Here is a 237,118-nt window from a genome sequence, read left to right as displayed (position 1 = left end):
ATATCCTCTCAACCCTTCCTATTTATATATGCATCCAGATGTTTTTTAAATGTTGTTATTTTACCAGCCTCCACTACTTCCTCTGACAGCTCATTCCATGCACACACTACCCTCTGCATGAAAATGTTTTTCCCTTAGGTCCCTTCTAAATCTTTCCCCTCTCACAGTGGGTGGCACAGTGGCACAATGGTTAGCATGCCAGGTTCAATTCCTGCCTCAGGCAACTGTCTGTGTGGAGTTTGCACATTTTCCCCATGTGTGCGTGGGTTTCCTCCCACAGTCCAAAAATGTGCAGGTTAGGTGAATTGGCCATGCTAAATTGCCCGTAGTGTTTGGTGAAGGGGTAAATGTAGGGGAATGGGTCTGGGTGGGTTGCTCTTCGGAGGGTAGGTGTGGACCTGTTGGGCCGAAGGGTCTGTTTCAACATTCTAAGTAATCTAATCTAATCACCCTAAATCTATGCCCTTTAGTTCTACGTGAAAAAGGTTTCCCACCCTAAACATAAGCCCTTTAGTTCTGGGCTCCCCAATCCAGGGAAAAGACCTTGCCTGTTTACCCTATCTATGCCCCTCATGACCTTATAAACCTCTATAAGGTCACTCTATAGTCTCCTCTAGGGAAAGCAGCCCCAGCCTATTCAGCCTCACCCTATGGCTCAAATCCTTCAACCATGGCAACATCCTTGTAAATCTGTTTTGAACCCTTTCAAGTTTCACAACATCCTATAGCAGGAAGACCAGAATTGCGCACACTATTCCATAAGCGACCTAACCAATGTCCTATTCAGCTGCAACATGACCTCCCGACTCCTTTATTCAATGCTCTGACCAGTAAAGGAAAGCATACCAAACACCATCTTCACTATCCCATCTACCTATAACTCTATTTTCAAGGAACTATGTACCTGCACTCCAAGGTCTCTTTGTTCAGCATCACTCCCAGGATGTTACCAGTAAGTATATAAGTCCTGGCCTGATTTGCCTTTCCAAAATGCAGCACCTCACATTTAAGTTAAACTCCATCCTCCACTCCTTGGCCCATAGCCCATCTGATCAAGATCCTGTCGTACTTGGAGGTAACCGCCTTTGCTGTCCACTACACCGCCAATTTTGGTGTCATCTACAAGCTTACTAACTATATCTCATATGCTCACATCTGCATCATTTATATAAATGACAAAAAGCAATTTCTTTTTCTTTAGGACTCAAAATGCATTGCTTTGAGCAAGCTTTTGCTCACCTGGCCTAATATCTCCTGTGCCTTTTTTTGTTTGCATTCTTTAGTGAAGCATCTTGGACCCTCAAAGATAAATGCAAATACTGTGAGCTGTTATAGCTGCAATATTGCAACTTCCTTGGGAAAAGTTGTTAGAAGTCAGAAAACCTCAAGCTCATGGAAGATATAAAGACAGATGCACAAATTTTAATGAGTAAGAGTATCACAGGTAAGGCAAACGCAATTCAAGTTCAGACTAGTCAAGAATGGCCAGCAGGTTTGAGAGAACATAGACTGAGTAAATCATTCCAGTCCCTCAAGCTTGTTTTTTCATTCAAATAGATCACACCTCTATATTTTAACTTTATCTGCCTATCTCTGAATCATTGAATGATTCAACATAGGGGACATTCCATCCATCCATGGCTTAGCTCCAATGGTCTTTATACACTTATCTAACCAAAATCTATTGATCTCTGGGGTCTTTGAAAAAATGTTTGAGACCGTTTCAACAGCTTGGGAGTCAACATTTCATATTCCCAATTACTGTATGTTGGTAAATATTGATTGGCCTACCTTTTATCCCTTTTTTTCTGATATAATGTTCCTGTACATGTCAAATAATGTATCCTACTTTTCCGAGAGATGTTAAGGATAATAAAATGAGTTCTCCCGTAGCATATGTAATAATGGATGTAGTAAATCATTCACAGGTAAGCAATGCCAACACTGACTGAAATGGCAGTGACTTGTTCTCAAATTGATAATAGAGAATTTCTCCTGGTGTTGGTAGAATCACAAGTGTGTGTGCTGAATGTTAAATTGCAATAAACTTTCAAGAGGCATTGCTTGGCAGACCTAATTCTGAAACAATAAACGACCTGACTTTGGTGAGGATGATCAATGTGGTCACTAAACTATAACACTAAATACTCATTAGTATCATTGAAACTTGTCAGCCCCATGTTGTGTTCTGTTTTCCCTAACACTGGTTAGATGTAAAGAGGACTACTTTTTAAGAGTGTTTTTATTAAAAGGAAACCAAGTTTGCCCTTGGGTCTAGAGAAAACAAAAAGCATGGACCTATTTTTAAAAGCTCAAGGGAGTTCTGGTATTTTGGCCAACTTTTATCCCATTGCCAACATAATGAAAGCAGATTATTTGGTTGTTTATTTTATTGCTATCTGTGGGGCCTGACTCAGCACAAATCCGAAATAAAGAAAATGAGAGGAATAGGCCATTTGGCTCTTTGAGCCTGGTATGCTATTCAATGTGATCATCCCTGATCTTCCAACTCATTACCCCATTCCCACTTTTTTCCCATACCCTTTGACCCCTTTAACTTGAAGAAATACATCTTTCAAAGAGCAATGGGTGGCACAGTGGTTAGCACTGCTGCCTCACAGCGCCAGAGACCCGGGTTCAATTCCCACCTCCACTGTGTGGAGTTTGTCCATTCTCCCTGTGTCTGTATGGCTTTCCTCCCACAATCCAAGAAAATGTGCAGGTTGGGTGAATTAGCCATGCTAAATTGCCAGTAGTGTTAGGTGAAGGGGTAAATGTAGAGGAATGGGTCTGGATAGGTTACGCTTCAGCGGGTCGATGTGGACTTGTTGGGTCGAAGGGCGTGTTTCCACACTGTAAATAATCTAATCTAATCCAACCTAACCCTTCCTCAGAAACCTTTACCATTTTGGCCTTGATTGCTTTCGGTGACAGACATTGTTGCACTAAGTCAGTGACAATATTAGTGTTTTACTTGGCAAAGAATTTCTCAAATATGTTGAGATCATGAACAGTGCTCCGTGAATGCAAACCTTTCTTTCATTACTATAGAGGCTATATTTTCAGTTTTTTGAAAATATGTCTAACTTCTATCACTTGGAAATGGGGCGTTGTGAATTTTTATTGCTAAACTTTATTTAATCTTTCCAGTGTTTATAACCATGTGACCTCAACTTGCTGTAATTTAGAAGTCATAGAGATGTACAGCATGGAAACAAACCCTTCGGTCCAATCCGTCTATGCCGACCAGATATCCCAACCCGATCTAGTACCATCTGCCAGCACCAGGTCCATACCTCTCCAAACCCTTCCTATTCATATACCCATCCAAATGCCTTTTAAATGTTGCAATTGTACCAGCCTCCATCACTTCCTCTGGCAGCTCATTCCATACATGTACTACCCTCTGTGTGAAAAGGTTGCCCCTCAGGTCTCTCTTATATTTTTCCCCTCTCACCTTAAACCTATGCCCTCTAGTTCTGGACTCCCCGACCCCAGGGAAAAGACTTTGTCTATTTATCCTATCCATGCCCCTCATAATTTTGCAAACCTCTATAAGGTCACCCCTCAGCCTCCGACGCTCCAGGGAAAACAGCCCCAGACTGTTCAGCCTCTCCCTATAGCTCAAATCCTCCAACCCTGGCAACATCCTTGTAAATCTTTTCTGAACTCTTTCAGGTTTCACAGCATCTTTCCGATCGGAAGGAGACCAGAATTGCACGCAATATTCAAACAGTGGCCTAACCAATGTTCTGTACAGCTGCAACAGCATGACCTCCCAACTCCTGTATTCAATACTTTGACCAATAAAAGAAAGCATGCCAAATGCCGCCTTCACTATCCTATCTACCTGTGACTCCACTTTCAAGGAGCAATGAACCTGCACTTTGTTCAGCAACACTCCCTCGGACCTTGCCATTAAGTGTATAAGTCCTGCTAAGATTTGCTTTCTCAAATGCAGCACCTCGCATTTATCGGAGTTAAACTCCATCTGCCACTTCTTGGCCCATTGGCCCATCTGATCAAGATCCTGTTGTAATCTGAAGAAACCTTCTTTGCTGTCCACTACACCTCCCGTTTTGGTGTCATCCACAAACATACTAACTGTACCTCTTGTGCGCGCATCCAAATCATTTATGTAAATGACAAAAAGTAGAGGACCCAGCACCGATCCTTGTGGCACTCCACTGGTCACAGGCCTTCAGTCTGAAAAACAACCCTCCACCACCCTCTGTCTTCTACATTTTGAGCCAGTTATGTATCCAAATGGCTAGTTATCCATTTATTCCATGAGACCTAACTTTGCTAACCAGTCTCCCATGGGAAAACTTGTCGAATGCCTTACTGGATCCATATAAGATCACATCTACTGCTCTGTCTTCATCAATCCTCTTTGTTACTTCTTCAAAAAACTCAATCAAGTTTGTGAGACATGATTTCCCACGCACAAAGCCATATTGACTATTCCAAATCAGTCCTTGCCTTTCCAACTACATATACATCCTGTCCCTCAGGATTCTCTCCAACAACTTGTCTACTACTGAGGTCAGGCTCACTGGTCTATAGTTCCTTGGCCTGTCTTTACCACCCTTCTTAAACAGTGGCACCATGTTAGCCAACCTCCAGTCTCTGGCACCTCACCTGTGACTATCGATGATACAAATATCTCAGCAACAGGCCCAGCAATCACTTCTCTAGCTTCCCACAGAGTTCTTGGGTACACCTGATCAGGTCCTGGGGATTTATCCACCTTTATGCATTTCAAGGCATCCAGCACTTCCTCCTCTGTAATATGGACATTTTACAAGGTGTCACCATCTATTTCACTACTTTCTATATCTTTCATATCCTTTTCCACAGTAAATACTGATGCAAAACACTCATTTAGTATCTCCCCCATTTTCTGCAGCTCCACACAAAGGCCGCCTTGCTGATCTTTGAGGGGCCCTATTCTCTCCCTAGTTATCCTTTTGTCCTTAATGTATTTGTAAAAACCCTTTGGATTCTCCTCAATGCTATTTGCCAAAGCTATCTCATGTCCCATTTTTGCCCTCCTGATTTCCCTCTTAAGTATACTCCTACTTCCTTTATACTCTTCTAAGGATTCACTCGATCGATCTTGTCTATATCTTACATATGCTTCTGTCTTTTTCTGAACCAAACCCTCAATTTCTTTAGTCATCCAGCATTCCCTATATCTACCAGCTTTTCCTTTCACCCTAACAGGAATGTACTTTCTCTGAATTCTCGTTATCTCATTTTTGAAGGCTTCCCATTTTCCAGCCATCCCTTTACCTGCGAACACCTACCCCCAATCAGTTTTTGAAAGTTCTTGCCTAATACCTTCAAAATTGGCCTTCCTTCAATCAAGGACTTCAACTTTTAGATCTGGTCTAACCTTTTCCATCACTATTTTAAAACAAATAGAATTATGGTCGCTGGTCCCAAAGTGCTCCCCTACTGACACCTCAGTTAACTGTCCTGCCTTATATCCCAAGAGTAGGTCAAGTTTTGCATCTTCTTTAGTAGGTATATCCACATACTGAATCAGAAAATTTTCTTGTACACACTTGACACATTCCTCTCCATCTAAACGGCACAGTGGCTCAGTGGTTAGCACTGCTGCCTCACTGCACCAGGGTCTCAGGTTCGAGTTCATCCTCTGGCGACTGTCTGTGTGGAGTCTCACATTCTCCCAGTGTCTACGTGGGCTTCCTCCAGGTGCTCTAGTTTCCTCCCCCAGTCCAAAGATGTCCAGGTGAATTGACCATGGTAAATTGCCCATAGTGTTAGGTGCATTAGCCAGAGGGAAATTGGTCTGGGTGGGTTACACTTCAGAGGGTCGGTGTGGACTGGTTGGGGCAAAGGGCCTGTTTCCACTCTGTAGGGAATCCAATCTAATCTAAACCCTTAACACTTTGGCAGTTTCAGTCTATGTTCGGAAAGTTAAAATCCCCTACCATAACCACCCTATTATTCTTATAGATAGCTGAGATCTCCTTACAAGTTTGTTTCTCAGTTTCCCTCTGACTATTAGGGGGTCTGTAGTAAAATCCCAATAAGGTGATCATCCTTTTCTCATTTCCCAGTTCCAACCAAATAACTTCCCTGGATGTATTTCCAGGAATAACCTCCCTCAGCACAGCTGTAATGCTCTCCCTTATCAAAAATGCCACTCCCCTTCCTCTCTTGCCTCTCTTTCTATCCTTCCTGTAGCATTTGTATCCTGGAACATTAAGCTGCCCATCCTTAAGCCATATTTCTGTAATTGCTACGATATCCCTGGGTCTGTCTGTACCTCGGACTAGAGAATCCCCTAACACAATTGTTCTCTTGGAACCTGACGTACCCCTCACTGGATTTGAGCCAGTCTCAGTATCAGAAACTTGGCTGTTTGTGCTAAATTCCCCTGAGAATCCATCAGCCCCTTCATTTTCCAAAACAGCATACCTGCTTGAAATGGATAATGCCACAGAAGGCTCCTGCACTAGCTGCCTACCTCTCTTACCTTTCCTGGAGTTAACCCATCAATGTGACTGTATCTGAGACTTCTCTGCCCCCCCCCCCCCCCCCCAACCAATCCATAACTGCCATCCATCATATACTGTTGCTGTTGCAAATTCTTCATTGCTTCTGTCTCTCCAACCGATCCATTTGATCTGATAAATGCTGTTGGTTGCGAATCTTATTGCAGGTATAATCTGTAGTATCCCTTAAACTCTCTTTAAACTCCCACATCTACTAAAGATCATTTTTGCTCCTTCGCAATCTATTAACCCAGAAAATAACACTGTCTTATTGCTCTTCAAAACACTGCCCCAGGTTAAATTAATAGTGATGGCTTATATTTTAAGTTAAATCAAGAGAGATATCTCAAAAAGCATATAATCAAGAAAGAACCCACTTTACTCACTACTACAGACTTTCTGTAGGTCCCACTTAAAAACAATGCACTTCTCTGCTACTGTGCTGTGAACTTCACCCAAACAGTTCCTCCAAGATCAGTTGTGAATTTCACTGTTTGTTAATTTTCCCAGAAGCACTCCGATATTCAGCGCTACGTGAATTCAAAATCTGACTCAAATGTTAGCCATCGGAAGTTACTGAATTGTGATGGCTTAAATAGCTGCCCAAACATGCTGCACCTCCTATGAGGATCCAAATATTTAATCGAAATGAACAGTTTGCTATGTTTGTAAGATTACAATCAAATATATCATTCTTAGAGCTGACTGTGTTTAGACTCCCAATCCTTTCTCCCCACACCTTCCAAACCTCACTTCAATTAGCAGAGTGCTTTAACAGTGTAGTATTCCAATTAGGTTCCAAATCGTTTTGTAAAAATAGTGCAGAAGGTATGGTACTTTCACGTAACCACAAAAGAGCTAGATGGAAGAGGAGAGAGTTTTATTTTGTGTAGTAAGTTGTGAACTAAGATCTCCCTGTTGAAAGCGGGTGGGGGGGGGGAGAGGTGTGTGGATGCAGTTTCATTTGTATTGTTCAGATATTTGAAAGGGAGAAAACTACAATGGCATGAGCAAAAACGCTGCAAATTGGGACCAACTGGATTGTTCTTTCAAACAGTCAGAACCGACTCTGTGGGCCAGATTATGATCTCCTGTGCTTTGAATACGAAATAATAAAACATAATAGCAAGTGACAGTTAACAGCAACCAGTGAAATTATTCTCCTGTTTCCAACAATGGTCAGTTTTACTGCTGATCCAGAATGGGCGTGGGCAGCATGGTGGCACAGTAGTTAGCACTGCTGCCTCACAGCGCCAGAGACCCGGGTTCAATTCCCGCCTCAGGCGACTGACTGTGTGGAGTTTGCACGTTCTCCCTGTGTCTGCGTGGGTTTCCTCCGGGTGCTCCGGTTTCCTCCCACAGTCCAAAGATGTGCAGGTCAGGTGAATTGGCCATGCTAAATTGCCCGTAGTGTTAGGTAAGGGGTAGATGTAGATGTAGGGGTATGGGTGGGTTACGCTTTGGCGGGGCAGTGTGGACTTGTTGGGCCGAAGGGCCTGTTTCCACACTGTAAGTAATCTAATCTAATCTAATGTTTATGTCAAAGAAACAAATATATACAGCAGTGAAATGCTTTGAATTGGTGGGAAGAACGCAGCATGAAAGAAATTTAACTAGATGTAACAAAGTGGTGGGAGGTGGTCCCAATTTTTTAAAAAATCCAATTACAGCGGCCGAGGGTTCTGGTGTGGAGCGGGGGCAGTGGGCTCGGAGTGATGATCGCTACTGGTTGGGAACTAGTGAAGCCTGTTCAGACCATGTGGAAGCCCTTATAGAAAGACTGTAATGTCTATCTTTTTAACTTTATTTCTTCATTTTCCTAACTTGCACAATGTGCATCTGTAATGCAATGTAACTTTTCTCTTTATTTTCTCTACCTTTTGTACCTAAGATTGTACCGAGGTACTTTGTACCTGAAATGATGTTGTTGGCAACGTTGTACACTTTTTACTGTACTCCTGTTCTTTTGTAACTTGAGTACTTGTGACAATAAACCTAACTCTAAACGAATGGATTCACCACTGCAGTTTTACTGCCACCTATTGGTACGGTTTATTATGTTATTTCATACAGATTGACTGCAGGAAGCCACTTGGCCCATTGCGCTAGTGCCATCTCTTTGAAAGAGCCATTCAGTTTGTTCCACTTTTTCTAACCACTGATCTTCAGTTTTGTCCCTTCAAGTATTTCAGGGTCATTACTGAATTTCCAACACACCTTCAAGCAGTGTTATTCCAGATTAAAATGACACTTCATTAAAAAGAAATCTCAACCTCAAGCTCTTAGCCACAGAAAGAAGCCCTTCGGCCCACCATGTCTGTGCTGACCAACCAACATCAGACTACACTCAGCCCATTTAATAGCACTTGGTTCATAGCCTACAATGCCCTGCCATTGTAAGAGTTCATCCCAGATACTTGCATGTTGACAGTTCCTGCCTCCTCCAGTTTTCATATTTCGGCCACCCTCTCTGTGAAAATATTTATGCTTCAATCCTCTCTCAATCATTTACCCCTCACCTTAAAGTTATGACTTCTGGTTTTAAACATGCTGCAGTGGGGAGAAAGATTCTTATGATCTACCTTGTTTATGCCTCCCATAACTTTGTATACCTCACTCATGTTCTACCAGTCTCCTCTGCTCCAAGGAAACCAAACCCAGCCTACCCAGTCTCTCCTCATAACTCAGACTTTACATCCCGGGCAACATCCTGGTGAATCTCCTCTGCACCCTCTCCAATACAATTGCATCCTTCTGATAGTGGGGCGACCAGAACTTCAGACAGTGTTTTTGCTAATTACCTGAAAGTTCGTCAATTAATATTACACACCATGGAAGTATCAAATTGAGACTTTTTCTCCACATGGGGAGCCAACAGTGTGAGGAGGCTAAAGGTCAGGAAGAGGGAACTAACCTTTCTGAATACAGAAAATCATTTTGAGAATTCTCCACTGCTTGATATTTTCTGTACTAAACATTAAATGTTGGCCACAATTGTGCATGGTTCTCCGATTCAGAAGTAGGTTTCGGATCAGAAAATTTCACAAATTATGTGGTTTTTTTTTTACAAAGGGGTGAGAGAGAAAATCAGAGAACTCCAAACTTAACATACATAATGAGTAAGTTATTGATACTTGTGAACAGAGAAAATATTGATACTGAGAAAATATTTCTGCAAGTAGGATAATGCAGGTGAAGAGTGAATTATTTTACAATGGGAGCTAAGCCCCTTCAGTGGCGATGTCAGAAGTACTTGCCTATGTTCTAGGGCGGTGGAATTCTGGGACTGTATCCCCAAAATAGTTCACAATGCTGGGGGAGGGGGAGGGGAAGGGGAGAGCGATGAACGTTCAAGACTCCAATCAATTAATTAAAATTCAGTTGAGGAAGTCAAGGGTGCAGAGACTGACAACTGGAGTAAAAGCATTTGTTTACAAGTATACAAATGTCTCATCACTTATTGAGTAGGACAGGAGCATTGGCTTACATTCTTTCTCGCAAGCCCAGGCAGCATCCGAGGAGCAGGAGAGTCAACATTTCGTGCATAAGCCTGACTTGTTGTGCTTTCTCCAGCACCACACTCTCGACTCTGATCTCCTCACTTTCTCCCTCTGGTCCAGGAATGGCTTGGCCATGTTTGGTTTTTATGTTAGCCTGTTTGGCCAAGACTGGGGCACTCTGGGTAGTTTCTGTATGTTTTGGCAGGCTTGATTTCCATATTTTACAGGCCAGCTTCTGGGTTTTTATATGGCAATGCTGTGGGTGGGCAGGGTGGCATATATTTTTCCCACAATCCTCTTTTTTTTTAAGGGATGGTTAAAGAATAGGCAATGTATCCAGATTCGAAGGGGTTGTCAGGACCTGGGGGGTTCCGTGTCAAAGAGGTAGTTGTTGATGTCTGAATCTGACAGTGTGGAGGCTGTGTTAGGGGTGGGGATGTCTCTCCAGCGGACTCGTACTAGATGGGTGGTCGGGGGGGGCAGGGGGTAACAATGCTGTATGTAATCGGGAGCAACACATATGGAGGGCCATGACCAGGATTACGATACCCACAAGAATGGCAATAAGGGATATCCGATCCTGCAGCAGGGCTGTGCCCCATGTGCCTAGCCAGGAAGTTGCCCAGCTCCACAAGTCCAGTGGGTTCTCGTCCATGTAGGACAGCAGCAGCCTATCGGATATGGTGCATCAGGTACATTATATTTTCACTTGATTCAGGGATATGGGTTCAGCGGTCCACGCCAATGAGGGCACAAGTGCCCCCTTCTCTGGCCAGCAAGTAGTCCAGGGCCATTTTATTTTTTGGGCGACACTGCGAATGGCAACAGCCTCTGCATTCAGTTGGGAAAACGTTTCAGCGTGGCGTTTGCCATCTCCCTTAGCGCAGTGGCCAGCTGATATGCCTCTATGTCCAAGCGCAGGGTTGCGTAAATGGGCACAAATAGGGAGAGTATTTCGTCCAGGGCAGTGAGGGCACGTTTGCTGTGGGTAATAAGCTTGCGGAAGGGAGAGGACTGCGAGTAGTAAATGAATGATACCACATACCCAATGAAACAGCTCCCAGTCCGTGATAATGGTATGCCTTGTGGCCGCAGACAAAATAAGTGTTGTTGTATGTTTTCAGGTGACGGATTTGGGTTCCTGTCCAGATGGTAGTTAAAGTGGAATTGTGGGCAGACATGGTGGGGGCAAATAAATTGAGGATGCTGCACTCTGCTGGGGCCCGGGGCAATGCGGGGGTCAGGAGAAGTGAGTTGGGTCACCGGCTCCTGACCACCTGATGAAGGAGCAGCACTCCGAAAGCTGGTGCTTCCAAACAAACCTGTTGGACTATAACCTGGTGTTGTGTGATTTTTAACTTTGTACACCCCAGTCCAGCACCAGCACCTCCAAATCATCTTAAGTCACATCAGACTCAACAGATGGTGCCTTGTTATGAAAGTTTAAGCTTGTGAAACATCTGGGCAATAAATGGTTAGAAAGTAGCAGGTTATTCAAAAGCTGAGAGAGTCTAATCTTTGTGTTAAGAGTATTCCTTCATGAAGATTTCACAGGATGGAACTACAGAGAAGTAATTAAGTAAAACCTTAAGATTTGATATAGAAGGATAATTTCTTTGGGTTTGAGCTGCTATGAAATGGTGTTGGAAAATACATGAGACTTTTTGCAGTACCTTTTATGATCTTCCAAACTGCTGTATATTCAGGAGGAAGTGAGGAATGCAGATGCTGGAGATCAGAGTCGAAAAGTGTGGTGCTGGGAAAGCACAACAGGTCAGGCAGCATCCGAGGAGCAGGAGAATCGACGTTTCCGGCATAAGTCCTTCATCAGGAATGTGGACAGGGAAGGGGGCTAAGAGATATATAGGAGTGCTGGGGTGAGGGTGGGGGAAGGCAATAGGTGGGTGCAAGTGGAGGAGCAGGAGAGTTGACATTTCAAGCACAAGCTCTTCATCAGAAAATGAAGAGCTAATGCTTGAAGCATCGACTCTCCTGCTCCTTGGATGTTGCCTGACTGGCTGCGCTTTTCTAGCATCACAGTTTTTGACCCAAATGCGGTATCACAGTTGCCATCTTCCAGATGAAACGTAAGACCGAGACCCTTATCAGTCCTGCTAAGCTGGGTGCAAAGAATCTCACCCATTGATGAGGAATTGGGAAGATTTCCCTGGTGTCCTTGCCTATTTTGATTCCTCAACCAATATTGATATGGTAAATATCACATTGCTGTACGTGGGAGTTAATTGTACACAAATTGGTAACCGTGTTTCCTACATTATAGCTGCATTGACATTTCAAGTCCTCCACTAGCAGTAAAGTTCTTTGTCCTGTGGCCGTGAAAATGCTGTGTAGGTGCAAGTGCTTTTTTCACTTTGGAATTGTTTTTGATTATACAACAAACCCCAGATAATGAAATATATAAAACGGTCAAGTTCAAACTTAATTTACTCCCCTTGCCGGACTAATTTAGTGTTAAAGCAGCTTAAATGGTGGCAATCAATGTGGCAGTTGTTACAGGACCATAGGTAAACATTGATCATCTTCCTCCTTCCTCACTCTAATGCATTTTTTTTTAATAATAAAACTGCATCTTTATTCAGTGCTTTGTAATCACATTAACAACAGAGAAACACATAGTGGGGATATCCCTGTAGTTGACTTCATTGTTTTGAATATCTGATAAATGGTCCAGCAGCAATACCTTTGCTTAAAATATGTCCATTATTTACATGAAGAAATTACAATACTTGTCCAATTGGTAATTGCTGCTTTTAATTTAAAAAAAGCTTCTGGATTTTGCTGCTCTATCCAATGTTCTTTCCTTCCTCGTCCACTTAAACAAAACAATCCAGCCTCCACTTCACTGGGCGGTGACAACGATGATTTGCAGAGGTCCAAGTGCAAGATTAGACAAGGCATTCAGCCTGGCACTATTTCAACTGTGTGACAATTAATGATCTGTGACCCCTCCCCCATCTCTGCCCCTGCCACAGCCCCAGTGGTCCTTTCAAGTGGTCAAGTCCACGTCACAGAGAATTCTCTCGGGCGACTTTCTCCCAGGAAGACGATGCAAAGACCCAGGATCGACCCTTTGTGAGGCCACGAGCACGTCATCCTCAGTGAATGGCGGAGCAGAGAATTCCGAGCCCTTTGTAACCTGTGCCCACTCCTGCCCTCTCTTAGACGTTTGTCTCCAGTCCCAGCAAACGGCCCATACGTTGCATGTTCTTACTGATCGTGGCTTGGCAAGTGATGACCTTGGCACACTCCATTGGAAACCAACCTATTTCACCATCTCGTAGACGCTCACCTTCATACCAGCCTGCAAAAGGTCAAGAGGTTTCTCAGTGCCCAACTTTATCATTTAAAACAAGGCATTATTTATCATCCAGAAATGGTTGTCGCTGGCTAGGCCAGCATTTGTTGCTCATCCCTCATTGTCCAGAGAGCAGTTAAGAATGAACCACGTTGCTGTGGGACTGGAGTCACATATCGGTGACTTCCTTACACAGCATTACTGAGCCAGATGGCTTTTTATGATGATCGACAACTGTTTCATGATCAGTGTTCGACTTGAAACCCAGAGCAATTTACGATTAAAATTCCACCATCTAGATGTGGGTTTGCTTGCTGAGCTGGAAGGTTTATTTTCAGCGTTTCATCACCACACTAGGTAACCTCTTCAGTGAGCCTCCGGACAAAGCCTTCATCTGGAGGTTCACTGAAGATGTTACCTAGTGTGGTGATGAAACGCTGAAAATGAACCTTCCAGTTCAGCGAACAGACCTATATCCAGAACCTCAACCTGCGCTACAAATCTTCTCAAAACTTGTTAATTCCACTATCTGGCATGGCAGGATTTCAACCAGGATCCCTAGAGCATTACCTGAATCTCAGAATTAATTGTGAGTGGGCAATACCATTGAGCCCTTGCTTCCCATTAAGAAGGAAAGGATAACACCTCTAGAGGTTGAAAATTGCACTGTGATAGGCCTTAAGATGCAAAGTCTCTCCTCCAAGGGATGGAGCATAGACTGCACTGTTCTCCTTGGACAGCACAGGGCCAAAAGAAGAATTGGTAGAAATTATCAAAATCCTGAGGCATCTGGGCAAAGCTGGTAGAGAGAAACTGTTCCTGCTCATAAAATCACTGAGAATGAGAGGGCACAGACATAAGGACATTTGAAAAGAAAGCAATTATGCAGTGAGGAAAAGAGTGAGTGGTTAGGGTCTGGAATACACTGTCTGGAACTGTGGAGGGGGCAGATTCAAGTGAGGCATTCAGGAGGACATCAGATGGTTTTGTAAATGGTAACAATGTCTAGGGTTCTGGGGAAAAGGCAGGAGAATGGCAATGAATCATTGCACTCAACAGAGAGCTAGTGCAGAAGCCAATGCTGAATGATCTCCTTTTGCCTCGTAACAATTTTATGATTCTTTGAGATTCATCAAATCTGTGCCAGCTATATGCAAACAGCAGTTGAGCTCGTCACCCCCACCCCTTCCCTGCAGTGCTGCCTTTGTTTATCCCTTAAGGTGTTAGCCAATTCCTTTTTGATAGCCAAGTCTAAATAGGTTTCTTCCTCATGCTCTTGGATAATGCATTCCAGACCATAACCACTTGCTAAACTTTGTTCTATTTGGCAAACACCTCAAAACCTGTGCCTTTCAGTTCTCAATCTTGCTGTTGTTCTACTGTTCTTTTGTTACATCCCCGCACTATTTTCCTTCTCTAGTATATGTCCAATTCTCTAATGGAAGTCCTTGTGTAGTCCGACTTCACTAATTCAAATTGTGAAACCAGTGCTAGCTATGAGTATTCAGACTTCGATCTGTTCGAAAGCTCGGCAACTTGACTTTGTCACCTATAACAGGCATCTAATCTTAAACCAACCCCAAAATTTTACATCAATCTCAGACACCGTGCCAACTGTGCATTTATAATTGGAGAGCAATTATTGAACTATTGTGTATAACTGTAGCCTCTTACTTATTTAATCAGTTAACTCGACGTAATAGTAATGCTGTCATTCAAAATTTATGCTGCTAACCATCATTCTCTCAAGAATAAACATTAGTCAGCTCGCAACTTTGTCATTTGACTTTTCCCTTTGATAACTGGCCATGAAGGTTAATCTGTTGAAATGATTTCGGGAGCGATGGGAGGTCAGTGGGGTAACTGCCCCTCCAATCTGAACTGGTTGACGTAAATACAGAACCATCCCATTTCGGCATTATCATTCCCCCGACACAGACTGATGGAACACCACAGGAGGTTCCTTGACATGGAGTTGCAATTGAAGGTTACATATTCCTTTGATGCCCTTGGTTAACATTCTGGTCAGGGTTATCACTCTGTGTTCCACTGGGGGTAATTTGGGTTAGGTACATCTCCCATGAATATAAAGGAGCAGGAGTAGGTTATTCAGCACCTTGAGTGTGCTCCACCAGTCAATATGATCTTTGCTGATCTGATGTGACATTAACTCCACTTTCCTACTTGCCTTCATAATCCTTGATTCCCTTTTAAATCAAGAATCAGACTGATTCAATCTTGCCTCGTGCTATCTTGGGGACAGAATGCTAAACATCGATGTCCCTTTGAAAGATGAAATGGAGGGGAGGAACAGGTTTATTTTCCCATTTGTTTGCAGAATCTGGCTGAATCCTGTACTTACTTTTCCTTGTTCCAGTTTGCAGGTAGATGTTCATCTTGGGTTGATGGTAGACAAAGACTGTTTTTAGTGGCGATTGATTCACAAGAAAACATCTCCTCACATAACTGCTAGCAGAAACCTGAACCTTTCTGTTGAGGCCGAAGATGGGCCTCTGTGTCTCTCACGATTACATTCTTTAAGCAGCATTACCTAGAGATGTGTGAGTGGATTACTAAAGGGTAAGGGGAAGATGGGCAGCATGTTCTCACCGCTCTGAGATGCATCTGAGCGCCATAACTCAAATGCCCACAGGCGGCACTTCATTTGCTAAAATCCAGGAGCACCACTCATCCAGTGCTGGTTGTCCCTAGCTATCTGAGACTTGACAGGAAGTGGTCCTGCTATTCAGTGAAGCCTCCTAGTTGTAGGCTGTCTGGGAGGAGAAGGGATGCTTTTTTTCCATAGGTGTGGCATTACAAGGCCCTCCTCAACGCTGCCATCTCTGTCCAGGCCAGCTTTGCCAGAGGCCGGTGGCTATGGGGTGCCACAATGGAAACTGGTTCCATTACTGGGAGAAAGTGAGCACTGTCAATGCTGCAGATCAGAGTCGAAGAGTGTGGTGCTGGAAAAGCACAGCCGGTCAGGCAGCATCCGAGGAGTGGGAGAATCGACGTTTCGAGCATAAGCTCTTCATCAGGAATTCCACTACTGCAAGGGATGAGTGATCAGCTGTACTCCATGGCATATGTACCATTGTCTACTCACTATGAAGCCAGACTCATAAGGACATGAAATATTGCAGAGATCTGTCACACACGTTTCTCCTTGTGCACTCTGAGTCTCATGCTCTACCGACAGAGCTAACTGAGCGCTCCTCGCGTGATCTGAACGTGTATTGATTGATTACCAATATCACACTGCTCATTGGTAGTGACTCTGACGTGTGCCAGAATTCACAGTAAATCCTCTACAAGACTGAGCAGGTCATGCACTTGTGATTTAGAATCACTATCGTTCCTGTTCAGTATATGTGTTTCGTCATTATTGCTTATCTTAGTTTTGGTCAAATTTGCAAGGTAATCATTTTTGACATTTTTTTGTATAACCCTGAAATCCCGTAGCTAACCTTCTCCTGCTCGGTGCATTCTCGTCTTTAAAGATTATGGTCAACAAGCCAGACCAGAATGAAGACCTGACTGGCTGAGTATCCTCACAGATTGTCTGCAGTCTCTCATGTCCTTTAAGAAATATTAGTCTCTCAGTGAATCGAGGATTGTGGGGTATGGATGGGAAATTGAAGTGGAGGTCAAAGGTCAGCTCTGCTTGTCGTGAATGGTGGAGCATGCTCTGATGTGCTGGATAATCTACAGCTGCGTCAATCTCATGTTCTTGTGATGCTCCTCAAAGCCTGCTTCATTGACCAAGATTTTGGACATACATTGGGTCAAACATATTCTTCTGTGGATTTGTGCGAACACTAGCCTGATAAACCTGCAAAGCACGTTGGAGTATTTTACTGTTGCTGATGAGTTTTGACAGCGTTTCTCTTATCAGGAGACATAAGAGTTTCAAAGGGATCAACAATTCAGATGCGAAAAAGGTGCAATATAAACTATTGGAACCTTTGCATTTTGCATTTCCCCATGAGTGCAGGATGAAATGTGTTGGTAATAAGTCTCGAGCTTTAGCAATAGTATTGCCAAGGGCAGCTTTGCTTTACTTTGTTAAAGATACCAAATGGCAGAAAGTGAAGAACTCCAAACCTACCACATGCCCCACTCCCCTCCTCCTGACAAGCTTTACCTTTCTCGATCCGTAAGCAGACAGGGCACAATACTCACCATCCTCCACAGTCTGGTACAACAGGACCACGTCAGCGACCTGGAGGGACAGCTCATCGGGCTGTTTGGCTGGGTATGTTCTGGTGATCTCCACCTGGGTCAAGGCTGTCAGGATGAGAAAGAACAGGGTCAGGTACCATGTAGCCAGCCAACTGTTTGACCCTTCGCATTCAATTGCAGTTCGGAAGAAACAGAGTCTGGTCAGAGTTCAAAAGCAGAGAAGCAGTGTTCAGCTTGACACTCACTTACCCCACAAAAATTGGGTATTGTGCAGTATCTGGATTTTGTTCAGCATGGATAGACAGAAAGCAAAATGACCAGGGGAGCTGTGTTAGCAAAGGAAGAAGTCAGTGAGAAATGCTTTTCCCACTGGTGATCGAGACATCGAAGGAGTGTGAGGAGAAATAAGAAATGGCAAAGGAAAATGCAGTGACTGATTCCAAAATAGCACCTCCAAACCAGATCATTCAGCATTAATTGGACACAGGAATAAGCAAGAAGCTGGAGAGTGGAAGAGTACATGACAACAGGCTGTTTTTCATGAAGACAGCCCAGGCTTGAGAATAGGCTATTTTGCAGCAACACCTGGACTTACTTTCTACCCCATGCACAAAGGAATGCTTGGGAAAAGTACTCAGAAGGGGCAATTCAGTAAATAAAATCTAATCAGTACACTATTAATATTGGGGACTATTCACAATTCTTTGGACTTCACCATTGGACTGGGTTCGCGAGCTGTGGAAATTAAGATCGTGCGTTCAGGGTCAGTCTTTGTTGAGGGGTCCCCAACAGGTGAAAGGATGGGAGACTCAGTTGTTTGAAGAGACTGAATAGTTTAAGCTTGTAATTATATAGAGTCATAGAGATACACAGAATGGAAACAGACCCATTGGTCCAACCTGTCCATGCCGACCTGATATTCTGTAACAAAACTTTGACATAGTCTAAGCTGATAATTAATTTCAATCTCAATATATTTAAGCTAATAAACTTGCATTATATTGAAGCACTGCAATTAAAAAAAAAATTACACGGGTATTATGCAAACTGTGAGGGTGGAGTAAGACTGCACAGGCTGGGGGTTATTACTGTAGCAAAGAGAAGGCTGAACATTTACCTCATGGGACTCCAAAATATTCATGAATCGGTTTAAGGGGGATCGATAAAGAGGTGTTGCTGCTTGCCAGGGAGGCCATACCAAGGCCAGAAAAATAATCTCCTTAAGCCCGTCCCTCGTCAGAAATCAGGAGTGTGACAGAATGACTCCCCACTTGTCTCAATGAGTACATTTCCAAACTACACTCCCAGAGCTAGTAGCTTACCTGATTGACATCCCCTTTTTACAATTCACTCCCTTCCACACTGATGCACAGCAGCAGCACTATGTGAGTATCTAAAAGATGCACTGTAGCAATTTACCAAGGTCTCTTTGAAATGAGCTCCCTAGCCCTGGAGCTCCAGCAGGTTGAAGGAAAAGAGCAGCAGAACACAGGGACAGCACCAATGTCAGTCTCCCTCCAAGCCGCGCAGCATCCTGATTGGAACCACATTGCCGTAGCTTCATTCTGAAAATCCTGGAACTGCCCTTCTAAAAGCACTGTGGGTGTACCTACGTCACATAGACTGCCAAAAGCTGCTTGCTACCACCATAGCTGGGGATGGATCACCAACATGGGTTTAGCCAATAAAGCGCAAGGCCAACAAAAGAATAAAATAAACTCGTGAACAAAACCAATTATAAATTCAGTGAAAAAGAAATGCTTTTCCGAAAACAAAACCTGTTGGATGCTGGGTTTTTGGTGGAGAGAGCAATAGTTAACAGGGTGAAGCTTTGGAACACTGATGTTTGGACAAAATAGAGAGCTGAAGTCTGGACATGGCAGCAACAAGACCTGCCTGGTGACGTTTTGGCCACCTGCAACCCCCCCCCCCCAGTCTAATTAAGGACCAGCAGCTCTGAAGCCTCAGGACTGCCATTGGCTGGGTAACATGCAGGGTTCAGTTGGCAGTTAGCAAAGCAAATGAAATGTTGGCATTCAAGAAGACTAGAATACAAGAGCAGGGGTGGATAAGGCTCTGGTCAGACTGCATTTGGAATATTGTGAGCAGTTTGGGGTCCAAGAAGGAGGTGCTGGTATTGGAGGGGGTCCAGAGGAGGTTCACAAGAATGATCCCGGGTATGAAGGGCTTGTCATATGAGTTAGGGTTGAAGACTCTTGAGTCTATACTCCATGGAGTTCAGAAGGATGAGGGGGGACGTCATTGAAACTTACAGAATACTGAGAAGCCTGGACAGAATGGATGTGGAGAAAATGTTTCCATTGGTAGGAGGGACTAAGGTCTGAGGGGATACCCTCAGAGTGAAGGAACTGAGATGAGGAGGCATTTCTTCAGCCAGAGGGTGGTTAACCTGAGGAGCACATTTCTGGGAAGTGAAGGCATGAGTGTATTTAAGACAGAGATAGATGAAAATGAGGTTGAGTGAAATATCAACCATGATCGAATGGTGGAGCAGACTTAATGGGCCGAATGACCTAATTCAGCTCCTATATCTTGTGGTCTCATGGAAGGTAGGAGACTCAGAGGCTGCACAGTTGCAAGCTCAGTATGTAGCGAGGTGTGCCAAGGGCATCAGAAGTGGGTAAATTTAGGGATGCATAGGCTTTGAAAAAGTGTAGGGGTTGTAGGGATGGGAGGCGGGACGTGGATTAGAAACAAAAAGCAAGATTTATGAAAGGGCGCAAGACAGAAATGACATGGAATACTGGGGGTGAGGTGAAAGGGAATAGTGACAGGAACACACAATGTATCTCGAGTCGTAGGTAGATAGGATAGTGAAGAAGACGTTTGGTATACTTTCCTTTATTGGTCAGAGTATTGAGTACAGGAATTGGGAGGTCATGTTGCGGCTATACAGGACATTGGTTAGGCCACTGTTGGAATATTGTGTGCAGTTCTGGTCTCCTTCCTATTGGAAAGATGTGAAACTTGAAAGGGTTCAGAAAAGATTTATAAGGATGTTACCAGGGTTGGAGGATTTGAGCTATAGGGAGAGGCTGAATAGGCTGGGGCTGTTTTCCTTGGACTGTCGGAAGCTGAGGTTTATAAAGGTTTATAGAGGTTTATAAAGAGGGGCATGGATAAGGTAAATAGTCAAGGTCTTTTCCCTGGGGTCGGGGAGTCCAGAACTAAAGGGCATAGGTTTAGGGCGAGAGGGGAAAGACATAAAAGAGACCTCAGGGGCAACTTTTTCACGCAGAGGGTGGTACATGTTTGAAATGAGCTGCCAGAGGAAGTGGTGGAGGCTGGTACAATTACAGCATTTAAAAGGCATCTGGGTGGACATATGAATAGGAAGGGTTTGGAGGGATATGGGCCAGGTGCTGGCAGGTGGGACTAGATTGGGTTGGGATATCTGGTCGGCATGGACGGGTTGGACCAAATGGTCTGTTTCTGTGCTATATATTTCTATGACTCTCTGACTCTAGATGTGGTGTGAATGGCACAATGATGAACAACTGCATCAGCACAGACTTGACTGGCCTGTTTCTGTGCTGTCCCTGAACGAAGAGCTCCAGTATTACATAGCCCTTCTGGTTCACTTGCTGATATGATGCTCCATTGCATGTGCTTGCATTTGTTCCAGGTGAACAAATGCCAACTTTGACCGGTCCCAGCAATATTGCACACACAATGGTGTGTGATGAGCAAAAATGCAGAGGCTGCAGTTCTCATTGGTGTCCAGTTGGTGGCAGTACATGAGCAGGAATTGCTGACTCCTTGGCTGCAGTCGATTCTCCTTTATCCCCCGCAGCTGTCCCCTCCCCTCCCATTCCTCGGCCCACGTTCCTGCCCACACACTTACTTGTCCTGTCTGGGCGTTGTCTTTCAGCGCCCTTTTGCCCCAAGGCCGTGAACCATCGTGCTCGGTCGCTCCTGCACAAGAACCAACAAAAAGAAATGAAATTTCACGCCTTCGTAATTGACCTTTCAGTTGCTTCAGTTTGCAACCTTTATCCAATCTGTACAAACTCTTATGACATTTCCACAGAATACTGAAGTGCAGTGTTACACTTACTCAGTGACAGACCTGACTGAGAGGTTGGCACAGTGGTTAGCACTGCTGCCTTATAGCACCAAGGAGCTGGGTTCAAAGCCAACATCAGGTGACTGACAGTCTGTGGGAGTTTGCATATTCTCCCTGTGTCTGTATAGTTCCTGTCTGGGTGATATGGTCTCCTCCTTTAGTCCAAAGATGAGCAGATTAGGCCAATTGGCCATGATCAATTGCCCTGTAGTGTCTCGGGATATGCAGGTTAGGTGCGTTAGCCATGGGAATTGCAAGGAGAGGGAAGGGGGATAGGTGTGGGTGGGATGCTCTTTGGAAGGTTGTTGGCTCTTTAGAATGGCCTGTTTCCGCACTGTAGGGATCCTACAGAGGCAGCTACTGAACCTGTTAAGTGCATTATTACTGACAGCGTGTGCAATACTTAGTGTAAAGTCAGCCTTTACCCTCAGTTCCTACAATCCTTCCTGAGTTCATTTATGCTTCTTTTCGATGTGGACATTGCCGGCTAGGCCAGGATTCGTTCCCCGTCCCCTGGAACTGAATAAATTACTGAGGTACCTGAGAATCGGTCACACACTGCTGTGGGAACTTGAGTCACATTTAGACCAGATCAGATAAAGATGGTTTTCCAAAGAGGCATTAGTGAACCAGAGTTTTATTTATGACCTTTTTCTCCCAGTCACTATGACTGAAGCTAATTTTCAATTCCTGAATTACTAGTTGAATTCAAATTTCTGTCGAGGGATTTGAAACTACGGCAACAACCTGAGTCTTTGAATTACCAAACAAAACACAAATCAAAGAACTGCTGATGCTGGAAATCAGAAACAGAAATTGCTGGAAAAAACCAGCAGGTCTGGCAGCATCTGTGGAGAGAAAGCAGAGTTAATGTTTCGGGTCCAGTGACCACTCAAAGTGTTTGAGTCAACAAGGTTGTGAGGAAGGGTCACTGGACCTGAAACTAATCTCACAGCGCCAGAGACCCGGGATCAATTCCCGCCTCAGGCGACTGACTGTGTGGAGTTTGCACATTCTCCCCGTGTCTACGTGGGTTTCCTCCAGGTGCTCCGGTTTCCTCCCACATTCCAAAAATGTGCAGGTTAGGTGAATTGGCCATGCTAAATTGCCCGTAGTGTTAGGTAAAGGAGTAAATGTAGGGGAATGGGTGGGTTGCGCTTCGGCGGGTCGGTGTGGACTTGTTGGGCCAAAGGGCCTGTTTCCACGCTGTAAGTAATCTAATCTAATTCTGCTTCCTTTCCACAGATGCTGCCAGACCAGCTGAGTTTTTCCAGCAATTTCTGATGTTCTTATTAGCCTGGAGAACGATGCAATGGTTTGTGTCGAGGTTTGTCCCGAGCAGCTCCGTGATGCAGGACTCTGTGGTCTATGGTCTGTTCCCCAGGAGACACACCGAGACAAACACTGACTGCACCTGGAGGGTCATCAACTCGTGAAAAGTGCTCTTTGGTCTGTCTGAAATATGCTGGTATTCCACAGCAAAGAGATGACCTTGACTGAGTATCGCTGACTGGCACATTCTAAGATCCAGGACCACATGCCGAGGGATGTATTAAAGCTTGGGGCAGCTGCTGCCAAGGCCCAATGGGGAAGACCACCGTGCAGAGTCTTTCTGCTGAAGTATAAGGAGGGTCTGTTCAGTTATCAGCCCCTCCCCTTGCCTCACTGCATGTAAATAGTGTCGTAGTCATAGAGATGTACAGCATGGAAACAGACCCTTCACTCCAAGTCATCCGTGACAACCAGATATCCTAAGCTAATCTAGTCCCATTTTCCAGCACTTGCCCCATATCTCTCTAAACCCTTCCTATTCATATACCCACCCAGAAGCCTCTTAAATGTTGATATTGTATCAACCTCCACCACTTCCTCTGGCAGCTCATTCCATACACACACCATTCACTGCATGAAAAATTGCCCCTTAGGTCCCTTTTAAATCTTTCCCCTCTCACCCTCAACCTATGCCATCTAGTTCTGGACTCCTCCACACCAGGGAAAAGACCTTGTCTATTTATCCTATCCATGCCCCTTGTGATTTTATAAACCTCTATATGGTCACCCCTCAGCCTACGACGCTCCAGGGAAAACAGCCCCAGCTTATTCATCTTCTCCCTATAGCTCAAACCCTACAACCCAGGCAACATCTTTGTAAATCTTTTCTGAACCCTTTCAAGTTTCACAACATGCTTCCAATAGGAGGGAGACCAGAATTGCACACAATATTCCAATAATGACCTAAACAATCTCCTGTATGGTTAAGAAATGCCTTTAGTTTTTGAAACTGCAGGGAAGGTCAAACTCCAAGGTCTTTGTTATGCAAAGACTGTACAGAACTGCTTTCGTATAATTGTGAATGTAGATAAAGATTTTTTTTATGAACAAAGCATATTTTTGCAAAAAAACAAATTCCTAGCCCAGTGACACTCTAATAACATCAGAATCTCCCTAAAACTCCTGTAAGCATTGGACTCATGGTGGGATACAGGTATAACATTGATCACCCTGAGATGCCTGTATGAGCCTCCTAACCCAGAACAATCCATTCAAAACTAGGAACATAATGGCTAAGATGGAGACAAGTTGTAATAGTCTGGAACGTTCTGCCTGACACAGTCACGGCAGCAGATTCACTCATAACTTTCAGAAGTAAACTGGATTACTACTCGAATAAAAGTGCAAATATTTTCGAAAATGGCAAATGGGCAGTGGGACTAAGTGAACAGCTCTTTCAAACAGACAGCACAGTGACGATGGACCAAATATTGTGTCATATTATTCCCCTAATGAAATGTTTCACAAAGGAAGGTCAGAACTCTATAACAATACATTCAGTTTTCAAGGAAACTGTGAGTTCTCATCAGTGATATTCGGATGCAATATTGTTTCCAGGAACTCACGTTTCTTTATCCTTACAAGGAATACGCGTAACTCTGGCAAAGCCCGCACCCATTGTCTATCCCATAACAAATAGGAACAGGAGTAGGCCTTCTGGTTCCTTGAGTCTGCTCTGCCATTCAATAGGATCATGGCTGATCTGACACTCCTCAAAACCACTCTCCTGCATTTTCCCATAACCTTTGACTCCCCTACTGGGAATCTATTTCAGCCTTAAATAGACACAAGGACTCTGCCCCTACAGCTCTCTGTGGTAAGGAGCTCTAAAGACTCTCAACCCTCTTGAGAAAAGAAAGTTCTGCTTTTGTCTGTCTCAAATTGGTGCCCCTTGATTCTGCGACCTTACCCTCTGGTCCTCGTCTCTCCCATGAGGGGAAGCATCTTCTCAGCATTTACCTTGACAAGTTCCTTGAGACTACCCCCTTGAACTGGGCAGTTTGCTGAGCCATTGTAGGGGATATTGCGACAGGCCTGGGTTCACAAATAGGTCAGCAGATTTCCATCATGTTCGTGAACCAGGTGGATGCTTATCACAATCGATGAGAGTTGTCATGATTGCCATTAATAAGACTAGTTTCCAATTCCTGATTTTATTGCCATTGCATTTGAACTTCAGTCCCCTAAGAGATTACAAGTCCAGGAACATTACCTCCCCCTCCCACAAACTGGCTGTATATTTCCCTTCAACAGCAGTGACTGCGTTTCAAGAAGCACTTGGTCATGAAGCACGTTGGGAGACTCTGAGGCTGTGAATTGCATGGTAAAAATGTGTTGGGGGAGTTTTTATGATCTTACTCAGGTTTTATATAGATTTGCCATTACACGTAAAAGTTGGAGAGACATACATATCAGCGAGTTCGAAATTTGACTCTCATTTCTCAAGTTGGTCCCTTTTGTTTTACCGAAGTATCACAGGCACAGGATGAAATGTTGAACTCCTACATAATGCATTCAGTTTTTTATAGGAAGGACCATGTACCTATTACACAAGTGAATGCGGGAACATTAGAGTAGTTACCTCACTGTCCAAGACTTGGGCTATACTCTGCCAACACAAGAAAGCAGGTACAGATGGATATACAGGGAAAATTTGCGACAGCCGTACTAGGCAACAAGAAAAGCTAATTCGGAGTTAGCATGTGCCCTAATCACATGAAGGTTCAGGGCTGAATAACACAAAAGCAGACCGTGAAGCCAAGGGACTGTACCGTCAGATTGCTGAATGAATTATTTGAACTCTCCTGTCATTTCTGGGCTTCGAGCCATTTTTCATTAATTTATTTCCACAGGAGACACCCATTGCTGTCAGACTGAGTGCACATTCTGTCACTGTTTGTATCAAAAGGAAAGGGGGTTTGTCTCTTGGTGCTTACTGGGAAGCTGCAGGTATCTTTAGCATTTTGCACCTTCTCACTCCCAGTCTCTCCATTAATTACTAACAGCGCTGCCACACTGAAGCCTGATGACAATGGACTCTGCTGGCTTTGTCCAGGGCTCTGCATCAAATTTCCCAACCCTCATATCCTCCCATCTCACCTTTATTTATGTGGTGTGTGGTAAATGTATTTTTTAGATTAGATTAGATTACCTACAGTGTGGAAACAGGCCCTTTGGCCCAACAAGTCCACACCGACCCTCCGAGAAACCCACCCCCCTATATTTACCCCTGACTAACCCATCCAACACTACAGGTAAATTAGTATAGCCAATTCACCTAACTGGCACATCTTTGGACTGTGGGAGGAAACTGGAGCACCCAGAGGAAACCCGCGCAGACACAGGGAGAATGTGCAAGCTCCACAGAGACAGTTACCCGAGGCGGGAATTGAACCCGGGTCCCTGGTGTTGTGACGCAGCAGTACTAACCACTGAGCCACCACGCCGCCCCAAATTTATATTCAGGTTTATGACATCTTAGCATCCCAAAGTGTGTCGCCGTTGATGACTCATGCAGCAAATACGGCAGCCCAATTTCAGCACAGCAAGATCCCACCTGATAGTCAGCTGCTTCAGTTGAGGGATAAAAGTTCTCCCCAGGCTCTCTGGGGAGACTGGATGAGCTTTGCCTGCCTGTCTTTGTGACAGTGCCTTGGTATCTTTAAAGTCCATCTGAGTGGGGGTGGCCTGGACTTGAAATGTCACCACTAACAGACCCCTCTGTATAATGCTGGATTTTAAGGCTAACTTGTCGTCAAAAGCCTGGAGAAGGGAACTCAAAACCAAATAGTATAGCAGTGATTGCCCAGCTGTTGCTCTGGGGAATGACTTCAATGACAGTATAAATTGGATTGTTCAATTATTACACTGGTTATGTTGTAGCTGGTACAGAAGCTGGAACGAAAGGCTGGCATGGTGGATCAGTGGTTAGCACTGCTGCCTCAGGCACCCGGGATCGATTCCCACCTTGGGCGACTGTCTGTGTGAAGTTTGAATGTTCTCGCCATGTTGGCTTGGCTTTCCTCCACATGCTCCAGTTTCTTCTCACAGTCCAAAGGTGTGCAGGTTAGGGCGGATTGGCCATGCTAAAATTGCCCATAATGTTAGGTGCTTTAGTCAGGGGTAATATAGGATAAGGGAATGGGTCTGGGTCTTTGGAGGGTCAGTGTGGACTTGGTGGGCTGAAGGGAATCTATTAAGGACTGTTGTATATTTGCCTGAAAAGGAGCTGGCAGTAGATTCAATAGCAACATTATAAAGGGAAGCATTTAGAACATAGAACATAGAAAAGTACAGCACAGAACAGGCCCTTTGGCCCACGATGTTGTGCCGAGGTTTATTCCTAATGTAAAATACAATAACTGAACCTACGCACCCCTCAACTCACTGCTATCCATGTGCATGGCCAACAGTTGCTTAAATGTCCCCAATGACTTCGCTTCCACCACCACAGCTGGCAACGCATTCCATGCATTCACAACTCTCTGCGTAAAGAACCTTCCTCTGAAGTCTCCTCTATACCTTTCTCCTAATATCTTACAACTATGACTCCTCGTATCAGTCAATCCTGCCCTGGGGAAAAGTCTCTGATTATTCACTCTATCAATTCCTCTCATTATTGTGTGTACCTCGATCAGGTCTCTTCTCTTCCTCCTTCTCTCCAGAGAGGAAAGATTAGATTAGATTACATTACAGCGTGGAAACAGGCCCTTCAGCCCAACAAGTCCACACCGACCCGCCGAAGCGCAACCCACCCATGCCCCTACATTTACCCCTTACCTAACACTACAGGCAATTTAGCATGGCCAATTCACTTGACCTGCACATCTTTGGACTGTGGGAGGAAACCCACGCAGACAAGGGGAGAACGTGCAAACTCCACATAGTCAGTCGCCTGAGGTGGGAATTGAACCTGGGTCTCAGGCGCTGTGAGGCAGCAGTGCTAACCACTGTGTCACCATGCTGCCCACAAAAGTCTGAGCTTATTCAACCTTTCTTCATAAGGCAAGCCCTCCAGTACAGGCAGAATCCTGGTAAACCTTCTTTGCGCTGTCTCCAAAGCCTCTGTATCTTTCCTATAGTAGGGCGACCAGAATTGGATACAATATTCCAAGTGTGGTCTCCCCAGGGACTTGTAGTGCTGTAGCAAAACTTTGCGGCTCTTAAACTCGATCCCCCTGTTAATGAAAGCCAAAACACAATATGCTTCTTAACAACTCTATCCACTTGGGCGGCAACTTTGAGGGATCTATGTACTTGCACACCCAGATCCCTCTGATCCTCCACACTACCAAGAATCCTGCATTTAATCCTATATTCAGCATTTGACTTTGACCTTCCAAAATGCATCATCTCACATTTATCCAGGTTGAACTCCATCTGCCATTTCTCAGCCCAGCTCTGCATCCTGACTATGTCGTGCTGCAGCCTGCAGTAGCCCTCTATACTATCGACACCTCCAACCTTTGTGTCATCCGCAAATTTACTAACCCACCCCTCAACCTCCTCATCCAAGTCATTTATAAAAACTACAAAGAGCAGAGGCCCAAGAACAGAGCCCTGCGGGACCCCACTCAACACTGACCTCCAGGCAGAATACTTTCCATCTTCGCTCTCTGCCTTCTGTCAGCCAGCCAATTCTGAATCCAGATAGTTTAATACTCAATGGAAGAAATATGTGAAGGGAGAAGCAAGAGTGTGGGACTAATTGGATCGCTTTTCAAAGAACTGACTTGGCTTAATGGGCCAAATGGCCACCATCTGTGCTACATCATTCTGAAATGTAGGAAGAAGTGGGTTGGTTATTTTTGACATCCAGTACAGAAGGTTTCCAGGAATCACACTCTGAATGTCTGTGCCAAGGCTGACTACACTAAGCTCCTGGCGTGGATGCCGAGTGCAACTATGTGAGAGGCATCCAGCATTCTCTCTGCTGGTGTGAGTCAAGGGCTTGCATAACCTCACAGAAAAACAGCAATCATTCCATGTCAGGTCACATCTGCGCTTGTGCAATTTGGAAACAATTCTGAATAACCAGGGATTCTGTTCACAAGGAGAGCTGGCTCTGAGGGAGCTGGAGCAGTGTGTGTGAAGGACTCTTCACTTTTCTGTATAGGAGAGAGAGGACAGGAATGGAACTCCTGAATGGTCTGGAACCACCCAGTCAGGGTATCGTAATTACTGTTGTTGGTGTCTTCCTGCTGGGGAGAGGTTTATTTTGAATTTTTGTTTTTTTCTTTATTGGTTATTGTGATTGTTTGTTTTCCTTTCTGTTTATTAAAAAAAAAGGAAACAATTCTGTTGCCCTCAGAGACCATTCTATTTAGATGATCGGAAACACAAAAATATAGATTAGATTCCCTACAATGTGGAAACAGGCCCTTCGCCCAACCAGTCTACACTGACCCTCCAAAGAGCAACCCACCCAGACCTATTTCCCCTCTGACTAATTCACCTAACACTATGGGCAACTTAGCATGGCCAATTCACCTGACCTGCACATCTTTGGACTGTGGGAGGAAACCCACGCAGACAAGGGGAGAATGTGCAAACTCCAAACAGACAGTCGCCCGAGGCTGGAATTGAACCTGGGACGTGCAGCAATGCTAACCACTGATCCACCGTGCTGCCCCAATATACATGAGGGTTTAATGAATTACAAAACTATAAGAACATTTGGAGGGAGAGGCCTGAACAGAAAAGATTGAGGGTGACAGGTCTTAAAGAATCATGAAAGCATCTGATCGGCTGAATGTTCCTACTTTGAGATGAGAACAAAACTCGAGTCATTATTTTGAGTCAGTCATCAATACATCTCTTCATCAAGAGAGAGGTTAGAATCTGGGACATGCTGCCACAAGATTTGACGAATTACATAGAATAATTTACGAGGAAGCAAGGTAAGCAGAGGAGGGAGAAGGGAATAGAGGGATATGATGCTTTGGTGAGGTGAAGTAGGATGGAAAGATTCATCAATTATGGCACAATCCAATCAGCTGATTGGCTAGTCTCATGTGGGCTTTGCTAATGAGGCCAGCATCTTGTTATCACACTCTTACCACCTTTGTGAGTGTAGTAAGTTGAACCATGCAGTCCTTGGAGTGTGGAAATGTCCAGGGTGCTGTTGGGGTAGTGTAGACAGAGACAGGGGGGGAGTTGCAGGAACTTTGACCCAGCAGTCAGGGAATTGTGATATAGTTCCAAGTCAGGATGGTGTGTGGCCACCTGTAGGTGGTGATGACAGCATACATCTTCTAGCCTTGTCCTTCTAGTTGCAGGCTTGGAAGGTGCCACCAGGGGATCCTTAGTGAGTTGTTGCACTGCATCTGGTAGATGGTAGAAATGTAGTGAGGGGAATGAATGTGGAAGGTGGTGGATCGGTGTGCCAATTTATTAGATTGCTTTGTTCTGGGTGGTAATGAGTTTATTCAGTATTGCTGGAGCTGTACTCCCGACCTGTGCCTTGCAGATGATGGACATTCTTTGAAGATTCGGGAGGTGACGTATGTGTTGCAGTGTTCCTACCCTCTAACTTGCTGTCATAGCCCATTTTTACATAGCCGTCCAGGTCAGCTTCTGTTTAATGGTAAACCTCAGGATGTTGACAGTGGGGGAATCAAGTCAAGTAGCCATCGTCTTATCAGACCATAGGGCTGCTCTCTCATTCAAGAGAGGTGACTGGTGGTGATTTAACCTGAGAGCCACCATACTTCAGGCTAGGGGAGAGGTTAAGAAGGAGGGTCATGGTAACCAGTGTGGGAATTGAACCCACTGCTATTGGCATCACACTACTTGACCAACCAACTGAGCCTAAGCCAACCCCCAAGAGGGGCAAACAGTGATGGTAATACCACTCAATGTCAAGAAACAATAGTTGGATTGCTGCAGATGGTCAATACTGTCAGCACAAGACTGGATATTATTCTGGCCTTGCTGTGTTTGGACACAGATTTAATAAATAAAAGAATCAGAGCAAGATTGGGGCAGATGGTGGCTCAGTGGTTAGCACTGCTGCCTCACAACACCAGGGACCCAGGTTCAATTCCAGCCGCGGGCAACTGTGGAATTTGCACAGTATCCCCATGTTTGCATGGGTTTCTTCCCATAATCTAAAGCTGTGCAGGTCAGGTGAATTGGCCATGTTAAAATTGCCCATGTGTTAGGTGCATTAGTCAGGAATAAATATAGGGTAGGGGAATGGGTCTAGGTGAGTTACTGTTCCGAGGGTCGGTGTGGACTTGTTGGGCCGAAGGACCTCTTTCCACACTGCAGGGAATCAGTATCTGAGAAGTCACGAATGGTGATGAACTATGTAATTCTGTGAGTTGCTTTGGCCAATAAGGATAGAAACATCTCTTCACTGCGGCAGCATCAGAGCTCGATGAGACTCATTGCTGACAAGTGGAGGCCAGGAGCTTGGCATCTGCCCCATCAAACTCCTATCTGCCAGAATGTGATACCTTCAAAGTGCAGAAAAAAAAATCTTTGCCAAGTAACCTGCCAATGATTCTTTCCTTAGCTGAACTGCCAAAGTCTGGTTTATTAGTTTCCAAGCTCCTGGGTTCCACACTAGCCCAGTTTGCAATGATTTTGGCTTCTGCTTGGTCATTTGCCAGGCAAGGTAAAAACAATGACTGCAGATGCTGGAAACCAGATTCTGGGTTAGTGGTGCTGGAAGAGCACAGCAGTTCAGGCAGCATCCAATCAGTACTCCTGATGAAGGGCTTTTGCTCGAAACGTCGATTTTACTGTTCATTTGCCAGGCAACCCTACAGGATTGGGCAAAATTTCATCCCTCAGTCCTTCAATGGAAACAGCAGCCTGGAATTTTGAGTCGTGATTCAGAAATGAGAGAAGCAGATGTCCACTAGAGCTGGCAGGATTGTGTAGACCGGACGGTATAGCCTTTACCAATTAGCCTGACATGCAGTGATGAGAGATGCAAACCAGGTGTAAGAGCCCACTGTTGGAGCCCAAGATAAACAGGGAGAAACCTGTTCGTGTTACACCAGTTTTTACAGATGGAACTAGTACATTAGGTTATGAATGCTGAACTGTAAGATCCTTGGAGAAAGTGAGGACTCCAGATGCTGGTGATCAGATTTGAGAGTGTGGTGCTGGAGAAACACAGCAGGTCAGGTAGAATCATAAGCCCTTCGTCAAGAATGAGGCTTGTGGGCCAGGGGGCTGAGAGATAAGTTGGAGGGGGGGGCGGGGGTGAGGCTGGTGGTAGGTGGCTGAACATGCAATAGGTAGATGAAGGTGGGGGAGAAGGAGATAGGTCGGAGAGGAGGGTGGAGCGGATAGATGGGAAAGACGATGGACGGGTCAAGAGGGTGGTGCCGAGTTGGAGGCTTGGGCCTGGGGTGAGGTGGGAGGGAGGGGAAATGAGGAAACTGGTGAAATCCACATTAATCCTGCGTGGGTGCGGGTGGCCTAAGGTGTTGTCTGAAACGTGCGGGTGTCCTCGAGATGTTTTCTGAAATGTGCGCATGTCCTAGAGGTGGACTCTAGACGCCCACACCAACCAACTCCACTGCCCCGTGGCTGAACACTTCAATGCCCCCTTCCACTCCAAGGACATGCAGATCCTGGGCCTCCTCCATCACCAAACCCTAACCAACCGATGCCTGTAGGAAGAACGCCTCATCTTCCACCTTGGGACCCTGCCACCACACGGGATTAATGTGGATTTCACCAGTTTCCTCATTTCTCCTTCCCCCAGTCCCAAGCCTCCATCTTGGCACTGTCCTCTTGATCTGTCCATTGTCTTTCCCATCTGACCGCTCCACCCTCTGCTCCGACCTATCACCTTCTCCCCCACCTTCATCTACCTATTACATTCCCAACTACTTTCCCCCAGCCCCATCGCCTCCCATTTATCTCTCAGCACCCTCCCCCACACACAAGCCTCATTCCTGATGAAGGGCTTATGCAGGGAACGTCAATTCTCCTGTTCCTTGGATGCTGCCTGACATGCTGTGCTTTTCCAGCATCACACTCTCGACTGCAAGATGCTGGACCAATTTGGCTCTGGTTTGGCTGGCACCATACTGGACTTTCACTGTTTCTAGGTGTCCCTGGCAGCTGCCTGAAAGCATGGGACAATAAAGGATCCTGCACCAGATTGGGGCCTCCTTTTCAATATTCACCAGAAACCAGGCGGAGATTTTGGGAGCACAGAGGCCTTTCTTAAGAAATATGTTTTGCCTCACACTCAGTGTCACAGTAAATCTTTTAAAACTCACAGTGTGTCAGTATACCCTCAGGTCACATGCTATGACTAAGGCATCATATTGTCAGCATATCCCTTAAAGCCAAACCTATCATGAGACATAACACAACAAGAAGCCAAATTATACACTCAGGCACCGCTACAGACCAAGTTAACAGACCAAGTTCATGTTAACTTATCACTGACGTGGAGCTGTAGGGAAAAAAAAATGCAGGACTTAGCTCTGTAGGGTATGTGGTGACTTCAAAGACAGGGCAATTTAGGAAATCTTGTCACACACTGAGATGTGACGGACCACCACTTGAGGAGAGCGCCTGGGCATACCTCTTTGGGTATGAGCGCGAGAGGCTGAATGGAATACAAGGGAGGGACTTCCCTTTAAACTCCATTGCCTATAAGTCAAAATCGAACTCACACTGACCAGTGTCATTGAGCTGCATTCAATGAAGGATGCTTGTGTATATGCAACCTCAGAAGATGAGCTCCAGACCATTGAAAGCTCCTTTATGGAGGCATGTGAGAACATGGCTCTCTCTCCCTTTAGATGCGGAAGATGAAGAAGGTCCTCCGCGGAGCTCATCCCCAATCGTTTAGGTCCATGGGGAGGCCTTCGAGAAAATTGACATCTAATACCACCAGAATGTTCTGTTGGCCAAAGCAGCTGTTGATAATGAGATCCAGCATTGCCTCCAGTGTGCTAGCACAGACTTCAGCCGCCTGACGAAAAGGGTGTTCGAGGACAACATCAGATCCGGCACCAAGCTCATGGTTTACAGAGCTGTGGTGGTTCCCACCCTCCTAAATGGCTCTGAGATTTGGGCTGTCTACAGCAGACACCTCTGGGGACTGGAGCGGTCCCACCAACACGGCCCGTGTAAGATCCTGCGAATCCGCTGGGAAAACACCTACAATCAACACCTACAATCAACACCAGCTTCCTCGACCAGGCCAACATCCCCAACAGCGAGGCACTGACCCCCCCCCCCCCCCCGCCCCCCACCGTGATCGGCTGTGATGGGCTGGGCATGTTGTCCACATGACCCACATGAGACTTCCCAAGCAGATGATCTACTCCTAGCTCCGAAATGGCAGGCGAGCCCCAGGTGGACAGAGGAACTGCCTCAGGGATACCCTCCAGGCCTCACTGGCGAAGTGTTGCATTCCCACAGACACCTGGGAATCACTGGTCCAACACCCTCCAAAGTGGAGGAGGAGTATCCAGGAAGACATCAAGTATCTCGATACGCAGTGTTGGGAAAAAGCAGAATCCATGAGAAAACAGAAAAGGAGTGTGCTATCACACCAATGCCCCATCCATTCCTTCCCATCACCACCATCTGCCCCAAGTGTAACAGAGTCTGAAGAAGCTGCATCAATCTGTACAGCGCGCCATGGACTCACCCTGAGAGGGGAAGAGAGTCGACCTTGTCTGTGAGAGATTGCCAATGATGGCATCTTTGGGTGTTATTTTTGACCTGACCAGTTAATACTTGGAGCACTGTTACTGGAGAACAAATGCATTAAGTGCTTTCTGACTGATTGTTTCTCGATGAGAAAACTTTCTAAGGAGAGAGCTCATCAATTAGCCACCAATTAGGTTGCAGCGAAAACCAGTTTTGAATGAATTGCAATTGTTGTGCATGACATGAGCAATAATGACTCGGAAAATTGATCTGTGTCCTGTTAGACAAAGCTATTACAGTAAAGGGGAATTTCATTCAAATGTGCTCACAGCTTCATTACAAATATCACAAGGCTAAATTTCACCCTGAAGGGCACAGGCTGAATTCATCCCTTCATTGCTTCATAAATGAACCATTTGAACAAGCGATTAAACGCGAAGGGTTTTTCTCTTATGTGTCAATGAGTGTCCCTGTCCTCCAGGGAAGGAAATTAAATGGGAAGTCTTCATTTCCAATGCCCTGCATTAAACAGTTGGATATTGTTGCTTGGTTTTGAAGGCCAATCTGTCCATTCCAGCAATTGGCTGCCCTTAGGAAATTGGGAACATCCAAAACAAAATCTTCATTTCCTGTGCTGTTGAAATGATAAAGAATTACAGCCCTGTGGTGGCTAGAGACTGTAGTACAGTTCTGCTCCTGTTCCTAAAGCAACAGAGCAGCTTATCCCAACTCCTAAACCCTTCTGCAGACCACTCATGTCTGTTATGCCCAGGGATGTAAGGTAAACCGAGCCAGGGCTGAGAGAGTCCTCCAAATGTGAGGTGCCATCAAATGGAGATCAAGGTGGCACGAGATGTGGTCAAGAATTGTGGAAAACTCAGAGGTTGATCTGCATCACTAGATCCTTTCCATTGTCATATTGTATTGCCATGAACAATAAGTGAGAAAACGTAGACTGTATCATTCATTTTTAGGCAATAAGGTGTTGCTGGCAAAGTCAACATTTGTCGTCCATTCCAAATTGTCCTTGAGAAGGTCACCTTCCATTGTGTCGAATTTTACAGCAAACAGACTTTACAAACCAACCAGCCTCTCCTGCTGCCTATGCTCCCTTCCCATTCCACCTCATCTTATCCCATCAACACACTGAGATGACTGCAGTCTGATGAAAGTATCAGGTGGGGATTGGCAAGATTCCCACCTGAGGAACAACTGACATGTGCCTACATAAAAACTGAAAGAACTGCAGACGCTGGAAATCAGAAACAAAAACAGAAGTTGCTGGAAAAGCTCAGTAGTGCGGTCAGTCTTTGTGGAGAGGAATCAGAGTTTGTGTTTCAGGTCCGGTGACCCTCCCAATTGCAAATATGTTCCCGTTTTGGGATAGAGTGTGCAGCAATGAAGGGCACTCGCAAGCAGCAGTATTTCCAAACACCTGGTGTTCTTCAGTAACTGGTAATGTGGTCCTCTGAGAGAGATACAAAGGGCACCTGATCCTTTGCAACACAGGGGAAAGACTTAGGAAAGACCTGAGGGGCAACTTCTTCATGCAGAGAGTGGTGCGTATATGGAATGGGCTGTCAGAGAAAATGGTTGAGACAGGTACAAAAGCAACATTTAAAAAACACTTATATAGATACATGGATGAGAAGGATTTGGAGGGATAGGGACCAAATGCGGGCAATTAGAACTCTATGACGCTTGGCCTCCTAATCTCCATCACCATCTTCAGACTGATCACCCTCTGATACCTTTGTGCACCCCCAACACTGGCCTCTTAGCTATTCCCCATTTTGATTGCCCTACCATTGGTGGCCATGTCATTAGCTGCCTGGGCCCCCAAGGCTCTGGAGTCCTGTCTGTATACACACTCCACTGATCTCCCTCTCTTGAAGCTACTCCTTCAAACCTATCCCTGTCATCAAGCCTTTAGTCATGTGCCCTAATATCACTTTATGTGGCTGGCAGCTAGATTTAGTTTAAAAACGTTGCCTCCAAAACATCATGGGATGATATCCCACATCAAAGGTGCTACATTGTACATTGGATTTGTTCCTTTTCTGAACAGGTACGCCATGTTGCTGGCAGGTAAACTTAACCCAGAGTGTGGCCCAGTCTGGCTTTTGTTTCCATTATATTCTACTCCTGGTTTTGCTAGTATCTGTAACCTATGTATACACTGTCCTGACATTTGCAGCACAGCTCACACACTATTGAACCCAGTAAAAGCTAATTCAATTACCCTCTGCCCAAGAACTGTCACCGTTCATTCTGTAAGGGGAACCAGATGCCTGATGCTGGATCTTAGACAACAGGCTTGCTCTTTTTTTCTAATGACAGCTTATTGTGTAGCCCCCAAACTATGGAAATAAAATCAGCATGAATGGATTTGACCCTCCAATACAACATTTTTGTTGGACTTTAATTGATTCTCATATTCTGAGAGGAGCTAGTTGGCATTTTAGAAGTACTTAAGAAATTTCATGGTAGATCTCCTCTTTGTTAGATGACCTACAAATTAATGCATTTGTGAAAAAACTGTCTATATTTTTAAAAATAATTTATCGTGAATACGTTTATCCACTTGTGTCCTGATGTAAAACATTTTGTTTGAATCCTCAGCCTCTTAAAATCCTGAGCTTAAAAGTCAATCACATCTGGCACCCAACCACATAAAGTTGTTGTCGATATAACATAGGGAATAGTAGTCCCCCCTGTTTTTATTTAAAGCAGTGGTAAACTCCAGATGAGGGGAAGTGTGAAGTTAAGAACCAATATCTCAAAGTTTATCCCTGAAGTGAACAGAATATCTCCACCTGCCAAGGTGTCAAAATATATTAAATTTGCTGTTTTGTGCAATACTTTTAAACCCAACTCAGCCTTGTCATTTCAAGTGTATGTTCCATTTAAACAATGTGATAATTGACAATTACTTTCTGTCAACCTCTCTGGCTCAGAAAACAGCCAAATGCTGGTGTAATAATTGCTGGGAGATTTTACAAATGCAAACTGTTGATTTTTGTTTTAGAATGTTTCCTTTCAGTTTCTTCTTCCATAAAAGCAAGCCTTTCTGAGGTGGAATTTTTTTTACTCTTGCTGGTGACAAACCTGGAGTCAGATAGGCCATTTAATCAGGTACAGCACAGCCCTGAGCCCTTCCCGCCTCCATTGGAATTAAGTTATAGGAACATAATAACTGTTATAGGACAGTAGCAGGGAATTCAGTCCCTCGAGCCAGCCCTCTCACAGTCCAAAGCACTCAGAACCTGAACAAAGCACTGAGGTTTAGGAAAGGTGGGGACCCCACGCCCCCCCCCACCCCCACCCCCCAGTGAGAGCCCTGCTATTGATACTGACCGACCTGCATTCCCGAACCAGCCATTGCCTACTGTGCGGCTGCTGATCCCAAGGTCTCATAATGTCTCATTGGCCAGCAGCTGTTGCTGACCTGGACTTCTGCGCTTGGGGTCTTGATTTCAGAGGAAGGTCCTGCCACTGCCTGACTGGGATGTGATTAGACAGGTTTTCCCTGGATGTGACTGTTTGCATTTTGCCAATTGGCTGGTACGACTTCTGGTACCACAGCAGGTTTCCGCCATATACCTGTTTTTAAAAAATTTGACTTGACATTGAATTCACTCGGTTTATGTTCACCACTTTCTCAGTCCTTCAATGGTTAATTCCACATCCTTTCAATCAAAATAGTCGACAGTGCTATCAAGCTGCACTTACAAAAGAACAACTTGCTCAGTTTGGGTTCTGCTAGGGCTACTCAGCTCCTGACCTCATTGTAGCCTTAATCTAAACAGAGACAAAAGATGTGAACTTCTGAGGGGAGGTAAGAATGACTTCTCTTGATGTCAAGGCAAAAGTTGGCTGAGTGTGGCTTTGAGAAACCCTCGCAAAATGAATGGAGGGAAAGGAAATCATAGCGACAAGAGCAGGGTCAAAGGCAAAGGCTGGGTGAAGTCACTGCCTAGCAATAAAGGAAGATGTTTGTTATTGTGTTAGAGTTCAACCTCCTCAGCTTCAGGGTATCACTGCAGAGTTTCCACAGGAGTGTCCTAAACCCACAGCCGCTTTATCAATGACCTAGTCTCCATTATAATGTCAGATGTGGAAATGTTCTCTGATGACTGCCCAATAATTAGCACTACTTGTGACTCCTCAGATACTGAAGGAGTCCATGTCAAAACGCAGCAAGGTTGGAAGAATATCCAGACTCGGGCTGACAGGTAGCAAGTGACTTTTTTGCCACACAAATGCCAGGCAATAGCTATCTCCAACAAAGGAGAATGGATGCATTGCCACTTGATGGTCAGCGGTTTTCCATCACTGAATCCCCCACTATCAACATCCTCACAATGGGAGGCACTGACCACCAATTAGAAACTGAATTAGTCACACACATACCATAGCTACAAGAGCAGGGTCAAAGGCTAGGAATTCCGTGATGAGTAACTCACCTCCTGTCTCTTTTGTGCCTGTCCACAATTTACAAGGTTCAAGGCAGATGCATGATGGAACACTGCAACTCTAAAATCGATTAAGGGGCATAGTATACTTGAATTTTCAGAAGGCCTTTGTTAAGGTCTTTCACAGTTGGCTGTTTAACAAAATTAAAGCACATGGAATAGGTGGGAATGTACTTGCATTTATAAGCTGGAACGAATGAGCTAATACAAAGGTCAGTACTTGGGGTCCAGCTGTTAATCATATGTATCAATGGTTTGAACATAGGGACCAAATGTAATGTTTAAAATTTGCAGACAATGTCAAGCTAAAGTGAAATGGGTGTCCTAAGGAAGATGTAAAGTGGTTGAGGAAGATTTGGACAGTCATAGTAAGTGGACAAGAACATGGCAGTTGGAATATAACATGGAAAATTGTGAGGTTATCTGTTTGGGTGGGAGGAACAGATGTGCAAATTATTTCTTGAAGGGTGAAATGTTGGAAAACGAAGAGCCGAGGTGTCCTTGTCAATAAGTCACTGAAGGCTATCATACAGATGCAGCAGGTTATTAGGAAGGCTAATGGAATATTGGCCTTTATTGCAAAAGGATTTGAGTACAGGAGTAGTGAAGTCTTGCTTAATTGTTTATGAGCTTGGGTGGACTGCAACTGAAGTACTTTGTACAGTTTTGGACTCATTACCCCAAGAAAGATGGGAGTGCAATGAAATTTCACCTGAACTATTCCCAGGATGTCAGGACTGTCTTATGATGAGAGATTGGGTAAACAGGGTTTGCTCTCTCTAGAATTTCAAAGAATGAAAGGTAATCTAATTGAAACATACAAAATACTTACAGTGATAAGATAGGATAGGTGCAGATAAAATGTTTTCCCTGTTTGAGGAGCCCAGAATTGGGGGGCACAATTTAAAAATAGGGGGGATGCCTGAGGACTAAGATGAGAATTTTTTAAACTTAGAGGTTGTGAATCTTCAGTCTTCTCTAGTTCAGGGGGTCTTGGAAGCTGAGTTTTTGAGTGAATGTAATGATTGATAGATTTCTGATTACCAATGGCATTGAAGTGTTCAGTCTGTAGTGATTGTAATGAGGTCAGCCAGGTGGACCTCATAGAAAATAAACTCCCTGATTGGGGCTCTTAATTTGGTCTAATCAGGGAGCACTGGCTGACAGATATAAACAGGAGTGTCAGACATGCCACTCTGAGAGCTGTCTCTGAGGGAGATGGATAGGTATCAAGGACTTTCTATACATAAATAGAGGGTGACTTGGTGACAGAATACTCGTCTCTGTGGAGTTATTTCAAATCGTCAATGATTATATTAAGTGGTAGAGCAGGCTTGACAGGCTGAATGGCCTGCTCCTGTTTCTATATTCCAAAAACACTCAAGAGGCTTCACATCATTCCAGACAAAGTAGCCTGATTGCCTGGAGTTTCATAACCACCTTAACTATTTACTTCCTTCAGCATGGACACACAGTGGCAACACTGTACAACCAACAAAATGGACTTCAATTCAACAGGAACTCCCAAACCCCTCAACCTCTACTCCTCAAAGGACAACAGCAGCTAAAGCATGGAAGCAGCAACACTTCCAAGTTCGCCTTAAAGGTACACACCTTCTTGACTGGCAAATACACACCTTCTTGACTGGCAATAGCAATGCCCAAATCCCATGAATGAAGCAATACGAAAAACATGCTGCAGGGGTTTGAAATATCAATGGGATCTGTTCCTGAAGGGATCTCATCTCAATGTGGATTAGAGGATAGAATCATTTTATAACTATTCAGCCCTTTGGGCCTGTTCCTGCTCTTTGAGAGAGCTATCCATGAGTCCCTCTCCCCTTGCTCTTTCTTCATAGCCCTGCAAATGCTTTATTTTCAATTATTTATCGAATAAGCTACTGATATTCAAATTGTTTCCATCACCACTTTCGGGGGTTGCATTCCAGAAAACAGTCACTAACTATAAAAGAAATAGTCCCTTCATCTTTGACTTAGTTTATTTTGCCACTGACCATCTTCTGATCCTTCTGCCATTCTTTCATTTTAAGACAGCATCCAAGGTAATGAGAGGGAAAGGCCAAAAGTAGACTATCTAATTACTTTCCCCTGTCAAGTCAGTGTTCTGGAGGAAAGGGAAAGAAGGGGCTGTTCCAAAATTATGACCTTAAAAGGTCCTTGCAGAAACCCGGTAGACTGCAAGTTCTGAGTCTTAAAGGAATGTGCCAGGGATCCTGGAAACAGGATTTAGATATAGCCAGAGATGTCTCAGCCTTTGGCTGAGAAGAAGCATTGTGGGTCCAATTTTATAGCATGGTTGGCTGATACATTTGTTCCAATGAACCAGCCCCACACTCCTCTGACAGAATTGGTGGCCATCATTAACTGGGAGACATATTTGCACAGGGTGAGTGGGCCCATCACGGTATTGTTCTCTGTGACTCTGTACAGTGCTGATCTGCATTGCAACTTTTATTGTAATAGACAGCTTTATCACGGTAAAACATCCTCAAGAGTGCTCATAGAAACACTGTTGAGGCTGAGCCAATTCAGGAACTGTTTGGTCTTTATTATTAGTGGGAGTGTAGTGTAAATGATACTGGCCTAGTAATCCAGAGGCCCAAGCTAGTTTCTGGGGACTTGCGGACAATTTGACTTTTTTAAAAAAGTTGGAATTTAAGCAGAAATTTAGCCTATTCGCAACTCTGTGCTGATTGTCATAAAAAACCCATCTGTTCATTAGTGTATTTTAGGAAAGTTAATCTGTTGTCCTTACCTAGTCTGGTCTACATGTGACTCCAGACTCACTGCCCTCTGAAATGGTTCCAGTTAACCAGTCAGCAGTAAATGCTGGCCCAGTCAGTGACCCCCACAACCCGTGAATGAATAGTATTTCTTTTAAAAATGACCAAACGCTCAATCAAGTCACTGGGTGGAGGTGGGAGTGGAGATGGTCACAAAGGGACCTGAGAACCAGGAGGAGGAATTTACAAAGTCAAAGCCAGAAGGGATTTACTTACGGTGATTCTGCTCCAAACACCATCACTACCTTCTCTCCAGCGTGGTTACTCAGCATGGTGAGCCGAAAGAGGTGGTTGACAGAACTCTGCCGGGAATACAACATGCCTGAAGCAGTCTTCATTGGAGATAGGTTCAGTTCCTCAGCCTCACAGGGCTCCACCTGGAGTTGGTCTGTCATGGCATAATCAGTCACACTGTAGCTGTCCTCACTAGAACAACATAAAACACAAAAAACATTACAGATACAAAACAGCAATGTAACCTCAAATAAGACTTCTCCTCCCTCCTCCTGCACTCTGCCCAAACTCCCACCCAGGGGTCCCGAATTCCAATGAGGTATACATTTATCTTAACTAGTCATTTCCTGATAGCTCATTTCCAGTTTGATTTACAGCAAACTTTCTATTATCCAGCACCTATGGGACCAGGCATGGGCCAATTAATCAAGAGGTCTACATAATCGATGTAAAAATATAAAAAATAACAGAAACATTGTGCAACAGGTATACACATCACTGTTATACTTTACTTACAGCATGAATCACTTGAATAGTAATTCAACTTTGCCTGAAATAAAACTTGCCAGTGGAGAACACTCTCACCCTTACCATCAAGGACAGCGCAGAGGGCGCAATAATGCAGTAAACTTCCGCTACTTCAATTGTATACTTTGTGCCAATTTATAAGGTGCTAGCTAAAAAATGATTTGCTGTATTTGGGAAGGTTCTCAACCGTGGGCAAGATGCTTAAGGATTCATACCCCATCTCAGGGGTTTTAGACCTGGGCTCCAAGGATGACATAATGAGGGCCAATTTGCCTAGATTAGCTTTGCATGTGAAAGATCAAAAGGTGATTTAACTAAGATGTTTAAAGTGATTAGAGAGATAGAGAGAATCATTTGATGGTGAAGCCCTGAACAAAGCAACAGAATCTTAAACATCTGAATAACAAGGACAGCTATGTAAGGCTCATCAACCATAGCTCCACCTTCAACACCATAATCCCCTCCAGACTAATCTCAAAACTCTGAGACCTAGGTCTTGGCTCTGCCCTCTGTAACTGGATCCTCAGCTTCCTGACCCAGAGACCTCAACCAGTGAAGATAGACAACAACACCTCCTCCGCGAGAATCCTCAACAACAGTGCCCCACAAGGATGTGTACTCAGCCTCCTACTGTACTCCCTATGGACCTACAACTGCGTAGCCTTATTTTGTACAAATGCCATCTTCAAGTTTGCTGATGATGCCACCATTGTAGGCCAGGTTTAAAAACAACAATGAATCTAAATACAGGAAGGAGATAGAATGCTTGGTGTTGTGATGCAATGGTCACAACCTCTCTCTCAATGTCAGCAAAACAAATGATCATTGACTTCAGGAAGAAAGGAGGAGAACATGCACATCAGTGGAGCTGTGGTGTAGAAGGTCAAGAGTGTTAAATTCCGAGGAGTGATGACAACCAACAATCTGTCCTGGATCATCCACTTTAATGCGATGATCAAGAAGGCACAATGATACCTCTTCTTGCTCAGGCAGCTTGGGAAATTCAGCATGCCAGTAAGGAAGCATACTGTCCAGGTGTATAATGGCCTGGTACAGCAACTGCTCTGCCCAGGAGCGTAAAAAAATTACAAGAAGGTCGTGTGCGCAGGCCAGATCATCACAAACCCCTACAATGCTGGTAATACGCTCTTCCAATAACTTCCATCAGGCAGAATATGCAGAAGCATGAACACACGCGACAACAGGTTCAAGAACAGCTTCTTCGCTGCTGATCTGCTGACTGGACTTCTCTAATTTCAAATCTAATGTTGACCTTGCTTTTGAGCATCTCCTATGCCTTGTATGCCTCGTCCTGTCTAAGCACCTTATGACCTGTGCATCCTTGTTTGTTATGATCTGCCTTTACTTCTCACAAAGCAATACTTTTCACTGTACCTAGGAACATTTGACTCCAATAAATCAAATCAAACCGAAACAAAAGCCAAGTTGTTGCTGTGGGGAAGCACTCCTTCACACAATGGGCATTGGTGAGCTGTTTCCAGAAATTTTCAGAACTGAGGTGGTCGTTTCTTTAGCAGATATGGATATTAAGTTGTAACAGGAAAAAGGTGAGTGGATAGAGTGAAGACACAGATTAGTTGCGATCAAATAAGTGGGAGTCAAGCTTGAGAAGTTCATGCTGTTTCTGTGATTAAAGGTTACAACCAGAGACACTTGTTTTCTCTCTCTAGATGCTGCCAGAACTGCTGAGTATTTGTAACATTTCCTGTTTTCTAGTTTGCCCTGCAGTAACATCGCTGGATTGAAACATGGATATGGAATAGTATTGCACTTTTCAAAGGGCCACCATGAATCCTGTGAGGGCTCGATGTGCTGAGTACTTCCATAAAGGTGGCAAAGTTGAAGGAGACCCTCACTGGCTGAAACAAAGTCAATGTGAAGCCAGAAATGCCAGTATGATTCAAATTGTTTGAATGCTCTTGTTTAGTACTGTAGTTTTTTCACGTTGTTTCGTTTTGAGAGTACCGCAGCTATAATCTCAACTCCTTGCCAAATTCTGGGCCCCTTTGACCAATTATGAATGACTTAAAGGTATCAGATCATAAACAGACACCCATTGATGTAAAACAGCTTGCACTGGTCAAGGGGGTTGGGCTGGATGGTCTGTGTAAATTGCACTCTGTGAATGTCTTTGTCTCTGGGAAATCCCTGCAGTTTCCAAAAAGCACAAGAATGACGGGTGCAAAGGAGAAATTGTTATCTCTGTGGAAATGTTTATCTTTTACTGAGCGTTTGACAAGAGCGATAAACGCTGACAACCTGAGGAGTTGCAAAAGGTTTGCATGTCAGAGGCGGGTGCTGCTGAATGAAGGTTGTACTTTTTTTAAGAGAAGTGTTGTCTTGTTTGCAAAATGGACTATGGTGGTTCCGAGGAGGGATGAGTAACATGACTGGGCCAATAACTTCTCCTCTAGAGCCTTGGTCCAAATTTTGACCAGAATTTGTAAGTTTGAGGGAGCACACTTCTGTGACAGTTCTGCTCAAACTGAGTTGGGTGCAGTTTACAGCAGCAGCAAAATCAAATCCAGCGCACAAAGTCAACAGCTCAAAAGCCAATGAAAATCTTTTTTTTTGCAACATCCAGGCAAGGTGAACAGCCAATTGATCAAACATCATCTGAGTCATCCCCAGGCCATTTTGTTTGACTCTGCAGCTGTGGCTTCATTATATGTGACTGGTGGACATTGGAAGGTTTTGCTTTGCATGACTGAGATGTAGAAGGAGATATTACAGTTTACAGCCAGACTGTGAAGTATTTTCAAGTTGAACTCTGAGTTAATTGAAATGAGTCACGTGAAGTGAGTATTGACTCAGTCCACACTGCTAAATTTCTGGTCATGAGCTGAAGCTGAAAATTAAAGATTTCTCCAAAATGCTCCCTAGAAATAAGCTCAATCAGCATCTGTGAAGACAGCAACAGAAACGTACATTTACGTAACACATTCCACTACATTCAGTCTCAATTTTGTTTCAGTTATTGTTGAAATGTAAGAAATAATGATGGACAATGTACACATGTCAAAGGCAATACAAATGTAATATTTTTTGTTCTTAGATTTTCTTGGAGAAAGGATGCAATACTGACTGCCGTTTTGAGTTGCTAATGTGTCTCAGTCTGACCTTTTGGTCTGGATTGACCTTAAACCCATTACCAACCATCTACATTTTAAATCCAGCTGAGACATTGAATCGTACAATCGCATGCCGATCTCTCAATTCCACTAAGTGTTAAAGGTTGAAAAGGAAAGATGTGGCACTTATATCTCCACTTCCATATCCTCAGGCTATTCCAAATTACTTGTCAGCAAATTCAGTCTGAAGGATAGTCACTGTGATATGGGAAGAACTTATGTTAACACAATGAGTTTGGCTATGGGGAAAGAGCAAAAAGGGTGCCATAAGTCAGTTGGTGGAATTTAAATTCAGTTTAATGTAGAATTGAAAGCTAGGCTCAGTGATGATGCATTGAAGTTACTATTGTTCCAAAACTCCATCTAGTGCACTAATGTCCTTTTTTTTATTCATTCACAGATTGTGGGCGTCACTGGCTAGGCCAGTATTTAATGCCCATCCCTAATTATCCAAATGGCAGTTAAGAGTCAAACAAATTGCTGTGAGTCTGGAGTCACATGATTCCATTTCACGTCTGGTTCCATTCCTCATGAAGGACATTATGCCCAAAACGTCGATTCTCCTGCTCTTCAGATGCTGCCTGATCTACTGTGCTTTTCCAACACCACACTCTCAACTCTGATCTCCAGCATCTGCAGTCCTCACTTTCTCCTGGAGTCACATGTCGGCCAGACTAGGTCAGGATGACAGTTTCCTTCCCCAAAGGTTATTCATGAACAAGATGGATTTTTTTCTGACAATCGGCAATGGAATTCAGTAACGCTTAATTCTGAATTTTTTTTTAATTGAATTCAAATTCCACCATCTGCCATGGCCGGATTCACACCCAGGTCTCCAGAATATTACCTGGGTCTCTGGATTAACAGTCCATCGATAACACCACTAGGCCATCGCCTTCCCTTTGGGGAAGAAAATGTGCCACCCTTGACTGGTCTGGTCAATATGTGACTCCAGACCCAAAGCAATATGCTTAACTCTCCATTGCTTACTGAAATAGACCTGCTAGGCAATTAGTTCAAGGGTTATTTACAGATGGTTATTTAGAGAAGGTCAACAAAGGCTGGCCTTGACAGTGACACTTACATCCCTTGAAAGAACTTTGAAATAAAAACTAGCTCTACCTAAAGGAGAAACTGAGACAACACACTGAATGGTTGCCTCCTATATCACCCTTTCATTCTACGAAGTATTTGCATCGGAAATGGGATTAAGAAGACTAAATGCTACGTCGATCTGGATGCAGTGCTGCAAAGATGCAATGTCTTCTGACGAGGTTTGTCCTGAGCAGCTCCATGATTCACGATTCTAGGCTCAATGGGCAGTTCCTTGGTGCTCACTATGCAATCAAATGTCAAACAGTGCCTGGAGCACTACCAGTTTGGTATGCCCAAAACTGCTGGTCTCCACCTGTGAAACGTTGCCCTTGACTGAGTGTTGCAGATCGGCACATTCCCAAGGTCTAGGGGTATGTACTGAGGGACCCACTAGTGCTTGAAGTAGCCACCACAAGGGCACAGTGGGAAAGGTCTCAGTCTAAGGTCTTCCAGCTGTAGTGTACTGAGAGGCTGGGAACTCACAGAACCCCTCAAGCTATTTGCTTGTAATGGAATATATATGGTTAATGTCACATTTAGTTGAATTAAGAAAAGTGATAGTTTTATTGTATTTTCCATAATGCCCAATTTGAAATGTCTTGCAATATATTTATAGATATTTTATGTATATATCTTATGAATAATTTTGTGTATATTTTTGCAAAAAACATGCCATTTGAAGGGAATAAAAGGAACAATCAGACAGATAACCTGCCTTCTCAAACTTGGAGTGCATCAAACTTGCAATGACATTATATTTAAAGCCATTTCCCTTCCTTCAGAAAGTAAAAGTCTCCCTCAAGTTAAATTTATCATTTAAAAACATTCCCTTTAACGGTGAATGAAGTAGACAGTTCACATTTGCCATGCAGTGCTCTGAGACAAAACTAGTGATTTTTTGCTGCATTTTTGTCTGAACACCTCAAGGAAGATGCAAATGTTATTGATGAAATCTCTCCAGGAATTGTACACTTATTCCCCCAGACACCACCCTGCCCTACCCTCACCCCAGTTCGTGGCAATGGTAGTGGACAAGTCTGACTTTTAGAATTGAGATAAAAATATAGAAACAGTGTAAAACTAATTGTTGATTCATGTTGAATCCAAATCTATACCCTGGTCTTTTGGAGCTTACAGCAGGAAGATCCCCAAGCAATTGTTCACATTTCTCAACAGGTTTTAAAATATCCCACTTTAAAATATACTGGTTGGTTTTGTACAGTTGTATTGGTTTTGTACAGTTGTATTGAAAATCAGAACAATTGCTTACACCCATAATCCTAGAAATATTCCATTAAGATGCACATCGAACATACACCTGAATATTTAATTACTTAGAAATAAGCTGCACTAATGTAGCAACTTTCACATCCTGCAGAGGTTCCAAAGTGCTTTCAGTCAATGAAATACTGTTGCATAGTGTAGGAACTACAGAGGTGGTAATGTTACTGGAGTAGTAATCCAGAATCCTATGGATATGGATTCAAACCTTACTGTGAAATCTGAATTTAATAAAAAATGGAATCCATCTTTCTTGCCTAGTCAAGCCTATACGTGACTCCAGACACACAACCACTGTGCAATTAGGGCTGGGCAATGAATGCTAAACTGGTTAGTAATGCCCATATCCATGAACAATTTAAAACAAAAAGTCAATTTGTACATTGCAAGCTCTCACAAATAGCAATGCAGTAATGTCCAGATGACCAAATTGAAGTGACACTGACTGAGGCATAAATCCTAGCCAGGAAACTGGGGAAAACTCCTTTTAGAGTCACAGAACTGTACAGCACAGAAACAGACCCTTCAGTCCAACTCGTCCATACTGACCAGATATCCTAAACTGATTTAAGCCCATGTGCCAGCACTTGACCCATCTCCCTTTAAACTCTTCCTATTCATGTACCTGTCCTGGTGCTTCTTAAATGCTGAAAATGTGTTGCTAGAAAAGCGCAGCAGGTCAGGCAGCATCCAAGGAACAGGAGAATTGACGTTTCGGGCATCAACCCTTCTTCAGGAATGAGGAAAGGGCTGATGCCCGAAACGTTGATTCTCCTGCTCCTTGGATGCTGCCTGACCTGCTGCGCTTTTCCAGCAACACATTTTCAGCTCTGATCTCCGGCATCTGCAGTCCTCACTTTCTCCTCTTAAACGCTGTAATTGTACCAGAGTCCATCACCTCCTCTGGCAGCTCATTCCATACACGTACCACTCTTGGTGCAAAAACATTTCCCCTCAGGTCACTTTTACATCTTTCCCCTCTCACCTTAAACCTGCGGTCTCTAGTTTTGGACTCCCCTACCCTGGGAAAGAGACCTTGTCTATTTACACTATCAGTGCCCCTCATGATTTTATAAATATCTATAAGGTCACCCCTCAGCCTCTGATGATCCAGGGAATAAGCTCCATCCTATTCAGCCTCTTCCTGTTGCACAAACCTTCCAATCCTCAAAATATTCTTGTAAGTCTTTTCTGAATCCTTTCAAGTTTAACAACATCTTTTCTATAGCAGGGAGACCAGAATTGAACACAGTATTCTAAAAGTGGTCTCACCAATGTCCCATCCAGCCACAACATGACCTCCCAACTCCTGTAGTTAATGCACTGCCTTCAGCAAAATTATGCCATGACATTCTCAAGCAACAGATGGCACCCTCCAACATTGCAACACTCCCTGTCAACTGCAGTGGGGTGTCAATATAAGGTTGTGTGGTGAAATTCTGGATTCTTGCCTATAGATGAAATGCTGTGCAATACTAATGCAATGGACATTATCAGTTTCACAGTGAAATTCGATCAACTCCCACCCAACGTTAAATCCATGTGTGTGATATATAAGTCCCTATATCTAGTCCAATAGATCAAGTTTTATGGTATTCTCATTGTTCCAGACACCAGAGCAAAATTTTCCAACATTTTTAGTGGTGCATAAAGTATAGCTGGAAATTATTAAGTGCTACAGTGAAATTGTAATGTCAAATTCAAAACAAAAATCTGTATGAACTTTCATCATTCAGGCTCTCTGAGGTTATCTATTATATGGTGCAGTTTAAGAGTTTAAAATAACATTGACAACAATGAAATTCCAGTTCTTCTTTACTGCCTCATTAATCTCTTTGCTTCATTGCTTACTCACAATTTTTAAGTCTATTTTAAGCATTCCCACCGAGCATGAGGAGGGTGGTCTCCCATTGGAACCCTCCTTTGACACTTTGTCTTTTGCCAGGTTCGATTGACTCAGTTCTCCTGTCCCATTGGATTGTTTTAGCCTAATGTTAAAGGCGAATTCCTTCCCCCCACAATTATCAATATACAGTGTCAGATAATAATCTGATATTTAACAGTCAGCCGTAATTTAAGTGGTAGCTCTCTTCAACCTGCATCCGCACTATCCCAATCTGAATACTTAAGAATACAGTCCAGACTTCAATACAATACTGAGGGAACACTGAAGCATTGTAGGTCTTTCAGATAGAATAGTAAACTATTGTTCTTATCTGCCCTCTTACATGGCCATCAGAAGTCCTTTGGCATTTTTTCGAAGATGAATAAAGGGGTTCTCACTGGTGTCCAGGCCAATATTTATCTTTAAATTAACCGTTCAAAGAGAATTATCTGTTCATGTATTGTATTACTACTTGTGGGTCTTGCTTTGAGTCATATATCACAAATTACAACAATGAGGCAGACTCAAAAATTCAAAAGTTGGTGCTAAAGGCTTTTGTATGTCGAGGTTGTGAAACATGTGACAAAAATGAATCAACTTCCTTTCTTTCCATTGACCACCCCATCATTCTAGGCCTTCACTAGCCCAGCAAGATTTAGCCAGTCATCAGTGTTTAACGCTGGTTTAGATTCAGTTACACCAATGCTCTCGCTTCCTACCTTCCATTCAGAAACGCGTGCACATCCAAAACTTTAATGCCTGAGTGGTAACTTAAACCAAAGTACACTCCCTCATGTACAGGCAGTTCTGTTATAATGGGACAGTTCTGTTCTTGTGCAATCCCATGTTTTAAGAAAATCGCGTAATAGCAGCACCATTTAAACTAATGGGGCTGGAATTGCGTTATAATCAATACATGCTTTAAAAGTTTGCATTCTAGAAACAGTCTCTCCACTTCTTCAATCATGTTATAGCGAATTTGTGTTAATGAAATGTACTGTGTACTCGATAATCCTTGCCCAGTTGAGCCTCACATTTAAATTCTCATCTGCAAATTTTCCAATTCCTCGACTGTGTCAGCCCTCCCTATCTCAAGACCTGGACAACATTCAGGTTCTGATGATCAATGACAAGAGGATTCACACAGCACAAGTACCAGCCAATGACCAAAAAAGATTATAACCATCATCATTAACAATCAATGGCATTACCATCCCTGAATCCCCATTATCAACACCCTCGGGATTACCACTGATTATTAATTAAACTGTACCAGCAATATAAACGCTGTGGCTTTAGGGTGTAGGTTTGCTCCCTGAGCTGTCGGTTTGATATCCAGACGTTTCGTTACCTGGATAGGTAACATCATCAGTGGCGACCTCCAAATGAAGCGAAGCTGTTGTCTCCTGCTTTCTATTTATATGTTAGTCCTGGATGGGGTTCCTGGGGTTTGTGGTGATGTCATTTCCTGTTCGTTTTCTGAGGGGTTGATAGATGGCATCTAGATCTATGTGTTTGTTTATGGCGTTGTGGTTGGAGTGCTAGGCCTCTAGGAATTCTCTGGCATGTCTTTGCTTAGCCTGTCCCAGGATAGATGTGTTGTCCCAGTCGAATTGGTGGTTTCTTTCATCTGTGTGTAGAGCTATGAGGGAGAGAGGGTCGTGTCTTTTTGTGGCTAGCTGGTATTCGTGTATCCTGATGGCTATAACTGCAGGTTAGCAGTTGGAAGTTCTATAGCAAGTAACTCACCTACTATCTCCACAAAGCGTGTCCAGCAATGAAAAGTCAAGACAGTGATTAAATGTTCTACACTTGCCTGGGTGGGTGCAGCTCCAGAAATGCTCTAGAAGCTTGACACCACCAAGACAAAGCAGACACTTGATTAGCAACCCATCAAATCCATCAAAACCCCATACATTCAACTTTTACTCCCTGTGCCACAAGGTAGAGTTACAGCAGTGTCTATCGTTTACAAGAATCACTACAGCAAAGCACCAGGCCTCCTTAGACTGCTCATTCCAAACTCATAACTTCAACCATTTAGAAGAACAATGGCAGTAGATACTTAGGGGCACCATCACCTGCAAGACTCCTTCAAGCCACTCACCAACATGACTTAGAAATGTAAGTGTCACTTGGTCAAAACCATGGAACTCTCTCCCTACGGCATTTTGGGTTTACCTACACTAAATGGACTGCACCGATTCAAGGAGGCAACTCACCTTTACCTTCTTGTGGGAAATTTGTGATGGGCAATTGAGGGGAATTAGGGATAGAGAATATATGCCAGCAAAGCTGGAGTAGACAATTTAGAATCATAGAATCTCTACTGTGCAGAAAAAGACCATTTGGCCCATCAAAGTCTGCATCCCATCAGAAGAGCATCCCACCCAGACCTACTACCCACAATCATTTGATTCTAGATTCAATTGATTGGCAAGCCGAGCTACCCAAGTAGTGCAGGCCTGGTCTCCCAATTCTATTAGATCTCTGCATTTCGAACTAAAGAGAGGAAGATGTTACATTCATACATCCACAAGAGGAGGCTGTGCTGCAGTCGTGATGTCACTAGTGTAATCATCAGAACCCCAGGCTAATGTTCTGGAGAGATGGTTCAAACCCTACCATGGCAGATGGCGACAATTGTATTAATTAAAAGTATGGGGGCAAACCCTGCTTAATGGTAACCATTGTTTTAAAAGCCCAACTGGTTTATTTTTTATCTGGAAGGAAATCTTCCAACCTTACCTGGTCTGGTCCACATGTGTTTGCAGATCCACAGCAATGTGGTTGACTCTTAATTACCCTCTCAAATGGCTTGGCAAACTGCTCAGATGAACAGGCAATGGGAGAAGGGCAATAAATGTTGGTTCAGCCAACATCTGATGACTCAGTTTAAAAAAAAGCAAAAAGCTTTCACATCCTTCGGACATTCCAAATTAATGGATTCCTTTCATAATGTTGTTCTGCAGGGAAACATGGCCATTTTCATACAGAAAGGTCTCAGGATTAGCCAATGGACCAGTTAACTGTTTATTTGAATAGTTTTATTTGAGGCAAGATTATTGAGACTCTTACTGTCTCATATCACACTTGGGTTCTGTATAGTTGAGAATGGCCTCATTCTGGTGTGGGTTTGCAAAGATGGAAAGTCTTTGCATTGACACAATGGCGGAGATACAGTAAACAATGTGTACACAGCAAGATTTCAGATATGACAATCTGAAAAATTACCAGAGAACATGTCTTCAAAACACTGATCGTAGCCATGATGTGGAGAGCTGGTGTTGGACTGGAGTTGACAAAGCTAAAAATCACAAAATACCAGGTTAGTGATCAACAGGTTTATTTGAAAGTACAAGCTTTCGGAGTGCTGCTCCTTCATCAGATAGCTAGTCAGGCAGGATTATAGGACACAGAATTTATAGTAAAAGGTCAAAGTGTCATACAACTTGAAAGAAACTCTGAGATTTACATATTAATCAATCGAAATCTGCATTCCCATTCTAAGTGATTAAAGACTTAACAGGAATCTAGGTTTGTTCAATACATCACATCAGTTGTATGACACATTGATCTTTTACAATTAATTCTATGATCTTGCCCTACTAGCTATGAGATGAAGGAGCAGCGCTCCAAAAGCATGTACTTTCAAATAAGCCTGTTAGACTATAAACTGGTGTTGTGTGATTTTTAACTTGGGAATGTTGGTTGATGGATAAATTCTGACCTTGGATAGCAAGGAGAAATCCATTGTTCCTACACGCAAATAGTGACATCGGATTCTTCTGCATTCACCTGAGAGGATGGACAGGGATTTTCCCAATTTATCATCTGAGAAATCATATCTCCAACAGTGCAGCAACACCTCAATCCCAGATTTTGGAGTCAAGGCTCTGGATGGAGACGCACAATCCTCAGTTCAAAGGCTACCATCTGAGCCATAGCTAACACTATTTTACAGTGCTCTCCCAAACCCATAGGTCGCACTCACAAAACATGGCTGTTGCTTTAAACCTAGATGAGAATATAAAGTCCCGATTGAAAGCTGAGTGCAGTACTGAGGGAGTGCTGCATTGTTTGAAGTGTTCAGCAGAGAGGTGAAACCAAATCGCAGTCACTTCTTGAATCTCAAGGATGGCGATGGCATCCTTTTAAAGAGGAGGAAGGGGCTATCTTTGAGGGCATTTCAAACTCAAAAACCAAACAAAGATGTCTGTTTCTTCAGATAGGGGTCTTTATAAAATCAGGATTACTTCCTCTTTCTCAAGTTTAATAATTTTGTGGAGGATTGGGGCACAGTGCCATAACTGAAAATGCAGTCCAATTTAACTTTTTTTTATGCATGTCCTTAACTCTTAGCATGAAAAATGCTAACCTGGTAAACCAGGTGGCCTTATATATTACCTCAGCCCAATACAATCGGAAACAGATGTGAAATGTTCGCAGTAATTAAAGAGAACAAAGTGAGTAATCACAGGGAAGGAAGTTTTTCACCACTGGCACTGGTTCCTTTGAGAAGCCAGGCAAGAATGCTGAATGGTTCTGTAGCTGCAGAAGTGAAATTCCAAACTTTCTGAGCTTTATTCTGAAACTAAGGTCACAAATGTTAAAAGAACTATCATGTTTCCCAATGAAAAAAATGTTATAAATGTCCATGACCTCCTGCACAGGAAGCATAGACTATGTCCAATATTTAGTGCACAGTGCATTGAAGTCCCATTGCAGTACTGGCAACTTGCACCCATCATTCATTATCGGTTAACACCCAGTATGCAACTCTGGTCAGTCCAGAATTTGGCCCATAAAGAAAGAAGAATTCATTTTCTAAATCCCTTTTCCACTCTATTGATGATCAGTGAATTCTCAGTTTCTGATAGGTGCTCCTGATGAAGCAGCTCCTGAATCTACGCCTTTCCATTCCATCATATGATGGGATCCCACTCCTCATCGTGACATTGATTGATTACCATTTAATTCACAAATAGACCATCAGACTGTGGTGACATCAACCTTTACAGTTTTTCTCCTTCTGTGTTTTCAGTGACCTTTCCAAAGAGAAAATAGTCCATCTCTCATGTAACTTCAAACTGAGGGAGACAGAATCATAAAATCAGAGCCAGGACAACTGGACGCAAAAGCTGGCATTAACACTTTCTTCTCATGAATAGCAGCCGAAATCAGAAATTCTCTGTTTATAAAACATCTGTCTATCAAAGCTGGAGGGTAATTTTAGGACTGAGATTGATATAGTTTTATGAGATTGAGGTATGAAGGGAGATGGAGTTGAAGTTAAGTCATAAAACATGGAGCTGTGCAGCACAGGAATAAGCCCTTCGGCCCACGATATTATGCCAAACATTATGCCAAGATAAACTAATCACTTCTGCCTGTGCATGGCCCAGATTGATAAATTCTTGATGTCACAAGGAATTAAGGGCTATGGGGAGAATGCGGGTAAGTGGAGTTGAAATGCCATCAGCCATGATTGAATGGCGGAGTGGACTCGATGGGCCGAATGGCCTTACTTCCGCTCCTATGTCTTATGGTCTTATATCGCTCCATTCTTTGCTTATTCATGTGCTTATCTAAAAGCCCCTTAAATGCCCTTATTGAATCTGCCTCCACCACTACCATTGGCGGTGTGTTCTGGGCACTTACCACTCTCTATATAAAAAACTTGACCCTCACATCTCCTTTGAACTTTCCCCCTCGACCTTAAGTGCATGCCCTCTAGTACATTTCAACTGTGGGAAAATAATTCTGACTGTCAACTCTATCCATGCATTTCATAAACTTCTATCAGGTCAGTGGAATTACTTTAACAATTCTTTCATGGGGTGTGATTGTTGCTGAATTCATAGCCAATTCAAATTTGGACTGAGGGTCTTGCTTGGCCATTTTAGAGGGCATTCAGACTTAATCACATTATCATAGAATTCCTACAGTGTGGAAGCAGGTCATTCAGCCCATCAAATCTACAATGACCCCTAAAGTGCATCCCACCCCCTGCTCTATTCCTGTAACCCTGCACTCCCATGGCCATTCCACCTAGCTTCTGGGTAACTTTGCATTGCCAAATGACCTAACCTGAACATCTTTGAACTGTGGGAGGAAACTGCAGCACACATAGGAAACCCACACAGACACAGGAAGAATGTGCAACCTCCACACAGACAGGCACCCGAGGGTGGAATTGAACCTGGGACCTGAGCACTGTGAGGCAGCAGTGCTAACCACTGAGCCACCATGCTAGTTTGGAGTCACATGTAGGCCAGAAAGTGTAAGGAAGGCAGACTTCCTTCTCTAAAGGGCATCAGTGAACGAAATGACTTTATTTTATAACAAATTGATCACCAACTCTCCTGAGACTAACCAACCCTTACATTTTCATGGTTACCACCACTGAGGCTATCACAGATACAGGTCAGGCTTGAGGGGCTGAATGACTTTCTCGTGTTACTAACTTACTGGAATTCCCCACCAGACGCCATCGCTGAAGCACAAAATACCCTCAGGAGTTGCAGGGGGTACAAGGAAAAGGCTCTTTACCAGGGCTGCTAGAGATCAGTAATTATGGCAGCGTCATCACTACCACCCACACTGTCAACAACTTCAGAAACTCTCAGCAATGCTGTGGCAGTGAACACCAGCCATTATAAAACACTGTTCATATAAATCCAAGTCTGCAGTTATGTTTGTTATAGTTTGGGCAACACTAGCACACAGCAACGAGTGACAATTGGGACACATACATCTGTCAGCTTTCCAAGTTGCTGCAAAACATCTGCTTCTGATCTAGGCTGGATGTTTACTGCATCCACTTGAAAGCAGGCCAGCACGTTTTGAGAAGTAACAGCCTTCCCTTCAGTACATTCGGCTATTTAAAATCTTATAACCTCCCTCTTCCCAGCAGCAATTTTTTTCCTTCTCTTTGCAAGAAAAACAACTCCCAGAAATTATATCAGAAAATAAACAATTCTTTAAAAGCACACCTTCCTCAAATTATATGACCTATATTTACTGAAGCCACTGGTTCTTATTATTCTGCAAGAAGCTTCAGTTTTTTTAGATTAGATTCCCAACAATATGGAAACAGGCTATTTGGCCCAACAAGTCCACACCAACTCTCTGGAGACTAACCAACCCTTACATTTACTCATGACTCATGCACCTAACCTATACATCACTGAACACTGTGGGCAATTTAGCACAGCCTATTCACCTGACCTGCACATCTTTGGATGGTGAGAGGAAACCCACAAAGACATAGGGAGAATATGCAAACACCCCACAGACAGTTGCCCAAGGTGGAGAATTGAACCAGGGTCCCTAGCACTGTGAGGCAGCAGGGCTAACCACTGAGCCACCAGCTGAGAGGTTTTTCTGGGCGTTCAGAGTTTCAGTAATTTCAGGAGAGGTGAGATAAATGTTCAGGAATTGTCCTGCTTATCCCTTTGTTTGGTGGTGACATGCAGTGGTATGGATGTTTGCTTGGATTAGTTTCAGAATGCCTTGATGGCTCAGGAAGTGAATAGCTCAGCCACACAAGTCAGGTATAGCCCTCTGATTGCCTGGTTTTAATCCGTCCACCACTGAAGGCCATACCTACAGCTGTCTGGGAGGTAAGTCCTAGAATTCACATCCTAAACCTTGCCACGTCTTTATACAGCTCCCTCCACTTTTAAGAAACTTCTAAAAACCCATCTCACTGACCATACATTGTTCACCTGCCCCAAAAGCTCCTTATGAAGCTCAGTGTCACTGTGTTTCTGGTAATGTTCCTGTGATGCCCCTTGAGACGTTGTATTATGATTAAACGAATGATATAAATGCAACTTTGTGTTATGGTAGCTCAGAATCCAATTCCTGATCTGTGGTGGAAGAAATCTCTATGCTTCTGAAATGCTCGCTCAGCTCACTGCTCTGATTTTCGTTTATTTATTCCTGGGATGTGAGCAATATTTTCTGCCTGGTTCTCCTGCAAAGCTAGTAGTGGTGAACCTTTAATTGATTTATTGTTATCAGTTGTTTTGAGATACAGTGAAAAGTATTGTTTTGCATGCTCTACAAGCAGCTTGTACCATACAAAGTGCATCAGGGTAGCAAAACAGAGTGCAGAATACAGTGTTACAGCTGCAGAAAAAAGTGCACAGAGAAAGAGAGAGGTCATAATTAACAATTGACAGGTTTGTTCAAAGGTCTGATAACAGTGTGGAAGAAGCTGTTCTTGAATCTGTTCGATGTGTAATCAAACTTTCATATTTTCTGCCCTATGGAAGAGAGTGGAAGACAATATAACTGGGGTGGGAGGGTATGATTATATTGGTTGATTTCCTGAGGCAGCAGGAAGTATAGCTGGGGTCAACAGATGGAAGGCTGGTTTTCACGATGAACTGGGCTATGTCCATGAACCTCTGGAGTTTCTTGGAGAGTTGGGAAGAGCAGTTGCCAAACCCTGGATGAGGTGATGCATCCAGGCAGGATACTTTCCATGATGCTTTCTATAAAAATTGGGAAGTGTCCTTGTGGCCATGCCGAATTTTCTTAGCCACCTGAGGAAGTAGAGGTGTTGGTGCGCTTTCTTAACCTCGTGAGAACTAGTCTTTTTTAAGACACCACTGTGGGATGTGGGTACTTTTGTGGGTGGCTATTTCCAGAGGGCAGTTAAGAGTCAGCCCCATTGCTGTAGGTATGGAGTCACAAGTCGATCAGATAGGGACAGCAGATTTCCATCCCTAAAAGAGGCAAGTGAACAAGATGGGTTTTTATGATAATGGCGACATTTTTCAGTAGAATGTTTTCAGGGCTGGAGAATAGTAGCTACGAGGAGAGGTTTGTGTTGTTTTCCTTGAAGCAGAGAAGGCTGAGGGGTGACATGATTTAAGTGTACACAATTGTGAGGGGTAGAGATAGAGTAGACAGAATGAACCTGTTTCCCTTGGCAGAGAGTTCAAAAACCAGTCATCGATTCAGGTTAAGTGGCAGAAGGGTTAAAGGGGACATGAGGAAAAAGCTTTGTTACACAGAGGGTGGCGGATGTCTGGAATTCACTATCTGAGCTCGTGGCGGAGGCAGAAATCCTAAACTCTTCTAAAAAATACCTGGATCTGCACCTTAAGTGGTATAAGCTGCAGGGCGCAATGGCTTCTGTATAGACAGATGGGATTAGAAAGGGCATCTGGGTGTCAGTGGCTCAGTATGGACAAGATGACCAATTAGCCCCCTTGGGTTGTGTCATCTCTATGATTCTATAGTTACGTGGTCAAGATTAGGCATCATTCCAGATTTCACTGAACTCAAATTTCATTGCATTTGAACCCACATTGATCAGGGGCTTGACCATCTGGATCACTAGTCCAATGACAATACATTATACTACTGGCTGTTAAATTAACGTCATGACTAGAGATATGCACTCACGTATGTAGGTCACAGAGCAACCCGAAAATGATGATATCCTGTTTTGTTACTATCCAGCAACACTTGTCAGAAGTCCGCACAGCATGTGAGACTTTGTTAACTCTTTGTTTATAAATAACCCAATGATACTCACTACAAAGGGTGCTGATCTCCTATAGAATCAGTTCTCGATGAGTCAAAACACTCAGGAGGAATGATGGAGATGGGAAAGTGAGAGAGGGCGAAGGCAAGAGGGGAGAAGGTGAGTCGGGGCAGGGGGATGGTCAGGAGTAGAGGAGAAGGGAGAGTGGGAAACACTGACTTACCTTTTCTTCTTTGTGACAATAAGGACATCATTGAACAGGAAGAAGTACACTTGCTGCCTTGACATGCGTTTGGAAAAGATTCCTGTGTCCTCAACGAAGCCCATGAGCTCACCTCGCTTGGATAAAAATCGAGAGGAAGAGACCAAGGGAAATGGCTAGGGAGAAAAAATACCAGATTGTCAGATCAGATAGAGAGAGAGTGCCATAAACAAGTATTGATGCCATCTAATGATTCCCTCCTCCAATCAAAAAAAAAGGACATCCAGAAAATTAACATGGTCAGAATGTTCACAATAGGATTTAGCAGGAGCATCTAAATGTCTCCTGTCACTCAACAAATTATCTGTTCAGATCACAGAAGAATTTATGATTTTACTTTTGTAACAGTTGCCTCTGGAAATAGTTGGAAATGCAGTTTCTCAGATAAGCAAGCAACACCTTCAGCATTTTGTCATTTATCAAAGGTTTCTGGTACGACAAATCAAACAGTTCCCCTTGCATAAATCCAATTAAACTCAGCAGGATGATGTTGGGCTTTTCATGAATAATGGACAGAGACAACACAATGCAGAATAGATTTTTCCAACCTGCCTGCTGAGATCTAAGCAGATCCTGCCTGGGCCTGTCACATGATTGATTGGTAAAATGGCTTCTTATAAAAATTTCATTTTTGTGACATGGTGGGTGTCACCAGCAAGTCCAGTTTCTATTGGCCATTTCCAGTCACCCTCGAGAAAATGGTGGTGAGTCATCTATTTGAACCACTATCATCTGCTGGAGATGGCTTAGCTCCCACAGCGAGTCTTTTTGGAATAAATAATATTTATTCATAAAAATATCCAAAAGCACATTCCAAAATATTTCAAATCACACATAATGAAAAATGCAATAAAATGGAACTTTTCTCTGTTGAGTATGTGTGAACAAAATGGCAAGGGATGGAAATCTACACAGTAAGGTCGAGAAGAGAGAGAAGAGACATGGAGAGAAAGAGAGAGAGAGAAACAAGAGCCAAAATAAAACGCAGTATGGAAAAAAAAAGGCAAAGAATTCAAGGGCATGAATCAAACAAGGTCACATGTGAACAGGAATAAAGATGTTTAAAAAACAAGCCTTAAAGCCTTGTGTCTTAATACACAATTTACTTTGCAATTAAATAAATGAATTAGTCATGCAAATGCACAAAAACAGGTATGATATATTTGGGATGACAGAAACATAGTTACAGGACGACCAGGGACGGGAATTGAATATCCACGGTGTTCAGCTTTTTGGAAAGACCAAGAGGAAAATGAGTTGGGGTAGCATTGCTGGTTAAAGAGCACAGTAATGCAAGCATGAGGAAGGATATTAGCTCTGCTGAAATAGAATCTATATGGGTAGTGCTTACAAACACCAAGGAACATCAGTAAACAATAGAGGGGGCAGCATATAGACTCCCAAAATGTGGCACTGACATTAGAGAAGGCATTGAACAGAAAGTGGGGATACTAGCAATAAAGGTACAAATGCAATTGCAAGCAACTTTAATTTATAGAAAGATTTGGCCTCAATGTGGACTTTCACCCACGAGATTACTCCAGAGCAGTCTCCCGGCCTTGACAGCCTTGAAGGGCAGCCTGGGGTGGTCTGGAGTCAAGGTTCAGTGCAGACTGGAGGTGCCAGCGTGCACTGGGTTGAATGGACTGTTATTCTGAACTTATTATTTCTCTACTTTTCTCATTTATTCCTATAATCTGTAATGCTGGACTTTTTTCTACATTTCTATGTTGCACTCTCATGTGCCTCAATCCAATTGCAATACACCTGCCATTTACAACATACCTTCAGTGACAAAGACACAACCCATGGAGATCTTGAATTTTGCAGTCCCTTGGAACACTGTGGCTGTCAGGCAGGAAATTGCAGGTTTTTGTCTCAACAAAAATGAAAGAACTGCAATATATTTCCAACTCAGAATGGACTACCACTGCAGCATAATCAGTGTACAGAAGTTCTCTGATCAGCACAAGTTGCACTTTTACATTATCTTTCAATCTGGATAAGTTGAAGACTTGGCTGACTGATAGTGCTTAAGGTACAAAGGCTCTATATCAGGCATAGGTCAGTCAGAAAAAAAACAGAATCAAGTTTAAGAAATTTCACTTCATTCTTGATCTTCAAACTGTCAGAAGTGGAGCAGGAAATGGAAAAGATGCCATAAATGTTATGAATGGACCTTATGAGACTGCAGAAGTTTGGGAGGGCTATCGATGTTCTCTAGTATCTGACAAAGAGATACTTTCTGCTTATCGTGTCAAAGACACGATGCACAAAGGCAAGGTGGAGTGGTCTTTGCTGTTCTGTGGTTCCCTTGAAGCTGACATAGAGCAAAGGTCATATCTACCAGGAATATGCTTGAAATGAAACCACGCTGTGCATCTGGGTGTGTTTTGTTGGCCAGTGAATAAAACTTTGACAGAATGACTTTGGTAATGGCTTTTTCATTGACATTAAGTAGTGAGAGGCTCCCCAGTAGTTGTTGCAATCCCTTTGTTCTGGTATAATGTGATGTTTGTGTCATGCATATGGTGTGGGACAGAAGCTTCACTCCAGTACAACATAAGGTGGTCAGAAAGCTATAGCAGGAGATAGGAATTTTGATAATTCAGTAGCTGGGCTAGTGTTGAGGACTTTCCCTACTGCAAGTGATTCAATGGCCTTTTCAATCTCAACTGATAGCAGCTGCGTATGAAGCTCAGAGATCGCTGCAGAACATCACCAAGCATATAACCATTTAATCTGAGCATGGCTTGGGTGTAGTGTTCTATCCAATGGACCATTTGCCTGTCAATGAGTATGTCCCCAGATTTCTGGACCTCAAAGGAGCTGCTTTGGTAATGGTAGGAGTGAGTTCTGTGTTGATACCATCATACATAGTACAAAGGTTACCATTATCACTGTTAGCTTGCATCTCATCACATCGATTATTCCAACACTTTTCCATATAAGCATATAAAATCCAACAATGATATAAAAACTTTGTGAATGGTGCCCATGTGAAGCTTTTCACAAAACAAATTCCTTTTAGCCTGATGATGCTCAATGCCAGCAATGACATCTTTGTTCAATAAAGTACACTTCCCATGCCAAACATTAAATAAACTGGTTCCTTGAATAGAAGATTGAATAATAGGAGCAGCGGGAGGTTTAATTCCAACCCACATTAAACAAAATGTGACAGGTTAACAGAAATTAAAGTAATGGCTTCTCTCGCAGGTCTTGGTCTATGCAGCAAATGCATAATTGGTTGGGATTTGTTTGGTAAGTCTGATTGCTTTGACAATTTTATAGCTTCATTTTTTTCAGTGGCAGTTGGAGTGGGAGGAGCAACAGCAATGATCAGAGGCCCAATCGGAAGGTAAATTTTAAAAGATATAAGTTAGGGCAGTTGAATGTTCCTCCTGCAGAATGTGGGAGGTAAGGGTCACCACTAGTGTCCCTGCTGACTGTATCTGTGGGAAGTGCACCCAACTCCAGCTCCTTGAAAACTGCATTAGGGAACTTGAGCTGGAGCTGGGTGAACTTCGGGTCATTTGGGAGATGGAGGGGATTATTGAGAAGAGTTACAGGGAGGTAGTCACACCTTAGGAATAAGGAAAAGGTAGATGGTTACTGTCAGGGGATGGAAAGGGAACCAGCAAGCAGTGCAGGGATCCCCTCTGACTGTTCCCCTCAACAACATATACCATCCTGGATACTGTTGGGGGGGATGACTTATCAGGGGTAAGCCATGGGGCACAGGTCTCTAGCACAGAGTCTGTCCCTGTTGCTCAGAAGGGAAGGGGAAAGAGGAGCAGAGCTTTAGTCATTGGGGATTCCATAGTTAGGGGGACAGATAGGAGGTTCTGTGGGGATGAGAGAGAGACTCACGGTTGGTGTGTTGCCTCCCAAGTGTCAGGGTTTGTGATGTCTCTGATTGCGTTTTTGGGATCCTTGAGGGGGAGGGGGAGTAGCCTCAAGGCATGGCCCACATAGGCACCAACAATATAGGTAGGAAGAGAGATGGGGATTTAAGGATGAAATTCAGGGAGCGAGGGTGGAAGCTTAGAGTTAGGACAAACAGAGTTGCTATCTCTGGTTTGATGCCCCTGCTACATGTTAGTGAGGCAATAAATAGGGAGAGAGAGGAGTTGAACATGTGGCTACAGGGATGGTACAGGAGGGAGGATTTTAGATTCCTGGATAATTGAGGCTCTTTCTGGGGTAGGTGAGACCTCTACAAACTGGATGGTCTTCAAATGAACCAGAGGGGTACCAATATCCTGAGGGGGGGGGGGTGAAATTTGCTAATGCTCTACGGGTGGGTTTAAACTAATTCAGCAGGAGGTGGGAACCAAAATTGTAGTTCAAATATACAGGAGGGTAAGAGTAGTGAAGTCAGAACTTAGATTTCAAGTTCGCAACAAGGCACCGGAGAGCAAGAAGTTGGTTTGAAGTGTGTCTACGTCAACGCCAGGAGGATCCGGAATAAGGTGAGTGAACTTTCAGCATGGGTTAGTACCTGGGATTTTGATGTTGTGGCCATTTCAGAGACATGGGTAGAGCAGGGACAGGAATGGTTAATGCAGATTCTGGGATTTAGATGTTTCATAAGAGCAAAGAAAATGGTAAAAGAGAGGGTGGAGTGGCACTGTTAGTCAAGGACAGTAGCATGGTTGCATAATGGCTGTTTGAGGACTCATCTACCGAGGTAGTATGGCCTGAGATTAGCAACAGGAAAGGAGAGATTACCCTGTTGGGAGTTTTCTACAGGCATGCAAATAGTCCCAGAGATGTAGAGGATAGGAGAGTAAAGATGATCCTCGATAGGAGCGAGAGTGAAATGGTTGTTGTTATGGGGGACTTTAACTTTCCAAATATTGACTGGGAATACTATAGTTCAAGTACTTTAGATGAGTCAGTTTTTGTCCAATGTGTGCAGGAGGGTTTCCTGACAGACCGAGAGGGGTGAGGCCCCATTATATTTGGTACTGGGCAATGAACCCGGCCAGGTGTTAGATTTGGAGTAGGTGAGCACTGTGGTGATAGTGACCATAATTTGGTTATGTTTACTTTAGTGAAGGAAAGGGATAGGTATGTACTGTAGGGCAAAAGTTATAGCTGGGGGAAAGGCAATTATGATGCAAATAGGCAACATTTAGAATGCATAGGATAGGGAAGGAAACTGCAGGGGATGGGCACAGTTGAAATGTGGAGCTTATTCAATGACCAGCTACTGTGGGTCCTTGATAAGTATGTACTGGTCAGGCAGGGAGGAAGTTGTCGAGCGTAGTTTACTAAGGAAGTTGAATCTCTTGTCAAGAGGAAGGAGAAGGCTTATGTGTGGATGAGATGTGAAGGCTCAGCTAGGGCTCTTAAGAGTTACAAGTTAGCCAGGAAAAACCTAAAGAGAGAGCTAAGAAGAGCCAGGAGGGAACATGAGAAGTCATTGGCAGATAGGATCAAGGAAAACCCTAAAGCTTTCTGTAGGTATATCAGGAATAAAAGAATGACTCGTGTAAGATTGGGGCCAATCAAACATAGTAGTGGGAAGTTGTGCGTGGAGTCAGAGGAGATAGGGGAAGTGCTAAATGAATATCTTTTGTCAGCATTCACACTAGAAAAAGACAAAGTGGTCATGGAGAATACTGAGATACAGGCTACTAAACTAGATGGGATTGAGGTGCATAAGGAGGAGGTGTTAGCGATCCTGGAAAGTGTAACAGAGACAAATTCCCTGGGCCAGATGGAATTTATCCCAGAATTCTCTGGGAAGTCAGGGAGGAGATTGTGGAGCCTTTGGTTTTGATTTTTATGTCATCATTGTCTACAGGAATAATGCCAGAAGATTGGAGGATAGCCAATGGTGTTCCCTTGTTCAAGATGGGGAGTAGCGACAACTCTGGAAATTATAGACCTATGAACCTTACTTTGGTTGTCGGTAAAGTGTTGGAAAGTGTTATAAGTGATAAGATTTATAATCATCTAAGAAGGAATAAGTTGATTAGGGATAGTCAACGTGGTTTTGTGAAGGGTAGGTCATACCTCACAAACCTTGTTGAATTCTTTGAGAAGGTGACCAAACAGGTGTCTGAGGGTAAAGCAGTTGATGTGGTGTATATGGATTTCAGTAAGGCCCTTGATAAGGTTCCCCATAGTACGCCTTTGCACAAAATACGGAGACATGGGATTGAGGGTGATTTAGCAGTTTGGATTATAAATTGACTAGCTAAAAGAGCACAGTGGGTAGTGGTTGATGAGAAATATTCATCCTGGAGTTCAGTTACTTGTGGAATACTGCAAGGATCTGTTTTGGGTCCTGCTGTTAGTCATTTTTATAAATGACCTGGATGATGGCATAGGAGAGTGGGTCAGTAAATTTGTAGATGGCACTAAGGTTAGTAGACTTGTGGATAGTGACGAAGAATGTTGTAGGTTACAGAGAGACATAGATAAGTTGCAGAGCTGGGCTGAGAGGCGGCAAATGAGTTTAATGTGGAAAAGTGTGAGGTGATTCACTTTGGAAGGAGTATCAGAAATGTAGGTTACTGGGCTAATGGTAAGATTCTTGGTAGTGTAGATGAGCAGAGAGATCTCAGTGTCCGGGTACATAGATCCCTGAAAGTTGCTGAAAGGGTTGTTAAGAAGGCATATGGTGCATTAGTTTTTATTGGTAGAGGGATTGAGTTTTGGAGCCATGAGATCATATTGCAGCTGTACAAAACTCGAGTGTGGCCACATCTGGAGTATTGCATACAGTTCTAGTTATCACATTATAGGAAGGATGTGGAAGCTTTGGAAAGGGTTCAGAGGTGATTTACTAGGATGTTGCTTGGTATGGAGGGAAAGTCTTATGCTGAAAAGCTGAGGGACTTGAGGCAGTTTTCGTTAGAGAGAAGGTTGAGAGGTGACTTAATTAAGACATATAAGATAATCAGAGGGTTAGATAGAGTGGGCAGTGAGAGTCTTTATCCTTGGATGGTGATCACTAGCATGAGGGAAAATAGCTTTAAATTAAGTGGTGATGGATATAGGACAGATGTCAGAGGTAGTTTCTTTATTCAGAGAATAGCAGGGGTTTGGAATGCACTGACTGCAACAGTAGCAGACACACCAACTTTAAGGGCATTTTAATGGTCATTGGATAAACATATGGATGATAATGGAGTAGTGTAGGTTAGATGGGCTTCAGATTGGTTCCACAGGTGGGTGCAACATCAAGGGCCGAAGGGCCTGGACTGCGCTGTAATGTTCCATGTTCAATAACCACTGTAGTGGAAAAAATTACAGAAAAACAAAGGTAGTGCACAAGACAATATTTCTGTATGCTAACTTAAACAAAGTGACGTTGACAGCAGTTAAAATAGGTCAGGCAAAACGCACGATAGGCTGATAACGAGAAGACTTGAAAAGTGATTTACATGCTACAGAAGGAAACAAAATTTGCATTTAACTTATCTTTACACGATAGCTGCCATACATTTCAGAACTGAAAACAACTCAAACTGTTTCATAGCCAGTGCTGGTTGAGTCATGCGTGCAATAAAAGCAAATACAGGAGGAGGGGGATGGGGGCAGGAGCAGGCAAAAGCCTCATGGCCCCTTACAATCTCCTGGTTGGCCCCTGGGCTTTCCTTCTCTTCCCTTCAGAATCTGGGAATTTGCTACCATCCCCAGCCTTGTGTCTGACATCCCTCTTCCCATCACAAAACAAAATCGTGGGTTACCCTGCGCATGACATCACACTTAAAGTGCACATGTTGACATCAGTGCCTGCAATGTGTGGCTCCCATTGAGCACACACATGATTAGTTTCCAGGGCTCAGTGACAGCAGTCAATCTCTTTTTTTCAGTGTCTGGCCAAGAGGGCAGCTAGGTTTAACACTTCATTTCCAGAAACTGTATTGGATTAGCCACATAAACAAGCAGGCCAGACACGAGGAATCCTGCCGCGAGTAACTCTCCTCCTGACTCCCCAAAGCTTGTCCATCATCTATAAAGGACTGTGGTGGAGTCTGGATGAGTGGAGCTCCAACAAAACGTGGCACCATCCAGGACAAAGCAACCCGCTTGATTGGTACCACATTGACAAGCATTCACTCCCTCCACCACCGATGCTCAGTGGCAGCAGTGAGTACTTCAGCAAGATGCACTACATCAATTCACTGGAGATAGTTAGAGGGCACCTTCCAAACCCATGGCCACTTCCATTCAGAAGGACAAGAGCAGCAGACACATGGGAACACCACCACCGGCTAATTCCTCTCCAAACCAGTCTGTATCTTCTGAATATATCGCCGCCTCTTAGAACATAGAACATAGAACATAGAAAAATACAGCGCAGTACAGACCCTTCGGCCCTCAATGTTGCGCCGACTGAAGCCTACCTAACCTACACTCGCCCAATAACCTCCATATGCTTATCCAATGCCCGCTTGAATGACCATAAAGAGGGAGAGTCCACCACTGATACTGGCAGGGCATTCCATGAACTCACAACCCGCTGAGTAAAGAACTCCCGGAACTCTCTTCCTAACAGTATTGTGAGTTTATCCACACCAAATAGACTGCAGCAGTTAAAATTGTCAGTTCACCATCATCTTCTGAAAGGCAACTAGGGACAGGCAGTAAATACTGGCCCTGCCAGCAATCCTCTCAGTTCATGAATAAATGTTTTTAAAACTGATTGTTTTAAGATATTATCACCATATGTCTTGATATCTTTAATATCTGAGACCCTCTCAGTATCTGTCTTGAATGCACTCAATGATTGAGCATCTGAGGTAGAGAATTTCAAAGTTTCATTGCTCTCTAAATGAAGAAATCCTTCTTCATCTCAGTGTTAAATGACTTGTCTCCTGGTTCTCACCCCACCAGCCAGTACAATTATCCTTTCCACAACTATCCTGTTGAGCCGTGTAAAAATTATATTTGCTATGGTAGTACAACAGCTCTTGTGAAACCAAAGCATTTAATGCCCACTCCCCTCCACCCCGTGCTGCTATGGCAACCCTGAATTACAAAGATAACAACCGTCCTTGTTCCATGTAAGGCTGTCGTGCAAATGCTGTGAGTTATGTATTTCCTGTAATTTGGGCATTACTAAACTATGTCTGACCAAGTATAAAGACTTGTATTTATACAGCGCCTGTCACAATTTGATATGTCCATGTACTTCACAACCACTGTTATAAAATAGGAAACACTGCAGCAATCCATTCTCACACAGCCAAGTGTTAATGAATCCAGTGAGGCTGAATGAGGAACAACTGCTGACGAAGACATTGTAGAGGAACTGTCCTTTTCTTCAAAACACTGTCATGGATCTTTTATGTTCAGGTCAGAGGGTAGATTGATCCTTGATTCGCTTCTAAATTCCAAACATAGCACATCTGACAGTGCACTTCCCCTTTGGGACTGGACAGCAGTGTTAACCTAAAGGATGGAATCTGGCACCTTTTGACTCCAAGAAAAGAGTGCTACTCCATGAGAACTTGCACACAGGAAGATTACATGCAAAATGAAAGGTCAGATCCCTCCAATTTACCTGCTGTATTAGAATCCCTACTGTGTAGAAACAGGCCCTTCGGCCCAACAAGTTCACACCAACCCTCCAAAGAGTAACCCACCCAGACCCATTCCCCTACATTTACTCTTGACTTATCCACCTAACCTATACATCCCTGAACACTATGGGTAATTTAGCGTGGCCAATTCACCCAACCTGCACATCTTTGGATTGTGGGAGGAAACTGGAGCGCCCGGAGGAAAGCCACGCAGACACAGGGAGAGAATGTGCAAACTCCCCACAGTCAATCGACCGAGGCTGGAATCAAACCCAGGTCCCTGGTGCTGTGAGGCAGCAGTGCTAATCACTGAGCCACCATGCCACCCCAATTTCAAGAGAATGGAAATGTTATAGTGAAATATTCAGCACTGATGGAACCAGTGATGGAGATACACTCTTTTCTCCCTACTCATGAACTAGCTTTCCTTACTAGCTTTACTGCACAAATCTTTTATTTCAAAAGAGTCACTAAAACTGCTGGAAGTCGCCAATTCCATTTGTGTCCCTTTCTGCAAAATGTGCCATCAAATTTAAGTCAGGCCAAATACATGAAGAAACAAAGGATTATAGAAAAAGAAACACTTTGAACAAGAGATTCTTTCTCCATTCTTTGAGATGATGACAAGAATGCAACCATTTTGATTTAAGTTGTTTATACCAGCTGAGGGAATTTGAATTTGCTGTCCTTTGCTTTTCTGCCAGATTGTCAGTAAGCAACACTCTGGATACATTGAAAACCTCAGATCTAGTGACATTTTAATGTGGCAAATGAAATACAAAAAGGCTGCATTGTAAGGCTGAGAAGAGCAGAGACAATTTGCATTTAGTTGAGAGGATTCTACAGGTCACTGGCTACTGACAGGAATTTGTGAATGAGCTCCTTCCCACTCCAGTCCATGGAATAAACAGCTAATAAAACATTTCTCCCCAGTTTGGAAGCCGCCTGAAATGTATCTAACAGCAGAGGTGACAGTGAGGGTATCGCTGTGTGAACTAGAAAGGTGTGGAGCAATATGGACAATGGCAGAATGTGTGTGTGTGTGTGTGTGTGTGTGCGTGTGTGTATACATGTGTTAAAAAAGTTTTAGGGAATGGTTGTTTCATCATGTAGGTAAAATATCACACACTGCTCTCTCACCCTGCCTCCACCATGCTTCCAGCCAATGCATCCCAAACGAGGCTGTTCACTGTGTGAAAAGGTTTTCTCTCAGCTCGCATTAACTTCTTTTGCAAAACACTGAAACTGTTCCCTCTAATTCTCAATCCATTTACGAGTGGAAACTGTTTCTCCCCATCCACTCTGTTCAGACTCCCCATGATTCTGAAAACTTTGATCAAATCTGCCCTCAGCCTTCTCTTCTCCAAAGGAATCAGACCCAGCTTCTCCAATCTATCCTCGTAACTGAACTTTCTCCTTTCTGGTACCATTCCCATAAATTTATTTTCTACTCTCTCCAATAGTGTGATGCCCAGAACTATACACAATACTCTAGCTGAGGTCTAACCACTGTCCAATATTGGTTCTGCATTACGTCCCTGATCTAGTATTCTATGCCCTTAATAGTGAAGCCTAGAATATTGTATATTTCAATTGCAGCTCTCTCTTTCTGGCTTGCCACCTTCAATAACTCGCTGCTTCTGCATATCCTTTAGAGCAATATTGATCTGTCCATTCCAGCAACTGATTAATCTTATTTGAAGGTGCACACTACCCTCCTTACAATTTACAATTCTTCAAAGATTTGTATTGGTAGAAACTGTCCTTTGCACATAAAGATCTGGATTTATTAATATACGTTCAGGAAAAGTAGGAGTATTAATACTGACCCGAGGGAATCTCCTCTGCAAACCTTGCTCCAGCCTGAAAAATTCCCATTAATCGTTGCTCTTTGTTGCAATCACTCAGCCAATTTGTATCCACGTTATTGTCCCTTTTATTCCATGACCTACAACTGTGCAATGGTTAATTTGGTCCCAATCCAATTCACTAAGCCAATGTCAGCAGTACATATCAGTGTGTAATTCACCTCCTGACTTCCCACCACTTAGGAGGCACATGTCAAGAATGTGATGAATGCTCCCCACCTGCCTGGATGGATGCAAGTCCAACAACACTCAAGAAACTTGACACCATCCAGGACAAAGTAGCACAGGCTTGACTGCCACCACATTCACAAGTATCTACTCCCTCCAACACCAACGCTCAGAAGCAGTAATGTGTAGTATCTACAAGATGCACTGCAGAAATTCACCAAGATTCCTTCCACAGCACCTTTCAAATCTATGTCCACTTCCATCCAAAAGGACAAGGGCAGCAGATGCATGAAACATGACTTCCTCTTCAAGTCACTCACCAACCTAACTTGGAAATATATCACCATTCCTTCAGTGTCACTGGGTCAAACCCAGTGGAACCTATTCCCCAAGGGTATTCGGGATCTACTTAGGGCAACAGTTCAAGGCAGCAGCACCCCACCACCTTGTCCAGGGAAACTAGGGATGGGCAATAAATGTTTTCCCAACCACATTCCATGAATGCAGTTGAGAAGTTGAATTGGTTGGAATTATATTTGCTGGAATTCAGAAGAATGAGAAGCTACAAATTTCTAACAGAATTAGGCAGGCTAAATGCAGGAATGATGTACCTGGTGACACAAGGTCACAACCAGGAATCACATTCTGAGGATATGGGGTAAATCATTTCGAACTGAAATGAGGGGAAATTTCTTCCTCTAGGGAGTGGTGAGCCTGTGGAATTCACTCCCACGGGAAGCAGTTGAGGCCAAGACATTGTATGATTTCAAGAAAAAATTGGATATAGCACTTGGGATGAAATGGATCAAAGGATATGGCGGAGAAAGCAGGAACAGGTTATTGAGCTTGATGATCAGCCATGATCGGAATGAATAGCAGAGTAGGCTTAAAGGGCCGAATGGCCTACTCCTGCTCCTATTTTTCTGTTTCAATGTTGCTAAATCCTGAGATTTCCTCGCCCCTCTTGCCAGATCAGTGGGTGGTAGCCTTGACTGAGAAATCCCACATCTCATGGCCAATTTGTATGAGACAACATGTCTTTTTGTACTGGTGAAAATGTAAGGGCATTGACCACAATTTGTCATCTGTAAAGAATAAAACTAGGGCGGCACAGTGGCTCAGTGGTTAGCACTGCTGCCTAACAGCACGAACGACCCAGGTTCAACTCCAGCCTCGGGTGACTGTCTGTGTGGAGTTTGCACATTCTCCCAGTGTCTGCGTGGGTTTTCTCCGGGTGCACTGATTTCCTCCCACAGTCCAAAGATGTGCAGGCAAGGTGAATTGGCCATGCTAAATTGCCCATTGTGTTAGGTGCATTAGTCTGAGGGGAAATAGGTCTGGGTGGGTTAGTATTCAGAGGGTCGGTGTGGACTTACTGGGTCAAAGGGCCGTTTCCACACTGTAGGGAATCTAATCTAATGGCTGGCAGCATTCCTGACACACGTAGAAGACTATGGTCTCTCTTCAATGCAAAGGCAGGAAATATTACTTCATGGAGGTTCAGGGCCAGCACTGCCTCACACTCAAAGACTCACTGACCTTCAATAACAATATCAACTTGCAATTCTACAACATGCTTAAACATCGAAAATGTTCAAAGGTACATTGCAACAGAATGAATTTTCTCAGGTTCCAAAAAGAACCACTAGATGGAGCACCAGCTGAACGATGGCAAAGTATAGGTAAAAATAATGACTGCAGATGCTGGAAACCAGATTCTGGATTAGTGGTGCTGGAAGAGCACGGCAGTTCAGGCAGCATCCGAGGAGCAGTAAAATCGACGTTTCAGGCAAAAGTCCTTCATCAGGAATAAAAGCTGACAGCCTGAAGCAAGGAGAGATAAGCTAGAGGAGGGTGGGGGTGGGGAGAAAGTTGCATAGAGTACAATAGGTGAGTGGGGGAGGGGATGAAGGTGATAAGTCGGGGGCAGGGGGAGGGTGGAGCAGATAGGTGGAAAAGAAGATAGGCAGGTAGGACAAGTCATGGGGACAGTGCTGAGCTGGAAGTTTGGAAATGGGGTGAGGTGGGGAAGGGGAAATGAGGAAACTGTTGAAGTCCACATTGATGCCCTGGGGTTGAAGTATTCCGAGGCGGAAGATGAGGCGTTCTTCCTCCAGGCGTCTGGTGGTGAGGGAGCGGCGGTGAAGGAGGCCCACGACCTCCATGTCCTCGGCAGAGTGGGAGGGAGATTTGAAACGTTGGGCCATGGGGCGGTGTGGTTGATTGGTGCGGGTGTCCCGGAGATGTTCCCTAAAGCGCACTACTAGGTGTCCAATCTCCCCAATGTAGAGGAGACCGCATCGGGAGCAACGTATACAATAAATGATATTAGTGGATGTGCAGGTAAAACTTTGATGGATGTGGAAGGTTCCTTTAGGGCCTTGGATAGAGGTGAGGGAGGAGGTGTGGGCACAGGTTTTGCAGTTCCTGCGGTGGCAGGGGAAGGTGCCAGAATGGGAGGGTGGGTTGTAGGGGGGCGTGGACCTGACCAGGTAGTCACGGAGGGAATGGTTTTTGCGGAAGGCAGAAAGGGGTGAGGAGAAAATATATCCCTGGTGGTGGGGTCTTTTTGGAGTTGGCAGAAATGTCGGCGGATGATTTGGTTTATGTGAAGGTTGGTAGGGTGGAAGGTGAGCACCAGGGGCGTTCTGTCCGTGTTATGGTTGGAGGGGTGGGGTCTGAGGGTGGAGGTGTGGGATGTGGACGAGGTGCATTGGAGGGCATCTTTAACCACGTGGGAAGGGAAATTGCGGTCTCTAAAGAAGGAGGCCATCTGGTGTGTTCTGTGGTGAAACTGGTCCTCCTGGGAGCAGACATGGCGGAGGCGGAGGAATTGGGAATACGGGATGGGCAAGAGTGATGATGAAATTCTTTTGTTGAGTTCAATGAACTCTGGTTGCAGAGGGAGTGCTGCACTCTCAGAGATTCTGTCTTTCAAATGAGACACAAAAATCAGAGCCCTGTCTGCCTTCTCAGGTGAACGTAAAGGATCCTGTGGAACTATGGTGAAGCAAAGTGGAATCCGTTCTCTCCAGTGTCCTAGTCAATATTGACCCCCGAACCAATATCGAGAAACTGTTTTTAAAATGACTGGTGCAAGCAAATAAGTGCACAACTTGATGGCTATGTCAGCAATGTACTTATTTTAAAATGGCAAAACACACAAGGAGGCCATTCAGTCCATCATGTTGCTGGGGAGAGATGGAGGTGCAATGATAATGTCACTACTGGTAATACGAGGCCTTTGATAATACTCTTGAGGACAGAGGTTCAAACCTCAATAGCTGCTGCTGGATGCTAGTCTCTGTAATGGTGACCATGAAACTATCACTTTTCTTTCTCTAACATGCCATTCCATTCACTAATGTCATTTAAGGATTCAACGGCAATTATAGATGGGCACTAGCCTTCTCAGTGACCCCATACCCTACATGTAAATATAAATAAAGCTGTAAATACACCTGCATATCCCTGACCTGCAAGAATTAAACCAATTCCAGCTATTACTAAACTTACAATTTGCAGCACACTCTAGATCATCACAGCTCTCACCTTTTTTAAAAAAAAATTCCTCCCTTGCTTTTTGTTAGTTTGTCTTAAACCTCGAGCCATTTGGTTACTGACCCTTTTTAACCACTGGAAACAGTTTCTGTTTCCTGCCTTCATGATTTTGAATGCCTCTGTGAATCACACCTCTATCTTTCTCAGTGACTCCAGCTTTGCTAAATTACCAAGGCTCAGCATCATCATCCTATCTATGTAAATCTCTTCTCTAAAGCATTAATAGTCTTCCTAAAACTGAACTCAAGCTGTGGCCTAGGCAGTTATTAATGACGATTAAGCACAACTTCCCTGCTTTTGTACTTTATTCCCCTACCAATAAACCAAGGATATAGTCTTACAACAGCCTGCTTAATTTCTTCTGCGGCCTCAAGATCTAAGAGAGTACACCCCACAGATGCCAATGACTGACTAATGGATATTTTCAAAGTTCTTTGATTTTTTTTTGCAGAACAAAGATCATCAAAAACACTGAGGGAGAGGCAAATAATTTCCATTGAGGAGACAAAGACACAGAAAAGTCAGACAGTGAAATTCGGGCACTCCAACATAGGACAGCCACAGATATTCAGTCGAATATGACATTAAAAAAACATGCGATTAATTTGACTCTGGCCTGCCTGTCTGAAAATCCAACCCACTCACTTCCCACTAGGGGAGGTTCCCTGGATATGGACTAAATGGTCGGCTGGTGCCAGGAGTGTTTCCTTCCTACACCAGAGAATATTCAGCAAGTTCCAAGAGTTAACTGATTCGATTGCAACTGCTGTTGGTCTACTTTTTTCTATCCATTTCTCTTTTTATCCATTTAATCTTCCTTTTTATCGAAGTGATCTTATTTCAACTAAACATTCACCTTGTCCCATCTATTAGAAAAGTGTGGGACTTAAGGCCAACAATAATAATTTTGAAAGATTTTCCGATGAGTGCTTCAATGAATTTTGGAAATCACAGTCTACAAAATTCATTTCTCCTAATACATTTGCAAACTAAATCACAAATAGATTATTTTCCCCATAATAAACTAAGATCATCAGCACTGGAATCTGTTCTGTCCATTTAGTTCAAAAGAAAGTCTATACAAATGTAACATGCATTTTACCCGAGTAATGCCTGGAGTGAACAGATTATCTTATGAGGAAATGTTGCGCAGGCAAAGCATGCAGACTATGGAATTATGAGGAGTCATAGACATCTTAGAGTCATAGAGATGTACAGCATGGAAACAGACTGTTCGGTTCAAATCTTCCACGCCAACTACATATCCCAACCTAATCTAGTCCCATTTGCCAGTATTTCACCCATATGCCTCAAAACCATTCCCATTCATGTACCCAACCAGATGCCTTTTAAGTGTTTCTCTGGCAGCTCATTCTACACACGCACCACTCTTTGCATGAAAGTGTTGCCCCTTAGGTCCCTTTTATATCTTTCCCTCTCACCCTAAACCCTCTAGTTCTGGACTCCCCCACCCCAGCGAAAAGACTTTGCCTATTTACCCCATCCATGCCCCTCATAATTTTATAAACCTCTATAAGGACACCCCTCAGCCTCCGATGCTCCAGGGAAAACAGCCCCAGCCTATTCAGCCTCTCCCTTTAGCTCAAATCCTCCAAACCTGACAACATCCTTGTAAGTCTTTTCTGAACCCTTTCAAGTTTCACAACATCCTTCCAGTAGGAAGGAGACCAGAATTGCACGCAATATTCCAAAAGTGACCTAACCAACGTCTTGTACAGCCACAACATGACCTCCCAACTCCTGTACTCAATACTCTGACCAATAAGGAAAGCATTCCAAACATATCCAAACATGAGGGATCTTGCTTGACAAGGTAGATGAGGATGGTTCCTCTTATGGGAGAATCTACAACTGGGGGTCACTGTTGAAAAAGAAAGAGTCATTCATTTAAAACACAGATCAAGTGATTTTTAAAAAATCTCTCACAAAGGGTTGTGGATCTTTGGAATTCTCTTCCTGAAAAGGTGGTGGAGCAGAATACTTGCATATTTTTATGATGGAGGTGGATAAATTCTTAATAAGCAGGGGAGCAAGAGGTTACAGAGGTAGACAGAAATGTAGGTCTGTGGCTACAAGCAAGTCCTTAGTTATTTGGTCAATGGGCTGAATGGCCTGATCCTAACTCATATGTTCTTATGTTGCCGCAAACTGCTAATGTGGGAAAATTCAGAAACCCAACAGGAAAGCCAAAACGTGAAGGTCAGGACAGCAACAAAATGGAGAAGAATGAGACAGAAGATGAGGCAAAGGAGGTGAGGACTGCAGATGCTGGATTGGTCAGAGTCCAGAGTGTAGCGCTGGAAAAGCACAGCAGGTCAGGCAGCATCCGAAGATTCCTGATGAAGGGCTTATGCCTGAAATGTCGATTCTCCTCCTCCCCCTCAGGTGCTGCCTGACCTGCTGTGCTTTTCCAGCACCACATTCTCGACAGAAGATGAGGCAAATTGATGATTAAATGAAGCAACTCATTTACCACTGAAATTGCATCAGTTCTTTAACCTCAGAGTCGGAAAGTTATGTACTCAAATCCCATTCCAGAGGATTAGCACAAAGGCCAGGTTGACAATCCGGTGTGACACTGAGAGAGTGCCAGGATGTCAGGGATGCTGTCTTTAGAGGAGACATTGTACTGAGGCTCTTTCAGGTGAGTACAAAATGTTCTATGGCACTGTGTAAAGGAGAATAGAAACTCTCCCTTAGCCAATTTCCTTATTGTTCATGTAACTTCACTCAGACAAGGATATCTAGTTACACTTTTCATTGATGTCTGTGAGGTCTGACTGTGTGTAAGTAGGCTCTTGGATTCCCACACATTACAGCAGTGACTATACATTAGAAGCACTTCATTGAGTTTAAAGCACTTTGAAGAACTTCAAGTTGTCATTTGAATGACAGTATTTCTGTCTCTTTTCTATGATGTACCATTAATATAATGTTTCTAAAGGAGTTTTGATCATAACCTTTCAGGCACAGACACTTAATCTAAATATAAAAATAATCTAAGGGCATTTTATAATTCAGAGCTCCTTCTCCAGGCCTTAATAGTGACAGACGTTTACTTCAGACAGAAGGAAAATTGCGTAGTCCCCAAAGTGGGCACCCTGGTGCCTACATAGGTAGCTCTAGTTGCATGATGTCCTGAGCCAGAAGCTGTACAGATTACCTAATGGTTAATGATTATTGGTCCTTTAGACCTAGGGACTTTGCCCTAAGTATGATATTGGATTTAAACTGGCTATCAGCTTTCAGACTGAATATGCAGGATCACTGAGGAAGAACTTCCTCATCAGACAGTGGGTGCGGGGTGGGGACTCCATGTATGTATGCACTGACTTGTGTGGCCATACATGAATTTGCCTTTTCCTATACCTGACCTGTCCCTCTTAGCTGTTTGCATTCAGTTATCCAGTTTTTTATTTGCCACCACTTTGCAATGGCCTCACAACCTCTCTCCAGAGTTCAGTCAGGACAGTATCTTTGAGGTCTCAACAGCAAACCCCACCTGGGCCTGGGAACTCCTGTGCGCGCGAATATCAGGACCAGAACAGCTTTTGGAGCTCAACGTGCAAACAAGCATTTCTTTTCACAGATACAAAGCATTTTCGAGAAAATAGGCGACGAGTTTGAAGAAAGCAAATGCCACACATCTGCACCAAGGGATGAAGTTGTCTTGTGGTGGAGTGGAATTGTTCGAGCTGTTTTTCCAATGCTGATTGCAGCATGAAACAAATATATGGAAATGAGGCTTGACCCCATCTGTTTGGATCAAACGATGCCTGGATCAGAGACAAATATTGTTGCTGCTGATTCATCTGAGCAATGAGACTGACTGGTCCTTTAAGGGATTACTCTTTCAACATTAGCTTGCCTCCCACTTGGTAATGACCTTTTCTCCAAGGGCTAAAATTATGGGGACAAGTCGAATAGACTAGACTTGTAATCCTATGAGTACAGAAGATTAAGGGGGCACTTAATTAAGTTAGTTTGAGATGATTAAAGAAATTAATAGGCGGACAGAGAGAAATTATTTCCTCTGGTGGGTGAGTTGTGACAGAGGGGGTAGAATCTTCTAATCAGAGGCAGACTGCTTAGCGGTGAAATTCCTCTGGAACATTGTCCTTCATAGTGCTGCTGGGAGCAGGTCATCAGAGCTCAGTGGATATTTTTAAGATAAGGGTAGACAAGTTATCAAACCAAGGTGGGGAGATGGGAGTTGATACACGTCAGGCACAATCTAACTGAATGGACTGGAGAGGTACCGCGAGCTTGGATGGACTGAATAGTCTAATTCGATTCTTCGCAGGCTAAGAACTTAAAGCCCTCCCCAGGACTGTCGTGCTGAATTTGACAATTCAGTTGCAGTGCTGCATCGTAGAACCCATGTCATCTTCCAGATCTGTTCAAGTGGGTGTAAATGTCCACTACTGACCAAAGAATGAGGAGTTCTATGAGCCAATACTCATTTCTCAAATGCCACCAGAAACAGGGAGATTAGCTGGTCATTTACTTCATGGGGTTTTGAAAATGTGTTGTCAGCAGTTGTGTGTGGCATGTACCTAGGAAATGCCAGTGACCATCCTTAAGCGCGAGGTGAAATTGGTAACGGCAAATTGGCGGCTCTTCTGCATGAATGACTTTAGCTCCAACATTACAACAAGCTGCATTTATATTGCTGCCCAATTCACAAGAAATATTTGAAGATGCTTTACAGTGCTAAAATGAAAATTAATTTTGGCTAAGCATGAGAAAGTGCTCTTCAGAAATTGCTTGGTCAAAGAGGCCAGTTCTGAGGTTGGTCTCGAGGGAGAAGCGGAAGATTTAGGGAGGGAATTCGAGAGGGTGGTATATAGGTAGCTGAAGGCGTAACTAATCTATATTGGTCTTTATTTTCCACAAGCAACAGGCTGAATCCATGTACTTGTGCCGTTTCTATATCCTCTCCTTTAATTACGTATCTAACCTATTCTTAAATGTTATTTATAGACTCTCCTTCGATACTGAACTCAGATGCAAGTGAGATCCACAGTCTCACCATCCATTTACAGAAAAGATTTGGTTATTCTCTGCCTACAACCTCTGTTAACACTCCTGTTGCTTAGAATTATTGAATAATGGAATCGTCAACCACACACTCAGTGATAATTACTTCCACTTGGTTGTGCCATCTGAATAGGGAATCAGATACCTGTGAATCAGAGAGCCAGGGAGTGAAATATAAAAACAAAATATAATGGAGAGACGATTTAATTCAGCAGTCTGGAATGTGTAAAATGAAAGCTTTTGCTGTGTTCTCTCTTCAACTGCGCCCAAAGACAACAAAAGACTAACCTTTATTTTAAACTCCAGTTGACTGTTGATAGTGTACATCATCTCTGTGCGCTCCATTCTCCTTGCCCCTTCATTACACTGTCGCACCAGCTAACAAAAGCAAAGGGAAAACGATTACTTCCTTCTGCTGTCATCACTTTACTTTAAAAACGGTAAGGTGGCCTTGTTCATGTCATACATAATGTTAATCAGTCTTTTGAGATGGTAAAATGAGTCTCTGCTTGCCCTCTCAGGTGAATGTAAAAGATCCCATTCCCTATTCCCAAGATGAGCAAGAAAGTTATCCCCAAAATCCTCGCAACTTTTTGTCCATTGAGGAATGACATCTTCATCACTTCCCATAAACCTTTTCGCTCTTCATTTCCTGGGGCATAACTCCACAGAGTGCAACACTGCTCCAAGCACTGCCCCGATTCTCTCTCCTTGCCACCGCTGATGGTTAATATTTCAGTCTTTTTCAGTAAACCGTGTAATTCTTCAAGTTTTTTTTTACTCTTTATCAGTGTTTAGACAAATTCAACACCCACCTTTCAAACAGTAGTCAAGCATAGATTCACATTACTAAATGATCTAAGTTAATTATCTTTTACCCCTTCCTTTCTTCTTTAATCGTTTAGGGGGCGGTATGGTGGCATTTGCATTCTCGCCCCATGTCTTTGTGGGTTTTCTGTGGGTGCTCTGGTTTCCTGCCACAGTCCAAAGATGTGTAGGTTGGGTGAAATGGCCATACAATGGCGTCCAGGGATGTGGGGGCTAGGTGGCTTGGTCATGAGGAAATATGGGGTTAAGTAGATAGGATGGGGATCTGGGTCTGGGTGGGATGCTCTTCAGAAGGTTGATACGGACTCGATAGGCCAAATGGCCTCTTTCCACATTGTCGGGATTCTATGATTCTTTCAGTAGATCATGTTTACGTGCGGGTGAAGTATGATAGACTGGTTTCACCTTCCCCTGGAAGTTGCTGCACCAGTCTTGCCAGATTACAAATTCATTCCTGACAGTGCGTGTAAGACAAGTCCGCAGTTCCTTTCTAAATAAAGAATTTGAGAGTATTTATATCTAAAGAGTAACACTGCCCTGGGCTATGAGAACCATGCACTTGACATGCTATTTTCATTGATCAAGGGCTCTTGACAACTGGTCTGTCACATTCCATTCCATCGTACCTCTCCCAACGTGGGCAGGTTAATTACATCTTGAGTAGTCAATTTCCTGGGCACTATTTGTGGAATCTAACCCAGCTCTCCTCACAGGATTAATAAGTCTGCATGTAGCAAAGATCAGAAAGGTGTTAACAAAGGTGCGATTGATGCTGTTTCCTGTATGTATACCTCAGTTAGAATGGCACAAGACAGAAAAAAATGCCCACAGCCCTTGTGACATAGTGAAAACTCAACACCGGCTGTGATTGTCCATAATTCTTTGGCACACACACCAACAGCAAGGTTTACTTACTAGTTAACCTGATTTCATGATGTTGGCTATTGGATAAATAATGACCAGGTCACCAGAAGGTTCCTGATGAAGAGCTCTTGCCCTAAACGTCGATTCTCCTGCTCCTCGGATGGTGCGTGACCTGCTGTGCTTTTCTAGCACCCAACCTTTGACACTGATCTCTAGCATCTGCAGTCTTCACTTTCTCCTAGGATTTCCCCTCACCTTCAAAGTCATGCTGTGAGATCTTTTACATCCAAAATCAGATGACAGACAGAGTTTCATTTTAACATCTCAGCAAAATGATAAATACCTCTGGCAGCACAACACCTCCTTAGTACTGCATTGGAGAGTCAACCTGGATGTTGCACTCGTAACTCTGAAGTGGGGGCATGAGCCCACCATCTGCTGTCTGATGACATCTGGGTGGACATCTACGTGCATGATTTTGATTCTAAACGTAGCTTCCAAGGAACCATGATTTGCACAGAAACAGCCCACTGAGAAAAAGCATGGAAACTTCCACAACAGAATGAAGACACAGCCATCCCTTTTTGAAGACCAATCCTATTGTTTTCCATTCTGAAGACAGCACAGACAAAATATGTGTGCCCCCTTGTAACGAAAGGTGGATCCTGCATTAGGGGAGCCGGTTAACAGGCTCACCATGGAAGAATAAGGTCCCTTACCTTGCTAACTGCTTGCAAAGCCTTCTTGGCACATTCGTACTCTGGGGACTCTTTCGGCGTTTTCTGGCAAATGGTCTGCAAAGAGAATTTCAGGGTGTGACTCATGAGACAGCAGGTTTTCTTTCCGAACAAGTGCTGTGCTTAAATAGCCATTATCTTATTCGGGAAAATTAAAGATTAGCAGACCATTATTCATTAGCAACATCATTCCGTCCATTGGAAAAGAGAGATGCTGTAGGATATAGTGACAGAGGGGGAGAAGCGTGCAAATATGGGGGTATGGAGTTAGATGATATGCCATGGGCAACATGGTGGCTCAATGGTTAGCACTGCCTCCTCACAGCCCCAGGGACCTGGGTTTGATTCCACCTTCAGACAACTGTCTGTGTGGAGTTTACACTTTCTCCCCGCTTCTGCCGGGTGCTCCAGTTTCCTCCACAGTCCAAAGATGTGCACATTAACCATGGGAAATGCAGGGTTACAAGGATGGGGTGGATCTCGCTGGGATGCTCTTCAGAGGGTTTGATGGGCTGAATGGCCTGCTTCCACACTATGATTCCAATCTATGATATAAAACAGCAGATTAGGCTCAAACAGCTGAATGGCCTATTCCTGCTCCTATATTTTAAACCACCCCACCCAACTATAACATCTGTTTGATATTTTGTATATTTATCTTGGTTTGAGACCTCCACTGTTAGATCATATCCACTGTCGTCTACACATATTTTAGCCAGCATTTATAGTAAGAAGAGTTTAATTGTTTGAGCTTTAAATATCTGATTTGATCTAGCAACTTTTTAAAATCATTTTAACTGTATTTCCAACATTTCTCGTTTTTATTTCAGATATACAGCATCTGCAATACATTGTAAAGATCTATCAATCCCAGTTCTGGTCTTGACAATTGTCCTCCAGCCTCAATCGCTTTAGTCTGGGGCAGAGGGTTAAGAATGCTCCCAATTTCCACAGTCCTTTGTTGTATAAATGGTGCCTGACACCATCCCTGGACAAATCCCTTGCTCAAAGTTTGTTCTTCAAAATAAATTTGAGACTTTGCATTTTGGTAAGGCAAATCAAGACAGGACTTAATTCACTTTATGGTAGGGTCCGGGAGGGTTTTGGCAAACAAAGAGGCCTGGGAAGACAGGTTCATAGTTCCTTGCAGGTGGAGTCATTGGTGGAAGGGATAGTGAAGAAGACGTTCGGTACACTTGCCTTTATTGGTCAGTGCATCAAGTATAGGTGTTGGGAGGTCATGTTGCAGCTGTACAGGACATTGATTAGGCCACTTTTGGAATACTGTATTCAGTTCTAGTCATCCTGTTATAGGAAGGGTGTCGTTAAACTTGAAAGGGTGCAGAAAAGTTTTACAAGGGTGTTGCTGGGATTGGAGGGCTTGAGCTATAGGGAGAGGCTGAATAGGCTGGGACCATTTTCCTTCGAGTGTTGGAGGCTGAAGGGTGTTTTATAAAGATTTATAAGATCATGAGGGGCATGGATAGCTTGACCAGCCAAGGTCTTGTTCCCAGAATAGGGAAAACTAGAGGGCATAGGTTTACAGTAAGAGGGAAAAGATACAAAATTACCTGAGGGGCAACTTTTTTATGCAAATGGTGGTGCGTGTATGGAATGAGCTGCCAGAGGAAGTGATGGAGGCTGGTGCAATTAAAAGGATGGATTCATGAAGTGGAAGGGTTTAGAGGGATTTGGGTCAAATGCTGGAAAATGAGACTTGATATGTTTAGGACAATCAGTCGAGTGGGATTGAAGGGTCTGTTTCATGCTGCACAGCTCTACAATGCTAAGTATTCAAGTGTTCTGAAAGATTTCAAGCAAACAGCATACTGGGAAAAGGAGACAGAGGATCATAGTCTGTTTTTGCCACTTAATCAAGGCAGGAAATATTTCAAATCAGTTCTTACATCCATCAACAGTGGTAGCCTTGTCACCCGCTGCATTGGGAGGATGAGAAATGAAATCATTGGCAGGTTCCTGCACTCAGGATGGGCTTCAATCTTCGTCAGGATTTCTTTGAAGTTTGGATTTGTATTCCTGGAGAAGGGAAAAACAAAACAGAAAAAAATCTGCAATTGCAAAGAGAAAGGGAGCCATGGGCATGGTAACATAATCACCACCCAAAGTTATAACCAGAATATTCATGTGACGGATCTGTTAAAAACCAACAGGGTAGCTCACAAACCCTGTTTAACACATGCGGATAGAGTTTCCTGGGATTGTCTTTTAAGGTCCTGCCCCTTCTGCCCCAAGAGCTTGATGTCAGGGACACAGAGAGTGTGGGGACTGGGGAGAGAAATTGCTGTCCATTTAAAGAACTTTTCCCTTCACTGTGGGGATTTTATCTGCGTACGGAGATGGGGTGTTGGTACTTAAGTGTGTGTGTGTGTGTGTTGTGCGCACATGCACAGAGGGGGTTGTTGACGCACAGAGGGGGTTGTTGAAGAGCTGCCTTTTTGGGCTCTTGACTCCATTGGAGTTCCATCCCCTCCCTCAACATCCCTTTCCTCACAAACCTTGAGTTCCCTTCCCAGAGCTTCCACCACATTCCACACATCACCCCTTCCCAGCCGCAGCCCATCAACCTCAGCGTAGTGGGAACCCAGACTCACCTCCCAGTCCGGGCTGCATCGTTGATCACTTTCTTCAGGGGCTGTTGGAGTTCCAGCAGTGGCCCTCAACTTGATCCCAACAGATGATCTCAAGCTCCCTCTATATCCCCATTCCCAGAATGGAGCTCCCTTTACTTGAGTCTAGTTCAAGGTCAGTCATCCCAGCAGGTTGAGGCTCCTTGAACTTAATCCCAATAAACACATGACTCAATGTGAACTCATGACTTCTGTCCATCCCTTCAAGAAGAAAGGGAGGACTGCAGATGCTGGAGATCAGAGTCAAAAGGTTGGCACTGGTGGACCACAGCAGGTCAGGCAGCATCCAAGGAGCCGGAGAGTTGACATTTTGGGCATAAGCCCTTCATCCTGAATGAAGTCCTGATGAAGGGCTTATACCCAAAACATCAACACTCCTGCTCTTCAGATGCTGCCTGATCTGCTACGCTTTTCCAGTGCCACACTTTTCAACCCATGCCTTCTATCCAGTACACCTAAGCTCCCACAACATGATCCAAACCTTCCTCCACTCTAACCCACTATATGTGTATGCTCTAGCATATTTCATAACAGGCTCCACCTCTGTCCACTTAAACTTGCATTGCCCCCTCAACTAATCGCCAAAAGCACACCAAACACAAAGCAATGAGGAGAAACATTTTTATTTACACAACATTGACATGAATACTTATCGGAGTATTCATCTGACATACTTACAGGAGTTTCTCCAGTGTGCGTTGCTGGTAGATCTCATTGGAGCAGTACGTTACATAGGGTTCAAAGGTACATGTGGCATGTTTCTCAACAATGTCACTGATATCAGGTATCAGAGCATTCTGTTGGTACCTGGCCTCAAGCTCCTTGAAGAACCTGTCAAAGCAATACAACAAAAGATCTCTAATCCAGAGGTTTAATGGTGCTCTCATTTTGTACAAACAATTGCTCCCGTATTAGTTTAAGAACCATTCCTACCACTTCATTTAACATCACTTCCAGCACCACAATCTCCAGCTTCATTCCCTATCCCACTCCCAACTGCAACTGGGAAAGTGCAGAATCTTTCATCCTGTCTTTGATACTAAATGAGGGACATGTTCTGAGGTTCCAGACAACAATGGGCAGAAGTGTCCTGACTGCTCTCGTCATACGAATAAAACTAATAATGTGGAGGTGTCAGTGTTGGACTGGGGTGGACAAAGTTAAAAATCACACAACATCAGGTTATAGTCCAACAGGTTTATCAGGTAAATAATGGGGCTTGGTCATAAGACACAGAATTTTAGTAAAAGATCACAGTGCCATGCAACTGATACAATTTATTGAGCAAACTTAGATTGCTGTTAAGTCTTTCATCTTTTAGAATGGATTGCAGGTTTCGGTTCATTAAAATATTAATCCCAGATCTTCTTTTAAGTCACATTCTCAAAATAACATAGGTTTTATAAAAAATGGTCAGACTATGCATTAAAGATATGAGGTTAGAGTCTGTCTGTATACTAATCTTGAGTCAGACTGGTTCTATTTCCAAAGTGGAATTTACAAATTATTACATGAATTGACTGCCTGCAGACTGTGCATTTTTTTTTAACAAAATAGAATGTATTTGCAAATATAATTCTGCAAATACAAATTTACTCCATAGACTTATATATGTGGTTGCGTGTGCATGAGAAAGAGGCAGAGAGAGAGTGTGTGTGTGTTACATGAGTGTGTGCATGTGAGTGTGAGAGCATATGAGAGTGTGTGTTTGCATGTGTGCAAGTTTGGTGAGGTGTGTTTGTGTGTGTGTAGTGCTATGTGTGTATAGTGAAGTGGGATCATCTGTAGTGTGACATGAACCCAACCTCCCAGTTGAGGCCATCCTCATGGCTACCAAACATGGCTATTAGCTTCTGCTCAGCCACCTTGTGTTGTTGCCTGTCCCAAAGTCCACCTTGGAGGATAGTCACCTGAAGATCCGAGGCCGAATGTCCCTCACCGCTGAAGTGTTCCCCGATTGCGAAGGAACACCCCTGCCTGGTGATCATTGTGCGTTGTCCATTCATCAATTGTCTTAGCATCTGCTTGGTCTCACCAATGTACCATGCCTTGGGGTATCCTTGCCTGCAGCATATGAGGTGGACAACATTGGTTGAGTCACATGAGTACCTGCTGTGTACATGGTGGATGGTGTCCCCATGGGTAATGGTGGTATCCATGTCGATACTCTGACATAACTTGCAGTGGTTGTCATGAAGGGTTGTACAGGATAATCCACCAGTCTACCATGAGCATCAAGCTGATCTATGGTTCAGTGATGAATGCAGGGTGAACATGCCAGAATCAGAAACATGTGTATCTAAACGTAACGATAACCTATTAAAACTACCGCACATGACTGGTTGGATTCTAAACAGCAGGACTAAAATCTGATAAAGAGGGAGATACTATCCCAAGACTAACGTTGACAGGCCGAAGAGGGGAGAGATCATTCTAGACTTGGTGCTCGGAAACGAGCCGGGGCAGGTATCAGATCTTGTGGTGGTCGATGTCCTAAAAACTGGGCAGTTTACTGCAAACAATGATCTGTTTCTGATTTGGCAGTTGTTTAAAGGCGAGAAGTGGAGGCATAGGGAAGGTCTTGGCAAGATGCTCATCCTTATTGTTGATGTAGTGCAGACTGCAAAGAACATGGCTCCACTGACCCCGATGCAATATACATTCTCTCATATACACACACGTACTCTTACGTACACACACACTCATACATAGACTGTTACATACTCACACACTCACGCAACCCCTCTCTCATACATGCGCCCTCAGTCATTTACAGAATTATATTTGCAGATACATTCTATTTTACTCAAAAACTGCAGAAACTGCAGGCAGTCAATCCATGTAATCATTTGTAAATTCCACTTTGGAAATAGAACCAGTCTGACTCAAGATTGGAAGACAGACAGACTCTAACCTCACACCTTTAATGCATTGTCTGAGTTGAGATGTCACCTATTTTTATAAAACCTGAAGTTATCTTGAGCATGTGACATAAAAGAAGCTCTAGGATTTATATATTAATGAACTGAAACCTGCAACCATTCTAAAATATGAAAGACTTAACAGCAATTTAAGTTTGTTCAATATATCGTATCAGCTGCATGGCACTGCAATCTTTTGCTATAAATTCTGTGTCTTATGGTCCTGCTTCACAACTTCCTGATGAAGGAGCAGCGTTCTGAAAGCTAGTGCTTCGAAATAAACCTGTTGGACTACAACCTGGTGTTATGTGATTTTTAACTTAATAAAGATAAGGACAATTTAATATAGTGAGCCAAGATCTCTCTGAAGGATGGTAGTTAGGAAGAACAGAGCAATTGACCAGCCTCTTGCTCTAAATTGTAATATAGGTGGTACAGTGCCTCAGTAATAACACTTACTCTGCCTGAGAAGAAACACTTATGGGATTCAATGGCATCTAATAAAGAATATTTTGACTCATAGCTGATTGATTAAAATCAGTAACTCTACTTTATTGTGTACCCAGTGCGATTTTATGAACTTTGCAATTTTATTAATGAACATTTATAGAACATAGAACATAGAACAGTACAGCACAGAACAGGCCCTTCAGCCCACGATGTTGTGCCGACCATTGATCCTCATGTATGCACCCTCAAATTTCTGTGACCATATGCAGGTCCAGCAGTCTCTTAAATGTCCCCAGTGACCTTGCTTCCAATGTCCCCAATGACCTTATGTTTTCAGAAAAATTCAACTGCCCCCTTTTAGAACAAACAAGAAATAAAATTTCTGGTTTTCGTTTAAGCTGTGTCATCCCGACAACTCATTCAGTGACAACAGTTACCAAGAAGATGGCAAAGACTGGCAAGGAGAAAAGATGGATTCCAATTCAAATTAATTGCCCAAAGGAGCAGAGGGGGAGAAAGGAGTAATATTTATTTTTATGTGACAAGTTCAGAACTGGAATGCGCTGCCTGGAGCAGACTCAACAGACTTTAGAAATGAAACAAGATAAATATTTTACTTGAAGGAAAATGGCTCAGCATTCTAAGAAACAGAACAAGACTGAAAGGGAACTTGTTCAAAGAGCAGGCATGAACTAGCATGATGCATATTATGACCTCATTCTGTGCTGTAGCTGATGTTTAACTTGAAAAATCAATTTCCCATCGCTTTATGAAAGTGTTTGTTAAACTTTGTAAACATTTTGTCATTAAAGTCTGTTTTCTTTCACCTCAAACTCAATGAAAAGAGCCTCATTATTATCTCCTGTTCAACAGGTGACGGTTGTAAAATATTAAATTCCATAACCCCGAAATTCTGTGAATCTCACTCTGTCTTTGGGACATAATTTCTCATTATTGATTTCCACGCTGCAGTTAGTAATATACAAGATGAAAGCAACCGTTATAAATCTGTCTTTGGAGACAACTGAACCAACAGCAGTGAACATGTTCATCTTAGGCCAGAGACAGGTCCTAAAAAGGACTGAAGACTAAAATGACACAAAGCATTCTGACGGAGTCTATGGGCCAGGGTTGCAAACATTTCAGGATTCCTGGAGTCTTAGGGCAGTGGGAAGTGAGGTGGTCATCTGATCATGCCTTTAGTGAACACTTCTAGTCACATGGCTGGATATAGTGGGAGTTCCTTTATCAAAATGGGTGTATTTGGAGATCAACTATCTCTCTCCCACTTCCTGAGCCAGGTCTCAGCCCTAAGTTGGCTGCAATGGGCCTGTCTGGGAAAGGGGGAACATCAGGGGTCTCCACACAATGGACTATGACAGGAAGAGTAGACGGGTTCAGACGTAAAGGCACTCACCACTTCCCCAACAAATCATAAGGCCATAAGGCACAGGAGCAGAAATTAGGCCATTCAGCCCATCGAGTCTACTCTGCCATTCAATCATGGCTGATAAGTTTCTCAACCCCATTTTCCCACTTTCTCCCCATAACCCTTGATCCCCTTGACAATCAAGAACCTATCTATCTCTGTCTTAAATACGCTCAATGACCCCACCTCCACAGCCTTCTGTGGCAATTAATTAAACCAACAGGTGTTTACAACATTAATTACATGGTGGGCGTGACTGTTATAGTGAAGCAGTTCCCAATTTAACCCCAGATTCTGGCAGCCGTTCATGTCTTCTGCTTAGACATCCCACAGCTCTCCAACAGCTTTTAAATCTTAAACAGTATCTTAAGGAGTAGAGTGAAGAAGTTTGAGGATAGGTGTGATCCAGAGCTTCAGGCTTTGGCATCTGGAGACATTGTATTCTTTATTCTTTCATGGTGATTTTACTGTTGCATGTGTTAAATTGCCCTGACAACTGAGCAGCTGAGAAACGTTAAGGAAGAAGGTGCCATCAGTGTTGTTCAGGACATCCAAAAACACTTTGCAGCTTTTTGAAATAAATCTGAAGGGTCACTGTTGAAATACAGGAAATGTGAGAGCCAAATTCAAGTTTGTGGGACACTTCTGTGTGCAATGTGAGACTGACCAGATAATCTTGCTTTCCGGTGTTGTTGCTCTGTCTCCCTTTGTGAAAGAGTCTAAGCGGAGTCAAGTTATCCGGCATTTGATTGTCCGAATATTGGATTATCCGGCAAGATCACAAGGTCCCGATCATTGGCTAAACAATGTTAGCTGGCATTCGATTATCCAGAATTCGATTATCCAGAATTCGATATATTCCTTGCCGGTGTCCACTGGATAATCGAGGTTCCTCTGTATATGTCAGAAAACCCCATGAAGTCAAGGTTAAAAGTGGCGACCAAGGGATCCTGTTAATGATTAATCAATTAAAGGAACCCATTTCAAGTATCATTTACTTAAAGTCTTCAACAGTGGAGTCGAAGCAAACCCTATTGGATTGATGGCTTTTCACTGAAAAAAACAAAACACTACAAAATATTGCAAGTGTCAGTGGTGGGTCAGCTGATAATATCCTGCTTATGAGACAGGAGATTGTGGATTCATGTCCCACTGCAATTACTTCAGACTGAACGCTTGGCTTACATTCCCAAAGCAGCCCTAAGGGAGTACGGCTTTGTCAGAGGTGATATGTTCTGGATGAGACTGTAAACGGGAAACTCCCCTCCCCCCCCCCCCCCGCCCCCCCCGCATCTCAGGGCAGGTGCAAAAGACGTGATAGAGTCATCTGTATAAGAACAGAGGATTCATCCAAAATGTGGTCAACAAATACAGAGGAACCTCAATTATTCGGCATTCGATTATGCAAATTTTGGACTATCTGGCAAGATCACATGATCCTGACGCTTGGCTCAAGTATGTTATCCGGCATTCGATTAACCAAACGAAATACTCCCGGCCTGTGTCCATCAGATAATCGAGGTTCCTCTGTATCTGGTCGCCAGCACGTTATTGGTTGTTGGGCCTGGTTCTGTGTATCTTATTCAGCATATATGCGATCAATTAACTTACTCTTCGGAAGTGCTTAATGGTTTTAAAGCATTTGGGAGGAACGTGTGTCTCTCTTTCTCTGATATCCTTCTGTGAGACCAAGTCCAACGCACACCCTCATGAGGAAACAATTTCTATCAGCCTCAGTAAATCCTTTAATTATTATAAATAATTTCAGTGAGTGGACTTGATGCCTCAAATCCTGCGATTCTTCCCCTTATAAAACCTGAAATGAGCTTGAACCCACTATCTCTGCATGTACTTGTCACAAGGCAGTTCGTGGTCAAATAACTGAGTGGAAAAGCAACATCACCTATTACTCATCAACCAATGATCGTGAACTCTTATCGTTTGTGGGTTTAACATATATTTTTAACATTCAGCAATCAGTGCAAGTTGTTATTCACCGACTATTCTCTAAAAAAAACAGCTTATAACTGAAGGGACGTGAAGTTTTGTGTGATAAGTATCAAAGAAGCAGGAGGTGTTGTAGCTGAAATCAAAGAAAAAGAGGCTTCAATCTGACCTACACATAAATCCACACGTCATTCAATTACTGTAAATTCCTCTCTGCAATCACAGCAATACATAGATTTCAGAACAGGTAAGGTTCACCAAAACAGGACTTGGAACAAACAGCTTTGTAATGGCACAGTATTCAACACAGGGGTGACATTACTCAATGCATTAATCAACATTCCACTGTTTGCAAACTATTATGTCTTAAAGTGGCAAGTACTTAGATCTGAGAGACTGAATTATTCCCACTGCTGGGATTCACAGCCAGTGTATAAGAAGATCCAGATCCTCAGTTAGATACAAGTGCATCTGTAAGTAGCAAATGGAACCTTAAAAATCTTCTGCTCCTGGGGCGAATGACTTCAGCTGTGCAAAGAGACAAGAAAAACTGGAACTATTTGCCTTTCAGCCAGGAAGATTGAGGGTCATGGAGTCACAGAGGAGTACAGCACAGAAACAGACGCTTCAGTCCAACTGTCCATGCCGACCAGATATCCTAAACTAATTTAGTCCCATTTGCTAACACTTGGCCCATATCCCTCTAAACCCTTCCTATTCATTTACCCATCCAGATACCTTTTACACGTTGTAATTGTACCAGCCTCCCCACTTCCTCTGGCAGCCCATTCCATACAAGTGGCACCCTCTGCATGAAAAAGTTGCCCCTTAGGTCCCTAATATATCTTTCCCCTCTCACCCTATGCCCACTAGTTCTGGACTCCCCCACCCTTGTCTATTTACCCTATGCATGCTCCTCATGATTTTATAAACCTCTATAAGGTCACCCCTCAGCTTTCGACACTCCAGGGAAAATAGTCCTAGCCTATTCAGCCTCTCCCTGTAGCTCAAATCCTCCAACCCTGGCAACAGCTTGCAAATCTTTTCTGAACCCTTTCAAGTTTCACAACATTCTTCCAATAGGAGTGAGATCAGAATTGCATGCAGTATTCCAAAAGTGGCCTAACCAATGTCCTGGACAGTCCCAACATGACCAACCACATGTAAATTAGCATTTTGCATCAGTGTTTACTGTGGAGAAGGACATGGAAGATACAGAAAGTGGGGAAATAGATGATAACATGTTGAAAAGTATTACAGAGAAGGAGATGTTGGGTGTCTTAACATGCATAAAGGTGGATAAATTCCCAGGATGTGATCAGGTGTACCCTAGAACTCTCTGGGAAGCAAGGGAAATGATTGCTGGGCCACTTGCTGAGATATTTATATATTAATAGTCATAGTTGAGGTACCAGAAGTTGACTAACGCGGTGTCACTGTTTAAGAAAGATGGTAAGGAAAAGCCAGGGAAGTATAGACCTGACATCGCTGATGGGCAAGTTGTTAGAGAGAATGCTGAAAGACAGGATTGACATGAATTTGGAAAGGAAAGGACTGATTAGAGATACTGGATTAGTGGTGCTGGAAGAGCAAAGCAGTTCAGGCAGCATCCAAGTAGCTTCGAAATTGATGTTTCGGGCAAAGGCCCTTCATCAGGAATAAAGGCAGTGAGCCTGAAGCATGGAGAGATAAGCTAGAGGAGGGTGGGGGTGGGGAGAGAGTAGCATAGAGTACAATGGGTGAGTGGGGGAGGGGATGAAGGTGATAGGTCAAGGAGGAGAGGGTGGAGTGGATAGGTGGAAAAGAAGATAGGCAGGTAGGACAAGTCCGGACAAGTTATGGGGACAGTTACTGAGCTGGAAGTTTAGAACTAGGGTGATGTGGGGGAAGGGGAAATGAGGAAACTGTTGAAGTCCACATTGATGCCCTGGGGTTGAAGTGTTCCGAGGAGGAAGATGAGGCGTTCTTCCTCCAGGCGTCTGGTGGTGAGGGAGCGGCGGTGAAGGAGGCCCACGACCTCCATGTCCTCGGCAGAGTGGGAGGGGGAGTTGAAATGTTGGGCCATGGGGCGGTGTGGTTGATTGGTGCGGGTGTCCCGGAGATGTTCCCTAAAGCGCTCTGCTAGTAGACGCCCAGTCTCCCCAATGTAGAGGAGACCGCATCGGGAGCAGCGGATACAATAAATGATATTAGTGGATGTGCAAGTAAAACTTTGATGGATGTGGAAGGCTCCTTTAGGGCCTTGGATAGAGGTGAGGGAGGAGGTGTGGGCGCAGGTTTTACAGTTCCTGCGGTGGCAGGGGAAAGTGCCAGGATGGGAGGGTGGGTCGTAGGGGGGTGTGGACCTGACCAGGTAGTCACGGAGGGAACGGTCTTTGCGGAAGGCGGAAAGGGGTGGGGAGGGAAATATATCCCTGGTAGTGGGGTCTGTTTGGAGGTGGCAGAAATGTCAGCGGATGATTTGGTTTATGCGAAGGTTTGTAGGGTGGAAGGTGAGCACCAGGGGCATTCTAGAGATAGTCAACATGGCTTTGCACATGGGATATCATGTTTCACAAACTTGATTGAGTTTTTTAAAGAAGTCACAAAGAGAATTGATGAGCACAACAAGGATCGGTGCTGGGTCCATGCTTTTCAGCATTTATATAAATGATTTGGATAAGAACAGAGGAGGTATGGTTAGTAAATTAGCAGATGATACCAAAATTGGAGGCATAGTGGACAGCAAAGAAGGAGTATGACAGGACCTTGATCAGATGGGCCAATGGGCTGCTGGAGTTTAATTTAGATAAATGTGAGGTGCTGCATTTTGGAAAGGCAAATCACAGCATGACTTATACACTTAATGGGAAGGTCCTAGGGAAGTGTTGCTGAACAAAGAGACCTTGGAGTGCAGGTTCATACTTCCTTGAAAGTAGAGTTGCAGGTAAACAGGATAGTGAAGAAGGCACTTGGTAAGCTTTCCTTTATTGGTCAGAACAATAAAACAAGAAAAACTCTTTCTATCAGCAGGAAGGAAGTAGAAAGAATGGATTCAGATTTAAGACAATTGGCAAAAAAATCAGAAGAGAGATAACGGAATGATGTAACGGTTCGAGATAAAGTTGCAATAGTCCCACCAGACCATAATCTGCTCTCTCATTCGAGAGAGAGAGAGAGAGGGAGAGAGAGAACTGGTGTTGAGTTTAACCTTAGGATGACCATGCCTAAAGGTGACACATTGGCTCAGTGGTTAGCACTGCTGCCTCACAGCACCAGGTACCCATGGTTGATTCCAGCCTCAGGCGACTGTCTGTGTGGAGTTTGTACATTCTCCCCATGTATGCATAGTTTCACGGGGTGCTCTGCTTTCCTCCCACAGTCCAAAAATGTGCAGGTTAGACGAATTGGCCATGCTACATTGTCCATAGTATTCAGGGATGTGTAGATTAGGTGCATTAGTCTGGGGCAAATGTAGAGTAGGAGTGGAATGGGTCTGGGTGGGGTACTCTTTGTAGGGTCGGTGTGGACTTGTTGGGCCAAAGGGTCCGTTTCCACACTGTAGGGATTCTATGATTCTGTGAAATGAGGGGCAAAGTTGAGAAGGTGCAATCTTCATGGCAAGCTGAGCCAGAGCAGGCATTGAATTTGTTTCATCATAAGACTGCCTATGCCTGATAATCTTCATCCCTTTAGCTTCATTCTGCAAAGCAAACCAGCCATCCAGCCAACAGAGCTAACCGACGGCCTTCCCCAGAGGTTGAATACAGCAGCTTGCAATGATCTGTAACTAAGATTCCCAATTTGGAAATTCAATTTCTTCTTTTCAAATCCATCTATGGCCTTGTCCCTCCTGGTTTCAGTATTCATCTCCAGCCAATTTTTACATTCCTCTAATTGTGGTTTCTTCTCCAATTTCCATTACTCCTCCATTGACGGCTGTGTCTTCAGATAGGAGAAAGTGAGGTTTGCAGATGCTGGAGATCAGAGTCAAGAGTGTGTTGCTGGAAAAGCACAGTTGGTCAGGCAGCATCCAAGGAGCAGGAGAGTTGACGTTTCAGGCCAGAGCCCTTCATCAGGAATTTTCCAGCATCACACTCGTGACTATATATTCAGATGGCTAGGCCCTAAGTAGCTTGAACAGTAACTTTCAAAAAGGAACTGAATATACATTTGAAATGGGGAATAAATGTGTCTGTGCATAGTGTAAAGGAGGTTGTATGATTTTTACAGGGGATAGAAAAGTTGCTGGCGAGGCTGGCATTTCTTACCAATCTCTAATCAAAAGAAATTGGACAGCTCCCTCAAAGAGTGAGCAAAACCAACTTAAGCAGCTGGAGTAGGCCATTCAGCCCATTGAAGCTGCTTCACCATTCAATAATTTCATGGTCGATCTAATTATTCCACCTTGTCACCTATTAGGTACTTTGCACCTAAGATGGTGCCGTGTGTGATAACATTGTACACTTTTCACTGCACTCCTGTACTTGAGTACATGTGACGATAAAACCTAATTCTAATTCAACTCCAATTACCTTTCACTTCCTTGCTTATTGAGGGTTGATCTACCTCCATGTTAAAAATATTTCAAGGCTCTGCTTATACTGCCTTTTGAGAATGAAGGTTCCAAAAACATTTCAATGGCATTCGGGACCAAACGAAAGGAGGTTGAAAAACACCATGCTGGTTCCATCAAGGATACTACTTTCAAGATTGGTTAGCTCAGTTTGATGGATAGCTGCTTTGCATTTCAGAATGATGCCAACAGTGCGGGTTCAGTTCCCGTACTAGCCAAGGTCACCATTGAAGGCTCTCCCTTCTCAAACTCACGCTTTCACATGATGTTCCTCAGGTCAAACTCCCCACCCCTCATCTCTCTCTCTATGAAAGAATAGCCTATGGTTATACCGAATCTCACTAGTTTGCGATAATATCCTGCAAATACTAGCTTATAGGTGTAAGTGCTTCTGAAAGGGCACACAGAGCAAAACAGGACCATGCTACATATCTACACAGCCTTGTCGAATACACTAATGAAGAAAAAAACTGGGCACCTACTTCTGTTAAAGAAAATGCAAGGTTAATTAATTGATGTCTGAGATGATGTTGAACATTTACACAATGATTAAGAACTCAAGTCAAGATTAAAATTAGGAATAAGAAGGTAAGTCAAAAGTCACATTTTCACCTGGCTATTAGATTGATGGAACAATTCCTAAGTGAAGGTTACTGAAGTCAGCAATATAAATGAAAATACTTAGGATGCTGGAAATATAAAGCAAAGACAGAAAAAAAATTCTGTACAATTCCATGTGCTTATGGCAAATAAGGAACTTTTGTAAGTTCAAAGTGACCCATGGCAATCCATAAGTCAAACTATACTTTCATTTCAAAACAAAATTGAAGTATAAGATTGAAACAATAAATGTGCCAAGAGAACATCTGTTATTTCCACTGAAATTACCCAAGTTTCATTTTGTAGGATAGAAAGCAATGGTTCAAGCGAGTAGAAGATAAGTCAGGAAGTAATGGTTAGCCAGTCCAATCTGGGGATAGAGATTTAATTCAGACATGAGGGGCCTGGACAGAGTAGATGGGGCAAAACTTTTCCCACTTGTGAAGAGATGGAAATTGAATGGTCACAGATTTAGGGTCATTGCCAAGAGAACAAAGTGACATAAGGAAAACTGCTATCCCACAGTGAGTCTGGAATGTACTGCCTGAGAATGTGGTTTAATTCAGATATTCAAGAGGAAACTGGACTGTTATCTAAAGAGCTAAGAGGAGAAAGCAGACAAATGTCATTTGGACAGCTAGCACAGACACAATGAACTCAACAGTCTCCTTCTGTGCTGTAACAATGCTGAGAAGACACAGCAAAAAAAAACCCACTCAGCCCATCGTGCTTGTGTCAGACTTTTGAAAGTACTATCCCATTAGCTATGCTGCCCCATCCCTCCTCACATTGCTCTCCATTCTTTGACAAAAATCTGCAAATTATTCCTTTGTGTAAGTGTTGTTGGCAAGGTCAGTATTTATTGGTCCTCCTAATTTGGCTTCGAGAAGGAAATGGTGATGGGTCTTCTTGAAGTCTTGCTGAACATGCACCAGTAGGTGTAGAGGCAACCATGGAGGACAGGGCTAAAAATGAAGTAATTGGGGGCATTTTGGGGGTGGGATTGGTTAAGGGTCAGAGCTGCAGAACTGTTTTAGGTTTTATCTCTTACAACCCATGAACATTTGTCTAATTGAAAACCAACACTCTTTGTGCAGGCCAGCTGGGTTGTACAGAATTATTTGTCTAAAAAAGTGGAGATTATTAGACCGGAGGAGAATGTCAGACTTAGGAGCATGAGTAGGAGTAGATCATTTGGTCCTTTGAACATGTTCCTGTGCAGGTGGTGTTGGTGGGTCCCACCACTCAATCAGGTTATGGCTGATCTGTTTGTGGTTTCAACTCCAATTTTCTGTCTGGGTCCCCATAACCCTTGTCTACTATCAAAATCTATATCAGCTTTGGATCACTTCTGCCCCCATTATTTCCAGACAGAAAAATAATTCTCATCTTGATCTTAAAAATGTGACTTTCTTTCCCTAAATTGTGTTGTCTAGTTCTAGTCTTTCCTACAAGGTGAGTAGCCCATTGCAACACAGAACAAGTATGGAATTTAAGCACAGTTGGAGGGGCTTGGCATATAAACCTTGTAAGTAGTGTACAGCTGTTCCCCATTCATCAAGGTAAACTACACTCTCATTGGAACACAATTCAAGCATTTTATGTATGTATTATTTATGGATATACTGAGCCCTCTGTTATAGTGGCATTTGCAGGCCTGTAACATAATATGAATGAATGCCCAAGTCAAAGTCCAATGGAATTTTGAAAAAAAAAAGACTTGTTGAAAGGGCAGGGATCCTTTTGCAGATCGGTTAACCACAGAGAGAGTGATAACCTGCGTCTACCAGATATAGATATGATAGAAATGCTTCAGTAAGGGAGGAGCATAACTCAAAGACAATTCTTCTAATCAAATATATGGTTAATTTTTAAAATGCCACTGGGATTTAGCATTGTTTTATAATTTGAATTAGGTGATAGTGTTTGCACTGGTTTAACTTTGACAGCCAAGTGTTGGACAAAATGGTTGTGTCATCTTCCTGCCTGATCATCACCCTGTCATCATGGCTTAGTTAGGCCCCAGCTGAAGTAACCCTGTGCAAAAGCAATTTTAAAATGTAGAGTTGACAAAAAAAACTACTTCTCTTTTGGAAGTGAGAATATTGATTGAATTTCAAATTGGGCTAATTTTTACACCAGCATTTAATAATTTTACAGGAATTTGCCTGGAATCTTCTAGATTTAATGATGTAACTCCTGGCCAATGCTATGATAAGCTGTAAGGGAGCTACAATTTCATCATTTTCTGTTCTTTGAACGGTTTCAGCTTCTTAAAAATAAAAGTGTTGGAAATGGGATAAAAATGTTGTTTAGCAGGTTGGGTCAGCTGAAGGTGTGCTCTCATGTGACCTCACCTCTTGAAATATGTCCAACCGGAGTTAATAATGTGAACTAATATGATTTCTGATGACAGTCTATGAGTTAAGAACAATTCAGTTCATTCTCTGAAGTTCTCCCAATACTCAAAATGAATGTGCTTCTTCAACAAAGACGCTGACCACTTCCCCTGCTCTCTCTTCACTTGGCTGGCCATCCATTTTACTTATGGCAGTTTCTGAAGCATCTTTGGATTTGCCTTCACCTTAAAGGGGTTCAATACAAATTTACATGGTTGTTGACCTCTGGACTGAAACAGAGTGGCATGTGAATCTATTAATTGTTAGCAGGCCATATTATTACATTGTACAAGCATGACAGAAACAGGCCAATGGCACAACAGCTACAAGGTTTTTCTTAGATTAGATTCCCTACAGTATGGAAACAGGCCCTTCGGCCCAACAAGTCCACACTGACTCTCCGAAGAGTAACCCACCCAGATCCATTCCCCTACCCGATATTTACCCTTGACTAATGCACCTATCACTATGGGCAATTCAGTACAACCAATTGACTGACTTGCACATCTTTGGACTACGGGAGGAAACCGGAGCATCTGGGGGAAACCCACGCAGACACGGGGAGAATGTGCAAAATCCACACAGATAGTCACCTGAGGTGGGAATCGAACCCAGGTCCCTGGTGCTGTAAGGCTGCAGTGCTAACCACTGAGCCACCGTGCTGTCCCAAGTTAGTGTCAATTCTCTAACACAAGCCTCCTCCCACCCTCCCTTTGACTGTCAGCATATCTGACTGCCCACTTCTCCCTCATTTGCTTCTCCAGCTTCCTTCAAATGACTCAAGTCTCTCCCAAATGGCATGTCTCAGCATCACCTGATCTACCTGCCCACTCATATCTTCCCTCATTCTTTTCCTTGAAGAGAACAACAAAGTGGAACACTGTTCTAAATATGCCAACTGCCTCCTCCTAACCATTAACCAGATAACAGCCAAGTGATGGAACCAGGAAATTATCCAACTGCAGGACTTAACCACAGTTAAATAAGATATATTTGTACAACCAGATGTAGCAGTAGATTCTATGAAACGAACGTTCAGCAATGTCAATGGTTTCAAGTAGGAGGCTCAGCAAATTGCAAGCTAGATCACCCTTTTGCACTAAGCAAGACAACTCCATTTGAGCTCAAAATCCTGATTCAAGCAAGGAAATGTGCAAGCAAGCTGCAAGGATTCTCCACTGATGACACACTTAATTCCTGTGGCAAAAGGAATGATGGGTGAGAACATGGTTGAGGTTGGCTGTGACTCCCCTTAACAGTCGATGTTCACTGTTAGGATCGCAGACGTGGACGAAAGTCAGCCTCCGGTTCATTGGATGAGATAGCAGAGGGTGATATGTAACTGTACTCCAACAGGAATCAGTGCCATTGAGACACAGCGAGAGGAGAAAATTCAAATAGAAAGGAAACAAAGGACCGTGTTATGCATATACAAAGAGGACATATCCAGAAATGCAGCAACAACAGAGTTAAATCCAAGCAAAGTCAGCTTCATGAACTTAGCTTGGAACTGCAAGGCAATGAATATGCAACAGCTGCCAAAAATTATCCCAGAAATTGAGCGGAGGCTGTGGTTTTTCTCAAGTGCGAAGGAAGGCAGGCTTCCTGTATCTGCTCAGAATGAAGTGGATACTCATCTCTCAAGAGTCTTCCAGCTCCACTTTAGTCAATGGGACATTGTTCAATAGATATATAGGACACTCTGTAGCAGAGCTCCAACCCACAACTTGCCACACATAAACACGTTGGCACCATAAATATGATGAACTAATAGGAGTCTTTATGATTATGAAATATTTTCACTTGTGGGAGGGGACCAAAGTTGGAAACCAGTATTTTAAGATAGTCACTAGTAAACCCAACAGGAAATTCAGGAGAAATCCCTTTATTAAGAGAACAAGTATGAAACAGAACTCACTACCAAGGAGTGGTTGTGGCCAAAGATATACACAAGAAAAGATAGCTATATAGTGAACTACTTCTTCAGAGGGTCAGCACAGACATTGAGTCATAGAGTTGTACAGCGTGGAAACAGGCCCTTCGGTCATGGAATTCAGCGTGAACAAATGCGAGGTCTTGCAGTTTGGCAAAAAGAATAAAAGCACAGACTACTTTCTAAACGGTGAGAAAATTCGTAGAGCCAAAGTACAAAGGGATCTGGGAGTGCTAGTTGAGGATTCTCTAAAGGTCAACATGCAGGTTGAGTCCGTGATTAAGAAAGCGAATGCAATGTTGTCACTTATCTCAAGAGGGTTGGAATATAAAAGCACCATTGTGCTACTGAGAATTTATACAGCTCTGGTTAGGCCCCATTTGGAGTACTGTGTCCAGTTTTGGTCCCCACACCTCAGGAAGGACATACTGGCACTGGAACGTGTCCAGTGGAGATTCACACGGATGATCCCTGGAATGGTAGATCTAACATATGAGGAACGGCTGAGGATCCTGGGATTGTATTCATTGGAGTTTAGAAGATTAAGGGGAGACTTAATAGAGACGTACAAGATAATACATGGCTTGGAAAGGGTGGACGCTAGGAAATTGTTTCCGTTAGGTGAGGAGACTAGGACCCGTGGACACAGTCTTAAAATTAGAGGGGGTAAATTCAGAACAGAAATGCGGAGACATTTCTTCAGCCAGAGAGTGGTGGGCCTGTGGAATTCATTGCCGCAGAGTGCAGTGGAGGCCGGGACGCTAAATGTCTTCAAGGCAGAGATTGATAGATTCTTGTTGTCTCGAGGAATTAAGGGCTACGGGGAGAATGAGGGTAAGTGGAGTTGAAATGCCCATCAGCCATGATTGAATGGCGGAGTGGACTCGATGGGCCGAATGGCCTTACTTCGACTCCTATGTCTTATGGTCTTATGGTCTATGGTCTAAAGCGTTCACACCGACTAGATATCCCAACCCAATCTAGTCCTACCTGCCAGCACCTGGCCCATATTCCTCCAAACCCTTCCTATTCATATACCCATCCAGATGTTTTTTAAATGTTGTAATTGTACCAGCCTCCACCACTTCCTCTGGCAGCTCATTCCATACACGTACCACCCTCTGCATGAAAAAGTTGCCCCTTAGGTCCTTTTTAAATCTTTCCCTTCTCAGCCATGACAGGTTGAGATGACTCCTCCTGCGCTATAAACATTCCATTATTCAACACACTGAGAAAAGGAATAGAAGGAAAAATTGATAAAATGAGGTGAAGTTAGGTGTGAGGAGAGTTGTGTGTGGCATAAAATGTTCTGTAATCTACATTAGGAAGCCAGCCAGGAGAAGTCTTTCACCTGTGCTGATCCCAGTTGGTGGCAATACTGGACAAGTCAGATCCCAGTGTGAAACCTGACTTCACAGATCATGAGGTTTTTTTTGCAATTTGTGACTGTGGCAGTTTATCACTTAACATAGGCATACAAGGCTGTCGATATATTTTTAACAAACAAACATCAAAGTTCATTTCATGCAAGAGGAAAACGATATGATTCTACATTAGATAAAAAACTACTTGTAAAGCCCTTATTACAAATATCAGAAACACAGATTCAATCATTTTTCCCTCAGCTTACTGATCCCCAAAACTCAGTCAAGGGTCACCATGGTTTCCACTTTAAAATTCCTTGTTCAGTCAGGACAACTGTACTTAGCTTCTTATCAGCAAGTTTCTACATAGACTTACATCCACATGAGGTCTTTAAACAAACTGCTAACACTGCCTCGCTTACCTTAACAAATGTTCTTTAAACTCACATATTCAACAGTCTTGTAGGCATTTTTGAATTCATTCACCAGGTTGTCATTGACTTGGCCAGCATTTATGGCCCAACTCTAATTGCCCTGAGGACAGATAAGAGTCAACCGCATTGCTATGTGGCTGGAGCCACATGTAGGCCAGATCCGGTAAGAATGGCAGTTGCTATCCCTAAAAGACACTAGTGAACCAGATGGATTTTTCCAACAATTGACAATTATTTTGTGGTCATCATAAGAGTCTTAATTCCAGACTTTTGAAAATTCCATCAATCATGTCAGATGGCAGATGGAATAAAAGAGAATGGTTTCCTTTTTGATACCTTAAATTCATCTGTTTCTGTTGCTCGTTCCTATTCTATTTGGATTCCTCCCCACAACTCTTTCTCCACTACATCCATGACATAATTATTGCTGCTTCCCTCTTGCGGTCTGAACTGAAAAAATTGAACAATTTCACTTCCAATTTCTACCTTCATCTGGTCCATCTCTGACTCCTCCCTTCCCTTCCTCGACTTCTCTATTTCCATTGGTCACCAATATCCACTATAAACCCACCGACTCCCACAATTACCTTAACTACACATCTCACACTCTGCTTCTTGGAAAACTACATCCTGTTGTCCCAGTTTCTATGTCTCCATTTTGATGATGTTACCTTCACTGGATTGGCCTCTGAAACATCCTCCTTTTTTCCTCAACTGAGGATTTCCATCATTGATCAGGTCCTCAGCTGTGTCTAACCCATCTCCCACACTTTTGGCCCACACCCGTTCTCATCCCTCCCACAACTGTGGGCGGCACGGTGTCACAGTGGTTAGCACTGCTGCCTCACAGCACCAGAGACCCGGGTTCAATTCCCGCCTCAGGCGACTGACTGTGTGGAGTTTGCACATTCTCCCCGTGTCTGCGTGGGTTTCCTCCCACAGTCCAAAGATGTGCAGGGCAGGTGAATTGGCCATGCTAAATTGTCTGTAGTGTTAGGTAAGGGGTAGATGTAGGGGTATGGGTGGGTTGCGCTTCGGCGGGGTGGTGTGGACTTGTTGGGCCGAAGGGCCTGTTTCCACACTGTAAGTAATCTAATCTAAAAACAGCGATAGGATCCCTCTGGTCCTCACTCATCACCCCCACCAGCATCCACATCCAAACGATTATTAGCCACCATTTCTGTCATCTCCAACCGGATGCCACAATCAGATACAGAGGACCCTTGATTATCCGAAGTACAAGTGTGGGGAGTATTTCGTTCAGTGAATTGAATGCCGAATAATCGAGGTTTCTCTGTACACATTCCCCTCCCCTCCCTTGTCAGTATTCTGCAAGGAGTATTCCCTCTGATGCACTCTGGTCCACTCCTCCCCCATTCCCAACACCTCCCCACACTCCCTCGGCACCTTCCCCTGCAATCACAGAAGAAGTAACACTTGCTCATTTACCTCCTCCCTCCATACAATCCAAGGGCCCAGACACAGCTTCCAAGTGAAGCAGCGTTTCACTCATTCTAGTCTACTATATTCGCTGCTCACAGTGTGGTCTCCTCTACATGGGGAGACAAAGAGCAGGGTGATGACCACCTTGCAGAATAGACTTCTGTCCACAAAAATGACCCTAAAATTCCAGTTGCCTGCCCCTTCAACACCCCACAGTGTTCCCACACCAGCATTTCTCTCTCGGGTGTGCTGTAGTGCTCCAGTGAGCCTCAGCACAAGCTCAAAGAACAACACCTCATCTTCTGTGTGGGGGCCCTACAGCCTCTGGGATTCAACATCAAATTCAACAACTTTCAAGCCTCACTCCAGTCTTCCACTTCTTTTTTAACCCATCCCACACCCAATTATGACACGGGTTGCTTTTAATCACAGTCACCCATTCACACCTTCTCCTAGGCCCATTACCACAGTATTACATTCAGTACAACTCATCCATTCTCTCCTACACTTAGCTCTTATTATCACTTATTCAGCTTTTCTTCTGCCCTAGCCTGTTATCCATAATCTCCTTGTTGATATATGCCTTTCATATCTCTCTTTCACTGGGCTCCACATCCACTGACCTGCTCGCCTCTCCCCTTCCCCCTGCCACTGCCCCAACTTTAGCTTCAGTGTAAATTCCAGCTTTTCCTAGCTGCTAACAGTTTTGATGAAGAGTCACTGGACTCAAAACATGAACTCTGCTTTCTCTCCACAGCTGCTGCCAGACTTGCTGAGTTTCAGAGTTGAAAAGAGTGGCACTGGAATAGCATAGGAGGTCAGGCAGCATCCGAGGAGCAGGAGAATCGACGTTTCAGCCATAGGCCCTTCATCAGGAATATGATGATCTGGGGACTGCATTGAGAGTGAGAAAGACTCACTGAGATCCTTGTGGAGGGAAGAGGAGAACTTCTTCAAGGTGGGCATCCTTGGAAGAGGCTTCGCAGTGAGGTTACAATGACTAGGAGAAAGTGAGCACTGCAGATGCTGGACATCAGAGTTGAAAAGTGTGGCACTGAAAAAGCGCAGCAGGTTCAGGCAGCAACTGAGGAGTGGGAAAGTCAATGTTTCAGGCTCATGCCTTTCATCAGGTACGTGATGTTGAGTTTCATCAGCGATTTATGTTTCTGTTTCAAATAGAGTCACAGAGTTATAGAGATGTACAGCATGGAAACAGACCCTTCGGTCCAACCCGTCCATGCCGACCAGATATCCCAACCCAATCTAGTCCACTGCCAGCACCCGGCCCATATCCCTCCAAACCCTTCCTATTCATATACCCATCCAAATGCCTCTTAGATGTTGCAATTGTACCAGCCTCCACCACTTCCTCTGGCAGCTCATTCCATACACGTACCACCCTCTCCGTGAAAAAGTTGCCCCATAGGTCTCTTTTATATCTTTCCCCTCTCACCCTAAACCTATGCCCTCTAGTTCTGGACTCCCCAAGGGAAAAGACTGTCTATTTATCCTATCCATGCCCCTCATAATTTTGTCAACCTCTATAAGGTCACCCCTCAGCCTCTGACGCTCCAGGGAAAATAGCCCCAGCCTGTTCAGCCTCTCCCTGTAGCTCAGATCCTCCAACCCTGGCAACATCCTTGTAAATCTTTTCTGAACCCTTTCAAGTTTCACAACATCTTTCCGATAGGAAGGAGACCAGAACTGCACGCAACATTCGAACAGTGGCCTAACCAATGTCCTGTACAGCTGCAACATGACCTCCCAACTCCTGTACTCAATAATCTGACCAATAAAAGAAAGCATACCAAACGCCTTCTTCACTATCCTATCTACCTGCGACTCCAGTTTCAAGGAGCTATGAACCTGCACTCCAAGGTCTCTTTGTTCAGCAACACTCTCCAGGACCTTACATTTAAGTGTATAAGTCCTGCTAAGATTTGCTTTCCCAAAATGCAGCACCTCACATTTATCTGAATTAAACTCCATCTGCCACTTCTCAGCCCATTGGTCCATCTGGTCCAGATCCTGTTGTGATCTGAGGTAACCCTCTTCGCTGTCCACTACACCTCCAATTTTGGTGTCATCTGAAAACTTACTCACTATACCTCTTATGCTTGCATCCAAATCATTTATGTAAAGGACAAAACGTAGAGGGCCCAGCACCGATCCTCCAGCATCTGCACTTTGTTTTATGTTAGTGCATCTGCAGCGGATTTCTTCTGGGTTTGTAAGCCATACAGGACTTCTTTTTCTGTTCTGCTTTGGAAAGTTTCCAAACTGTACTGTTGCTCCTCAAAGCCTTTTTTTCTCTGAATGGTCTGTTACTTTCTTTGAAAGAAACTGCACAAACTCTGACCTTCTGGATGGTTCTCTTAAAAGTACATATTTCTCGCTCTGCCTGTCTGTATCAAAAGGATGCCTTGTTGCTTGGCAATAGTCCATTTATTTCTTCTTGTCTACCCCTAAAGCTCTGAATTATTTACCTCAAAGTTTTACTTTCAATCCTCAATGCATGAAAACAAATCTTCAAACAACAAATACTGCTCACAGAACTCAAAATTAGCCATTGTAAATTACAAAGGGATTTTGTTGTTCAAATTCATGGTGACTAAACTCTTGTGAAACTCCAGCACACATCCTCTGTCCATCCCACATTCCCAATGTTTATTCCCTTTTGACTCTGCTGGCTATTAAATTCCCTGGGCTCCAGTCCATGTCACAGTCTCATCCAATTGGACATTCTTCATGGCTGAACTACATTTAAGTAACAACGTGGAAACAGTTGTCTATGCAGGCAAATAGCCCACATTACTTTTCCACGCTCAATTCATCCCTTTCCCTTCCCCCTCCTATTCAATCAAATCCTGAATGGTGTCACATCCCTAGGTTTTCAAGGAGTGGTAGAGACTCTGTTGCTCTTTAAAAATGCAGAAGTCCCATTCCCATTTCTGAAAGATCCCATATTTGTTGGCAGAGAAAGGGAACAAGGCGTAGCTAACAAATGCAGAAATAACTCAATTGAGCTCAGTGCCAACTTCAAACAGATCTCATTTTCACTGTACTAAGGGCCATAACTGGCAACATGGGAGTCGCAATTTTCTTTAGAATACTGTGTGGAGAACTGTCTTGACATGAAGTCATTTAAATCCGTAGCCCTTTAATAGAAAGTTTTGTTTTGAAAAAAACAGCCTGCCTGTGTCAGTGTTAATTGAAAACCTTGTCCTAATAATTGCAAATAGATGTTTGTAGATATTTCTGGATTAGTGGTGCTGGAAAAGCACAACAGTTCAGGTAGCCTCCGAGGAGCAGTAAAATCGACGGTTTGGGCAAAAGCCCTTCATCGGGAATGCCATTTGTTGATGTTTCCCAAGGGCTATTACTGTTATGAATAATTGGCTCTTTTTCCCAATCTATAATTATCTCAGTTGGGTGGGTGCTATTGATACTTACATCCCATGAAAGAATATACAAAATAAAACTCCAACGGTCATTGACCTACTGCGGCTCTATCAGGAACGCTTCTGTGTTCCTCCAATTCTGAACCGTTCAACATTTGTAATTGTGATCATTCCACTATTTGTGGCTATACCTACAGATGCCTAGACCCCAAACTTTGGAATTCCCTCCATAATTCTCCCAACTAGGCTTTTTTGTCTTTTAGGATACTCTTAAGAGAACTGAGCTCTTTGACTAAGTTTTCCTAACCACTCTCCGTGTGGCCATGTCAGATTTTGTCTTATATCGCGGTCCTGTGAAGTGCATTGTGATGTTTCACCGAATTAAAGCTGCTATATAAATATAAGTTGCTGTCACATTACTGGTAGTGACTACATTTCAAAAGTACATTCACCTGATGAAGGGGCAACACTCCAAAAGCTTGTGATTTCAAGTACAGGTCATTCTGCTATGATGCATGTTCCATCATAGCGAATTGGCTATAATGCAATTGATGAATTATGGATATTGGTCAAGATTAGAGCAGTGCTGGAAAAGCACAGCAGGTCAGGCAGCATCCAAGAGCAGGAAAATCAATGTTTCGGGCAAAAGCCCTTCAACAGGAATGCCTGAAACATCAATTCTCCTGCTCCTTGGATGCTGCCTGAGCTGCTGTGCTTTGCCAGCACCACTTTAATCTTAACTTTGACCTCCAGCATCTGAAGTACTCATTTTCACCGAATTGTGGATGTTGTTAGGATAATGTGAACTTTCTACTGAGTGTGGATTAGAGTGGTGCTGGAAAAGCACAGCAGGTCAGGCAGCATCCGCGGAGCAGGAGAATTGACATTTCAGGCATAAGCCCTTCATCAGCATTCCTGATGAAGGGCATGCACAAAATGTCAATTCTCCTGCTCCTCAGATGCTGCCTGACCCACTGTGCTTTTCCAGCACCACACTTTCTGGCTCGGATCTCCAGCATCTGTAGTCCTCACTTTCTCCCTCTGAAGCACTTTGGGATAATCTGAGATTGTGGAAGGTGCTACATGAATGCATGCCCTTTTCTTTTCATAGGTTCACATTGTTGGCAACATCTCAGATGCAACTGCTCCCCATTCAATAAGAGGCCAACAAAACTATTGCACGAATTATCACAACTATATGGATTTGCATCATCAACCTCTTTTGTTTGTGCTTCATGTGTGAAAAAGAATACAAACAGCCACCTTTCACCCGACTCCTTTCTTTGGGACACTGCAATTATTAATCGTATACAGGGAAACCTAACCCTTCCCCCAAACCAAACAAGGCAGGAACAGGGAAGGGAATCCTCCTGTGATGCTAATTAAAGAAACCCTTGGGAATGTTTGCTCTGATATAGAAACACTCAGCATTCCACAGTGCTGTGTCACAAACACAAAACTCTCTGGTTCTAATTTACTCTTGGGTAAAACAAGCTTTTGAGATTTCAGGATGCAGATAGTTGGTGGGAATCATAGAACTCCACCATGTGGAAGTTGGCCATTTGGCCCATCAAGTCCACACTGACTGTCTTGAACAGCATCCCACCCAGATCCACCCTGTCCTTCCCATGGCCAATTCACCTAACCTGTACATTTTTGGACTGTGGGAGCGAAACAAGAGGAAACCCGTGCAGGCACAGGGAGAATGTGCAAACTCCACGCAGATAGTTTAGATTAGATTTCCTACAGTTTGGAAACAGGCCCTTCGGCCCAACCAGTCCACACCGACCCTCTGAAGAATAACCCACCCAGACCTATTTCCCTTTGACTAATGCATCTAACACTATGGGCAATTTAGCATGACCAATTCACCTGACCTGCACATCTTTGGACTGGGGGAGGAAACCGGAGCACCCGGAGGAAACCCATGCAGACACAGGGAGAACGTGCAAACTCCACACAGAGAGTCGCCCGAAGCTGGAATCAAACCTGGGATCCTAGTGCTATAAGACAGCAGTGCTAACCACTGAGCCACAGCTCGTGGAGGGTGAGTGAATAAAATGAGCAATCATGGAGTGTTAAATGATGTACAGCACGGAAACAGACCATTCGGTCCAACTCGTCCATGCTGACCAGTTATCCTAAACTAATCTAGTAGCATTTGATCCATATCCCTCTTTTTTTAAATGGATTTGCATTGTCGGCCATTGATACAACACTGACAGCTAGTTCAGTCAGTATAATTCTTGCCTCCATGCTCAAACATCACTTGTTTAGTCCAGATCTAAGACCGACGGAGTGTTAAATTGCTGTGAGGCGTTATCTTTTTAATGAGATATTAAATATTAATCCAATTTTTTCTTCCAATGTGAAATGTCATTGAAAATGTGGGCAAACAGGACCTTCAGCTTTACTGCCTTCATTGCTGAAACCTTTTAGTATAGGAGTTGGGACACTATGTTGAGGTTGTGCAGGATGTTAGTGAGGTCTCTTTTGGAGTACTATGTCCAGTTCTGGCTGCCCGGTTACAGGAAGGAGATTATTAAACTGGAAAGGGTTCAAAAAAGATTTGCCAGGATCTTGCTGTGAATGGAGGGTTTGGGTTTTATGGAGAGGCCAGATAGTTTGGGACCTTTTTCACTGGAGCATAGGAGGTTGAGATGTGACTTTATAGAGATTTATAAAATCATGAAGGGTGTGGATAAGGTGAATGGCAGGTGTCTTTTCCCAAGGGTGAGGGTTTCAAGACTGGGGGAATATTTTTAAGGTGAGAGGAGAAAGATTTAAGAAAGATATGATGGGCAATTTGTTTTACACAGCAAGTGGTTTGTGGCAGAATGAACTTCCAGAGGAAGTGGTGGATGTGGGTACAGTTACAAGGTTTAAAAGACATTTAGATAAGTCCATGAATAACGAATGCTTGGGTGGGATAGAGGTCAAGCGCAGGCAGGTGGGATTGGTTTAGTTTGTGATTATGGTCAGCATGGACTGGCTGGACTGAACGGTCTGTTTCTGTGCTGTATGGCTCTATACAGTACCTCTACGACAAGCTCGGACAATGGAATTAAGGTGGAAATTTGGAATTCAACTGCCAATCAATATGATCTACTTGGATGGCAGAACTAGCACTCAGGCAGGGTGTGACCCATTTTTGCGCCTCAGTATTGATGGAACCTGAGGTGAAAACCTTAGAAGGTGAAAGAATAGTTGAAGAGGGATCAGGGTGGCAATAGGGTGTCGGACCTTGAGCTATTAAGGGACCTCAACAAAGGGAGCTGCAGGGAAGGGGCGCAAAATGATTTGAGTGTATCCCCTATCTCTCACTCCCTTCACTGCACCCCGTGTCTCTTGCCCAACTTCACCAACCACCACACCACTCCCACTATGCTAACTCAACCCTCTTCCACCAACTTACCCTCACTCTTCCCTTCCACCATCTCCCTCATGAGGCAGCAGATGAGAAAACAAGTAGACCAATCACCGGCCTTTTCAAGCTGGTTACCATTCAACAGGAGGGGGGGGCCTCTCAAGTGAGCAGGTTGCCCTCTCGATAGTGTGGGCATTGGAAAGGCATCATATGGTCAGGACTCATTCTGAGCTCCACGGTGCCCATGGACGCTTCAGAGCACATTTCCCCAAAACCTCACCTGGCAACCTCACCAACGGCCAAGGGCCATAGTTTGGGAGGCTCTGTACTAGCGCTTGAATAGCTTGCTCACTCCAGGTGATGAAAATAGCTCATTGGTGACAGGAGAGTTTGTGCCCATGAAAGAGTTAAACTTGTGCCAAGCGTATACTTTATATTAAATTGGCCCCTTGCCTGGATCACACATCAATCTGCAATTTGAAAAATCTTTCAGCAGGTGGATCACATGGTATAGTTTCACATTGACGCCCAACTTGTACAACACACTGAAAGTGTTGCTTGCCAGCTCGCCAAATCAAGGTTAATGAAAGAGCTCAGCATGTGAAAGGAACTACTTGGATTAAATGAGACTGAAAAGGTCAAGATACAGAATGGAAATATACAAATGAAAAACTTTGCATGACAATAACCTTGAATCCTAACTATAGGGTGTTCCCTCCTTCGAGATACTTTCTGATTAACCTGTTCAGAGATATTATGCCATACCTGTGGGATTCCTGCCTCAAAGGTACAGATACAACCACTGTGCCACACAAGACAGTGTAAGCTTAGTGCGCAGCAATCACATCTCTTTAATCAACAGGTCAACCATTCAAATCCAACTCCAGATAGCTGAGAGGTCAAAGTTTACAGTCCAACTAAATGCACTACTGCATGAATGTTGCGCTATGACCTCTCTCAGCTGGATGTAAAGACAAATGATGAGATAGAGGATCAACCATGATCATATTGATTGGCAGACCAAGCTCAATGGGCCAAATGGCCTACTCCTGCTCTTGTTACCTGTCATTTTGAAGAACAGCAGAACTGCTGAAGAAGGGTCACTGGAATCAAAACATAGGGCAGCATGATGGCTCAGTGGTTAGCCTTGCTGCCTCACAGTGCTAGGGACCAAGGTTTGATTCCAGCCTTGGGCAACTGTGTGGAGTTTGCACATTCTCCCCGTGTCTGTGTGAGTTTCCTCCGGGTGCACCGCTTTCCTCCCACAATCCAAAGATTTGCAGGTTAGGTGAGTTGGCTATGCTAAATTGCCCATAATGTTCAGAGTTGTGTGGGTGAGGTGCATTAGTCAGAGGTAAATGTATAGTAATAGATGAGGGGAATGGGTCTGAGTAGGTTATTCTTTGGAGGGCCAGTGTAGAATTATTGGGCCAAATGGCCTGATTCCATACTGAGAGATTCTGTGAACTCTGTTTTCTCTCTACAGATGCTGCCAAACCTGCTGAGTTTCTCCAATAATTTCTGTTTTTGTTTGTTTCATCTTCCATTTCTTTGGCCAACCTTTTGAGCATCAGAATTTTTAAGTGCTGAACCAAGACTGTCACACTGAGGTCTGGTGTCCAAAACATACTTCCAGCAACTCTTCCAAATGGTCAGCCAGTACCACACTGACCACTGAAGAAGCTATCAAAGTGCATGTTCTTCTGTTCCCTTTTTCCTTCATGGTGAAGTCCAGACAATGCTGTCTTCATTTACACACCCAGCTCTGAAGAAGGGTCACACTGGACTGGAAATGTTAACTGGTTTCTCTCTCCACAGATAGTGCCAGACCTGCTGAGTTTCTCGAGCACTTTTTGTCTTTATTTCATCAATAGTTAATAGATATTACTTAAGGTGATTCACAGAGGAGAAATTAACTCCAATAAACAGGGTAAAAGTCAAAGCAATAACTTAGAAGATTAAGTGGTTTATTACCTAGCTCCCTGTCACTGCAACTTTCTACAGCTCTACAACCTGTTAAGAACCCCATGTTCATCAAACTTGGCCTTTTATACAAGCCCCACTTCCTTTCACTTCACCATTGGTGAACATGACTCTAACTGTCTTTGCTCAGTAATTCTCAGCAAAACCTCCTCACTACCTTTCCCTCTTTATGACCCTTTCTGAAATCTAAGACCCGACACCCTCCTTAAATTTGCCCTCTTAGCCTTGGCGATAACACTTCTGCAAAGGAGTTTGGGCCATTTTATGATGTCAGAGGTTGTACATAAATGCAGGCTGTTGTCCATTCAATCCAGAAGCTGATGTAGGTGGGTGTGGGAGGGCAACATGGAATCGCTTCAAAGATAGGCTAATGCAGTGACGCAAGTCTTCACTCAAAATATTCAACTGCACTTCCTAGCTGCCAAACTAGTAGAACATGGGCCTTAAGCCAAACTTGTAAACTGAATGAAGTTAAGTGTTCTGAAATTTTGGCTTCCTCTCTCATTTCTAACGAATGAGTCGGGTCGAATGGAGGCCAAACTGGTTTGGAGCCCTGAAATAACACCTTGGGCGTTTTGGTTTTCCAACTAGCCTTTGCAAAGTGCACCTGACCGATTTGGTTCAACAAAGACAAACCTAAATTGACAAGAGGCAGGAGAATGATTTTGTCATTTTGGCCTCTCTTCCCCACCCCCAGGTACAATGCAGCAACAGCCTGCATTTATAAAGCTCCTTTAAAGATAGGCGTAAAAGTGTTTTTAAGAAGTGCTCCTACATAAATTAGACAGAGTCACTGAGTGAGAAATAGACTGATCATGAAAGGGTTAGTCAAAGAAGCAGATTTTAATGAGCATTTTATTGGTGGAGAAGGTTTCAAAGAGATTTTGGGGAGAAACTGGGGAATACAGGGGCTTGGCCCTTGGCAGAGGAAAACACTGGCTCCAATTGTGGAGGAATTAATGTAGGTGATATACAAAAGGCCAGAGCTGGAGAAGCACTGAGATCTAACGAACATAGGACGGGATGAAGTCACATAGATAGTACGCCTACCATCTTATTCATTCTTTAGTTCCGCTGCTAGGCCACGACTATCACCAAGTGCCAACTTGATTCCGCTGGGACCCATGTTCCTCGTGAGAACTGAAGTTGCCATCCTGCAGCTTGTTTGCTACATTGACTACAATTTCTACTGAACTGGAAGAATACAGAGAACTCAGAGGCCTGGAGGAGGTCACAGAGTTGAGGGAAGATGGAGTGAAGGAGGCAAAATAAAGCATTCATTTTAATGTTTTAACCAATAAAACGGAAATTTGAACCGAAGGGTGTATTTCCATGCTGTACATCTCTATGACTCTATGCCTCTACAGTGCAGAACATACCCTTTGGCCCTCGATGTTGCGCCAACCTATGAACAATTTTCAGCTCATCCCCCCCTTCATGTTGGACCTGAGTATGTTTCTGTTCTTCACAGTGTGTGGATCTCTCTGGCTGCGCTGACATTTATCTCTAACTACTCTGGAGCGATGAGCTGTCTTCTTGAATCGCTGCAATTCTAGGAGCTAGTGTCTAGAGTACACCTACATTGTTGTTAGAGGTAGAGTTCCAGGTGTCTGATTTAGTGACAATAAGGAATGGCAATGTGCTTCCAAATCAGGATGGCACGTGGATGGAAGGGTACAGTACATGTCGATGTACGTCAGCAAGATTGGGATGATGGGACTTGGGACACGTTTAACTCAAAGACATGTCAAAAATTTGGCTCGGGTGTTCTCTTCCTCGACATAATCAGTTGCCTGACTTATAATGTGAAGACTGTGTCACCTTCACGGCATTCCTATCAATGAGAGACAACAGAATCTTTTTCCCTGCAGTGATCTGCATTATTGATTCCTTCCCTGACAAACCGGAAATACGACAATGGAAATCACTTTGGCACTGTGTCCTAATATCACAGTACTGAAGAAGAACAGTTCATTTTATTGAGTCAATCCTATGTAGGTTTTGTACACTTGGCATAGATCAAGTACAAGGGAATTCAACACTGCTAATTGAGACCTGTAGTTATCTTTCACCGCAATATTTTCAAAGATGCAGTCCCAGTAAACATCCATGTTACTGCTAACTTTGAAACTATGTATAATGATGATAGAGGCTCCAATATCCCTTTTTTAACAAGGATGACATGGATTCTCTCCCATGCTTACTGCCTGCAAATTTTGTGAATGGGAAGGATTTTGAACACTGGTGGATAGGAAATAATGTGTGGTAATGTGAGGCTATGCACTTTGGCAGGAAGAATAGAGGAGCTGAATATTATTTAAATGGGGAAACAGTGCATGGAGAGCTGTGGGATAGAGGGATTTGAATGTCCTCATCCATGAATCTCAAAAAGCTAGCATTCAAGTTCTGTGGGTATTAGGGAAGGCAATGGAATGTTTATCTTTATTTCAAAGAGAATAGAGCATAAAATTAGGAAGGTCTTGCTACAATTACACAAGGCACTAGTTTCCAAGTAAGGAAGGTATTAGTCAGACTATCACTGAAGTACAGTTTTCTATGGAAAGCTGAACTGGCATTGGAGGCAGTCCAGAGAAGATTCACTAGGCTGATACCAGGGATGAAGAGACTGTTTTATGAGGACATGTTGACTAGAATGGGCCTATATTTGTTGGAATACAGAAGATTGAAAGGTGACCTTACCAAAACATATTCAATTCTTCGAGTACTTGACAGGGTAGACGTGGAAAGATTGTTTTCCCATGTGGAAGAGTGTAAGACTGTGCGGCATAATCTCCGAATGAGGAGTTGCATACTTAGAAGAGAGTCGAGGAGGAATTCTTCGCGGGTTGTGAATCTGTGTAATTCTTTACTACAAGGGCTGTCAAAGATGTGTCCTTAAGTATATTGAAGACTGAGTTTGATTTGTAATCAGTAGGGGAATCAAGGGTTAAGGGGAAAATACAGGTGAAGATTATCAGATTACCTATGCTGGAAGAGCACAGCAGTTCAGGCAGCATCCAAAGAGCAGCAAAATCAACGTTTCGGGCAAAAGCCCTGGCCAATCCACCTAACCTTCACCTCCCTGGACTGTGGGAGGAAACTGGAGCACCCAGAAGAAACCCACGCAAACACGGGAAGAATGTGCAAACTCCACACAGCCATCGAGGGTGGAATAAAACCCCGGTCCCTGGTGCTGTGAGGCAACAGTGCTAACCACTGAGCCACTGTGCCATATGTTTGGATGAGTTCAGTTCACAGAAGGTTCAAAGGCAGCACAAGGCAAGGAGAGCATCACAGAGTCGGATCTTATGGTAACAAAGGTGTGGCTTACTGTCTGAGCAACAGATGCTGTTGCAGACTGAAAAGCCACAGTTCGAAGTAGTCGTGTGATCCCACTTTCCAATGTTATTGTCACTGAGGCAGATGAATTGTGCAAGTAAGTAGTTCGGCTGGTCAGCAAATGTTCACGGAACAAACCAAACGAAAGCTCAGTCAACAATGGAAAAGACAAGCATTCTCAATATTCACCTGCAAAGAATCTTCTCAACTATCTCTCTCACTGCTAATCTTGTTAGAAGCAAATTCAGTACTGCTATTTTCCAAAAAAGTGCTCAACTCAATATTACGTATCTCAATATCTAATGGTATTTTGAGCAAGGCATGACATAAAGCTAAACTGCTCTGAGCTAATGGTTAAATCAGATAGAATGATATCTGGCCTTGACTTGTTAATGTTTGAGAAGCAAGATAAAGACACATACAAAAGAAAACCCAATCTTTGCTCTGGAAATGTACCAAGGGGAATGAGTTGTGTTGTACCATGTGATAATGAGAAATTTATTATCAAACTGCACCACCGAAGGATATCCTATAGAGCTTTTGAGGCGCAAAATACTTTGTGAAATGCTGACACCATTGCAAGGCATATGGCTATCAAATTACACTTAACGGCAATGGGATTATGACCAGACTCAAAGGTAGCATGTTTTGAGGGATAAGTATTAGCCAGGATAAGGGCAGAATCTTTAAATGGCCTGCAGGATCTTTTACAGCAACTGGAGGGGTCTCCATTAAGCATTTCACCCAACGTGTGGCTCAGCCCCAGGTTTTGGGGTCATGTTGCTATACAGGGTCTTTAACTCACAACCACCAGACTCACAGATGATCACAACAGTTGGAATAATGAAAGGAAAGACAGCAAAACTGTGTCCAAAACACTGGACGGTAACAAAGTTCCATATCTTCTAACAGACAGAATCGCTGGGTGTCATTTGTCAGTTCATTAGCTCCTATCAAGACTACACAGAGCCAAGAAATCTGGTTATCCTGCATGTTTGTCCTTTATGGGATTTGACTGAAGATTTAGCAGCCGACATGCAAAAATCCTGATCCCACAGACAGGCAGTTTCAACAAGCGCATCAAAGAAAGCAGCATGGCATTTCAGCAACACGTGCACATTTGCTTGGCTCTGCGCACTATACAATCAACAAGAACTGATCATGTCAGCAGCACAGGCACTTGTGTGCATGATTCCCACACCACAACCTTACATTTACACTGAGTGGTGACAACATGGGCTGTGACTTTTCAGTTTTCAACAGGTTCAGCTCATTTGTTGCTCAGAAACCAAACCTGTCCTTTGTTACCTCATGACTAAGTCATTGCTCTCCTGTGGCTCTGTCTGCTTTTGCACCGACTCTGAAAGTGAACTCATCTGAAATATGTGCTCCCAGCATCTGAATTCAGTCACCCATCAAGCCAATATTTGCTGACCAATGTGGTCTCTCCGTCTCATGCCACCTTGATGTTATCATTTTCAAAGCAGAGAGATAATCCTACATAATGTTGGTTAATGGAGTCACATCTGATGCACACTACTGAATCCTGCTGTGAGCAACAACTAAGTTCTCATCTTTCCTTTGTCATGGCAACTAAGAGTTTTCAGGGTGATGCAATCTGTTGCCTGCCCTGTTCCCCTGTCTCTCCCTCTGTCTCACATGTCTGCCTGACGTCTTTAACCTTTTCAACATCCCATATGATGTTTAACCCACCAACGCTGCCCTCTCAATTTCTGACTTCCACCCAATTTAAGTGCAACAGAGTGAGCTGCAGGACACAATTAAGGTCGTGATTAGAATTTAAAGTCCTCCCCACTCCATCTTAAAGCCACAGGCAAATAGTTTGTATAACGTTGCGACACAGTGAGGTTAGGAGGCCAAAATTGCTGCTGAGGAATGAAGCAGCCCAAGGAGCAAGTCAGTGTTGAGTAATAGCTTCGGAAACCTGGAATAACCTCGTGATAATGTCATAGAGTTGCACATCATAGAGTATAAATAGCACAGTGTGGGTGGAGTTTGAACATTACTCACTGGAAAACTCACACAAGCACATGGACATGAAAGAAATAGATTGGTGCTTACCCGATTTAACTATAAAATCAGTTTCTGGTCTATCAATAATTACCACGTATATCAGATTGGATTATTTGAAGTCTACATCTGAAGACAGTTCTTGACTTAAACTTTTCCACGAATGGCTTGTCATAAACCCAAAGTCATAGCATGGCATCAAACTGCAGGATAATAAAATCAGAAGGTATGCCTGGAGTGCTGGATCAGGAGGGGAATGAGACAAACGGATATGAAAAGGACCTTTCAGCAGGGGGTCGGGGAAATAAGAGGAGAGAAGGCCCCAAACTGCAGAACACAGGTCAGAGAAAAGGCTGGGGAGTCATCCATAATGACATTCCTGACGAAGAGCTTATGCTCGAAAAGTCAACTCTCCTGCTCATCGGATGCTGCCTGACAGGCTGTGCTTTTCCATCACCACACTTATTGACTGAGCCAAAATAACAGACCACTTCTCCCATCAGGACATGACAAGTGCTTAGCTGGAAGTCAGAGGGATTGAAGTCCTCTTTAATTCAAATAGCCTTTCAAGGTGAACAATCTGCGGGTCAATGGAAGCTAAATATCTAGCAGAGTCAAAGCCTCTTCTATAACACTGCAGGCATGGGAGTCAGAGGTCAGCAGAAATAGAAGGATGCACAATGATCTCGCATGGATGTTATACATTTGCTTTGGTCTTTCCATTACCTCTCTCTCATTATCTTGTAAACTTTATAGCTTAAAAACAAGGACCCATGATGTCACAAGTTTTTCAATTTCCAATTTTCACATTCATGACCTCCTCCACCCTTGCTTCATGCACATCTTGAAGTGCAAAAGAATAGTTCCATGTAGTATCAATGAAGCTGCCTCGTCTTATGTGTTGATGTCTAGGTTTCAGTTTGGTCATTACGACTTCCTCATGTATTAAACTGAGTTTGCAGGGAGCACTTATAGTCAGGACTGGACCTCCTAGCTTTGGAAGTCTGACACCCTGTGGGGAAACAAATTCCTCCATTTCCTCAAAAACTGGACAATTGTAAACAACAAAGATAGGGAATGGGCTGGTTTGCTAACATCTCAGGTTTCCGTAAGAGTATTTTGTAGTGAAGCCTGTTAATTCCATTTGCAAATCTGTCTACTCTAATGCATCTACACACTCCATTCTATACTGTATTCACTTTTCTATGGCAAAGAAAGAAATTAGATTAGATTAGATTCCCTACAATGTGGAAACAGGCCATTTGGCCCAACAAGTCCACACCGATCCTTCAAAGAGTAACCCACCCAGACCCATTTCCCTCTGACTAATATACCTAACACTATGGGCACTTTAGCATGGCCAATTCATCTGACCTGCACATCTTTGGATGTTTGTTGGGAAAAAATGGCCTGCTTTCACACTATCGGGAATCTAATCTAACTTGTAGTGAATCTAGTCTAATCTAATATCTTTGTTTGCCACAGAAAAGTGAATATAGCAATGGAATGGAAAGGAAAATTGTGATAATCTGCATTAATGATGTTGAATGAGGGATAAAAATATTGTCCAGGACAATGGGGAGAACATCTTCATAAAACAATGTTTTACTTTCGTCTGAGAGGTTAGATCGCAGAGTCATACAGCATGGAAACAGACCCTTCAGTCTAACTTGCCCACACTGACCAGACATGCCAATCTGATCTAGTCCCACTTGCCAACATTTGGCCCAAATCCCTCTAAACCCTTCCCATTCATGTACCCATCTCGATGTCTTTCAAATGTTGTAATTGTATCATCTTCAACATTTCCTCTGGCAGCTCATTCCAAACACGCACCTCCCTCTGCATGAAAAAGTTACTGCTCAGGTCCTTTTTAAATCTCTCCCATCTCACCTTAAACCTATGCCCTCAACATTCTGACTCCAATACCCTGGGAAAAAGACCTTGGGCTATTCACCCTATCCATGTCCCTCATGATTTTATAAACCTCTATAAGGTCATCTCTCAGCCTCCGATGCTCCAGGGAAAAAGCCCCAGCCTATTCAGTCTCTCCCTAAAACTCAAACCCTTCAGTCTTGGATGGATCCTTGTAAATAATTTCTGCACCATCTCAAGTTTAACAACATCCTTCCTCAAGAAGGGCAATCAGAATTGTATGCAGTATTGTGAAAGTGGCCTCACCAGTGTCCTGTACAGCTGCAACATGACCTCTCAATTCCTGTACTTAATGTTCTGACCAATGAATGTAAGTATGCCAAATGCCTTTTCACCATCCTGTCCATTTTCAAATCAACACTCTTGTTGAAATAGCAATTAACCGAAGCCAGTGAACACAAGGGAAAACTTGAGCTCAACTAGGAGATGTTCAGCCGTGTTTTAGATGTCTACAAGTCTACAAAAGATTAAATGTGAGAGGTCAGCAAAGAGACTATTTAAATAATTAACTCTTGAGGTACCAAAGCAGGAAAGAGGGGTTTGTTGGTTATGAGCTAAGGCCAGATGGGAGTCGGAAGAAACTGTACAGTACAAAGAGGTGAACTTACTCCTGGGGTTGGTTTGTGATAAGTTCATACTCTGCAAGTTATTGAAAGAGTAAAGCTTTCTTCATTGTGCAAAAAAGCATTAGAAATCCATTACTTAACATATGCATTGCATAGTTATCTGTCTTTGTAATGGCAGTAGATATACACATTCTAAATAGTATCATTAAAAGAGTTGGCAGCTCATTAGTTTTATTTCCCATTAGCACCTCAGCAACACTGGCCATCAGAATGATGCAACTTTCTTAACATATTGAAAATCCAAGATGTAACGTTGGCCTGCTGATTCTATAACTGGATTAGTCATCCAGTCTAATCAACTGGGGAATTCAAATCCCAACACAGTAACTGGTAGAATCTCAATGCAAACAGGATTCTGAAACTGAAACCGAGTCTCAGTGATGGTGACCATAAAACCAACATCAAGGTTATTGGGGGAAATCCCAAATGGTTGACTGACGCTCCAAATGGAAGGGAATTTGTCATCCTTGCCTGGCCGACACATGACTCCAGATCCATAGAAAAGAAATTGAATCTCAATTACCTCTCTGAAATAGCAATGCAAGTTACTTACTTCAAGAAAAAAATGTCTAGGTCATAAGTTACCTTTGCTCTCTGATGCAAGTTCCAGTTGATCAGCCCAAAGATGTAACTGCCCCAATTTAAGTGCAATTGAAATCAGAGAAGCTGGGTTCCAAAGCTCTCACTGTATATGTGGATGAGGCCTAGGCGTCTCAAAAATGGGTAACAAGCGTTATTTTTTTCACCTCCTGAAAGGATAGGGCAACATCAGGAAAGTTCAAAGGTGGGGATGCAATGTCCTGATATAATGACTGAAATGTGTATTTGGGAATTTACCCTCAGTTAAAATGGCAGTCTTAATGCTGGATCTGTCTGGTACAAACCCGGTGCTTCTGACGAATGTCGGGAGAGGACAATGTAACTGAGCAAGGCAGTCAATGTGTTATTCATAATTCCCTCATCACTGACAAGACAGGCAATTCTGCTCCAGTTTCAATGTCCGGACTTTGGAATGCGTTCACTTGAACTCTGCACAAGACAGTGAGTGCTTTGTCAGGATTGTCGTAAATGGCCGAAGCTGTTTTGAGTTTCAGCGTTTGACCTTTCTGGCGACATTTCTCAGAGCTCGCCACACCGCCCCCCCCCCCCGCCCCATACAAAAAATGAACTCACAGTGAAATCCTTAGGTTAACGATAGCAGCAAGGCATCAACCAGTGTCCAAAAAAAACATTACAACAACTCTTTCCCTAGGGTCAAATAATCTTTGGTGAGTGCAACATGAAGGGGCAAGGAAAGCATGTGGATTTCCATAGTGCCTGTCAGAAACTCAGGATGTCCTAAGGCTCATTACTGCCTAGGAAGTGTAACCACTTACACCAGAACATAAAATGCTGGAGAAACTCAGCAGGTCTGGCAGCATCTGTGGAGAGAAAGCAGAATTTGCTTTGGGGCCACTGCTTCCTTTTCAGAACTGATGATCGCTCGGAAAAGGTGGTATGCATGCTGAAGACTGGGGCAGGGTGGAAAGAGGTAAAATAGATGCAGATGGGAGGGCCCAGAAAAAAAAATAGTAGTTTGGGGAAGAAAAGAATTGATAATGGTGAACCAGAAGGAAAGAAGAGTTGAAAGCATGGATCACTAGTGAGAACGGGTTGGCTGTGATGAAATTATAGGGGTGTGGAAAGGACATGGAAAAAGGTGTTCATGCTCTCAATTTTTTGAACTCAATATTGAGTCCTGAGGGCTGCAGTGTCCCAAGCAGAAAATGAAGTGCTGCTCTTCCAGCTTTTGCTGATATTCACTGGAGCACTGAAGAAGGCCTGAGATAGAAATGCGAGCCAGGGAACATAGTGGTGCCTTGAAGTGATCGGCGACCAGAAGCTCAGGGTCATTTTCGTAGACGGAACGTGGGTTTTCCACAGAACAGTCACCCCAGTCTCTGTTTCGTCTTCCTAATGTAGAGGAGACTATACTGTGAGCAGCCAAATGCAACCACTGTTACAGCGCAGGAAATGCTGCAGCCAATTTCTGCACAGCAAGTTCCCTCAAACAGCAATGAGATAATCACTAGATATTCTGTTTTATGTGTTAGTTGAGGTATAAACACTGAGCACGTCACAAGGCTGAACTCGCAAACTATTTCTTTTATTTGCTCATGGGATACAGGCGTCACTGGCTAGACTGGCCTCTTTAATTGCCCTGAAGTTGTGGTGATCTACTTCTTAAACTGATGCAATCCTTGGGGCATAGCAACATCCTCAACGCTTTTCAGAAGGAAGTTTCAGGATTTTGACTCTGCAGCTTTAAAAGAACTGCAAACTATTTCCAGGTCAGGCTGATATGTACCTGGGAGGGAACTTGCAGGTGGTGGCACCTCAATGCATCTGTTGCCCTTGCCCTTTTAAATGGTACAGTTCGCGAGTCTGAAAGATGCTGTTAAGGACCCTTGGTTAGTTGCTGCAATGCATCTTCTAGATGATACTGCCACTGCTGCCATTGTAAAGGGACTGGTGAAGAGAATGAGCTCTGAAGTGTACACTCAATGTAGCGAGTGAGGTGGCAATCAAGTAACATACTTTGGCTTGGACGATATTGAATCTCGAGTATTTTAAATCTGCATCCCATCTAAGACAGTATTCCATCACACTCCTTATTTGTGCCTTCTTGATGGTGCTTAGCCTTTGCAAGTCATGAGTCTAGTTGGTCACAGCAGGACTATAGAACATAGAACAATACAGCACAGAACAGGTCCTTCGGCCCACGATGTTGTGCCGAACTTCTAACCTAGATTAAACACCCATCCATGTACCTATCCAAATGCCGCTTAAAGGTCGCCAATGATTCTGACTCTACCACTCCCACGGGCAGCGCATTCCATGCCCCCACCACTCTCTGGGTAAAGAACCCACCCCTGACATCTCCCCTATACCTTCCACCCTTCACTCTTAGCATTTGACCTGCTCTTGGAGCACCTATTTATATACTAGTCCAATTCTGTTTCTGATCTATGGGAACCACAAGGCTGTTGATGGTGGTGTGTTCAGTGACAACAATGTCATTGAGTGTATGATGATTTGGTTCTCTCTTTAGAGATAATCATACTTGGCACTGGATGTGTGCTAAAGTTACTTGCCACATTTCAGCCCAAGTCAATATGATATCTAGGTCTTCCTGTATATGGAAATGTATTGCTTCAATATCAGCGAACATTCCCACTTCTGACTTTATGATGAAGGGAAGATTGTTGATGACGCAAAAGAAGTTGGTTGGGCTTAGAATATAATTCTGAAGATAAATCCCCAGGACCTGAACAGGTGTACCCTAGAACTCTGTGGGAAGCTAGAGAAGTGATTGTTGGGCTTTTTGCTGAGATATTTGTATCATCGATAGTCACAGGTGAGGTGCTGGAAAATTGGAGGTTGGCTAAAGTGGTGACACTGTTTAAGAAGGGTGGTAAGGACAAGCCAGGGAACTATAGACCAGTGAGCCTGACGTCAGTGGTGGGCAGGTTTTTGGAGAGAATCCTGCAGGACAGGATGTACATGTATTTGGAAAGGCAAGGGCTGATTAGGGATAGTCAACATGGCTTCGTGTGTGGGAAAGCTGAAAATGTGTTGCTGGAAAAGCGCAGCAGGTCAGGCAGCATCCAAGGAACAGGAGAATCGACGTTTCAGGCATAAGCCCTTCTTCAGGAATGAGGAAAGTGTGTCCAGCAGGCTAAGATAAAAGGTAGGGAGGAGGGAATTGGGGGAGGGATGTTGGGAATGCGATAGGTGGAGGGAGGTCAAGGTGAGGTGATAAGCTGGAGTGGGGTGGGGGCAGAGAGGTCAGGAAGAAGATTGCAGGTTAGGAAGGTGGTGCTGAGTTCAAGGGATTTGACTAAGACAAGGTGGGGGGAGGGGAAATAAGGAAACTGGAGAAATCTGAGTTCATCCCTTGTGGTTGGAGGGTTCCCAGGCAGAAGATGAGGTGCTTTTCCTCCAACCGTCATGTTGCCATGGTCTGGCGATGGAGGAGTCCAAGGACCTGCATGTCCTTGGTGGAGTGGGAGGGGGAGTTGAAGTGTTGGGCTACGGGGTGGTTGGGATACATTTCCCTCCCCTCCCCTATCAGCGTTCCAAAAAGACCACTCCTTCCGTGACTCCCTCGTCAGGTCCACACCCCCCACCAACCCAACCTCCACTCCCGGCACCTTCCCCTGCAACCGCAAGAAATGCAAAACTTGCGCCCACACCTCCCCCCTTACTTCTCTCCAAGGCCCAAAGGGACACTTCCATATCCACCACAAATTCACCTGCACCTCCACACACATCATCTATTGCATCCGCTGCACCCGATGTGGCCTTCTCTATATTGGGGAGACAGGCCGCCTACTTACAGAACATATCAGAGAACATCCCGGGACACCCGGACCAACTAACCCAACCACCCCGTAGCCCAACACTTCAACTCCCCCTCCCACTACACCAAGGACATGCAGGTCCTTGGACTCCTCCATCGCCAGACCATGGCAACACGACGGTTGGAGGTAGAGCGCCTCATCTTCCGCCTGGGAACCCTCCAACCACAAGGGATGACTCATATTTCTCCAGTTTCCTCATTTCCCCTCCCCCCACCTTGTCTCAGTCAAATCCCTTGAACTCAGCACTGCCTTCCGGACCTGCAATCTTCTTCCTGACCTCTCCGCCCCCACCCCACTCCGGCCTATCACCCTCACCTTGACCTCCCTCCACCTATTGCATTCGCAATGCCCCTCCCCCAAGTCACTCGTCCCTACCTTTTATCTTAGCCTGCTGGACACACTTTCCTCATTCCTGAAGAAGGGCTTATGCCCGAAACGTTGATTCTCCTGTTCCTTGGATGCTGCCTGACCTGCTGCGCTTTTCCAGCAACACATTTTCAGCTCTGATCTCCAGCATCTGCAGTCCTCACTTTCTCCTTCGTGTGTGGGAAACCATGTCTCACAAACTTGATTGAGTTTTTTAAAGAAGTAACAAAGAAGATTGAGGAGGGCAGAGTGATAAATTTAATCTATATGGACTTCAGTAAGGCGTTTGACAAGGTTCCCCATGGGAGACTAATTAGCAAGGTTAGATCTCATGGAATAAAGGGAGAACTAGCCATTTGGATACAGAACCAGTTCAAAGGTAGAAAACAGAGGGTGGTGGTGGAGGGTTGTTTTTCAGACTGGAGGCCTGTGACCAGTAGAGTGCCACAAGGATCGGTGCTGGGTCCACTACTTTTTGTCATTTACATAAATAATTTGGATGCGAGCATAAGAGGTACAGTTAGTAAGGTTGCAGATGACACCAAAATTGGAGATGTAGTGGACAGTGAAGAGGGTTACCTCAGATTACAACAGGATCTGGACCAGATGGGCCAATGGGCTGAGAAATGGCAGATGGATTTTAATTCAGATAAATGTGAGGTGCTGCATTTTGGGAAAGCAAATTTTAGCAGGAATTATACACTTAATGGTAAGGTCCTAGGAGTGTTGCTGAACAAAGAGACCTTGGACTGTAGGTTCATAGTTCCTTGAAAGTGGAGTCGCAGGTAGATAGGATAGTGAAGAAGGCATTTGGTATGCATTCCTTTATTGGTCAGAGTAATGAGTACAGAAGCTGGGACGTCATGTTGCGGCTGTACAGGACATTGGTTAGGTCACTGTTGGAATATTACATGCAATTCTTGGCTCCTTCCTATTGGAAAGACGTTGTGAAATTTGAAAGAGTTCAGAAAAGATTTACAAGGATATTGTCAGGGTTGGAGGATTTGAGCTATAGGGACAGGCTGGACAGGCTGGGGCTGTTTTCCCTGGAACGTTGGAGATGTGACCTTATAGAGGTTTACAAAATTATGAGGAACATAGATAGGATAAATAGACAAAGTATTTTCCCTGGGTGGGGGAGTGCAGTACTAGAGGGCATAGGTTTAGGGTGAGAGAGGAAATATATAAAAGAGACCGATGGGGCAACTTTTTCACGCAGAGGGTTATACGTGTATGGAATGAGCTGCCAGAGGATGTGGTGGAGGCTGGTACAATTGGAGAATTTAAGAAGCATTTGAATAGGGTATATGAATAGGAAGGGTTTGGAGGGATATGGGCCAGGTGCTGGCAGGTAGGACTAGATTTGGTTAGGATATCTGGTTGGCATGGATGGGTTCGACCGAAGGGTCTGTTTTCATGCTGTACATCTCTACGACTCTATCTGGAGGGTTCTTGTGCATTGGCAGTGTCCCCACCTCTGAGCCAAGAGCTCAGTGTTTAAATTTTACATGCTCCAGAGGTGTGTCATAACATCCCTGAGCAGGTTGATTAGAAAATAATTTTCCTGAGGATCTGGAGGATTCTTGTAGTGCAGTGGTAGTGCCCCTACCACTGAGCCAAGAGGCCTGAGTTCAGGTCACACCTGTTTCTAAACTATGTAATAACAGTCCTGTCAGGTTGACTGGAAAATATCTACGCTGAAGGTGTCCTTCTGAAATGTCCTTGACCTATCCTCCAATAGCCCCAACCATCTTCCTTTGCGCTAGGAATGACTCCTACCAGTAGAGAGATTTGTACTTGCTCTAAGTTGTGCTCGGGATCCTTGATACTCCACTCAGTCGAATGCAGCCTTTATTACTTGCCTCACTTGGGGAGTTTAGCATTCTTATCCATGTTTGAACCAAGGCTGTAATGAGGTGAGTAGTTGGCGGAACCTAAACTGGGCATCAGCAAGCAAATTATTGCTGAGCTGGTGCTTGCATGATAGCACTATTCATGACCAATCCATCACTTTAAAGATAATCAAGAGTAGACATATTGGATGGTAATTGGCTGGGTACAGTTCAGACCTAGGCCATTCTCCACATGGTTGGCAAGTTGCCAGGTTTGCAGCTGTATGAGAGTCATAGAGATAAGTAGCATGTAAACAGACCTTTCAGTCCAACTTGTCCATGCCAACCAGATATCATAAGACCATAAAACATAGGAGCAGAAATTAGGCCATTCAGCCCATCAAGCCTGCTCTGCCATTCAATCACGACCGATGAGTTTTTCAAGGGTTTAGATCAGAGTGGTGCTGGAAAAGCACAGCAGATCAGGCAGCATCTGAAGAGCAGGAAAATCAATGTTTTGAGCAAAGGCCCTTCATCAGGAAGCCTGATGAAGAGCTTTTGTCCGATACCGCAATTTTCCTGCTCTTCTGTTGCCTGATCTGTTGTGCTTTTCCAGCACCACTTAGATCTAAAAACTGGTTTCCAGTCCTCACTTTTGCCTGCCTGATAAGTTTTTCAACTCATTCTCCCACTTTCTGCCTGTAACCCTTGGTCCCTTTGATAATCAAGAACCTATCCATCTCCATCTTAAATATACTCAATGACCAGGCCTCCACAACCTTCTGTGACAGCAAATTCCACAGATTCATCACTCTCTGGCTGAAGAATTTTCTTCTTAAGTCTGTTCTGAAAGGTCTTCCCTTTACTCTAAGGCTGCACCCTCAGGTCCTAGTCTCTCCTACCAATGGAAACATCTTCCCAACATTCACTCTGTCCAGGTCATTCAGTATTCTGTAAGTTTCATTTAGATCCCCCCTCATCCTTCTAAACTCCATCAAGTATAGTCCCAGAGTTCTCAAACATTCCTCATATGTTAAGCTGTTCATTTCTGGGACCATTCTCATGAATCTCCTCTGAACACCCTCCCAGTCCCATTTGTCAGCATTTGGCACATATCCCTCCAAACCCTTCCTATTCATATATCCATTCAGCTGCCTTTGAAATGTTGTAATTGTACCATCCTCCACCACCTCCTCTGGCAGCTCATACAGTAGCTGGGGGCACGGTAAGCCTTTAGTACTGTTGCCAGAACGTTGTCAGAGCCTGTAGCAAAATACACTGGCTTTAGCCATTCCTTGATATCACATAGAGTGAATCAAATTGGCTGACGACTGGTATCTGTGATGCTAGGGACTTCAAGAGGGGTGAAGATGACCACTCACACTGCACTTTTGGCTGAAGGTAGATGCAATGTTTCAGCCATATGCTTGATACTGATGTGCACGGCTTCCCTACCACTGAAAATTGTGTTGTTTGTGGCTCCACCACCTCAGTGATTGTTTAATTGTCCTCCACCACTCATGGCTGCGTGTGGCAGGGCTGCAGAGCTTCAATCACATCTTTTGGTTGTGGGACTCTGAGCCTGTGTAACTGCATGTTGTTTGTGCAGTTTGCCATGCCAGTAGTCCTGTGATGTAGTTTCATCAGTTTGACACCTCCCTTTTAGGTATACCTGGTACTGCTCCTACATGCACTCCTGCACACTTCACAGAATCAGGATTGATCTCTGGGCTCAATGGTCAGGGTAGTGTGGGAGGTATGCCAGGCTTGCAGGTTATATTAGAACATAGAACATTACAATGCAGTACAGGCCCTTCGGCTCTCGATGTTGCATTGACCTGTGGAACCAATCTGAAGTCTATCCATCTTACATTATTTTATTTTCATCCATATGTTTATCTAATGACCATTTAAATGCCCTTAAAATTGGCGAATCTACTACAGTTGCAGGCAATGTGTTCTATGCCCACACTACTCGCTGATTAAAAAACGACTTCTGACATGTGTCTGATGTCTATCTGCAAAATTACATTGGGTTTAATCCCTACTTTGAGACACTTTAATGCTAAATATCACAACTCATCCTGCAAATGCTGTGTATTTGAGAAGACATGGAAAACCCATGGGATTCTCTACGGAATGTTGTGCAGGAATAACCACATTGCATGTGCTGCATCTGTCTTGGCTCAATGTTAGAACTTGTTCCTGAATCAGCATGTTCTGAGTTCTGGAGATTTGTATTGCTCGTCCCAATGTAATACTGATAAAGTATTGTAAACGGTATCCTCTGCGATGCCCATTAAAGATCGCACAGCACTATTTTTAAGTAAAAATAAGGAATGTCTCCTGATCTTTGCTGTTAAGTATCTCATCGCTTCTGGTGGGATCTTGCAATGCACAAATAGGTGGTTAGATTTCAGGTATAACTATTGTGGCACTGTATTGGCTGTAAAGAGATTATTTAGAAATTGGAGAATGTTTTCCTTTCACATTCCATTACCACGATTGTCACCCTTCAAGGACTGTTGATCATTTAGCCTCCTGTTGTTCAGGCTATTGTGGGAAATTTTCAATGTAGACAATTTTTAAAAGAAAATTTTTAAAAAGTGGCTGTTATATCTTTTGATGCGTGAATGCCTGTCAAGTGTCTGCTTTCCTTAAATTCAGAGAAAAATACACATTTTCTGATGAGTATTAAGGAGAACGTTTGTACATGTCCCAAAAGGATTCTAAACTCATCTGAATTTTGCCAGTTCTAATTTGCTTGAGAATTAAATTAGATTTCCTACTGTGTGGAAACAGGCCCTTCGGCCCAACAAGTCCACACTGACCCTCCAAAGAGCAACCCATCCAGACCCATTTCCCTCTGACAAATGCACCTAACACTACGGGCAATTTGGCATGGCCAATTCACCTGACCTGCACATCTTTGGACTGTGTGAGGAAACCAGAGCACCCGAGGAAACCCACGCAGACACCGGGAGAATGTGCAAACTCCACATAGATAGTTGCCCGAAGCTGGAATTGAACCTGGGACCCTGGTGCTGTGAGGCAGCAACGCTAACCACTGAGCCACCGTGCATCAGGAAGAACCATTCTAGAGGAGATAAGAAGGAAGACAAAACTGATTTTAAACATGAATGGAGAGCCAATGTTGTTCAAGCTGCAATAATACAAATACAGTTTTAGTGTATATGATTGGGTTAATAATCTCACGAAATTGAGTTCAAAACCTGCCCTACCACAAATTAAATCTGGAGATAAAAATCAGGTTTTGAAGTGTTTAGGAAGCCAATAAATTGTTATAAAACAATGTTTACGGCAATTATACACAGCTTTTTGTCACGGCATACTTGGAACAGTTTGTGAACTGTTCATCTTCTTCCCTATGCTGTTGCAGGAGTGCGCTGAAGGCTCACCAAAATAATTCCTGGATAGAAGGATTGCCCTATAAACAAAGACTAAATAGACTGGGCTTATATTCTCTAGACTTTAGAAGAATGAGACATGATGTCATTCATAAAATTCTTATAGGGTTTAACAGAGTGAACACAGGAAATCTGATTCATTTTGTTGGAGTGCTGGGTGGGTCTAGAAGCAGGCAACATTGCTGAAGAAGGGGTTGGCCAATTACAACTAAGATGAGGAGGAATCGCTCCATTCACAGGGTGATGAATCTTTGGAATTCTCTACCCCAGAGAGCTGCTCAATTATTGAGTATATTTGAAAATGGTACTAATGGATTTTAGCATACCACAAACATCAGAGGAAATGGGGATTGTGCAGGAAAATGGTGTTGTAGTGGAAGATTGGCCATAATCTCATTGACTGGTAGAATAGGACCATAGGGCTGAATGGCCTCCTCCTGCTCCTGTTCTTATATTATTAAAGTTCAATGGGTGATTTCCAGTTCCACACTCAGAGTGGATGACTCTTAACTGCTTTCAGTCACAATGACAATGAGGAGATGGACAATAAATGCCAGTCTTTCCAGTGCTGCTCACATCCTGAGAAGGAACCAACAGAAAGCCAGAATCTGTGAGGAAATGTGACAATTCAGCTGAACATATTAATAAAACCATGGGCCTCTGTTTCTCATGCAATTTCAAGGTGGAGTACAATCAAACAGAGGGTGGAAAAGTCCCCTCGAGGTCTTATATTTGTGTAAAGATCTTTCATAACCCGGTAATGTTGGAGAGGCATTCTGCATCAATTAAGGACTTTTAAAGTGTGGCTACCCTTGCAATGTAGGAAATACAGGCAGCAATTTTCACACAGCAAGTGACCACGAAAGCAATGAAGGTCAGGTAATCTGTTTTACTGACATTGGCAGGAGGTTAAACATTAGCCAGGTCAGTTTGTTAGAATTCTTGTGCTCTTCAAATTATTGCCATGGGTGTTGTGCATCAATGTGAGAACGCAGACAGGGACCTCAGATTAAAATCTAAACTGAAAGACAGGCAATTGTGCGGCCCTTTCCTGGCACTGCACTGGGTCCATCAGACTGTGTTTGAGTCTCTGAACTGGGATTTGAACTCACTACCTCATATTTCAGAGATGAGTATATAACCTACTGAGTGCCTACTAACATCAAATAGACTGAAAGTTCCATGGGGGTGTCAGACAAGCAGGAAGAGCAAGGACAACATCACAACAGCATTCCTGAAAAGGAATGTGGGCTTGCAGCCAAAGTTCCATTAATCGGCAATATGTCACGCAGGGAACAAACAAACCATGTTCCCTTTAAGATGCAAGCCCAGCCAAGCATCGGCCTTCAAAGCAGCACTCAGTACAACAAGCCTGCTGTGGATTGCAAACAAAGGTTAGAAAGAGCTTTGCTCATGGTGAAATGCACTGTATCTGAGCTATACGTTTCTGCTTTCTTTAAGGACATTTTGTCCGGACTCCATGTTATTCGTGCTTGTTTGTTATCAGACTTTTTCATTTCATAATGCAACTTTATTTTCAACAAAGCATCATTAATTATCCACAAAGCCACTTAGTCCCAAGGGACTGTTACACAGTGAAGCAATCTCTACTGAAGTGTGATGGATGGATGGACGAACGAAAATCATAATATATTCTCTCAGCAGACATTTTCTTTTCTGAGTCTGCCATTATTTCTCCTCATTATGTTGTGAAACCTTTTTGTTTCTTATTAGGAATTAGGAACATGGTGATCTTCCAAAGGTACAATTTCCAATAGCTGGAAGGACAAAGGCAGCAGCTACATAGGAAACACCCTCACTCGCTAAATCACTCATCACCCCCATTCTGACAAGTGTCAAAGGGCCCTCTATTGTTGCTTTGACAAAATACACCGACTCCATCTGGCAACAGCCCTGCAACAGCACCTTCACCACATGTACTTGTAGTGCATCTAGAAGGACGTTCACCACTTTTCAAGGATAACTAAGGATAGGCCATAAAATGTGAGCTATACCCAGAACCCAAGAAGGATTCTGTTTTTAAAAACATCTTTATGGGCTGCATCAGCAGATTAGAAATTTAAATTCCACATGCTGTCTCACAATGCACGTGTTCCTGGCTAACTATCTCAGTTTCCTTCTCGAAAGATTTGTCCTTGTCATCGACGCAGTGGCAGAGTGGTTAGCACTGCTGCTCACAGCACCAGGTTCAATTCCACCTCGGGTGCCTGTCTGTATAGAGGTGCTCCGGTTCCCCCCCACAGTCCAAACCTATGTAGGTTAGATGGATAGGCCATGCTAAATTTTGAGGATGTAACTCGGAAGATGGACGAGGGAGATCCAGTGGATGTAGTGTACCTGGACTTTCAGAAAGCTTTTGATAAAGTCCCACACAAGAGGTTAGTGAGTAAAATTAGGGTGCACGGTATTGGGGGCAAAGTACTAGATTGGATAGAGAATTGGTTGGCTAATAGGAAACAAAGGGTAGTGATTAACGGCTCCATTTCGGAATGGCAGGCAGTGACCAGTGGGGTACCGCAGGGATCCGTGCTGGGACCGCAGCTTTTTACAATATATGTAAATGATATAGAAGATGGTATCAGCAATAACATTAGCAAATTTGCTGATGATACAAAGCTGGGTGGTAGGGTGAAATGTGATGAGGATGTTAGGAGATTACAGGGTGACCTGGACAAGTTGGGTGAATGGGCAGATGCATGGCAGATGCAGTTTAATGTGGATAAATGTCTGGTTATCCACTTTGGTGGCAAGAACAGGAAGGCAGATTACTACCTCAATGGTATCAAATTAGGTAAAGGGGCTGTTCAGAGAGATCTGGGTGTTCTTGTCCACCAGTCAATGAAGGCAAGCATGCAGGTACAGCAGGTCGTGAAGAAGGCTAATAGCATGCTGGCCTTCATAACAAGAGGGATTGAGTACAGAAGCAAAGAGGTGCTTCTGCAACTGTACAGGGCCCTGGTGAGACCACACCTGGAGTACTGTGTACAGTTCTGGTCTCCAAATTTGAGGAAAGACATTCTGGCTATTGAGGGAGTGCAGCGTAGGTTCACGAGGTCAATTCCTGGAATGGCAGGATTGCCTTACACGGAAAGACTGAAGCGACTGGGCTTGTATACCCTTGAGTTTAGAAGACTGAGAGGGGATCTGATTGAAACGTATAGGATTATGAAAGGATTGGACACTCTGGCAGGAGGAAACATATTTCCGCTGATGGGGGAGTGCCGAACCAGAGGACACAACTTAAAAATACGGGGTAGACCATTTAGGACAGAGGTGAGGAGAAACTACTTCACCCAGAGAGTGGTGGCTGTGTGGAATGCTCTGCCCCAGAAGGCAATGGAGGCCCAGTCTCTGGATTCATTTAAGAAAGAATTGGATAGAGCTCTTAAAGATAGTGGAGTCAAGGGTTATGGAGATAAGGCTGGAACAGGATACTGATTGGGAATGATCAGCCATGATCATATTGAATGGCGGTGCAGGCTCGAAGGGCTGAATGGCCTACTCCTGCATCTATTGTCTATTGTCTATTGTCTAAATTGCCCACAGTGTTCAGGCCAGTGGCTCTGGGTGGGATGCTCTTCGGAGTGTTGATGTGGACTCAACAGGTCTACTTCCACATGGTATGGATTCAATAATTCTATCTACCTTCACTGTCCCTGGTCAATCCATGCCCCAAAAGGGAGGGATGCTGTGGCATATCATCAATATGGTTTTCGGAGACTTTGGTTGACAGGAGAGTCCTGATTTTTTTTTAACCAAACTATCTTCTTTCCTTCATCTTTTACAGTCATAGAGCTATCCAGCACGGAAACAGACCCTTCAGTCCAACTCGTGCATGTCGACGAGAAATCTTAAATTAGTCCAGTCAGTATTTGGTCCATATTCCTCTAAACCCTTCCCTTTAATGTACTCATTTAAATGTTGTAATTGTACCAGCCTCCATCACTTCCTTCGCCAACTCATTCTACACACGCACCATCCTCTGCATCAAAAAGTTGCCCCTTAGGTCTCTTTTAAATCTTTTCCCTCTCACCATGAACCTATGCCGTCTAACTTTGCACGCCCCCTGGGAGAAGACCTTGGCTATTCACCCTATCCATGCCCCTCGATTTTACAAATTTCTATAAAGTCACCCCTCAGCCTCCGACGTTCCAGGGAAAATAGCCCCACCTATTCAACATCTCTCTAAAGTACAAACCCTCCAGCCCTAGCAAAATCTTTGTGAATCTTTTCTGAACCCTTTCACGTTTCACAACATCCTTCCTATAGCAGAGAGACCAGAAGTGCATGCAGTATTCCAAAAGTGGTGTATCTGATGTCCTGTACAGCAACATCACATCCCAACTCCTGTACTCAATGCACTGACCAATAAAGGCAAGCATACCAAACACCTTCTTCACTATCCAGTCTACCTGCGACTTCACTTTGTAGGAACTCTGAACCTGCACTCCAAGGTACCTTTGTTCAGCAACACTCCCCAGGACCTTACCAATAAATGTGTAATGTTCTGCCCTAATTTGCCTTTCCAAAATGCAACACTTTACATTTATCTAAATTAAACTCCTCAGAAAAATAAAAGTCTGAATAGGCAGTCAATAAGTTCTCCAGTGATTCGCTGTCACTGATGAGATCACCAGTAAAACTCAGGTTAACATTACAATCTGAAAAAGACTTGCAATGTTTTCAGCAAATCGAGGGCAAGTTCATTGAAATATAAACCTGATCACAGAAGGGTTTCCCCAAGACAAGAGTCTGTCCAAAGGTTGAATACTATTTCTTTCTGGATAGGATATAAGCTGAACTTGTTGGTCTGTCAGGCAATAATCCTGGTTGGCTGTCTCACAATCATAGAATCACTACAATATGGAAACAGGCCATTCAACTCAACAGGTCCACACCGATCTCCAAGCGTAAAAGTGGTCTTCCTACAGTTGTGTGGGATAATGATGTGACCTCCAGCTAGAACACTACAATTTGGGGCAGCATTGTGGCTCAGTGGTTAGCACAACTGCCTCACAATGCCAGGACCCCCGGTTCAACCTGAATGCTCCCGTTTCCTCTCACAGGCAAGATTAGATGGACTGGCCATGCTACATTGCCCATAGTGTCCACAGATATACAGGCTAGGTGGGTTAGCCATGGGAAATGCAGGGTTATGGGGTCTGGGTGGGATGCTTTTTGGAGTCGTGTGGACTCGACAGGCTGTATGGCCTGCTTCCACACTGACAGGGATTCTATGAATTTTGACCTCATTATTGAAGGAGGGATGGACTTGCTATTTCAGAGGTTCTCTAAGTTGATTCCTGACCTGAACAGACCTTATGAGTTCATCTGAAATCACAAGGGAATCAAAGAGCTAGTTCAGAATTTGACACAGTGGGCATCATCAGAACAACCATGATCTTACTGACTGGTGCAGTTGGTCTGAAGGGCTGTATAGCCCACTCCTGCTTCTAATTCATTTGTTTGCATGGTTGAGTAGATTGGAGCTTCAGACTCATTGGGGTTTTGATGAATGAATCATTGAAACGTACACAATAAAGAGACTTGACAGTTATAAACGCTGAGGGGAAGGCCTCCCTCCAGTGGAGGCAATTTGGAATTGAGGGGTACAATGAAGGGTTTCCCACTTCAGAGAAGAATGTTTTTTCAAAGAGGGTGATTAAATCTCTGCTAAACAAGGAGGCCAGGTCTTTGCTGTTCAAAGCTGAGTTAGGGCAATTTTTGATCAGCAAGGGAGTCAAGAGTCTTGGAGAAGGGTGTGGACAGAGTGGAGTCCGCTTCAAAATAAAATCAGCCCTGATCTTACTGAATGGCCAAGCAGGCGCAAGGCTCCTAATAGCCCACTCCTGCTCCAATTTCTTTTGAATGTTCTCCTCATAACAATGAGGCAGAGGCTTGAACCCAAGAATGAGAATATTAAAGCTGAGGTTTTGCCAGATAGGAAGTCAGCGAACACAGCGGCTTTGCATGAACAGCACCTGGTGCCAATGAAAATATGAGCAGCAAGAACTTTGATGGTCTCAAGTTAAGGTGAGGTGCTGATGGGAGAATGGCCAGATGACATTGGAAAAACTGGAAGAAGTGTGAAAGAATCCCTATGGTTCAGATAGAGGCCACTGGGCCCACTGAGTCCGCGCTGACTCTCACAGAGCATCCCACCCAGACCCACCCATAACCCTGCATTTACCATGGTAATTCACCTAGCCTGCGCATCCCTGAACACTATGTGGCATTTTCACATGGCCTTTCCATCTAGCCTGCACATCTTTGGAATGCCATCATTATCAAACTTGAAACACTAACTTTGTCTTTCTCTCCGCGCAGGTGCTGCCAGACCTGCTGAGCTTCTCCAGCATTCTCTGTATTGGTTTGGAATAACTAAGTCGAGTGGCAACAAAGTTTGGGAGAAGATTTGTAGCTCGGGTGCTCGTTGTTGTGGTTCTGTTTGCCGAGCTGGGAATCTGTCTTGCAAACGTTTCGTCCCCTGTCTAGGTGACATCCTCAGTGCTTGGGAGCCTCCTGTGAAGCGCTTCTGTGATGTTTCCTCTGGCATTTATAGTGGCCTGTCTCTGTCGCTTCCGGTTGTCAGTTCCAGCTGTCCGCTGTAGTGGCCGGGATATTGGGTCCAGGTTGATGTGTTTGTCTGTGGATGAGTGCCATGCCTCTAGGAATTTCCTGGCTGTTCTCTGTTTGGCTTGGATTAGTGGTGCTGGAAGAGCACAGCAGTTCAGGCAGCATCCAATGAGCAGCGAAATCGACGTTTCGGGCAAAAGCCCTGATGAAGGGCTTTTGCCCGAAACGTCGATTTCGCTGCTCGTTGGATGCTGCCTGAACTGCTGTGCTCTTCCAGCACCACAAATCCAGTATTTGGTTTTCAGCATCTGCAGTCATTGTTTTTACTCTGTTTGGCTTGCCATATAATGGTAGTGTTGTCCCAGTCGAATTCATGTTGCTTGTCATTCTTAACGTCTCTCGCCCGTAGGTGTTCAAAGTTTGGGAGAAAATTTGTAGCTCGGGTGCTCGTTGTTGTGGTTCTGTTCGCCGAGCTGGGAATTTGTCTGAGAATATGACAAGCAACATGAATTCGACTGGGACAACACTACCATTATAGGGCAAGCCAAACAGAGAACAGCCAGGGAATTCCTAGAGGCATGGCACTCATCCACAGACTCTATCAACAAACACATCGACCTGGACCCAATATACCGGCCACTACAGCGGACAGCTGGAACTGACAACCGGAAGCGGCAGAGACAGGCCACTATAAATGCCGGAGGAAACAGCACAGAAGCGCTTCACAGGAGGCTCCCAAGCACTGAGGATGTCACTTAGACAGGGGACAAAACGTTTGCAAGACAGATTCCCAGCTCGGCGAACAGAACCACAACAGTGGCAACAAAGACACAGATAATAATTTCAGTAGCAACAAGTGCATGAGAAAAATGAAAGGTATTCAAAAAATCCAAGATGAGGCAGGAAGGTTGGAAGGAGACCTTTTCGTAGAGTCCTAACAGTGTGGAAGCAGGTTATTGAATCCATGGACTCCACACCGACCCTCTGAAGAGCATCCCACCCAGATCCATCCTCCCACCCTATCCTTGTAACCTTGTGTTTCCCCTTTCCTGAAGAAGGGCTCATGCCCGAAACGTCGATTCTCCTGTTCCTTGGATGCTGCCCGACCTGCTGCGCTTTTCCAGCAACACATTTTCAGCTCCTTTCCCCTAATAGACCTAACCTACACATCCCTCTTCGCTACGGATGATCTAGTATGGCCAATCCATCTAATTTGCACATTTTTGGATTGTGGGAGGAAACCAGAGCACCAAGGGGAAATCCATGCAAACTCCACACAGAGGGCCGCTCAAGGATGGGATTGATCCCAGGCCTCTGGCACTGTGAAGCAGCAGTGCTAATCTACAGTGCCACCCAGTATGAGTGTTGAGTAGGAAAAGCAGCAGCATGGCATAATTAGACCAAATAGTCTGCTTCTGTGCTTTACAATCCACATAATCCCACACACAATCCCTGCCTGAATCCCTCCAACAGTCGCCCAGGAAACAGTCAGTCGGACATATTGCAGGAATCAGGAATACAATTGAGGTCACGCTGCACAAACAGAACCCAAGATCCACAAATAAGTTGACGACACAAGGCCTTAATAACATAAATAAAAAGGAAAAAACTCTAAACACAAATAAGGTTAAACTTAAAATTACGAAGCTATTCGTACACATTTCATGATCCAGAATCCATCGAGAATCACAATATTAGTATCACAGGGAAGAGTTTCTGTGATGACTGTTTAGTATGTTACTCAGATAAAGATTCAACCTACTTTTTTAATAATCAACAGACATTCTTCATGTCTGGTGCATGGGTGTAATTATTCTTAACGCTCTGCCTCATTGCACCACCAACATATAAACAGACAGCAAGCAAATATGACAGTGATTACAGAGTCCAGTCAACAACAATGCCTTTTAATGAAGAAATCATTCTTCAAACAGATGTGCCCAATTTCCAAGAACAGGGACACTTTCCAAGCAAGAGGTGAGGGAGACCCAATCAGTGGCTTTGCTTACAATCACATTCAACAACTAACAGTGGTTTTCTCATTAACCTGCTTGGAGATCTTATCATACACTGCTGGAGCAGGTGGGATTTGAATCTCGGTCTCTTGGCTTAGAAAGTAAGGGCACCACAAGTGTCCCTCTCAATTACTGACAGAGGTTTTCAGAAAACAAGCATCACCTGTTACAGCTTATATGACACAGGGCTAGAGCATTTTCACTTAGGTTATGTGGCCATATCAGGTGTTTCACTCCAATGACAGCACCTCTGACAGTGTAGCACTCCCGTGCTAGTGCACTCGGAGCACCAGTCTGCAAGTTGCACTCAGTGTACTTGAATCTACTGCTTCTGATTTTCAGGCAAGATTGTCACCTGCAAAGCCACAGCTGACATTTGTAGTCTCCACTCCTGAAAAAGAATGTATTCCATACCTAGAAATCTGAAGGACACTAACTCTGCTCCTGTAGCCACAGAATTCAACATCTTTGCAACACCAATTCAGCTATCATTTAGCAAGATATCAAACTAGAGACATATACTTGGACACATTCAGCAATTCCTGCCTCATTGACAGAACCTCCCAAACCTGCAACGTCTACTACCAAGAAATAGGAAAGTGTATGCAATTACCACCACCTAACAAATTCCCTCTAAATTAAACATCGTCCTGTCTTGGAATTACAACACTTGGTAAAATGCAGGAACTCCCTCCCGAAGGTGGATATATCTAAACGACATCATCTGCACACATAACTCAGAGTACATTGTGCGGGTGAAGGAATCCGCCCTCAAAAGTAATCAAAAAGCCGAGGAAAATTCAATCAGAGAAAATTTTCCTTTCCCTCTTCTGTAAATGGGAGAGGAAAGTCTGTAAGAAGCAGCTCCCCCAATCAGATTGCTTGTCTCTTCCAGTCCCCCAATCAGATCTCCTGTCTCTCACAGTCCCCTAATCAGATCGCTTGTCTCTCCCAGTCCGCCAATCAGAGCTCTTGTCTCTCCCAAAAAGCTACTTAGCTACTCCAATCACAAGCTCTCTCTCTCTCTCTCTCTCTCTGTTTCTCGTGTTGCTCCTTAAGAAACAGAACCTCCGATTGGAGGAGCACCAAGGGCGAGAAGATGAGAACCTATAAATGGAAGAGCTATGCTTGAATGAGATGAGTGTTCAGTGCCTGGGCTTGATTTTCAATGAGCCATGTAGCAGTATTAGGATTGAATTTTTGTCAGTTAGGGAGAAATCAAAAATCTGTCTGTCTTAGACTCAAATGTTCCTAACAACAGAACATCCATAGCCTGCTAGTGTAGAGAATTCCATTGATGCACAACACTTTGAGTGAAGAAACGTCTCCTCAGCTTGGTACTAAAACCAGGTCTCTTAAACTGAGACTGTGTCTCCACGTTTTGGAATCCCCAGTCAAGTGTAGAGGGGTGATCAAGGAACAGAACTGGCAGAGTGCAGAAATTTCAGAGAGGTTTGCTGTTGAAGAAGTTAATAACGATGTGCAACTGGGTGAGGTCATTCCTGATTTGAAAACAAGATTGAGTATGTTAAAATAAAAGTGTTGCTGCTCTATCCATTTTGTGGAGATTAGACTTTATTTGTGAAGCAGTCAACTGATATTTTGTATTTTTGATCACTGAAACTGGAAACCTGTTTCCTGTTCATGTAGAGTCTAATAAAACCCCAATGGTGTCAACACATCAATCCAATGTCAACCTCCGTCCTTGTCCTTTCAACCAATATTACACCTTTCCCAGTTTGGAGATGCTGGTGTTGGACTGGGGTGTGCAAAGTTGAATATCTCACAACACCAGGTTATAGTCCAACAGGTTTAATTGGAAGCACTAGCTTTTTGAGCACTGCTCCTTCATCAGGTGGTTGTGGAGTACACAGTTGTAAGACACAGAATATAAATTACAACTGTGTGCTCCACAACCACCCGATGAAGAAACAGTGCCCTGAAAGCTAGTGCTTCCAATTAAATCTGTTGGACTATAACCTGGTGTTATGTGATTTTTAACCTTTCTCAATGTATCTCAATGGGAACAAAATCTTCAATTCTGATGCCCATTGTTTTAAAATGAAATTCTATTGTGAGGAAAGGCTGATGAGCTAGGTCTTCTTTTTTCTTCTTTTATATCTAGGAATACTCTTACACAAAATGGAATGGTTTCTTTCCCCTGCCACCAAATCACCCATCAATCAAATTACATGGCATATATATTATACTCCATTAATTTTCAAGGTATCTCCCTCACCTTCTGCGATTGCTACTGTCAGGGATAAGGTAAAACCACCACAGTCCCACTTTCTATTTGAGAGAAACAACTGGTGTTTGAGTTATAGGGAAAGGTTGGATAAGCTGGGACTTTTTTTTCTCCCCTGGAGTGCAGGGGGTGACCTGTATAGAGATTTATAAAATCATGAGACATGGATAAGGTAGATAGCCAACTGCTTTTCCCCATGGCAGGGCAGTTCAAAACTAGGGGGCATAGGTTTAAGTTGAGAGGGAAGTCATACAAAAAGGTCCAGAGGCGCACATTTTTCCACACAGAGGTTGGTGAGTATCTGGAACAGGCTGCCACAGGTACTGGTGGAAAAGAGTACAGTTCTGTTATTTAAGAATCATTTAAGACAGGTGTGTGGATAGGATAGGTATGGAGGGAATACAGACCAAATGCAGGCAAATGGGACTATACAATTGTGAAAACTGGATGACATGGACAGGTTGGACTGAAGGGCCTGTTTCCATGCTGTAGACTTCTATGACTCTATGGTGGTTTAACCTGAGGGTCCTCGCACCTCAGGCAAGGAGAAGGTTTTGAGAAGGAGAGTCATTTAAAGTGACCTCAGCATGCTTGGCAGTTGAACCCATGCTGTCAGTGTTACAATGTAGTCATCCAAACAATTGAGCTAACCGACCCCAAAATTCTATTTGGAGTTGAGGAGGATTAGGTGATCTTATTGAAATTTCTTAAATTCGTGGGAGAGTTGATCAGGTTTGTTGGATTCTTTTCCCTTGTGAAGGAGTCTAGAACCAGGGGGCAGTATAGAAAGAAGGAGCAATGCATTTAAAACAGATGAGGAATACTTATTTTTCTTTGAGGGTCATTTGATTTTGGAAATCTCTTCCCCACTAAAGAAATCCAAGGCTGAGTTACGCAGACATTGATCGATAAGGGAATCAACAGTTATCAGGTTGGGCAGGAAAGCGGAGCTGGGACACATTCAGATCAGCCATGTTTTTATTGCATTTTATTGAGTAGTGGTGCAGGCTTTAAGGGCTAAATAGTGTAGTTCTGCTCTTATTTCTTATGATTTTATTACATATGGCACCATCCCTGTCCTTGCTTCCTAATTTTTACCCTATGATTCTAGCTTTAAATGCCAGCTATCATTCTCCTCACAGTTTCTACACATTTGTAGATCTAATTATAATCAACTTTGTATGTAAAGCATGTTAACCCTCTCACCCAATCAGATATCTTCCTTGAACCCTGACAATCTATTTATTGATCATTAATAAGATAGGTATAATTTTGCTGACTCCCTGATTGACAGTTACTTACATTCTGTGTGTCTCTGTGTGTAACAGGTTAACAAACAGGCCATGAGATGTCAGTTAGAGTTCACTCCTGAATGATAAAGTACAGAAAAACAAGGAGATTGTGATTACATCCATAGAAAGGATCCAGAAGAACATGAGAAAGTCAATAATAAATCCAATAACGACTTTTGTGACAGCTTCCTTATCCAGAGAGGGGTGAGAATTCGGTACTGAGCACCACAGGGAAGAGAGCGTTGTTTCATTTAGGAGCCAACATAGGTCAGCAAACATGGGGTGAAAAAGTGAACAAGTGGTAGTGTGAGTTAAGAGAGCTGATAACATACACTCAGATGACCAAAAGAATATACTGACTGGGTGGGATGAAAGAGGCAAGAGAAGAATTGAGTGGGTCTGAACTTCAGCATGGACCTCCTGGACTGAATGGACTGCTTTCCAGTATGTATATTCTAGGCAGTTAGAGTCATAGAGATGTACAGCATGGAAACAGACCCTTTGGTCCAACCCGTCCATGCTGACCAGATATTCCAACCCAATCTAGTCCCACCTGCCAGCACCTGGCCCATATCCCTCCAAACCCTTCCTATTCATATACCCATCCAAATGCCTTTTAAATATTGCAATTGTACTAGCCTCCACCACTTCCTCTGGCAGCTCATTCCTTACATGTACCACCCTCTGTGTGAAAAAGTTGCCCCATAGGTTTCTTTTATATCTTTTCCCTCTCACCCTAAACCTATGTCCTCTAGTTCTGGACTCCCTGACCCCAGGGAAAAGACTTTGCCTAGTTACCCTATCCATGCCCCTCATAATTTTGTAAACCTCTAGAAGGTCAACCCTCAGCCTTCGACACTCCAGGGAAAACAGCTCCAGCCTGTTCAGCCTCTCCCTATAGCTCAAATTCTCCAACCCTTTCACGTTTCACAACATCTTTCCGATAGGAAGGAGACCAGATTTGCACGCAATACTCCAACAGTGGTCTAACCAATGTCCTGTACAGCTGCAACATGACCTCCCAACTCCTGTACTCAATTTTCTGACCAATAAAGGAAAGCCTTCTTCACTATCCTATCTACCCGCGACTCCACTTTCAAGGAGCTATGAACCTGCACTCCAAGGTCTTTTTGTTCAGCAACACTCCCTTGGACCTTACCATTAAGTGTAAAGTCCTGCTAAGATTTGTTTTCCCAAAATACAGCACCTCGTATTTATCTGAATTAAACTCCATCTGCCACTTCTCAGCCCATTGGCCCATCTGGTCCAGATCCTGTTGTAATCTGAGGTAACCCTCTTTGCTGTCCACTACACCTCCAATTTTGGTTTCATCTGCAAACTTACTAACTGTACCTCTTATGCTCGCATCCAAATAATTTATGTAAATGACAAAAAGTAGTGGACCCAGCACTGATCCTTGTGGCACTCCACTGGTCACAGGCCTCCAGTCTGAAAAACAACCCTCCACCACCACCCTCTGTCTTCTACCTTTGAGCCAGTTCTGTACCCAAATGGCTAGTTCTCCCTGTCTTCTACATAATTATAAAAAGCAACTGGGCCTGAAAACTGAGCTCTGTAATGGAAAGAGAGAGACACACACACAGACACACACACACAGAGCAAGAATATACAGCTCAAATAGTCCATTCCCATTGCTGATTTCCCTCTGCTTCCCATCCAGTTCATAAATCAGTTTTTGCCCCTTTGGACCTTCATTTCACTGATCAATTTTAGACTGAACTTCCTTTCTGAAGCAAGTCCAGTAATAACAGTCATGCATACTGTTATCCAAATGTAAGGACATCCTCATGCCTGTTGCATTTCCACCTTTACGCAGTGAAAACACTTTGTCACTCCAGGACATTCTGAGATTGTGAAAACTGCCATATAAATGTAGGTCATTCTTGATATAATTGAGATAACCAGGCTTTTGACCAATGCACTATAAGCAAGTCTGTTGTGGTGCTCTTTGATGTCCCAACACAAGCAGTGTGCAGCACGGATTCTCTTCAGTTCTCCCTCTCCTGAAGACACATCCTGATAACGTTTTGCAAAACTATGGCAGTGTCACAACTTTTCAATGACCTACAAGGCAAGAAGTTAAACCTCTTGTTGTCTTCAGCTGGAACCACGGCTTATTGATATTAAGCTGATTCCACACTGGCATGTCTAACCAACTGAGCTAACTGGCTCCCCATCTGGGCACAGCACGAAGAACTGGCAACTTTGGGTCAGAAACCACAATCTCCTAGAATCCTCCCCAGACAGCTCTCTAATGTTCTTTAGGAAAGGAAATCTGCCTTTTCTTTTACCTGATCTGATCTAAATATGGCACCAGGCACACAGCAATGTGGGTGACTCTTAACTGCCCTTCAAATGATTGAGAAAATCACTCCAGTTCAAGGGCAATTAGGAGTGAGTAACAAGTGAGGGCTTTGCCAACGATACTGATTCCATGAAGGAATTTTTAAAAAGTTAAATTAATTGGAAAGAAATATTTTCTTGAACAATTAATGGTCAGCAGTTCTTCAAATGCCAACTGTAGGGATTTGATGGTACAGTGATGATGTTAACCTTCACAGTAACCTCAGCGAGTGTCGGAATTGAACTTATGCCATTGGATTTTGTATTTATTCATGGCACATGGCTACGCTGGCTGAGCCAGCATTTGTTACCCACCTTCAGATATCCTGGAGAAGATGATGAGCTATCACTCTGCATCACAAACCAGCCAGCTCACCAACTGAGGTTACCATGAAGGACTTGCCTGCTCAATCTCACCCCTCACCTCAGGTATGATGACCCTCAGGTTAAACCACCACCAGTCATCTCTCTCCAATGAAAGAACAGTCCCATGACCTGTTAAGACTATAGCAACTTTATTATTATATTCTTATTTGGTTATGTCACTGTCCTGATGGTCAATAGCATGAGATCAAATCACACCACAATAATTTAAATTTGGAATAATGTACCAGAATCAATCAGCAGTGACCACAAAGTGAGGGGACTGTTGTTAAAAATCCTTCACATCTCCAGTTCACACCAGAGGATCAAATTTGCTTGTGTCATGAGCCAAGTCTGTGGGTGAGATCAGACCTATAATAATGTGGTTGACTCTTGAATGTCTTCCGAAATGGCCCAATAAGCTGCTCAGCTTTAGTCAGGAAGGCAGCTCACCACTAATTTCTCAAAACAAAAGTGAGCACTGCGGATGCTGGAGATCAGAGTTGAGAAGTGCGGTGCTGAAAAAGCACAGCAAGTCAGGCGGCATTCGAGGAGCAGGAGAATTGACTCTTCAGGCATAAGCCCTTCATTGGGAATTTTGAGGGCCTGAAAGGGGACTGAGAGATAAATGTGGGAGTGGAGACAAGGTAGCTGGGAAGATGATAGGCAGATGGAGGGTGATAGTGAGAATGTGGAGCAGAGTGGTGGGAAGGAAGATGGATAGGTAGGACAGTTCAAAAGGGTGGTTTTTGACTACCTTCTCAAGGGCAATTATGATTGCAAAATGAATGCTGCCTTGCAAGTGACCCTGTGTCTCATGAACGAACAAAAATTATCTCTGATACAGAGGAGCAAGTGAAGGCTCTGTAGGGAGCACTCTCAACTTGCAATCGGGGGGGTCATGCGATCAGTGATTTGACCTCCAAATATCTGGTTATTTGCTACAGTGCTCGGTGAGAGCTACACTGTCATAAGTGCTGTCTTTCAGATGACAATTCTAAGCCCCCTCAGGCAGATGTTAAAAAGATCCCACTGTGTTACTCTGTCAACATGGTTGGGATATCTCCCACTCAATGTGATACTTCACTTTGAGAAAGATTGACAGTGTCAATCACAGAAGCCACTATCTGGCTAATCTACAACTTACACACAGAATTATTTATAGTTATGCGTAATAACAATGAGTTATTACCTCAATTCAGTAGTGGAGTTTCCAGGACTTAATCAAATAACCTGAGTCACAAATCTTGTTCATGTTTGAAAATCTGAAATTGAATTACTTGTTGAAATTTCCATCATCAGTTAAAATGGAACAACATTTTTGGGGGAACTAGGTAAGCTTAATTTCCTTACCATAGTCCTCATTACTTATACCAGATACTTTCTTTCATCTGTATCCCTGACACCAAACTCCCTAACCAACTCTTCCATGTGGAAATGAGCCTCAGCAGAAAGCCCAGGTGTGTGACCATGAAAATCTCTCCAAGGGATCAACTGTGGTTCAGTGAAGAATACAGATGGACATGACAGGAGCAGCATTAAGCATACCTCAAAATGAAGCATCAACCTGGTAAAGCTCTCAAAGGGGAGTACTCACCTGACAAAAAAAAAGCAAGGGACAGACAAAGTGATCCCACAATCAACAGATCAGATCTAAGCTCTGCAGTCCTGCCACTTCCAGTTGTGACTCACTGGAAGAGGAAAAGCTGCATATATCCCCAACTTCAATGACATTGGAGCCCAGCACATCAGTGCAAAGGATAATGCTTAAGCATTTGCAACAATCTTCAACCAGTGGATGATTAATCTCTTCTGGATGTCCTGAGCATCAGCCAACTTGATTCACTCTGTGATAACCTGAAATGGCTGAAAGTACTAGATTCTGTCAGGACAAAGGGCATTGACAATATTTTGGAAAAAGTACTGAAGACTTGAATTTGCCACATCTTAGCCAAGCTGTTGCAGTACAGCTACAGCACTGGCATTTACCCAACAATGTGGTGAACCAACTAGGTACATCCTGTCCACAGAAAGCAAAACAAATTCAACTCAGCAAAATACCATCACATCAATCTACTCTTGATCAGGAGTGAAGTAAGAGGTCATCAATAGGGCTATCAAGCAACACACGCTTAGCATTAACCTGTTTACTGAAGCTCAGAGTGGGTCTCGGGAAATGAAATCACTTATAAGGAAGAGAGTTGGAAGAACATTGCAACTCAGTGATACTGATGGCTGGATGGGCTGTTGCGAGGTTCACTGCATCTGCCTCATTTTGTCTATCATTTGGTGTGATATAAGAAATGTGATGAAAATATCATTTATTTTAGAGTTTGGATTTGAACTACTGGTATGTGGGTTTTGATCTGAGATGGGTTTAATGATTAACTTGTGAGTAATTTTGGAGCCATGATTTTCTTCCGATTAGTATCAGAGAATCACTGGAGTGATAATGGGAAATTTTTCAGATTGTGAGAGTTTCACAATTGGGTAGAGTAAATATTGAAAAGCATGTCTTCAGTCTAGAAGAATGAGGGATGTTTCTTTTCCTTAGGTGGAAAATCCATAACTTGAAAAACTTTTGGTTTCAGTTTGCAGAAGTTAGACTCAACAGTTTCTCCAGGAGAAAGAAGTTAGTTCAGAAAAGTGAAGTGATTGATAGAACACTGAAAGGGTAATGTGAAACAAGAAACTTTAAGCTCAGTTGTGCGACGAATCAGAAAAAGACCATCAAATTCACAAGACTAGGAATTAAGGGGAAAGAAGTTAGGTCAAGCTGATAGATGTGGCAGAGAAGGGCATTCTTTCTGGCATTTGAGTCCTGTAAAGTGATGGTATTGGAATACATGTTTTTTACTGTGATTTTTGAAGTCTTTAACATTGTATTATATGTAACTAAAAACAATAAGCGCAGAAGATCAGGCAAAATCCCTGAAGAGTGAGCAAGGTAACATTGAGTGCATTAGCAGTAATTTGCTGCTATATCATGTGAAACTAGCTTGGTTTATTCTATTTCCTTCTTTTGTGTTAATAAACTTAATTTTACTGATAAAACCAAATCTGCAACATGCAACGTGCATGTCTTTCAGTGAATGGCCACCCTGTTTTTTAAAAAAAAGCCAGATTTCAGTCTGGGATCTGACTTACCCAAAAGGAACAACAGCTGGGATGATAATAGTGACTAATCTGTGGTTTGCATTTGCCTGTTAACTTCTGTTTGCCTTGGATTAATTATGGTTAGTAGAATCGAGGGTATATGGTATTAGCTGCTTGCTTTTGTTGAATTTTGTGGAGAGAAATTTATTCTCTTTGTTTGTGAGCAAGACTCTTGCGACCTTATTCCTTTAGTAAGCAGTATTTCAAAAGTTGTCTTTACTATTAAAGTTACGAGTTCCTAATTGAATTGCAATTTAAAAATGTGCTCATTTATTTCAATGTGATTTGTATAATAAAGCAGCATTAACAGAATTAGAAATCATACTATTTACATAAGAACTAGGAGCAGGAGCAGGCCATTGGTCCTTCAAGCCTGCATCCACCACTCAATAAGATCATGGCTGATCTTTTTGTGGCTGCACTCCACTTACCCGCCCTCTCACTGTATCCCTTAATTCCTTTATTGTTCAAAAAAACGATCTTAGCTTTCAAAACACGTACTGAGGAAACCTCAACCACATGAATGGGCAGGGAATTCCAAAGATTCATAACCCTCTGGTTGAAGAAGTTCCTTCTCAATTCAGTCCTAAATCTACTCCCCTTAATTTTGAGGCAATGCCCTCTTGTCCTAGTTTCACCCAGCAGTGGAAACATCCTCTCTACTTCTATTTTATCTATTCCCTTCATAATTGTGGGTGGCATGGTGGCTCAGTGGTTAGCACTGCTGCCTCACAGCACCAGAGTCCCAGGTTCGATTCCAGCCTCAGATGTCTGTCTGTATGGAGTTTGCACATTTTCCCCGTGTCTGCGTGGGTTTCCTCTGGGTGCTCTGGTTTCCTCCCGCAGCCCAAAGGTGTGCTGACCATGTTAAATTGCCCATAGTGTTAGGTACATTAGTCAGAGGGAAATGGCTGGGTGGGTTACTCTTCGGAGGGTCGGTGTGGACTTGTTGGGCCGAAGGGCCTGTTCCCACACTGTTAGGAATCTAATCTAATTGTAAGTGTGTCTATAAGATGTCCCCCCCTCATTCTTCTAAATTCCAATGAATATAATCCAAGTCGACTCAGTCTGTCCTCATAAACCAACCCCCTCAACTCAGGAATCAACCTCATGAACCTCCTCTGTACCCCGTCTAGTGCCAGTACATCCTTTCTCAAGTAATGAGACCAATACTGCACACCACGCTCCAGATGTGGCCTCACCAGCACCGTCTACAGCTGCAACATAACCTCTTTGCTTTTAAACTCCCTCCCTTTAGCAATGAAGGACAAAATTCTCTTTGCCTTCTTAATTACCTGTTGCACCTGCAGACCAACCCTCTGTGATTCATGCACAAGGACACCCAGGTCCCTCTGCATAGCAGAGTGCTGCAAGTTCTTACCATCAAGTAATAGTCCTCTTTACTGTTATTCGTACTGAAATGGAAGACTTCACATTTATTAACATTGTACTTTATCTGCCAGAGCTTTGCCCACTCATTCAAACTATCTATGTCCCCTTGCAAAGTTTCACACCCATCTGCACACTTTGCTCTACCACTCATCTTAATGTTATCCGCAAACTTTGACACACTACATATCATCTATATAAATTGTGAATAATTGCGGTCCCAACACTGATCCCTGAGGCACACCACTTCCTCAGAAAGCTGCGCCAGATATTTCATATTTCTCAGAATTCATAGCTGTTATTTTTGACCAAGCAGACTCTTGGTTCGACTCCTGATCTGATTTTCATTTTAGAGTTAACATATTGATTCTTGCCCTTCCTATCTTCACTCGTTTGAAATCAAAATCATAATATGTGTTCAGTTAAAGAACACACTTCAGTTAATTGATAAGCAATTTTATCAGCTCTCCAGTTCAGGGTGTGCGTGTTTGCTGAATGATTCTAGCATTCTGAGCCATAATCTCTCTTCCTTGGAATGTATTCCAGTGGTCAATGATCCTCTGTGCGAAGAAGCACTCCAGATGTCAGTGGCACCAGTGTCTCACTTGTCTACAAGTCAGGAAGTTATGGATTCAAGTCTTGCTCAAGGACTTGACCACAAAAATCATGATTGACTTCCTAGTGCTGAGGAGTGCTGCACTGTTAGAGTCCCTACCATACGCAAGCCATCCATTTGGCCCATTAGGTTCACACCAACCCTCCGAACAGCATCCCACCTGCATTTCAGATGGTTAATCTACCTAGCCTGGACATCCCAGGACACTCCTAGCAATACAGCATAGCCAATCCCCCTAACATATACATCTCTGGGAGGAAACCAGAGCACATGGAAGAAATCCATGCAGGCATGGGGAGAACGTGCAGACCCCACACAGTCGCTTGAGCATAGAATCCGGGTCCCTCGTGAGGCAGTAGTGCTAAACACTGAGCTATCATGCCACCATGATGGTGTTTGATTTTGGCTAAGACATTAAAATAACATTTGCTCTCTTGGGCGGATGTACAAAATCCCATGGCACTCCTCAAAGGGAGAGCAATTACCTGATATCCCTGGTCTTGACCATCAAAACAGATTACAGTTTGCATGACATTGCGGTGTTAGTATTGGCTAATACATTTTCAACAATACAAAAGTGACTACACTTCACTGTAAAGTGTTTTGGAATGTGCTGTGATGTGGTGCTATATAAATAGAAATTTTGCCTCAAATGTGTGTTATGAAATCTTAGTTTTGCACCAAAATATGAACAGAAATTGCTAAGGAAACTCAGCCTCTGTGCAGACAGGAACAGAGTTAATATTTTTAGTCCAAAATAATTCTAAAGATGAATTTGAATTGAATTTATTGTCACATGTACTGAGGCACAGTGAAAGGCTTTCTGTTGCGAGCAATACAGGCAGATCACAGAGTTAAGTAGCATAGGTAGTCAATAATAGGTAAACAGCGGAGAAACCAAAACACAGGTACAAGCGAATGCTCAGAGTCTGATTCCATTCAGTATTCGAACAACAGCAGGGTAGAAACTTTCGAAACTGGCTAGTGCGTTTGTTCAGGCTTCTGTACCTTCCTGCGGTGGTAGATGTTGTAGAAAAGCATTACCAGGGTGGGGTGGATCTTTGAGAATGCTGGTGGCCGTTCCTTGACTGTGGGTCTGGTAGATGGATTCTATAGATGGGAGATTGACCTTTGTGATTGTCCGGGCCGAGTTCACCACTCTCTGTAACCATCTACGATCTTGATGAGTCATTGGACTCAAAACTTTATAATGCTGTTTCTCTCTCCACAAATGCTGCCAGGCCTGCTGAGTTTCTCCAACAGCTACTGTGTTCATTTCAGAATCATCTGTGGTATTTCGCTTTTATTTGATGTTTGGACCATTTCTTTTTAAGTTGAGATATGTAATCATGTTAATCCCTGTTTATTCTTTTCTGTTCTATTTTAAGGTTTTCTTTTGGGAGCTATCCTCTGAAACTTCTTTCTCTGAAGCTGAAGAACCAACCTGGTAAATATTTAACATTTTTTTCAACTTTATGCTTGTGTTTAAAAGTGTCAGCAGCTTAGCTTTTTTAAATGGCAACTGTGTCCCCAAGTGCATTGTAACCAAACTTATAGTTCTCTCCAATCCTGACTGTGCTGTGAAACCTACCCGAGTGAAATAATGTTTGGGCTGATTTCCAAAGAGTTAAACTTTCTAGTTCGTAGCCCGCGTTTTGACTTTTAAAGATCACTGTTCTCGCCCAAACCCGCCAACAATGTATCATGAACATGCCCCGAAGCTATGACCGGGAGAAGTAAATAGGTGCAGTGTTGTTACTCTGCTGTTTTATTCCTTCGGTCAGACTGTCCCAATTACAGAACAAACTGTAATTTCAAACTCAAAGGCACAAGATATAATGTGAAGGTTGCATCATTTTTCATGATTTTAAGAAATAGGATAAAAGAAATACAGCACAGAAACAGGCCCTTCGGCCCTCCAAGCCTGTGCTGATCATCATGCTCTAACTAAACTAAGAAAAACTTTCTGCCCTTATTCAGTCTGTATTCCCCTGTTCTCTCCCAATTCATGTAACCATCCAGATGCCTCTTAAATGTTGCCAATGTACCTGCTTCCTCCACATCTCGTGGCAATGCATTCCAGGCTCCTATACCACTCCCTGCATAAATGTTTCCCCCGCACATTTCCCTTAAACTTTCCTCCTCTCACCTTGACCCTGTACCCCCCACCCCACTTTTAATTAAAACTTCAACCCTGGGAAAAAGCCTCTGATTATCCACCCAATCTATGCCTCTCTGTTTTGTAGAATGCGTCAGCCACTGTCTTTCCACTGAAAACAATCCAAGTCTTTTTAACCTTTCCTTATAGCCTATGCCCTCGAGACCAGACAACATTCTGATGAACCTTCTCTGCACTCTGTCCAAAGCTTTCACATCCTTCTGGTAACATGGTGACCAAAACTGCACACAATACTTCAAATGCGGCCTAAAACAGGGTTTATATAACTGCAACACAATTTACTGACTCTTGTACTCCATGTCCTGGCCAATGAAGGCAAGCATGCCATATGCCACCTTAATCACCTTGGCAACCTGTGTTGTCACTATTAGAGAACCGTGGGCCTGCATACCCAGATCCATCTGTCTGTTAATGTTCCTCAGGGTTCTGCCATTTACAGTATAATTTACACCTAAATTTGATCCTCCAAAATGCATCACGCCACATTTGTCTGAATCAAACTCCATCTGCCATTTCTGTGTCCAAGTCGCCAATCTATCTATATCCTTTTGTATCCTTTCATTGCTCTGTTCTATCATTTCACAATCTTGACTGTGCAGTACAGTGTTCAAATCATGGAAGTGAGAACACAAACTTTGAAAACTGGAGTTTCTTAAAATTGTTGAAGGATATAGAATTTGACAAACCAGACAATAAAATATTCATCTGATAGACAGCCCACAATGTGGGGTTAGACAGTATTAATGAAAACGACAAGCTAGGCCATTCTTGGATGGTGTCAGGAAGCACTTATTCACCCAAAGGGTATCTTGTTCTGACTGGAAGAGGGGATTCCCCAGGTGTGTGTGCACGCGCGTGTGTGCATATACACAAATTCTGCATTTTTAACACAGTCTGGATGCTAATCATTCTGGGACTAATGTGTGTAGGTGGAGTTAAGGGACAGATCAGCCATGATCCCAGTGAATGGTGGAGCAGTTCCAAATGGCTTTGCACTGTTCCTGTGGAAAGAATTATGATGGAAATAAAAATGAGTTCGCAATCAAGTAACTGTTGGTTAGCTCAGTTGGCAGGATGGCTAGCTTACAGCTGTAGAGTGAAAAGAATAAAGTGGGGTTAATTCCCACGCTGGCTCCTTCACAACCGCTCCTCTCACCTGAGGCACAGTGACCCTCAGGTTGAACCACCACTGTCAACTTTCTTTTTTAATGAGAGAGAAGCCTATGGTCCACTGGGACTATGGTGACTTGACCTTGACTAATATATTATTTACTCTACCACACAGCATCAAAGGCTACCCTGATATTTCCCATTAGAAATGCAAAAGTCATAAAATCAATCCTATGATGCATTCTCCATGTACAAATCTATAGTGTGAGGAAAAGGATGTTGGGAGTTAATGGGAAGTTAATTTACAAGGAATCTTGGTGAAAAGATTTCCTTTTTAACCTATTGAAGGCGGAAGCTTTTTCCCACAGTAATCATTAAGCAAATTTTTGATGGCCTCATTGTCATTCATCAACCGCGATCACAGGAGCAACTACAAAGGGAACATTGTCAACCCAGCACCAGAATGTTAATGAGCACTATTCACACTAACGCTGCAGCCAAAAGGATTATTGATGAGTGCAATGTGCAGATAATAAGCAAATAAATCCCTGTTGTATTCTGAGGGCAAACTGCTTCAAGTAACTCTCTCATGCTTAAAAATACACTTTCACACTTGCTGTCACAGTAACCAAGAATTGGCGACAAAGAATTAAAATGAACAGTGACGTTGTTTCAATTTACGTGATTCTGTCAAACATAACTCACTCTTATGATTTTCCACAGTGAAAACAGCACTGGTAATCCATGGGGAATTTAAATCCAGCAGTGTGATAGCATTGACTGTGCATTTGCATAAGAAATTGCAAAGCCACCTCACTGACCTGTCCTAAACACCATGGCACATTGCCGTCAAGAAATCAGACACCCAGAAGTTAGTGAGACACCCCAAACAATTTGTGCCTTATGGTAAGGTAACATTTTGTCCCTTCAAAGTTCTGACGCCGTCTTCCTCAAAAGGAAGTGGAAGCAATGTCTTTGAATATTTTCAGAGCAGAGATGAACAGAATCTTGGAAAGCAAAGTTACCATAGCATCCCTAAAGCGTGGAAACAGGCCCATTCTCAGGAGTGGGTAGTTGGAAATGTGTAGTTGACGTTACAATCGGATCAGGAATCGTCTCCAGCAGCAGAGCAGACACAATGGGCAAAAATGGTCAACCTTTGCTCCTAACTCTCATGTTCATAAAGTAGACCATGATTGCCAAATATTCTGCCTCACTAGCTGCCTCTGTTGTGAAGCATACAAAAACATATACTCTTTCATCCTGAAATGAGTCGAACTTCTACCACATTCACAACCAAGTCATCACCACCTCCCTGCTCCCCATCCTAGGGGAGCAGCATTTCACCTGTACCTTCTCCAATATTGTGTGTTGTATTCTCTGCACCCAGTGTGGCCTATTCAACATGGGAGAAACCAAACACAGACTGGGTGACTGCTTTGCAGAACACCTTTCATAGAATAGAATCCTACAGTGTGGAAATAGGCCATTTGGTCCAACAAGTCCACACTGACCCTCCAAAGAGTAACCCACCCAAGACCCATGCCCCACCCTATTACTCTACGTTTACCCCTAACCTACAAATACCTGAACACAATGTACAATTTAGCATAGCTTAAAAATGTGTTGCTGGAAAAACGCAGCAGGTCAGGCAGCATCAAAGGAACAGGAGAATCGACGTTTCGGGCATAAGCCCTTCTTCAGGAATGAGGAGGGTGTGCTAAGCAGGCTAAGATAAAAGGTAGGGAGGAGGGACTTGGAGGAGGGGCTTTGGGAATACGATAGGTGGAAGGAGGTTAAGGTGAGGGTGATAGGCCGGAGAGGGGGTGCGGGGGGAGAGGTCGGGAAGAAGATTGCAGGTCAAGAAGGCGGTGCTGAGTCTGAGGGTTGGGACTGAGAAAAGGTGGGGGGAGGGGAAATGAGAAAGCTGGAGAAATCTGCATTCATCCCTTGTGGTTGGAGGGTTCCTAGGCGGAAGATGAGGCGCTCTTCCTCCAGGTGTCATGTTGCCATGGTCTGGCGATGGAGGAAGCCAAGGACCTGCATGTCCTTGGTGGAGTGGGAGGGGGAGTTAAAGTGTTCAGCCACGGGGCGGTTGGGTTGGTTAGTGCGGGTGTCCCAGAGGTGTTCTCTGAAACGTTCCGCAAGTAGGCGGCCTGTCTCCCCAATGTATAGGAGGCCACATCAGGTGCAGCAGATGCAGTAAATGATGTGTGTGGAGGTGCAGGTGAATTTCTGATGGATATGGAAGGATCCCTTGGGGCCTGGGAGGGAAGTGAGGGGGGAGGTGTGGGCGCAAGTTTTGCATTTCTTGCGGTTGCAGGGGAAGTTGCCGGGAGTGGAGGTTGGGTTGGTGGGGGGTGTGGACGTGATAAGGGAGTCGCAGAGGGAGTGGTCTTTCCGGAACGCTGATAGAGGTGGGAAGGGAAATATATCCTTGGTGGTGGGGTCTGTTTGGAGGTGGTGGAAATGACAAAGGATGATACGATGTATGTGGAGGTTGGTGGGATGGTAGGTGAGGACCAGTGGGGTTCTGACCTGATGGCAATTGGAGGGGCGGGATTCAAGGGCGGACGAGCGGTAAGTGGAGGAGATTCGGTGGAGAGCATCGTCAACCATGTCTGAGGGGAAATTGCGGTCTTTGAAGAAGGAGGCCATCTGGGTTGTTTGGTATTGGAATTGGTCCTCCTGAGAGCAGATGCAGTGAAGGCAAAGGAATTGGGAACATGGGATGGCATTTTTACAGGGGACAGGGTGGGAGGAGGTGTAATCTAGGTAGCTATGGGAGTCGGTCAGTTTATAGTAAACGTCCGTGTTGAGTCGGTTGTCCGAGATAGAAATGGAGAGGTCTAGGAAGGGGAGGGAGGAGTCTGAGGCGGTCCAGATAAATTTGAGATTGGGGTGGAAGGTGTTAGTAAAGTGGATGAACTGTTCAACCTCCTCGTGGGAGCACGAGGTAGCGCCTATACAGTCATCAATTTGGCGGAGGAAAAGGTGGGGGTTGGTGCCAGTGTAGCTGCGGAAGATGGACTGTTCCACATATTCAACGAAGAGTCAGGCATAGCTGGGGCCCATGGCTACTTCTTTGGTTTGGAGGAAGTGGGAGGATTGGAAAGAGAAGTTGTTCAGAGTGAGGACCAGTTCAGTCAGTCGAAGGAGGGTGTCAGTGGAAGGGTACTGGTTGGTTCGGTGGGAAAGGAAGAAGCGGAGGGTTTTGATGCCTTCGTGATGGGGGATGGAGGTGTATAGGGACTGGTGAAGATAAGGCGTTGGGGGCCGGGGAAGTGAAAATCATGGAGGGCGTGGAGGGCGTGGGTGGTGTTCCGAACGTAGGTGGGGGGTTCTTGGACTAAGGGGGAGTTTGGTAGGGCAGGAGCAGGCTGAGACAATGGGTTGGCCGGAGCAGTCAGGTTTGTGGATTTTGGGTAGGAGGTAGAAACGGGCGGTGTGGGGTTGTGGGACTATGAGGTTGGAGGCGGTGGATGGGAGATCCCCTGAGGTGATGAGGTTATGGATGGTCTGGGAGATGATGGTTTGGTGGTGGGAGGTGGGGTCATGGTCAAGGGGGCAGTAGGAGGAGGTGTCCGTGAGTTGGCGTGAGTTTTATCTTAGCCTGCTTGGCACACCCTCCACATTCCTGAAGAAGGGCTTATGCCCGAAACGTCGATTCTCCTGTTCCTTTGATGCTGCCTGACCTGCTGCGCTTTTCCAGCAACACATTTTTAAGCTCTGATCTCCAGCATCTGCAGTCCTCACTTTCTCCTACACAATTTAGCATAGCCAATTTACCTAACTTGCACACCTTTTGGATTGTGGGAAGAAACCGGAGCACCCGGAGGAAACCCACCTCAGGTCTTTGCGCAAGCATGACCCCGACCTTCCTGTAGTTGGTCATTTTAACACAGCATTCTGCTCGCGTGCCCATGTGTCTGTCCTCGGCACGCTGCAGTGTTCCAGTGAATAACAACACAAACTGGAGGAACAACTTCTCATCTTCAGACTAGGCACTTTACTGCCTTCTGGACTTAAATGTTGAGTTCAACACCTTCAAATTGTGAACCAGCTCCCATTTCTTCCCTTTCTTTTAGCTTGTCATCATGTCCTCTCTTCCCTCCACTTCCACCCTGCCCCCACCCCTGCCCCGCCCTACATCCCAACAGGACTGTCTGTCCTTTCCTGTCTGGCAAGAGATATACCATTGTCCTGCTAATCTCACATTCCAATCACTTAATCTGAACTATCAACATCTTTTCTCCATCAGTTCCCTACATTCACTACCCACAGGCCACTCCTGCCACCTCCCCACCCCACCCCCCAACCAAACAAACCACAGCATAAATGCTGTCACCTCCACATTTCACTTCAGCTCTGAAAAAGTAATCGAGACTCTTTCTCGGTGGAGTAAATACAATGACTGCAGATGCTGGAAAACCAGATTCTGGATTAGTGGTGCTGGAATAGCACCTTGGATTCTGCCTGAACTGCTGTGCTCTTCCAGCACCACTAATCCAGAATCTTTCTCTGTGGATATTGTCGGACCCACTGTGATCTCCAGGTTTTGCTGTTTTTAGTTAAATTGGATTTATGTCACTGTGAGAAATCAAAGTACTTGTTGTTCACAAAACATAGGGGGCAACAGACCTTATTGTTCACAATTTTCGAAGATCTCCCTTCAGAATCTAGGGCTATGATTCTATTAGTTAGCTCCCTCCCTAAGGGGATAGCTATCTCTTCATAAAGACTCTTCCAAAAAGGGGACCAGTTAGTCTGCTACATTTTCCATTTTCAGACTAAGATTGATTATCTTCCTCTCTAATCAGCATTATGTTCAATTATATACAAAGTTAAATGCTGTAGCAAAGATTAAATGGCAGAAGCGAATCTCAAATTCTTCCTTGACTTTATAGTCAAAATTGCATTATTTTTCCATCTTCAGAATATTGTCCATTTTAAAATCTTCACTGCTGCAAAACACTTCGAATGAATCATCATGACTTGATACCTGGAATGCTTCCTGCCTATTTCCTGCACTCCAATCTTGTACAAACTTCAGTAATTCGCAAGCATTTTACTCTCACACAATCGCACAACACGCTTGTGTAAGATCATGTAAAATCCAAGAAGTAGGCCATTCAGCCCTCTGGAACCTTCTCCATCGTTCAATAAGATCATGGCCTTGCCTCCTCTTTCCCATCTGCTCCTCATAACTATTGCCTCTCTTCTATTATTGACTCTTGCTCCTGTATCTACATTGGCTCTGAGTTCCTTCTTCTTTCATGTTCTCTTGTGCACTCATCACTCCATGTCTCAGTCAATGTGCTTAGATATGTGTCATACAAAGTCCATTCTGTTAACCTCCAATAGCACAGCACGTCTTCTATCCATTGCTCATCATCCTTCATTAATGGTCAATTCCAACAAGCCCCTTCCTCACCATTCTTTGGCACTCCCTTCCAGGACCACTATACATTGATGCTTCTCATCCTTTTGGAGACTGTTCTCTAGTTTACTTCTAGGGCCCATTTCTACTGTTTGCTCCTTTACAGCTCCGTATCCTCCTCCCTCCTGCAAGATATTTTACAGCAGTCAGATAAGTTTGTCTTCACATGAGGTACAGTGTGAATGGTGCATTGCTAATGTTGCCCCAAATCGTAACAATATTCCAAGTTTCAGAAGTAATGCAGAACACACCCAAGGACTAGTTAGGAGCTCCAATGACAGGCCTTAACAATAGGACTCAGTTACAAACTCAAAAAAGAACGCAGATTTCAACACCCAACATTCCCAAACATCATTGCTCAAGCTGTTTCTGTAATCGTCCCCAACACTGCAAATTTTCCAACTTACCACTGCTCCTCCAATTCTGAATCTTGGGTATTCCTGAAGTCCAGAGCTTACGTACCTGCCTACATCTCTCCTTCACGCTACCACTTTACCTTCATCTCTCTCTCCCTCTCTCTCTCCTGCTTTTACGAAACTTTTACCTTCTGAGTAAGCTGTTGATCACCTAAGGCCTCCTTCTGCAGCTTGGTGACCATTTGTTTTTTGACAACAATCTATGAAGCGGCTTGGAGGTTTCACTACTTTGAGGGCTCCAGATAAATTCAAGTTTCTGTTGGTGCGTACAGGAAGTTGTTTCCACTGTGTAAATGCAACTTCCTGCACGTGACAGTCACCCAGACATAGAAAATAGGATGAGGAGCAGGCCATTTGGCCCTTTGAGGCTGCTCTACTGTTCAATATGATCGTGGCTGGTCACAAACCTCAGCGCCCTGTTCTCACTTTCTCCCCATAACTCCTTTTTGAAAACATTCAATAATTTTGCCTCAACTGCTTCCGTGATAGGAAATTCCACACTCTCCAGTGAAGAAATCTCTCCTCATTTCAGTGCTAATGGCCTTTTCCTGTACGTTTAGACTGTGATCTCCTGGTTCTGGACTCTCTTGTCATTGGGAATTGCTTTTCAGTGTTTACCCTGTCACGTCTTGTTAGAAAACTTGGTAGGTTTCTGTGAGATCCCTCCTCATTCTTCTACAATCCAATGAATATATCCTAACCAATTGAATGCCATAAAAGAACATTCAGTCTAATAAAGATACATGGAGAGACAAGAGGCAGCTGCCACTTTTGTTAACCATTTGGGTTGACTTTTCTTAACCCGAATTTTATTTTTCTATATCCCATTCAGCCTACTTTGAATCTCATCATTCCAATAAATATTTCTACAAACATTAAAGACTCAGATCATTTTCATCAGTTGTACAATTCACTCCTGTTACTACCAATGTGGGCAAATGATGGTCCAAACTTCCTGGACCTCCAGGACAAATCAGAAGGAGGAAAGCCAATAGAACCAAATGCAACCAAACAAAAAGAAACTGAACAACAGAAACCACAATTAACTCACTTGATGCTGGATCTCTGGACGTCACTGATGTTGGAGAACAGGTGATGCCTCTCTGTTTTGGTCATGGTTAAGTTCAGTGCTTCAGAGTTCTTAAACATGCGGATCAGGATATCGAGACTCAGCATGTAGGAGTGTTCCGATGAAATCACTTCAAATATGGCCTGTTGAGAAGGACAGAGTTTACAGTTCAGAGGACTGACGAAGAGTCAGAACTGTGGCGTAATGCTTCTTCTCTTCAACGTCATCCTTGTTATCATCCTATCCTTTGCCCTCCACAGCAAACAAGAACTTCAGATGAACATTCAGCCCCTTGAGCCTGCTCTACTATTCAACTTGATCATGGCTGATGAGGACCTTAATCCCATTTCTCAACCTTAGAGTCATAGAGATGTACAGCACGAACACAGACCCTTCGGTCCAACTCATCCATGCCAACCAGATATCCTAAATTAATCTAGTCCCATTTGCCAGCATTTGGCCCATTTCCTGTAAAACCCACCCAGTTACATACCCATCTAGATGCCTTTTAAATGTTATAACTCTACCAAAATTCTCCAGCACCTCCTCTGGCAGCTCATTTCATACACGCACCACCCTCTACATGAAAAAATTGCCCATTAGGTCCCTTTTAAGTATTTCCCCTCACCTTAAACCTATGCCCTTTAGTTTTCCCCCCTACCATGGGGAAATAGTCCTTGGCTGTTCACTCTATCCATGTCCCTCATTTTATAAAGCTCTATAAGGTCACCCCTCAGTCTTCAACAGTCTAGGGGAAACAGCCCCAGCCCATTCAGCCTTTTCCTCTAACCCAAACCCTCCAACCCTGGCAACATCCTTGTAAATCTTTTCTGAAGTCTTTCACGTTTCACAACATCCTTCCAATAGGAGGGAGACCCGAGTTGACCTTGGTTCATTAATTCAGGCAGACGAGTTGAACCGAAGGGTCTGTTTCCATGCTGTACATCTCTGACTCTGATTCGTCTAGCAAAAATTTTTAGAAATTTCAGAAATTCTCAATTGACTCTGCACTCACCAAGTAACTTTACAAGTGAAAGAATTCCAAGTTTTCCACTGTCCGTTGTGAGAAGAATTATTTTGTCACTTTCCTGAATGTTCTAACTCTAATTTTAAGGGTATGGCTTATTATTTAGGATTCCTCAGCCAGAGAAAATGGTCTTTCTCAATCTACCTAGCAACTCATTTGATCATCTTAAACACTGGAATAACTGATTTCAGGCAGATACCCAATCACCTGACCATCTCAAATCTTGCCATATCCCAATGACATTCTAAGATATTACCATCACTGAATCTCCCACTAGTTAACAGCCTTGTTTTACTGTTGACCAGAAGCTGAACTGATCAAATCAAATGAATATTTTGGTTTCAACAGCAGATCAGAGGCTTGGAATTCTGCAGCAAGTAACTTGCCTCCAGACTCCTTAAAGACTATCCACTACCTATAAGGCACTAGTCTGGATGGTTGCAGCCCCAGTTGGAGAAGTTGGATACCTGGTCAAAGCAGTCCATTTGATTGGCCACCCATTCCCCACCTTCATTGTTCACTTCCTTCACCACTGATGCACAGTAACAGCAATGTGTACCATCTAAACAATATACTGCAGCAATTCAATAAGGCTTCTTCGACACCACCCTCCAAACCTATGACCTCTCATCTGGAAGGTCATCGGCAATAGTTGTATGGAAACATCCTGCTCAGGTTCCCCTTCAAGCCACTCACCATCATGAGTTGAAAGTATGTCGTCTTTCCTTCAGTGTCACTGGGTCAAAATCCTGGAACTGCTTCCCTAACAGCTTTATGAGATTACAGCAAATGAAGAAACTGGCTCACCACCACCTTCTCAGGGACAATTAGGGATGGACAATAAATACTGGCATCCAATGAATGAATGCATAAACCATCCAGTGATCTCAACTGACCTATCAATACCAGATGCATTAGGTTAAAAGCTGAGCTCAAGATTACATAGAACAGTAGAAGCCCTTCAGCCCTTGATGTTGTGCCGGCTTTCTATCCTACTCTAAGTGCAGACTAACCTACAGACCCTTCATTTTACTAACTTCCATGTGCCTATCCAAGCGTCGCTTACATGTCCTTAATGTATCAGATTGAGAATGTACCCCTTCCAGCTCCATCTTAATTTAGCCCCTTCCCACTCTCCCTACCTCTGCCTCATCTTTGATGGTTTGAATTGCCCTTAATGGGCTTGGAACTTAAATTTGAAACACATGTGATTTACTGTTGGTGGTTAGTACATGCAGAAGAACCATAGTGATTTAGTGATGGGAGGTTGTGTTTGGTCATGTTCATAGCATCCAACCCATGCAGTTAGAGGCTATTCAGCCCATCAAGTCTGTATTGACAATTCTGAAAAGCATTCCACCCAGACCCAAGCCCCCGTAACTCCACATTTCCCATGGCTAATCCACCTGGTCAGCACAACCCTGGACACTGCTGGGCAATGTTGCATGGCCAATCCACCTAATCTGTGGACTGTGGGAGGAAACCAGAGCATCCAGGAGAAACCCACATAGACATGGACAGAATGTGCAAATTCCACACAGTCACTTGAGCCTGGAATCAAACGTGGGTCCCTGGTATTGTGGGGCTCACTGATGTGCCATGTATATCAGCACTTCTAGATATGAAAACAGAGTGAGAATGGACAGTCTGTGAGAATAGTCTGACACTTCTACTGTATAAATACTCTCAAAATGTTGCTGTTTCTTTAGTCCTGCTCCTTAATTCCAAGACTGAAATGTTCTTCCCAATGTTGCAAAGGTCCAATTACAGGACACCAAGTGGAATGCACATGAGGTCCCCTCATTGTTACTGAGCAGGAGTATCCTAGGCTGTACAGCTTAGTGCTGTGTGCTTACTGATTTGAGGTAATGGGATGTCGAACCAAATCTAAATAATGGACTCAAAGAGAAACTGCTGGAGAAACCTGCAGATCTGGCAGCATCTGTGGAGAGAAAGCAGAGTTAACATTTCAAATCTGGTGATCCAGATTTCGAAACATTAATTTTGCTTTCTTTCCACAGATGCTGCCAGACCAGCTAAGTTTCTCCAGCAATTTGTTTTTTTTTATTTCAGATCTTCTGCATCTGCAGTTTTTGCTTTGTTTTATTTCAGTACTAAATTGTGGACTCATGGTTTGATTCGGGTGAATTTTGGGCCCCAAAATATTTTGCCTCTTATGACAGTCGGGTTAGAGCTGATGTGGAAGTGAAAATGAGAGATTCTTAACTGAACATACTTTCCCCAGAATACTATTTCCCTTTTTAACTGCAGTCAAAATAACAGGAATTCATTCTTGGCCCAATATCATAAACCATAAAATACACAGGTCACTGCAGACAACTGGAAGACTGGTTTATGTTTCCGACTGCTCCAGCTTAATAAGTAATTTACAACAGAGATGATAAAATGTCATTGTGAATCTGCATATAAAAGGAAAATTGTTGCTTCAGGTTGTTTACATAGAGCATTTTTTAAAAATTTGAACGGGATGAAACTTTCCATTTAGTTAATGGTGGGCGTTTAAGCACAATGGGGTGATGGATTTGTACAATAAGTACAGTGGTCACTCCCAATTCATGTACTAGGAGTAGGTCAGGACTGCAGATGCTGGAGACCAGTGTTGAAGAGTGTGGCGCTGGAAAAGCACAGCAGGTCAGGCAGTATCTGAGGAGAAGGAGAATCGACGTTTCGGGCATAAGCCCTTCATCAGGAAATGTCCAGCTCTTCAAATACTGCATGTCCTGCTGTGCTTTTCCAGGGCCGCACTTTTCGACTCAACAGACCAAAAGCTGAGGTGAAAGAAACCCTGGTGGAGGACACCTTTGGGCACCTGAGTCTAAAGTTATCTATATCTTTAGAAGTATGTGATATTTACCACATGCTGTGGTATAAGAATGTAGGCATTAGCAGTCAGCAATAGGGCTTTCAGCCTGCTCGGCCATTCAATAATATGGAGGGTGATCTGGTGTGGCCTCAACTGTGCTTTCCTCTGACCCCCGTAATCCTGCTCTCCCTTTGGGATCAAAAATCTACCTCACACAACATGAGTAGCTTCAATAAACCTGCCTCCACTGCTTTTTGAAGAATAGAATTCCCCAGACTAACAACCCTATGGAAGAAAGAGTTCTCCTTTTGTCTGTCTTGTAATTTCCACCTTAAATTACAGTCAACAACATTTACTGACAAAAGTCAATCAAATTTATATTTAAATGGAATCTGTTTCTACTGAGGAGATTGGTTTTATGCACTGACTACTCACTGGAATATCATTTCATCAATCATTTAAAGATTTTCCCGCTCAAGTGCAAACCAGGCATCACATTCTATTGTTGCGGACAAGATTAGACAGTTTCTTGTAGTCTATATCATCTCTTCCCTGAGGCAATTTAGTAACAGCAATCCCAATAGCTCACAATTGTGACTTTTCCAGTTACCGAGGTGGCTGTAAAAGTCTAACCACGGTTTCATTTAAAGGTGCCATGTACCTCCTGCCTCTTTTTCTCCTCCTGAGTGACGGTCTGCAATATTCCATTCTTCTTCACCTGAAGGGAAAAGCACAACTATTATTTCTAAATACTACAGTGACCAGAAGAGTACAGCAGAAAACTTAACAAGAAACCTGTGTCAACATCCACTTGTCTGGATGACAGTCTGGAAGCCCAGTACCATCCATGACAAAGCAATGCTGCTTGTTTGGCATCCCATCCACCACCTTCAACATTCAGTCCATTCGCCACCAATGCAAAGTTGGAGCAATGTGAACCATTCACGTTTCAGCATTTTGTGACAGCCCCTTCCCAGTCTCATGATCTTGACCACCTCAAACAATATTGAAGGCAGGTACACATCAATACTGCCATCTGCCAATTCTCCGGCAATGCCAGATCCACCCTCGCTTGGAAAAACATCGCTTTTTCTTCAGTACGGTCAGTTTCAAAACCTCACTACACACTTCTTATGTGGATCAAGGTGACAGCTAACCACCACCTACTGAAGGCAGTTAGGGATGGATAATAAATGCTGACTTTGCTAGTGACACCCATACCTTCAAACAAATAAAATCTAGAAGGTTTGTTAAGATTTACAAAACTGGGGAAAGTGAGGACTGCAGATGCCAGAGATCAGAGTCGAAAAGTGTGGTACTGGAAAAGCACAGCAGATCAGGCAATGTCCGAGAAGGAGAGTCAATGTTTCGGGCATAAACCTTTCATCAGGAAGGTGGGGGGGGGGGGGAATGCTGAGAGATGAATGGGATGGTTAGGTGGGGGAAGGTAGTTGGGAAGGCGATAGATGGGGAGTGATGATGATAGGTTGGAGCGGATAGGTGGGAATAATGGTGGACAGGTAGGACAGTTCAAGACAGCAGTGCCAAGTCAGAGGGTTGGATCTGGGATGACGTGAGTGAAGGGGAAACGAGGAAACTGGTGAAATCGATGTTGATACCATGTAGTTGGAGGGTCCCAAGATGGAAGATGAAGAGTTCTTCCTCCAGGCATCAGGTGGCTAGGATTTGGCGGTGGAGGATGCCCAGGACTTGCATGTCCTTGGCAGAGTGGGAGTGGGAGGGGGGAATTGAAGTGGTAAAACAGCCAATCCCAAGACATGAAGCACATTAAAGCCTCAGCTGAACTCTGAAAGGATTCAGTCTGGATTGAACCTCCAGACAAGGGTGTAGATTGGGGAATTGCAAGCCTAAAATGGGGAAAATTCCTGTCAAGCACAGAATTTTTTTTTCAATTGGTGGAAAATCAGGAGATGTGAATCTTTATTCATGAAATCCATGTCTGAATCTCCAATCAGTGCGGCTGGCAAACCAGACTAATCTGAACAGGCACAATGGGCAAAATGGCCTCTTTCTGTGCTGCAGGTTTCTCTGGTTCCACCCTGATACACCTTGGTTTTAAATCCGAGAGGAGCAGAAGTACTCTGCCACAGAAATTTGTTTTAAAGTTTAAAGTAAGCTGGCAGAGCCAGGAGTTATTTTATTCATTTACTGACGATTGGGGCCACTGACAAAGCTACTATTTATTGCTCAACCCTAACTGCTCTTAAGTGAGCTGCAATTTACGTGGTCTAGACACTCTTAGGAAGGGGGTTCCAGAATTTTGACCTAGAGACAAAGATATGTCAATATTGTTCCAAGTCACAATGGTTTGGGGCTTGAAGATAATAACATTCCCAAGCAACTGTGCTGCCTTTTGTCTTCAAGGTGCTAGAGGCAGCATTGTTTGAAGGTGTTACCAAAGGAGCCATGGTGAGTTACTGCAGTGCATCTTGGAAGTGGACTCAGAAGTGGTGGTGCGAGTGAATTTTTAATGTGAGCTGCTTTTTCCTGGATAGTTGTTGACTCATCGCCAAGCTTGGGTTTAGACTGTCAGCAGTTTTAGAAAGAATGGAAAAGTGAAACATGAAAATAATTATATAGTTATAGTGATGTACAGCACGGAAACAGACTCTTTGGTCCAACTCATCCATGCTGACCAGATAGCCTAAATTAATCTAGTTCCATTTGCCAGCATTTGGTCCATATCCCTCTAATCTCTTCTTATTCATATACTCATCCAGATGCCTTTTAAATGTTGTCATTGTACCTGTCTCCACCACTTTCTCTGGTAACGCATTCCAAGCACACACCACTCTGCATGAAAAAGTTGCCCCTTAGGTTCCTTTTATATCTTACCCTTCTCGCTTTAAACCTATGCCTTCTATTTTTGGACTCCTCTACCCTGGGAAAAGAGCTTGTCTGTCTACCCTGCCCATGCCCCTCATGATTTCATAAACCTCTCTAAGATCACCCCTCAGCCTCTCATGCTCCAGTGAAAATAACCTAAACCTATTCAGCCTCTCCCTATGGCTCAAACCCTCCAACCATGGCAACATCCTTTTAAGTCTTTTCTGTACCCTTTAAAGTTTAAAAACATCTTTCCAAGAGCAGAGGGACCAGAATTGAATGCAGGACTCCAAACATTGCCAAATGTGCTGCAACATGACATCCAAACTCCTATACTCAAAGCACTGATCAATAAAGGCAAGTATACCAAATTCCTTCTTCACTATCCTGTATAACTGTGACTCCACCTTCAAGGGACCTGTCTCCTTGTTCGGCAAGTCTCCCCAGGACGCTACCATTAAGTGAATAAGTCCTGCCCTGATTCGCCTTACCAAAGTGCAACACCTCACATTTTCCTAAATTAAACTCCATCTGCTACTCCTTGGCCCATCAAGGCTGATGCCCGAAACGTCAATTCTCCTGCTCCTTGGATGCTGCCTGACCTGCTGCGCTTTTCCAGCAACACATTTTTCAGCTCTGATCTCCAGCATCTGCAGTCCTCACTTTCTCCAAGACCGTGGATGGTGGTCACTTATATTTAACAATGTGCACTGAAAGGCAAAACGCAACCGGCTGGAAATTTTGACGGTAATTACAAAAACTCAGAACTATCATGGAGAAATAAATGGATCATGGCCAATGCCAATGCAAGGCAGTCAAAGTTTGTATGCCCGTACTAATTGAAAAGCCAGCTTCTGTCCAGGTTATACTCAATTAGGTGGAGTTCAAAGAGATTTTCTGATAAGTCTGGTTCTTGTGACCCTTAAGACTTTTAAATTTAGCATCACCTAAATGATTTTAAAAGAACTTGCCTTATTCCTACCAGACTGCTCCCTCATTGGAAAGCGAGAAGATTGGTGGTAGTCTAACTTGATGGTCACTGTGTCTTAGGCAAGAGAGGTTGAGATGGGAACCTCAGTAAATGTGGGAATTGAATGCACACACTGTTGGTATTACTCTACATTGTAAGCCAGCTAACCAGCCAACTGAACGAACCAACTCCATACGTTAGCTGCTTATTCAAGATCAGATATCGCAAATTCTATGTTTTGTCAAGACTTTCTCTCCTGCCATACTCTACGGAACTGCTTTAAAAATAGCTTAAAGCAGGGTGCGAGCTTTCATAGAAGGAAAGGCAGATTTGCATTCAAATAGTCATCACTCCAGAAAGACATTCCAAAGCACTCTGAAACAGCTTATATTAACACAGCATATTTTATATACTAAAACATTCCAAAGCGCCTCATATGAATTACTTTCAGTTATAATTTTAACGTTATATATCAGAGGTTAAAGATCATTAGGTAGAGTGTGGGCATAACTGGAATTTTATTCCAACACACACTTCTCAAAATTCCAACATCACTGATAACTTGTTCCCACATTGGTGTAAAATACATCTGGTCAAGTTCTCAACCAATTATCTCTTGATTAACATGTAACCATCCCTTGATCAGTCTCATGCATCTCTGCCAGACTTCTAAATAACAATTGACACTGAGCCACATGAGATATTAGGACAGCTGAACAAAAGAATTTGGTCAATCAGGCAGTTTTGATGAGATGCTGAAGGTGGAGAGAGAGAGAGAGGAGTTGAGGTCTGGGAGGAAATTTCCTAACTTGCGTTCTGGACAGGTGAGAAGATAGTAAGCAAAAAGTGAGGACTGCAGATGCTGGAAATCAGAGTGTAGATTAGAGTGGTGCTGGAAAAGCACAGCAGGTCAGGCAGTATCCGAGGAGCAGGAAAATCGACATTTCGGGCAAAAGCCCTTCATCGGGAATGGAGGCAGGGAGCCTCCAGGGTGGAGAGATAAATGGGAGGGGGGCGTTGGGGCTGAGGAGAAGGTAGCAAAGAGTACAATAGGTGGATGGGGGTAGGAAAGGAGGGTGGAGTGGATAGGTGGGAAGGAAGGCGAGAAGATAGTGGCCAATGATGGCCTTAATGTCCAATGCCAGATCCATCCTCGCTTGGAAAAACATCGCTTTTTCTTCAGTACGGTCAGTTCAAAACCTCATTGCACTACACACTCTTATGTGGATCAAGGTGACAGCTAACCACCACCTACTGAAGGCAGTTAGGGATGGACAATAAATGCTGACTTTGCTAGTGACACCCATACCTTCAAACAAATAAAATCTAGAAGGTTTGTTAAGATTTACAAAACTGGGGAAAGTGAGGACTGCAATGATGGCCTTAATGTCTTAGGAAAGAAAGCACTCCAGAGGAGGATTTTGAATGGTGGTTGGCAAAGTGGAAGACTGAAGGGAAAGCAGCAGGGACAAGAGGGTCGGCAGTGTGAAAGATGGAAGCTTAGACCTCTTTGCTGAGGGACTGAATCCCAGAACACATGAACTGGATGGGTGTATGATTTATTCAGCTGAGAAAGAAAGACAATGAGATGGATGCTACTTCCCAGGACAATGGCATCCAATTAAAAGAATACTGGTAAGAAATGCCCAAATATTGGCAAACTTTAAAGTTACCAACAAAGGATGACTAAAATAAAGTTTAAAAATTAGAGATCAAGAGAAAATGAACAAGAAATATAGGAACAGAAAGCTTCTGTAAAAGGTTCTACAAGGCAGCATGGTGGTACAGCGGTTAGCACTGCTGCCTCACAGCGCCAGGGACCTAGGTTGGATTCCACTCTCGGGTAAATGTGTGCGCGGAGTTTGCAGGTTCTCCTAATGTGTGTGCGGGTTTGCTCCAGTTTCCTTCCACAGTCTAAAGATGTGCAGATTAGGTGGATTGGCCATGGGGAATGTAGGGTTACAGGGATAGGGTATGGGTGGAATGCTCTTCTGAGGGTTAGTGTGGACTTGATGGGCCAAACAGTCTGCTTCTGCACTGTCGGGATTCAAGGAAGTATATAAATAGGAAGAGAGCAATTAATATAAGAATTGGTCTTAAGAGAGGGAATGGTAGTGTCAAATTGCTCCGAATTCTTGTATGTTTATGTAGCTTTTGTTTGTGGAGAGGAATCTGTTATTGATATGAGAATGAAGCTTTTGGAGGAGCCAACTGGTGGACGAATGGAACTAGGTGAAAGGGCTAGAGGTCCCAGGCCAGGTGAAGGTTATGGAAGAATCTGTCATCTGTAAGATTTTAAAACATGCTCCTGTCAATGTTTGCACAAACATGCAGCCGGCTGCTGGAGGAGGGTGGGATTCACCAAGGCTTGAAAATTACATTCACTCCGGAGAATTCCACGCAGTCCCATCAGCCTGATATAGAAGTATGTCAGGAATGCCTGTAATCTGTAACACACTGCAGCTGTAAACAGCAAAGAAATGATCAGTATGCACTCGACCAAGTGCTACAGCATGGCCGTCATCAACAGAGACGGTGATGGATGTGCCCTCCTTTTGCAGGCTGGAGGCTTGTTTAATGCCAGCTCAGTATCACTGCCACTGTTTTAAAAATCCTTCTCACTCCTTTTACTCACTTCCTGCAGTGAAGATGTTTCTATCGACGTTCCACCCTATTGCAGTATTCCAGCACTCAGGCAACATCTCCTACCCGTTGGGATCACTGGGCAGGGAGATTATCATCCAGCCTACAACACATAAAGCCAGTTGGCCCAATGTAATCATTGCTAGCCTTTTTTTTTAAACAGCTGTCAATTAGCCGCAATCCCTCTGCTCTTTCCTCACGCTTCACAATTTATTCCTCTTTAACTATTTGTGAAATCTCCTCTTAAATCTGCTCCCACCTTCTTCTCAGGTAGTAGATCCCAGATCAGTGAGACACTGGTCTAGTGGTAATGTCACAGAGTAGCAATCTTCAGGGTAATCTAAGGACATATGTTCGAATGAGATCACAGCAGTTATTAAAATTTAAATTCAACTGGTTAACAACATTTGGAATACAAAGCTAGTTTAATTTCATCATTTTACAACAAGTAACAATTGTCACTCTAATCCTGAATATCCTTACAGGAAGAAGGTTTGCCACTCTTACCCAGTTTCCTGACATAAGACTCCAGACCCACAACAATTTTTTTTGTTTTAATTCATTCACAGGATGAGAACATTACTGGCCAGGCAGCATTTAGTGCCCATCCTAATTGGAATCAACCACATTGATGTGGGACGGGAGTCACACAGACCAGACAAGGACAGCAGCTTCCTTCCCTGAAGGGCATTAGTGATCCAGATGGGTTTTTCCAACATTCAATTCATGGTCATTACTAGATTCTTAATTCCAGATTTTTATTGAATTCAAATTCCACCATCTGGTATGGCAGGATTTGAACTCAGGTCCCCAGAACATTATCTGGGTCTCTGGATTAACAGTCTAGCAATAACACCACTGGGCCATCACCTCCCCTTCAGTGTGGTTTAAGCTTAGCTCAGTTCAAGAGCAATTAGGAATAGGGAACTTCCACACCTGATTAACAAATTAAAAGGAGTAATTTACTGTGTGAAACTATTCTCCTCACCTCATCTCAGGTTCTTCTGGTAATTATTTTAAACTTGTTCTTTGGTTACCAACAGATCTGACAATGAAAGAATAGTTTTCCTTAATTGTTCTAAGAATGACTTGAATGCCTCTATTAAATTTCCTCTTCACTTGTATATTGTTCTAACGAGAACCATCCCAGTTTTTGTGGTCACTCCACATTAAGTGGAGTCCCTCGTCCCTGGAACAAGTCCAATTAATCTCTCCTGTACTACATCTAAGGACTACACGTAGTCCCTGAAATGCCAATAAGGCTCAAAAGCAGAAATTACTGAGGGGCTGAATAGGCTGGGGCTATTTCCCCTGGAGCATCGGAGGCTGAAGAGTGGCCTTACAGAGGTTTATAAAGCCACGGTCTTTTTCCCAGAGTAGGAGGGTCCAAAATTAGAAGGCAAAGTTTGAAGGTGAGAGGGGAAAGATTTAGAAGAGACCTAAGGGCAACTTTTTCATGCAGAGGGTGGTGCGTGTATGGAATGAGCTGCTGGGGAAATGGTGGAGGCAGGTACAATTGCAACATTTAAAAGGCATCTGGATGGGTATAAAAAAGGGAAAGGTTTAGAGGGATATGGGCCAAATGCTGACAAATGGGATACGATTAGTTTAGGATATCTGGTTGGCATAGATGAGTTGAACTGAAGGGCTTGTTTCTGTGCTGTGTAGCTCTATGATGACACGATGGCTCAGTGGTTAGCACTGCTGCCTCATAGTGCCAGGGACCTGGGTTTGTTCTCGCCACCAGCGACTCTTTGTGTGGAGTTTGCACATTCTCCCCTTGTCTGCATGGGTGTGCTCTGGCTTCCTCCCACAGTCATAGAGTCATAGAGATGTACAGCATGGAAACAGACCCTTCGGTCCAACTCGTCCATGCCGAGCAGATATCCCAACCCAATCTAATCCCACCTGCCAGCACCAGCCCCATATCCATCCAAACCCTTCCTATTCATATACCCATCCAACTGCCTCTTAAATGTTGCAATTGTACCAGCCTCCACCACATCCTCTGGCAGCTCATTCCATATACGTACCACCCTCTGCGTGAAAACGTTGCCCCTTAGGTCTCTTCTACGTCTTTCCCCTCTCACCCTAAACCTATGCCCTCTAGTTCTGGACTCCCCGATCCCAAGGAAAAAACTTCGTCTATCTATCCTATCCATGCCCCTCATAATTTTGTAAACCTCTATAAAGTCACCCCTCAACCTCCGACGCTCTGGGGAAAACAGCCCCAGCCTGTTCAGCCTTTCCCTGTAGCTCAGATCCTCCAACCCTGGCAACATCCTTGTAAATCTTTTCTGAACCCTTTCAAGTTTCACAACATTTTTCCGATTGGAAGGAGACCAGAATTGCACGCAATATTCCAACAGTGGCCTAACCAATGTCCTGTACAGCCGCAACATGACCTCCTAACTCCTGTACTCAATACTCTGACAAATAAAGGAAAGCGTACCAAACACCTTCTTCACTATCCTATCTACCTGTGACTCCACTTTCAAGAAGCTATGAACCTGCACTCCAAGGTCTCTTTGTTCAGCAACACTCCCTAGGACCTTACCATTAAGTCCTGCTAAGATTTGCTTTTCCAAAATGCAGCACCTTGCATTTATCTGAATTAAACTCCATCTGCCACTTCTCAGCCCATTGGCCCATCTGGTCAAAATCCTGTTGTAATCTGAGGTAACCCTCTTCACTGTCCACTACACCTCCAATTTTGGTGTCATCTGCAAACTTACTAACTGTACCTCTTATGCTCGCATCCAAATCATTTATGTAAATGACAAAAAGTAGAGGACCCAGCACCGATCCTTGTGGCACTCCACTGGTCACAGGCCTCCAGTCTGAAAAACAACCCTCCACCACCACCCTCTGTATTCTACCTTTGAGCCAGTTCTGTATCCAAATGGCTAGTTCTCCCAGTATTCCATGAGATCTAACCTTGCTAATCAGTCTCCCATGGGGAACCTTGTCAAACACCTTACTTAAGTCCATTTAGATCACATCTACTGCACTGCCCTCATCAATCTTCTTTGTTACTTCTTCAATAAACTCAATCAAGTTTGTGAGACATGATTTCCCACGCACAAAGCCGTGTTGACTAGCTTGAGTCAGTCCTTGCCTTTCCAAATACATGTACATCCTGTCCCTCAGGATTCCCTCAAACAACTTGCCCACCACCGAGGTCAGGCTCTCCGGTCTATAGTTCCCTGGCTTGTCTTTACCACCCTTCTTAAAAATTGGCACCACATTTGCCAACCTCCAGTCTCCAGCACCTCACCTGTGACTATCGATGATACAAATATCTCAGCAAGATGCCCAGCAATCACTTCTCTAGCTTCCCACATAGTTCTTGGGTACACCTGATCAGGTCCTGGGGATTTATCCACTTTTAACCATTTCAAGACATCCAGCACTTCCTCCTCTGTAATCTGGACAATTTGCAAGATGTCACCATCTATTTCCCTACAGTCTATATCTTCCATATCCTTTTCCACAGTAAATACTGATGCAAAATATTCATTTAGTATCTCCCCCATTTTCTGTGGCTACACACAAAGCCGCCTTGCTGATCTTTGAGGGGCCCTATTCTCTCCCTAGTTACTGTTTTGTCCTTAATGTATTTGTAAAAACTCTTTGAATTCTCCTTAATTCTATTTGCCAAAGCTATCTCATGTCCCCTTTTTGCCCTCCTGATTTCCCTCTTAAGTATACTCCAACTTCCTTTATATTCTTCTAAGGATTCACTCAATCTATCCTGTCTATACCTGACATATGCTTCCTTCTTTTTCTTAACCAAACCCTCAATTTCTTTAGCCATCCAGCATTCCCTATACCTACCAGCCTTCCCTTTCACCCTGACAGGAATATACTTTCTCTGGATTCTCGTTATCTCATTTCTGAAGGCTTCCCATTTTCCAGCCGTCCCTTTACCTGCGAACATCTGCCTCCAATCAGCTTTCGAAAGTTCTTGTCTAATACCGTCAAAATTGGCCTTTCTCCAATTTAGAACTTCAACTTTTAGATCTGGGCTATCCTTTTCCATCACTATTTTAAAACAAATAGAATTATGGTCGCTGGCCCCAAAGTGCTCCCACTTTGACAACTCAGTCACCTGCCCTGCCTTATTTCCCAAGAATACATCAAGTTTTGCACCTCCTCTAGTAGCTAAATCCACATACTGAATCAGAAAATTGTCCTGTACACACGTAAGAAATTCCTCTCCATCTAAACCTTTAACACTATAGCAGTCCCAGTCTATGTTTGGAAAGTTAAAATCCCCTACCATAACCACCCCATTATTCTTACAGATAGCTGAGATCTCCTTACAAGTTTGTTTCTTAATTTCCCTCTGACTATTAGGGGATCTATAATACAATCCCAATAAGGTGATCATCCCTTTCTTATTTCTCAGTTCCACCCAAATAACTTCCCTGGATGTATTTCTGGGAAAATCCTCCCTCAGCACAGCTGTAATGCTATCCCTTATCAAAAATGCCACTCCCCTCCTATTTTGCCTCCCTTTCTATCCTGCCTGTAGCATTTGTATCCTGGAACATTACGCTGCCAGTCCTGCCCGTCCCTGAGCCATGTTTCCGTAATTGCTATGATATCCCAGTCTCATGTACCTAACCATGCCCTGAGTTCATCTGCCTTCCCTGATAGGCCCCTTGAATTGAAATAAATGCAGTTTAATTTATTAGTCCTACCTTGTCCCTGCCTGCCCTGACTGTTTAACTCACTTCTGTTCTCAGCTGTACCCGTCTCAGATCAATCTCTTTCCTCACTATCTCCCGGGGTCTCACCTCACCACCCCCCTTACCCGCACCTCCACCTCCCACCCCCCCCGCCCCACCCCACCCACCCCCACCTTACTAGTTTAAATCCTCCCAATCAGTTCTAGCAAATTCCCCTGCCTGTATATTAGTCCCCTTGCAATCCGTCCTTCTTGTACAGGTCTCTTCTACCCCAAAAGAGATTCCAATGATCCAAAAATGTGAATCCTTATCCCATACACCAGCTCCTCAGCAATGCATTCATCTGCTCTATCCTCCTATTCCTGCCCTCACTAGCCCGTAGCACTGGGAGTAATCCAGATATTACTACTCTTGAGGACCTCCTTTTTTAAATTTCTGCCTAACTCTCTGTGATCTCCCTTCAGAGTCTCAACCTTTTCCCTTCCAATGTCGTTGGTTCCAACGTGGACAATGACCTCCTGCTGGCCCCTCTCCTCCGTGAGAGCATTCTGCACCCTCTCTGAGACATCCTTGATCTTGGCACCAGGGAAACAACACATCATTCTGCTGTTTCTCTGCTGGCCACAGAAACATCTGTCTGTACCTCTGACTACAGAATCCCCTAACACAATTGATCTCTTGAAAGCCGACGCACCCCTTGTTGCATTAGAGCCAGTCTCAATACCAGAAACTTGACTGTTCGTGCTACGTTCCCCTGAGAATCCATCACCCCCTACATTTTCCAAAACAGCATACCTGTTTGAAATGGGTATATCCACAAAAGACTCCTGCACTAGCTGCCTACCTCTCTTACCCTTCCTGGAGTTAACCCATCTATGTGACTGTATCTGAGACTTTTCCCCCTTCCTATAACTGCCATCCATCACATACTGTTGCTGTTGCAAATTCCTCATCGCTTCTATCTGTCTCTCCAACCGATCCACTCAACCTGATAAGATTTGCATCCAACAGCATTTATGGCAGATATAATCTGCAGTAACCCTTAAACTCTCTTTAAACTCCCACATCTGACAAGTATTGCATATCACTGCAAAGGCCATTTTTGCTCCTTCACAATCTACAGACCCAGAAAATAACACGGTCTTATTCCTCTACAAACACTGCCCCAAGTTAAGTTATTAGCTATGGCTTATATTTTAAGTTTAATCAAGAGACTTATCTCCAAGAACATATCATCAAGAAAGAATTCACTCTATTCACTACTGCAGCCTTTCCCTTGGACAGACTTATAACAACAATTAACTTATCTGATTCCAAAGATGTGCAGGTTAGGTTAATTGACTGTGCTAAATTGCCCATCGTGTTAGGTGCATTAGACAGGAGTAAATATAGGGTAGGGGAATGCGCTTGGGTGGATTACTCTTTGGAGGGTCGGTATGGACTTGTTGGGTCAAATGACCTGTTTCCATACTGTAGGAGATCTAATCAGACTGTAATTCTGGCAAAGTCTGTGAAAAGAAAACAGAGTCAATGTTTTGGGTCAATGACCCTTCAAAACTCAAGTATAACTCAGTGGACAGTACACTGAAGGTTGAAGATTCAAGTTCCTACTCCAGGGGCTGAAGCACCCTATTACACTAATACCCAGCACAACAGTGAGGGAATGCTGCACTGTCACAAGTGCAACATTCCAATAAAATGCTAAACTCAGGCCCCCCTCCTTTCTCTCTTAGATGAATGTTAGAGATTTGGAAGGTCTATTTTGAAGAGAAGAGAAGCTGTCCCTGGTGTCCTGGCCTACATTAATTTCTCAATGTGATTACAACAAAACTGATTATTATGTTGCTGTTCATGTAACTTTGTTTCGGGGATTAGTTGGCTCAGTTGGTTGGGCCAGCTGGTTAAAAATGTGGAATAATGCCAACAGTGTGGGTTGAATTCCTGCATTATTGTGATTACCATGAAGAACTGTCTGTCTCAATCTCTCCCCTTGTCTGAGGCTTGGTAACCCTCAGGTTAAACCACCACTTGTTGATGCCCTTTAATGAGCGAGTGGGACTATGGTGACTTTGCTTTGCTTTTGGCTGCTATGTTTGCTATCGATGGTAAAGCACTGTACAATGTCTGGTAGTCAGCTCAGGTGCGAGATAAAAGCAAGTACTGAATTACATAGTACATCACCCAGGATTGATGGCAATACTCCAGATCAGGTCAAATATGGTGCTTTCCAAAGTGTTTAATATTACTTACATGTATTTTAACAAAGTATGTTCTTTAATATATTATTAATCTACTTTTAAAACTGAAAATCCCTTATAGTTTCTCCAACAGCCTTGTAAACTTGTTCAGCCACCTCCAAAGTTTTCTTTTCACAAACACGCAGTTCTCTTTCCTCTTGTATCTTCTTTCAGGTCATAAGACTTTGCTTCTAAGGAAGATCTCCTCCCAGTTTGGTTTTAATGAGGAACGATTATTTTTGGCTCTGTGTGTATTTATATATAACATCTTCGGGGGATCCCAAATGCAGTGAATGTAGGGACAGAAGCTCAACGTTCAACCTTGGGCCTATCCCACCAGTTAAAAAAGACCACAGCTGTAGCTGCATCTCAAATCCATTCCTCTGCCTTTCCTTCATTTTCCTCGATACCCTAGCTTAACAAATTGCTTTTAAAGTGCAGCTATTATTGATAAGGAGATGCACTCAACAGCTAACGCACGCAAAGCAAGATCCAACATTCAGACTGGCTGAATTCATTCCACATTCCAGGACCTGAACAGTTAAAATCCCTGGATACTCCTGTGAAACACAGGGGAAGACTTGCTTCATCGGAACTGCTGATCACGCCTACAGATTGGAGCTGATGAGCCAGAATCAGAGAGCGAAAGCACCATAGATAGCCTGGGCCTGAGGCCAGGGAGTGCAGAAGGAAGCGAAAGGCTAGCGTAGAATGCAAGCATGTGACAATTTCAGCAAAGCACAGCTTTCACCCTAGAACTGAGTTGTCTTCATAGAACACAAAATTGTAACGGGAGACTCCACAGCTCCCAGCAGCGAGAGAGGAGAGCTGTAAACTCAACAGTGCACCTTTGTCTTGATAACCACAGTGCCAACATTAATGTGTCATTGCTATGGTGTACCAGACATGTACCATGCTTTGCTGAAAATTCAAAGCTGTCCTCCATCCCACGGAACTGAACTGCCACTGTAGCACCAGGCATTCAGACAGAAGAGCTGAAAATGTGTTGCTGGAAAAGCGCAGCAGGTCAGGCAGCATCCAAGGAGCAGGAGAATCGAAGTTTCGGGCATGAGCCCTTCTTCAGGTCATCTCCTATTCAGACAGAAGGGCAGAGCAAGGCATGGATTCCAGGGAAACACTTGACCAAAGCCAAACGTATAGCTCACACAAGAGTGATTCTTTTCCCATGCCAGTCCTTGAGGAGGAGGGGCAGAATTTGCTGGAGCTCACGTAATGGCATCACCCAAAGTTGAGTTGCACCTGAATACTCACAGGTATGGCAGTCACATGATTCCCATTTTAATAACGAGGTTTGCTCAGCTGTAAGTGGGTCTCAAAAGAAAGATAAAGGGGATGAAATGGCCCAGGTGAGGTTTGAACTCTCAACCTTAGCACTGCATGCCAACAGTGCACTCCAACCCACAGGACTGCCCCTGGGGTCCAATATATGGGCACAGGAGGATGGCACAGGTGATGACGAAGAACATTGCCCGTTTTACATCCCAACTCCGTATTCTTGTCCATTAAGGACCCGAAGCACTTCACAAACAATGGACTGCTTTCAAAGGTCAAGCTGTCACCAAGGTGAAGATAACAGCCTTTCTGGCACAGCAAGATCCCACAATCAGCAACCAAGTTATCGCACGGATTCTAGCCACCATTAGGAATTTTACTCCCCAACTACCGGCCGAATTCTGACGGACTGAATTTGAATTGCTCTGCACCTCCCAGCAGCCCCCTACCACCAACCCACTCCATAACCCCATCGATTGCACAGCAGCTCAAAAGGCTTTTCACCAATTATTAGTAGCAGCGTGCCCTAAATCAGAGCACAGCTCCCATTTGATCTGTCTTAGACTGCAAAAACATCTTCCCGGCAGAAGATGAAACTCCTCGGGAGTGTCTCATTTTAACATTCCCATTCAGCGTGTCCGCTCCAGTTGCTGATAAAGATTAATGCAGACACCGAGGCCTCCTCCGCTATGTTTAAATCAAAAGGGACAATTGAAAAATTGTCCCCTGCACCCTTTTACATTTCTGCCAATATCAACAGCAGCATATACAGTAGAAGCAGAGAATCTGTTAAACCATTACCTTCTTTGCTGCTCTCATCTTGAACAGTGTAAGAACTGTCAGCGAGCCTATCTATCAAGGCAACTAGACACTGCTCAGAAAATGCACGAGTACAGAGGGGCCAGCTGTCTAGTCTCTCTTTCACGTGTTCTGTCCTCTTTGCTTGCTTGCTCTCTCTCTCTCTCTCTCGCTCTCTAAATTCCAGTACACAGAAACATTAGTGTCCCGAACACACCGACTCCATCCACTGCACTGTTTACTTCTCTCCCTCTCTCTCTCTCTCTCCCCCTTTCAGAGATAGCTCAACAAAAAAAAATTCAACCTTCGAGTTATCTCCTGAATCACTGCAAACGTTTAAAAAAAAATGTAATCTCACTTTCCTGCTTGTTTTCCAACTTACTAGCCTACTCCGAGAGGAGACGCAGCACACAATCCGAGAGGTTGTCCATTGTTTTATCCCATTAGCATTTTGTAAACCGCATCGATCTTTTCCTTGCTCTAAACGCCCTCTGGAATTTGCAAAGGCTTTTGGCTAACAAGCCTTCCAAATGTCTTGAAGCATCATCAGTCCCTCGCCTCAGTTAGCTCTTACTTGACTCCTTTGTTTCAATTTTTGCCATGAAACAATCTTTGAATCCTGACAGCTCATCTAATCTACGTTGCCCTGGCTACCTTAATGCCTGCTAACATATGGCAGCCTGGTTCACAGCCAAGTTTGCAACAACAACAACCTACATTTATATGGTGGTTAATAAAGTAAAATGGCCTCCAAGTCTAGGCAAACACTCAATTTAGAGCAGTTTCTTTCCTGGACATTTTGGATTACTTAATCTCTTATTATCACTTTCTATAATTCTGACTGGCATTCGTTCTATGTGATGTTCTTCCCAGTGCCCACCAGCAGTAGATTATTCCTCAATATGTGCTGTAGATGGCTAGGTTCTTGTGATGGAGTGATAGTATTCAAACTTCCAGGTCAGGAGGATCAGGTTCAAGTACCAACCCCTCTCCTCCTTTGGAGTTGGATTTTTTTACTCCATGTAAATTGTGGTTCAGGGGCTCTTATTATTCTGCAGTGCTGGCATGAGCTTCTCACAATTGCACTGGCCTACATTTTCCTCCATTCTAACACGAAGACTTCTATGTAAACACTCCTGGCTTGGAAACTTAACACTTTTTCTGAGGCAACAGATTCCTCTGAGCTGACCCGATTTTCCTGCAAGCAGTCTCCTCATAACTTCTGAACTGAACTCTGGAATATTCCGAAACAAAACTCTGAAACTTTTGTTATAAGGTCAAATGGATTGCTTTACAGTCTGTACTCTGCCTGTCACAAACCCAACAGTATAAACTTTTTACTTTTTAACGCTCCACACTTCTCCGAGGCAAAAGTCCAACACCAAGTAATAAAAGATTATATAAAGACAAGTGATTAAAAGCATTAGAGGGAGAGGTAGGCTTTAAAGAAGGGGCTGAATGAATGAGGTGAGAGGGACAGAGACTTAGGATAGAAAGACAAGTGCACACAATAGCCACTGCAGTTATACATATATTTCCAAAACAGTTGAATCTCAGAGGTAAGGTGTTTTCATAAAGACTGCATTTGACTAAGTGTCACTTCATACAGCCCAAGCAAAACTACAGTCAATAGGAACTTGGGGAAAACCTGCCTGCTGGTTGGACTCCTATCTAGCACAAAGAAAGATAGTGTGATTATTAGAGGTTCTGGATTAGTGGTGCTGGAAGAGCTCAGCAGTTCAGGCAGCATCCAAGTAGCTTCGAAATCAATGTTTCGGGCAAAAGCCTGAAGCTCACTGCCTTTATTCCCGATGAAGGGCTTTTGCCCGAAACATTGATTTCGAAGCTACTTGGATGCTGCCTGAACTGCTGAGCTCTTCCAGCACCACTAATGCAGAATCTGGTTTCCAGCATCTGCAGTCATTGTTTTTACCTCGTTGATTATTGGAGGTCACTCATCTCAGATCCATAACATTTCTACAGTAACTCTTCAGGGCAGATACTTTCCTAACTGACCTGTTCAGAGTGCTTAGTACTCACTTTTGGATCATGTGGAAATTGAACCCAGGCCTTTGTGTCCAGGCATATGGGCACTACCATTGTGTCACCAGAACGCCCTAAGTTTTAGATTAGATTACTAGATTAGATTACTTACAGTGTGGAAACAGGCCCTTCGGCCCAACAAGTCCACACCGCCCCGCCGAAGCGTAACCCACCCATACCCCTACATCTACATCTACCCCTTACCTAACACTACGGGCAATTTAGCATGGCCAATTCACCTGACCTGCACATCTTTGGAGTGTGGGAGGAAACCGAAGCACCCGGAGGAAACCCACGCAGACACGGGGAGAACGTGCAAACTCCACACAGTCAGTCGCCTGAGGTGGGAATTGAACCCGGGTCTCTGGCGCTGTGAGGCAGCAGTGCTAACCACTGTGCCACCGTGCCACCCAGTTCTTCAGTCAATTTTCCAAACATCCAAATGCGACAAAGCCTGGGTATTTTCCAGGTCTGGGCTGACAAGTGACCTGTCAGGCAATGACCATCTCCAACAAAAGGGACTCTAATCATAGCCACTTGACATTCAATGGCATTACCATCAGTTTAAAGTTAGAGGGGAAAGAATTAAAAGGAACCTGAGAAGCAACATTTTTAGAGAGAGGGTGGTACACATATGGTATGAGCTGCCAGTGGAAGTGGTTGAGATGGGTACATTGACAACATTTAAAAGGCATTTGGACAAATACATGGATAGGAAAGGATTAGAAGAATATGGGCCAAGTGCAGGGAAATGGGATTAGGGTGGATGGACATTTTGGTCGGCATGAACAGTTTGGGCCAAAGGGCATGCCTCCGTACTACAGGATTCTATGACTCCCCAACCACCAACGTCCTGGAGGTTACCATTTACCAGAAAGTGATCTGTACCAGCCATAGAAATATAGTATCTACAAGAGCAGATTACAGCATGGGAATTTTATAGTGAGTAACTCAACTCTTAACTCTCCAAAGCCTGTCCATAAATTTATAAGTCACAGGTCAGGAGTATGATGGAATGCTCCCTACTCATCTGAATGAGTCCAGCTCCAACAACACTCAAGAATCTTGACAGCTCCATGGCAAAGCTATCTGCTAGATTGGCACAACATCCACAAACATCCACTCTCTCCAATACCAACACTCAATAGTAACAGTGTGTAGAATTGACAGGATGCACAGTAGAAATTCACCAAGGCTCCCTAGATAGCACCTTCTAAACCCATGACCACCATCCAGAAGGACAAAGTTATGAAGGTATATAGCAACACTATCACGTTTCCCTCCAAGCCACACACCATCACTGTTCCTTCAGAGTTGCTGAGTTAAAATCCTACAACTCCCTCCCTAATGACATTATAGGTCTACCTACTCCACCAAGGACTGCAGTGGGTCAAGAGGATAGCCCACCAGCACCTCCTCAAAGGCATATAGGAATGAGCAATAAATGCTGGGCCAGCCAGCATTATCCACCTGACATGAATGAATAAAAACAACCCCATGGTTTAGATGGCCCCATTATTATAGTAAATGAGGGCATTAGTCTGAGGAGCTATCAATAAACAAAGTTTAGTCTGGAACATAGGTATGAATGAGCATCTTAAAGACTGAGTCAGAAATGGAGCTCAGAGGAGGTTTAAGGAATGAATTCCAGAGCTTCAGGTCATGGCTGCCAACAAGGAATGAAACCTTGATGCACCAAACTGGCAAAGTCTGCGGTGGAGGGGGGTATGGATCAAAGAGGGTTATAGATCTGGAGGAGATTACAGAGATAAGAGGGGGTGAGGTGTGGAATGATTTGAAAACACCTGACAGACCAGGAGTCAGTTTAGGCCACTAGGCAATGGATTAAAGAGTCAACAGGACTTAATACAAGGTCGGTCACAGGCAGCAGATCTGTGGATGGGCACTACTTAAAGAACGATGCGAAGTGGGAGCCCAGTCAGGGAAGTATTCGAATGGACACATCTACAGTAACTAAAGCATCCATGAGTGTACCTGATTGGGCCGGCACATAATTCCCTGAGACAGCACACAACAGTCACCTAAACAACACAAGTTAGAATTTGAAAGATTTTCTCCTACCTCAGAAAGCTGTGTCCATGAGGACCTGATTGGTTTGAACTGCACGACTATTCTCTCATCCGACTTTTGCCCAACTGTTTGCACATTCTGGTCTGCATCCTCATCTGAATCTCCGTTATTCAGTGTCAGAGCCTTCTCTTTATAGTTCTGATAAAGCACCGCATTTTCTGCAAAAGAAAGTTGACCAGTTGTAAAGATTGTTATTTCCAGAACAAAATTCACATCCTCGTGCGAACGTCCCCAGTGTCCTTTATACCCAATGAAGCATTTCTTGAAGAGTAGTCATTGTTGCAATGTAGGACAGATGGCAACCGATCTGACACAAGACCCCTCAGACAGGAATAATGGCAAAGATAATAGGCAATAGACAACAGGTGCAGGAGTAGGCCATTCTGCCCTTTGAGCCTGCACCACCATTCAATATGATCATGGCTGATCATCCTTAATCAGTATCCTGTTCCTGCCTTTTCTCCATAACCCTTGATTCCAATATTCTTGAGAGCTTTATCCAACTCTTTCTTAAATGAATCCAGAGACTGGGCCTCCACTACCCTCTGAGGCAGAGCATTCCACACAGCCACCACTCTCCGGGTGAAGAAGTTTCTCCTCATCTCTGTCCTAAATGGTCTACCCCATATTTTTAAGCTATGTCCTCTGGTTCGGCACTCATCCATCAGCGGAAACATGTTTCCTGCCTCCAGAGTGTCCAATCCTTTAATAATCTTATATGTCTCAATCAGATCCCCTCTCAGTCTTCTAAACTCAAGGGTATACAAGCTCAGTCGCTCCAGTCTTTCAGCGTAAGGTAGTCCCGCCATTCCATTGTGAACCTACGCTGCACTCCCTCAATAGCCAGAATATCTTTCCTCAAATTTGGAGACCAGAACTGCACACAATACTCCAGGTGTGGTCTCACCAGGGCCCTGCAGAAGAAGAGCCTCTTTGCTTCTATACTCAATCCCTCCTGTTATGAAGGCCAGCATGCTATTAGCCTTCTTCACTACCTGCTGTACCTGCATTTTAGTGATGTTAGTTGAGGGATAAATACTGGTTGCAACAGCGGAGAGAACTGCCTTGTCCTTCTATGAAATGGAGCTATGGGGACTTTTATGCCACTGACAGAGCAGGCAGAGTCTCATGTTAATGTCTCATTGAAAAGGCAGGAGGTCTCTCAGTGCAGTAGTGCATGCTCGAAGAGGGCTCAGAGAAGTTACGAGGATTACAGAGGTGAGTGATATCAAGAACATGGAGACATCATTGAGAACTCTGAATCACTCACTTTCGATGAGAAAGAGAAGATTCAACAGAGGAATTCAAAATTATGAAGGATTTTCACGGAGTAAACAAGAAGAGACTGGCAGAAAGATTGAGCTGAGTGGATGTAGAGAGAAGCTCAGTGGCAAAAGAAACAGAAGGGAAATGAGTTTTGTTGCGTGATGTGTTTTTATGGTCTGCCTGAAAGGGAAATGGAAGCAGATTCACAATACCAGTCAAAATAATTAGATAAATACTTAAAAAATGAAGCATTCTTAGTGAATTGGTAAAGAGTGGGGATGGGGTAAGTGGGGTCCAATTTCACAGTTCTCTAAAATAGATGGTACACGTATGACGGACTGAATAGGCTCCTGTGCTGTAACATAAAAAAACACAAGAAACAGAAACAGAAATAGGAGTAGGCAAGCAGCCCTTCAGCCATTCTGTAAGGTGGCCTGATAGAGTCATACAGCATGGAAACAGATCCTTCAGTCCAACCAGTCCATGTCGCCTATATTCCCATACTAAACTAGTCCCATCTGCCCGCGCTTAGCTCATATCCTTCCAAGTATTTCTCATTCTATACATATCCAAATGTATTTTGAACACTGTTTCTGTACCTGCACTCACCACTTCCTCTGGCAGTTCATTCCGTATACGAATGACACTCTGTGAAAAAAAATTGCCTCTCACGTCCTTTTCAAATCTTTCTCCTCTCACATTAAAAATATGTCCCCTGATTTTTAACTCCCTCCCCAAAGGAAAAGGACACTTGTCATTCACCTTACCTACACTCCTTTTGGTTTTATAAACTTCAGAGTGGTCACCCTGCACCCACCTGTGCTTGAGTAAATAAAGTCCCAGCCTTTCCAGTCTATTTTTACATCTCTAACCCTTCAATCCCGGCCACATCCTGGTAAAATCTTTTCTGAACCCTCACGAGTTATTAACATTCTTCTTATAACAAGACAACCTGAAATGCACACAGTACTTCAGAAGAGGCCTCATCGCTGTCCTGTACAACCACAACGTGACATCCCAAGTCATATACTCAAAGATTTGAGCAATGAAGGCAAGCCTGCCAAATACCTTCTTAACCACATTGTCTATCTGTGATGCAAATTTCAAAGAATCATGTACCTGAACCCCGAGGTCTCTCTGTGCTACAATACTACCTCGGGCCTGACCATTAATTGTATAAGGCCTGTCCCCATTTGTATTCCCAAAATTAAACACCATCAGTCATTCCTCAGCCCATTGGCCAAAGGGATGTCAACTCAATTTTTCTGCATGTTTTCATCACGCTCAACTCCCCCACTGTGATTAGATTCCCTATAGTACGGAAACAGGCCCTTCAGCCCAACAAGTCCACACTGACCCTCTGAAGAGTAACCCACCCAGACCCATTCCCCTAACCTGTATTTACCCCAGCTTGCCAATTCACCTAACCTGCACACCTTTGGATTGTGGGAGGAAACCGGAGCAAACTCATGCAGACATTGGGAGAATGTGCAAACTCCGCACAGACAGTCGCCCAAGGCAGGGATCAAACCTGGGTCCCTAGTGCTGTGAGGCAGCAGTGCTAACTACTGCGCCACTATGCCACCCCATAATCCTCTGTGATACAACAACCTTTCTCAGCTTTGAATCTATTCAATGATCCAGCCTCTACAGCTACCCCTCAGCTAAAAAATTCCGAAGGTTAACAATCTGGGAGAAAATAAAAACCTTCTCATTTTCATTTTAACGGGAAATCCTTTATTCTGAAACCAAAGGCTCTATTTTAAATTCTTTTACACGGGGTAGCATCCTCTCTGAATCTCCCATCAAGCTCCCTCAGAATCTTTTGTTTTGTATGTAGATCACCTCGCGTACTTCTAAACTCCAATGAACACAGGGCCAACTTACTCAACATAAGACAATCCTGTCATCTTAGGATTCAGCCTAGTTCATCTTTTCTGAACTGTCTCCAACGATATTATATCCCTTCTTAAATAAAGGAGACCAAACCTGTACACTGAACACCACATGGAGCCTCCTGATCGCCCTGTTTAATTGCTGCAAGATATCCCCAGTTTTCTCATCCACCTTCCATGCGACAAAGACCTACATTTTGCCTATCTAATTACTTACTGTACCTGCACACTAAATATTCTATGATAAGCAACAACAAACTGCATAAAGTTAAGTGAGTGACAAGAAATGGTTCTCTGTATGAGGGAACTATTTTTCAACTGTACTGATGAAATGACAAGAAAGTGATTGATGGTTGGCACCAGTATTGGAGCATGCCCAGTTTGCTATGTTTCGTAGATCATTGAGGCTCCTTTTGAGACAGAAGGTAACTCCAGAGAGAACGCAGTGTACCGAACTTCTGGACTCAAACCGGGTAGTCATACTTTGAACTAATTATTTATGAGATTTTGCCTTTTACACTGTGTCTAGCACGGTCAGCAGAACTTCTCATTTTAAAATGTGTGCTGTCTCCAAATCAGAGTTGACACAAAGTCTTTGCTTTTGCTTTGGAAAGAAGATGAGGGATAAGAGTCACGTCAATGCCAGCAGAATGACATCACCTGAGGGAGAGGCACTGATACATTTTGAAATTATGTTAATTAGTTTCGTTTCGCTCAGGCAAAGATATCTTCGTGTGCTACTCCAAGGCAACTGTTAATCCCATTGGAAAAATACTTCTTACAAGTATATGGAATAAAGGTACAAGCACGGAAATGGCAGTAGGCTATTCATCCCTTCAATTCTGCTATCCAATTCGATCATAGCTGCTTTGTGGCTGAACTACACCTATGGACCACCATTTTGTTGGAAAGAAATTCCAGATTTTCATCATTTTTATGTAAAGGTGTTGGCTGATGTCACTTCTGAATAGGAAGCCTCAATTTTTAATGACTATTTCCCCTTTTTGTTCTGGACTTCCCTCACCAGAGGGGGGATCAAGATTCCCTCTATCCATATCATCAAATCCTGTTTGAAGCACCTTTAACATTCATTCCCACTACCACCAGCACAATGGCAGCACATCTGCAATAACTCAGTAAGGCACTTTCTAAACCCAAGGCATCCACCACTTGGAAGGTCAACAGCAGCACATACCTATGAACACCATCATCTGCAAGTTCCCCTCTAAGCCACTCACCATGCTAACTTCTAACTACATTGCCATTCCTTCACTGTCACTGGGTCAAAATCTTGGAGCTCCCCTCCTCCCAGTGCTGTGAGTGTCCCACAAGGACTCAAGGACTGCAGCAGTTCGAGAGGGTAGCTCACTGCCAGTGACACCCGTATTCTGGGAATGAATTTTTAAAAGAAAAGACCTTAAACTTTTGATGAGCAGAACACTGTTAGTTGAAACAAAAACCCAACAAACACAAATCTACTGGAATTATGGCAGCAAGTGAGATGATACAGTAGGAGAGCTTGTGGGAGGGAATGGATATTATTAACTGAATCACACACAGAAGGCTTGTGTTTTAGCTAACGGCTTACCCATTGAATTAGCTCAGTTGGCTAGATGGCTAGTTTACAATGCAGACCGCCGGTAACAGTGTGGGTTCAATTCTACACTGGATGAGGTTACCGTGAAGGATTCTTGGAGAAGCAATAGCCGAGTGATATTATTGCTAATTATTAATCCAGAAACTCAGCTAATGTTCTTGGGATCAGGGTTTGAATCCTGCCAGGGCAAATAGTGGAATTTGGATTCTATTACAAAACAAAATCTGGAGATAAGAATCCATGGTCAATTGTCAGAAAAACCCATCTGCTTCACTAATGTCTTTCAGGGAAGGCAATCTGCTATCCTCACCTGGTCTGGCCGACATGCAATTCCAGACCCCACAGCCATGTGGTTGACTCTCAACTGCCCTCTGAAATAGCCGAGCAAGCCACTCAGTTCAAGGGGAGCTAGGGAAAGTCAATAAATGCTGGCCAGCCAGTGATGACCACATTCTCAAAGTGAATTTAAAAAATCTCATTCCCAACCTCTTCCCCTTACCTGAGGTGTGGTGGCCACATTGGGTTGCTCGCTAACGAAAGAGCAGCCCCATTGTCTGGTGACTTTAAACTTTGATCCCCCACCTGTCCATTTATAGGACACTATCAAATTTTTACCCCAGTGAAATCAACAGAAATGAAATCCAGAGATGTCTGATAACGGGCTGGTGATCCAGGTACACCAGACAACCACAGAGGTGAAAATTAACCCCATGCAAATTGGCAGCAAACACACAGTGACCTTTTGCAAGTGTTAAGTGCAAAGTGTCCAGAGATGATTGATATGTAAGAATTTGCATGTTTTTTAACCTCCTGCTGTAATCCCTTATTTCTTACTGGTGTTTCAATGCTTCAACTTTGAGTGATGTCACTAGCATCCCACATAAATGAAGTGACCACCCAACATGGAGCTTCACAGCACAGAGGCAGTCTATTCAGCCCACTGTATCTCAGCTGCTTCTTTGAATGAGCTATCCAATTAGACCCCTTCCCCTGTTGTTTCCACTGAACATCACTCACAAAACCTCATGCTCATGATCATATTGCTGTTTGTGAGAGTTGCTTGTGTCTATATTTTCCCCATCACCACCACGATTACGTCACGTTTTGATCGTTAGCTGCTGCATTCCGCATAGCAATACCTCTCACATTCAGAGTCTACTTGCCAACCAGTCAGTATTCCTCTCCTTTACGGCACAAATGTTGTTTTTCTTTCCATTTTATTGGCATTCTTGCAAATTGTCCTGGTAAGTGCAAGACAGAAAACTCCAACAAAATGTGTCAATTCTCAGCAAAACTGAAATAAAACCCTTAGATCAATTTAACCTGCTGATTAGAGTGTACACTTTGAGGTCAATTAAACTGTTGCTAATTTATCAGGAGATCCTGATAAAACGCTGGGATTCAGGGTGCAGATGTGATATTCCAAAGCTTGTTGATAAACTTTTTCTATCGTGATAGTTATTGTATCTATTTCTCTCCCACTTTTGCCCCTCGATTATTCAGTAATTTTTTAATGTTGTTAGTGTTTTCTACTGGGAAGACTGAAGCAAAGTATTTATTCAACTCCTCTGCCATTTTCTAGTTTCCCATTATTATTTCCCCAGCCTCATTCTCTAACAGGCTCATGATCCTTTTGGCTTCTCTTTTTATCGTATATTTCAAGATGAGCTCGCTGTCCATCTTGATATTACTAGTAAGTTTACCCTCAAAGTTTAATTTCTTCTTTTTTTTTGATCATCTTTTGTTGATTTTTAAAACTTTTCAAATCTTCTGTCTTGCCTCTAACCTTTGCCACATTGTCTGTTTTTTTTTCAACTGATGCTATCCTTAAATTGCCGAATTAACCATGGTTGGCTTATCCCCTTCCTCTCACTGGGATATATCTTCCACATCTAAATTCTGTCACTCGGGCCATAATGTTAACACTGATTTCTCTTCATAGTTGCTGCCAGATCTGCTGAGCTCTTCCAGCAATTTCTGTTTTTGTTCCTTTAACTTCTGCTATTATCTCTTAAATGTCCTTACTGCTAAACTCCTTCCACAGTCCACTCTACAAATATTTAGGTGGAACTGGGACTGGTTCAAAAATGTTTAGAAAATCATAAGGGGCATGGATCAGGTGACCAGTACAGGGGAGTCCAGAACTAGAGGGCATAGGTTTAAGGTGAGGGGGGAACAATTTAAAAGGGACCAAAGGGGCAACTCTTTCACACAGAGAGTGGTGCCTGTATGGAATGAGCTCCAGAGGAAGTGGTGGAGGCTAGTACAAATAACAACACTTAAAAGTCATCTGGATGGGTACTTAATGGTGAAGTCCTGGGGGTTTTACTGAACAAAGAGACCTTGGAGTGCAGGTTCATAGTTCCTTGAAAGTGGAGTCACAGGTAGATAGCATAGTGAAGAACACGGTGAGGTGGCACGGTGGCTCAGTGGTTAGGGACCTAGGTTAGGAGTTTGATTCCAGCCTCGGGCGACTGTCTGTGTGGAGCTTGCACATTCTCCTCATGTCTACGTGGGTTTCCTCCTGGTGCTCCGGTTTCCTCCTACAATCCAAATATGTGCAGGTGAGGTGAATTGGCCATACTAAATTGCCCATAGTGTTCAGGAATATGTTGGTTGGGGTGCATTAGTGAGGGGTAAATGTAGAGTGACAAGGTAAGGGAATGGGTCCCGGTGGGTTACTCTTTGGGGGGTCAATGTGGACTTGTTGGGCCTAAGGGCCTGTTTCCACACTATAGGGATTCTATGGAAAGACATTTGGTACGCTTGCCTTTATTGTTCAGTGCATTGAGTATAGGAGTTGGGAGGTCATGTTGTGGCTGTACAGGACATTGGTTAGGCCACTTTTGGAATACTGTGTGCAATTCTGGTCTCCCTGCTTTAGGAAGGATGTTGTGAGACTTGAAAGGGTTCAGAAAAGATCTGCAAGTGTGTTGGTAGAGTTGGAGCTATAGGGAGAAACTGAAGAGGCTGGGGCTATTGTCCCTGCAGCGTCAGAGAGTGAGGGATGACTTTATAGAGGTTTATAAAATCTTGAGGGGCATGGATAGGGAAAATAGCCAAGGTCTTTTCCCTGGGGTGGGGGAGTACAAAACTCGAAGGCATAGGTTTAAGATGAGAGGGAAAAGATTTAAAAGGGACCTAAGGGACAACTTTTTCACACAGAGGATGATGCATGTTTGTAATGAGCTGTCAGAGGAAGTGATGGAGGCTAGTACAATAACAACATTTAAAAGGCATCTAGATGGGTATCTGAATAGGAAGGGTTTCGAGTGATAGGGACCAAGTGCTGGAAAATGGGACTAGATTAGATTACCTACAGTGTGGAAACAGGCCCTTCGGCCCAACAAGTCCACACCGACCCTCCGAAGAGTAACCCACCCAGACCCATTCTCCCCTGACTAAAGCATCTAACACTATGGGCAACTTAGCATGGCCAATTCACCTGACTTGCACATCTTTGGATGGTAAGAGGAAACCAGAGCACCAGGAGGAAACCCACACAGACACGGGGAGAATGTACAAACTCCACACAGACAGTCACCAGAGGCTGGAATCAAACCTGGGTTCCTGGTGCTATGAGGTAGCAGTGCTCACCACTGTGCCACCGTGCCGCCCATAATTTAGATTAATTTAGGATATCTGGTTGGCATAGAAGAGTTGAACTAAAGGCCTGTTTCTGTGGTGTCCAAATCTATGCCTCTATGAGTATCCACTTGAAGATTTTAACATCAGCTTTTTCCAGTAATTATGGTTTGGAAGAAACCTTGAAATTGGACAAAGGATAATTACTTCTGACGCACTATCTGGAACTTTGAGTCTTCACACAGTTACATATCCCTGTGTATTAATCTTATGACTTTAAGTTTCTGAATAGCTTTCTTTCAAGCGAGTGTAAGTGGTTTCACACTCTGTCCTCCTGGAATGATAGCGTTCTGTGCATTCATGTGGAGAGCAATCATGTCACAGGCATCGATCTGGCCTCAGTCACAAAGCTGTTCATTTCGGTACTTGCACCACAATGACGTCATTCATGAAGAATACTTAATACAAGGCGTGAATCTGACAGTTACCTTCGCCATCGAATGGGCCCTTATTCGACAGCTGCTTCTTCTCGTGTTCCTTTCCAGAAGTAGAAAAGAAAAATAAAAGCGAGTTAGTGCTTGTGATCGCCTTTCTGTCTGCAATCATTCACACAAGACTTCACAGGAAACGTTCTTGTAAGGGAGAGATGGGTGCACAAACAGAGAGACAGAGAGAGAGAGAAACAGTGAAGAGATGGAGGGAAGACAAACAAATAGATGTACACAAAAGTGAGGCCTGCAGATACTGGAGATCAGAGTCAAGAGTGTGGTGCTGGAAAAGCACAGCAGGTCAGGCAGTATTTGAGAAGCAGGAAAATGTGATGTTTCGGGCAAAAGGCCTTCATCAGGAATGAGGCTGTGAGCTGAGGTGGGTGCTGAGACAAATACAAAGGGGGTGGGGGTGGGGGACGGTAGCTGAGAGTGCGCGAGGTAGATAGAGATGGGGTAATGGTGACAGGTCAGAGGGGAGGGTGAAGTAGGTAGGTGAGAAGGAAGGACAGGTAGGGCGGGTCAGGTGGTGCCGAGTTGGAAGGTTGGAACTGGGATAAGGTGGGGGGGAGGGGGTGGAGGGGAAATGAGGAAATTGGTGAAATCCACATTGACGATGTAGGATTGGAGGGTCCGGAGGCGGAAGATGAGCCGTTCTTCCTCCAGGCGTCGGGTGGTTAGGGATTGGCGATGGAGACTGCCCAGGACGTGCATGTCCTTGGCGAAGTGGGAGGCGGAGTTGAAGTGAACAGAACACTGGGAAAACAGAATCTGCATTTACCCTCAGGATATGCTAAAACATGCTTCATTGTCACTGACAGGTGTTTTGATTTGTGTGAACCACAGCAACATCTTTGCACATAATAAACCCAGCAATGTGATAATGACCAGATAGTGTGTTAGTCAGTTATTACTGGATTAGTGGTGCTGGAAGAGCACAGCAGTTCAGGCAGCATCCAACGAGCAGCGAAATCGACGTTTCGGGCAAAAGCCCTTCATCAGTCCACAGAGGGGAAACCCTACTCTCTTTTCAAAACTCATGCCCTGGACTCAATTTGCAGCCACTAGAACCCTTAATTCAGTACCACCTCAGCATCACTGACAATATGGCACTCTATTGGTACAACACCAAGGCCAAACCCTTCTGATCTCCCCTGTAGTGAATTTAGTGGCTGATGAAGGACATCAGTTTGGCTAACGTGTTGCCGGTATTTAAAGGAAGGTGGTAAGGAAAAGCCAGGGAACTATAAATCGGTGAGCCTGACATTGGTGGTGGGCAAGTTGTTAGAGGGAATCCTGAGGGACAGGATTTATATGCATTTGGAAAAGCAGGGACTGATTAAGGATAGTCAATATGGTTTTGTGCGTGGGAAATCATGCCTCACTAACTTAGATTGAGTTTTTTGAAGAAGTAACAAAGAGGATTGGTGAGGGAAGAGCGACGGACATGATCTATATGGACTTCAATACAGCGTTCAACAAGGCTCCTCATAGGAGACTGGTTAGCAAGGTTAGATCACGGAATAGAGAAAGAACTAGCCATTTGGATACTAAACTGGCTTAAAGGTAAAAGACAGAGGGTGGTGGTGGAGGGTTGTTTTTCAAACTATAGGCCTGTGACCAGTGGAGTGCCGCAATGATCGGTGCTGGGTCCACTACTTTTTGTCATTTACATAAGTGATTTGGATGTGAACATCGGAGGCATATTTTGTAAGTTTGCAGATGACACCAAAATTGAAGGTGCAATGGACAGCAAAGAAGGTTACATCAGAGTTCAATGAGATCTTGATCAGATGGGCCAGTGGGCTGAGGAGCAGCAGATGGAGTTTAATTTAGATAAATGTGAGGTGCTGTGTTTTGGAAAGGCAAAACAGGGTAGGACAGTTCCACTTAATGGTAAGGTCCTGGGGAGTGTTGCTGAACAAAGTCAACCTTGGTGTACAAGTTCATAGTTTCTTGAAAGTGAAGTTGCAGTTCGATAGGATAATGAACAAGGCATTTGGTAAGCTTGCCTTTATTGGTCATTGCATTGAGTATCGAGTTGGGTGGTCATGTTGCGGCTGTACTGGACATTGGTTAAGCCACTATTGGAATACTGTGTGCAATTCTGGTCTCCCTGCTATTGGAAGAATCTTGTGAAACTTGAAAGAGTTCAGAAAAGATTTACAAATATGTTATCAGGTTTGGAGAGTTTGAGCTGTAGGGAGAGGCTCAATAGACTGGGACTATTTTCCCTTGAGATTCAGAGGCTGAGGGGTGAACTTACAGAGGTTTACAAAATCATGAGGGGCATGGATAGGATAAATAGACAAGGTATTTTCCCTGGGGTCAGGGAGTCCAGAACTGGAGGGCATAGGATTAAGGTGAGAGGGGAAAGATTGAAAAGGCATGGAAGGGACAAAGTTTTCATGCAGAGGCTGGCGCGTGCATGGAATGAGCTGCCAGAAGATGCAGTGGAGGCTGGTACAAGTGGAAACTGAGTTCATCATCCGAGTAGATGCTTCTTGACTGTCAGTTAAAACCTATCCCAAGCCAGTCCTTTAAAACTCTCAAACTTGTTGTTTTAAAAAGTAGCAAGTTTGCAAATGCAACCTTTTGCCTTTTTGCTTTTGGCCTTGCTCATGCCATTGTCCTGGATATCACTATTGAGTACTGGTAACACTATACACTGGGCATGTTAAAAAGCAGGAAATGGCAAAAAGCAATGGAAAAAGAAGAACAAGACTATGGGGGACAGGGTCAGTGTGAAAGCAAAGTATTAGGTTTAGGAACAGAATGAGGATTCGCATTACTTAAGAGTGTAAGCTGGACCAGACAAATGGTAGATTACCCTTCTGCAGTGGTTCTAACAGAGTCAGGTGAGGACTGCAGATGCTGGACATCAGAGTCGAGAGTGTGGTGCTGGAAAAGCACAGCAGGTCAGGTTGCATCCAAGGAGCATTCCTGATGAAGGGCTTATGCCCGAAACATCGATTCCCCTGCTCCTCAAATGCTGCCTGACCTGCTCTCCTTTTCCAGCACCACACTCTCAATTTCTAACAGCATCAGCCAGGTGGAGCTCAGAATATGAGTTCTCAGATTGAGGCTGTTAATCTGGTCCAATCAGGAAGTCCTGGGCTAACAAATATAAACAGGAGTGTCAGATATCCTGTTCATTCTAATTGCTGGCTCTGAGGAAACCAGTACTATGAACATATAAATAAAGGGTGACTTGAAATGGGATACCGGCTTTTGCAGAGATATTTCACTTCCCTTATGCATTTTCTATCAGATAAATCTTTGGGGGAAGATGGTGTGGTGCAGTAGCAAGTCAAACTACAGAACAACCTCGGTTATCCGAACGTCGATTATCCAAACAAGATCTGAAGGTCCCGTAAAAATGTTATCCGTTATCCGAACAATCAGTTATCTGAACAAAATACTGCCCGCCCATCTCGTTCAGACAATCGAGATTGTTCTGTGATGCTCTGGAGCACTCCATGGCAATGGTTGGAACTAGAACTTTCCACAGAGGGTGGTAGGTGCCTGGAACAGTTTGCAGCAGAGGTGGTAGAGGCAGGCTTGGTAGATTCATTTAAGGTGCATCCAGACAGATGCATGAGTAGTTAGGGAGCAGAGCGATACAGATCCTTCGGATTGGGCAATAGGTTTGAACAGTGGATTTGGATTGACACAGGCTTGGCGGGCTGAAAGGCCTGTTCTTGGACTATAAGTTTTCTTTGTTCTTTGTTCTAATTAATCAATGTGGAATTGACGCTTGATGCGATGAGCATGACTGTGCAACTGGGACCAATTGTCGTAAAAATTCATCTGGTTCACTAATGTCCTTAAGGAAAGGAAATCTACTGCCCTTCCCTGGTCTAGCCTATATACGATTCCAGACCTACAGTAACATGGTCAATTCTGAACTGTCCTTGGAAAGGCCTAGCAAACTATCTAATTCAAGAGCAATTAGGGATGACCCATAAGTGCTAGCTTTCTCTATGCTACTTTCTCCCCACCCCCACCCTCCTCTAGCTTATCTCTCCACGCTTCAGGCTGTCTGCCTTTAATCCTGATGAAGGGCTTTTGCCCGAAACGTCGATTTCGAAGCTCCTTGGATGCTGCCTGAACTGCTGTGCTCTTCCAGCACCACTAATCCAGAATTTGGTTTCCAGCATCTGCAGTCATTGTTTTTACCTTGTTCTTCTTGAACTCATCCCATCAAAGATTAAGGCTTTTTTAAAAAAAATGAAGCAAGACATTTATAAACTGTTGCCAAATTTGTTAAATTTGTCATGTCTAGATATTTTTGCTATATTATACATGTTTGCAATGGGATAGGGTTAGGGTAGGCAACAAAATGGTGAACCAAATGGGGCAACATTTGACTATTTGACTGTTTATAGGAATTGTATATTAAAATGTGATGTTCAGCCGCATGGTAGATTCTGAACTAGTTATCAGAAACAAAACAAAAGGGCATTTAAAGTTTTAAAATAAGACAAATACGCCAATAGGAAGGCAGATTCAAGTGTGAGAGAAAGGTAAAAGAATAGGCAGATAGAAAGGGCACTGCTCTGTTGAAAGTCTACTGATCTCGGTTTATGTGATCGACATTATATCCAAGGAGGTGAGAGTGAGGACTGCAGATGCTGGAGATTAGAGTCGAGGGAGTGGTGCGGTAAAAGCACAGCAGATCAGGCAGTATCCGAGGAGCAGGAGAACCAATGTTTTGGGCAAAAGCCCTTCATCAGGAATAAGGCTTGTGAGCCAAGGGGGTGGAGAGATAAATGGGAGGGGGGGTGGGATTGGGATAAAGGTAGATGAGAGTGCAATAGACAGGTGGAGGTGAAGGTAATGGTGATAGGTCAAAGAGATGGTGGAGTGGATAGGTGGGAAGGAAGATGGACAGGTAGAACAGGTCATGAGGGCAGTGCTGAGTTGGAAGGTTGGAACTGGGATATAGTGGGGGGGGAGGGCAAATGAGGAAACTGGTGAATTGATGCCATGTGGTTGGAGGGTTCTGAGGAGGAAGATGAGGTGTTCTTCCTCCAGGGGTCAGATGGTTAGAGAGTGGTGATGGAGGAGGCCCAGTACCTGTATGTCCTTGGCAGAGTGGGAGGGCTTACTTGCAGAGCACTTCAGAGAACATCTCTGGGATACCCACACCAACCAACCCCACCATCCCATGGCTGAACACTTCAACTCCCCCTCCCAGTCCGCCAAGGACAAGACTCAGTGCACTGTTCCAGCTCCTCCTGTTCCTGCATTCCAAAATGAACTTTAACCCTTTTCTATTAACCCCTTCAATTCTCAAGCACATCCTGCTGCAGTGCTACCCCTAACTAAAATGCAACCCCATTCTTGTGATCTCCCTATTTCCAACTTAAGGTTCACTTTGTATGATCCCGAAAGGCATAAAAAGCAAAGCCCCAGGATTTAGTTTACCTTTCCCACACAACTTCACATTTCCAATAAGTGTGCTATATTAAGAAGTTAACAAGAAAAACAAAAATGATTCCAGTAACCATCTTGGCTACTTCTATTGTAAATATTAACAACCTGACACAGCTCTGCTGTGAAAAATTATGTTCCAGTACATTTAACAATTGGTTTCAGAAAACTAAGAAAACAAAAGTTCAATGTGGAGAGACTCAGAAAGATTTATTTTCAACAGATCATAAAAGTTTAATGGAAGGTTTAACATAGATGATCAAAGATTTGTAGTTCAGGTTGAGGTTCAAGTTGTAAGGTTGCTCACTGAGCTGGAAGGTTTGTTCTCAGACGTTTTGTCACCATGCTAGGTGACATCATCAGTGAGCCTCCGGTGAAGCGCTGGTGTTCTGTCCCACTTTCTATTTACGTGTCTTGGTCTGTTAAGGTGGGAGATATCATTTCCGATCCATTTTCTCAGAAGTCGGTAAATGAAGATGGAATCATGGTCTCCTTCGATGTAACGGCCCTTTTCACAGCAATTAACATCAGCCTGGCCAAAGAAACACTGCCCTCACTACTAGACAAACCAAAGACACAAACACCAGACAGCTCCAACTCCATCAGCAAGGACAGTATCCTCAAAGTAGTAGACCTGTGTCTTATTACCCACTTCACCTTCAATGACAAGACCTACAAACAAATCAACATGACACCCATGGGATCACCAATATCAGGATTCTTAGCAGAAACAGTGATGCAGAGACTAGAATGAACAGCCCTCCCCACAATCCAACCCAAGCTTTGGGTCCGCTATATGGATGACACCTTTGTCACCACGAAATGAACAAATTAGAGGAAACTTACAATATCATGAAAAACATCCTTACTGGCACAAATTTCACCAAAGAGGGAGAGAACAACAACTGACTCCCCTTCCTAGATGTCACAGTGGAACGAACAGTCAATGGAGAGCTGCAGGCCAGGACCTACAGGAAAGCAACTCACACTGACCAGATGCTCAACTATAGGAGCATTCATCCCAACACATGCATCAGGACATTATTTAAATGGGCCACAACTCATTGCAGCACCCAAGAACTACGAGCAGAAGATGAAAAGTACCTATATAGCATATTCAAGAACAATAGGTATCTGATGAGCACAGTCTACCGATTCTTAAAACAACAAACCTAAACAAGAAGACACAACACGCCCAGAAACTCTAGCCACACTAGCATACATCAAAGACATCTTGGAGATGATGACCAGACTACTCCAACCCCTTGGCACCACAAACCTACCAACACACTGAAACAACTACTGATGAACCGAAAGGACCCTGTACCAGCAGCCAGCAAAATGAATGTCATATACAAAATACCATGCAAGGACTGTGACAAACATTCCATTGGCCACCAGGGTACGCGAGCACCAACTAGCCACCAAAAGACATGACCAGCAGCCGCTAGTATCCTTACACACAGACGAAGAAGGACACCACTTTGACTGGGACAACACATCCATCCTGGGACAGGCTAAACAGAGACATGCACCGGAATTCCTAGAGGCCTGGCATTCAAACTGGAACTCCATCAATAAACACATCAATATGGACCCCATTTACCAATCTCTGAGAAAAAGAACCGAAATGATATCACCCACCTTAACAGAACAAGACACATAAGTAGAAAGCAGGACAGAACACCAGTGCTTCACTGGGGGCTCACTGACTATGTTACCTAGCATGGTGACGAAACATCTGAGAACAAATCTACCAGCTAAGCGTGCAAACCTACAACCTAAAGGTGATCAAAATTGAGACAGCAAATAAGCAGAAACTATTTGAACTGGCAGAAGGGTCAGTAACCACAAGACACAGATTATAGGATATTTGGCAGGAGATGCCAAGAGTGGAGTAAATGAGGAAGATTTCTTTTAATGTAGCTTGTTATTGTGATCTCCAGTGCACTGCCTGAGAAGATAGTGGAAGCAGGATCAATGATAACTTCCAAAATGGAACGCGATAAATACTATGGAGAAACAGCAAAGGGAATGGGGACTTATTAGATAACACTTTGAAAGAGCTGTCACAGGCACAATGCATTGAAGCCAAGAGCTTTTCCCAGGGTAGGGAAGTCCTAAACCAGAGGGCATAGGTTTGAGGTGAGAGAGGAAAGATTTAAAAGGAATCTAAGGAACAAAGTTTTCACACAGAGGGTGGCACGTGTATGGAATGAGCTGCCAGCGGAAGTGGTGGAGGCCGGTACAATTACAACATTTAAAAGGCATCTGGATGGGTTTATGAAGAGGAAGGGTTTAAAGGGATGTGGGCCAAGTGCTGGCAAATGGGACTAGATTAATTTATGATATCTGATCATCATGGATGATTTGGACTGAAGGGCCCGTTTCCGCCCTGTATTACTCTATGACTCTACAACTCTATGACCTCTTTTGTGCTGTAGTATTCCGAGGATTGATGTTGTGAAGCTAGGCCCAACAGAGTGGTATGTAGGAGACTAGGTGCAATGGTTAGTGGACCTAATATTTAGAGCTCCCAATTTTCAGGCAAATTAAAGAAAAGAAAAATTCATTTGGATCCCAAATTGCAAATTACGATTATAATGCTTGATTCAGTTTCTGTTTGAGAAAATTGAGTGAAATCTCAAAAGAATTACTCTCAGAAAAGGTCCAATGACTATTGTATCATAAGCAGCATATCAATCCGAGAGTAAATCGAATACTCCATTGTGAGAGTTTCCCCTATTCAATGGATTGTGTCGTTAGTGTAACTCAATCATTGCAGTACTGAGGGGGAGCTGTGCAGTTGAAAGTATTAAATTTATGTGATATTTTAAATGCAGGTTGGTCCGAGTGGATGCAATAGATTCTGTGACATCATTTCAACAATGAGGAGCTTTTAGATTAGATTACTTACAGTGTGGAAACAGGCCCTTCGGCCCAACAAGTCCACATCGACCCACCGAAGCGCAACCCACCCATTCCCCTACATTTACCCCTTTACCTAACACTATGGGCAATTTAGCATGACCAATTCACCTAATCTGCACATCTTTGGACTGTGGGAGGAAACCGGAGCACCCGGAGGAAACCCACGCAGACACGGGGAGAATGTGCAAACTCCACACAGTCAGTCACCTGAGTCGGGAATTGAACCCAGGTCTCTGGCGCTGTGAGGCAGCAGTGCTAACCACTGTGCCACCGTGTCGCCTGAGTTACCACCGATGTCCTAGATGATATTTATTCTTCATCCGACATCACAAGGGAACACATTATCTGGTCATTATCGGTTTGCAGGATCCTGCTGTGCAACAGATAGTCTGCCACATTATTTCATTCATACTTGGCACATGGGCATTGCTGGTATCTATCACCTCTCCCTGACTGTCCTGGAAAGATTGGAGGTGAGCTGTCTTCTTGAACCACTGTAGTAAGTGGGCTGCCTCAACACTCGGGGGGATTTGGGACTCAGCAACAATGAAGAAATGGCAATATAATTCCAAATCAGACTGGGATGTCCCCTGTAGCATGGCAATTACCACCCTTCTAAAAAGTACTCAGTTTACCATGAAAAGCTGTGAGACCGCCCTCAGAGGTGAAAGGTGCTACATCAATGCAAATTTTTACTTCTTCCTAACATGAGAAATGCTCAATTGCTGAACTTCAGGTCTGATCGAGACAAGAGGGCTACAGTGGATCCTGTTCACACCCATTTACATTAGATAAGATTCCCCACAGTGTGGAAACAGGCCCTTCGGCCCAACCAGTCCATACCGACCCTCAGAAGAGTAACCCACCCAGACCTATTTCCCTCTGACTTATGCACCGAACACTATGGGCAATTTAACATGGCCAATTCGCCTGAACTGCACATCTTTAGACTGCAGGAGGAAACCAGAGCACCCGAAGGAAACCCATGCAGACACAGGGAGAATGCTTATAGCCACAGATTATCAGGCATTGTTACATTGCATTTCTTGTGGGAGCTTATCATGCAGAATTCAGCTTTTGTTTTTCCCACAATACAGTAAGCTGCACAAAAAAAACCTCAGTAAGCATACAGCAGCCTGGGGCATCCTTTCTGGGGCATCCTTGTATCCAAAGAAGTGTGACAGAAACAGGAGTTCACACTTTGCTCTGGGTTGACCTACACCTCATTCGTGACTTCACATCGCTCGGTGCCTTTAGCTAACACTAATAAGCTACACTCCACTTGATTTCATTGAAGACCCAGAGGATTCCTCGCACCCCTTCAAACAAATAAAGCAGCAGAGAGTGCAAATGAAAGGGTTGAGAAAATAAAACAAGGAATTTGAGTTTAAATGTTCCTGTGACGTTCCGATGTTTCAACAGGCACTGCGCCAAAGGATTAGCTACTTTCGCAAGTCTGAAGTGTGGCAGGATGCTGAAAGAAAACAATTTATTGGGAGGAAAGGCAATTCCCATGAGTCTCACCACAGTGATAATAATGGCAGTATCCCTGACCTATGAACTCTTCAGCCCCTCCTCTCGCAAGCTCCCTTTCTTTCACTGGCAAAGGTTGAGTTGAGCAACTTTGCAGCACGGAGTCAAGAGGCAATGTGGCAAGAGCACAACGTTCCCACACTCCCTCGGCATGGCTGAGCACAGGGGACTAAATTTGGCAACGGTCTGTGCACTAAGATTGGATCCTGGGAGTTGGCATTACCTCAGCAGAAATGCTTGCTAAGGCCGCTGCCCCTGCAAAGGTTTAAACACTCTACTGGGCAATGTGCCAAGAGGGCGGTGTGGCTGAGGGAAGTCTTGCCAGCTCCCTGGGATTCTTAAACTTGCAAAAGCCACAACCCGTCTGTTTAATTCAGATTCAGCAGCACTCATTAAAACAGTAAGATCTGATAAAGAAGCCATGAATGGAATATGGCTTTGTTTAGTTGCGTAGATGGCTGATTTTTGCAGAATAATGCACGCAACATTATTCCTCAGCTTCTTTCGTTCTTATAATGGGCTCCCAAGTCGGCCAGAGTGAAGCATCAAGGGATATGAAGCAAAGGCGGGAAAATGCAGTGCATTGCAGATTCGGCTCCAGCTGAGAAGTAATTCACCTCTCTATCGTCTGCACAACATCAAGAGATTCCAAAGTGCTTTAAAGCCAACCACTGTAAATGCTGTAAATGTAGGAAACACAGCAGTCAATCTACACCCAGCAAGTTCCCACAAACTGCAGTGATAATGACCAGCCAATCTGTTTAGAATACTGAACAGAGACAAACACAAGGTGCAAGTGAGGACTGCAGATGCTGGAAATTAGAGTCGAGAGTGTGGTGCTGGAAAAGCACAGAAGGTAAGGCAGCATCTGAGGAGCAGGAAAATCGATGTTTCGAGCAAAAGCCCTTCATCAGGAAAGGGACAAACACTGTCAGGGCTCTTGGGGTCCAGTGACAGTCTCTATTTTCAGAGCCACAAGGTGTGGGTTCAAGTCCCATTCTGCTCCACATGTGTGTTGTCTAACAGATTGTTTTTGTTTTTAAAAGTCATTGTTAGAGTGATATATAATTGCTCTGTGGAGTCAGACCCAAGGGTTTGAATATCTTATTCCTATTGTCACCACATTATCATTCTGTGATTCTAAGCACAGTACACGAAGTGCAGAGTTATTCCTGTGTCTTTGATGTGACAGCTTTACCCCACAACAGAAGAACATCCTCTCATCTACCTGTGGGCCAACTCACATTTGCAAAAACCAATTTCTCCTTGTTGTATCACCAGGCCAAATTCCCAAACCCATCCTAAATCAATGCAGCTTCATGTTTGCATGAGAGCCCACAAGGATCTGAGCACCAACACAGTCTCCAGAACCAACCCTCCCAAACTTGGCTTGGCTTGGCTTTGTCTTTCCCTCTCACTACTTCATCCACCACCACGCATGTTCCATCACTGGTGACAGATCTCTCAGCAACACTCTTGGTCACAGCATTGGGGACAGGGCTGCCCATTGTCACAGAGTCATAGAAATGTACAGCACAGAAACAGACACTTCGGTCCAAATCATCCTAAATTAATCTATTCCAGCAGTTGACCCATATCGCTCAAAACCCTTTCTATTCATATAACCATCCAGATGCTTTTTAAATATTGTAATTGCACCTGCCTCTGCCACTTCCTCTGGCAGCTCATTCCAGATGCGCACCACCCTCTGCGTGAAATTGTTGCCCCTCAGGTCTCTTTTAATTATTTCTCCCCTCACCTTAAGAATATGCCCCTTCCTTTTGAACTCGCCCACCTGATGGAAATACTTTGTCTATTCGCCTGATCAATACCTCTCATGATTTTATAAACCTCTATAAGGTCACCTCTTAACCTCCTATGCTCCAGTGAAAAAGTCCCAGCCTACACAGCCTCTCTGAATAACTCAAACCCTCAGTTCTGGCAGCATTCTGGTAAATCTTCTCTGAACCTTCTCCAGTTTAATAATCTTTGCTATAGCAGGGCGACCAGAATTACACTCAGTATTCCAAAAGTGACCTCACCAGCATCCTGTGCCACCTCAACATAATGCCCAACTCCTACACGCAATGGTCTGAGCAATGAAGTCAAGCGTGCTAAATGCCTTCTTAACCACCCTGTCTACCTGTGATACAACTTTCAAAGACTATGTACCTGAACCCATAGATCTCTCTGTTTGACAACACTACAAAAGGTCAAGATTAGAGTGGTGCTGGAAATGCACAGCAGATCAGGCAACCTCCGAAGAACAGGAAAAATCGACATTTCGGGCAGGAGTCCTTCATCAGGAAAGGGCTCCTGATGAACAGCTCCTGCCCGAAATGTCGATTTTCCTGCTCCTCGGATGCTGCCTGACCTGCTCAGCATTTCCAGCACCACTCTAATCTTGACTCTAATCTCCAGCATCTGCAGTCCTCACTTTCGTCTAACACTATAAAGGGCCCTACTATTAACTGTAAAAGTCCTGCTCTTGTTTGCTTTACCAAAATGGATCACCTTGCATTCATTCAAATTAAACTCCATCTGCCACTCCTCGTTCCATTGGCCCAATTGATCAAGATCTCTTTGCAATCTTAGATAACCTTCTTCACTGTCGACTATACCACCAAAGTAGTTGGTGTTGTGGAAGATTTCAATCATTACCAATACGTCTGAGCTCAGCTTGTTAGCAGTCCTCAGGCAGTAAGGTTGGGGAGAGGTCCTGAGGTGCCTAAGGGCTCAATGCAAAGAAAGCTCCAGAACCAAAAACATTATGGATGCCAGAGATGAAGCCATCCTATAAGGTTGTTGAAGAGTTCAGGGATGCCATGCGAAAAATAATGGGCTGAGTAAGCAGCTTGTTTTCAGGGTCTCATGGAAACATTAGCTGAAGGAAACAGTAGCTGGTGCATGGGCAGGAATTGGACAGTGCTCTCAGTCCTTTGTCAGGAAGCTATGAGCTCATGATACACAAGAGTGCATCTCCGATGCTGTACAGTGGGATTCTGCAATGTCAGAAATGTCACCTTTAGTGAAACCCTCCATTCTTCATTAATTCATATTGCATAGAAAAGGTCCTTTAGCCCATCAAGCCTGTACTGGCAAAGCTAAACTAAATCTCCAACCTTCTTGTTGGATTATGTCAAAGAATCTATTGCATGATTCAAAGAAGAACAGGGATTTTCCTGGTACACTAGCCTGCATTAATCTTCAGCTGAAAACAGCAAATTCAAACTTCCTCCCAACACTTGCTGTGCAAAAAGGTTTTTCCTCATGTTACTTTTGCATCTTTGACTAATTACTTTCAATCTATTTGAGGCTACAACACTAGATCTCCCCTACTCTTTAAATAGTGCTATGGAATCTTCACCATCCACCTTAGAGTGTAGAGAAGGCCTTAATTAATCTTTAATTTGAATTATGCATGTACAACTGTGCAGCACTCCCTCGGCACTCACTCACTCCAGAATCTTCTCCTGTCTCTCAAATCTAAAAAAAAATTAGCCAGGGGACACAGTTGCAGAATAAGGAGGGGGCGGGGTCATTTAGGATTGAGGTAAGGGGGAATTTCCTCACTGAGGGTTTTGAATCTGAGGAATCTTTTACCCCAGAGAGTTGTGGAAGCTCAATCACTGAGTACATTCAAGACAGAGATCAATTGATTTCTAGGTATTTATCAAAGGATGTGAGGATTATATATTAAATGGGGTTAGGACTATCAGCCATTGTCTAGATATAAACACAGAGCAAAGAAAAAAGGAGTGAGGCCATTCGGTCCTTTGAGTGTGCTTTGCCATTCAATATGATCAGGGCTGATCATTCAAACTAGAGGGCATAGGTTAAGGGTGAGAGGGGAAAGATTTAAAAGGGACCTAAGGGGCATCTTTTTCAAGCAAAGGTTAGTGCGTGTATGGAATGAGCTGCCAGAGTAAGTGGGGGAGAATGGTACAAATTACAAAATTGAAAAGGCATCTGGATGGGTATATGAATAGGAAGGGCTTAGAGGGATATGGGCCAAGTGCTGGCAAATGGGACTTGATGAGGTTGGGATATCTGGTCAGCATGGATGAGTTGGACTGAAGGGTCTGTTTCTGTGCTGAACATCTCTATGACTCAGTACCTGGTTCCTGCTTTCTCTCCCAGTCCCTTTGATCTCTTTAGCCCTAAGAATTATACCTAACTCCTTCTTGAAAACATTCAAGGTTACGCTCTCAAGTGTGTTCTATGGCAGAGAATTCCACAGGCTCACCACCCCCCTGTAGAGCAGGCTCAGCAGGCCGAATGGCCTCAAGCCACTCCTATTTTCCGTGTAACCTTCCAAGCCATGGGCAGTGACAAATAGATCACACAAACTGCTTAGAAGTCAATCCCGCTGCTGACACTGAAATAGGCAAATACAGCACGATGTAGCGCTACCTCTATCCCTCCAATATCCTACATACAGTTTGTAATAACTCAGCTCCTCTATGTTCCTACTGCATTTTGCAATTCAGACTGCACCATTTCAATAACAGGCTCCTCCTTCATTCAGTCATCGCTTGCTCCAACAGTACAACGTCTTCCCGTGACCCTAAGCTAAAGGTCAAGATGCTCTCATTGCACAGAGAGACAATAGGACATGCAGAGAAAACAGCAAAGCAGAGACGAAAAGGAACATTGTCACATTTTTTTTTGTATTAGCCAATAGCCAATCAAAGAGAAAAAGAAAGCAGGAAGGGAAGAGAGGCAGAAATGAAAGAGAAACGGAGAGACAAAAGAAGAGAGAGAGAAAGGTCAGCAGAAAGAAGAAAAAGAGAAATTAGTCTTGTGCAATAAAAGTGAGACACAAGCTGAAAACACTTGGACTTTCCTAGATTCAGCACCCCCACAGGCAACACCTGCAGCAAGGTTCATTTGCCAACTCAGAAGCAGGCTAGGCCCAGCTGTTTTAGTAACTCGGCGTGTTGTTAATTCTCAGCCAGAGCCATACCACATAATTACTCAGTGTCACGACAAAGTAAACCCACATAAACCCCAACAAAGGCATCTCGTCCTGTCCAGACATAGGAGGGAAAGGCCGGAAGATGGACAGAAACACGCAGAAGGAGAGACACAAAGTGAGATAGAGACACAGAGACAATGAAAGACACAGAGAAACAGATAGTGATACAGAGAGACAAAGAGAGAGAGAGAGGGACAGGGAAAATTAGACAGAGACACACCCAGGCATAGAGAGAGAGAGAGAGAGAGAGAGAGACAGATAGCCAGATAGCCAGTGATACTAGAGAAAGGGCAGGGGGAGGGTGGTGACAGGGAAACACAGACAAACACAAACAGGGAGAGAAACAGAGAGAGAAAAGCAGACAGAGGGACACAGACACAAAAAGGCAAATAGACACAGACAAGACAGAGACAAAGGCAAAGAGACAGACAGAGAAATGAAGAGAAGCTCCCCATGACGCGACATTGCTTAAAGATTATTGGAATGCCCTCTCTAATTGTTAGCTGTCTACAGTAAATATTAGTCCACTGTAAACTGCAGGCATGTCCTGAGCTGTGGCCAACTGTACTTCATCTGTCAACTGCACATTTGCACTGCTCAAAGTAACTGGGAACAGGAATCCAAGCCAATTATTCCCATTCACTCTCTCAGCTTCTACAGGAAGTCAAATAACTTCCACAGCAGTGACTGCTGAAGGATTGCACCTGGGATCTTCCTGATCTGTGACAACTCAGAGCACTTGAGCAAGTTGCCATTAGATTTCATGATAAACATACAGCCTGACTGAGCTGACTGACTAACTAGTCAGACTAATAAACTGCTCATGAAAGGACTGCCATTCATGTATCACCGTTCACAGCCATAGAAGGTCCCAAAGTTCTTTACAGTAATTCTGAAAGGCAGCCACAGTTCTAATGCATGAAAAATGGCAGCCAATTTATGCACAGAAAGCTCCCACAAACAGCACTGCATTGGTGATCAGATAATCTGCTTTTTAATAAATGAACCTAAATGAGACATAAACACTGACAGGAATAATTCCCAGTTCATCTTCGCACTATTGTCCCTTACACCTGGCCCGGGACCTTGCCTCTTTTTAACATCTTATTTCCCACACACCCCCACCCCCACAACACTGCAAAAGTCAAAAGCCCTCCGTTTGAACTCACTTAACCTGAGGCAACAGTGTCAGCACCAGGCGGACACAGGCTATCCAGCCTAACCAGATGCACAGAGTTCATGTGGGGCAGAGTGTTGCTCTTCCACCATCACCTTTGGCTGCATCAGTCTAGAAGCTGATAGGCAACAGACACCAAAACGCATCAGCCTAATACAGGAAATCTCTATGCCTGTAAAAAGTGCCAAGACAAACGATACATGACAATAATTGAGCTAAAGCAAGTTGTGTAAACTGTCCTGACTGATTTTGCTACTTATGATGGCTCTTTGCCTCAATTACTGTCTCCAGTTTCACTCTATCATCTATTGTGCCATGTATTATCCCAGTTAGTGGGTGGCACAGTGGCACAGTGGTTAGCACTGCTGCCTCACAGTGCCAGAGACCCAGGTTCAATTCCTCCCTCAGGCGACTGACTGTGTGGAGTTTGCATGTTCTCCCCTTGTCTGCGTGGGTTTCCTCCCACAGTCCAAAAATGTGCAGGTTAGGTGAATTGGCCATGCTAAATTGCCCATAATGTTAGGCGTAGGGGAATGGATCTGGGTGGGTTGTGGGTCAGTGTGGACTTGTTGGGCCGAAGGGCCTGTTTCCACACTGTAAGTAATCTAATCTAAGTATTATTCAACAGAACAAAATGGCCCCAGTGGGGAACACAGCCTGTTATTAAAATTAGGGTTCATGCCATCTGAAATAAGCAATCAGAGAGAAAAATAGTTGAGACAATAACATGTTTTGTTTTGTTTTCTTCAAACTTTTTTTTGTTGACTTGTTATGAGAAAAATGCTGTTTGACGGGTAGTCCAGAAACTCGGTAACAAAGCAAGTTGTCTGATCACAAGAAGATGACGAGAACGTAGAGGTGGGGCAGTTGGAGAAAAGATATCAGTGATGAAGCCTCTAAGAAGATGTGTAAACAGAAAAAGCAGCTCTTCCCCCAGTTAATGTGAAACCATTTAGCTCATGTCTGAGTGGCATTTAATGGGGACAGTTACCCATACTCCAATAATGGAAAACTTGGATTTACATTACACTCTTTATGACCTTAGAGGCATTTCACAGCCAACAAAGTTGCTCAGATGTGGTGTAATTACTGCCATAATACAGAGAAACGCAGCAGACGATCTGCTCACAGAAATGACAATGATAACCGGAGCAGAACACAAAAGCACTGTCAAGACAAAAAAAATTATATGCCGTCTTTAACAACGTTATGGCTCTTCAAAGTACTTCACACCCAAACGAAATACTTTCGATGCAATATCACTGCTAAAAGGTAGCAAAACTCAATTTGGACTCACCACCCTCCCCCAACTCCCCCTCCAATCATAAAGTAATGTGATCATTGACAAACTCCTCTGTTTTTGAGATGCTGATTGATGGATATAAACATTAGCAAGGATACTGGGGCAGCACGGTGGCTCAGTGGTTAGCACTACTGCCTCACAGCGCCAGGGACCCAAGTTCAATTCCCGCCTCAGGTGACTGCCTGTGTGGAGTTTGCACATTCTCCCCGTGTCTGCGTGGGTTTCCTTCCACAGTCCAAACAGGTGCAGGCCAGGTAAATTAGCCATGCTAAATTGCTGATAATGTGCAGTCTAGCTAGAATAGCCACAGAAATGCAGGGATAGGGTTGGGGTGTGAATCTGCGTGGGACATTCTTCAGAGGGTCAATGTGGATTCGATGGACTGAAGGGCCTGCTTCCACACTGTAGGGATTTTATGAACCAAGGATAAGAATCGATTTGTTATCCTAAACACACGTCTGGGCACTTCAGTATAAATTCATCAACTCTTCCTCCCAGTGTGGACCTTTACTCTGAGACCTATTTGGTGGAGAATTGATATCACTGTGTTGCAGACTCATGTCATAACATTTCTAGTGCGGTACTCAGGGACTGTTACATTGTCGGAGGTGCCCTTTCTCAGGTGTGATGTTGAACTGAGCTCCCATCTGCCATTTTGAGTGGAAGTAAATGAACCCATCTTGAGGAAAGGCAGGAGACTCTCCCCCAGTATCTTGGAATCCCTACAGTGTGGAAGCTGGCTATTTGGCTCATTGGGTCCCCACCAACCTTACGAAGACCATCCCACGAGAACATTTCTGGAGCATTTATTTGACTGTTAGCAGCACCATGTTCTGACTGAGTCTATTCAATTCAAAGTGGTCACTGGCCTAGCGCACCAATGTGGCATCTGGGAAACCCGACTTGCCCCTAGCAAGTCACTAATTACAAAGCAGAGCCGGAATTCTCTTGTTTTTCATTAAAATGTTGGGGTATGAGTCACTGCTTTAAAACAAGAATCTATAATAGTGCAGATTATTCAGTCCAGGCCCTCAATTAGTAGCACTATTACCATGGGCAACAGTCCAGATTGTAGAGCGCTCTAAGGAACAGAAGGATCAACATAGCGACATCACCATGCCCTCTACCCTGGCAGACAAGTTTGGTTTTGTGCCAGAGGATGCTGAAACGCAAATGATAGCTCAGTCAATTTCTAATTAAAAAGGCACTCTATCCTCAAAGGAGAGCTTTCAGTCAGGCTGGACTTAGAATCAAGAAACATCTGGAAAGGCCATTCAGCCCACTGTGTCTATGCCAGTCCATTATAGGTAGGAGCTGAAAAAGTGTTGCTGGAAAAGCACAGCAGGTCAGGCAGCATCCAAGGAGCAGGAGAATCGACGTTTCGGGCATGAGCCCTTCTTCAGGAATGCTCCTTGGATGCTGCCTGACCTGCTGCGCTTTTCCAGCAGCACATTTTCAGCTCTGATCTCCAGCATCTGCAGTCATCACTTTCTCCCATTATAGGTAGGATCCAATTATTCCCATTTCCCTGAATTATATACGTAGATTATCATTGAATCTGCTTTCACGCTTCTCTTTGGCTGCGTGCTCCATCTCTTCAAACCTTGCCGCATAGAAAAAGCTTTGCACCTGGCCATAAGGTTCTTTTCCCAACTAACTTAAAACGTCTGATGTGGTACAATATCCCAAAGGATCCAAAGATATTGCCATGGTTGGAGAGTTTGAGCTGAATCAGTTGGGGCTCTTTTTCCTGAAACATCGGTGGCTGATGGTGACCTTACGGAGGTTTATAAAATCATGAGGGTATGCACAGAGTGAGAAGTCCAAAACTAAAGGGCATAGGTTTGAGTTGAAGAAGAAAGGTTTAAAAGGAACCTAAGTGGCAAGGCTTTCACCAGAGGGTGGTGCGTGTATGGAATAGGCTTCCAGAGGAAGTGGTGGAGTCTGGTACCATTACAGCATTTAAAAGGTATCTGGAAGGCTACATGAAAAGGAAGGGTTTAGAGGGAAATGGGCCAAATGCTGGCAAATGGGACTAGATTGATTTTGGATATCTGGTCAGTGGGGATGAGTTGGACCAATGGGTCTGTTTCTGTGCTGTCCAACTCTATGATTCTACGACTCCAACATCCTAAAAAGTCAGTTCTTAGTCTGTTAGCAGGTCGCAAAGGTATTGAAGGAGATGGTGGACAGGTAAAACTAGAGCTACCTGGAGATGGTGGGGTCATGGTAAAGTCACTGGACTGATACCTCAGGTTAATGCTATCCGAATAGGGATTCAAACCCCACTATGGCAGCTAATGTCATTTAAATCCAATGAATAAAATGTGATCATTATGATATTGAACCTTGATAAGGTACCACACATTAGGCTACTTAACAAAAGTTCATAGCATTGTGGGAAGTATATTAACATGTACAGCAAATGGGCTAACTAATAAAAGACAGAGGGGTGGGATAAAGATGGCATTTTCAGGGTAGAACCTTTAACTAGTGGAGTATCACAGGGATGAGTGCTGGGCCACAATGATTTACAATATTATTAATGAGTATAAGCGGGGAAGTGAGTGTATTATAGCCAAGTTTGCACACACTAAACAAAATAGATGGGAAGAAACAGTCTGCAGAGAGATATAGACAGTTGAGGGGAGAAATTTGGCAGATGAAATATAACATAGGAAAATGTGATGTTATGCATTTTGGCAGGAAAAAAGAGATGAATATTAACTAACTGGAGAAGGACTACATGAAGCATCAGCAAAGAAGGAATTGGAGATCTTTGTATATAACTCACAAAATGTGAGTACACAAGTTTCAGGACAGCAAATGAAATGTTGTCCTTTATTTCATTATTTGCTAAAACTAAACAAGTCACTGATCTGACTACAGCTAGAATACCTTCAACTGATTTGGCCACTTGTTGAGGGAAAGGTGCAACGGCATTGAAGGAAGTCCAGAGAAGCTTCACTAGCTTAATCCCAGGTATGGAAGGACTGTACTGCAAAGACAGGTTTAATAGAATGGACCTGTACTCACTGGAATGTAAAAGAATGAGAGGTGAATTTATTGAAATATGTAAGATCCTTATAGGGCCTGGCTGGGTCAATGTGAAGATGTTGCTTCCCCTTGGAGGAGAGTCTAGGATCAGAGGGCATAATCTCAGGATCAGGGGTCACCCAGTTAGAACAGAGATGAGGAGGAATTTCTTCTCTCAGAGGGTGGTGAATCTGTGGAGTCCTTTACATACAAATATAGAAACTAGGAGTAGGACTAGGCCATCTGCCTCTTTCCTGATTGGTTCCTCAATGAATTAGTCTAAACAAAACCACCAAGTACACACTCCAGGAAATTCTCCTGTACAACAGCACTGCTAGTTTGGTTTGTCCAATTTATATCTAAATTAAAGTCACCTCTGATTACAGTTATATATCTCTGATTTCTTGTTTAATGCTTTCTCCTCGATCTCCCCACTCTTTGGGGCCTGTAGATGACACCCAACAATGTTTCCCACCCCTTGTTGTTTATTATCTCTGCCCACACAGCTTTTACATCCTGATGTTCTAAGGTGATGTCCTTCTTCAATAGTGCATTGATTGCTTCCTTTACTAATAATAGTACCCCACCTCCTTTCTCCTTTTTTCTGTCCTCCCTATAGTAATGAACATCCCGGGATGTTTAGTTCCCATCTTGGTAACCTGACAACCATGCCTCAATCATTGCAACTACATCACAACTGTTCTAAGGATCACTGGGAAGGGCTTTTACACAAAACGTTGATTTTCCTGCTCCTCGGATGCTGCCTGACCTGCTGTGCTTTTCCAGCACCACTCTAATCTAGACCCCGAAACGTTAGCACTGATTTCTCTCCACAGATGCCGCCAGAACTTCTGAGCATTTCCAACAATTTCCGTTTTTGTTTCTGATGTCCAGTATCTGCAGTTCTTTCGGTTTTTCACAATGCATTGATTTCAGTTTTGACAACTCAATTAAACATATTCATTTACACTTAAACACAAGCCTGAATAACTTGCTTAAAGGAAGGAAAAAGACCCAATTTCCTACATCTTTACTGTGAATGTTGTTCTCCAAGGAAGATTAGTCTTGATCCAACACTTACCTTTCCTCTGCACAGACTGGGGAACTTCTCTTTGTCCTCTAGGACGGTCTTCAGATTGGGTTGGGACCTGCGGTTGTTGTTCTTCACGCTCGACGAGTTGTCAAAATGAACGCCACTGACCACCGCTCTTCTGTACGAGGTGGACCTCAGTCCCCTGCGGAGCTGGCCTGGGCACTCCAGATCAGGGTCTGTGTCTCCGTCCAGCTCCAGTTTCGGTACAAGTGGGTCATTAACTGTCTCGACCATACTCTGCACTCGACGGCTCCTTGTACGAAACTCCAGACTCTGATTGTTCTGATGGTGGTTCTTGATTTTAATAGCCGATGCCAGGTCCTTGGGAATGATCTGCTGCGTTCCGTTCTTGAGCGAAACGGCACTGTCGGTGCTCAGCACGAGGCGCTGTTTATCAGGTGTTGGAAGTGAATGGGTGGAGAGCTGCCTCTGGAGCAGGAGGTGGCCATCTGGAGGTGAAGCAATGTCTCCATTTTGGGTAGGAATGTTGCCGTCGGCTGGGAAATCTGTCACCAGGATGCCATCGATTTGGTACGAGCATGGCCTTGCCTTGCTGCGACGGTTCAAAGACCTCATATTGGGCGATTTGGGGATCGGTCTTCTCTTCCGCCACAGCGGCGTTATGGCAAGATTAGATAAGTCGACCTCACTTTCCTGATCCATTCCTCACTGCTCACGGTTACACATCCAACCGACAAAGATGACTTTCCATTCCACAGGACTCCATCTTCTTCACTCTTTTCAGAACTCGCTGTGGGCTGGGCTCGTGTAGTCAAGGACGGAGTGGGGTAGTCTTATCTGAAAAAGGAAGAAATCATGTTTAAGGCACCTCTTCAAGCTCAAATGTGTGGAATGTGCAGCGAGAGGGGGAGAGGAAGAAGAGGGGACTCAAAAAGTGTATCAAATGAACTTCCTCATGATGACAAACTCAAAACGTGACAAGTCCTTGCTAGTTGAAATGTATAATAGAATCACATTAATTTTTCAATCTTTCTCAATTCTAAAATAGGATTTTTCTTTGAAAAACTGCGGATCTGTTGCAAACTCTGATAATATGGACTATGCATCATTCCTCAGTCTGCAGTCAAGGAGCAGTGACCCAAACATCATGGGTTCAAGATCCACCGAGGCAAGTTGTGAAAATGATTTTCTTAAATGAATGAACACATGGGCTGCCACCAGAACTAAACCAGCTCGTCAACTGCCAGACTGCCACAAAAACTCAGAGCACTCTCTAATCCCCTTCCAGGAAGGAAAATTGCCGGCTCTTATCAACTCCAGTCAAGTCATAGAGTCATAGAGATGTACAGAATGGAAACAGACCCTTCGGTCCAACTCGCCCATGCCAACCAGATATCCCAACCCAATCTAATCCCACCTGCCAGTACCCGGCCTATATCCCTCCAAACCCTTCCTATTCATATACCCATCCAGATGCCTTGCAATTGTACCAGCCTCCACCACTTCCTCTGGTAGCTCTGTGTGAAAAAGTTGCCTCTCAGGTCTCTTTTATATCTTTCCCCTCTCATCGGAAACCTATGCCCTCTAGTTCTGGACTCCCCTACCCCCAGGAAAAAGACTTTGCCTACTTATCCTATCCATGCCCTTCATGATTTTATAAACCTCTACAAGGTCACCCCTCAGCCTCCGACACTCCAGAGAAAACAGCCCTCGCCTGTTAAACCTCTCCCTCTCCCTATAGCTCAAATCCTCCAACCCTGGTGACATCCATGTAAATCTTTTCTGAACCCATTCAGGTTTCACAACATCTTTCCAATAGGAAGGAGACCAGAATTGCACGCAATATTCCAACAGTGGCCTAACCAATGTCCTATACAGCCGCAATGTGACCTCCCAACTCCTGTACTCAATACTCTGACCAACAAAGGAAAGCATACCAAACACCTTCTTCACTATCTACCTGTGACTCCACTTTCAAGGAGCTATGAACCTGCACTCCAAGGTCTCTTTGTTCAGCAACACTCCCTAGGACCTTACCATTAAGTGTATAAGTCCTGCTAAGATTTGCTTTCCCAAAATGCAGCACCTCACATTTATCTGAATTAAACTCCATCTGCCACTTCTCAGTCCACTGGCCCGTCTGATCAAGATCCCGTTGTAATCTGAGGTAACTTTCTTCGCTGTCCACTACATCTCCAATTTTGGCGTCATCAGCAAACTTACTAACTATACCTCTTCTGTTTACATCCAATTCATTTATATAAATGATGAAATTTAGTGAACCCAGCACCGATCCTTGTGGCACTCCACTGGTCACAGACCTTCAGTCTGAAAAACAACCCTCCCCCACCACCATCTGTCTTCTATCTTTGAGCCAGTTCTGTATCCAAATGGTGAGTTCTCCCTGTATTTCATGAGATCTAACCTTGCTAATCATCTCCCATGGGGAACCTTGTCCTCTGAAGTGGCCCATCCATTTAAGAGTACAACAGAATCTTGATCAACTGAACCAGTGGAACAAGGAAAGGCAGACAGAGTTTAATTTAGATAAATGTAAGACGTTGCATTTTGGCAAGACAAAGCAGGGCAGGACTTACATGGTTAATGGTGGAGTCCTTGTGGAGTGTTATTTAACAGCGGGTGCAAGTACATAGTTCCTTGAAAGTGGCATCCCAGGTAGGCAGGGTGGTGAAGAAGGCATTTGGTACACTTGCCTTCATTGGTCACAGCACTGAGCACAGAAGTTAGAAAGCCATGTTACAGCTGTACAATACACCAGAAAGGCCACACTTGGAGTACTGTGTACAGTTCAGGTCACCTACTATATGAAGGATGCTACTACAGTAAACTGGAAAGGGTGCAAAAAAGATTTACAAGGAGCTACCCAGACTGTAGGGTTTGGCTTAGAGGGAGAAGCTGGATAGGCTCAGACTTTTTTCGTGGAGCATAGAAGGCTGTGGGGTTGTCTTACAGAGGTTTATAAAATTATGAGGTGTAGGAGTCCAAAACTAGAGGGCATAGATTTACGGTGAGAGCAGAAAGATTTAAAAGGCATCCGCGAGGCAATGTCTTCACAGAAGGTGTTGCTTATATGGAACAAGCTGCCACAGGAAGTGGTAGAGGCAAGAGCAATTACAACATTTAAAAGACATTTGGACAGGTACATAGATAGGAAAGGTGTAGAGGAATATGGGCCAAATGCAGGAAACAGGACTTAGTTCAATTTAAGAACCCTCGTTGGCATGGATGAGTTGAGCCAAAGGGTCTGTTTCGTTCTGTCTGACTCTATGCCCAACCCTCCTTCCCATTTATCTCTCCATCCCCTTGGCTCACAAGTCTCATTCCTGATGAAGGGCTTTTGCCTGAAACGTTGATTTTCCTGTTCCTCGGATGTTGCCTGACCTGCTGTGCTTTTTCAGCACCACACTCTCTACTCATATTTTGTATCTAACCCTTTCAGGACAGCTACAAACGTTATCTGGGAAAGATTAAGTGAGCTCACCTCAATAGACAGTGAGACAATTTACCTGCCTAATTTATATTTCACAGATAGTCTCTCTTTCATCCCACCCCACTAGCTTTTACTTCTAGGTTCATTTAATTAACTGAATTGAAATTCTCCAGCTACAATGGGACGGATGGGGATCTGAAATCACATCTATACTCCCTATCTTTAGACTATTAGTTCAGTAATATAACCACCAATCCCCTGACTCCCAGTTACATTCTTGTCTTAGATAAACTTCAAATAAATATATGTTGTTTTGATCTCTATTTGCTTTTTTTTTACTGTTTATGGGTCATATAGTACAATGAGCCAAACAGAACGAGAGGTCTTTCCTTTCCTGTAAACAGTCAACGGGATGTCAGCATTGAATCAGATCCCACAGCAGTGAATGGTGGAATTTAGATTCAATTAATAAATGTGGAAATTAGTTGCAGTAATCATGGCCGTGAAACTAACATCAACTGTTATGAAGGAACATACCCACAACTACAACAAAGGAACTTTGCTATCTTTACCTGGTCTGGCCCAGGGCAATGTGACTCACTCTTCAATGCTCTTTGATATGGCCTGGTAAAGCAATGAGTTGAGCGGTAATTAGGGATGGGCAATATTTTGGCCTCGCCAGTCACACCCATGTCGCATGAAACATTTTTTAAAAACCTTCCAGTTTTATCCTTCCCGAATACCATTCATTGTATCTGCCTCATCATGAGCCTGATATAAAGCTGTATTTGCAAAAAGACATCACAAAGCAATCTCTCAGAACTGCACTTGGGAGTCCCCTGCCGTTATTATGTACATAACCCAAACTGACACACAACCACTTCGCCAAGAATTGAGAATGTTACCCCAATCAGCCAAGGCTGACCCAGCCACCAAGCGAATATCAAACAAAGCCCAGATTCAAACACCCTAGTGCAGAAAGTATGCACATAACCTATCTCATGGGTGGTGTGTGGCTCAGTGGTTAGCACTGTTGCTTCACAGTGGCACAAATCTGGGTTCGATCCCAGCCTCGGGTGACTGTCTGTGCAGACTTTGCTCATTCTCCCCATGTCTGCATGGGTTTCCTCCCACAGTCCAAAGATATGCAGGTCAGGTTAATTGGCTGTGCTAAATTGCCCATAGTGTTAGGTACATTAATCAGGGGTAAATATAGGGTAGGGGAATGGGTCTGGGTGGGTTACTCTTTGGAGGGTTGGTGTGGATGTGTTGGGCCGAAGGGCCTGTTTCTACACTGTAGGGAATCTAACCTATATGTTTATATCAAAACATGTTCTCAGAATGCAAGTGTGATGGGCGAGTCTGTACCCAAAAAAGTGTTCCTGAGCCACTGCAAAACCCTTTTCCAAGTTTTGAGAAACTACCAGAGACAATTAAACCGTCAATCACAACCAACACTTAAAGACATTTTTGCAGTGGCTCAGTGGTTAGCACTGCTGCCTTGTAGTGCCAGGGACCCAAGTTCGATTCCAGCCTCAGGTGACTGTCTACATGCACATTCTCCCCATATCTGTATAGGTTTCCTCTGGGTGCTCCAGTTTCCTCCCACAATCCAAAGATGTGCAGGTTAGGTGAATTGGCCATGCTAAATTGCCCATAATGGCCAGGGACATGCAGGCTTGGTGGATTTGCTATGGGATATGCAGGATTACAGGGATGGGGTGGGTCTGGGTGGGATTCGTGGGTCTGGGTGGGATTCTCTTCAAGGGATGGTATTGACTCAATGGGCTGAATAGCCTACTTCCACACTGTAGGGATTCTATGATTTCTTAAACACAACACCCTTACAGGCAGCTAGGCAGAACAAATTAATTGTTTAATAATCAATAGAATTTACTTTTATAATTGCTTACAATGAAGGAGTTGGAACATTGCCTTAAAAGCAAAGCTGCAAATTTAATCCTACTTTATGATCAAACAATTCTATCTAACTTATACAGAAGAGGACATACTGTTTTTTTTTAAATAGCTGTTTACTGTTCTCTGGCGAAACCTTGAAATGCAGACAGAAAATTAACGTGGTAATCCGTCTCCCATTACGAATTGGATCACAGCCTCCAGACTTGGAGATTTACGAGAAGGGGCTACATTTGTTCTGGCGTTAGCTTAATTAGAATCATCCCTTCAATGTTCCAGATACGATGTTTTCTTTTTTAAAAAAAGAAACAAATGTTCGCTAATCTGCCACAAAGAAAAACAACAGAACAAGATCTCTGCTGGTAGTCTCTACAATAAATATTCAGACAAATATTGTGAAATTTGAGATTCTGTTTCACATGCTTTCGAATATGGACTCGGCAGAAAACCAGATCGCGGGGTCAAATTATGATGGTCTACAGTTGGACAAATGTAAAACTACAGCTTTTTTTAAAGAGAAAATAGGTGAATGATTTCGACAACGCGAGTGAAACTTACCCTGTGAGTGAAACTTTGTAAACTGCTGCATGCAACCTGCAGTCTGGAAAATGAAGGGGGAATCTCTTAGATCTAAAGAACAAGCAGATGGACGAAGAAATAAGCCACCAGCTTCTTTTCCTGAAGCGATCTGGAGCCAGAAAAATAAAGCGAGTGTGTGAGAATCTCCGTTTTCCCTCGGTTCCCGGCAGCATTAGGAAGGAGACTTACCCCTCTCCACTTTCCCGCTGTTTGCAACGGCGTGTAATGTCCCGCAGTGCTTGAGCCAGGTTCACATTGTCCAAACTGCTGGGAGTGCAGGATTTTAGTCTCACTGATGTTCCCCTTCTTGCTCCTTCTGCGTCTACCCCTCAGCAACCAGATCCTCTCCGTTTTGCACTCACTCCAACCTCTCGCTCTCAGTTAGGAGATGAGTTTCACTGCACTTGTGCAGGTTAAAGTTGCGATATTGCCGTGTCGCTGGGAGTGAGTGAGTGTGGAAGAGAGAGAGAGAGAGAGTGAATGTGTTGTGTGTGTGAGAGAGAGTGTGTGAGATTCAGTGTTGGTCCAAGTTCAAAGTGACGCAGTGTCAATTCTGATTTCCCCTTCAGCTCCCATCCCAGTGCCAATAACCTCCACACATCCTCATCTTTTCCAACTTTGTTTTTGAAACTTTTGAACTGCGTGAGTCCTCCCCCCACCCCCACAGAAGTAAAAAGCCCTTAAAAATTATCCTTGAAAAAGCGCACCTCCTGGCGGCCTCCTTCGGAATAGATTCACCTATTTCTGATTTTTCAAAGCGCACACCAATTCGACTCATTGCAGTATATTTTTAAATATTTAAAAATCACACAACACCAGGTTATAGTCCAACAGGTTTAATTGGAAGCACTAGCTTTCGGAGTGCTGCTCCTTCTTCAGGTGGTTAACAGGACAGTGCAGCGCTCCGAAAGCTAGTGCTTCCAACTAAACTTGTTGGATTACAGTCTAGATTAGAGTGGTGCTGGAAAAGTACAGCAGGTCAGGCAGCATCGGGGGATGAAGGAAAATCGACGTTTCGGGCAAAAGCCCAACATCAGGAATAGAGGCAGGGTGCCTGCAGTGGAGAGATAAATGAGAGGGGGGTGGGGGTGGGGAGAAAGTAGCCTAGAGTACAATAGGTGGGTGGGGGAGGGGATGGAGGTGAAGTTTCGAATCTAACTGACCCTTTGTCAAAGCTAAAAAAAGGGAGAAATTTCTCCCTTTTTTTAGCTTTGACAAAGGATCAGTTACTGGAAAAGCGCAGCAGGTCAGGCAGCATCCAAGGAACAGGAGAATCGACATTTCGGGCATAAGCCCTTCTTCAGGAATGAGGAAAGTGTGTCCAGCAGGCTAAGATAAAAGGTAGGGAGGAGGGACTGGGGGGAGGGGCGTTGGGAATGCGATAGGTGGAGGGAGGTCAAAGTGAGGGTGATAGGCCGGAGTGGGGTGGGGGCGGAGAGGTCAGGAAGAAGATTGCAGGTCCGGAAGGCGGTGCTGAGTTCAAGGGATTTGACTGAGACAAGGTGGGGGGAGGGGAAATGAGGAAACTGGAGAAATCTGAGTTCATCCCTTGTGGTTGGAGGGTTCCTAGGCAGAACATGAGGCGCTCTTCCTCCAACGTGTTGCCATGGTCTGGCGATGGAGGAATCCAAGGACCTGCATGTCCTTGGTGTAGTGGGAGGGGGAGTTGAAGTGTTGGGCTACGGGGTGGTTGGGTTGGTTGGTCCAGGTGTCCCAGAGGTGCTCTCTGAAACGTTCCGCAAGTAGGCGGCCTGTCTCCCCAATATAGAGGAGGCCACATCGGGTGCAGCGGATGCAATAGATGATGTGTGTGGAGGTGCAGGTGCATTTGTGGCAGATATGGAAGTGTCCTTTGGGGCCTTGGAGAGAAGTGAGGGGGGAGGTGTGGGCGCAAGTTTTGCATTTCTTGCGGTTGCAGGGGAAGGTGCCGGGAGTGGAGGTTGGGTTGGTGGGGGGTGTGGACCTGACGAGGGAGTCACGGAGGGAGTGATCTTTTCGGAACGCTGATAGGGAAGGGGAGGGAAATATATCCCTGGTGGTGGGGTCCGTTTGGAGGTGGTGGAAATGACGGCAGATGATACGCTGGACATGGAGGTTGGTGGGGTGGGAGTTGAGGACCAGTGGGGTTCTGTCCTCATGGCGGTTGGAGGGGCGGGGCTCAAGGGCAGAGGAGCGGGAAGTGGAAGAGATGCGGTGGAGGGCATCGTCGACTATGTCTGGGGGGAAATTGCGGTCCTTGAAGAAGGAGGCCATCTGGGTGGTACGGTTTTGGAACTGGTCCTCCTGGGAGCAGATGCAACGGAGACGAAGGAATTGGGAATATGGGATGGTGTTTTTACAGGAGGCAGGGTGGGAGGAGGTGTGGTCTAGGTAGCCGTGGGAGTCGGTCGGTTTATAGTAAATATCTGTGTCGATTCGGTCACCCGAGATAGAAATGGAAAGGTCTAGGAAGGGGAGGGAGGAGTCTGAGACAGTCTTGGTGAATTTGAGGTCGGGGTGGAAAGTGTTGGTAAAGTGGATGAACTGTTCAACCTCCTCGTGGGAGCACGAGGCAGCGCTGATACAGTCATCGATATAGCGGAGGAAAAGGTGGGGGGTGGTGCCAGTGTAGCTGCGGAAGATGGACTGTTCCACATATCCTACAAAGAGGCAGGCATAGCTGGGGCCCATGTGGGTGTCCATGGATACTCCTTTGGTTTGGAGGAAGTGGGAGGATTGGAAAGAGAAGTTGTTCACAGTGAGGACCAGTTCAGTCAGTCAAAGAGGGTGTCAGTGGAAGGGTACTGGTTGGTACGGCGGGAAAGAAAGAAGCGGAGGGCTTTGAGTCCTTCGTGATGGGGGATGGAGGTGTACAGGGACTGGATGTCCATGGTGAAGATAAGGCGTTGGGGACCTCAGCACTGCCTTCCTAACCTGCAATCTTCTTCCTGACCTCTCCGCCCCCACCCCACTCCGGCCTATCGCCCTCACCTTGACCTCCCTCCACCTATCGCATTCCCAACGCCCCTCCCACAAGTCCCTTCTCCCTACCTTTTATCTTAACCTGCTGGACACTCTTTCCTCATTCCTGAAGAAGGGCTTATGCCCGAAACGTCGATTTTCCTGTTCCTAGGATGCTGCCTGACCTGCTGCACTTTTCCAGCAACGCATTTTCAGCTCTGATCTCCAGCATCTGCAGTCCTCACTTTCTCCTCAAAGGATCAGTTAGACTCAAAACGTCAGCTCTTTTCTCTCCCTACAGATGCTGCGAGACTTGCTGAGACTTTCCAGCATTTTTTCTTTTGGTTTCAGCTTCTAGCATCCGCAGTAATTTGCTTTTATCCAATGGAGATGGAGGTGATAGGTCAGAGAGGAGGGTGGGGGAAGGTAGCAAAGAGTATAATGGGTGGTGGGGATGGGGATGAAGGTGACAGGTCAGAGACGAGGGTGGAGTGGATAGGTGGAAAGGAAGATAGGCAGGTAGGGCAGGTCATGGGGACAGTGCTGAGCTGGAAGGCTGGAGCTGGGGTGAGGTGGGGGAAGGGGAAATGAGGAAACTGGTGAAATCCACATTGATGCCCTGGGGTTGAAGGAAGATGAGGCGTTCTTCCTTCAGGCGTTGGGTGGTGAAGGACCGGCAGTGAAGGAGGCCCAGGACCTCCATGTCCTCGGCAGAGTGGGAGGGGGGAGTTGAAATGTTGGGCCACAGGGCGGTGTGGTTGATTGGTGCGGGTGTCCAAGAGATGTTCCCTAAAGCGCTCTGCTAGGAGGCGTCCAGTCTCCCCAGTGTAGAGGAGACCGCATTGGGAACAACGGATGCAATAAATGATATCGGTGGATGTGCAGGTGAAACTTTGATGGATGTGGAAGGCTCCTTTGGGGCCTTGGATGGAAGTGAGGGAGGAGGTGTGGGTGCAGGTTTTGCAATTTCTGCAATGGCAGGGGAGGGTGCCAGGATGGGAGGGTGGGTAATTAGAGGGTGTGGACCTGACCAGGTAGTCACGGAGGGAACGGTCTTTGCGGAAATGGGTAGGGAGGGAAATCTATCCCTAGTGGTGGGGTCCGTTTGGAGGTGGCGGAAATGTCAGCGGATGATGTGGTTTATGCGAAGGTTGACAGGGTGGAAGGTGAGCACCGGAGGGGGGGTTGGGGGGGGGGGGGTCTGTCCTTGTTATGTTTGGAGGGGCAGGATGTGATGAGATGCGTTGGAGAGCATTTTTCACTATGTGGGAAGGGAAATTGCGGTCTCTAAAGAAGGAGGCCATCTGGTGTGTTCTATGGTGGAACTGGTCCTCCTGGGAACAGATCCGGCGGAGGAATTGGGAATACGGGATGGCATTTTTGCAGGAGCTAGGGTGGGAAGAGGTATAATCCAGGTCGCTGTGGGAGTCGGTGGGTTTGTAAGAAATGTCAGTGTCAAGTCGGTCATCATTAATGGAGATGGAGAGGTCCAGGAAGGGGAGGGAGGTGTCAGAGATGGTCCAAGTGAATTTAAGGTTGGGGTGGAATGTGTTGCTGAAGTTGATGAATTGCTCAACCTCCTTGTGTGAGCACAAGGGGGCGCCAATGCAATCAGCAATGTGGTGGAGGAAAAGGTGAGGAGTGGTGCCGGTGTAACTATGGAAGATGGACTGTTCTATGTAGCCAACAAAGAGACAGCTGGGGCCCATACGGATGCCCATGGCTACCCCTTTGGTCTGAAGGAAGTGGGAGGATTCGAAGGAAAAATTGTTAAGGGTGAGGACAAGTTCAGCCAATATTGGACTACAACCTGGTGTTTTGTGATTTTTAACTTTGTACACCCCAGTCCAACACCGGCATCTCCAAATTATTTTTAAATAGCATGTTATACATCTGCAGTTTTTTTTCGTCTCTATGGCACATCTCCAGGGTAGATTGGGCCTGAACCTAAATTTTCTAGGATGTGGAACTGCCAGTGTTGGACTGGGATGGGCAAAGGTAAAAATTGAACACCAGGTTACGGTCCAACGGGTTTGCGATTTTTGAGAAGATCTGTAGCTCAGGTCGAGGTTCAGGTTTTACGTTGACTTGCTGTGCTGGAAGGTTTGTTTTCAGACATTTTGTCGCCATGCTAGGTGACATCATCAGTGAGCCTCCGGTGAAGCGCTGGTGTTCTGTCCTGCTTTCTATTTATGGGTCTTGTTCTGTTAAAGTGGATGATATCATTTCCGGTTCTTCTTCTCCGAGATTGGTAAATGGGGTCCAAATCAATGTGTTTATGATGGAGTTCCGGTTTGAATGCCAGTCCTCTCGGAATTGCCATGCGTGCCTCTGTTTAGCCAGTCCCAGGATGGATGTGTTGTCCCAGTCAAAGGGACTCCATCAATTTGGACCCCATTTACCAACCTCTGAGAAAAAGAACCAGAAATGATATCACCCACTTTAACGAAACAAGACACATAAATAGAAAGTGGATCAGAACACCGGCGCTTCACCAGAGGCTCACTGATGATGTTACCTAGCATGGTGACGAAACGTCTGAAAACAAACCTTCCAGCTCAGTGAGCTAACTTACAACCTCCAACAGCTTTACTTGGACATAAACCAAATAAACCTGTTGGACTATAACCTAATGTTGTGTGATTTTTAACTAAATTTTCTAGCCCAGAGATATGGACATTACCACTGTGTCACCAGACCACCCCATCCAGCTCAGCTTGTTTATTGCTGCCAGACAATGGCTTCTAATTTTGAAGATCTGCCATCATTTCCTCTCAGATTGTTTGAAACATAAAAACTCAACCTGCTCAGCAGGGATAATACACACCTCTAGAGCAAGTAGGACTTGAAATCAGGCCTCCTGGTCCTGAAAGAGTGGCACTACCACTGTGCCACAAGAGCCCTCTGTGTACACTATAGCCTTAGAGTTTGATTTAACTGCAAACCCACAGCTCAGCATCTTATAAGCCATTCTCTTAGATCCCTTCACAGAATGATTGTGATGGTGACATCACAGAAGGAGGCCATTCAACCTGTCCTATTGGTGCTGGCCTTCCGATGGGCCAGTTGACCAAGTGTCACTCTCCCACCTTCTCCCCATAGCTCGGTACATTCTTCGTTCCCACGCAATAATTCATTTCGCTCTTGAGTGCCGCAGGTGAATCTGCCTCCAGTGTAGCTCATCCCCATTCACTGTGTGAAAAAAGTTTGCCTTGTCCCCATTGCTCCCTTTGACACCTGCATCCCCTGCTTCCTATACTTTTCATCAATGGGGAAACGTCCTCCCTATCTGTCCATGCCCCTCATTATCTTCAATACTTCTACCAATTTTCCTCTCAATCCTATCATAGAATGATGGCCCACAGAGGGAAGCCAACTGGTGCATTGAACATGCACCAGATAGTGAAAAGAGGTGCTGAATTAATCCGACTCCCTGATCTTCCCTATCCACTCTGTGATCTCACCTTCAAGATTGTCTCTTCTCAATGGTCGATTTAGACCAATATCTCTGGTCTTGACTACACAGATTAAGGCTGAAATAATTTCAAAAGGATACACTGCAGGAGGAGGTCCTCCTAAACGTTATATCAGGTGCTTAGGTAAAACAAAGAACAATACAGCACAGGAACAGATCCTTCAGCCCTCTAAATCTATGCCGACACATTTTGCCCTTCCAAACTAAAACTGCCTTCCTTTATTCCCTCTATTCCCATCTTATTTATGTATTCGTCCAGGTGCTTATTGAATGCTATTGTATCTGCTTCCATCAACTCCCCGGCAGTGCATTCCAATCAATCACCACCCTTTCTGTGAAGAACTTGCTTCGCATATCTCTCTTAACCTTCCCCCTGCACCTTGAACCTGTGCCCCCTAGTAATTGACCCCTCCACCCTGGGAAAATTCCTCATACTTTCCAGGTTTATTTGGTCATGAAGGATCAGTGCTCTGAAAGCTAGTACTTTCAAATAAACCTGTTGGACTATAACCTGGTGTTGTGTGATTTTTAACTTTGTTCACCCCAGTCTAACACAAGCATCTTCACACTATAGTCTGTTGACTTTACCACTATCTCCCCAAGCAATCAACTGCTAGGTTTGTGCTCAAACTCATGGTTTAGGGGTATTAAACTGGGCATGTTCTCACTGCTACCTTAGTGATAGTGCCCTTATGCTACCACCTCCCCTCTAATAGAATTCTCTCCCACTGTTTTGTATCTCTGACCTTAACAACAAGAAATTAAAGCTGAAATAATTTCAAAAGGATGTTCTGCAGCAGGAAGTCTCTCTCAGCTTGTATAAGGTGATGATTTGGAGGTGCCGGTGTTGGACTGGGGTGTACAAAGTTAAAAATCACACAACACCAGGTTATAGTCTAACAGGTTTAATTGGAAGCACACTCCGAAAGCTAGTGTGCTTCCAATTAAACCTGATGGACTATAACCTGGTGTTGTGTGATTTTTAACTTTGTATAAGGTGAGTAAGTGACTGAAACTTCACTATATTGCAACGATCACATATCATAGCTCATTCCTTACATCTCAATACTTTATAACTCCTCAAGTGTTGTGTAACATGGAGATATATTTAGAAACTACTCTTAGAGGATTAAGGATTAGTAACAATATAACGTGATCATTTTCAGCGACCCACTACATTACATCCCTCTCCATGTCGAGATCCTACTGCTGCTCCAAGATAACATTTGAGGCAGCTCCCAAAGACAGTAAGATTAAATATTTAATTTTCTTGCTGTCACTTTTACCAGAAAGTTTGTATCTTTAGAGTCATAGTGTTACTACAGCATAGAAAAGACACTTTGGCCCATGAAGTCAATGCCAGTTATCAAACATTCATCTATTCTAATCCCATTTTCCAGCACTTGGACTATAGCCTTATACACTATGGCATTTCAAGTGTTAATGTAAATACTTCTTAAATGCCTTGAGGGTTCTGGCCTCTGCCACCCTTTTAGGCTTTCCAGATACCCGTTATCCTCTGGGTGAAAAAAAATTTAAATCCCCTGTAAACTTCCTGCTCCATACCTTAAAAAATTATCAACCTGTCTTGATGCCTTCAATAATATACACACTAAAGTCTCTCTGATCATCTGCATTTCCGAGGGTCTTATCATTCAACATGCACTCCCTTGTTTTGTTAATCCTGCCAAAATGTATCACCTCAGCTTTTTAAAGATTAAATTCCATTTGTGCTGTTCTGCCATCGAACCAGCCTGTTTGTATCCTGGGTGGTGAAGGGTTGGTTTTCAGACTGGAGGCCTGTGACCAGTGGAGTGCCACAAGGATCAGTGCCAGGCCCTTTACTTTTTGTCGTTTACATAAATGATTTGGATGCGAGCAAAAGAGGTACAGTCAGTAAGTCTGCAGATGACACCAAAATTGGAGGTGTAGTGGATGGTGAAGAGGGTTACCTCAGATTACAACAGGATCTTGATCAGATGGGCCAATGGGCTGAGAAGTGGCAGATGGAATTTAATTCAGATAAATACGAGGTACTGCATTTTGGGAAAGCAAATCTTAGCAGGACTTATACACTTAATGGTAAAGTCTGAGGGAGTATTGCCTAACAAAGAGACCTTGGAGTGCAGGTTCATAGCTCCTTGAAAGTGGTGTCGCAGGTAGATAGGATAGTGAAGAAGGCATTTGGTATGCTTTCTTTTATTGGTCAGAGTATTGAGTACAGGAGTTGGGAGGTCATGTTGCGGCTGTACAGGACATTGGTTAGGCCACTGTTGGAATATTACATGCAATTGTGGTCTCCTTCCTATTGGAAAGATGTTGTGAAACTTGAAAGGGTTCAGAAAAGATTTACAAGGATGTTGCCAGGGTTGGAGGATCTGAGCTATGGGGAGAGGCTGAACAGGCTGGGGCTGTTTTCCCTGGAGCATCAGAGGCTGAAGGGTGACCTTATAGAGGTTGACAAAATTATGAGGAGCATGGATAAATAGGCAAAGTCTTTTCCCTGGGGTCAGGGAGTTCAGAACGAGAGGGCATAGGTTTAGGGTGAGAGGGGAAAGATATAAAAGAGAGCTATGGGGCAACTTTTTCATGCAGAGGGTGGTACATGTATGGAATGAACTGCCAGAGGATGTGGTGGAGGCTGGTACAATTGCAACATTTAAGAGGCATTTGGATGGGTATATGAATAGGAAGGGTTTGGAGGGATATGGGCCAGGTGCTAGCAGGTTGGGATATCTGGTCGGCATGGACCATTTGGACTGAAGGGTTTGTTTCCATGCTGTACACCTCTATGACTCTATGACTCTATGAGTCTAAGGTTTTCTCCTAGCAATTCCATTGTCAATTTTCATGTCACCTGCGAACTTACTGGTTATACCTCCTACATTCATGTCTCGGCCATTATTATATATATCAACAGCAAGGAACCCAGCACCAAGCCCAGTACACCATTGGACACGGGCCACAGACTTCCAGTCATAAGAAGTGCCATTTGACTATCACCCTCTGCTTTCTATCATGAAGCCATTTTGGATACAATTTGCCAAATTGCCCTGGAACACAAGGGCTCTGAGTTTCTGACCCAGTTTGCCAATCAAGACCTCATCACAAGCTTTACTGAGGTCTGTGTAGATTGCATCAACTGCACTACCCTCATCTACACAATTAGTCTCCTGGACAATCCAATTACATTTGTTAGACATGACCTTCCCCTTACATTACATTACAAAAATTCATCAAGGACAGTCAGCATGGTTTCATTAAGGGAAGGCCATGCCTGACCAACTTGATTGAACTTTTTGAAGGGATGACCAAACATGTAGATGAGGACAATGCTTTTGTTATATTCTACTTGGACTTCAGCAAGGCTTTTTATAAGGTCCAACATGGGAGACAGATAGCAAAGGTAAGAACTCATGGGATCCAAGGAAATTTGGCAAATTGAAACCACAACTGGCTGAGCATCAGGAAGCAGAGGGTGATGGTTAATGGCTGTTTATTTGATTGGAAGTCTGTGCCCAGCGGGGTCCCACAGGGGATATTATTGGGGCTTCTTGCTTTTTGTGGTTTATATAAATGATTTAGATTTGATTGCAGGAGAGTTGATCAGTAAGTTCGCTGGTGATACAAACATTGGTCAGGTGGTAAATAGTGATGAGAATAGTCTTGGATTACTCAGGCTGGTCAAGGCAATCTGATCAGTGGCAAATGGAATTAATGTGGATAATGTGAGGTAATGCTTTTGAGGAGAACAAGCAAGGCAAGAGAATACATAAAGAGTGATAGGACCCTTGGAAACATCAAGAATTAAAGGGACCTTGGTGTGCATATACACTTGTCCCTTAAAATACAGGACCGATGGATAAGAAGGCAGATATATTTATTGCTGAAAATGTGTTGCTGAAAAAGAGCAGCAGGTCAGGCAGCATCCAAGGAGCAGGAGAATCGACGTTTCGGGCATGAGCCCTTCTTCAGGAATCATGCCCGAAACGTCAATTCTCCTGCTCCTTGGATGCTGCCTGACCTGCTGCACTTTTCCAGCAACACATTTTCAGCTCTGATCTCCAGCATCTGCAGTCCTCACTTTCTCCTAGAAGATATATTTATTGGTCAAGGTAAAGTGTTTAAGAGCAAGGAAGTTATGTTGTATAAAATGTTGGTTAGGTCACAGCTAGGGCAGTGTGTGCAATCTGGAATTCACATTATAGGGGGGATGTGGATTTCACAAGAAGGGTGCAGAGGTGATTTCCAAGATGTTCCCTGGGCTGGAGAGTTTAAGTTAGGAAGAGAGATTGGCCAAACAAGGGTTGTTTTCCCTCAAGCAGAGGAGATTGAGAGGAGGCAGGATGAGATGTCATAGAGCCAGAGGGTCCCATGTCACAGAAAGAACCCTTCAGCCCAACTTGTCTATCTTTCCTAAATGGAACTAGTCCCATTTGCCTGCGTTTGGCCCATATCACTCTAACCTTTCCTATCCATGTACCTGTCCAAGTATACAATGTATAATGTATAAGATGTATAAAATTATGAGGGGCATAGATAGGGCAGACAGGAAGAAACCTTTTCACTTAATGAAGGGATCGACCACCAGGGGTATAGATTGAAGGCAAGGGCAGAAGTTTTAGTGGAGTCATGAGGAAAAACATTTTCACCCAGAGGGTGGTGGGAATCTGGATTTCATTGCCTGTAAAGTTGGTAGAGGCAGAAACCATCATAATATTTAAGAAGTGTCGAGGTGTACACTTGTGATGACAAGGTACACAAGGCTTGGGCCAAGTGCTAGAAAATGGGATTACACTACCTGCTGATTGTTTTAACCAACAGGGACATGACGGGCCAAAGCGCTGTGGATCTCTATGACTCTATGTATTTTTAAACTGTGAGCCTTGGCTCTGGTCTGTGTCATCAGGAGCATCCTTTCTGTGTTTACCCTGTCTAGACATGTTAGAATTTTATATGTTTTCAAGAGACACCCATCATTCTTCCAAATTCAAGTGAATATAGCCCTACCGATCTAATTTCCCTTCATATATTAGTGCTACCATCTCAGGAATAAGTCTGGTAAACCTTCATTGCACTCCCTCTGTGGTTGAAGCATCCTTGCTCAGATAAAGAGACCACAAATACACACAGTACTGCAGATGTTCTCACCAATGTCCCGTACAATTGCAGCAAGGTGTTTCCTGCTCTTAGACTCAGACTCAGAATCACACAGCACTTGCTACATTTATTCGGGGGCTTGATGCTAACATCTGCTCAAATCCTCTCACTTGTATTTCGCTTGCCTTCCTCACTACATTTTGCGCTTGCATCATCACTTTCAGCAACTGGTGTACAAGGATACCCAGATCTGTTGCATCTCTGCCTTTCCCAATCTGTCATAAATCCCATCATAATCTGCCTTGCTATTTTCCTACCAAAGTGGATAATGTCATATTTACTCACAGTATATTTCACCTGCCATGTATTTGTCCACTCACTCAGCTTGTCCAAATCACACTGAACTATATCTGCATCCTCCACATGCTTCATCCTCCCACCCAGCTTTGCGTCATCTATAACCTTGGGGGCATAAACATTCATTTCCCTCATCTAAATCAATAATATATACTGAGAACAGCTGTGCCCAAGCATTGATCCCTGCGCTACCTCATTAGTCACTGTCTGCCTCTTGGAAAATGACTAAATTATTCTATTCTTTGTTTTCTGTCTGGAATCTGGTCTCTATCCACTCTCTTCTTTTTACCTTTGGAGCCATTCTGTATTTAGGATCTGGCTGTTTTAGGTTCAGTCAATGCTGAGAGCTGTTGTGAAGAGAAGATCTGGAGGATAGTCCATCAACAAGACTTCCAGCTCACCAACCTGACTTGGAAATATATTGCCGTTTCTTCACTGTCTTGGAATTCCCTCCCTAATGGCATTATGAGTCAACTTACAGCAGGTGGACTGCAGCAGTTCAAGATGGATGCTCACCATCTATTTCTCAATGGAAAACTAGGGACAGGTGATAAATGCTGGCCAGCCAGACACACCCATGTTTTACAAAAGTGGGTAAAACAAATGGGAACACCACAACTTACAAATTCTTCTCCAAACTACTTAACGTCCTAACATGGAGTCAGTGGTGGTGCGTCAAAATCTTAGAACTCCTCCCCCTCTCAATGGCTATGAAGCTACCTGCACAAAATTGATTGGCACAGTTCAAGAAGGTAGCTCACTACAACCTCCTCTGGGGAAACTAGGGAAGGACAACAAATACTGGCCCAGCCAGCAATGCCCACATTTCATAAAGGAGTTTAAGCAACGCACATTGGTCAAGATATCGAGGAAAACTTCAAAATAGCGCCACAGATTCTATAATATTCATCTGGGAGGGCAGGTGGGCCTGAGGCCTCCAGCTGATCTGAAGAATGTCTCCTCTTATTATAGTGGACTGGTGAGGATTATGTGCTTAAATTTCTCGAATAGTTCCTGAAGCTTTTACTTTCTGATATATTGCCATTGGATCAATGAAATTCCAGCTCTTCCCAACATTGCTCTGTTGACTTCAATCCAGAATAAAATCAGGTGAGTTATAAAGCAAATAGACCACTCGATTATCTTGAATTAAAATCCGAAAGGACCCCGGATGCTGTTAGTCAGAAACAAAAACAGAAATTGCTGTAAATTCGAGTTAACGTTTCGGGTCCGGTGACCTTTCCTCAGAATTGAGGAGGTGTTCTAGGGAAGGGACACCTAACCTGAAACATTAACTTTGAATTTTCTTCACAGATGTTTCCAGAACTGCTGAGGTTTTCCAGCAACTTCTGTTTTTGACACGGTTATCTCTGTTTCTCAATAGATTGATTCGATTAAAATAGTCCCCTAATTGTCCAAATTGGTTCGAAGAGTGGGTTGGCAGATGACACAAAGATTAGCCAGATGGTTAATAGTGAGGAAGAAGATCTTAGATTACAGAAAGGTTGCCGTTTGATAGATCAGCCAACTCAGTGGCAGGTGGAATTTAATGCTGAAAAGTGTGAGATGATGTAATTTGGAAGAAGTAACAAGACAAGGGAGTACTCACTCAATGGCAGGACCCTAATATGCTTAGAGGAACAAAGGGATCTTGGGGTACAAGTATGCAGATCCTTTAAACAAGAGGGCAATCTTGAATAGGGTAGTCGAGAAGGCATAAAGGAAACTTGCCTTTATCAAGGCACAGATTATAAGGCCATGGAGGTCATGTTGGAACTGTACAGAGCGTTGGTTAGGCCACCACACTACAGGAAGGAAATGGAGGGAGTGCAGAGGAGATTCACCAAGTTGTTGCCTGGGATGGCATTTTTAGCTATGAAAAGCAGCTGGATAAGCTGTTAAAAATCAAACAACACCAGGTTATAGTTCAACAGGCTTATTTAGAAGCACAAACGTCATTCCAAAAGTTTATCTTCCAAATAAACCTTTGGACTATAACCTGGTGTTGTGTGTTTTTTTAAAAAAATAATTTTCATTAAAATCTTCCTCAAAAATATAAATAAACCAGAATACAAAAGGATAGAGGTAGTACAACAGTGTCATATCACAATACTATTAATAATAAACTACGTACTATTCTACCAGAACAAAGGTATCTACTTAAACTAAACTACAATCGAATTAAATAAAGGTTAAACTAAGTTGAATTCAAGTTAAATTAAAGTAAATTGCATCACATTACTTTATTCAATTTCACTCACCACACCTCCACTGAAGCTCCCATCCCTGGAAGCACCAGTCATTGTACCTGTATTTTCCCAGCTTCCCCTTTCCAGAGCCCCACAGGCCATCCAATCCAATTATACCACGGCTATACACGGCCCTGGTTAAGATTGTCAATAAGTCTGCGTCTATATAATTTAGAAGGGCTGCCACCATATTTGTAAGGTAGTCTTGGGGGAGATGCTCCATCAGAAGCTTTCTGACATCCAATTTATTAGAATGTTCTTCCTCACACAGTGTGTAAGAATGTTACCCAACCTCTTCCCATATCCCCCCAGAGAGGGCAAGTTTGGCAACCCCAGGAGAAGAAATATTAGATCCACTTTGACTTCAATTCCCAGGATTTCCATCAGCTCCCTTACTATGGCACTTCAGTATCTCTGGATCTTGCAACATGACCAAAGGCAGTGTATAAGAGTGCCTATGCTAATTTTACATTTGGGACATGCATGGAGTTGCTCCTGTCTTGAATCTAGCTTGCCTCTCTGGCCCCATATGAGCCCTGTGTAAAATCTTCAATTGCATAGCCTACGCTTTGTTATATATTGAAATTTTCTTTTCATTTTCCCATATATCGTCCCATGTTTCCAATGAAATATCCTCTCCTAGTTCCCAATTCCAAGGCCCACAGAATCTCTCCATATCTCCTAAGGCATGCCCTTTCTGTAAATGGTACAAAGTACTAACTGAACGAGCGCCCATGCACCAAAGCACTCATTTCTCCCTGTCTGATTTGTAAGGCTGAGCCAGGAGCGTGGTCCACCTCTGTATATAATCCCTTATCTGCAAGTACTGGAAAAGGTCCCTATTAGACAATCCATATTTCTGACTTAGTTGACTAAATAAAGTCAAGACCTCCCTCTCAAATAAATCTCCCAAACAAGCGATTCCCTTATTTAGCCATGCCTTAAAGCCAGAGTCCATTGTCCTGGGTTTAAATCCTGGGACTCCCGCCAGTGGGGTAAACAGTGAAGTCTTAATCCAAGTGCCCTCGTCTTGCCTCGTTATCCTCCAGGCTTTCACCACATTCAAAAGGATTGAGCTCTTACACAGCTTATCCATAAATAATAGGGAACGTCTCGATTGCGAGGCTTCAGTGTCAAGCCAAATCCACCCCAAATGCCCCCTATATCCAGTCATCCACACATGCTAACAGGGTGCTGATTTGATATCTCTTCGAGTCCAGAAGACCCAACACCCCCTCACCCTGCGGGAGTTGCAATTTAGTAAATTTAATTAGGGGGCGCCTGCGACACCGAATAAAGGACCCAAGCCAACCATTGAGCCTCTGTAACACTCGTCTGGGTAGCAACAACAGGAGCATTCTCATGGATACAACAGGTGAGGAAGAACATTCATTTTAATCAGGGCTACTCGGCCTAACCATGATAACGGTAATCCCTCTCACCACTACAAATCCTGTTTTATCCTCTCCATTAGTTGTATATGGTTAGCTTTATACAGCTGGTGGAAGGCAGGCGGAATAAAAGTTCCCAAATACGAAGAGCCTTTTGACCACTATCTAAATGGGAACTGCATTCCATCCTTCAGCTCAGGCACTTCCACTAATCCGCCCACCGGCATAGCTTCCGATTTTGTGAAGTTGATTCTGTATCCTGAAAATCTGCCAAATAAGTTACCTTTTTGTATCAATCAGGGTATGGATTTCTCTGGATTGGTCTCAAAAAGGATATCATCAGAATATCGGGTGATCATGTGCTCCCCCATTTCCAACCTTGGCACCA

At 43.9% G+C, this 237,118-nt stretch overlaps 1 protein-coding gene across 3 annotated transcripts; it reads right to left on the bottom strand.

The window, feature by feature from the left end:
* Positions 1 to 12,520: 12,520 nt before the first annotated feature.
* LOC140478752 (rho guanine nucleotide exchange factor 26-like) lies at positions 12,521 to 221,855 on the bottom strand. 3 transcript variants are annotated; one of them, XM_072572085.1, is made up of 16 exons: positions 221,408 to 221,855; positions 221,198 to 221,327; positions 215,299 to 216,108; positions 193,824 to 193,872; positions 184,984 to 185,150; positions 166,038 to 166,094; positions 161,508 to 161,668; positions 85,764 to 85,916; positions 84,345 to 84,474; positions 82,420 to 82,494; positions 80,297 to 80,386; positions 59,764 to 59,918; positions 42,077 to 42,286; positions 21,391 to 21,461; positions 17,526 to 17,630; positions 12,521 to 13,349 (listed from the first exon to the last, which is right to left on the bottom strand). In XM_072572085.1, the coding sequence occupies exons 3-16, from the start codon at positions 215,971 to 215,973 to the stop codon at positions 13,207 to 13,209; spliced, it is 2,241 nt and encodes a 746-aa protein (XP_072428186.1). In that variant the 5' UTR covers positions 215,974 to 216,108; positions 221,198 to 221,327; positions 221,408 to 221,855; the 3' UTR covers positions 12,521 to 13,206. The 3 variants fall into 3 exon arrangements, with proteins under 3 accessions (XP_072428186.1, XP_072428187.1, XP_072428188.1); XM_072572086.1 differs by having other exon boundaries at positions 221,198 to 221,269; XM_072572087.1 differs by lacking the exon at positions 221,198 to 221,327.
* Positions 221,856 to 237,118: the final 15,263 nt, after the last annotated feature.

Source organism: Chiloscyllium punctatum, chromosome 6 (genome assembly GCF_047496795.1).
Source record: "Chiloscyllium punctatum isolate Juve2018m chromosome 6, sChiPun1.3, whole genome shotgun sequence".
Taxonomy (NCBI): Eukaryota; Metazoa; Chordata; class Chondrichthyes; order Orectolobiformes; family Hemiscylliidae; genus Chiloscyllium; species Chiloscyllium punctatum.
Note: the sequence above shows the minus strand (reverse complement) of the source record. Positions and strands in the feature narration are given on the sequence as shown.

What these genes read in the sequence shown, in the direction of transcription:
- LOC140478752 (XM_072572085.1), bottom strand. Translation starts at nt 215,973, where the DNA reads ATGGATCAGGAAAGTGAGGTCGACTTATCTAATCTTGCCATAACGCCG. An exon ending in AACTGGAGTTTAAAATAAAG is followed by an intron (nt 59,919 to 80,296) that starts GTTAGTCTTTTG and finishes TTTTCTCCCTAG; the next exon opens with CCATTTCCCTTGGTCTCTTC. An exon ending in ACAACGCCCAGACAGGACAA is followed by an intron (nt 17,631 to 21,390) that starts GTAAGTGTGTGG and finishes TCATCCTGACAG; the next exon opens with CCTTGACCCAGGTGGAGATC.